The sequence below is a fragment of the Zonotrichia leucophrys genome, chromosome 24 (assembly GCF_028769735.1).
Source record: "Zonotrichia leucophrys gambelii isolate GWCS_2022_RI chromosome 24, RI_Zleu_2.0, whole genome shotgun sequence".
Classification (NCBI taxonomy): Eukaryota; Metazoa; Chordata; class Aves; order Passeriformes; family Passerellidae; genus Zonotrichia; species Zonotrichia leucophrys.
In genome coordinates this window covers 3,746,266-4,034,623 of record NC_088193.1, presented here as the reverse complement: position 1 = coordinate 4,034,623, position 288,358 = coordinate 3,746,266, and the positions used below count along the sequence as shown (strand labels likewise).

Here is a 288,358-nt window from a genome sequence, read left to right as displayed (position 1 = left end):
GTGTGGGTCAAAGGCCTCCAGGAACCCAGGTCAGGCCCTGTTGGCAAGGATGAAAGTTTGGCAAGAAAGTCTCACAGATATGTGTGCTTAGCAGAAAGATTTTTAAATGTGGAGTCTGATGAAGGAATAGAGATGTGTTGGAACTTAGTCCATCCCTCTGGGTGTCCAGAGTTGCTGAGGACCCCACCAGGGGGCTCAGAGACCCTGGCACACAGCCCAGAACACCTGGGGATTTGATTTTGATCCCTGGAGCAAGTTGCCAGCTTTGTATGAGTACCTGAAAGTCACACAGGTTTGAATAGTGTAATAACGAAATAATCACAGGGTGAAAATGTAGATTTTAGGATTTTTGGTATGGGGGTTATGGGGACAAGATGGAGGAATCTGGGCATGTCCAGCCTTTCTTCTTCTTCTTGTTCTCCATTTTCTGCAGTGATGTTGGCACTTTGGGATTGGTCTAGAGTAGAAGTGCACTGTCTAACACAGGTGATAGGTATTGGGAATTAAGTGTAAATATGTTATACATAGTTTGTAGTATAAAAGGACAACACAGAGTGCCTGTGGCTGCCCTGCTGAGCAGATCTCGGCTGGGCAGAAAGAAAATTTTATAGATAAGAATTAATAAACAACCTCAAGACCGAAAAGTGAAGAGTCCAGACTCGTTCTTCAGTTGCGTGGGCCGAAGCAGAGACACCCTGCACATCTCGGGGCAGCAATAACAACCAAAACCCGAGAGAGATGGAAGCAAGTTTTGATATAGAAGGAAAGAATTGATGAGCCAGTCTCACTGGATAACCAAGGAGACAAAGGGTGTGTTAGTTAGAAGGGGTTTTAGAGCAAAGGATAAACCCACCTCAAACAAGATGTTTTTACCAAGCAGAAAGGTAGCACAGGCAAACAAGTCAGCAAATGTTGCAAGTAGAAGAAAGAAGTTTCTACTGCAAGAAAACTGAAAAACAACTTCTAGCTTAAACTGTAATGCGCAGGATGCTTCCCAGACCCAAGCTGGCACCAGTGCCAACTCAGGCTGGTTTGACAGTGCCAAGTGGCTCCTGCAATCTGCCATCAGCAACCTGGGTGGTGAGTTTTGGTTCCCAGGGAGAAGGGCCGGCATTGGTGTTCAGGGGCCCGTGGCCCTGAGAGGCCGGCCGCCTCCTGAATTTCCAATGGCACCGGGTGCCTCTCAGCCCCAAGCTGCCTCCACCTCCAGCTTGGGTGCTGTCTCACAGCTGGGGACTTGGAAGGGCAGTGTGGGCTTAGCTCCAGGGGCAGCTCCACTGGCCTGGATCAGGGATGAAGCAGTCGGCAGAGCAGCACATGCAGCTCCACAATTCTCCTCTGGTGGCTGGCAGGAGCCCTCTCTGCCCTGCAAGGTTTGCATCCCTCATCACCACAGCAGGAGGTTCTCCAGCTTTTATGGACAGGAGAATTGGGACCTGGAGGAATTCTACAGCTGACATACAGGCAGCCTGTGGCAGATCTCAGAGCTTTATTCCAGCCCCTCCTAGGACTCAGCAGTTTAATTATGCCTGCATCCTTTCAGAGTTTATTTTTTGCCCCGAAGCCAAAGGAGGGTTGCGTGCTCATTAAACAGTCCTTGACCTCTTTCCTGGGCTAATAATTTTAAATTTAAGATGTAAACATTATTGGATCCAGATTTAGTCCATCAGCAAATGTCTCCCATCAATGATTTACCACCCTAAGGAGCTTTTCTGCAGCGTATTTACCTCTGTTGTGTGGGTCAGCAGTAAGTAAGAATGAGGAAAACTTTCTAGTGTCATAAATCCTTTGCTTACCTCGGCTTCTTCACCTGCTCTTAGCAAACTGCAGCTTCAAACCCCTCAGAAATAAAGTGTTTGGGAAGGGAATCACTTCTTTTGGGTTTTATTTTGTCGTCCTATTTTTTTAACTTTCTGCCTTCTGCACTGGGAGGAAATTTGAGGCTGGCTTGAGGAGAGCCTGCACTCAAGGAGAAATTCACCTTGTGGAGGGGTTTAATCCCAGAACAAGCTGGACCCAGCAGCTCCTTCCCCTCTGAGTTATTCTTCAACCTCCCTGGGTGGTGCTGGGGGGAGGAAAGAACACTGACAAGAAATCCCAGTTGTAGCTGGGCACTGGGAGGTTGGTTTGGGAACATTCTGTGTGCTCAGGAGGGAATGAACTTTCCTCCAAAGCAGCTCAGACCTGACAGAAACACGGGGTAATTCAAACCTAACCTGGAAGAGCTGGTTTGGACCCCTGAAAATTCCTTTCAGCCACCATGAAGGGACTGGTTTTGGCCAGGGCTGTGCTGCTCCCAGCTTGGCAAAGATTTAAAGCACAGAGAGTTCTCCAGCTTTCCAGAAGGACTGAGCTGGACACAGAAAATGCAATAATAATTTGACATTGCACTTCTGACCTCAGTCCTACACCTGAGCAGAGGGAAGCTGCTCCAAGCTGCTGCTCTCCTTGGTTCTGTCCATGTTCGTGCTATGGGAGCATGTGGAAAATTGGTGATGCCTTTTTAGGCGACCTAAAACAGAGGCCAGACAAAATTAAGAGAATAAAAAGCAGTTCTGTTTATTGAAGGGCCTTCAGGTACATTTAGAGCAGACAAAACCCACCCAAAAATGGACAATGGGTCATGGGTTTCACACTTTTATAAATTTGGTCCATTTGCATTTTGGGGGTGAATCTGCCAATTCCAGCTTCAGCTGATGAAGTCACTGACCCCAAGTTTGCTGCCCCCAACTCCCTTTTGTTCCCATCTCTGGGCCCTGAGGCAGTGAGGTGTCCTTGATTGCCAGGCCTGGAGAGGAATTGTTGTGTCTGCCCCAAATGTGGAAGCAGCAGCTCCCACTGTGTGTGGAGTTTGGAGTTCAACACTAAAGAACTGCAGGGTTACAAATAGATGGAAAATAAAAGAATATACTATTATTAAATATAATTTATTATTATTGTTAGTAGTAGTAGTAGAGGCATTAGCATTAGTATTAAATACAATATCATTTCTTTCAAGTAGATGGAAAATAGAAAAGCTGAACTCCTGGAGAGGAATTGTTGTGTCTGCCCCAAATGGGGAAGCAGCAGCTCCCACTGTGTGTGGGGTTTGGAGTTCAACACTAAAGAACTGCAGGGTTACAAATAGATGGAAAATATAAAAGCCGAAATCCTAAAGCATCAGCCTCACTTCAGAACCTGCACTGGGAGCAGGGAAGCCGCTCCTGGTTCTGCTCTCTCTGGTTCTGTCCCTGTTTGTGCTCTGGAAGCACCTGGAGCTGGTGGGAAATTGGAGCTGAGGTTGTTTGTGCTGTTGGCACAGGTTCACACCTGGTTTTTAGGCGAATGGAGCCAGGATTACAGCATTACATCACTGTGCCTCCAAAGCTGGCAGGGGCTCAGTGCTGGAGCTGCTCGGATGAAAGGCTCCGTGCAGGTGGATCTCTGTCACCAGTGTCCCTGCCAGCACACCCAGCGACCTCTGCCTTTGTGTGACAGCATTGTAACTCATTAAAAAAGGTAATTTTAGCCCTTTCAGGTCACAGGCACCTCCTTTATCTACCAGGCACACACAGATCCATTTTCCTGCTATAAAATCCCTGTCTGGGCTTCAGTTCTCACCTGTTACAATCCCATAGGAAATGACATTTGAAGTGTACTCTGCCCTTAAGTCACTCGTTCAGGATGATTTTATTTGTGGGGGAAAAATATGAAGCACTGAAAAGATGGTTTTACTGGTTAGATTTGGGCTGCTAGGGACAATGAAAATGGTGGAAATGATCCAATTATATCTAAGGAAGTGCCTAAATGGCTGAAATTTAGGAATTTAGTGAAAATGGTGGAAATGATCAAATTATATCTAAAGAAGCACCTAAATGGCTGAAATTTAGAAATTGGAATAATCTGCAAGGATGCCACTGCACTGTCAGTTTTGTGTTTAGTGTTTTTTGGTTAAAGCAGTGACCTGGCTCTCGTGCTCCTTGCGACCAGGGGAATCTGCAAAAGCTTTTGCTGTCTCCAGTTTGCTTTCTGCAAGGTTTTAATGTGATTTCTGTGTTCTGGTGCCCTGCACTGTGACCGTGTTCACAGGGGTTCTTGGATGAGGGAAGAGACGAGGATCTGACTCCATGTTTTAGAAGGCTTGATTTATCATTTTATGATATATATTACATTAAAACTATACTAAAAGAATGGAAGAAGAGGTTTCATCAGAAGGCTGGCTAAGAATAGAATATAAAGGAATGAATGATAACAAAGGTTTGTGCTTGGGCCTTGTGTCCAGACCAGCTGGGCTGTGATTGGCCATTAATTACAAACAACTACATCAGATTAATCACAGATTTACCTGTTGCATTCCACAGCAGCAGATAATCAATGTTTACATTTTGTTCCTGAGGCTTCCCAGCTTCTCATGAGGAAATATCCTAAGGAAAGGATTTTTCATGAAAAGGTGTCTGTGACACCAAAGCACCTCCGGGCCCTGGTCAGTGTTGTGCTCACATTTCTCATCTCACCCACTGAAATTCTCACAAAAAACAAAAAGGAGGCTGCAAGGATCCAGTGCTGCAGGCATCCTCAAAAACAGCGCTGTGTGTGCTTTTCCTCCTCATTCTGCCACAGAAGCAGCGCTGCCGCCAGCCCTCCCTGCAGGCAGGGCAGAACCCAGCTCAGACTCAGCTGCAAAGCTCTGCTTTGGATCTGAAAATCCCTTAAAATATTCTGGTTTTTATTTATGTTATCACTTCTGCTGAGCTGTTCCACAAGCATTTGCTCCCACCCCTCTGGAATCCTCCCCCTGTCCCTCTTTCTCCCATCCCTGCAGTGCCAGGACCCTGCCAAATGCATTTCAGACTTTATTTAGGATTCACACTTCACTGTTGCTGTTTAAGTGCTCACTCTGATTCGCAAACCTCTCAGAAAATCACTGAAATTTTGAATTTACACCTGGATAAGTTTCACTGCTCCACCAGAAACCCTGCTCTGGGTTCAGGGCTTCAGGCCTGGCCAGGGTAGGAATTTCTGCTTTAGAAGCAAGACTTGCACACAACAATGTGGTTTTTCCTGTCATTTCACAGCCCCAAAAGTAAAAGTTTTCTTTTTTTTTTTTCCAGTTTTACAAGACTGGTGGCTGGAGAAGCATGGAGAATATGCAGGGTTGGAACGGCTGAAGAAATCAGAGCTTGGAAAAATAAATAATGCAATCACTTCCAATATTTTTATTGTCAAGATAAGGAGATTAGGATGTTTCTTGCCTGCTGGCAGCAGGTGACTGATAAAATACTTTTTATTTTATCCCCCTGAGCCTGGAATGAGATTGGTTTGTTGAGCTAACAGTGGGGTTCCACCATAATGCATAAAAGGGCAGTTATGGGGTTTTTGGGGTGAAATTTGTAGGGAAAGGCTCAGCAATGAACTGAGATGTGAGGAGCTGAAGGCCCTGCTATTTCTGTAAAATCTGTTTTTCTTGGTGCTATAAAAGGCCCAATTCAGCTGCACTGACCCCACTGTGGTGCCAGCACCTGGATTTGGTGCCTGGCAGGGCAGAGATGTCACAGCTGCCCATTCCTTTGGCAGTTAATCTGTTAATTTTTAAATATTTTTTTATAATTTTCTGCCTATTTTGCACCTCACTACACACTCCTTGTCCTGAAGAATATTTAATTCAATTAATATTTATTCCACTCCCCTTGGCATCAGGAAAAGCTTCTCCTTTAGGGCTGGGGAATCTTTCTAGGGCAAGAATTCTGATTTTGCCCTTGCAGGCAGCTCCATGTTCTTGCAGGGAATTAAACAGAATTAGAGGTGAATTTGCTCATTGCAAATCATCTCTTTGCTGCTCTTTGGCTCTGGTGTGCTGCCCCTTCCCCCTGGGAAGGCTTTTATATCTTTTTATATCTTTTTTTATATCTTTTTATAAAATTCCCAGTTAACCTGGAGGGTTTAGGAGGATAAATATTGAAATATATCTGTTCCAAAGGGTGTTTGTTTAGGGAAACAAAGCACAGGAGCCTGTCAGGGTGAGGGGTGGGAGACACAGGCTGGGATGGGCAGGACAGGGCACCCCAACTGGGCACAGCCTTTTAAATCTTCAGCAGTTTTGCTCCTAAACTCCCTCGTGTGAGATACCTGGAATTTTTCAAATTCCTTCTGTTTTTTTTCAGAAAAAAAACCCCAAAAAAACAAAACAAAAAAGCCCCCCCCCAAAAAAACTAACAAACAAAAAAAAACCCCAAAGCCCCCTCCAAAAACAAAACAAAACAAAAACACAAAACGAAAACCAAACAAAAAACAATAACAAAAACCTAAAACAAAACAAAAAACAAAAAAACCCCTCCTCCCCCTCAAAAAAACCCAAAACCACAATTATTTTTCTTATTCATTTTAGAATTTTGCTTGGAGTTTTCATGAAACGGAAGAAATCGGTTTTCCAAATCTTTGCAAAAAAAGCCATCACCTGCTGCAATTCATTTTCCAATTCATTTTCCAATTAATTTTCCAGTTAAAAAGGGTGTTAGTTAAAAACCACCATGGTGTTTTAGAGCAGGTTGTTAAATGAAAGGCACAGTTCTGGACTGGTTTTTTCTATGGGTATTCTAGAAAAAAATCATGTTTGTCCTTAAGTGCAACATATTGTATTGTTCTCCTGGACATCCTCCTTGAAATTCCTGGGCAAACATCCCAAGGGTTTTGAGCAGCACCAAACCAGCTGAAGGTGATTCCAGCTGAGCTCCAGTTCCAGAACAGCATTTGAGAAATGTGAGCATTTAAATGAGCTTTGAAGATAACATCTCTCAGCTTCCAGCAGGAAACTGCTGCTCTGGGGATTGGGGTTCATCCACAGAATCTGCTGGGGGTGAATATCTGGGATTTCTGTGTTATTTTCATATTTTGCACCTTTGGATTTGAAATGAATTTTCAAGCTGAAAGGAGAGTTTTGTGTTGTGGAGTTGTAGGAATTGTTATCACAAATGCAAACTCGCTGCTGCCTGGAATTTGATGGGCTGGGTGATTAGGGGTGTGCAGAGCTGCCAGAAAATTCCTGTTCCTGGGGACGTGTTCCCCATGGTGGGTCTGGGCCAGTTTTTCACTCATTGCAAAAGAATATTTTGGGAAAAGTTCATGAAGGGACCCAGCTCGAGCAGGTGAAAACACTTCTTCATTATCAACAAAGACAGCAAGAGTTTTTAGGCTTTCATTTTAGACTTTCAGACTTTTAGTCCTTCCAGTTGTTGTTTAGCAAACTGTAACAAAGAACTAATAATTTGAGCTCTTACATTCAGTATTCCTGTGGTAATTCAAACAAAACCACCCATCTTAGCCAAGCCTGAAACTCCATCCATTATTTCATGCCCTTGCTTGCTGCTCTATTGTGACTTTTTCTACCTTCAGAATTTGAAGCTGATTCTAATTTCTCTGCTCTTTCTGTTTATAAACCCTGCTTTCCCAGCTTTCTGAAATTCTTCTTGCCTTTAGTATTTTCCACAACTTAGGGCATGAGTGAGGACGAGGGGTTTTTCCTCTGGAATCAGGAGAAATTATTGGAGCCAGTTTTGGGGGGAAGCTGTCAGAGGACAGGGCTGGAATTGTGGGGTCAGAGCTCAGTGGGGTCTCTTTTAAGCAGGATGTAGTGTTAATAAAAATAAATAAATAAATAAATAAAATCTATGATCTACAACCTATAATAAATATACGATATATAATGTATAATGTATAATATATAATGTATAATGTATGATATATGATATATGATATATGATATATGATATATGATATATGATATGTAATATATAATTCTGTATAATATTCTGTTGGCCTCACTCAGGATAAACAGCTCAGCCTCATTCAGAATCCCTGTGTTAGAGAGGAGGACCTAAAATCCCACCAACTCCAGCATGAATTCTTGTTATAAATTGATTTTTGAGGGTCAAGAGAAAGAGCAGCCAGCACAATTCACCCTACACAGAATTTTACAGCTTCATTGCACAAAGTTTGGCCTCAAATTCTCCTTTTCCCTGTTGTAGCTGAGATGGGCATGGTTGAGATGGAGACAACACAAAGCAACATTCAGTTTTCAGAAGGCTTCAAACCTGTTTTTATTCTAGAATCATGCTTTTTATACATTCTCACAAAACTCTTCAGTTTATACTTCAATCATTGGTCATGAGACAAGGAATGGACTATTATGGAATATTCCATATGAAATATGGAATAGAGAGCTGCTTATGGAATAGAGAGCTGCAGGATTTTCTTATTTATCTTTTTCTTTCTCGGTTTCTGTGTCAATGACCTTGGGAGGAAATTCTTTCAGGAATAAACGTGAATGCTCTTATCAAACTCAGGCTCACAGAAACTGCTGTAAAACTCTCCCACATTTCCCCTTTTCCCCGAGCCAGCTCCCCCTTTTCTCCAGGCTGCAGGAATTGCTGGGACCCCGAGGTGAAAGGGGAAAGCGCTGGGGTGGTTTTGGGGCTGGTTCAGACCGGAGGGAACCGCGCCAGGGAAATGTTGTTGAGCACAAAAGGAGGTGAAGGGAAGCCGTGGAGGAGCTCAGGGCAAGCAGAGGGACACCGGACCTGCCCAGTCTGGCTGAGGCTGGAGCAAGGAAGGGTTTTGTGCTCAGCAGAGATTTCGCAGTTTATGAGGCAGGGAGTTAATTAACCCTTGCTGTGCTTGGAGCGCAGTTGTAGCGGGAAAAAAATAAACCCTCCGCCCTGCTTGGCGGGTTCAAAATCTGCTGCGCATCTTAAAAATAAATTAAATACATAAAAATAAATTTAAATATATAAAAATAAATTATCTTAAAAATGGATTATTGCTTTTACCTGGCTGAGAGCAATGCCTGCTCCTGCTGAGGCTGCAGAGCTGACCTGAGGGATTTACAAGTAAGAGATGAGTGGAGGAATCGCATTTTCTGTTTGTTATTTAGCACAGAAGATTCATTTGTTCATATTTGTTTTCCCACCATAATAACAATAACAATAATAATAACAATAATAATAATAATAATAATAATAGTAATAATAATAGTATAACAATAATAACAACAACAACCGTAATAATTGAATGTATCTAGTAGCAAAAAACTCATCTAAGGTTGAATGTTCTGTGTGAGGCTGAATGAAAAAGCCAAACACAAACCTGACCTGGAAAACAAATTCTCTTCCTTCCCAGCTATATAAGGAGCTTGCCAGCTCAGTTATTCAGATTTTTGGATTATAATGTGTTTATTCTGCCCAGATTTGGAATTTAACTAAAGCTCTCTGAGATTCCTGATCTGGGAGCCACCAGGATGTGAAGATGCCACGGTGAGCATCTTTAACCTGCTCACAAATGGGAGGCAAAGCAGATTAAAGGGAATAAATGATGCAGCACCAAGTGTGAGAATTGATTTGTGATGCTGCTGCTTAAAAACCCATCCTGAGACTGGGGGAAGGTGCCTTTGTACCATCCCTTGTTATTTGTATTTGAGTTTGCTGTGGATTTTTTTCATTTTACTCTGGAAAGTTCCTTTCTATTTTCCTTCTGTAACTCTGAAAAGTTCTTTCTTGTCCATTTTCCTTCTGTAAATCTGGAAAGTTCCTTTCTGTCCCTTTTCCTTTTCTAACTCTGGAAAGTTATTTTCTGTCCCTTTTCCTTTTCTAACTCTAGAAATTTCCTTTTTGTCCATTTTCCTTTTGTAACTCTGGAAAGTTCCTTTTTGTCCATTTTCCTTTTGTAACTCTGGAAAGTTCCTTTTTTATCCACTCCTGTAACTCTGGAAAGCTCCTTTCTGTCCACTTTTCTTTTGTAACTCTGGAAAGTTCATTTCTGTCCATTTTCCTTCTGTAACTCTGGAAAGTTCCTTTTTGTCTGTTTTGCTTCCATAACTCTAGAAATTTCCTTTTTGTCCACTTTTCTTTTGTAACTCTGGAAAGTTCCTTTCTGTCCATTTGCTTTCTGTAACTCTGGAAAGTTCCTTTTTGTCTGTTTTCCTTCTGTAACTCTGAAAATTTCTTTTTTGTCCATTTTCTTTCTGAAACACTGGAAAGTTCCTTTCACTCCATTTTCCTTTTGTAGCTCTGAAAAGTTCCTTTTTATTAATTTTCCTTCTGTAAATCTGGAAATTTCCTTTCTGTCCACATTCCTTTCCTAACTCTGGAAAGTTCCTTTCTGTCCCTTTTCCTTTTCTAACTCTAGAAATTTCCTTTTTGTCCATTTTCCTTTTGTAACTCTGGAAATCTCCTTTCTGTCCATTTTCCTTCTGTAACTCTGGAAATTTTCTTTCTGTTCATTTTCCTTCTGTAAAACTAGAAAGTTCCTTTTTGTCTGTTTTGCTTCCATAACTCTAGAAATTTCCTTTTTGTCCACTTTTCTTTTGTAACTCTGGAAAGTTCCTTTCTGTCGATTTGCTTTCTGTAACACTGGAAAGTTCCTTTCACTCCATTTTCCTTTTGTAGCTCTGAAAAGTTCCTTTTTATTAATTTTCCTTCTGTAAATCTGGAAATTTCCTTTCTGTCCACATTCCTTTCCTAACTCTGGAAAGTTCATTTCTGTCCATTTTCCTTCTGTAACTCTGGAAAGTTCCCTTTTGTCCCCTTTCCTAACTCTGGAAGGTTCCTTTCTGCCTATTTTCCTTTTGTAACTCTGTTCATTTTCCTTTTGTAACTCTGTTCATTTTCCTTTCTGTTCATTTTGCTTTCTGTTCATTTTCCTTCTGTAACTCTGAAAAGTTCCTTCCTATCAATTTTCCTTTCGTAACACTGGAAATTTCCTTTTTGTCCATTTTCCTTTTGTAACTCTTGAAAGTTCCTTTCTGTCCAGCCTCCTTTTGCAACCCTGAAAAATTCCTTTTTGTCCATTTTCCTTCTGTAATTCTGGAAAGTTCCTTTCTCTCCATTTCCCTTCTGTAACACAGGGAAGTTCCTTTCTGTCCAGCCTCCTTTTGCAACTCTGGAAAATCTCTGAGATTTAGAAACACCCAATCTGCCTTTAGGCGTTCACTGGCTCTGCCCTTGCTGGAAATGATGTCAATATTCTGATTTCTTTGCAAACCTCTGATCTGAGCTGTCTGCTCAGGCGTGGATGGGGTAGAACAGATGGCAAAGAACATTTTGTCATATCAGGGAGATATTGGAGTGATTGAGGCACAGGCAGCAGAGCTCTGCAGCTCTCAGGGTGAACAAAAATCTCTCTCAGCCTTTGAAGAGAGCTGTGACAAAGAAATGTTTGAAACACAAAGGAGCATCTGTTGAAATTCCTTGTTAAAAACAAAACTGACCCTACAGGTACAAACTATTTCAGAAGCATTTGCTGGGTTGGAGATGTTTGCTCCAGATAAATCAGCTGCCTTCGATTACTATTTTATAATTTTTTTCTTTTTTTTATACTTTTTTTCCTTTTTTCCCCTTTTAAAAATTTTTATTTTTGCTGTTATTGATTTTCTAAGCGGTTTTTTGTTATATTTCCTGATTTATTTCCCCCCTGATAAATTTATTTCCTGATAAAATTGTTATATTTCCTGATATGGGAAATGTGAGTTCCTCCCCATCACCCTTGCACAGAGGGAACATGAAACACTCGTTTGGCAGCTCCCAGTTGCCATCATTTATTCCCTTTAATCTGCTTTGCCTCCCATTTGTGAACAATTAAAGATGCTCACCGTGGCATCTCCACATCCTGGTGGCTCCCAGATCAGGAATCTCAGAGAGGTTTAGTTAAATTCCAAATCTGGGCAGAATAAACACATTATAATCCAAAAATCTGAATAACTGAGCTGGCAAGATCCTTATATATCTGGGAAGGAAGAGAATTTGTTTTCCAGGTCAGGTTTGTGTTTGGCTTTTTCATTCAGCCTCACACAGAACATTCAACCTTAGATGAGATTTTTACTACTAGATACATTTTATTATTATTATTATTACTATTACTATCATAATTTGAATGGTGGGAAAACATCTATGAATAAATGAATTTTCTGTGCTAAATAACAAAAATGAAATTCCTCCACTCATGTCTTCTGACAGGAGACAGAATTCCTTTGCTCTCCTCTCAGGAACATATGTTGGTGTTTAAATGGATGGATCCCATCTGGCTTTTAAGTTTTCCTCTCAAATTTTCCTTTTTTAAGTTTTTAAGTTTTTCTTTCAAATTTTCCTTTTTTTCCCTCTCTTTTGCTGCTGAGTTTTTTCCAGCTTGCATTGCTTTGTTTCTTCATTTGATTTTTCTTCAAGCAGGGCAGCCAAAGTTCCCTCTGAAGTCGCATTTCCCAGTGACTGAATGATTTGTGGTATTTAAAACAATTTTCCTGGAAATACAACCAAGGAGCCAGATTATTTCCAGAGTTCCAGCTGCAGCTCTGTCCCTTGGCTCTGAAATCCTGGGAAATCTCTTTCCTGTGTCTCTGTGCTTTGGTCCTGCTGTTTTGGGAGATCCTGAGGTCAGAACCTCCTGAAAATGTTGAAAATGCAATTCCTGCACTCATCTCTTCTGACAGGACACAGAATTCCTTTGCTCCCCTCTCAGGAGCATATGTTGGTGTTTAAATGGATGGATCCCATCTGGCTTTTATGTTTTCCTCTCAAAATTTCCTTTTTTTCTGCTGTTGAGTTTTTTTCAGCTTGCATTGCTTTGTTTCTTCTTGTTCTTCATTTGATTTTTCTTCAAGCAGGGCAGCCAAAGCTCCCTCTGAAGTCGCATTTCCCAGCGACTGAATAATTTGTGGTATTTAAAACAATTTTCCTAGAAATACAACCAAGGAGCCAGATTATTTCCAGAGTTCCAGCTGCAGCTCTGTCCCTTGGCTCTGAAATCCTGGGAAATCCCTTTCCTGTGGCTCTGGGCTGTGTTGGGAGATCCAAGGACAGAACCTCCTGAATATGTTGGGTTTTTTTTTTAGTTTTGGCAGCAAAATCTGTTGGTGCAGCCATCAGTGCTGGGGTTTTATCCAGGTGACAATGGGAGAGGAAGGAGGAAAACCAAGAGCCCAAACCCTCCTGTCCCTGGCCAGGGATGTGTTTATGGGGTGATCCCTGCCCAGCACCAGAAAATCCTTTCTGTAAAAATTCTTTGTAGATTTGGTCTTCAGCCAGCAGAGAAAAAACAGATTTTTACTCTAGAAATGATTTTGCAGAGCGGCCACTGTGCTTTTATCTTGGATATTCCACACAGCCTCTCCAGGCGTCGTTCCCATGGGTTGTTTCAAGAAAAGATGGTTTTTTGTTTTAGAAATAAATAATATAAATGAATAATATAAAAATAATAGCCATAAATAATATAATATATAATACATAATACATAATATATAATATATAATATATAATATATAATATATAATATATAATATATAATATATAATATATAATATATATATTATATATTATATATTATATATATAAATAATGTAAATAAATAATATACAATATATTACAGTATATTATATATGTTATATATTATATGTTATATTATAGTTATATTAATATTAATATGTTATTAATATATATATAATTAATTTATATATATATTAAATATTATATATTTATAATATATAATATATAATATATAAATATAATATATATATATATTGCTTTTAATCTTGGATATTCCACAAAACATCTCCAGGGATCTTTCCCATGGGTTGCTTCAAGAAAAGATGGGGGGTATTTCGTTGTTTTAGAAAAAAATAATATATAAATAATATAAAATAAAATATAATATAAATAAATAATATAAATAAATAAATAGTATACAATATATAACACTATATGATATATTATATGTTATATATTATATATTGTATATTATATATTATAGTATTGTATTATATATATATTATATAATATAGTTATTATATATATATATATATATGATATGATATATTATATTATATTATATATTATATTGTATTATTATATATTATATATTATTATATATTATATATTATATATTATATATTATATATTATATGATAATAATAAAAATAGTAGTAATAATAATAAATTTTGTCTTTAAAATAAACCAAAAGCAGCTTCATTCTCTCCCACCTCTGCCCAGCAAATTCTCCCCTCAGACCAAATTTCCTCTTCTTTTTTCCTCTTCCCGCCTCTGTTGGAGCAGGAATTTTGGCCCAGCCACAAGTGCTGGAAATGAGGTCGTGCTGCAGCTTCTCCCCTATCTCTGCTATCACTGAACCGAGATAAAATAAATCAAAATAAATCAGTGCTGGCTGCTGGCGGGTGCCAAGGTGCGAAATGAGTCAGGCTGGCACCTGTGCCCTGCTCCGGGATTGCATCACCAGCGATAAAAACACATTTATCAGCAATCTGGGCCCGCCCGCTGTTTACAGCTTCATTTTCTGTCCCTCTTCCTCCTCCCTTGGCAATTCCTCTTCCTCGTGGCTCTCTGGGAAAAGCGCTGATACCGGGATAATTAATGCTCGGGGTAATTAATGCCCAGCCAGGCATTGAGGTGAGGGAAAGAAGGTCACAACATGCAAAGTGTCTCCTAGCAGGGAAGGGAACAGCTTGAGGTTGGAAATTTAACTTTAAAATTTCGATTTCATCTAAATTTAAATTTATTACATTTTAGATTTTATTTAAAATTTAGGTTTGTGGGAACAGCTTTAGATTGGAAATTCAACTTCAAAATTTCGATTTTATCTAAATTAAAATTTATTACATTTTAGATTTTATTTTAAATCCCATAAATTTATATTTAGGTTCATGGGAGCAGCTTTAGATTGGGAAACATTCCTCATTTTCCCTTCCCTTAGTTTTTCTCTCTCTTTGCTGCAACAGGAGTTCTCCTTCTGCCCCGTTTCTTTTGTAAATCTTGTCTAAATTTGCATTTATAAGTGAAAAAGCAACATAACCCTTTGGGTTATTTTTGCTTTAAAATTAGGAAATAATTTGTTTAAACAAGGAGTGGGACCTGCTGGTTCTTGCTGAAGTGACCTTTAGAAAAGAACTTTACCTGTAAACTAATGAATCCTAAATACAGGTAAAGTTCTATTTTGCCCTGGAGATTGGGACCTTTGGGAAGTGAGAACTGAATTTGGGGTCTCAGAGTGTTCCAATCTGGTTGTAGCTTTGTCACATTCATATTTTTAGGAAAAATCCCTTGCCTAGGATTTCTATCCTGGGAAGCTGAGAAGCCTCAGAGAAAAAGGAAAACAATAATGATCTCATTTGCTTCTCCTGTGTTTTGCTGCTTTGGAATGTGGTTGGAGATTGTTTATCCAACAGGTGATTGTTTCATTGGTTTCGTGTGAATTGTTTTGACTCAATGGCCAATCACAGCCAAGCTGTGTCATGAGGTTTTTTTTTAGTATTTTTTAGCCTTCTGTCTGTATCCTTTCTCTATTCTTTAGTATAGTTTAGTATAGTATTCTTTAATATCATATAAATCATAAAATAATAAATTAGCCTTCTAAGAACATGGAGTCAGATCATCATTTCCTTCCTTCATTGGGGGACTCAGAAAATACAACGTGGCTTGATTTTCAAGACACTTTTATCAGAATGGGTGAAGTGTTTGGTCTCTTAATGAGGCAAAAAAAAAGCAAGGCTGCAATTCTTTCCTCTGTGACCCCATTGCACTCAGATTCTCTCAATCTTTATTTAAAAAATAAATAAGACAGAGAACAGTTTTCTGGAAAAAAAAAATGTTTTATTATCAAATTATTCCTATACAGCACAATTACCCGTGGCAAGGTAAAACAGATCTAGGTGTGCACTCACTTGGAATTCAGTTCTACCAGCACAAAAATCAACAAACAACTCCTTCAGTGCAAATTAATGCCTTGGATTGTGGGGAATTCCTGTCTTTGGACTGCTTTCCTCTCAGAGTTCTCTCCAACTCCTTCTTTGAACGAGGGAAAATCGCAGTAGTTACAAAAATAGGTAGCATTTCAATTTCTAGGCTTTACAGTACAGTGGGAGGGAACTTCTCAGCCTCTAAAGTCCTTTTTTCTTCATTGAACCCATGAAATCTCTGCACCCCAGCACGGGGCGGATCCACGCTCGATATTGCACAGACAGGACTTGAAAGCAGCAGAGGCTGGGCCGGGTGGGGAAGGAGCTCTCCTGTGTCAGAGTCTTCAATAATACATGTTCTTGTCCCACCAACCTGCAGGAGAAGGGAGGGGATAATATTAAAAATAAGAAGTTAAAAATATTTAAAATAAAATTTAAAATAATTATAATTACATAATTATGTATAATTATATAATTTATATATAAATATATATTTATTTTTATATAATAAATACATTTCATATATTTATATTTTAAAATAAATATATTTATTTAATATAATGTATTATCTATTATAATAATTATAATATATAATTATATATAATACATTTTTACTATAATTTATTGTGTATATATTGTAATGATAATTATAATATATAATTATATTAAATAAATATATAAATATATAAATATATACATATATAAATATATAAATATATAAATATAATAATAAATAATATAAATTTATTATTTATGTTAATTTAAGTAAATTTTAATATATTATATATGTAATAAATAAATTTATATCTAAGCAAATATTATATAGTGTATAGTATATAGTATACAGTATATAGTACATATAGTATATATAGTATATAGTATATAGTATATATACTATATATACTATATATTATAATTATACTATATATTATAATTATATTATATATAGCTATATATAATTATATAATTATATATTCTATAATATTAGAAATAATAATACCAAAACCGGGGTTTTTTCCTCAAAAAGGAAAAGTGATCATTGGACAAAAATGGTTCCATTTTCAGCAGTCACCTGCGAGTGGCAGCTGAGGCGGGGGTGGGAGTGAAAGGGTGGGAAAAGACACATGAAATGAAAATATTTAATTAAAATTAGAGGAGTGCACTCACTTCCCGGGTGTCTCCTGATGAGCAGCTTCCGGATTTCATCGTAGACCCAAATCAGGATGGCAAAAGGCACAGCCACAAACCAGTACTGGAACCTGGGAGTGGGGGCAAAAATCTCACTCAGAAACACCTGAGAACGGCTCAGCTCCAGTTCGGGGGTCTCTGTGCTCTTCAATGTCACCAAAATAAATCTGCCCCTCCTTGCGCCTCTTCCCTTTCTCCTAATTAATCTCCCAAATTGATGATGAGCATGCAAAGCCTCTCAGTCTGAAGTGGTTCCTGGATTAATTAATTCCAGGTCCTGTTCAGAAGGAAATCTTGCCTGGTGTTATCACAGCAATAAATCACCTGGCTGATCTATTTAAAATAAAATTTAAATGCTGGCTGTGCTCATCAAAACCTTGGAGATGCTGGGAGAAATATTTAACTGCTGGTTTTGCACAGGTGGCTTTTTGGATCCTCAGTAGGAAATGCAGTAGGAGAACATGGAAATTATGACAATAATGGCCTTTCTGGCCAAGAAACAGTGACGAATATAATGAATTTTTAAAAATATTTATCCTGCAGTGGTGCAGGATTCTGTTGTGTGCCCACAAGGAGGGCAGGGGAAGCTCAGAGCTCACCTGAGTGGAGTGAAGTTCAGGGCTGTAACGTGTCCAAGGCCATAGGTGAGAATCAAAGCAATTCCTATCTGGGAAAATATCCCCACCCAGATGACTTTGTTCCTGCAGGAAAAACAGAGAGGAAGAGTTAACCCCCTGTGAGAGAGTTTAACTAACCTCAAAGTTAAACCCCTGTGAGAGAGTTTAACTAACTCAAGTTGTTCCCCAGTGGAGAGTTTAACTAACCTCAGAGTTAAACCCCCTGTGAGAGATTAACTAACCTCAAAGTTAACCCGCTTGTGAGGAAAGTAATGCAGAGTTAACCCCCTGTGAGAGAGTTTAACTAACCTCAAAGTTAAACCCCTGTGAGAGAGTTAACTGCAGAGTTAAACCCCTGTGAGAGGGTTAACCCCAGAGTTAAAGCCTGTGAAAGAGTTGAGTTAACCCCCTGTGAGAGAATTAAATTAACCCCAGAGTTAACCCCTGTGAGAGAATTAATCCCAGAGTTAACCCCCTGTGAGAGTTAAATTAACCCCAGAGTTTATCCCCTGTGAGAGTTGAGTTTATCTAGAGTTGAACCCCTGTGAGAGAGTTAAATTCAGAGTTAAACCCCTGTGAGAGAGTTTAGTTAAACCGCTGTGAGAGGGTTAAATTAACCCCAGAGTTAACCCTCTGTGAGAGGGTTAATCCCAGAGTAAAACACCTGTGAGAGACTTAAACTAACCCCAGAGTTAAATCCCTGTGAGAGGTTAAATAAACCTCAGAGTTAACCCTCTGTGAGAGGGTTAAACTAACCCCAGAGTTAATCTCCTGTGAGAGGGTTAAATTAATCTCAGAGTTAAACCCCTGTAAAAGGGTTAAATTAACCCCAGAGTTAACCCTCTGTGAGAGAGTTGAATTAACTCCAGAGTTCAACCCCTGTTTAACTCTGGTGTTAGTTGTGATATTAACCCACTGTGAGAGAGTTAAACCCCAGAGTTAACCCCCTGTGACAGAGTTGAGTTAACCCTCTGTGAGAAGGGTTAAGCTAACCCCAGAGTTAACCCCCTGTGACAGAGCTGAGTTAAACCCCTGTGAAAGGATTGATTTAACCCCAGAGTTAACTCCCTGTGAAAGAGTTAAACAAACCCCAGTTAACCCTCTGTGAGAGTTAAATTAACCCCAGATTTACAGAGTTAAACCCCTGTGAGAGGGTTGAGTTAACCCTCTGTGAGAGTTAAATTAATCCCAGAGTTAACCCCTGTGACAGAGCTGAGTTAACCCTCTGTGAGAGGGTTAAACTAACCCCAGAATTAACCCCCTGCGTGCCAGCAGGACCCTTCTGGATCCCAGCAATCCCGCTCCAGGTGAGCTCTGCAGGCACAGGGCTGGGCTCTGTCCTGTGCCCCAGGTGCTCCTGCCTGTCCTGGCAGCATTCCCAGCCCAAATCCAGCTGTGGGAGACACCCAGCAGCACTTCCTCCAGGCTGCTGCTGCTCTGGAAACGTGCTCAGGGTGACTCAGGTGTTAATGCAAGGAGGAAGCGCACACATAGGTGTAGGCTGCAGATAAAGGATGGAAAATAAATTGCTCTGCTATCAGAAAGCCTGGGAGGCAATGCCAGCTCTGCTGCTGGCCTCTGGCCCAGCTGATATTTGGAATTCTCCTGGGATTGGAGGTTTGCAGAGGGCGGCCAGCACTGTCTGTGGGAGTTTGGCCAGCTGGTATCTCCCTTCCCAGAGCCTCGAGTTATCTCAGGGAAGTCCAGACTTGCTATCTCTTGATAAGGAGTTCAGAAAGTAATCTGGAAGAGAAACTCCCATTTTTTTTTTTCTCTAGTAAACATTTTAATGAATGGAAAGTTGGTTTTAAGCTGGTGCATTTTTAGAATAACCAGCACAATGTCTTTAAAGAAAATCCCTACCCTGAAGCAGAAAAGAGGCTGAGGGGAGGTGTAATAAAATATTTGCCTGAGATTTGTGATTGTTCAAGGCCAGGCCTAATCTTTGTGCAAAGACTGAAAGTGAGAGGGCCAAATCACTGAGCTCACCTGCTTCTGAAGGGAGCAGGAGGCTAACTTGAACTGCAGGTTTAGATTAGATAGGAGAAAAATCCTTCCCTCAGAGGGAAATTCTTCCCAGTGGGGCCCTGGCACAGGTGCCCAGGGAAGCTGTGGCTGCCCCGGATCCCTGGCAGTGCCCAAGGCCAGGCTGGAGCAGCCTGGGGTGGTGGAAGGTGGGATGAGATGAGCTTTAAGGTCTCTTCCAACCCAAACCATCGTGGGATTGTGCCTCTGCTAAACTCACCTGAAGAGGCCCTGGCGGAAAATGGAATTCCTGCGGGTTTTCCTGATGATCAGATCAGCCACCTGCTGGATGGTGATGCTGACAAAGAAGGCTGTGTAGCCAGTCCACTGCAGGTACATGCGCTGGTAGTGGGTCTGCAGAGCCAAGAAAACACCAAAACCATTTTAATTCACAGCCTCCCACCTCCCCCAGGCTGCTGCAATTCCCCATGAGAGATTCCATGGTGTGAATGCAGGGCTCCTCCAGATTTAAATGCTCAGATTTGGGCCCAGCTTTATTCCAGGGCTGAGTCACGAGGCTGCAGCACGAGCTGGGGGTGAGGAGTGTTTGTGTGGATTTACCAGTGCCTGCTGTGCCTTGTGATTCTGCACAGGGAGAGGGGGAGGCTGCAGAGAGCTTGGCAGAGGTGCTGGGAGAGGATGGTGAGGATGGATTTGGAGGGGTTTAACCATCCAGAGCAGAGAGGAAGGTGCAAGGGGCTGGGAGAGGATGATGAGGATGGATTTGGAGGGGTTTAACCATCCAGACCAGAGAGGAAGGTGCATGGGGCTGGGAGAGGATGGTGAGGATTGATTTTGAGGGGTTTAACCATCCAGACCAGAGAGGAAGATGCACATGCAGGGGCTGTGAGAGGATGATGAGGATTGATTTTGAGGGGTTTAACCATCCAGACCAGAGAGGAAGGTGCATGGGGCTGGGAGAGGATGGTGAGGATTGATTTTGGGGTGTTTAAACATCCAGACCAGAGAGAGAGGTGCAAGGGGCTGTGAAAGGATGGTGAGGATTGATTTGGGGTTTAACCATCCAGACCAGAGAGGAAGGTGCATGAGGCTGTGAAAGGATGGTGAGGATTCATTTTGAGGGATGGTGAGGATGGATTTTGGGGAGTTTAACCATCCAGACCAGAGAGGAAGGTGGATCTGCAGAGGCTGGGAGAGGATGATGAGGATTGATTTTGAGGGGTTTAAACATCCAGACACGAGAGGAAGGTGCAAGAGGCTGTGAAAGGATGGTGAGGATTGATTTTGAGAGATGGTGAGCATTGATTTTGAGGGATTAAAACATCCAGATATTGATATCCAGATTTTAAACATCCAGAGGGGTTTAAACATCCAGAGAGGAAGGTGCACCAGGAGAGGCTGTGAGTGAGAAGGTGGCAAATTGTTGAAGAATGAATGAAAGAGCAGAGGCTGAATGAAGGAGCTGTGTGGCAGGCAGCCCTAAAGTCTCTCATGCAGGAACATGAGATGAAAACCAATTCTATTTCCATTAAACCTCATTTTGCATTCCCTATCCCTTTATTTTGGGGGAATTTTAAAGCAAGCAGGTGGGCAGGGAATTTTCAGGGCGGAATTTTCTGTGTCGATTCCTAATAATTCATTCCTATTAATAATTCATTCCTACTAATAATTCATTCCTAATAATTCATTCCTATGAATTGTAAAGGGAATTTCCAGGGCTGCCTTACCCATTGCTGTCCGTAGGAATCCTCAAAGTCGTTGATGGCATTGTTCTCCCAGTTCACCCTCACTCCCAGCAGCGTGGAGGGCAGGAACCCCTGCTCAGCATAGACCGTGAAATAGGTGACAAAAGCCCCCACCGACTGCATGATTCCTGCGGAAACAAAGGGACAGCAATGAGGAAAAACCGAAATTAAGGAGCACGGGATGCATGAAACGTGCTAGAGGTGGTTTGAGAGTTTTGGTGCTGTGAATTTCTTGCACCCTGTAGTTAAAACCTCATTTAATTGCTGAATAATGAGCAACAGGAGTGGGCTGGTGGGTTTGCAGAGGAAGGGGTTGAGTTTCACCACTTAAATTTATATTTTTTTTTTATTAATCAGCTTGATCTTGCTTTGCTGACACAAGAGAGAGAGTTTGGGAGGCCAACCCACCAATCTGCAAGTAGAAGTAAATTTATATTTTTTAAATTCATCAGCTTGATCTTGCTTTGCTGACACAAGAGAGAGAGTCTGGGAGGCCAACCCACCAATCTGCAGGTAGAAGTAAATTTATATTTTTTAAAATGGATCAGCTTGATCTTGCTTTGCTGACACAAGAGAGAGTTTGGGAGGCCAACCCACCAATCTGGAGCAGGGTAGAGGAGTTAGTCAAATTTATATTTTTTAAAATGGATCAGCTTGAGTCTTGCTTTGCTGACACAAGAGAGAGTTTGGGAGGCCAACCCACCAATCTGCAGGTAGAAGTAAATTTATATTTTTTAAAATGAATGAGCTTGATCTTGCTGTGCTGACACAAGGGAGAGTCTGGGAGGCCAACCCACCAATCTGCAGGTAGGAGTAAATTTATTCAGAATAATCAGCTGGATTTTGCAGAGGGTGGGGTTGAGTTGAGCTTAAATTTATATTTTTTAAAATGAATGAGCTTGATCTTGCTTTGCTGACACAAGAGAGAGAGTTTGAGAGGCCAACCCACCAATCTGCAGGTGGAAGTACACAGCAGGAATACACAGGGGTTTGCAGAGGGTGGGGTTGAGTTTCAGCTCCTAAATTTATATTTTTTTAAATGAATGAGCTTGATCTTGCTTTGCTGACACAAGAGAGAGTTTGGGAGGCCAACCCACCGATCTGCAGGTAGGAGTACACAGCCAGCTGCTGGTTCACCAGCCGGTCCCTCCTCTTGTTCCGGGGTCTCCTGTTCATGATGTCACTCTCAGCTTTCTCATAAGCCAGAGCCACCGAGGGGATCTGCAAGAGAAACAAACCCTCAGGGGCTGGGGGAAAGCATTTGCCTGATTTTCGGGAGTTTAACAGCAATTTGTAGTTCCCAAGTGGTTCTGCTGAATGTTGGCAGAACAGAGAGGAGGATCTGTGTGGATCCCTCATAAATAATTAATTCTTATTATATCCTATTAATTGTAAAGGGTTTGGGGAAAATCTGAAATATGCATGGATCTGGTGATCAATAAAAAAGGCTAGAGGAATTTAATAATAATTGAACATTAAGTTAAAACTAAAGGGTCTTCCAGGTCCCTTGGGCTGGGCTGGATGGAATGTCAGGTGTAAGTGTAGAAATCCCTCTGATCTCTTGATTAAAACACAAGATATTATATAATATATTATACATATTTATATAAATAATATTCTATATATATTATATTATATAATATTATATATATTCTATATATTATATTTATTATATATATTATATATATTATTATAATTATTATTAATTTATTATATAATAGTGTGGTTTTATTATATTGTATTTTTATTATATTGCATTTATTATTTTACTTTATTTTTATACATAATTGTTCACTGCTGATTTTAGCCTGCACCAGATGTCTTTGCTTTCTGCTCCCTCCCTGCAGGTTGTTGTTGTTTTCTACTCTTCTTTCTCTCTACCTGGCTGCTTTTAATCCCTTTTTCCTCTGCCTTTCTCATCTGTAGGACAAATCCCCTGTTCAGGATGTGCCTCCACCCCCAGCCCCTGTCCCTGGCAGGATATTCCAGCAGGAAATAAATGGCTTTGGAGCTGCCAACTCACAATGTCCGTGCCCAGGTCGATGAAGAGGATGGTGATGGTGCCAATGGGCATCGGGATGCTGGCGATGATGTAGATGAGGAAGGGGCAGAGCTCAGCAATGTTCTTGGTCAGGGTGTAGGCAATGGTTTTCTTCAGGTTGTCAAAGATCAGGCGGCCTGGGGGAACAGAAAATTCATCTGTCTAAGGGAATTTTTATCAGGAAAAAAAAGTTCAATTTAACTAAATGAGGTGGAAACATTTCCTGCTTATTTCTGCTTCCCCCATGTGTTTCATCATGCATTTTTTAATTTGGCTTTGTTGGGTTTTTTTAAGCTCCCCTCCCTTAAAGGCTTCTTAAAACTCAAGTGTAATAAAACATTTCTTTTGATGAGGCAGTTTGAGGGGAAAAGCCTCATTCCCCAGAATGCTGTGGTTGTGATGGAAACCACAAGTGAAAGAAGAGTTGGGTGAGTGCTCCTGTCTTAGGTGGAGCACAGTGATGTGTGAGAAAATAATCGAGGGAAAAGGTGGAGAAAATAATTTCTATCTTTGTGAGGCTTCAGACTGCATTGGAACAGGTCAGGAAGTGCTTTTATCTGAAGCCTAATCAAACAGAGACAGCAAATCCTTATTATGTGTGAGGAGGGAGATGATTGTCGTGTGTAGAAATGGATTTAATTCCCAGCTTTCCCAAATATCAAATCCACAATTCCAGAAAGAGAAGAGAGGAAGATCAGGAGGCCCTGCCAGCAGCTTCCAGCTCAAAAAGTGGGAAACAACATTATCTTTACCTTCCTCCACTCCTGTGACGATGGAAGCAAAGTTATCATCCAGCAGGACCATATCAGCTGCGTTTTTGGCTGCATCAGAGCCAGCAATGCCCATAGCAATCCCAATATCTGCTTTTTTTAGGGCAGGGGAGTCGTTGACTCCATCTCCAGTCACGGCAACCACGGCTCCCTGGAACACAGAAAAGCATCCAGATGTGGCTTTGGGAGGAGAGGGTGGATCCCGCCAGCATCAATCCTTACATTTCTAACAGAAAAATGCTGATAGGAAATTCTGATTCCTCTCTGTACCCACATCAAACACAGGCAGGATCAGGAGGGTGGAGGGCAGGGTGGGGAGAGCAAGTTCAGAGTTCTGTGTGGCTCCCTTTAGAGCAGAGACCTGAAAATTCAGGGATGAGATTCACTGCTTCCTAAAGAGTAGATATCTCAATTAGATGCATTTCAAATGCAGTTAATCTGATAGTTTGGTATAAAGAGGATTTAAGATTTGGATGTCTGCTCTATGTGCATGTCCATCCCTGTCTGAGCAGAGCCAGGCTCACCTCTGACATCTGGGGGAGGTTTGATTAACACAAAGTGTCCTGATTTTTTAATGAAGTGCTACAGAAACAGCCAGGCTTCATCTGATTCATAAATTATGTAACTGTTTAGAGCCTGTCCTCATCCTATCCCAGCAGCTTCTGGCCATCCTCAGTCTGTGCTGGAATTTCTCCACTAAACCAAAAGATGGAAAACTCTGATTATCCAACTCAGCTTCTTTGTTATCTCCCTGAACATCTCCTGCAGCTCCAGGCTCTGCTCTGGCTGGTGCAGGAGTTTCTGGCTTGGTTCGAGGCCGGGTGTTCAGAGTGGGGACAAAGCCAAGCAAACTGATTAATAAAATGCTGAATTTCCTGTCCCTGGGGGGATTGAGCACAGTGTCACTACCTATAAATAATGCCATGTACAGAAAGGCTTATGAGCTCTAAGTGCTAAACATAGCTGGAGTGTGGCTGGGGGAGGGTGTTCCTTTCCATCCCCAAAGAGCCAAATCTGCCACGAGTGTGGGAGTCTGAGCAGTGCAGAACACGTTTACCCACCGTGTGCCTAGCAGAGACCATTCAAAAAATGAAAACCACATCAAATTGAAAAGTTTTATCTCTTTTTTTTTTTTTTTACTCCCTGGAGAGCCCTCCAGGCTTAAACCCAAAGAGCTGATAAAATGCTGATTGGGGAGCTCAGCGCTGGCGCGACTACAAAAATAAAATAATATCTTATGCCACATCTCTACAAAGTCAAGGCACAGCACAAGTGTGGCTTTAATTCACAAAATCTACTTGGAAGATGTCATTTTTGACTGGAGAGTCTTTTGATGGCAATTTTCATCTTTTACAGAGCTCTGTAATTTTTATTTTTTTTTTATTTTTTTCCTCCTGTGCTGGCTGCACTCCAGGCTGCTTTACATAATATTGCCCATGGATGGGACAAACTCTCTTTAAATCCTGCTGCCTGGTTTACAGCCCTGGGAAGTAGCACAGATAAGAGCTGGTGGTACATTACAGCCCTGGGAAGTAACACAGGTAAGAGCTGGTGGTACATAAATCACGCTCTGGCATTCTGTGGGGTTCATACCTCAGAATCACAAATAATCTGGGCTGGAAAAGAGCTGTGAGTTCACCTGCTCACCCAGCACTGCCACTAACCAGTTCCACTCCCAAACATTCCTGTGGGCAGCAGGACATGGCTCTGAGCAGCCACAAGAGATAAGAGGAGAGGACGTGGCAGCAGCGTTGCTTTTATCTGGGTTTAAAGAATTCCCGAGGGAATTCTCCTTCCCAGCCAGGGCACAGGAGGCTTTTTGTGCTTCTCAGAGTGCCAGGGACAATCCATGCTCTGGCTACAGCTCCAAACCCAGGGAAAAGCTCATTTTGTCACCGGGAGCTGTGTCTGCAGCAGGAATTTGAGCAGCTTGGATTGAGTCCAGGCAGGGTTCATGGCAATCTGTTAGATAATGTCCTGGCACGGGGAAAGGACTATAAACAGAGCTTGGGGAGCACTGGGAATTGGCTCCCGGCCTCCAAACGCTGCTCTGTGTGTGTGTGTGTGTGACCTTTGCCAGGCCTGCCTCACCTGCCTCTGACAGCCCTCCACGATGATCAGCTTCTGCTGGGGCGAGGTGCGCGCGAAGACGATCTCGGCGTGCTCGCGCAGGATGGCGTCCAGCTGCTCCGAGCTCATGTCCTTCAGCTCCATCCCGTTCACCACGGCTGCCGTGGCCTCCCTGCAAGAGCCACAGGCAGGGCAGGGTGGATTTTTGGGTTAGAAGGGTGGAAATAGGGCGCTGGCGGGATGGGCGTGCAGCTGGATGGCGGGAAAGCGGCAAATTGAGTTAATTGCGGAGGCGTTTGTTGGTAATCAGCAGGAGTTGAGTGAAAGGCACTGCAGAAATCCAGAGTGGATCACAGTCACTTCTGGAGACAGAGGGGTCTCATTGAAGCTTCAGAAAATGCATTTTAAAGAGGCCTCTCACTGGGAGGAGCAGAGGAAGACATCACTTCTGCAAAGAGCTTTTACCCTTCCCTTGTGATGCTATTTTTTCCCCATTTAAGGGGTGAAGGAGGAATTTGGGCTGATGGTCCAAACTGGGCCGTGCGATGCTGAATTTTGCTCTGTGTGTGTGTGTTTAGTGAAACAGGCAGTGACAGTGACTTCCACATGATGTGCAAAGAATAATTCCCCAGATTTTCTTCACGGGCAGCAGAGATGAAAACCACCGAGTGGACACATTTAGGTGGAGATGACTCAAGAGTGGGAACGTGTCATAAAAAAAGCAGAAAGCAGCGGGGATGTAGAATAAAAGCACCATGGAGGGAGGAGGGAAAAGAAGCCCTGGGTGCTGCCCAGGCTCTGCTGGCTCTCACCTCCTGTTGACCTGCTCCACAGGGATGTTGAGGCGCTTGGCAATGTCCTCCACCGTCTCGCTGGTGGCTGAAATGATGCCCACGCTCTTGGCGATGGCCTTGGCCGTGATGGGATGGTCGCCAGTGACCATAATGACCTGAGCAAGGGACAAGTGAGTGCCAAATGGCCAAAGGTGGGGGGAGATAAGGGACAATGTCCGGTTTTGGGGAGCAGGAAGCACTTTGGGATCAGAGCAGCGCTGTGTACACAGCGGAGGGAGATTAGGGGCGGTAATTGCCCAGCTCTGTACCAACATCTGGGCTCTGCCTCTCTTCCTGAGGCTGCTTTATCAGGGCTCTGGAGGAAGAACTCGTCACAGGCAGCCAGATTAGAATAATGCAGAATAAAGGAGCCCTTATATAAGGATCTATATTAGGTATGTTCAGTGGGGAGGGTTTGTTAGGATATTGCATCTTAAAATGGATCCTTGTGACTGAGGTGTCCTGACAGATAAGGCACAGCCTTTTCTTGCTTTTCTCAAAGAAAAATTGCCAGATCTTCAAGCTACAGAAAATTTCATCAGGGTTGGAGTTTGGGATTAGTCTTGTCTGAGATCTGTAATTCCAAATAAGATTTTCCTCGATTTAGATAGATTTCACTTCTGCTTAGGGCTCAAAGTTTACTTGTGGGTCCCAGGGAGTGAAATTAGGGGCATTACTGCTTCAGGTTCCACTTGAATGGTGTTAAGATTGGTGATTCCTCTGGGTAAATGTTCAAAGCAGTGTCCTGATGCCTTCTCTAGAATTGTTTCTATCAATCACCTTATTCTGTTTACAAGCAAGTAATTCCAGCTGGTGTGGGTTCTGCATTCTAGAAATGGATCTGATGAGAGCATCTGAGCTTTTGCAAATTTGGATTTTCAGGTTTGAGGGTTTTGTGCAGTTCCTACAGTCTGATTCCCACTTTAATGAAAATGTTTTTTCTCTGGGGATTTTCTAAATTGAAATTATACAATGGTCTTAACTAAGGTTAAGATTTTTGGTAATCTTTGCTAGAAAGATAATTAGTGGTGATTCGGCAGAAGATCTTAAATTTTAAATATTTTAAATAATACCTAAAATAATCATAATGAGTCTTTCTGTAGTGAACCCACTGTGTTTTTCTCTGTAAATCCTCACCTTGATGCCAGCACTGCGGCACTTGGAGACGGCGTCGGGCACCGTGGAACGGGGTGGGTCAATCATGGACAGGAGCCCCACAAAGCACAGGTTGGAGGTTGGGAAGTTCATGGAATCCGTGTCAAACTGGAAGGTCTCTGGAAACTCGTTCTCAGGCAGGTACAAGTGGCAGAAACCTGAAAAGGTATTTGGGTTGGTGAGATGGGCAGGAAAATGTGGGAGAAAGAGGAAAGGCTTTGCTCTTGCCCATGGAACTCCAGCATTTAACCATTTTTCCAGGCATGCTGGATGTGCCAAGACTTTAAACCCCATTTTGCAGGTTTTACAGCTGGATTTTACCCCATTTTCATGTTTCACCCCGTTTTCCCAGGCACTCACCCAGCACTCTCTCCCCCATGCCCCCCAGCTCCATGTAGGCTGTCTGGAAAGCTTCTGCCTTCTCGCTGTCCAGAGGCTCCTCCTTGCCGTTGATCATGATGGTGCTGCACCTCTCCAAAATCCTCTCTGGGGCCCCTTTCATCACCAGCAGGAAGCGTTTGTCCTGGGGGTCGTCGGTCTCGTGGATGGAGAGCTGTGCCACAAACAGGAGGGGGTTGGAAGAGCTCAAATTATCCTCATTTCCTTCTAGTTTCCCAAGGGATTAATGTTCTTTTCCATGAAGAAATCATGAATCCCATCAAGTGGAATGAGCTGTATTTATTACAACTTGAATTACCCCATTAAGGCTTCCAGGTCACCCATTGCTGCATCGGGCCCAGTGACAGAAGCAATCTGGCATGATTTGCAAAAAAAAAGAAACACACCTGGAATTTGTTGGTGGAGTTGAAAGGGATTTCAGCCACTTTCCTGTTCTGTGCTCTGATGCTCATCACGTCCCCCAGAATGACCTCAGAGAATTTCAGCAGAGCTGTCTCAGAGGCATCTCCAACCACGACCCTCTGTGGGCACAAAGGAAGAAAACATTTTACTTTTACATTTCCACAATTCCATGGCTTGCTGCACACTTCAGCAACAAGGAATTTCCATTTTTATGTTCAAGTTATCCTGGAAAAAAATATTAAAATAGAATTTGGGGGTGTCTGCTTTGCTCTTGGAGTTAGAACTGAGCCACAGCAAACTAAAGCAGATTTGGGGTCACACTCAGGGCACTGCAGGTGAGCTGAGGCACAAACCCAAATTAATTTGAGGATGGTGTTGATGAGTAAACAGCAGGTTTGTCCTGGTAGCCCAGTCAGTAGAATTTACTACCTTCAAGCAGTCATGTGGAAAGACATCAATTAAGGCATGTTTACCTTTGCTATAATAAATTAACAGTGCAGTAATTACTGTTCCTGCTGCTTGTCTTGCCCTTTTCCTGGCAGGCACAGTTGGGTTTGGACAAGGCACAGGGACTTTTGGGGCTGTCCTGTGCAGGGCCAGGAGTTGGGATTGTGGATCTCCTCCAATTCAGGATAATCTGAATTTCTATGCTTTTGGCTGTATACTTTTTTAATCCTGGGTTAAATTTTTTATATGAGCGAACAGCAGTAAAACCACTGTCAGTAGGAGCTTACTGGTAAAATGGAGATTGTTAAAGCCAAACAGAGAAAATTGCTTTTTTAGAGGAAGGGAAACAAGCAGTACCTTCATGATGGGGAGATTTTCCTGTCCTGGCCGGAATTCCGCCCGGTTGCAGAGGGTGACAATTTTTGATAACGCTGTCCATGTGGGGGAACTTTGATCAAAGGGCTGGGCTGAGAGAAGCAAAACACACATTGCATCTTTTAGCATGATGCATGACAAAAGTAAAATCTTAACTGTGAAGAAACAGAACTAACTTATTTGCAGAAAAAATTATTCTTTTAACAGCCGGAAAAAAAATTATATAAATTTTCCCTCCAGCAGTGCTGGCAAAAGGGTTTGGATGATGTTTGTTTAATTCCCTACTAAATGTACTCTTGGCAAAAGGTTCTGGAGTAGAACCTCCTTCAGGTTTACTTCCTGTGAGTGGAATTCAACATTTTTTTTTTTTTTCACATCTCACATGGTTAAGAAGGAATTTCCACGTGTAGAAGGAAGAAATGTCTGATTTAGCCACCAAAAATGAGCATCCTGAGATGGATCCTTCCCACACCCCCATTTTCCCATTTACTTGTTTGATCTTCACTGGTGTCGGCTGAGTAGATCTGGTTGTCAAACCAGAGGTGGGCAACCGTCATCCTGTTCTGGGTGAGGGTGCCTGTCTTGTCGGAGCAGATGATGGAGGTGGAGCCCAGCGTTTCCACGGCCTCCAGGTTCTTCACCAAGCAGTTCTTCTTGGCCATGCGCTTGGCCGTGAGGGACAGGCTCACCTGGCAGGAGGGAAGGGGCCCAGCTGTCACCAAGGTGTGGCTACACACAGGTGTAACGAGATTGCATTCTCCTGGTATATCTTTTGTGGGGTTTGTAAGAGAATATTTTAAATTTTTCATTCTTGTTGGCTGCTGTGCATTTTTTTCCTCCATTTTTTAATTTAGAATCTGAGGTTTGGCTGTAACTAGCACAGGTAGATTTGCTGTTGATATAGACCTGCTGCCTGCTGATAGAAATAATAATGTCCTATCAGAGGCTGTTTGAGGTGGAGGAACATGAAAAGGGCAGGGAGCTGCTGGTCACCAGTTCCATGGATCCTGCAATGATTCCCTTCATTGTTTGCTGCTGGGGTGCTTTGGTGTCACAGACATCTTTTATGAAAAATCCTTTCCTTAGGATTTTTCCTCCTGAGAAGCTGGGAGGCCTCAGGAACAAAATGTAAACAATGGTTATCTGCTGCTGTGGAATGCAACAGGTGCATCTGGGATTGGTCTCATGTGGTTGTTTCTAATTAATGGCCAATCACAGTCACCTGGCTCAGACAGAGAGCCCGAGCCACAAACCTTTGTTATCATTCTTTCCTATTCTATTCTTAGCCAGCCTTCTGATGAAACCTTTTCTTCTATTCTTTTAGTACAGCTTTAATGTAACATATATAATAAAATAATAAATCAAGCCTTCTGAAACATGGAGTCAGATCCTCATCTCTTCCCTCATCCTGGGACCCCTGTGAATTCCATCACACTTTGGAGCCAGCAGTGTGTGCTGCTCCCCAGGCAGGGATTTTAGTGCTGGACAATTGGTAATAAGTGGAGTTTTCATGTGACTTCCAGGGTACAATGTCCCCACTTCCAAGTGGGAGCGGGTGGTGGGGAAATGAGTCACGTCATTGTTCTCAGCAGCCATCGAGGCAGAGCAGCACTTGAACTTAAACCCCAGCTGGGTTTGAGATGAATGACTCAGTTACACCAGAATTACCAAATGATGGGTTTATCCTTGGAATAATAACCCCCATCCCTGCCCAAACCCAACCCAGCCCAGAGCTGGAGAAGCCCAGCGCAGACTCACCGTCACCGTGGCCAGCAGCCCCTCGGGCACGTTCGCCACGATGATGCCGATGAGGAAGATGATGGAGTCCAGGATCTTGTAGCGCATGGAAACGGAGATGATGAAGAAGAGGACCCCGATGGAGATGGCCACCCCTGCCACCAGGTACACGAAGTGCTCGATCTCGATGGCGATGGGCGTCTTCTCGTTGCCCACGCCCGAGGCCAGGGACGCGATGCGGCCGATGATGGTGCGGTCCCCGGTGTTGATGACAATGCCGGTGGCAGTGCCTGCAGGGACAAAAAGCTGTCACCTCCAGGGCACACAAACACTCTGAGGAAGCGGCAGGCTGACTTTCCAACAATTCCATCAATTTCCATTGATGGAAAAACTGCAAGGAAACTGCCATCAGTCCAAATCCATTGACTGGTGCAGCCATAACCACGCTGTGTGTTGGAACAAATGCCAAGTGTCACCTCCCCCAAGGTCACTCTTTAATCTGCTCTGGTCAAAATTCATGTGGGCAATTAAACCTCTCTCAAGTTCCTCAAAGCAGAATTACTACTCAAATGAGTTAGCAGGACTAAACAGCACCTGTGCAGGTGCCTTTTTTTGGTCCTCTTCTCTCTGTACGATGATATGTAATAAAAATTAGAAACATTCAGTTCCCCTGAAGTTGCTGAATGGAGGTGAAAGATTAACTAGAAATAAAGATAAAAGGATGTAAAAGTGTGCACACAGGATAATAAACGTGGCTGGAGCCAGTGGAGAAACAGATAAAGAGGAAGAAATGGGATTTCCATGCTGAGTTTCAGGATCAGCTCACCTTCCACACAGGTGGTGGAGTAGAAGGCAATGTTCCTGGTCTCCAGGGGGTTCTCGTGGGTGAAGTCACAGGAGCGGGACTGTGGCTCTGACTCCCCTGTGAGTGAAGAATTGTCCACCTTTAATGAAAGGGAGACATGCCCAGATTAAAGTCAGCAGTACACAGAGGTGTTCAGCCTGGGAGGTGAGGTGGCAGCTTCATCCATATCCATATATCCATATATCCATATATCCATATATCCATATATCCATATATCCATATATCCATATATCCATATATCCATATATCCATATATCCATATATCCATATATCCATACATCCATATATCCATATAGCCATATAGCCATATATCCATATATCCATATATCCGTATATCCGTATATCCATATATCCATATATCCATATATCCGTATATCCATATATCCATATATCCATATATCCATATATCCATATATCCATATATCCATATATCCATACATCCATATATCCATATATCCATATATCCGTATATCCACACCATAATCCGTATATCCATATTCCATATATCCATATATCATACATCCATACATCCATATATCCATATATCCATATATCCATATATCCATATATCCATATATCCATACATCCATATATCCATATATCCATACATCCATATATCCATATATCCATATATCATATATCCATATATCCATATATCCATCCATAATCAGTGACATCAACACCTCTCAGTGCCTCTTCTCTGAGCTGCTGCTGTCCCTGACAGCGCCTGTTTCTGTGGGAATTCAGGTCAGCCAATGCTGTGTGTCTGTCAGTGGGATTTTCAGCAGCAGCCTGAGAAAACACCCAAATTTTGAGGATCTGCCTCCAGTAGAAACTCTCAATCATGTATTGGTGCATCTGCCCTGTCCTGGCAAAGAGCAGAGCCAGAACATGGCATGGACTCCTTGGCTGTTCAGGGAGGGGTCAGTCCTAGAGGAGCTCAGCATCACATTCAGGCTTCTGCTCTCTGCCTTCATTAATTATGTCCAGTCACAGCTCTAATAACCCATACTGGCTGCATAGAAATCCTTCCTATGTAATAAATCACTCCAAACTCTGTTTTCCCTCTTTCCTTTGCTCTTCCAAGCCCTGTTTACCTTGCAGCCCTGAGTGAAGATGAGGCGAATGTCTGCAGGGATCCTGTCCCCACCCTTGATCTCCACAATGTCCCCAACCACCAGCTGGTCTGCTGGCAGCTCCTTCTTCTCGGCATCCCTGAGGACAAGAGCTTGCTGGAAGACAGAAATGGGACAAAAAGGGACAAAAATTAGCTTTGTGCCACCCTCTACACTGAGATCCTCCCTCTGTTCTGGGACAGAGCCAGAGCAGGGTCATAGAGAGGAAATGTGAGAATATTTGACATCCAGCTGGACTGCTCAGCCTGGAATTTGGGGGATTTGAGATGGGAAGTGGCCTTGGAGATGGGGAAATGCCTTCCAAGGATGTGCTCACACGCCATCAGGGCTGTGGGTAAAGGCAGTGGGCTGCAAAATGTGAAACCCAGCACATTTCACCCTTCTGCAGGTTTGAGCTGGGCACTGAGATCTCTAACCCAAGGATGTGCATGCCACAATTCACAGATCCATGAAAGCAGCCACCGTGTGCTTTTTAGCAAAGGTTTGTGATTGAGGATGTTTATCTGGGTCATTTGCCAAGAGATAAATTCAAGTTGGGCTTGCTGGGCTTCCCTCATGCATTGTTGGGATGAATTTTGGCCTCAGTTTTAAGGCACTGTGGTTCTCACCTGTGGGATCATCTTGCTGAAGCTGGCCATGATGTTTGTGCTTTTGGCTTCTTGATAATAAGCAAAGATGCCAGTGAGGATGACAACCAGGGCCAGGACTACTCCGAGGTAGAGCTGAACAATAAAAGATATAATTTGATTAATTTAAAACAAGTTTTCATAGTCCCTCTGTTAGAATGAATCAGTTCTGTGTTGCTTTAAAATGATGTTTTGGCCAGGTTAAAAGACGGGTTAAGAAAAGAACTTTGAGGTGCTGGCCTGCAAGTGATCAATTAAAGCTTTTTTTGTGTGCGTATAAAAAAAGGTTTTAATAGTTTTAATGATCTAAAAATCCTTCTCTAAACTGACACAATCCTGATTACAGTGTAAAAATATTTAAAAAAATAGCAGAGTATCACTCAAAGGGGAATTAGTCAGACTCTACAGTCTTCAGACATTTTTACTGCTCTGAGAATTCTCAACAATTGTAATTATGCCCAGTGGCTCTCAAACCTTTGCCCAGGCACTCTCTGGGCGGGTGGTGTGGCGATGTTTGAGCTTTTATCAGAAGTGTTTGGCGGCGGGAGAGCCTGGTGAGAACGAGAGGCCTCCTTGTAGTTACTGAGTAACTGCGGAGTATTGAAAGCACCCAGCGCCGGCGGGGTGGGCGCCCATCCACTCACGTTGTCAAAGGCCGAATCCACGCCCTGGGCCAGCTGGATGCCAAAGGAGATCCAGGAGAAGCCAGCCCCGATCCACAGCAGGATGGAGAAGCCCCCGATCATCTGCTTGAGGAACTTGACGATTTCTGGGGTGGCTTTGGGAGGAGTGAGCGCGTTGGGGCCGTCCCGAGCCAAAATCTCTGCTGCTCTTGCACTTGAGAGACCCTGCGGAAGGAGGCGACACGTTCACAATGAAATCACAAAGAGATTTTTACCCCAGCTCAGAGCAAAGTGCCCATGGTGCTTTTTTTTTTTCACACATTCTAAATAAAATCAGAAAGAGATTTTTACCCCAGTTCAGAGCAAAGTGCTCGTGCTGCTGTTTTTTCACATGTTTACAGTGAAATCTCAAACAGATTTTTACCCCAGCTCAGAGCAAAATGCCCATGGTGCTGTTTTCTCATATGTTCACAGTGAAATCACAAACAGATGTTTACCCCAGCTCTGAGCAAATTGCCCATGCTGCTGCTTTTTCACATATTCACCATAAAATCACAGATTTTACCCACCAAAAAAATCATCGTAAATGATTTTTGCCCCAGCTCAGAACAAAATGCCCATGGTGCTGTTTTTTCCCACTTTTACAATGAAATCACGGATTTTTACCCCAGCTCACAGCAAAATGTTTGTGCTGCTGTTTTCTCATATGTTCACAGTGAAATCACAAACAGATGTTTACCCCAGCTCAGAACAAAATGCCCGTGCTGCTGTTTCTTTCAAGGTTGTTTGTGTCACAAACCAGCTGCAACTCTGATTTCCAAACCTCCTGATTTCAGAGTGGCTGCTATTAATTATCTGCTGTGGAGAAACAGCCATTTCTTATTTCTTCTGGAGCACTGAATCTGGAGCCACATCCTTCAGGAGTTTCCATTCTGCTGGTTTTCAATCCAATATACCTGGACTAAGTGTTTGGAAAGCCAAGGGAAAACTGGCATTCTTTTGCTGTTATTTTTTCATTTCCACAAGGTGTTTGCAGCTCAGGAGGTTCTTGAAATTCTTGTCTGGGCTCTGGCCACGTTCAGTGCTTTGATATTCAAATGTCAGATGTCAAAGGGTGTAGTTTCTCAAATCTAGATTTTCCTTCAAAATCAGCTCAATCCATGCAGTCTTTGGCTATGAACTGTCACAGTGAAAAGTGAATTGTGGCGAAATCAAAAGATCAGATAACAGCTTTAGAAAAAAATGAGGCGCTGGTGCAAAACCCTGAGGTGCCATTTTTGGTTTCAAAGCAGTAGCTCAGCTGTCTTCAGCCTCGAGAGAAACTCCACTTTAATCCAGGGCAGAGCTCGTTGGCTTGGTGGTTTAGGCTTTACTGGGAGCATCAATGCAGGCACCCACACACATCTAACAATGAAATTCCTGCTCCTGGGAGCTCTGGGGAGGCAGAGGCACCTGAGTGAGGCAGTTCCTTAAGGGAGCTCTATGCACTTACTTTGTCAATGCTGGTACCATACTTCATCTCCAGCTCCGAGGTGCTGAGCCTGTGGTCATCCTGCATCCCAAGAGAGACAGAAAATTACAGTGAGCAGAGCATCAGGCTGCTGGAATTTTTATTCCCCAAACTGCCTGGATCTGGGAACATGGATGAAGTTGCTTGTATGACACCCCACTTTCATGAATTAGACAAATCTGCACATTGATAAGCAAAATATCTCCCACTGGAAGATGAGAATTTTTTTCCTTTTGATTTGCAGAGTGCTTTTGTAAATAGCTCCCTCCTCCAGCAAATCTGTCACAAGAACAGGGTGGTGTGCTCATGTTCCTGCTTCTTTTGGATAAATCATTTCAGTCTGCACGCTGCAGGGCTCAGAGTGTGTGTGACAGCAACCTCTGCCCTCGATTGCCAGGGTAGGGAATGTGAATTATCCTCCTCAGTCTGGTGGAAAGGGACAACAGGTTCTCAGCACGGGTGTAAAGGGTGTGGGAGAGGGAAATCTCAGAGCTCTTGTCCTTGGCCTGCAGTGACACCTCTGTGGTATCATTGGCCTAATTATATCTTGTGCTGAACGGGGATTTAGAAGCCAAGAATTTGAGAGATCTCCCAATTGTTTTCTCAGAGTGATTCATGGGTATTTGGGTGAGTCAATTCCCCTGTCTGTGCTTTGGTTTCTCTTTAGAAACTCGGGAGTGGAGTTACAGCCCCGGTGGCAAAGACAACACAGACAGAAATATTTACCTGCTGCTGGGCAGATCTTGGAAACCTGCTGGGTGAATGGGTGAGAGAACCATGGATTCAATATCTTATTTTGCTGTTCCTTGAGCTCTTAAATGCCATCCAGCCTGTAAATGGCCTCTCCTCTGAGCTGCTCTCACAGCAATCCCAAAAACAGGTCAGCATAATTACCCTCATGTTCCAGATTGGGAAACTGGAATGTGTGGAGAGGAAGCAACATTTCCAAGAGCAGCCAGCAGGTCAGTGGAGAGCCAGGAGGAAAACACGGATTTCTTGAAGGCCAGAGCAGTTGGTTTGGGCAAAAACCCCTGAGTTTAAAGCTGAGACATGCTCTGGAATCTCGGGAGAACAGTTCCGTGGTTCTGCCTCTCCTCTGACTCCTGGCTGGCTCGGCAAATTGTCAGGAAATGCTGATTCCATCTGGGGAATGGCTCCTTTTTGGGCAGATAATGTTCTGTACCATTGATGGCTTAATTATCCTCTCATTTTATTATTAATCTTGCACAGGGTTTCACTGGCACGCTCCAGGAGGGTGAGGAAGCAAATCCTTCCCTGTGCCAGGATTTTCAGTGCAGGACACTCCCTGGATTTCATGGAATGTGTAATGGAGGCTCAGCAACACTCACCAGGTCCAGTTCTTTCTTCAGATCTTCTGCCTTCTTTTTCTTCTTGTTGCCCTTTTGGTCTTTGTGCTTCTCCTCTTCATCTTCGATCTCTGTTTTTTGCAGATCTTTTGTCCCATAGATCTCAACAGAGTAAACATCAGACCTTCTCTGTAAAAGACCACAAAAAAAGTCAAAATTTTGCAGCTCTACTTTTTTAGACAACTTACAAATTTCTGCTGTCACTTTCTCCTGGCTGCTTAAGGTGGTTTTTTCCTGTCTTATCCAGAGACCCATCCAGTTTGTGTTACTGTGATTGTGATCAGGACTTTATCAGGTGCAAATTACAGGGATTGCTTTAGGAATGTACAACACTTCCTGCAGCTTATGATCTAAAACAAGTGTAGGAAAATACTGCTCAGTACCTCAGCAGTGAAAATTATTCATTTATTTATCAGCTCCAAGAAGAGATCGGTGGAAAAGCAAAATATTCATGAAAGGAAAGAGGAGGGAATTATCCATTATCCATTGAGAACTTGCTTGTTCCTGGAGCTTTTCAGACCCATAAATTCAAGATTAAAATTTTAATTACAATTAACACTTAGCAAAGATATTTGCACTGAATCAAGGTGAGGGATGGAGGCAAACACCAGACTGAATGCCAAGGAGGAGCTGCTCTGTTTCTGCCCACTCAGAGCCAGACCTGGCAGGGATTTAGCCAACAATTCCCTTCTTTTTGGCAGTGGAATATTGTGCTGTTGACCCAGGGAGGCTGCTGCACCTCAGGGAATGTTTTGCTCTCAGTGATAACTCGGGGGTTGTGCTGTTTCCAAGCCCTGGGTTAACTCTGCAGGGCGCAGGGCAAACTCCCCTCCCGTGCCACTGAGTAATGATAACGTTCCAGCTCCCAAATTATCCTGGAAATGACATGCCAGGCCTTGGGAGAGCCACGGGTGACCCCATTCCTGAGGTTTCCTGATGGGTTAAACCCCACAAGTTCAGGAGAGCCCCCCTGGATGTTCCCTGGTGGGACAAAGCACAAAGCCAGTGCTTGGCTTCCTGAGAGATCTCACAAAAATGAGGGAAGAGCTCTCCATAGCATAAAAAAAGCTTAAATAATAGAAACAGCAAGAAAAAAAAATAATTGGGGTATCTTGTTATTTAACACTGTTCTGAACTCATAACTGGCATCTTATCCTCAGCTGTCCTGTAACGAAAGGAGTGTTTAAATCTTGATGTTGTCTCTTGATGAAGGGGAAAGCAAAGAGCTGCTGAGCAGTTTGAGCACTTAAAAGACTGAAATATTATTCCTAAACACTTGATTTTGCTTGGTGATGCACATCCCAGAGACAGGGCATGCCTGTTATAAGTTATGAATTTTTTCTGCCATGCTGAAGATTCATGATCTCTTTTAACTATTGGGATTTTTTCTCTTCACCTTCCTCCTCCTCCTTCTTCTCTCTTTAACTCTCCAGCCCAAAAAAATCTGTTCAGCTTTTCAAATCCCTGTAGAGTACAGAAACCAGGAAAAGCAACAGCTCTCTGATGGGAGAACTTAGCAGATAGAAGAGAAAAATAAAGAAATTTTATGAAGTCAGGAAAATCTATTGCTCACTTGTAAGCATGACCTATGTCAACCTTTAACCTTCAGAGTTTCATAAAATCTCAGATTTTTGGCTCAGCCAGTCCAAGAATTCTTCTCAAGAATGCAAACTGTTAATGTCTGGTATTAATTCAATTTTTTTTCTTAGCCTGCACTTATAGTATAGATCCACAAAATAAAACTTAGGAAGAAGCACAAGGGGCAGTTCCTTGGGCATTGTACCCACCTTGACCATCTTGGTGAGTTTATTCCTTTCCTGATGGAGGGAAGCAGCCAAGCCAAAGCCTCTGGATCAAAAGCCAAAAATCTCTGGATGCAAAGCCCAAGCCCAGCTGGGGTCTGTGGTGGCTCAGAGCAGTGCTGGAGTGCAGAATCTCGCCGAGGTGCTGGGTCCCTGTCCTGTTCCAGCAGGTGTTAGCTGGAATGCTGCTCCCACCTCGGCATCCTCCAGGCAGGACCAGCTCCCTGTCCCAAGGCTGTGGAGAAAGAGCTCTGCTTGCTGCAGCTTTATAAATCAGCATCTTGGGCTGCCACTCCACCCCTCCCCTTCCAGGTCCAGCCCATCTTCTGTTTCACCTGGAGTAGGTGGAAAAATACCACAGTAATGGGCATGTGGGTTTCAGGTCAGATAGGTTCTAATTATTCCTTTGTAGTGTTTGCTCACAAGTAGGGAACAGGTGTATTATTCATCTTGCTGGAAGCAAGGAGTTTCCTCCAGAGACTTTCCAGCTCCAGGCTCCCCTCGGATCCTGGGCTGAAGGAGGGCTCTGCACATTCTGTCCCACCTGCCCAGGTGATGCTCTCCTTGCCTGAGGCCCCTCCAAGCTGAATTCCTGCCTTATTTGCAGGGATTTAGTGGAGTGGTTCTTTTTGAAGCTTCAGAGCTTGGACTTCACTCTGAATCCTTGCCTTGTATTTCGTGTGTTTTCCACCCTCATGCTGAGCTGGGAGAAGTGAATGAACTTCCTGGTGCTTGTCCAGCAGGGCACTTACCTGAGCAGCTCTTGCACCAGTTACCAGCTTCCAGGTAGGAGTGATAATGACATTTGTGACACTTCTGGTACCTGGCTGGTCTCATCACTTGGGAGCAAAACTGCTTCTTCACCTTTGAGGCTGAACTGATGAAAAGCTGAGTGAAACACAGGGAATGGTCATCTGTAGTTTGACATTATTTGGGGAAAACTTTGCTGTCGTTCTATCTAAATGTGCTGATCAACAGCATTTGGTCTTTAATATAATTACCTTTAATCTTTGCTGTTATAGTCTTGAATTCCATGTATACCATTCTGTGTACACCATTCTATGTACACCATTGAATTCTATTTCAAGTTTAATCCACAAACATTAAATCCATTGGAGATACTGTGTGGTGCCACCAGAGAATTTAACATCTAAATGTGCTGATCAACAACATTTGGTCTTTAATGTTATAACCTTTACTCTTTGCTGTTATAGTCTTGAATTCTCTGTATACCATTCTATGTACACCATTCTGTGTATACCATTGAATTCTATGTAACATGCCATTTCAAGTTTAATCCATAAACTTTGGTGGAAAACACGTGAAAGTTTAATCCATAATCTTGAAATCCATTGGAGATACTGTGTGGTGCCAGCAGAGAATGACTCAAGTTGTGGTCAGGGATATGACGTGTGGCTGGAGATAATCAATCAACTTTATCAAACCACAGATAGAAGCTGTTAGCAGAAGGGAAAATCCACAGGACATCATCGATTACCTCAACAAAAAGAAGGAATAACCTATATTCAAATCAAGTTCACGGGAATTGTAGTCCCAGACCTTCTCAAGCTGCCCCCACTCCACAATTTGTGTGTGTTGTTCTTTTTCCACGGAATTGTTTGACCCTGGGACGTTGCGCAAGGTGCTGGAGTGGATCTGGAAAGGTTTCGTGTTCAGTTTCTGCTCCTTGATGCACTCAGAGCTGGGTTTTGGCCTGGAATATCAACATTTCCCTACCTCTGAGAGTATGAGCAAAGCAGGGGTGAGCTGGCTGTGTGCAGGGAACCTGTGTTGTGTGATACCAGCACTGAGATCCTCCCTCTGCTCTGGGACAGAGCCAGAGCAGGGCCATAGAGAGGAAATGTGAGAATATTTGACATCCAGCTGGACTGCTCAGCCTGGAATTTGGGGATTTGAAATGGGAAATGCTTTCCAGGGATGTGCTCACACGCCATCAGGGCTGTGGTTAAAAGCAGGGGGCTGCAAAATGTGAAACCCAGCACATTTCACCCTTCTGCAGGTTTGAGCTGGGCACTGAGATCTCTAACCCAAGGATGTGCATCCCACAATTCACAGATCCATGAAAGCAGCCACCGTGTGCTTTTTAGCAAAGGTTTGTGATTCAGGACGTTTATCTGGGTCATTTGGGCACTTTTTGCATTTGCCTTCTGTAAACGGGGATGGCTTTGCCTGGGGAGGAACGTTAGAAATGCAAATGAGGGAAATGTTTGGCAACAAAGCGCCGGTAACGCTGCTGCTCGCGGGGTGTTTGTCCTGACACATCTGCCTGCTGAAGGATGCGCTCCGAGGCCAAGGAGCTCAGCTGGGAAAGTCTCTGCGGACACTTCTGTGGGATCGACAGAGGATTTGCTGCTGGCAAACCACCTGTGAGAAGCTGCCAAGTTCAAATTTGGAGTTAAAGTTCTGTGGCCAAAATTCCATTAAGTCTGTCAGCTGAAGGGCTTTTTTTTGGCCAGTTACAAAGCAAGGATGAGGAACGCTGTAAAAAAAGACAAATCTCTTGTTTTTCATGAGCCAACAGGAGGCGGTTGGACAGCTGGAATCCTCCTTGTTAGCTGGGGTCACTTGTCAGGACAGAATTTGTGTTTTGTCACTTGGCTGTGCTGAAAAGGTCCTGGGAACAGAGCCCAGATGTGAACCCAGGCTGAATTTCTTTCCAAAACCAAATCCTGCTCCGTACCCTGCAAGACCTGGCATGTCCTGAGAGGAACATACCTGAGGGCTGGGGCTGTCACGTGTGCTCCTGGTGTGTCACAACAGCCACAGATGAGGGGCAGAATGAGTGAGCATTGTGCTGGTTCCTAAAGATCAGCCTAGAAAAATAATCTGGCCCTTCTGGAATATTATTTAGTCTGAATTATTTATTATTCACATCTATTCACGGGAATTGAGACCAATTTGGATCCTATGTGAAGAAAGCCAGGAGAATGTTTGGATGTTATTCAGCACAGGGAGGCCACATTTCTTAAGTCGTAGGGGCTCATCTCAGTGCTCAGATTGTCAAATTCCTTCAGGTTTCGAAGTAAAAATGTGAATGTTTGTAAAGCATTTTGGAGTTGGGGGAATGCACTGCCTATCCCTGATGAGCTTTGCTCTGTTCTTTACAAGTCTTGGATGAAGCACGACGAGCATGAGTGGCAGAAGGACCTGAAGCCGCAGAGAGGGAGGTAAAATGATGCCAAATTTTGCTAAAGTTTGCTTAGATTTGCAAAAAATTGTTTAATTTTGCTTTAATTTGCTTTTCTCGGGGGTGGAGCGCGGTGGCTGCACTTCCCGGGCCGGCCGGAAGAGGGCGCACGGCTCTCTGCGCTCAGCGGCTCCTTCGCCAATTCCTGAAAAATTCCTGAAAAATTCCTGAAAAATTCCCCAAATTCCCCCGAAATGAGCCCGAATCTGCCTCGGTGTCCCAGCACATCCCTGTCACCTTTCCCGCAGTGCCACCCCAGCACGGGAGGGACGTGGAGCTGTGACAGCGAGACCCGAGGAGGCTCCAGATGATGAGAAAATGAGGATTATTCAGCTTTTTTTCTGCAGAAGAGACCTGGGGTGACCTCATTGTGACCTCCCTGTGCATGAAGTGAACCAGCAAGAGAATTTCTGCAATGCTCTGGGGTGACAGGACAAGGGGGAGTGGCTTCAAACTGAAAGAGAGGAGGTTTCGATGGGATATTGGGAAGGAATTCTTTCCTGGGAGGGTGGCACAGAGAAGCTGTGGTTGGTCCTGAATCCCTGGAATTGTCCAAGGCCAGGTTGGATGGATTTTGGAGCAACCTGAGAAGGTGTCCCTGCCATGCCAGGGGTGGCACTGGATGGGATTTAATGTTGCTTCCAACTTGCGATTCTACAGAGAAATTATTTCTTTGATTTTGTTTGTTTGTTTGTTTGTTTGTTTTCCCTCCCTCAAGGCCAAGGGTAAAACCAACCCTGAACTCTCCAGAGTCAGACAAATGGAAGGGGCTGAGGATTTATTCTGGGTCCATCCACTACCCAGGAGAAGAATTCTGCTCTTTCCTTGTTTTTCCCCTTCCCTTTAAGTGCCAAGTGCTAAATCTTCCCCATTTTTCTCCTTAATTTAACCCAAAGATGTTCAACCTTAATTCAGAGGCCACAAGTAATGAACCAAGCACCTGTAAAAACCTCCCAGGAGCCAAATGAAGCCAAAGCTTAAGTGATGTTTGGACAGTGGTAATTTGGGCATTGGCGGTAAACCACTCCTTGTCTGAGCATTCACCTCTGACAGGGGGAATTTCACCTGAAAACCTGAATTTCTCCTCTTTTTTTTTTCCCTCCTAATTTCTCCATTTTTGCTAATCAAAGATAAATGGGAAATGCTGAGGAGCCAAGGGTTTCATTGCCAGCTTTCAGGCTGGCATTTGAGATGCTGAACTCTGCTCTAACCCCATTGTAAATGCCATCATGACTTGGTGTCCCTGCAGACCTGGCACAGCCACCTCAGCTCGAGGCCATTCCAGGGCAGGGTTTGGGTTTTCCAGGAGGATTTGAGTTTTCCCTCAGCCTCTTGAAGCTGAGCTGGGCTCTGAACGCCACAAAGGGATGGCACAGGTGGAATTCAGCATTTCATCTCTATGTATTTCCACATTGCCTTTATTTCTTCCCATCCCCTGGTGAATCCTGGGGGCACTGACTCATTTTTCACCTTGTTGGCTGAGGGGTTTTGGGTTTCTACAGCAACATTTCCACTTTTTTGATGTTCATTTTAAGCTGCTCATTTTAAACATTTTCATGTAGGCCATCAAAAAGTCATGGCTGTCTTTAATTTATAGATCAGGATGCTGCTGCCAGCCCAAAGAGAGTTCAAAAATCAGAATTTGCACATTTCTTCTTGCAGGGGCTCTCACTGAGAATCAATTTTCTGTCGATGGTTTCTGTCTGTGAGGAAGAAAAACAAATCACAAACGAGTCACAGCATCCAGGACTATTTTACTCTTCTTAATATTTTATCTTCCTGCTTCCTCATGCTCCTAAATAAGAGCCATTACTGGATTCATACTGCTTTAAAAAACAGTAAAGAAAATTGATTTTCCTCCTTGTAACTTCCTGGAGCTGTCAGGATCAGGCAAGGCAAGAAATTGGTGCAAAATGACAGAACTTCTTTGTTTAAATATGGTGATATTCCCAATATTTCATGATTTATAGGAATTTGTAAATTCCAGTCTTTTAAACAGCTGCTGTCTTGGTGCTTTAATTCTCCGGTTAAAAAAATTTATGTATATATGCATATATATATATATATATATATATATATGTGTGTGTGTGTGTATATATATATACATATATATATATACACACACATACATATATGTCTATATGTAAATGTATATGTACATATATAAATTATAAATTTATATATTTCATCGTTTATATCTATAAATTCTATTAAATTATAAATATTTTATATAAAATATATAAAATACATATAATATATAATATGTATATAGTAATATATAATATATAATATATAATATATAATATACAATATACAATATACTATATATAAATATTATATATTATATATATTATATATTATATATTATATATTATATATTGTATATTATATTATTATTATATTTATATTATAATTATATATTATATATATATATATATATATATATTATATATTTATATTATATATTATATATTATATATTGTATATTATATATTATATATTGTATATTATATATGTTATATGTTATATGTTATATGTTATATGTTACATATATATAGTAGGTAATAGATGATAAATATTTAATTTAATATATTGAATACATTTAATAATATATAATGTATATGATGGTATATAATGTAATATATTAATAATTTTTTTTTCCATTTTAAAATATTATCTGATGTGCAGGGTAAGGAACTCTCTGTGGTTTGCAGTCAGAATCTGCTGCTCCAGAACACACCCTGCCTCATTCCTGACAGGCATCCCAGCCTGGAGAGTGACACAGGCAGGAATTTTTTGGGATGCAATCAGGAAAATGGAGTGGCAAAAACAGGGATGTGACTTTGGCCTCCTGTGCAGCTGAAGCTGAACACACAGGAAGAGAAAATGGGTTTTTTTTTCAGGGGTGTGTTGACCCCAAAGCACCTCTGCACACGCAGGGGAGGAAGTGGCCGGGCTTGTAAAAGCCCTGGAATGTGTGATGTGTCCTGAGCCATTCCAGCCCCACGGAATCCTGGAATCCTCGGGGTCACAGGGACCTCAAAGCTCGTCCCATCCTCCCCTGCCCCAGGCTGCTCCAGCCCCTGGTGCTGCTGGAAACCACTGATACTGATCCATCTCCGGATTGTCCATCTCCAGATCCTGGGAGAGACACATCCATTTTTCACCCAAAAAAAAATCACTTTGAGTGGGCAAGAATGACTTCCTGATTTCACGTGGAACCAAACTGAGCATTGTTGGGCAAAGATTTGCTTTAAAATCTCAGTTCTGTGGCTTTTTGGGGGTGTTATTGTATGAAACACAAATCAGTGCAGCAATGTGACTGCACAAACAATTGTCAAAACAATTGAACCAAACCAAACAATGATTTGCTATAAAATCTCAGTTCTGTGGCTTTTTGGGGGGGTATTTTTGGGATGGAAACAGGTCAGCGCAGCAATGGGACTGCAGTAACAACTGAGGAAATAATTGAACCAAACCAAGCATTATTTGGCAAATATTTGCTATAAAAATCTCAGTTTTGTGGCTTTTTGGGGGTGTTTTGGGATGGAAACACGTCAGTGCAGCAATGGGACTGCACAAACAATTTACAAAACCAACTGAACCAAACCAAGCATTATTTGGCAAAGATTTGCTATAAAATCTCAGTTCTGTGGCTTTTTGGGGGTGTTTTTGTATGAAAAACAAATCAGTACAGCAATGTGACTGCACAAACAATTTCCAAAACCAATTGAGCCAAACCAAGCATTATTTGGCAAAGATTTGCTTAGGAAATCTCAATTCTGTGGCTTTTTGGGGGTGTTTTGTGATGGAAAGCAGGTCAGTGCAGGAATGTGACTGCACAAGCAATTGACAAAACACTTTAACCAAACCAGGCATTATTTGGCAAATATTTGCTTTAAAATCTCGATTTTTTTGGCTTTTTGGGGGTGTTTTTTATGAAAATTATGTCAGTGCAGCAATGTGACTGCACAATTGCCAAAACAATTGAACCAAACCAAGCATTATTTGGCAAAGATTTGCTATAAAATCTCAGTTCTGTGGCTTTTGGGGGGTGTTTTTGGGATGGAAAGCAGGTCAGTGTACCAATGTCGCCACACAAACAATTTCCAAAACCACTTTAACCAAACCAAGCATTTGGCCAATATTTGCTATAAAATCTCAGTTCTGGGGCTTTTTGGGGGTGTTACTGTATGAAACACAAATCAGTGCAGCAATGTGACTGCACAAACAATTTCTAAACCAATTGAGCCAAACCAAGCAAAGATTTGCTGTAAAATCTCAGTTCTGTGGGTTTTTGGGGGTGTTTTTGTGTTGGAAAGCAGGTCAGTGTATCAATGTCACTGCACAATTGCCAAAACCAATTGAACCAAACCAAGCATTATCCGGCAAATATTTCTATAAAATCTCAGTTCTGTGGCTTTTGGGGGTGTTTTTGTGATGGAAAGCAAACCATTGCAGCAGGGTGACTGCACAAAAATTCGACAACAAACCAAGCAAAGATTTGCTGTAAAATCTCAGCTCTGTGGATTTTTGGGGGTGTTTTTGTGTTGGAAAGCAGGTCAGTGTACCAATGTCAGTGCACAAACAATTTCCAAAACCAATTTAAGCAAACCAAGCATTTGGCAAATATTTGCTATAAAATCTCAATTCTGTGGCTTTTTGGGATGTTTTTGTGATGGAAAGCAGGTCAGTGTACCAATGTCACTGCACAAACAATTTCCAAAACCAATTTAAGCAAACCAAGCATTTGGCAAATATTTGCTATAAAATCTCAGTTCTGTGGATTTTTGGAGGTGTTTTTGTGATGGAAAGCAGGTCACTGTACCAATGTCACTGCACAAACAACTGACAAAACCATCTAACCAAACCAAGCGTTATTTGGCGAAGATTTGCTATAAAATCTCAGTTCTGTGGCTTTTTGGGGTGTTTTTGTGATGGAAAGCAGGTCACTGTACCAATGTCACCGCACAAACAATTCCCAGCTGCTTCAGCAGGACGGGCCTGGCAGGATAATTCCCCCTGGAAGGTGGCTGAGGTGCCAGAGCCAGATGTTTACCAGCTGCATGACCTGGAAAGGGATTAAAGCTGACTCAGTTGGATGTGGGTCACCCCAGCCCCGTCCTGCCGTGTCACCCCGCTGAACTTGTCACTTTGTCAGGCCACGGGTGCCCGGGGTTTCAGCTGGGAATGCCAAAATCCTGGCTCACAGCTTGCGACAGCAGCGGGCAGAGCCAGGCAGGGCTGGCTCAGGGTGCCAGGCTGGCACAGCCTCACCTGGCACTGCCAGCACTGCAGGAGGCAGCAAAGGGACGATGGCAGGAGTTGAGGAGGAAGTGAGGCACGCTGAGGAATGAGTGGTTTCAAGCTGTTTTTGTGGGTTTGCATTCCCAGGAAAGTGTGTGCGTTCTGTGGAGCTGCTCCCAGAGCAGGGAGCATAGAAGGCATCTATGGGAGCATTTCAAGAAAAGGCTGTTTCCCCTTTTCTTTCCTATTTTTCTTTTTTCTATTTTCTATTTTCTATTTTTTATTTTCTATTTTCTATTTTATATGTTATATTTCAGATTTTATATTTCTGTTTTTATATTTCAGATTTCATATTTATTTTATATTCTATGTATATGTTATATGTTATATGTTATATGCTATATGTTATATATGTTATATGTTATATGTTATGTTATATGTAATATAATATATGTTATATATTATATATTTCATATTATATATTTCATATTTTCTCTATTTCTATTTTATATTTTCTATTCCCTATTTTCCCTATTTTCTTCCCTATTTTCCATTTTCTTTCCTATTTTCCATTTTCTTTATTTTATTTTTCTCATTCCCATGAATTATCATGATCACAGTGGAATTCTGTTAGCTGCTTCCAAGGAAAACATTCTCTCATGCCTTCTGAGAAAGTATTTCAGACAATCTGCATTTTATTTTTCATCTGTATTTCCTCCTGAAATCCCACCCTCTAGAAATTAGAGGATAGAATTTTCTATTTTCTATCTTCTCTATTTCTATTTTCTATTTCCTATTTTCTCTATTTTTATTTCCTATTTTCTATTTTCTCTTTTTCTATTTCCTATTTTTTTTTCTTTCCTATTTCCCCATTGTTTATTTTATTTTTGTCATTCCCATGCATTATCATCACAGTCAAATTCTGTTGGCTGCTTCCAAGCAAAGCAAGGAAAACATTCTCTCACTCTCCTCTATACCTTCTGAGAAGGTATTTCAGACAATCTGCATTTTATTTTTCATTTGTATTTCCTCCTGAAATCCTACCCTCTAGAAATTAGAGGATAGAATTTTCTATTTTCTCTATTTCTATTTCCTATTTCCTATTTTCTCTATTTCCTATTTTCTTTCCTATTTTCCCTTTTATTAATTTTATTTTCCTCATTCCCCTCCATTATCATCACAGTGGAATTCTGTTGGCTGCTTCCAAGGAAAGGAAGGAAAACATTCTCTCACTCCAATATCTTCCGAGAAGGTATTTCAGACAATCTGCATTTTATTTTTCATTTGTATTTCCTCCTGAAATTCTATCCTCCAGAAATTCCATTGCCACTGCAATGGTCACGTTTGTGCTCTTGAGCAAAATTCAGAGAAGGCTCCTGGGGTCAGAGAAAATGGCCCTGAAGCAGTTCAAGGTGTTGCACAAGTGGGCCGTGATGTGAGCCTGCAAACAGCATTTTCCCTGTGGAATTTGAGGATCACATGAGGTTGTTGCACAGCCCAGTGTGAAATCCTGCCTGCACTTGCACTTGGCCTGCTGCAGAAAATACCTGGGGTCAAGAAAAACTTGTTTCATGTTTGTCAGAGCCGTGGAGGGGCTGCCAGGGCATGCACAGGTGCCACACTCTGGGGTGGGACATCAGCAGCTGAAGGTAAAACGAGGATGTGGAGAAAGAGCTGGTGCCGTGAGAGGGAGAAATTCAGAGGAAAAATCCCCCTCTGCCTCTGGAAGGCCAAACATTTTCACCATGGAACAGCTCCCTGGAGGTTTTGGGGGCTGTGGGTCCCAAGGCAGAGCTGAAGGGATCCAGGCTGCCATTCCCTTGGAGTGCCATGCCCTTGGAGTGCCATGCCCTTGGGATGCCATGTCCTTGGGATGCCATGTCCTTGGAGTGCCATTCCCTTGGAGTGCCATTCCTTTGGGATGCCATGTCCTTGGGATGCCATGTCCTTGGAGTGCCATTCCCTTGGAGTGCCATTCCCCTGGAGTGCCATTCCCTTGGGATGCCATGTCCTTGGGATGCCATGTCCTTGGAGTGCCATCCCCTTGGAGTGCCATGCCCTTGGAGTGCCATCCCCTTGGAGTGCCATTCCCTTGGAGTGCCATGTCCTTGGAGTGCCATTCCCTTGGAGTGCCATGCCTTTGGAATGCCATCTCCTTGGAATGCCATTCCCTTGGGATGCCATGCCCTTGGAGTGCCAGCTCCCTGCCATCCCCTTGGAGTGCCATCCCCTTGGAGTGCCATTCCCTTGGAGTGCCATCCCCTTGGAGTGCCATTCCCTTGGAGTGCCATCCCCTTGGAGTGCCATGCCCTTGGAGTGCCATCCCCTTGGAGTGCCATCCCCTTGGAGTGCCATGCCCTTGGAGTGCCATCCCCTTGGAATGCCATCCCCTTGGGATGCCATGCCCTTGGAGTGCGAGCTCCTTCCCAGTGCCCTGGGAGGTGGCAGAACTGCCCCAGCCAGGTGTTTGCCATGGCTGGGTGTCAGAACTCAGCACATCCCTCTGGGTGCCCAGAGCTGCCAGGACCCTGCCAGGGGGCTCAGAGACCCTGGCACACAGCCCAGAGCACCTGGGGATTTGATTATGACCCCTGGAGCAAATTGCCAGCTTTGTATGAGGACCTGAAAGCCACAGAAGTTTAAGTAGTGTAATAATAAAATTATCACACGGTGAAAAAGTAGATTTTGGGGTTTTTAGAATAGGGGTTTTGGGGACAAGATGGAGGGACTTGGGTGTGTTCAGCCTTTCTTCTTCTTGGTCTCCATTTTCTGCAGTGATTGTGGCACTTTGGGATTGGTTTAGAGTAGAAACTCACTGTTTGACATAAGTGATAAGTATTAGAAAGTAATTGTAAACATGTTATATGTAGTTTGTAGTATAAAGAGATAAAATCACCCTGGGAGCAGTCAGGGTGTCTGGAATTGTCCTGCTGGATGGACCTCGGCAGGGCAGGAGAAAAATTTTATAGGTAAGAAACAATAAACAACCTTGAGACTGAGAATTGAAGAGCTCTGACTCATTCTTCGAACGCACAGGCCAAAACAGAGACTGTTCACGTGTCTCAGGGCTGCAATAAACTGCAACCATATCCGAGAGCTGGGAAGAGAGGAAGAGCCTCCAGCTGTGCCCAGCTGTGCCAACCTGACCTGGCCCCATCCCTGGGCAGTTTTCCCCCTCCCATTTTCAATCTTGGCCCCATCCCTGGCCAGTTTCCCCTTTCCTTTTTCAACCTTGAGGCCCCTGGTGCTGCAGGAAAATCCAAGCTCACCTTTCCCCTCCTTTCCCCCTGGGAAAATGGCCTGGGCTGCGATTTCCAGCAGGCATTGTTTGAGAGAACCAGTCCAACCACCTGCCCCATGCACTCTGGAACAAATTCACTTCAGTAAGAAATGCATGAAGCTGCAGGCTGGGGGCTTGCCTAGCAATGAATTCCCTGATTTTCAGCCTGCCTGGCTTTGGAAGTGGCTCAGAATATTGTGGATAATTTTGTAAATCTCTTCTACCCACAAAGAGTGCAAAATTTTAGCTGCAGTATGTGCCTCAGTGTTTCCTAGCCTTATTTTAGTGAAGCATTTTGTGTTGTGAAATGTTAAAGAGAAAAGGTTAGCTGGGTTTAGATTTTCTCCCTGCAGCTCTTTGTTTTATATGTCACATCTGTGGGATCTGGTTTTACTGTGCTCAGCTGGGGAAGGTCACAAGTTTTTATTATAATGGTTAAAAAAAAATGCAGTTTAATATGGCCATGGTGAGTGAGAAGTGACATCTGTGTTAGGATTGGGGTTCTTTTCATCAGTGAATCAAAGAGGAATTGGCAGAGGAGGTTGGGAGCATCATCTCCACTCTGCAGACAGAGAAAGGGCTCCTGGAAAGGCAGTGGAATCAGGTTGGGAATTGTGTCCTGTCCCTGTGTGTCCGGTTATCTCGGCTGTTTGAGGGGCCTGGGAAGGCCCGAGGTGGCCTTGGGGCAGCCCGCGTATCGAAGGACGAGAAGAGGCTTCAGTTCTTCTTTCGGTTTTTATGTTTATTAATTGTTTATCTAAAAGATTTTCTTTCAGCCGAACAGAGATCTGCTCAGCAGTCAGCCATGAGCACACTGTCTGCCCTCCCGGGCAGCCACGTATCTTTATACCCATTGTTACGTGTACAATATTTATCATTTTTCCCCAATACCATTTATTCTTATAACTCGGTGCACTCTCAGTAGCAACCAATCCAAAGGTGCCACCGTGGCCAAAGAAGATGGAGGAGAAGAGAAACAGAAGGAGGGCAGGACACACCCCAATTCCTCCATCTTACTCCTCTAAACCCCCCTGTACATAAATCCTGAACCCTGTGTCTCACTCTCTAATTAACTAATCCCTTCACCATTCACCCTGGTGAAGTCCTCCTATCCTCATCCTGTGTAGGGTCAAAGTGCAGCACCAGACACTTCTGGCAACATTCCAGGAGTCCCGAGCCCCCCCAAGGGTGGTCTCGATGGCCCGGCATCTCAGGACTGAAATCTTGAGATCCGACACCTGTGTGACCCTCAGCCAAGGGTGAGCCCTGACTCCTCCTGCCTGATTTCTGTGTCCTTTGCCAGCTTAATTGTAGGAAAGACATTCTGTGCTGTTCTGGTGAGCCAGCAAAGGCCTCCTGATGATAAGGAAAGCCCCGTATCTCTCCTGAGGAAGACACCAAGGTTGTCACCATGGAGATGTGATGAAGGAGGGAAAGTTGGAAGATACAGACTCTAACTGGCTCATAGAATGATGGGGCTGCTTGGTCACCCACTGAGAACTTTTTTGTAACCAATGGGCAGTGAATGTGTACGTTGAGTGAATGTAAATATCTTGAAAAAGTATAAAAGCATCATGTTGCTGTAATAAATCTCTCTTGCACCCTTCTGATGGAGTCGTGGTACTTTGTGCTGTGTTGGGCTCTCTAACAACACCTAATTTGCTAAAGAGCAAATTTAATGTTAATCTGCTAAAGAGCAAAACAATATTTAATTTGCAGGACAGGGGTTCAGAACTGCCTGGGATGGGGTGCAGCTCATCTAATTTAACTCTGCCCTCATCACTGAGGTTGCCTTTGTAGCCAAGAGGAGGAAAGCAGCCCCTCCAGGCAGGCAGAGGGGATGTGATCATCACCCCTGGAGCATCCTGAACTCTGCCTGGACAAGGGGAGAGCACTACAGAGGGAACCAATGGGCAGTGAATGTGTATGTTGAGTGAATGTAAATATCTGAAAAAAAACTATAAAAGCAACATGTTGCTAAAATAAATCTCTCTTGCAGCCTTCTGATGGAGTCGTGGTACTTTGTGTTGTGCTCTATAATGACAATTAATTTGCTAAAGAGCAAAGCAACATTTAATTTGCAGGACAGGGGTTCAGAACTGCCTGGGATGGGGTGCAGCTCATCTAATTTAACTCTGCCCTCATCACTCAGGCTGTGTTTTTTGTGCTGTGTTGGGCTCTCTAACAACACTTAATTTGCTAAAGAGCAAATTTAATGTTAATCTGCTAAAGAGCAAAACAACATTTAATTTGCAGGACATGGGTTCAGAACTGCCTGGGATGGGGTGCAGCTCATCTAATTTAACTCTGCCCTCATCACTCAGGTTGCCTTTGCAGCCAAGAGGAGGAAAGCAGCCCCTCCAGGCAGCAGCTCCTCACAGAGAGGATGTGATCATCACCCCTGGAGCATCCTGTCCACCCAGAGCACTGCAGAGCACAGAGCTGCTCTGGGGCAGGCAGACAAATCCTGTCCTGAGGAGCAAATGCATAGGGATGAGCCCAGATGACACCATTTTGATATTAAAATGAGTTTTGATTTGGTTTTTGTGTCCAGACAGGAGCAGGAGTGCAGGAAAGCAGCGCCTCCAGCCTGGCAGGGAGAGGATGTGATAATCACCCCTGGAGCAGCCTGAACTCTGCCTGGGGAAGGGGAGAAACTGCAGAGCAAAGATCTGCTCCCAGGGCAGGCAGAGAAATCCTGTCCTGAGGAGCAAATGCATAGGGATGAGCCCAGATAATTATTAAAATGAGTTTTGATTTGGTTTTTGTGTTCTGAGTCAGCCTCAGACAGGAGCATGAGGGCTCCTTGGCCTTCCTGGGAACACATTTATCTGGGAATTAGCTTGTGCTGGTCACTCTGCTTTGCTGCAGGAATACTTGCAGTTAATGCTGGCTTTTACTGGAAGAGGATCTGGCAAATCCCATCAGGTTTTGCTCCAAGAGTCAAATGTTTTGAGTTTATCTGGGGTGAGATGATTTGTGGAAGAGCTAAGGATGAATGAAAGGCTCCCTGTGTGTCACCAAATCCGAAGTTTTGTGATGAGTAAGTGGCTCTGCTGGGAGCTGCGAGCCAAAATAGAATCCCAGGCTGGTTTGGGATGAAAGGGACCTTAAAAATAATCTCATCCCACCCCCTTCCACTATCCCAGCCTGGCCTTGGACACTCCCAGGGATGGGGCAGCCACACCACCCTCACAGGGAGGAGTTTCTTCTGAATATCCAATCTAAATCTGCTCTCTTTTGACAAGAGGGAAAACAAACTGAGTCCTTTTGGTGCTGGGTCTGACCTGAGTTGTTCCCAGTGTGCAGGAGGCTGTTCCTCCCCTGGGATAAATGCCCCATGGCTTTGGAGGTGAAAGAGAGGAGTGAAAAGAGAAGCAAATTACAGGAGATGCTCTGAGATTAATAAGGTGAAGGACTGTGAGGTGCAAAAGATGTTTATGTTCTTGATATTTATTTATGGCTTTGGAAGTGGAAGAGAAGAGTCAAAAGAGAAGCAAATTACAGGAGATGCTCTGAGCTTAATAAGGTGAAGGACTGTGAGGTGCAAAAGATGTTTATGTTCTTGATAACCCTGGAAAAATATGGGAAAAGCAGTAACTGAGTTATCCTGTCAAATGGGCTTTGTGGTGTTTCCTTGCTGCTTTGCAGGCTGCCCTGCAGAGCTCCACGCAGCATCAGGGTCCAACCTGGATGAATTCTGGGTGCCAATTTGGATGATTATTGAGAGGCTCTGCCTGCAGACTCTTCCCAGGGCAGTTGGAGGGTTCTGGGGGTCACAGGGCAGGGATGGAGCTGGAAATGTTTGGGGTTAATCAGTCACAGGGCAGGGATGGAGCTGGAAATGTTTGGGGTTAATCAGTCACAGGGCAGGGATGGAGCTGCAGCTGTTTGGGGATCTGGGTCCCAGGGTCCCAGCAGCCGTGCTGGGGTTAATCAGCTCCACTGCCTCCCGGCAGTAATTGGTGTTTGCACAGCACTCTGCAAATATGAAAGCAGTGCTGAAATGCAAATGAGAAATGGGCAGGCTCCCAGGCTGCCTCCGGAGCCTGCCCTCTCTGCTAATGAGGCAGGCTGGCATTTGGGGTGAGTGGAAAACACGGGGTTGGATCAAATGTGGTCTGTCTGGATGGGCTCATCCCCTCAAGGGCAGCTGAGCTCCCAAAACTCTGAGGGGAGGAACATGCAGCACTCTGGGGTCCTGATTCACAGAGTGCCCTAAAAGCCAGGGAAGCAGTGCTTAATTCATGTGAGCTCTTGTGCCATGAGGTTTTTGTTTTTTCACCCTTGGTGCCAGCATCCATTTAATGTTGGGGACGTGCACAGCTCAGTCACTGACCCAGGGTTTTACTGGACATGCCCTTCTCAGCAATAATAAACTCCATCCTTAGCTGCTTGGGATTGTTTGAAATTGCAGAGCAGCACAGAGAGTGCAAGAGGATGACTAAAAAAGATCCAAAATTTGTATACTCTTATTATTATTCCTTTCGCCTATGAAAACTGTAATCACAGCAAATTCAAATTTGCTTAATTCCTGTGAGCTCTTGTGCCATGAGGGTTGCAGTGTTTCAGTTTTCACCCTTGGTGCCAACATCCATTTAATTTTGGGGACATGCACAGCTCAGTCACTGACCCAGGGATTTACTGGACATGAACCATGCATGAACTCAGCAATAATAAACTCCATCCTTAGCTCCTTGGGATTGTTTGAAACTGCAGAGCAGCACAGAGAGTGCCGTGGGATGACTAAAAAGATCCAAAATTTGTATACTCTTATTATTATTCCTTTCTCCTATGAAAACTGTAATCACAGCAAATCAAAATACATGAGGCAGCGTTCTCCTCCTTGGAAAGGAAGTCAGATACTTTCATATTTCATGTGCACAGAATAATACTTTCAATTTAGCTGTTGCAGAACCCTGAAAATTTACCCTGCTTGGCACTGACTTCCCAACATGTAGGAGTTTAGGCTGCTGCATCATTTGGAAGCAGATTACTTTTTAACACAATGTATTTTAAGATTAATAATTTCAGAAGTTTCTGGGCATCCATTCAAGAGAACAGCTCCTTGGAACAATGTCTGGTTTTGTTAGGTTATTGCACAAAATCAGCATTGCATTCAGATATTGCTGTCTCTCAGAATCACCCTGAAGGATTTTATTCAGCTACTGAAGTGATACTACAAAATGAGCATAATTTCACCATGTGAAACCAACCAGCAGAAAGGAGGAATTATATGCAAAGCTAGCAGGAAACAAAGGCTGGAACATGGTGGTAAAAGAGTTTTGCAAAGTTCAGAAAAGGAAAATTGCATCATAAAGAAAATCGGGCTTAATAAATTACCAGTCCTGTGGGAATTGTCTTGTACTCTGAGAAGTAATTCTGGGTATTTCATCTCATCAGGATGATGAATGGGCTGGCTCTGCCTAAGGGAGCGTGTTTAAGCACAAGGTAAGCACTAAAGATGAAAGCTCTGTGTTTCTGCAGCTGCCCTGTGTGAAATTGGCTTCTCTGAGGAAGGAGCAGAAATCAGGGTGGTTCCAAAGGAAGCTGGGCCGGTAAAACAGAGCAGCTTCATTTTGTTCCATCAGAGAGAGAGATTATTCCTGGAGAAGTTCCATGCCAAACCATCTCAGCTGCCTCAGGCCCTTGATTGTGGGTTCAAATTGGGATCCAGGAGCTCCCCAGCTCTCCAGGACCTGCCAGAAGCCTTTGGGTTCACCCAAACCCCCCAGCCACGGACAAGGAGCTGCACATCAGTTCCTGGACACCCTTTTGATTTTATTTTATTTTTTATTTTCTATTTTAGATTGCTGAGTCCCTTTCCTGCAGCACCAAGTGGCTCCTGAAGGTCTGTGAGGCCCAGGGCTCTGGATGAGCAGGTGATTTACACCTGCCTGCCTTCCTCTGGGGGTGACTCACAGGCTGGAGAGTTTCAGCCCAGTTTCTATTTTAAGTTGCTCCACCTTGCTGGTTCCTCCTGAGAGGGGCTGGATCTCGTAGCTGATATCACCGACATCTCCAGTGATAATCTGTGGCTGTCAGCAGGGTAAAAACCCCAAACCTGGGCTGCAGCAAATGGATAAAGGCTGAGCAGGGCCCAGTTCCTGGAGGACAATGACTCCATTTCCCCAATTCTCATCTTTTTTTGGGGTGTTCTCATGCCGCACTCCTGATTTAATGTCTCCTTTTCAATTTTAAAGAGTTAAAATGTTTCAATTTTAATTAGATTCTTATGACTTTTCAGCCGGAAGAGGAATCACATGCAGGTTGTGTGACCCTACAAATGCTGCTGTGGATTCAGAGATAAATTTGCAGCCACAGCAAGCCTGAATATGGATTTAATTTTGTGCATTTCCCCTGGGTTTTTGCACTGCCACTGGGTGTGCTGTGCAGGAGAGGGAGCTTTCACTCGTGGATGTCACATCCCTGGTTGTGATGGATTCCTTTGGTTTTGTGAGTGTGTGGGGTTTGTTGCATTACAGAGCTTGTTTGGGGAGATAATCCACTTATCGGGCCAAGAACACCTTCTCTCCCTAGCAGACAACAAATTAGTTCTTCCCTTTCTGAGGGAGATAAAAAGGGATATCCCAACCCAGGGGAGCAGGGCCATGGCATGGGGCTGGCAGGATCAGAAACAAAAGGAGAGGCAGGAAAAAGAAAAACAGATTTGTTGAGGAATGGCTGCAAAATCTGAGCGATTTACTGCAGCAACTCATTCATCAGGGGAATTTGGCCTTGCCTCACTCTAATCTAAATTGAATCTAATTTAGATTCCAAGCAAGGGATGGGAATCCTTTCCTGAACCAAAACAAGCCTTGCCACCTCCTACCTATTCATTACTCATTCCTTAATTTGTTTGGGTTTGTTATGTAGGACACTCAGGAAGAATAGCTTAAAGCTGTGAGTGCTGCTGGATCTGGTGCTATAATCTCTGCTTTGCTGCACATGGGGTTGGTTTTTGGTGCAGTTTTGATGCAGGGTTGGTTCCATGCCCCTGCCTGAGGCCCCCAGGAAGTGGGGTGTGAAAATCTTCCTTTTATTCCTGAACTGCATGGGAGAGAACACTGCAGCCTGGGGCTCGAACAATTTCTGGTTTTTCATTAAAAATGAAGAACCATCCACGCAGAACCACCCAGCAGAGCCATCAGGCAGAGCCTTCCTGGAAGGAGGGGCTGGAGGATGGTTCTCCCCACCTTTGGGGTGTCCTGCCTTGTGACCTACTTTCAGCTCTTGCTTTATAAGTCAATAAACACAAATCTTGGCCTCCCAGTCTGTGCATGTCTGGGAATGGCCTCATCCCTTCCTCGGGGCCTGCCAGGGCTGCCAGCACCTGCCCTGGGGCTCAGGGCAGGGAACAATCCTCATTCAGGACTTACTGCTTAAAATATGTGCCACAATTTGTTCTGAGCCTGTTTTCTGGGGAAAAATTAGATTTAGGCATTTTTGGGTATTGATTCCAGCAGCTTCTGCAACCTGGAGCAGGTGAGGCCTGCATTGGAGCACAACCCAGACCACGCTGCTGCCTCCTAATTTTTTAATTCCATCCCTGATTCTTTGCATCTCTGTGTCTTCCCTCCCTCCTTTCTGGACTCATTCAGGTCTGCCAGCACCTGCACTGGGGCCCAGGGCAGAGAACAATCCTCATTCAGGATTCTTTCTGCTTAAAATGTGTCCCACAGTTTGTTCTGAGCCTTTTTTCTGGGGAAATATGAGATTTGGGCATTTTTGGGTATTGATTCCAGCAGCTTCTGCAACCTGGAGCAGGTGAGGCCTGCCTTGGAGCGCAACCCAGACCACGCTGCTGCCTCCTAATTTTTGAATTCTGCACCTAATTCTTTGCTTCTCTGTGTCTTCCCTCCCTCCTTCCTGGAAATCCATCTCAGTTCTGAGGTGTTTGTCCCCCTGGGAATGCTCGGCTGCCTGCAGGGATCTCTGTGGCCCTGTGGGGATGGTCTGGTCACTGTCTGGGTGCCATAAATCCTGTCACACCCACAGACATCATTCCCATCAGACTAATTTGTCTCCTGCTGACTCCAAGCAGAACCTTGGGCTGTGCAGGTTGTTAAACCCCAAGGATAAAGGTGTGGATTGCAAATTCAAAGACTTGGGGAAAACCCTGCCTGCAAGCAGTGAGGGAGGAATGGGAGTGGGGAAAACGAGCAGCTCAACAGGCGTGTGAGAGTGGCTTGGATTGGGGGGTATCTGGAAAATGTGATGGAAGAAAAAGCAAATTATCAATTTCCCTGCAGAAACTGAGGGGAAATGTTGATCATCCCCACTGAAAATGTTGAACATCTCCCCATTTGCTGGAAAAAAAGCAAATTATCAATTTCCCTGACAGAAAATGCTGAACACCCCAAATGGAGCAGGTTGTGTGTGTGCAGCCCTGGCTGGCAGTGGGGTTTGTGCCATCTCTGTGCCCTCTTCCAGAGCTGTTTGCCAGCTCCCTCCTCACAGACAGCATTCCCAGAGAGGCAGATGGGTGGTACAGCCCTGGCAGCTGGTGATGGAGCAGGATTGTGGGATTGCTGCTTCCTCCCCACTTCCTCCAGCTCCCAAACAAGAACCTCCAGCACGTGTGTGTAAGGCTGGCTTGACCTCATTAGAGGCAACCAAACACCTCCTGTCCCAAAAAGCTTTTCTTGTTGCCCAGGTGATGTTGGGGTCTGCTGTTCCAGCCTCCAGGCACTTCTCCTGAGCAGGAATTCTGTCTTCTCCCACAGCCTGCTTTAGTCACGTCTCTCCCTCCTGTTTTTCCCTTCTGGAGTTTCCTCCCAGCTCTTGGACTCAGTTTGGTGCATTCAGTCTGGTGGCGCTGTGGTTGGGAGCTGAAAGGAATTTGCATTTTGGTGTTCAGGGAGATTTTTTAGGCATGCAGAGCCACCCCATGAAATATGAGTTGGTGGAATCGAAACTGAATTATGTTTTAATAATTACATTGAAGGGATCAGCATAAATTATTAATTTTTTTAAGAAGGTGGTTTTAATTAGCTCTAAAGCAGCTGGAGATAAGGAATTGTGAGCTAGCAATGTTATCCTGCATTTCCATGGTTCAATCTGAGATCTGCTGGGCCAGGCAGGGCTGGGGTTTGGGTTGGACCCTTCCAAGTGAGCTGAGCTCTGGTTTTATTTCTGGGACAGAGTTTCCATGGGATCAGGAAATGCTGCCAAAGTGAGCAGATCCCTTTGGAGGCAATGTCAATATTTGGAGCAAAACCAGGACAGGACAAGGAAGCAGCTCCTGAGGCAGCATTTTGGCTTTGAGACTGAAATAACCCACAGGAGGATCTATATTCTGCTGGAAATACTCCTGGCTGCTGTAGGTCTTCCTGAAAAACCTCAGGATGTGCTTGGAATCCTGCCATGGATTCCCAGATTTCCCTGAAAAACCTCAACTTGTGTTTGGCATCATGCCATGGATTCCCAGATCTTCTGGAGAAGCTCAGCCTGTGTTTGGAATCATGCCACGGATTCCCAAATCTCCCTGAAAAATATCAGCCGTTGTTTGGAATCATTCCATGGATTCCCAAATCTTCTGAAAAAACCTCAGCCTGTGTTTGGAGTCATGCCATGGATTCCCAGATTTGGGGTCATTCTTGCTCCATTCCGTGCTGAGTCTGAGTCATGGGAGGTCTTTCAAGCTGCCTGATGAGCACTTTATTGATGCAAAACACTAAATTAGCAGGTCATGGAGCCAATTTTTAGAGAATTGTGGCTATTTGCATATTTAATAAGTTGCAGATCATGAAATGCAGGTGATTTGATTCTTCAAGAAGGAAAAATGCTTGGGAAGAGGGGGAAAAAATCCTGCCAAAGGAAAGCTGATTTTAGTGCTGGAACCCAGTGGGTCAAAGGCTCTCTGGAGTTAAAAACACAAAAGTTTTTAGCGCTCTAAAGCACTGGAATGCTCCCTGCTCTGTGCTGGCTCCTGTCTGCCCCAGGAGGGTGTTATGGGGTGGGGAAGAGCCCATAAAGCTCTGCCTAGAAAGGGAAATGAGGTGAGGAGGTTTTGCTGAGCAAGAGGAAGGAGGGAAGGAGAAGCACCGGCATTGCCAAAGCAGCCCTGGCGTGCTCATGGGGCAGCAATGAAGGAATGGGGGTCACTGTGGGGGCGGAGGAGCCATAAACTGGTCATTGCAGCAGGAAACGGGAAGTGCAGGGCCCTCACCCCTGGGTTTAATGTGTGGCCTTGAGCAAATCACCTCACCTGGATTTACCCCTGCTCCTGGCAGGGAGGGTTTGACACCCTGTGGGTTCAGGAGATCAAGGATTTTATTGTTTTATGGATGGATGTGCACCCAGTGCCCACAGAAGCCAGAAGGAGGTGCAGCACTGACCCTCCTTGTATGCATTGTCTTCATAGCTCAAATTCAATATTTATAGACCCCAGAGTAGCTGGGAAAGGAAAATCATCCTTAATACTCTTAATACTTAATACTCTTTATTCCAGCTGAGGAGCTCTCTGGCGTTTTAGAGGAAGCACATTCCTCTGTAAATTGAGATGATCTTCCAGCTTTTCTGGAGGATGTGTGAAATTTTATTGCTGCTGCCTCATCCAGAAATGTCTCCATCCTTGTGCCTTCAGAGCGTGCACTAATGTGCTTTATTGCCTGAGCTCTCAGACAAACAGAAATATTTATTTGTGAGCTGCTGCCCTGAGGTGCTGGGAAAGGGTGGTGATGCCTGTGGTGCGGAAGAAAATAAAGCTTTTTTTAGAACACCTCGTTTCTTGGAAAGTGATGTGTCCATTCCTGGTCTGATTTGCATCAGGATGGGAGGGAGGAGGAAGAGGAAGGGTTTTTGTGCAGGGGCAGGGAGTTGCCCTCTGTGGTGGAGCAGCTGGACAGGGTTCCATGAAGGAGATAAGAACCTGACCCTTGCCAGACAAACAGATCTCGCTCAGGGCAGCTGGCTGAGCACTCCTCTTTGGGCTCTCTTTATGGTTCATTGCTTGCCTCTTTTTGGAATGAAATTCCTGGCATAAAGCTGATGTATTTTACGGAAAAAGGAGGTTTTTTCTCTCCCTTCCAAAGGCTTTGCTCAAACACATTTGTGACAAAAAGTGACACGCCCTTGCCGCAGACATCTTTTATTAAAAATCCTTTCCTCAGGATTTTTCCTCCTGAAAAGCTGAGAGGCCTCAGGAACAAAATGTAAACAATGGTTATCTGCTGCTGTGGAATGCAACAGGTGCATCTGGGATTGGTCTCATGTGGTTGTTTCTAATTAATGGCCAATCACAGTCAGCTGGCTTGGACAGAGAGCCCGAGCCACAAACCTTTGTTATCATTCTTTCCTATTCTATTCCTAGCCAGCCTTCTGATGAAACCTTTTCTCTATTCTTTTAGTATAGTTTTAATGTAATATATATCATAAAATAATAAATCAGACTTCTGAAACATGGAGTCAGATCCTCGTCTCTCCCCTCATCCTCAGATCCCTGTGAACACGGTCACACCACACCCCTGAGGGCTCTGAGCTCTGCCTCCCTGTGCAGAAAAGTCTGATAAGAGAAAATATTATATTTTATGGGGTTTTCCAATGAAAACTGTTCTTCCAGCCACCTTTGTAATCGAGGATTGTTTGCACAGAGTGGAGAAAGGTGAATTAGGTGCCGTGGATGGGCTGCGAGCATCTGAGTGCAGGGATGGCCAGAATTCAATAACTCCTGTCTTGCTGTGGGGAAGAGGTTTTACAGCAACTTCTGTGAGCCAGAGAGGAGTTTGACAAAAGGATCCACGTTTACTCCTGAAAGAATTTCCTACCAAAGTCCTTGACATGGAAACCAAGAAAGAAAGAAGAAGAAATAAGAAAGACCTGAACTTAAAAAGTCTGGTTCCATAAGCACTTTGTTTGTCTTTCCTGACCAATGAGTAAACTAAAGAATTTTTTAAGAATGTACAAAAAGCATCCATGCTGTAACAAAAACAGGTTTGAAACCTTCTGAAAATGGAGTGTAGCTTTGTGTTGTCCCCATCTCAACTGTGACACTGCTGGGCTGTGTGTGTAGTGCCATTGGAATGGGAATGGCTGTGCTTAGTGGGTCACACCAGTGATCTTTCACCTCCTTCTCGTGATCTTTCCCCTCCTTCTCCTGGGTTTTTGTGGCCCAGGATGCTCCCACGTCACCCACTTTGATATAAAAGCTTTTATCAGCGTGAATAGATTTCATTGTGCTCTGACACCATCAGTGTGGCTCCCTACAGAAATAAGGAAATAGAGAAATAATTTGAATAAAACAAATAAGGAAGAAAAAGAGGTTAGAGCCCAAATGGTTTCCGTTTTGATAATTCGCGGAATTAAAGAATCACTAGGTTGGAAGAGACCTTTAAGATTCAATTGTATGCATTAGAATAAAGAAAATAGGAAAGGAGCAGATAAAATTTCACTGTTCATTCAGGACAGCAAAAGCAAACCTTTTTTTTTTTTCCCATTAGTAGGAATTTTTGCTCATAATAAAATCCTTCTGGGAGCATGATAAAAATCCTTCTGCTGATATTCTGCATTTCTCTGTGTGTGCGAGGGTGATCAGGACTGACCCTCCCAGTGTCCCTTTATCCTGGAGCACCTCCAGCTCCAGAAGGAAACTCTGTTTTTCCAAAGTCCCATCCAAAAAGGCGCATTTGGTGTTGTTAATTTTGGGGCAAGGCAGGCCATCACAGCACCATTAGGGCCAGGAATGATCCTGAATCTCTTAATTCATCCCCCACACATTGCTGGCACCAATTCATAGTCCTGGCCTAAAGAGCAGCTGGAGCTGCTGCCCTGGTTCCAGCTGCCCTTGGAGCATCAGCCTCGGTTGTAAGAGCTGAAATGAGAGATGCAGGACTCCAGGGGCTCTCCAAAATGCAGTTTATTGTATCCAAAATCCAGCTTATTGTATCCAAAATGCAGTTTATTTTATCCAAGAGGTTACAGCAGGCCAGGGTTGTGGGTGACAGAGCTGTGCCTACAGCTGTGAGCTCCAGCTGCAGGCAGGCCTGGAGACCCTTTGGTTTTGGTTACATTGCATTATAGACTTTTCTTTTGGTTACAAATGCATTATATACTTTCCTTTGGTTACATTGCATTCTATACTTTTCTTTGCTGAGCATCTTAATACAGTAGAACCAATCTATACCTTAACTATTATCTATAGCCTGTCATAGCTACTGTAATTACCATATTCATGTTGCTGTTCTCCAATCACTAACAGTCAGTACATTACAGTTTAAGCTAGAAGTTGGTTTTCAGTTTTCTTGCAGTGGAAAATTCTGAGACCTTTTTTCTACTTGCAACTTTGCTGCCTTGTTTGCCTGTGCTCTCTTTCTGCTTGGTAGAAACATCTTCTTGTTTGGGGTGGGTTTATCCTTTGCTCTAAGCCATAAAAACCCCTTCTAACTAACACACCCTTTGCCTCCTTGGTTATCCAGCAAGACTGGCTCAGCAATTCTTTCCTTCTATATCCAAACTTGCTTCCATCTCTATTCCTTCATCAGACTCCACGTTTAAAAATCTTTCTGCTAAGCGCAGACATCTGTGAGGCTTTCTTGTCAAACTTTCATCCTTCCCAACACTCGGTGACCTGCAGAGAATTCCCTGTGAGCTGCCCCTGCTCTGGGGATGCTCTGCTGCAGGATTTGAGTTATTCCTGAGAAATCCTTTCCTGCAGGAGGCAGAGGAGGAGCCAGGAGCGAGGCAAACACGTGGAGAGGGGCAGGGCTGGTGTTGGATGCCAGGGTTCAGCTGGAGAGCAATTTCTGCATCCCTCCTGCTTTTATTGTGCCGTGGAAATGCAATCCTGGAGGTTGCTCAGAGATGATGATGATGATGATGATGATGATGATGCATCACTCAAGCCTTTTATGGCCAGATGCTTTCAGGATGTGTCAGAGCTGCTCTGTTGAAGACATTTCTCAGCTTTGCTAAGCCAAGAACTCAAATCTTTGGCCTGAAAGGGGAAAATTTGCATTTACTCACCACATATTAATTACTGCAGCTGATTAGGTGGCATGTGACACTTTAATGTAGATTTGCATCCCAAATTTGGTTGTTTAAAAAAAAAATATGTATTTCTGTAGCATTTCACAGCAGATGTGATGAAGACACCTCAACTGCTTGTAGATAAACCGAAGAGAGTTTTCCTAGAGAAGTAATTTCCAGCTGAGGATGTCACTCACTAAATCCTGGGATTTAGAAAGGCTGCGGTGCGCATTTAGCCGGGGGTTTATAAAGGTTTTGTGGGTGCTGGGACTCTCTGAGGTGAACAATGAGCCCAAAACCCGCGGGGTTTTGGAGGAAGCAGGGACAGCCCGGGCTGGGTCCGGCCCCGGGGGCACAGCGCTCTCTGCCGGGAGTGGGGAGCGCTGCTCTGCAGCATCGCACACTGCAGGATTGGGTCCTTTTCTGACCCAGACATGGGGCATTGAGAGATTTTAAAATAAATATTTAAAAATTTTTTTATTCCATTTTCAGTGTCATGGGAAAGGTGAGGCAATACAGATATTATAATTCACTCCATCATAATCAGAAACCAACTATTTCCAATGTTTCCAAACCAACTAATTATAATATACAGTATTGTATTTTAATTACACTTTAAGTGTTTCTTGGCCTATCAGCTTTTGCTACACTATTCTGTAAATGCCTTAAAGCAAATAATCTAAAGTTACCCCTCATGGGTCTTACTACAGTACATCTTTTATTCTACAGTACCTATTCCATCCTATTCTATTCCATTCCATTCCATTCTATTCTATTCCATTCTATTTTATTCCATTCTATTATTCTATTCTATTCTATTCTATTCTATTCTATTCTATTCTATTCTATTCTATTCTATTCTGATCCATCCTATTTCATTCCCTTCTATTCCATTCCATTCTATTCCATTCCATTCCATTCCATTCCATTCCATTCCATTCCATTCCATTCCATTCCATTCCATTCCATTCCACTACAGTTAATCTTCTACCTAGTTCTATTTCTCTAAAGTATCCAGTCTTATTTGCAAGGTCACCCTTTGAAACTTTTTTCTATCTCCATTTCTCTCTCAACAATCTTGTGGAAACCACTAAAATAAACAAACTGTGACAGAACACCCAGCCAGGAGGAGGTGCCTGCTTGGACATTGAAGTGCCAGCAAAAAATCCCCTTTAGAAAATTGGTGTTTTGAGGAAAGAAAATGAGATTTTCAGCAGCTTTCAGCAGCTTTGAGTATGACCAGGGAGATGTTCTTCACTAACAAAAAAAAAAAAGACCTTTCAATTCTGTTGTATTTAAGCTGGAAAGCTGTTTCCTCCTTCCTCCTCCTTTCTCCTCCTTCCTCCTCCTTCTCTTCTCCCTTTATTGCAAATGTGTTTGTTATTTTAGGTGAGAAAGGCTGACAGTGTGCCACGAGAAGGACAAAGCTGGGAACTCCCAGATGAAGGGTGCAAAACACAGCCAAAATCCCCAAAAGTTTCTGTTTCACAATGGGGAACTTGATTGTGCAAAGCAATAATGGACATTAGATTAAAAATCTCCATTGCAAAGTCTCCTGGTGTTTCAAGGGATGTGGGGATGATTTATGTCCATGTTTGCTGACAGCTGGGAGCAGATTCAGCTTTATTTCCTTTATTCATGTTCAAGGAAAAAGCAGCAGCCAAGGTAAGAGAGCAACATTTGCTGAACAAGCTTTCCCCCACAGAAAACACAATCCTCACCCAGAGCTGAAATAATTGATGCACTTGTGTGTTTTACAAGCAGTGAGAATCCCCAAATTAAATGAGCAGATGGCAATGAATATGTGTGGCAACCTGACACACTAATGGGTTCCATCCAGGGCTGAGGAGAGGCCTAAAAGCAAACCTGAAAGTGCCACCTCATTAGGCTGGGATGGCTGAAGCAGCACACACAGAGCCTTCCCCCTGTGCCTGATTTTCTTGGCATCCACTCCCAGAAACCGATGCCCAAAAGCACCTGGAGCCACACCAGGACTTTGAATTTCCAGGATGTATACTGTCACACCCCTCTAAACACAGCCTGGGTTAAAGGTCTGGGGTGGGGGTAAAAAAAAATAAATTGTTGATTGAATTGCTGACCACAACGTGCCAGCAAGGTGCAGGAATGTGCTCTGTGCTTGCGGACACAGAAAGGGGAATTTTCAGCCTTTACAATGTGGCTGCTGCTCCAGGGAATCCCTGACCCTGCCAGGGCGCTGTGCATGCGCAGCTCTGCCTGGGTGAGGCTGCTCCTCGTTCCAGAAAGCATTTCCCTGGCTCTGGAAGGCTGGGAATGCTCTGGGAATGCTCTGGGAATGCTCTGGGAACTCTCTCAGGCAGGGCAGCCACTTCTGTGTCACAGAGCTCACTGAAATCCTGCCCCTCTGGCTCTGAGTCCTGCTGGAAAAGCAGCCCCAGAGCCAAGGATAAATAGAGGAGGCTGAGGAGAGGAGGATGGCACAGGAGCCCTTGTGGGCCCTGGGGGGAAGCAGGGAGAGCAGTAAATGAAGCACAAGCTCGATCTGTGTCTCACAGAGAGAGGTCCTGCAGGGTGTGTGTGACAGAAATCACAGATTTGCTCGGGATGGAGCAGAGCTTTTGGGAATTGTGGGGGTGTTCACACTCTGTTACACTCCATGGGGAGGTAGATTGGCAAAAAAAACCCCAAAAAACAGTACAATGCTGGTTTTTTTCCTGCCTCTGCCGAGGTTGAGATCGAAGTGTTGGAAATGGAATTTCATGTTCAGACTGAGATGTTTATTATTTCTTTTCTATATCACAGTCTTGCAAGTCCTGATTTCTACAGCATTCTACTAACAAGCTACAAAATGGCTCACTATCTTTCTCTACAAGGCTTTTTAAGGCCAAACTATCCAATTAAGAAATGGCACCTAAATTATTTTCCCTTTCATCCCAAAGCTCTCAGCATCCAGGATTCCAGTGAACAACACAAATGCAGGTGTGATTTTTGTGTGGAGAGAGCAGGTTGGGCAGCTGAGGCACTCTGGGGACCTGCAAATAAAGGCACTAAAGAGGATCTAATGGGAAAGGGCTGGGTGCACCTGGAAACTGCAGCTCAGTCCTCAGCATCAGCTGGGGATGAAGGCACAGGGGTGTGCGAGGAGCAAAGCTGGAGCTGCCTCCAGTTTAGAGCATTCAGAGGATCCAGGTGCTGGCAGGAACACGGGGAGCTCGTTTTAAACCTCGAGTGTGAACAGAGAAAACTGAATGAGCCTTTCTAACCCCCCCAGGCACCCTGTGGAAGCAACAGAGAGAGAGAGCAGCCCTGCCTTGCTGGGATTTGTGCAGCAGGGATGTTGGAGTGCGTGGGAAGGGCGCCTACATCCATTACATCCAGCATCTCTAAATTGGCATTCATTATCCTGCAGGCTCCTCTGCACAGCCCTGCTTTTCCATCCTGGCTGGGTGAGCAGCACAAAGGGGCTCCTTTTTCCCCACTTTGGGCCCCGGGGGTGGCAGGGCTGGCTGTGGGAGCCCTGCAGGGCTCTGGGAGCAGCTGCTGCCGTGCTGGCTCTGCTGTGTGCCCCAGGCTGGGGATGGCAGAGCTGCCCAGACACGCAGGGCTCGCTCCCACTGCCCTGTCCCAGCCCCAGGGACCACGACAGTGAGGGATTAGTGGGGGCAGGGTGCTGGAATTATTTTTATCTCCTCGCCTTGTTGTGCCTGTGCACAAGTGCCAGCCTTTTCAGCCTTTTTCTTTTTTTTTTCTCTCTTTTTTTTTTCCTCCTGTGAAGCATTAACTGGGTGGGTTGCCATAGCAACCCCTGCATGATAAGTTGGGCTGCTTCTTGCAGAGATTCCTCCCTCAACAGTCGAGATTTCTCTCTCTCTGAGCGTTGCATCCCCTTCCCCATGTGCCCTGGAGTGGCAGTGCCCTCTGTGGTGCCCCAAGGGCCACCCCTGACCCCCAGGGATGGAGACAGGGGAGGAAGGAGCAGCTTGTGCATCATCATCCTGGTGTGGGAGGGGTTGGGAGGATCTCTGCTCTCCATCCCTTGTGCAGGGCTCAAAATTGAAACAGCTTGGAGTGTGAAATCCTGATTATTTACAAGTTTTCCTGAAGAGGGCAGGGAGGTGTTTGCTGCTTGTCCCAAGCAGGCACAGGGTGGCTCTGGAGTGGTTCCAGATTGTAGGAAGAGTGAACTGATCTTATCCTTTCATTCAGACAGAACCCAGAGAGCTTTGCTTTGAGCACAAAACCAACACAGCTTGTGGCAGGTTAAGAATCTGGGTGGATTTATTGCAAATCACCTTGGGTCTTGTCTGTGGTAGACTCGAGGTGAAGAATAAACTTCTCCAGAGCTGGGGAAGAGGGTGTGACCTCTCTGACCTGTGACTTTTCATTTCAAAATCCACCCAAATCCAAGGCCAGTTTCACCAGAGGTTTTCCCCACCTCAGGGCCCCATTTCCCTCCTTTAAATAGCAGCTACAACGCTGGTCTGGAATGGAGTCATTGAGGTTGGTGCATGAGTGATTCTGAGGGAGAGCTCATTACTTTTTCAGGATGTTTGTTTGCCAATATCATTGGATTGTTTGGCAGGCAGGCTCTGGGGTTAGAGGAGAAAAGGTTTCTGCTTCTACCTGAGGAGCAGCAGGGGCTGGGGGTCAGTCAGAGGCTCTGACTGAGTCAGTGTGGTCGAGCTGCTGCTTCCTCTCAATCCTCTTGGCCCCTGAGTCTCCTCCCTGGCAGGATTGTCTGTAATAGATGTAATTAGAGCGGCAGCAGCACAAACAGTGCAGCCCTGCTGATCCCTGCTCTGCGTCCTGCCAGGGCACCTGGTGCCTGGGAATAGCTCTGATTTCCATGGAGCTCTGTGGAACAGGTGGCTGCCAGAGGACAGAGCCAGGGATGTTCTCCAGCAGCTCCTGGGGCTATAAAAAACCCGTCCCCATCACTCATCTGCTGTGCATGGCATGGATTGTTCCAGAAGGGGTAGGAGCAAATCCTTGTGGCTCAACCTGCCCTTCCCTTTGTGCTGTTGTGGTGATAACAGGGGGAAATGGGACAAAAGAAATGGCTCCGTGTCCTTCATGCAGCTCTGGGTATCACGTTTGCTGTGATACCTTGAAATCAGATTTTAAGGTTATAATCAGATTTTAAGGTTTCTCTATCCATGCTGGATGATTTCTAAGGGGGGGGTGGAACACTGGCATCAGCACCCTGCAAGCTGTAGGTCTCCCTGGCCACACCTGGTACATTAAACAGATTTATTTTCTTCTGGTGGGCTGCTGGAAGAGTGCAAGAAGCCCAAAGAAGCCTGTGAGCAGAGGAGACAGTGAGAATAACCTGACAGCCAGCGTGTGGCTTTGGCCAGCACCTGCTGGGATACCTCAGGCTGCAAAGATCTGGGGAATCCCATCGGGTGTGGGCTGGAGCAGGGCACAGCAACCTGTGCAGGCAGCAGGAGCAGCAGGAGGGTGTCCCTGGCTGGGAATTGCTCAGAGCAGCCACTGGAGCCTGCCTGGGCAGGGTGACGTGCAGGCAGCTGCTCTGCGTGGCCGCTGGCAGATGATGAATGCAGCCTGCTGACACAAACACAATTAGGTGATGTCTAGGAAAAGCCTTGGCTTTGTTCTGTGCCTGCTTCGCTCCGGCAGTGCAGGGAGCTGATTTCACGTGTGTGCCCCAGCAGTGGGGTGTGCCCAGCTCAGAGCCCCAGCACAGCTGGAGCTGATGTTTCTGCTGCCTGCAAACACCTCTGGGTGGCTCTGGCCACCTGCACGCTGAGTTTTGGCACTGCCAGCCACTCCTGTGCCATCCTCAGGCTTAACTCCATCAGTTGTGCTGTGTGTGGAGCTGCAGGTGCTTTAAAAGGAGCACATGCAACAAAAGCTTCATTTCCTCCTCTCTGTCCACTGTGACCTTCAAAGCTGGAGCAGCCCTCCAGGGCATGGTGGCCCCTGTCCAAGGAGAGAAAGCCCAGCCTGCTGCTGGCATTAAATTCCCTGGAATCAGGCAGGAACATGAGGCAAGAGGATTTCCCAGTATTTCCAACTGTGACCTTCAGAGCTGTGCAAATGTTAGTATTAAACTTATTAGCAGCAGAGGCCTTTCTGTGACCCCGCAGGGATAACTCCCCCCATTCCCCCCCTCCCCCTGGCTTTTTTTGGAGGCAGGACAGTGATGCTGATCTGTAGAGACAGGGCAAGGAGCAAGGGGTACAAATGGAAAGAGGAGAAATTCAGATTTTGGGACGAAATGCTTTGCTGTGACACGGTGACAGGGCATCCAGGGAGGTCGTGGCTGCCCTGGACGTGCTCGAAGGTTGGATGTGGCTTGGTGGGAGTTGTCCCCACACATGGCAGGGGGTGGGACTGAGCTTTAAGCTCCATTCCAACGCCTTAACACTCCGTGCTGATGTGATATCCTCCGTGCGATGTCTCCGGCCGAGCTGGGCGCTGCGACCACCGGAGCCCGGGGCTGCTTGCGCTGAGCCGGGAGGGGCTGGGGGAGGCGGCCGCGCATGTGCCGGCCGTGCCCCCCGCCCGGGCTGCTCCGGCATCCTCGGCATCCTCCCAGGCATCCTTCTAAGCATCCTCCCAAGCATCTTCCCCGCCGGGCGCTGCGCTCCGCAGCCCGCGCAACAAAAGCGCCGCGGCCGCGCCCCGCGGAGCCGCTCCCGGCGCGGGGCACCTGCTGCTGCTGCTGCTGCTGCTGCTGATGGTGATGGTGATGGTGATGGTGATGATCCAACCCTGCTGCTGCTGATCTAACGGTGCTCCCGCTCCGCTCCGCCCGCGCCCTGCGCAGCGCCGGCCGCGCCCGCGGAGCCGCGGAGCTGTCCGGGCTCGGGTTCCGTGCAAGCTCCGGGATCGGGCTCCGGGCTCAGGCTCTGTGCAGGCTGCGGGTTCGGGCTCCGGGCTCGGGCTCGGGCTCTGGGCTCGGGCTCGGGCTCTGTCCGTGGTGCTGCCGCCCCCGCGGCCGAGCGCAGCCCCCGGACCGCGCCCGCCCGGCCGCTCCCCGCCCGGCATCCTGTTGCGCCGGGAGCGCGGCGAGCGGGGGAAGAGCATCCGAGAGCATCAGAGAGCAGCATTAGAGAGCATCTGAGAGCATCCAAGAGCATCCGAGAGGATCCAAGAGCATCCGAGAGGATCCTAGCGAGGAGCCTGAGCGCCGGCCCCGCTCCGAACAATGGCTGCGCTGCCGCGGCTGCTCTGCGCGGCCGCGCTCGCCCTGCTGCTCTGGGGTAGGTGCTGCCGTTCCCTCTCCCACCCAGCGCCGCTGGAAAGAAGGGAGGATGCTCGCTCCCAGCCTGCCCTCCCAGCGCGGCTTTTGTTGTGGGGAGAAGGGAATTAGGCTCGTGCGGAGTTGGTGTGGGTGTGAGGGAGTGAAAACACCTCCGTGCCGAGCACAAAGCATGTGCTGGTCTCTTGCTGTTTGCTGTCGGTCTGGGGTTTGCAGCGCGATTTGACATCGGGTTGCCTCGGGGAGGGTGTGCAGCCCATTAAGAGATGCTTTAGTGCCGTTTCCCGTGCAGTCTGTGTAAACTGGAGTTAATCAATCGATTGCAGCTGCAGTTTGATTCCTGCCACGAGAAGGGGTTGGGTGGTTTTGCCACATTCCATGTGCGTGTGCCTTCAGCCCTGTGTGTGGGTGCCTGTCAGTGTGCACAGATCTCGTTTCTCAGAGTAAAGCAGGATCCAGCAGCTTTTCCTTATTTCTCCCTGGAAGCTGCTGCTGTGCGTGGAGCTGGTAGTACGGGGGAATTGGAACCAGGCTGCTTCCAGGAATAGTCCCGGGATAGATAATATGTTGCTTGAGAGAGTGGGTTAATGGTGCCTCAGAGGCTGGGGAGGAGGGAGCAGCCAGCAAAGTCAGCGTCTGGGCTCTGGAGACAGCCTTGGACAGACAGAGCCCGGGATTGTTTAGCCCGGGGGACAAATGTCAGCAGGGATTTGGTCGGAGATGTGGTGCTGAAACGATCCCTTCCTGCTCCAGCGTGTGGCTTCACATGCAACCATTTCTGTCCTCTTTGCAAGAGCAGCGTTCGAGAGTTGCCAGCCTTAGCACAGCTCTGATTGGAAGCGTTTTGAGCAGGAATGCCTGGGAAATCAATAACTCCTCCTGCTGCCAAATTCACTCCTGTCCAAGCCGCTTGGTTCCCAGTGGTGCCCATGAAAAGGAAGGGTGCTGGACCCTCCCAGTTTGGCTGAAATAAAGCATCCAGACCTCCCAACTCAGCACAAAGAGTGAGCTGTTCCTCCACTCTGGAATTCTGGGCTTCCTCTCATCCCAGACTGTAATTGCTGCTCTAACAGGGGCATGCCCAGCACACATGGGAGGCAATGAACAATGCCTTTAAAGTGGCATTAATTACCGGGGAAAGATGAAAGTTGTGGCAAAGCAGATGCTGGAGAGGTGAAACTGTGTGAAGCGATCACCCTCTGTTAATTATTATGAATTATTGATATCTCAGGAGAAAGGAAGCTTGGTAAAATTTAACATTTGAGACTTAATCTGTTATCAGACAGCTCTAGTAATAAATCAAGCCATTTTCTATTAGGGATATTAATGCCAAGATGTGAATAACTGATGCTTCTCTAATTCTGTCCTAACGCCTCTTTCTCTGCTGCTCCTCTCCCCCAGCTGGATTTTGCTCCTCGGTGTGTGTGGAAGTCCCATCTGAGACAGAGGCTGTCCAAGGGACGGACATGAAGCTGCTCTGCATCTCCTGCATGAAGAGGGAAGAGGTGACAGCCAGCACGGTGGTGGAATGGTACTACAGGCCCAACGGGGGGAAGGATGAGCCTGTATGTGTGACTGGAGTCCTTTCTCTTTCTTTCCTTGCTTATCCCATTTCCACACCTGGACACAGCACAAACTCCTGGCAGGAAAAGCTGCAATCAGTTGTTGAGGTCAAATATTTGGGTTGTAGATTAATCAATGCCAATTTCCAGTCCCATTCCCTCAATACCTCAAGCCCAGTATGTGAGGATGTCAAATATGACTGACCCTTGGTACCCTTGTCTGAATCAGTTCTGAATCTCAAAGCTGTTCTTTTGGAGGTGAAATTAATAAAAATACATCTGCAGGGCAGGATTTACTTATTTTTTGCCTCAGAGAAAGCAGTGTTATCCCAACTGTGGGAGGATCTCCAGGAGCTGCTTTGGATCCCTGTCAGGAAAAGGTAAAATTGATTTTCAGAGTGAATAAAAATGGAAATTGGACAGATGAGGAGCAGCTGGAATTCAAGAGAATGGTGAAATGGAGAACTAGATAAAGGCTGAGTGCACATTTATCTCTAGCTATTTTGTCTGAGTCTGAAGCATTAAATCAGTGGCTGTGATTGAGCAGGATGACAATATTCTCCTTCTGTCTGAGAACTAAAGGGAGCAGGCTAAGGAATGAGGTGGGAATTCACTCCCAGTGCCCCAGGGGATCCATTTGCCAGTGGCAACCCAGAGAACACCAGCCACAGGTCATGGTGGGACTGTGGTCAGCCAGAATGTCACACTGCCATATTGGTCCTGCAGCACTTCCATCTCAGCTGGATACCCCAGGGCTTCCCAAAAAGAGCTGCTGGTGTTCACTGCGGGTGCTCTGTGGTTCTTTCCTCAGGGGATCTGACATGCAGTGACTCTCAGGCACATTGCTGGGCATGAAGAATCCCAGTGTTCTGTCCCATTGCTGATTTTTTTGTCCACATGCATCTGTGTTCTGCTGTGCCTTCGTTTTTCTCCCTCTCTGGTGGCGATATTGGATTCCTGATCACTCATTTTCCTGTCTTTTGTAAAGTCACCTGATACTTTGAGGCAAAGGATGATGGAATATGAATAGCTGCTGTTACCAAGGGAGCTCAGCACATCCCTGAGTGTAGCTGGAGGGGGATGCTGCCCCTGGCTCGTGGTGTGATGCTGTCCAAGGCAGAGATTAACCAGCACAGTCCTTTCTATTTCCTCACAGATATATATATATATATATTCCTCACAGATCTATCTATATTTATACATATATATTATTTCCTCACAGATCTATTTATCTATATCTTCAATATATATTCCTCACACTTCTATATATCTATATATGTACCTCACAGATCTATATATCTCTTTATATTTATTTCCACACAGATCTATCTATATTTATATATATGTATATTTTTCCCTCACAGATCTATTTGTCTATATATATATTCCTCACACATCTGTATATCTATATATGTATTCCTCACACATCTATATATCTCTTTATATTTATTCCCTCACAGATCTATGTATATTTATATGTATATATTTCTCAAAAATCTATATATCCATTTATATTTATTTCCTCACAGATCTATCTATATTTATACATATATATTTTTTCCTCACGGATCTATAATCTATATATATATTTCCTCACAGATCTATATATCTCTTTATATTGATTTCCACACAGATCTATCTACATTTATATATATATATTCCTCACACATCTGTATATCTGTATATATGTATATATATACATATATATATCTTTATTTCCTCACAGATCAATCTATATTTATATATTTCTATATATATATTCCTTACAGATCCATCTATATTTATATATATTTCTCAAACATCTATATATCCATTTATATTTATTTCCTCACAGATATATATATATATATATATATATTCCTCACAGATCTATATATCCATTTATATTTCTTCCCTCACAGATCTACGAGTACAGGAAAACCAACCATGAGTTCCCGAGCCGCTTCAGCGGGCGGATCCAGTGGAACGGGAGCAAAGACATGCAGGACGTGTCCATCACCGTGGTGAACGTCACCCTCAACGACTCGGGCATCTACACCTGCAACATCACCCGCGAGTTCGAGTTCGAGATCCACCGGCCGCTCTTCCAGAGCTCCCGGGTCATCCACCTCACCGTGGTGGAGGAGGGTAGGAGGCTGTTTTGTGCTTTTACTGACCAAGGTGATCCACTCACCGTGGTGGAGGAGGGTAGGAAGGTGTTTTGTGTTCTCACTGGTCAAGGGTGATCTACTCGCCATGGTGGAGGAGGGTGTTTTGTGCTGTCAGTGGTCAAGGGTGATCTATTCACCATGGTGGAGGAGAATAGGAGGCTGTTTTGTGCTCTTACTGACCAACGTGATCCACCTCACGATGGTGGAAGTGGGTAGGAGGGTGTTTTGTGCTTTTACTGACCAAGGTGATCCACCTCACCGTGGTGGAAGTGGGTAGGAGGGTGTTTTGGGCAGTCTTGGTCAGTGTGACCCACCTCACAATGGTGGAAGAGGGTAGGAGGCTGTTTTGTGCTCTTACTGACCAAGGTGATCCACCTAACCATGGTGGAAGAGAGTAGGAAGGTGTTTTGTGCCCTCACTGACCAAGGTGATCCACTCACCGTGGTGTGGGAGGCTGTTTTGTGCTCTTACTGGTCAGGGTGATCCACCTCACCGTGGTGGAGGAGGGTAGGAAGGTGTTTTGTGCTTTCACTGGTCAAGGATGATCTACTCACCATGGTGGAGGAGAGTAGAAGGCTGCTTTGTTCTCTTACTGACCAAGGTGATCCACTCACCATGGTGGAGAAGGGTAGGAGGCTGTTTTGTGCTGGCCCAGGCCAGGGTGATCTTTTGGAATAATTACCAATATTGTGGACAGGACGTGCCTGAGCTTTGTCTGGCCCTGCTGCTGAACCAAGCAGTGGCACTGTGGTGTTTCACCCCACAGACACTCTTGGCTGTGGGTGTGTGGTGTTTCACCCCACAGACACTTTGGGCTGTGGGTGTGTGGTGTTTCACCCCACAGACACTTTGGGCTGGCTGGGTGTGTGGTGTTTCCCCCCACAGACACTTTGGGCTGGCTGGGTGTGTGGTGTTTCACCCCACAGACACTTTGGGCTGTGGGTGTGTGGTGTTTCACCCCACAGACACTTTGGGCTGGCTGGGTGTGTGGTGTTTCACCCCACAGACACTTTTGGGCCGGCTGGGTGTGTGGTGTTTCACCCCACAGACACTTTGGGCTGGCTGGGTGTGTGGTGTTTCACCCCACAGACACTTTGGGCTGTGGGTGTGTGGTGTTTCACCCCACAGACACTTTGGGCTGGCTGGGTGTGTGGTGTTTCACCCCACAGACACTTTGGGCCGGCTGGGTGTGTGGTGTTTCACCCCACAGACACTTTGGGCCGGCTGGGTGCTGCACTGGGCCCGTGGGGACAAGGCCAGGCCTGCAGGAGCTCTGGTGGTGCTGGGATGGAGCTTCCCCCCATAACAGGGGCTGCTCCTCAGGTTTCCCTCTGTGGAGAAGCTTTAAGGCCATGGTGAAGGAAAGGAGTCGGTTCTGATGGAGGGTTTGGATGCAGAGCTTTATTCTGGCCCACAGGCCTCTGAATGCAGCACCAGCTCCAACAGAACTCCCTGAACTGCATGGTTGCTGTTCCTGGCCAGGGTGATCCAGCTCACCATGGTAGAGGAGGTTAGGAGAGTGTTTTGTGCTCTCAGTGGCCAGGATGATCCACCTCACCATGGTGGACGAGGGTAGGAGGGTGTTTTGTGCTGTCTCTGGCTGTGGGTGTTGTCACCATGGTGGATAGAGTTTGTCACTGCGCTGCAGGAGAGGACTCTGAGTTTGGCATTGATAAACACAACTCAGGAGGAAAAACCTGTGGCTTGTGTGATGGCTGGAGGCTGTTTGTGGGCACAGGCTGGTTGTGTGTGAGCGTGGGAAGGCACGGTGGGCCGGGCACAGCTGGGCAGGCTCCAGCAGAGGTTTCCAGCTCCTCCGGTGGCAGCTCTGGATGTTACAGCAATGCCAGGGAGCTGCAGTGATTCCTTGCTGCCGCCCCCTCCCTCCTGGAACAACGACTGCTTCTCCATTTTGATGCCAGTCTCCTGCTTCTCCTCCTTCCCTCTGTGGTGCTCCTGAGTCTTTCTGCTCCTCTGGGTGTTGCTGGGTTCAGTGCTGCATGTTACAGACAGTACAGGGGATTCTGCTGCTCCCTCCAGAGAGGGCCGGGAGCTTTCAGCCCTTTTGTCTGCCCTTTCCCTCCCTCTCCCCCTGAAGCACCTCGGTGTTTTGATCCTTTACAAATCACTGGCGGCACAACAGAGCCGAGCAACACCAGTGAGGAACAGAGCGTGAGGATGAGATAGGTGAGCAGTCCCTGAGGATGAGATAGGTGAGCAGTCCCTGAGGATGTGGGGGTGGCACAGGCAGGGCTGTGCATGTTGGATCCCTCTGCCATCCCTGCCTCTTGCTGGTCCCTCCCTTTTGCCCCCTCAGAGCACCTGGAGATTCTGGCAAGGAGGGTTAGGAAGGATGACACAAGGGTGGGAAGTGTCCATGGAGCTGCATGGAAACGATCAGGGCTTATTTCATTCTATTCACAGCTGGAGAAGACTTCACCTCTGTCATCTCAGAAATCATGATGTATATTCTGCTGGTGTTCCTCACGCTGTGGCTGCTGATTGAGATGATCTATTGCTACAGGAAGGTGTCCAAGGCAGAGGAGGCTGCCCAGGAAAATGCGTAAGTGTGGAACCCCTGGAGGTGAGATCAGCTCTGCAGGAGCTCCTCACACGTCCCAGAGCTCTCACATGTGCATAGACCCGTGCTAGCACAGGACAATCAGGTCTAAAATTGGTGATTTTTTCTTCCTGATGATTGAATAAATTGTGTAATACTAATTCCTTCTGCCTCACCTCCTCTACTGTAAAACCCCAAGGAACTGGTTCTGTACCAGCAGGAACCTGAGCCTGTAGTGCGTCCACAATATGGGACAGACCCTGTGTAGTTTGCCAGAAATCCTCAATAAGGTCTGTGGCAATATGACATGAAATGAATGACACTTGCACTCTGAGATGTCCAAGGCTAAAAAGGGTGTAGGTTATTTCCAATATTTATAGAATTCCAAAAGTGACCATGGATTGGAGGATGAAATTGCCACCTCTCCAACCACACTGGTCAAACCAGCAGTCAATCAATTCTCTCCTCCTCCAGAAAGGAATGCAAAGCAATCATTTACATAAAAAATGTCTGAGAAACTCCATTACAAAAATGTAAACATCAGAAAGCTTAGAAGAACTTAGAAGAACTTTAGAAGAACAGGGCAACAAAGGTCGATGGAGTGAGTAGTGATTCAAACATGCTGGAAGGCTGCAGGAAGATGAACTTTGCTGTGGCTTGGGCTGGTTGGTGTTTGCTCTGCCCAAAGCCCTTGCAGTGTTTAGGTGCACCAACACCGTGCCCCTTGCACCACACACCAGGCAGGGAGTGAGCACTATTCCAGGTTTGGGCCATGTGGAGATGCTCTCCTGGAAGGTCTGGTCTCATCCTGGCCCATTCCCATCTTTCCACACACTTGGCTGGGATTGGAGCACTCTTTGTACCAAGGAAGGCTGGCTGTGTAGGCTTTTGGAGCAGGGAAGTGTTTGCTCCTGCCTGTGCCCAGGAGTTTCCCTCTGTGAGCATCCACAGGTGATGTTGTTACCTCAGAGATGCTTCCAGGCATTCAGCAAAGGTGAGTTTACCCAAGCTGGCCTTTACACTGTGTGCTTTCCTCCTTCCCCCCAACTACAGGACAGACTACCTTGCAATTCCATCGGAAAACAAGGAGAACTGTGCTGTGCCTGTGGAGGAGTAGCAGAGGGGAGGCAGCGCAGTGAGCGGCACCAAGGTGGGTCATGGACAAGCGGTCACTCCTTGTGTCTGTCCACCCTCAGCTTCCTTGTGGTGGGGCTGGAGGCTCCTGGAGCGTGGCTGTGCTTCCCTGGAAACCTCAGAAGCCACACAGGTGTCTTTAGGTGTGCTTGTATTGCTTGAAACACAAACCAACACAGGCCACAATGTATTTATGCCTCCTTTACCTATTGCTGTGGAGTTGGGAATCTTCACTTCACTTTCCCCTGCACAAGGACAGCTGTAAGAGCTCTATCTCAAAAGGAAAGAATTTTGTTGGGATCTCTAGCTGGTCAGAGTGACCCCAAGAAGAGTTCGAAAGTCTCTTTTCCCAGCCCGGCACTTGAAGAAGGAGTCAGGGCTCTTCATTTCTTGGTCTCAAGGTTGTTTATTTTATCTTATCTATAAAAAATTTTCTCCTGCCCTGCTGAGGTCCATCCAGCAGGACAGTTCCAGGCACTCTGCCTGCCCCCAGGGCAGTGTTATGTCTTTATATTAAAAACTACGTGTACAATGTTTACAATTACTTTCCAATATGTATCACCTATGTTAGACAGTGAGCTTCTACTCTAAACCAATCTGTAAGTGCCACCATCACAGCAGAAGATGGAGGCCAAGAAGAAGAAGAAGGAGAAAGGCTGGACATGTCATGTCCATCTTGCCTTCTGAACCCCCATACCAAAAACCCCAAAAAATCAATTTTTCACCCCATGATGACATCACTAATATTCTATCTAAACTGTTGAGGCTTGCTGATCTTCATATAAGGTTGGTAATTTGCTCCATGGTCATAATCAAACACACATGGGCATCTTGGGCTCTGTGCCAGGGTCTCTGAGCCCCCTGGCAGGGTCTGGGCTGCTCAGGACGGACAGAGGGATGTGCTGGGTCCTGACAGAGTTTGTGTGCTACAGATTAAAATCTGGATCTTTTACCCTCTCATTCACCTCCGGTCAGCTCCTGTGCTAACTCCCCCCTCACCCCTGTGAGCTCCAAGCGGAATTGTCTCCCTTGCAGGGGCTCTGAAGACAGAAGGACCACGCCACACCAGCCAGCTTTGAGGGGAGCTCTGCGCTGTCAAAGGAGGAGCAGGGGGAAGTGTAAATTCTCTCCCATTTGGACTCTGTACAGCCTTGACTTTGGTCCTGTGACCCACCTGAGCTGCCAGCCCGGTGCTGAAGGACTCCTCTGTGGAAGCATGCTGAGCAAATGGGTGTGGGCAGCACGGCTCCTCCCCGACTCTCAGTCCCACCATCACCTCAATGGCTTTGTAAATGTCACCTGTCACTCCTTAGCTGCTCTCACCACCACCTTTATTTGCTAAATGTGCTACTTCTCCACTGCAGAGGTTAAGGGTATGTACGGCACGCTGCTCTGAGCTGCAGGAGTGTGAACAAGGATCTCTTAGGGGGTTATTCCACCACATACTGTGGCCCAAGCGGTTCTCTTGGTGTTAAAACAGGAAGAATTTAATTAATTAGTGAAGTCACTCTGAATTTTAGGCTGTCCATGCACAAGCAGAGTAGGGTGAGGACTGCAATGCACTAAAATTGGCAATTTAGTATTGTAGGAAGGACAGGTCTCTGTCATGTTCACACTTTGGAGGGAATTGAGAATACAGACCATGAAGTATTCCTGCTTTGGGAAGCAGGATGATGTAAATATAAGAAACCCCTGTGTCCCTGTCATTTATCGAAGTGTCAAAGCCCTCATTCCACCTGCCTGGCACAGCAGGAGGAACCTGCCACAGCTGGCAAGGCAGCAGGACAAGGTACTGATCCACCTTTTCCTGGGAAACCTCAAAAAGGAAGGCAGCCCCATGCTGGTAGGCAGGAGAAATAAATAGGATGCAAAGCCCTCACAGCTGAGTAAAATGGTTGTAGTTTTGTAACTGTGATGGTTCTCTGGTGCTGTAGCAGCACCATCTAGAGGGACAGACAGAAAACACCCACTTTTCCCAGTTAATCCTAATTCTCTCTTGAGGTAATTAATCACCAGTATAAATAGTCTGGATTAATCATAAATGATCTTCTGGTGCCCAGGAATCACCCTGCAAATCCCACCTTTCCTATGCAAACTTACCTTTTCTGAGGGTTAAGCAGAATAAAAACTGTTTTCTGCCCTTCAGCGCAGATCAGTCGAGCTCAACAGCTGGGATTGGAAGGGAGGAAAAGGCAGAACCATTGGCCAGGGTGGAATTGTGCTGTAAAACCAGGTGGGGAAGGTTTGGGCTTGTTGCATGGCAGGGCTGTGACATCCCTGCTGCAGTGGAGCCTGTGCTGCTTTGTTGACAACTGAGTTGACAAATTCTGCTCCATTTGTGAAGTAGCTCCAAGTGCTTGTGACTCCAGGCATGCTCCCCACCCACGGGATCCCCTCTGCTTTGTCCTGCTGCTTTTTATGTGCTGGCTAAAAATCACAGGAATTACCCCATTTGTAAGGCAGGCTCAGGCCAATTTCCAGCTGGAACTTGTTCAAAACCCTTTTTTAGAGTGGGTGTCAACTTTAGCCAACTACTCCAGTGCAATCTTGGTAGTAGGATTGCTCCCAAACCCAGAGCCAAGCCTGGCAAGGGGAGCACATTTTTTAGATGAAGCGCACTCGCAGTCTGGGCACCAGTTCCAAGATCCTGATATCCAAAAGGGATATCCAAAAGGAACATCCAAAAGGGATATCCAAGAATATTCAGCTAGATGCCATCTTTTTTCCCTATCCCAGTTTGCCTGGCAGAATCCTGAACTCAACAGAGGAGGGACTGAGTTGTAACTCTGGGGTTTCCAGCACTGCCCACGGCTCTGAGCCCATTTTAGGTGAATTTTAGGACACAACTCCAGCTCTGCTCCTCAGTCCCTGTGAGCCACAGACAACCCTCTGGTGTCATACTGTTAAATCAAAGCAGGAGTGAACCCAAGAACTTCTTGAGAGCTACCTCAGGTGGTAAAGAAGGGCCGTCCCCTTGTCCTGCACCTCCCTGAGTCCCACAGGCATCTTCTGGATGCTTTTTTTGGACAAATCTTTCACTTTTCCAGTTCCTGCAGACAGAGGTGACATTGCCACGTGGTGTTCCAAGCAGGAGGAAACGGGGTGCAAAGTTCTGCCCAAGAATCTCGCAGGGTAAAAGGAATAATAATTGAAAAATTGGTGATTCTTCAAGACCTGGAAGAGATGGTCCTGACAAAGACTCTGTGTGTGATGGAATGAGCAAGGAGACTCTGGAACAGGCAGGACAATAAAAAGAACCAAGAGCCACGCTGGTTGTTGGATAGATTTTTTAATTGATACCGTACTTCCATGGTACTAACTACTTACACAGAGTTTGGCTGCAGAGCCTGTACAATTCCTACATTCCAGCACGTTCCAGTATCGCTTTGAACCGCGGGTTGGTTTTTGTTTTTCTTTCTTTTTATGTTTTTTTTTTGTTTGTTTGTTTTGCGCACAGCGCAAAGTTTCTGACAGTCGGGACAAGTCCTAAAACAAACCCACAATCCTTCCCCCACCCACCCCAGAGTCACCTCAGCCAGCAGCCCCCTGCTTCTGGAGGGGATTCCAGCAGGGATGCAGTGCCTGGGGTGGTTGTAGGAGCTGCTCCTGTGCTGTGCTGAGGAGAGCAGAGCTTTGTTCATCATCCCAGGAACTACAGGAGCAGGGTGGGAGGACAAAACCCAGGTGGGGAGGACAAAACCCAGGTGGGGAGGACAAAACCCAGGAGGGGAGAACAAAACCCAGGTGGGGAGAACAACCCCAGGGTTTTAGCAGCTTTCTCCAGCCCTGGAGCACTGGTGGGAGATGAAATCCCACAGGAATGGTGATGTCCCAGGCTGCCCTGGGAGGTTGTGGTGCTGCCACTTCTCTGCTGCTCTTCCCTCCCTCCACATCCAGCCCAGAGCCAGGTTGGTGCCTCCATCCCTGCTCTCCAGGGGCCATTTCCCAGGAGGTGGGAATGTGGAGATGGGGATGACGTGCACGGCACAGGCTCCACCTCCCTGCTGGATGGAGCTGTATCAGCTGCTCCCCCAAATCCCAGTTCCACTGGGCAGCTCCACATCGGGGTTCATTCCCTACCTACTCTCAGGGTTTGGGGTCAGGGAAGGTGGCCTTGAACGTTAGCAATGGAATTGGCCTAAATGAGTGAGGTAACAGAAACGGCCAGGGGAGGAACCTCCCCGAGCCATGTGCAAATATAACTCCTTCAGCAGAAGGAAGTCCTTTTCCCTACTGAAAAAAAAATTAAAATAAAATAAAATAAAATAAAACACATTCACTTGAAGAGCATACAGACTGCAGGAGGGGAAGGCAGGCAGGGACAGCACCAGGTCAGACCATCTATGACACAGGTAATGATTGTCCAGCAGCAGAGGTGGGAGGGGACAGGGAAAAGCCAAAGCAAGCACTGCAAAACGTGTGGGAGAGGAGGGGGGCACGGCATGCCATGGATCCATGCTGAGAGAAGCCCATGCTGGCTGCCAAGATCAGGGAATGGCCTCGATCACAGTCACCCAAGACACGAGAGTGTTTGGCCAGCGTGCACATCTGGGAAAAGAGAGGATTTATGGCACAGAGAGACTCGTGCTGGAGAGACCGCAGAGCACAGAGATCACAGCGTGTCCGGTGGGGAACAGACTGAAAATCAGCACAAGAACCACCCTGGCACAGGTGTTCTGTGAGCCACAGAGCTCAGAGAGCACAGGAACCACCCTGGTACAGATGTTCTGTGAGACACAGAACATATCCAGTGGGGAACAGACTGGAAATCAGCGCAGGAGCCACTCTGGCAGTGTTCTGTGAGCTCAGAGAGCACAGGAACCATCCTGGTACAGGTGCTCTGTGAGCCACAGAGATCAGAGCATGTCTGGTGGGGAACAGACTGGAAAATCAGCACAGGAACCACCCTGGCACAGGTGCCCTGTGAGCTCAGAGAGCACAGGAACCACCCTGGCGCAGGTGCTCTGTGAGCCACAGAGCTCAGAATCACCCTGGTACAGATGTTCTGTGAGCCACAGAGATCAGAGCATGTCTGGTGGGGAACAGACTGAAAATCAGCACAGGAACCACCCTGGCGCAGGTGCTCTGTGAGCCACAGAGATCAGGGCACATCCAGTGGGGAAATGGCTGGAAAATCAGCACAGGAACCACCCTGGCACAGGTGCCCTGTGAGCCATTTCCCTCAGGAGCTTTGGTCCCAGAGTCTCTGTTCTGAGCTGTGTTTTAAGCAAGCCCCTGCCAGGTATTTTGAGTGGTGCTGAGGCTGAAAGGACAAATCCAGAGCCCAGGGGGCTGTGCCATGGGCTGTGCAGTGAGATCCATGGGTAAACCCCCTTGGAGCTGAGCAGGCAGTGCACAAAGCACTCATCCATCAACAGCTGGGGGTGGCAGCAGCTGCCTGGGCACACAGGACAGAGCTGCCCCCCTGAGCCGGCACTGCTGCTTTAAACAGTGATTTTAACACTGATTTTCTGTGGAATGTGGAAGCAGACAGTTCCAGCTGTACATCAGGAGTTTGTTTCTGTGCTCCTGGGGAGAACAGCTGCTGCAGCACACCAGAGCAAACACAAAAGGCCTCAAATACCCTGACCAAAAGTGTCTCCAGCCACTCTCTGGAGAAGAAATTTCTACCTTGTTGCATAAAGGTAAGACCAGACTCTTATGTCACTGACAGGACAGTGCAGAGGAGCCAAGGAGGCTGAAAATCTGTCCTTATCTACACCCAGGTGAGCTGCTGAAGCTGTCTGATAAAGACAAGGATTAGCATTCCAGGATTAGCATTCCTAGAGGGGAATACATGTCCTGTTATCTCAGAGGCAGCTTTGTGCCTTCAGGGCTCCAAATCCAGCAAAGCCTTGTGCTCTGAGACCTTTCCTCTGCCAGCCCAGGGTCACACTGCACTGGAGACATCTCCTGTGCCTAAAGTTTCTGGTTTAGAATGATCCAGCAGCCAGAGGTGTAAATGTGTCACACAGGCAGCTCAGGGGACAGCAAAGGCTTGTGTCCCTCCTCTCCTCGCCCAAAGGACTCCAGGGAGGCAGGGAGGGCTCAGACACAAGCCAGGATCAGTCAGTTTGAGCTCACAGCATGTTGGGAATTTAGCTGCTAGAAAATGGAAAAGTACAAAACCATGGCTAATTCCAAGTCCGGCACCTGCAAGATAACAGTGTCCTTGGGCCTAGCTGTGGTAGGATAACAAACAGTGAAAGAGGCATGAGAAAAGAGACATGTAACCCCCCTAATGAATGAGGAAGAGTTGATGGTATAGTTTAACCAATAGATTGCTTAGCTTACAGAATATTCATAAGCTTATTACTTGCTGTATAAGTGTCTGATGCTCTCTTCAATAAACGGAATTTGCTTATCACTCCTATTGAGTGTCTGAGTCTCCCCTCACCGACAAATGGCTCGACCCCGGCAAAGGCCTCATTTTTCTCTCTCTAACAACAGCACAGTTTGGTGACTGAGGAGTGCCTGGAGTGCAGAGCACCCAAAACCTCATTATCCTGTTAACCCACAGCAACTCCTTCCACTGCAAGTGCCTCTCTGCCTTTTATTTTCCCATATTCACTCTCTGCCCCTGCCTTGGGCAGCTCCACCTGGAATCACCTGGATTTTGGTCCCTCAGAGGCTTCACAGGCAGAAACCTCTGGTATCCACTCAGGAAATGCCTGCTTGCACTGATCCAGGACTCAAATCCAGCTGACAGAGCTCTAAGATAAGCCGAGATAAGGTGTGCATTTATCAGGGGTGAGGCTGTGCCAAGGTTTGTGTCACAAACTGGTGGATCAGAGCCTCCTGCTCCCCTTCTCCCAACAGGAAGAATCTTCCTTAGCAGGAATTAGGCTACAAGCTGTTGGCATTGCTTGTGCATGTTTGGCTTGGGAAATGCCTTTTAAAAAATAAAAATAATTTAAAAATAATCCCTGTTTTGGTGGTTGTTCAGATCCTGCAAATCAAACCAAAGCATCTCTGGTAGATGCTACAGCTGTTGCTGCTTGGCTGTTGGCTGGAAATGCTTAAAAAATAAATAATTTAAAAATCCTGTTTCGGTGGTTGTCAGATCTGCAAATCAAACAAGCATTCTGTAGGAATTAGGCTACAGTGTTGGCATGCTTGTGATGTTGGCTTGGGAAATGCCTTTTAAAAAATAAAAATAATTTAAAAATAATCCCTGTTTTGGTGGTTGTTCAGATCCTGCAAATCAAACCAAAAGCATCTTCCTTGGTAGGAATTAGGCTACAAGCTGTTGGCATTGCTTGTGCATGCTTGGCTAGAGAAATGCCTTTATAAAAATGAAAATAATAAATAAAAAATCGCTGTTTTGGTGGTTGTTCAGCTCCTGCAGACCAAACCCCACAGCAGTGCAGGTGGAAGGGTCAGGCTGGGAGGGGAAATGCACCTGGAAAGAATCCAGGGGGGTTTCTGGTGGGTGAGCAAGGGGAGAAGCCAAACCCTGCGTGGCTGTGGGAGCTGGGGAAGCAGCACCCTCTGTAACATCAGCCAGGCCTCTCACTCCCAGAGAGTGTCACTGACCCCTCCAGCAAATTAAATCCAAAATTGGCTCCAGCACGAATGGACCTGGGAGTTAATTTCAGCTGGGGCTGCTGATTCCTGTCCCAGCTCTCCAGAGGAACTGAAAACTCCAAGGTTTTCTTCAAACCCTCACCCTTAGTGCTTTAAGACCTTGCTTTTCCCCTTTTTATCACTACTGTGAGAGATTAAGAGGCAAAACAAGATTGTGAATCCCATCCAACTCCAAGGCTGCCAAGTGGGAAAAAGAAGTAACTGGAAAAAACTGAAATCCCTAAAGCCCCAAAGAGAAACCTCCCTCAGTGTGAAGGACAGGTCCTGCTTGTTGCCCTTGTGTTCTCACTGAAGGATTTCACATTGCTGAGTGTCAAACAATTAAAAAAACCCATTTTAATGAGCAGGTAGGACAAATGTCAGTGTTGGGATTGCTACAGCTGCCTGGCCTGATTAACAGAGCTTTAACAGTGATTTTTAACAGTGATTTTAAACAGTGATTTTAAATAGTTCTGTCTCTGGAGCCCAGTCTGAGGGAACATCCTGAGCCTGCAGTGGAAATCTGCACAGGAGGAAGGATTTAGGGTGAGAACAAGGATTCCTTGCCTCCCTAACAGAGAGGATGTGAGCAGCAAACACTGATCAGCAGCATTTATCCATGATTTCTCTGTCTCCAGGTGGAGGAGACCCCCCCATTCCAGGTTCCCCTTTCACAGTGTGCTCTCTCCTGGATCCCAGAGCTTCCTCTGTGTCTCCTGCTTGGAGCTTGGAATTCAATTCTAGCAGAGGGAAATCCCAGCAGCAGGGGGATCCTGTGTGCTTGGTAATTGTGGGAGTGGGTTAGAGGGGAAAGGGGGACTCTGGGGCAGTCTGGCAAGTCACAGTGGGGAAAATGAGCCCCAGAAATCCCTCCCCAGGCCCTAGCACCTCAATTTCATGGTACAGCAGCCATTTCAGCAGCCTCCCTGGGAGAAAAGCCAGGGAGCAGTACAGTAGTCAGCAGCATTAAATTAAATAAATAGTCATAAATAGCCATTACTGTCTGGTTTTCCCCAGCTGGAGCTTGCTTTCACAGTCTGAAATGTCCTTTTGATGGGCTGGCTCCATCCATGCTCCTGCACATGGGATCTGGTGTGGGGGCATGGGGAGGAATCATCAGGTTACTCCTGCATCCATTGGGAAGGGGGAGCTTGGAGGGTTTTCCTCAGGCTGCACTGAGGATATTCTGTGCTACAGAATGGTGTGAGACCAGTTATTCATCATTTAACTGGAGGAGTCACACCTGCACCATTTCCAAACAGGGGATGTGCAGCTGCCTCCCTCCTGCCACTCAGAAGGTGGAAAAATCCCAGTTGGACAAAGCTGGATTCACATCCCCCTCATCCACCTGGCTGGGGAAGAGGCCAAATCCTTTATTAAACCCTCCAAGAATCAGCCTGACCCCCACTGCAGTCCCAGAGGAGTTTGAGCTTTGCACACACAGCCAAGCTGCCCCTCTTCCCCACCTGGCTGCTAATGGAGTCTGGAATTCTGCCCCAGAAGAGCACAAAATGCACATTTGGCTGTTTGTGAGTGCAGCTCCAGCACCTGGCTGCCCTCCAGGGCTGGGGTGTGTGCCTCACAGCCAGCTCTGCCCTGCCACCCTCTGATGGGCCCTTTTTCCTGCCCTCCCTTGCTCCCTGTGGCCCTTCCTGACCTCTCCTGGATTTCTGGAAGATTTGCTCCACAGATGCAATCACATAAATATGCACAGTGATGGCTGTTGCTGCATAGATACAATTATGTGAATTTATCCAGGAAAGGAAGCTGTTGCTTTTCCCCCCTTTTTTTTCCCCACAGATTTAACAAGACAAGGGCTGGGTGAACAAACAGCAGAGGGATTTGCTGAGCTGGGTGGTGGGAGTGTGTGCAAATCCATCCTAATTTTGGTTTTGTGTTTAAATCTGGGTGGTGATTCCAGCACCGATGCAGACCTGCAGCCCAGGGGTGGCAGAGCACAGGTAAAGGGGACACTGTCACACTGTCACACTGTCACACTGTCACACTGTCACACCCACCTGGGGGGCAGGAGCAGCACAGGGGCGTTGTGGAAGGGATTGCAGCTCTGTGCTCTGCTCTCTGAGCCAGCCTGACAGCAAATTCCAAAATCTCCAGAGAGCCACAGCAGCTGCCCCTCCTCTCCAAAGCAGCTTTGCCAGGGTTGGCAGCATTGCCAACCCCGTGTGCCAGCAGGTGAGGGGGTGACAGTGTCCCCTTGGGGGACAGCAGAGCAAAGCAGGGAGCTCCATGCACAGGGAGGGGATGGGGGGCACTCACACTGATGCTTCCCTTTGAGACAACAGAAACAGAACAGACAGACAGACAGACAGCAATATTACAGAGGAGCAGTGCACGGGCCCAGGGAGCAGAGCTGGGCACTGCCCTAAGCACACCCCAGTGCTGGGAGAGCACAGCCCTCCCTCACACACACACCCCACACTCCCAGAGCCCCTCCAGTTCAGCCAGTGTTGGAGGTCACTCCTTCCCCTCTTTAGGCTTTTTTTTTTTCTTGGTTTTTTTCTTCTTTTTTTTTCTCTTAAAATCTGTATATAATATATATATTTATATCTGTATATATATATATATATTTATATATATATTTATATATCCTATTTACACATATTGCACACCGTCCTCTGGCCTCCTGCATTCCTGCCTGTCAATGGAAACGTTTCCTTTTCTCCTCTGGATCTGACCCGAAGTCCCTGGACCCGATTCCATTCTGGAGGTTTATTAGAGAATCCTTCATCTGCAAAACAAGAGATTTCTCCATTGTGGTGCTACCCTGGAGAAGAAAACTTGGGAATTTCCTTTTCCTTTTTTTTTCTTTTTTTTTCCTAGTATGGATACCATAATTGTGATTTTGGGAGTGGGAGTCAGGCCCATTTAAAACCCCAAACTGAGGGGAGGAGAATCAGGGCTGGAACAGGGAATGTGAGGCACCATTTTCCAGAAGGGGTGAGCAGAATTAAGAGGTTAAGAATAAACTGCTTTGTGACCAACCAGGACAGTGCTGAGGAGCCAAAGAGGCTCAAATTTGTCCTTATCTACACCCAGGTGAGCTGCTGGAACTGTCTGATAAGGACATGGATTAGCATTCCCTAAATTCTCTCTCAGGGGAAAGCAGCTCAGATTTAGGGACTTGTGAGGAACTTCTCATTTCTGGACTGTATTTTCAGCAGCCCTGTGTGTTTTTTAGGGATCATACCCTGAAATTCCTGGATTTATAATAACAAAGCTGCTCTCTGCAGCCCTGTGTGTTTTTTAGGGAGCACACCCCAAAATTCCCAGACTTATGAGGGAGCAGCTCTCATTTCTGCACTGTGTTTTCAGCAGTCCTGTGTGCTTTTTAGGGAGCACACCCTGAAATTCCTGGGCTTATAAGGAAGCAGCTCTCAGCAGCCCTGTGTGCTTTTTAGGAAGCAAACCCTGAAATTCCTGGATTTATAACAAAGCTGCTCTCAGCAGCCCTGTGTGCTTTTTAGGGAGCACACCCTGAAATTTCTGCACTTATGAGGAAGCAGCTCTCATTTCTGGCTGTGTTTTCAGCAGCCTTTGTACTTTTTAGGAAGCACAACTTGAAATTCCTGGATTTATAAGGAAGATGCTCTCAGCAGCCCTGTGTGCTTTTTAGGAAGCACAACTGAAATTCCTGGACTCACGCTATGAGATTTTCGTCCCCTTCCTCCCTGAAAGCTGCACACAAATCCAGGGTTCAGCTCAAACCAGTTTGCTCTCCAAACTGGGATGGCAGATTAGATACCAGAAGTGCCCACATGAGGTTTTTGGCCCTGCAGGGTTCTCTCCCTGCTGTGCATGGACCCCTCTGATGGGACAGAGCAGCCCTGGCCCCCTGACAGCCCTGTGGCACCCACCAGCAGCAGGAGATGGGTCTAAAGGAGCTGGCACACCTGAGGGGCTGTGGGGGCAGCAGGAGGTGCTGAAGGATGGGGGGCAGCACTGGGAGGACACAGGGACAGCCTGGGCACAGCCCTGCCTGCAGCTGGGCAGCCTCACCTGGTCCAGGAGCATCACGGAGGATTTGATGATCTCGCGCCATTTCTGCAGCTCGGAGTCGTGGTACTTCTGCTGGGACTCCAGCAACTGGGCCCACTCTGTCTGAGACTGGGGTAACCTGCCACAAAAACACAGGCAAGGCTCAGAAAATCCCACTTTGTGCAGAGATTTCTCTTGCACACAATCACAGAATCACCAGGTTGGAAGAGGCCTTCAAGATCATCGAGTCCAACCCAGCCCCAACACCTCAACTCAACCCTGGCACCCAGTGCCACGTCCAGGCTTGTTTTAAACTTTTGATTTTATCTTTTTATACTTTTGATTTTATCTTTTCTGATTTTCTCTTTCTCTGGTGCTCTTGGTGATTTTTAGACTACTACAATAGTATGTAAGTACAGAATTTACACTCAGGCATGGTGACTGCACCACCTCCCTGGGCAGAACATTCCAGAACTTTATCACTCTTTCTGTAAAAACCTTTTCCCTGATATCCAGCCTGTATTTCCCTTGGTGCAGCTGGAGGCTGTGTGCTCTGGAGAAAGAGCCCAGCCCCAGCTGAGCACAGGCACCTTTCAGGAGCTGTGAGAGTGATGGGGGCAGCCCTGAGTCTCCTTTTCTCCAGGCTGAGCACCCCCAGCTCCCTCAGGGTTCCTCTCAGGGTTTGTTCCCAGCCCCTCTGGATGTGCAGGTATAGATATAATGTATAGATATGGATACATAAGATAACTTGAATGCAGGTCTTTCATCAGTCTCAAATTTATCTACCAGACAACATCACTGTCCAGCTCCTCCTGATCCATTCAGGGCTTGCAGAGGGACAATGAACTGAAAATGTGACCCAATCCAGCACTTGCACATCTCACTGTGCAACCAGGATGTAACACTATTAAATATTAAATACTAATACTAATACTTAAATACTAATAAATACTAAACTACTGTAGTAGTCTAAAGATCACCAAGAGCACCAGAGAAAGATAAAATCAAAAGGATCTATAAAGTATCTGTGTGGAAATAGCAGGGTTGCTATGGGGAAGATAGTAATTCCCTTTCCTAAGGAGGAGAAATGGCACAAATAGGGCAAGAAATTCCAACACAGGGGGAAAATGCACACAGGGGGAATGCACAGAGGGGGAAATGCACACAGGGAAATGCACACAGGGAAATGCACACAGGGAAATGCACACAGGGGGAAATGCACACAGGGAAATGCACACAGGAAATGCACACAGGGAAATGCACACAGGGAAATGCACACAGGGGAATGCACACAGGGAAATGCACACAGGGAAATGCACACAGGGAAATGCACACAGGGAAATGCACACAGGGGGATGCACACAGGGGAATGCACACAGGGGGATGCACACAGGGGGAATGCACACAGGGGAAATGCACACAGGGAAATGCACACAGGGAAATGCACACGGAGGAAATGCACACAGGGAAATGCACACAGGGGAATGCACAAAGGGGGAAATGCACACAGGAAATGCACACAGGGAAATGCACACAGGGAAATGCACACGGGGAAATGCACACAGGGAAATGCACACAGGGAAATGCACACAGGGAAATGCACACAGGGAAATGCACACAGGGAAATGCACACAGGGAAATGCACACGGGGGGAAATGCACACAGGAAATGCACACAGGGAAATGCACACGGGGAAATGCACACAGGGGGAAATGCACACAGGGAAATGCACACAGGGGGAAATGCACACAGGGAAATGCACACGGAGGAAATGCACACAGGGAAATGCACACAGGGGAAATGAACAAAATGAATACAGAAATGCAATAGAAATCACACGAGAGTAAAATCACACAGGAGCACACAGGGATGCAAACAAGAGATCTAAACAGGGAAATGCACAAGGGAAATAGCACTTTCAGGGGAAAATGCACAACAGGGAAGATTTCAAAACAGGGGGAAATGCACACAGGGGGAATGCACACAGGGATGAAAATGCACACAGGGGAATGCACACGGAAATGCACACAGGGAAATGCACACATGGGAAATGCACACAGGAAATGCACACAGGGAAATGCACACAGGGAAATGCACACAGGGGAAATGCACAAATCACGGAATGGGGAATGCACACGGATGGGAAATGCCAACAAAAGGGAAATGCACACAGGGGGAATGCACACAGGGAAATGCACACAGGGGAATGCACACAGGGGAATGCACACAGGGGCAAATGGGAGCACACAGGGGAAATGCACACTGAGTGAAGAATGCACACAGGGAAACAGAATGCACACAGGGAAATGCACACAGGGAAATGCTCACAGGGAAATGCACACAGGGAAATGCACACAGGAAATGCACACAGGGAAATGCACACAGGGAAATGCACACGGAGGAAATGCACACATGGAAATGCACACAGGGGGAAATGCACACAGGGAAATGCACACAGGGAAATGCACACAGGGGGAAATGCACACACAGGGAAATGCACACAGGGGGAATGCACACTTCAGCTTCACCTGTTTCACACAAAAGTGAGAGCCCAGAGCTCTGGTGTGACAGGGAAGCCCCTGACACCCCCAAACCCCAAGGGGAGCCCCAGCAGGGGTGGCTGTACCTCTCCTGCAGCCTCAGGCCCTGCCACGCCGTCAGCGTCTGCGTGGTGTACTCCAACATCCAGAGCTTGTAGAACAGCATCATGTTGAGAATGACCAGCAGCACCAGACTGCAGAGAAAACAAGAAAATATCCACTTCAGGAGCATCTCACAGCCAAACTGCCTGCCAGGAGCACCTGGGACAACACCCAGCCCTGAGGAAGGTGTCTGAGCTCAGTCCATGCTGTGAGTGGGGATTTAATCTGAGTGAGCAGCCCAAACTTCACCTCGTGGAAGAAATGTGAGAGCCAGGAGGACAGACAGACAGACAGACAGAACAGGCTGGGTGAGTGGATGTGCGGAATGCAGAGAAAGGGAGGGAGATGGGAGAGTAAAGAGGTAAAAAAAGAGAGAGACAGTACCTGAAACAGATCCTAATGGGAGCAGGGAAGAGAAAAGACGGAGCAGCTGCAGGTTAGAAACAGAGAGACACAAACTGGGCTGGGAGGGGGAGGCTCAGACAGCGCAGGGGAAAGGAGCAGAGGGGAGAGAGGCAGGAAGGACAGACAGGGATCCGTGAGCCTGCACTGCTGGTGAAGCTCCCTCAGCACAGCTGAGCTCCTGGGGACAGCAGGTGGCTGTGCAGGCACTGACACACTCACAGTGCTCACATCCAGCCTTCCCCATTCCAGTGAGGCACTGACACACTCACAGAGCTCACATCCAGCCTTCCCCATTCCAGTGAGGCACTGACACACTCACAGTGCTCACATCCAGCCTTCCCTATGAGGCACTGACACACTCACAGTGCTCACATCCAGCCTTCCCCATTCCAGTGAGGCACTGACACACTCACAGAGCTCACATCCAGCCTTCCCCATCCCCAGAGCAGGCACTGACACACTCACAGTGCTCACATCCAGCCTTCCCCATTCCAGTGAGGCACTGACACACACACACTGTTCACATCCAGCCTTCCCAGTGAGATATTGTCACACACACAGTGCTCACATCCAGATTTCTCCATTCCAGTGAGGCACTGACACACACACACTGTCCCCATCACATTTTCTGAAAAATCCCTTTGCCAGGATTTTTCTCCTGAGAAGCTTCAGAGGAAAAGAAAAACAATAATTATCTGCTGCTGTGGAATGCAACAGGTCCATATTTGATTTGTCTCATGTGGTTGTTTTTAATTAATGGCCAATCACAGTCCAGCTGGCTTGGACTCTCTGAGAGTCAGGAGCTTTTCTTATCATTCTTTTTCTTTTCTATTCCTTTCTAGCCTTCTGATGAAATCCTTTCTTCTGTTCTTTTAGTATAGTTTTAATAAATCATTTTCCTTTAATATAATATATATCATAAAATAATAAATCAGCCTTCTGAAACATGGAGTCAGATCCTCATCTCTTCCCTCATCCTGGGACCCCTGCAAACTCCACCACAACACACAGAGTGCTCACATCCTGCCTTCCCCAATCCCACCCCAGCACTGGGAACACCCCCAGCCATGCCCTGCCCAGCTCCTCTCTCCCCCACATTTCTGCTCCTGCCCAGGGAGAGATTCCCAAACGCCAGCCTGGTGCCTGGCTCTGCATAGTGCAGTTATTTTGCTGGAAGAATGGCCCACTATGACCAGTTCAGTCAGGAGGATGGCAAAGGGCCAGAGGAATATTCTGGAAACACCACAGAGGGCTCTGTGACCCAAGTGAAGCTGTCAGGAGCTCAGCACAAAGCTTGGGTACCTCTGTGCTATGTTCTTATCATGGCAGCACCGACACCACCTCATTTATCATTACCTCTGCATCTGTGCCCCCTCTGGGACCAGGGAACACAGAAAGGAGCTCAACTTGAGCTCCATTTCAGCCCTGAAATCCCAGCTTCTCCCCAGCTCTCTGAAAGGCAGGTGGAGCTTAAGGAAAAGCTGAGCCCAAGTCAGAAAAGCCTGGATCATTGCTTTAGGTGTTCTGCCCCACAGTGCTGCCCAGGGAGCACTGCAGCACCAAATGAAGCCTGGTGTGAGCCCAAGGGCAAAGGAACAATAAAAACAGTGAGTCTGGGTATTAAACAGTGAGTTTGGGTATTAAATTGAGTTACAGGGACGTGAGGAGCCCACTCCCAGCTCACTTGGACAGCACATCCCAGTCCAAGCCCACCAATCCTGAAAGGTGTGGCAGGAAAAACCCAAACCAAACAATTCCTGCTGCTGAGCTGATGAAATCACAGCAATCCCTCCTGCTTCAGCTGCTTCTTTACTCATTGTGCAGAAATCATCTCCCAAGGGTCCAGCTGCTTTCTGGCTGTGCCCCTCATCAAAATCACTGCCCAGCACCAGACATGAAAAGGTTTTGCCTGACCAAATATGACAGAATCCTCACAGAGACTGAGCCCAGTGACTCCCAGAGAGCTCTGCACATTGTCCCTCACAGCAGCTGGCGTGTCAGCAATTAAATCACTTCTTTTAAATTACTCCCCCCACACACAGAGTTTCTATGTGTCATTAAAATCATCCCTGATGTAAAAATAAATAAATAAAATGTAAAAGATGTAATAAGAAATAAGATGTAAAAATAAATAAATAATAAGATGTGAAAGTAATAACAATGAGATGTAAAGATAATAATAATAAGATGTAAAAATAAATAAATAAAATGCTTATACTTGTTGGATTTCTTCTCTTGTAGGTATTGATTTCTCTCCTTGCACAGCTGCCTCTGTCCCAGACAGGTCCCAGCCCTGCCTTCAGGACTCCCAGATCAGAGTTTGGCTAAAACAAGGGCAAATCCCAGGGGAAAGGAGAGAAGGGAACACAGAACTCCAGGAGATAAACCAAAGGTGTTTAATGCTGGCTGGGGAGGAGAGCAGAAAAAAATCCTCACTTACACAAAGCTGATGACAAGGAGCAGCTTGGAGACGCTCTGCAGGTGGAAGCCACTGGGGCTCTCCTCAGGGATGTGCCGTGTCTGAGTGGAACCTGAGGAGACGGGGATGCATTTGGGATGGGACACAGGGAAAGGAACCCCTGATCCTCTACCCACCCAACAACCCCGACACTCCCCTCTGTGAGCAAACCCCTGCTCACCTGCCACGTGCTTGATTCGATGGGCGACCTCCTCATCCGTGGGGGTGGTCACGGGGCTGAGCACCTCCTCCAGGTGGGGCACCCTCAGGTGGGCGTGGGCGCGTTTCCGCCGCCGCACCGTGGATTGCTTGCTCACCTTCTCTTTGGGGGATTGTCTGTGCACCTCAGCCAGGTACGTGCTCTCTGTTTTGGTCAGCTCGCTCTCTGCAGCACCAAGGGGGAGAATTTGGGAGAGAGAGAAAGGGTGAACCCCTCTGCTGTGATGCCTTAGGATTTTTGATTTCTATTTTTCACATATTTGCAGTTCTTTAGTGCGTAACTCCACAACCAGTGTGAGCTGGCTCTCCCATTCAGGGCAGACACAACAATTCCTCTCCAGGCCTGGCAATCAAGGATACTTGATCTGTTTTGGTCAGCTCACTCGCTGCAGCACCAGCGGGGAGCATTTGATAGAGACAGAAAGGTTTAACCTCTCTGCTGTGATGCCTTTGGATTTTAACTTTAATATTTTTCATCTGTTTGCAATTCTGCATTTCTTTTGTGCATAACTCCAAACCCCACACACAGTGGGAGCTGCTGCTTCCCCATTTTGGGCAGACACAACAATTCCTCTCCAGGCCTGGCAATCAAAGGACACTTGATCCGTTTTGGTCAGCTCACTCTCTGCAGCACCAACAGGGAGCATTTTATAGAGAGAGAAAGGTTTAACTCCTCTGCTGCAACCCCCTTAGGACTTTAGTTTTTATATTTTTCATCTATTTGTAACCCTGTAGTTCTTTGGTGTATAACTAAACTCCACACACAGTGGGAGCTGCTGCTTCCCCATTTTGTGCAGACACAACAATTCCTCTCCAGGATTTCAGCTTTTTTATTTTCCATCTACTTGAAAGAGATGATATTATATTTAATATTACTACTACTACTACCAATGATAATAAATTATATTTAATAATAGTATATTATTATTTTTCCATCTGTTTGTAACCCTGCAGTTCTTTAGTGCAGAACTCCAAACTCCACACACAGTGGGAGCTGCTGCTTCCCCATTTGGGGCAGACACAACAATTCCTCTCCAGGATTTTAGCTTTTCTGTTTTCCACCTACTTGAAATAGATTATATGATATTTAATACTAATGCTAATACTACTACTAATAAAAAATTATATTCAGTAATAGTATATTATTATTTTTCCATCTATTTGTAACCCTGCAGTTCTTTAGTGCAGAACTCCAAACCCCACACACAGTGGGAGCTGCTGCTTCCCCATTTGGGGCAGACACAACAATTCCTCTCCAGGCCTGGCAATCAAGGACACCTCACTGCCTCAGGGCCCAGAGATGGGAACAAAAGGGAGTTGGGGGCAGCAAACTTGGGGTCAATGACTTCATCAGCTGAAGCTGGAATTGGCAGATTCACCCCCAAAATGCAAATGGACCAAACTTATAAAAGTGTGAAACCCATGACCCATTGTCCATTTTTGGGTGTAATGTACTCAAATGTACCTGAAAGCCCTTCAATAAATCTGCTTTTCAGTCTCTTAATTTTGCTTGGCCACTGTTTTTAAGCAGCCCCAAAAAAGGCATCAGCTGGCCCAAAGAAGCTGCCAGAGCCTGAGAGATTTGTGCTCCACATTCCTCGCACCTTTTGCCAAAATTTGCCCCCAAACTGCCTGCCAGGGAGCAGGATTTGCTGCCCTGATTCATTCCAGCAGGTCATTTATTCCAGCTGTGGTTGCCCCTTTTGGAAACCACCCCAAGGCTGGCTCAGGCTGCCCACTCCCAGGGAAACCTGAGTGCCACTGTCAGTGCCACTCTTACCCAAGTGACGGAAATAATCCTCCAGGCCGCTCCAAAAATTCTTCTCAATGAAGGATTTCACCAGCCCCCAGGGCTGCTTCCTGTAGCGCAATTCTGTGGAAACCCTGTGAGGAGGAACAGGAACAGGTCACTCATTCTCCTGGTGATGATGTCAGTTCCCAATCTTTGTCAGTGTAAATCCAGGAAATAATCATGCACACTGTTATTTCTGGAATGCTCTCAGCCCTTCATGCTTCCAGAGGAGAAGCACTGCTGGAAAAATCCTTCCAAAGGCAGGAAGAGCCTCTCCCAGGAGCACTGCAGGGCCATTTGGCAGACATTTGGATTATCATTATTGAAATCACAGGGATAGAATTCACAGGGATATTGAAATCACTTTGCCCAGTTCCTCTGTTTAGTCCCAGGAAGTTCATCCTGTGCTTATCACAGTCTGAAAATGATAACAGGCTCTGCAAACCCCTGCATCCAAGACAGAGGCAAGAAAAATCTGTAAATCCTCTCCCTGATGCAGCTGTAACTCCTCTGCATCGATGTCAACCCAGCAGGTGAAAATCCTGCCCCTTCTCTTGGTGACAGGGCTGTCCCAGCAACAGGACAAAGAAGTGACAAAATCCTCACAGACACTGAGCCCAGAAAAACTACACAGTCCCTCACAGCAGCTGGTGTGTCAGCAATTCAATCACTTGTTTGAAATTACCCACACCACAGAGTTTTTATGTGCCATTAAAAATCTGTTAGCTGCATCCCTGAAGTGAAAAAATTTAAAAAATAAAAAAAAAAATTAAAAATAAAAAAATAAAATACTTGTTGGGTTTCTTCTCTTGTAGGTATTGAGTCCTCTCTTCTTGCACAGCTGTCTCTGTCCTGATTGTCACTGTCCCAGACAGGTCCCAGCCCTGCCTTTAGGATTCCCAAATCAGAGTTTGGCCAAAAAAAGGGCAAAACCCAGGGGAAAGGAGAAAAGGGAGCACAGAACTCCAGGAGATAAACCAAAGGTGTTTAACGCTGGCTGGGAGGGACAGCATTAAAAAAATTTAAAAAAAAAAACCAAAAAAGAAATAAACAAAGAAATTTTGAGGAACCTGAGTCGGCTTTTGTTCCTGGCCACGCGAGTCAGGGTGTAGCGGTTGATGGTGTAGAAATAATCGTGGTAGGGCACGTCGTGGGTGAGCACCTCGGCGTCGATGACGTAGCACTCGCTCTCCTGGCTGGCCTTGTACATTGTCTGTGGGGACAGCAGGGACACAAACAGTGCTGGGGGCCCGTGGGGAGGGACTGAGAACCTGACCCCGTGCTCTCTGAGGCTAACTTATTATTTTAAGACACTACATTATATTAGAGAATTATTTTAAGACACTATATTATATTAAAGATGGCTAGTTTATTATTATAAGATACTATATTATATTAGATAATTATTTTAAGACACTATATTATATTAAAGATGGTTAATTTATTATTATAAGATACTATATTATATTGAAGAAGGTTAATTATTATTTTAAGATACTATATTATATTAGAGAATTATTTTAAGACACTATATTATATTAAAGATGGCTAATTTATAATTATAAGACACCATATTATATTGAAGAAGGTTAATTTATTATTTTAAGATACTATATTATATTAAAGCATTATTTTAAGATACTATATTACATTGTAGAAGGCTAATTGATTATTTTAAGATACTATATTATATTAAGGAATTGTTTTTAAATAGCATATTATATTAAGGAATTATTTTAAGATACTATATTATACTAAAGGAGTTTAATTTATTATTGTAAGATAGTATATCATATTAGAGAATTATTTTGAGATACTATATTATATTAAGGAAGGCTAATTTATTATTTTAAGTTACTCTATTATATTAAGGAATAATTTTAAGATACTATATTATATTGAAGAAGGCTAATTTATTAGTTTAAGATACTATATTAAAGAATTACGATATTATATTAAAGATGGCTAATTTATTATTTTAAGATACTATATTATATTAGAGAATTATTTTAAGACACTATATTATATTAAAGATGGCTAATTTATTATTATAAGACACCATATTATATTGAAGAAGGTTAATTTATTATTTTAAGATACTATATTATATTAGAGAATTATTTTAAGATACTATATTATATTAAAGAAGGCTAATTTATTATTTTAAGATACTATATTAAAGAATTACTATATTATATTAAAGAAGGCTAATTTATTATTTTATTGTATTTATTAATTTATATGATATTAAGGAATTATTTTAAGATACTATATTATATTGTAGAAGGCTAATTTATTATTTTAAGATACTATATTGTATTAAGGAATTATTTTAAGATACTATATTATATTGAAGAAGGCTAATTTATTATTTTATTTTATTTATTAATTTATATGATATTAAGGAATTATTTTAAGATACTATATTATACTAAAGAAGGCTAATTTATTATTGTAAGATACTATATCATATTAGAGAATTATTTTGAGATACTATATTATATTAAAGAATTTTTTAAGATACTATATTATATTAAAGATGGCTAATTTATTATTTTAAGTTACTCTATTATATTAAGGAATTATTTTAAGATACTATATTATATTGTAGAAGGCTAATTTATTATTTTAAGATACTATATTGTATTAAGGAATTATTTTAAGATACCATATTATATTAAAGAATTATTTTAAGATACTATATTATATTGAATAAGGCTAACTTATTATTTTAAGATACTGTACTAAAGAATTACTATATTATATTGAAGAAGGCTAATTTATTATTTTAAGATACTATATTATATTATTCTTTTAATATACTATATTATATAGAAGAAGGCTAATTTAGTATTTTATTTTATTTATTAATTTATATGATATTAAGGAATTCTTTTAAGATACTATATTATATTAAAGACGGTTAATTTATTATTTTAAGATACTATATTATATTAAAGCATTATTTTAAGATACTATATTATATTATATTAAAAATGGCTAACTTATTATTTTAAGATACTATACCATATTAAAGAATTATTTTAAGATACTATATTGTATTGTAGAAGGCTAATTTATTATTTTAAGTAACTCTATTATATTAAGGAATTATTTTAAGATACCATATTATATTATAGAATTATTTTAAGATACTATATTATATTGAAGAAGGCTAACTTATTATTTTAAGATACTATATTAAAGAATTACTATATTATATTGAAGAAGGCTAATTTATTATTTAAAGATACTATATTACAGAATTACTATATTATATTAAAGAAGGCTAATTTATTATTTTATTTTATTTTATTTACTAATTTATATGATATTAAGGAATTATTTTAAGATACTATATTATATTAAAGAAGGCTAGTTTATTATTTTAAGTTACTCTGTTATATTAAGGAATTATTTTAATTATTGTATTGTATTATTAAGATACTGTATATATATTATGTATATATATTTTAATTAAAGAATTATTTTATCTTAAAATACTAAATTAGCCTTCTTCAATACAATATAGTGTCTTAAAAGAATTATTTAATATAATAGAGTAAGACACTATATTATATTAAAGAAGGCTAATTTATTATTTTAAAATACTATATTAAAGAATTACTATATTATATTAAAGAAGGCTAATTTATTATTTTAAGATACTATATTATATTAAGGAATTATTTTAAGATACCATATTATATTGAAGAAGGCTAATTTAGTATTTTGTTTTATTCATTAATTTATATGATATTAAGGAATTATTTTAAGATACTATATTATACTAAAGGAGTTTAATTTATTATTGTAAGATAGTATATCATATTAGAGAATTATTTTGAGATACTATATTATATTAAGGAAGGCTAATTTATTATTATAAATATCAATATTTATAAATATATTACAATTGTTATTTATAATTTATAAATATTATAATTATATTTATAATTATGAATATATTATTAAAAATATCAATATTATATTGAAGAAGGTTAATTTATTATTTTAAGACACTATATTATATTAGAGAATTATTTTAAGACACTATATTATATTAAAGATGGTTAATTTATTATTATAAGATACTATATTATATTGAAGAAGGCTAATTTATTATTTTAAGATACTATATTATATTATTCTTTTAATATACTATATTATATTAAAGAAGGCTAATTTATTATTTTATTTTATTTATTAATTTATATGATATTAAGGAATTCTTTTAAGATACTATGTTATATTAAAGACGGCTAATTTATTATTGTAAGATACTATATCATATTAGAGAATTATTTTGAGATACTATATTATATTAAAGAAGGCTAATTTATTATTTTAAGTTACTCTATTATATTAAGGAATTATTTTAAGATACTATATTATATTGAAGAAGGCTAATTTATTATTTTAAGATACTATATTAAAGAATTACTATATTATATTGAAGAAGGCTAATTTATTACTTTAAGATACTATATTATATTATATTATATTCAAGATGGCTAATTTATTATTTTAAGATACTATATTATATTAGAGAATTATTTTAAGATACTATATTATATTAAAGATGGCTAATTTATTATTATAAGATACTATATTATATTGAAGAAGGTTAATTTATTATTTTAAGATACTATATTATATTAAAGAATTGTTTTAAGATACTATATTATGTTAAAGAAGGCTAATTTATTATTTAAAGATACTATATTACAGAATTACTATATTATATTAAAGAAGGCTAATTTATTATTTTAATTTATTATTTTATTTTATTTATTAATTTATATGATATTAAGGAATTATTTTAAGATACTATATTATATTAAAGAAGGCTAATTTATTATTTTAAGTTACTCTATTATATTAAGGAATTATTTTAAGATACTATATTATATTGAAGAAGGCTAATTTATTATTTTAAGATACTATATTAAAGAATTACTATATTATATTGAAGAAGGCTAATTTATTATTTTAAGATACTATATTGTATTAAGGAATTATTTTTAGATAGCATATTATATTAAAGAATTATTTTAAGATACTATATTATATTGAAGAAGGCAAATTTATAATTTTAAGATACTATATTAAAGAATTACTATATTATATTGAAGAAGGCTAATTTAGTATTTTAAGATAAAATAATTCTTTAATATAATAGAGTATCTTAAAATACTAAATTAGCCTTCTTCAATATAATATAGTGTCTTAAAATAATTCTTTAATATAATAGAGTAAGACACTATATTATATTAAAGATGGCTAATTTAGTATTTTAAGATACTATATTATATTGTAGAAGGCTGATGTATTATTTTAAGATATTCTATTATATTAAAGAATTATTTTAAGACACTATATTATATTTAAGAAGGCTAATTTATTATTTTATTTTATTTATTAATTTATATGATATTAAAGAATTATTTTAAGATACTATATTATATTGAAGAAGGCTAACTTATTATTTTAAGATACTATATTACATCAGAGAATTATTTTGAGATACTATATTATAATAAGGAATTCTTTTAAGATACTATATTATATTAAAGATGGCTAATTTATTCTTTTAGGATACAATATAATATTAAAGAATTATTTTAACATAATATATTATAGAAGGCTAATTTATTCTTTTAAGATACTGTATTATATTAAAGAATTATTTTAGGATACTATACTATATTAAAGATGGCAAATTTATTATTTTAAGACACAGCTGGACTGTGATTGGCCATTAATTAAAAACAATCCACATGAAACCAATCAAACCATGACCAGTTGGTAAACAATGTCCAAACCACATTCCAAAGCAGCGAAACACAGGAGAAGCAAATCAGATAATTATTGTTTTCATTTTTCTCTGAGGCTTCTCAGCTTTTTCCAGAAGATGTGACAGCGCCACGCAGGGCAGGTCACTCACCTGAGTCTCCGTGACCGTGGCAGTTTTGGGGGCCAGGGGGTTGGTGAGGGTGATGGTGTACAGGATCACTCGGGTCTGGTTGCCATTCTCCTCCTTCTTCCAGGGGTGAAAGATGATGTCTGAGAGGAGAAAACATTCCAGGGATTGGGGAGGGATCTCTGGAAAGGCACAACCATCACCAAGGTGGGGATGGGATTTCCTTCCCCTTGGGGAGCCTGGCTGCTCTCGAGCTCAGCTGAGTGTGAAACCAAGGGCTCCTGGGCTAAATGTGAATATTTTCCCTTCTTTCAAGTGCAGGGAAAGGGAGAGAGGCTGGGGATTTATTTTCCCTTCTTTCAAGTGCAGGGAAAGGGAGAGAAGCTGGGGATTTATCTCCTTCAGCAAACCTACAGTTACAGGGAAAGGACTAGGACAAGCCAAGGCATCTCTCTGCAGCTCTGGCCGTGCCAGATGTGGAGCTAGAAGAGCTTTTCCCTCACGCTGTTAAGCCTTGAAGATCAGGCCTTAGGTGATGATAAAAAACAAGAAAATCAGCTTTTTCCATAAAAAAACTGCTCCAGATGGGCACACAGGTCCTGCTTGCTCTTGGTTACTACCAACATGGGACAGTGTGGCCAACTGGACAAAATCTGCTCAGAATGTCACCCAAGCAGAAAGAATTGTAACTCCAAGGCAGAGGTGATGGTAAAAAAGAAGAAAATCAGCTTTTTCCATAAAAAAACTGCTCCAGATGGGCACACAGGTCCTGCTTGCTTTTAGTTACCACCAACATGGGACAGTGTGGCCAATTGGGCAAAATCTGCTCAGAATGCCACCCCAAGCAGAAAAATTGTAATTCCAAAGCAGAGGTGATGTGTAAAAAAGAAGAAAATCAGCATTTTCCATAAAAAAACTGCTCCAGCTGTTAGAAAATGTAACCAGATGGGCACACAGGTCCTGCTTGCTTTTAGTTACCACCAACATGGGACAGTGTGGCCAACTGGACAAAATCTGCTCAGAATGTCACCCAAGCAGAAAGAATTGTAACTCCAAGGCAGAGGTGACGATAAAAAATAAGAAAATCAGTTTTTCCCACAAAAAAAAAGCTGTTCCAGCTGTTAAAAATGTAATCAGATGGGCACACAGGTCCTGCTTGCTTTTAGTTACCACCAACATGGGACAGTGTGGCCAATTGGGCAAAATCTGCTCAGAATGCCACCCAAGCAGAAAGAATTGTAACTCCAAGGCAGAGGTGATGGTAAAAAAGAAGAAAATCAGCTTTTTCCATAAAAAAACTGCTCCAGCTGTTAGAAAATGTAATCAGATGGGCACACAGGTCCTGCTTGCTCTTGGTTACCATCAGCATGGGACAGTGTGGCCAACTGGACAAAATCTGCTCAGAATGTCACCCAAGCAGAAAGAATTGTAACTCCAAGGCAGAGGTAATAGTAAAAAGGAAGAAAATCAGCTTTTTCCATAAAAACAGCTGTTCCAGCTGTTAGAAAATGAAACCAGATGGGCACACAGGTCCTGCTTGCTCTTGGTTACCACCAACATGGGACAGTGTGGCCAATTGGGCAAAATCTGCTCAGAATGTCACCCCAAGCAGAAAAAATTGTAATTCCAAAGCAGAGCCCTTCCCCTGCAGCCCCTTGGCAGATCCAGCAGCAGCAGCAGCAGCTCCCCAGTGTTTTGTGGAAGCAAACTCCAGAACTTTGTGAAAGTTGTAAAGCATTGGACACATGCAGAAATTTCTCTCCCTAAAAGACATGTGTGCCTCTGGGAACTCCAGATCCCTTTTTATCCCCCTCTCAAATACATAAGCATGCAATTTCACCATTGGGTTCATACCTATATTTCACATAGGTTCATACATATTCATTTTACAAATTTCACATGACATTTGCCACTAATTCTTCTTTATCAGAAAGAATTCCTAGGTCAGGTTGACCTGATCTCTGTTTCCCCTCCTTATCTCTGTCCTTCACTGACGCAGTTTCTCTGAGCAAAAACTTTTTGCAAGAACAAGCCGTGCTTTCAAAATACGGACTTAACTCCAAGATGTACATTTCACCTAGATCAAAATGGAAAATTCTGGAAAAAATTTCCAAAACTCTGGAAAATTTCCTCTCTGTCTCACCAGAGAAGCGGCGCTGCTCCATGAAGTCCCTCTGGAACTGGGAGTCAGTGAAGAGCAGGTCGTAGAGCTTGTCCACGCTGAAGTTGAACACCTCGTTCACGTACTGGCGGCCGTTCAGGTCCTCGTAAAAGGCTTGGACCTCCCCTGTGGGCAAAGAGAGCCTCAAGGTCCAGCCATGGCCCTCCAGGGTGATGGAAATTGTGCTTCCATAGCACAAGGACCTCCATATTTCCCTCAATATTTCCCTCAGAAGGAACCTAAAGGAAGGACCTCAACTGCTGCCTCAGGTTTAGCTTTTCTATTTTTCACATTCTGTGCTGCTTTAGTGTGTGGGTCTGGGTTCACATCAGGGGATGGTGAGCTCTGTGCACAGAGCAGGGAGACAAAACAATTCCTGCTCCAGCTGGGCACCAAGGACAAATGATCCAAATCTCAGCCCAAGAACATGAGCAATGGTGAATTTAAGAGAGAAAAACAAGCAGGGTGGGACCGGATGGGCTAAAGCTGGAATGGGACAATGAACTGCAAGGTGCAAACGGAGCAGAACTGATCCCAGGGAGAGACCCCGGGAGCGCTCGTGCATTTTGGGGCCATTTTGGTTCATCTTGGGTTCATTTTGGGACCATTTGGGTTCATCCTGGGTTCATTTTGGGGCCATTTTGGGTCATCTTGGGACCATTTGGGTTCACCTTGGGTTCATTTTGTGGCCATTTCAGTTCATCTTGGGTTCATTGTGGGATCATTTTGGTTCATCTTGGGACCGTTTTGGTTCATCCTGGGTTCATTTTGGGACCATTTTGGTTCACCTTGGGTGCAGCCCTGGCTGGGCTCTTGTGCTGCCCAAGGTGCATCCATGGAGGCCTTTTAATAAATCCCTGCTTTATTCTTTAACTCTGTCCAGCCCCTATTCTAGGCCAGCCTTCACAAAGCAACACAACCATTGTCCTGCACTGATCCCAGGGCAAGAAGTTGGGACACGAAAAGGGATCATTAATTACATAGGGAAGGGATAATTAATCATTTTAGGCACATCCTAAAATTTTTAGGCTCATCCTGAAATTCTTAGGCTCATCCTAAAATTTTTAGGCACATTCACTTTCTGCAGCCCACAATGGGAATTCTTTGCATCTCCAGGGTCCAGGAAAGGATTTCAGCAGTCACCACTCCGTTCCCTCACAGGAGGGATGGGATAAGGCTGGAGGAGCCCTGGTGGAGGGGCCTGTCCCCATTACCTTCATCGTGGGTGTCTGAGGAGTCGCTGAGCTCTGTGGGAATGTCCTCGTTGTCATTGAAGTCCAGGGAGGGGGAGTTCACAGGGCCAATGATGTCGATTTTCTCTCCCATGATGTTGGCAATGCCAAGGTCCTTCTCCACAGGACTCTCTGCCACTGCCTCCTCCTCCTCTGGGAGCACTCCATCGAACTGCAGCAAGGACAGGGCACAACAAGGCAAGATCAGCACCTGGAGGTGGGCTTTGTTTCAAAAAACCTCACATCTGTGAGCCAATCTCTGAATATTTGCCCTTGACATATCTGGGAATTAAACAGAGAGAGGAGGACAATTGCTATACAGTGTTTGTAAAACCTCCTCTCAGAAAATCAGTGTTCAAGGTTTGAGCACCACCAGGATTTTTGTTCAGACAAGCACAATGTTGTCCAATACTGGTTTTGGCTAAAAGAACCTGAGGTAATATCTAAACAAGGTCTGCTCTGCCATAATTCCAGGAGGGTACACACTATTTACTGAAGGCAGGGAAGAAATTATAACCCTTTTATGTCCAAAACTTTTCATCCAGAAGTACAGAAAGAAAAATGCTCTTGCTGCTGAGAGTCCCAGTGACAAAATCACTGCCCAAGGACTGAAATCAGCAGCGGTGGAAGAGGAGCTGGAGGATGAACGAACCTCATATGACCCATGGGGTGCTGGATTTCAGGGAAAACAAATTCCTGCTGCCAGGGGAGGGAGAAAACTCACCGAGGCTGGGGCTTCACTGCTGCCTGTGGAGGTCAGGGTGCTGGCAGTGACAGATTTCTTTGGCAGCTGAGGGCTGGCTTCGGGCTTGGCCTCCATGCTGCTCTTGGAGGAGCTGTCGTTGACTTCATTCTCCTCCACGGGGATTTCTTCGCAGTAGCTGGGACGCCACAGAGAACACAGGTTTTTATGGTTACCCCTCTCACAACAGCTACAGCTGCACACACAGAGCAAGTGAGAATGTTTCTATGAGGTCTCCAGGCTGTCCAGAGGCAGGAATGGCTCAGTGCAGGGCAGAGCAAGCCCCAGTTTTTTGGGTGTTTATACAGGGATTGACAAGCATCAGCATTTTCTGGCCATGCAACACTGCCTGGTCTTGTGACCAGGGTGCTTTGGAATTTCTAGAATTGCTCAGCTGGCTCAGCAGGCATTGCACTCCCTCCCAGTGATGTCTCAGGTTTCAGCTGTACTATTTTTCAGATTCTGTGCTGCTTTAGTGTGTGGGTCTGAGTTCGTATCAGGGGATGGTGAGCTCTGTGCACAGAGCAGGGAGACAAAACAATTCCAATTCCTTCTCTAGGAATTGAGAAGGAATTGTTGACAACTGACCAATTGTCAATACAAGTTTCAGGCCCAAGAGCACAAACAACACGGACTGAAGACAGAAAAACAAGATGGGGACTTGATAACCTAAAGCTGGAATGGGACAATGAACTGCAAGGTGCAAATGGAGCAGAACTGATCCCAGGGAGAGACCCCGGGAGCACTTGTGAATATTGGGACCATTTTGGGTCCATCTTGGGTTCATCTTGGGTTCATTTTGGTTCATCTTGGGTTCATTTTGGGACCATTTTGGTCCATCTTGGGTTCATTTTGGGTTCATTTTGGTTCATCTTGGGTTCATTTTGGGACCATTTTGGTTCATCTTAAGTTCATTTTGGGACCATTTTGGTTCATCCTGGGTTCATTCTGAGACCATTTTGGGTTCATCTTGGGTTCATTTTGGCACCGTTTTGGTTCATTTTGGGACCATTTTGGTTCATTTTGGGTTCATTGTGTGACCATTTTGCTTCATCTCGGGTGCAGCCCTGGCTGGGCTCTTGTGCTGCCCAAGGTGGATCCATTGAGGAGATCCTTTTAATAAAGGGATTATTTAACTCTATTCTTTAACTCTGTTCTAGGCCATCCTTCAGAAGGCATCACCAGCTTCCATGAGGAACCCTCCACCTCCAGCTTTGCAGGCATCACACATTCCAGAGCCACAGCTTGGCCAGGTCCCGGATGTGCCAGCACAGGCAGCTTTTGGGGCATGCAGCGCCTGTGCCAGGTCCCAGATGTGCCAGCACAGGCAGCTTTTGGGGCATGCAGCACCTGTGCCAGGTCCCGGATGTGCCAGCACAGGCAGCTCTTGGGGCATGCAGCACCTGTGCCAGGTCCCAGATGTGGCAGCACAGGCAGCTTTGGGGCATGCAGCACCTGTGCCAGGTCCCAGATGTGCCAGCACAGGCAGCTTTTGGGGCATGCAGCACCTGTGCCAGGTCCCGGATGTGCCAGCACAGGCAGCATTTGGGGCATGCAGCACCTGTGCCAGGTCCTGGATGTGCCAGCACAGGCAGCTTTTGGGGCATGCAGCGCCTGTGCCAGGTCCCAGATGTGCCAGCCCAGGCAGCTTTTGGGGCATGCAGCACCTGTGCCAGGTCCCAGATGTGCCAGCACAGGCAGCATTTGGGGCATGCAGCGCCTGTGCCAGGTCCCAGATGTGCCAGCACAGGCAGCTTTTGGGGCATGCAGCACCTGTGCCAGGTCCCAGATGTGCCAGCACAGGCAGCATTTGGGGCATGCAGCACCTGTGCCAGGTCCCAGATGTGCCAGCACAGGCAGCTTTTGGGGCATGCAGCACCTGTGCCAGGTCCCGGATGTGCCAGCACAGGCAGCTTTTGGGGCATGCAGCACCTGTGCCAGGTCCCAGATGTGCCAGCACAGGCAGCTTTTGGGGCATGCAGCACCTGTGCCAGGTCCCAGATGTGCCAGCACAGGCAGCATTTGGGGCATGCAGCGCCTGTGCCAGGTCCCAGATGTGCCAGCACAGGCAGCTCTTGGGGCATGCAGCACCTGTGCCAGGTCCCAGATGTGCCAGCACAGGCAGCTTTTGGGGCATGCAGCACCTGTGCCAGGTCCCAGATGTGCCAGCACAGGCAGCTTTTGGGGCATGCAGCGCCTGTGCCAGGTCCCAGATGTGCCAGCACAGGCAGCATTTGGGGCACGCAGCACCTGTGCCAGGTCCCAGATGTGCCAGCACAGGCAGCTCTTGGGGCATGCAGCGCCTGTGCCAGGTCCCAGATGTGCCAGCATCCAATGTGCATGCATTTGGGGCATGCAGCACCTGTGCCAGGTCCCAGATGTGCCAGCACAGGCAGCTTTTGGGGCATGCAGCACCTGTGCCAGGTCCCAGATGTGCCAGCACAGGCAGCTTTTGGGGCATGCAGCACCTGTGCCAGGTCCCGGATGTGCCAGCACAGGCAGCTTTTGGGGCATGCAGCACCTGTGCCAGGTCCCGGATGTGCCAGCACAGGCAGCTTTTGGGGCATGCAGCGCCTGTGCCAGGTCCCGGATGTGCCAGCCCAGGCAGCATTTGGGGCATGCAGCGCCTGTGCCAGGTCCCAGATGTGCCAGCACAGGCAGCTTTTGGGGCATGCAGCGCCTGTGCCAGGTCCCAGATGTGCCAGCACAGGCAGCTTTTGGGGCATGCAGCACCTGTGCCAGGTCCCAGATGTGCCAGCACAGGCAGCTTTTGGGGCATGCAGCACCCCCTGCTCCCCTGGGACCCCCAGTGCTCCCCCCAGAGAGCCCAGCCCTCCCCTCTCACCCCATGGTGTTGAAGTCATCGTCAGGAGGCACGTAGTCTTCGTCGTCGCTGGTCAGCCCCAGCTCGTTGCCGTAGCACTGGTGGACAAAGTGCCAGAGCTCCTTGGGGCACAGGGGCTGCAACAGGGACACCCAAAAATCACCAATGTGCAGCCAAAAATGCCAAAACACACTGAAATTATCTGGAATTGTCACTGCCAGGAGGACATTCCTTGCCCTGAAAGAATGGAGAGATTCTCATCCTTGAGGTGAGAGCCTTTCTGTGGGCTCTGCTCTGTGAAATTCCATTTTATGGAGATTATTATTATTATTATTATTATTATTATTATTATTATTATATTTTTATTACTTAATTTTTATATATACTTACATATTTATATTCATCGTTCTTATATTTACATTTATAGCTGCATTTTATCTATATTTATATTTTATTTCTATCATTATATATAATTCTATATGTATATAAATATATGAATATGCAAAATAGAAATATAATAACACCGGCATTATTTATTATTATTTATTATTATTTATTATTATTTATTATTATTTATTATAGAAATTATATATCTATATTTATAGATATAGAATTTTCATATATTATAGTAATAATTTAAAATGTCAATTATTTATTTATTTATATTTAAATGTTACTTTTTAAATTGTGTATTTTAATATGTTATATAAATAGATGTAATTATGATTTTGTTATAAATATAATACCCCATAATAAATATTATAAATTTTACAGTTATGGATAATGTTATATATAATTTTACATAGTATATGTAATGTATAAAATATATGTAGAATGTATTATATATATATATATATATATATATATTTTCTGCTGTGCCTCCACTCAATGTCTGCTGTTCCATCAAACCCCAAGATTTTATGAGTTTTGGTTTTTTTTCCCCTTAAACTTTTTGTTAAATTAAAGCTGCCTGAAGAATTCCAGCTGCAGGGAAAATTATCTAAAACAATCTATTAAAAAAATAATTCAAATAATCTAAAGCAATGAAGAAAAACATTTCCTGCTGCAGTTTGGAATCAAAAGGAGTTGGTGTCACCAGACACCCCTGTGAAAAGTTAAAAAAAAGTAAAAAATAGAAAATAATTATCCAGACCACTGAAAAAAGCCCAGATTTTAGGGATGCAGGTCAGTGATCAGCACATGACTGTGACATGAGGCTCTGAAAAATGGGGCTTGTGATTTAAACTTGTGATTTAAAGATGTGCTACAGGGATGAAAGGGGATTTTTACCCCGAAAAACTTATGACCAACAACAAAGATTTCTTGGTAATGAGGGGGAAACAAACCCAGTGAACTTTTTCTGAGTTGCTGGCTTGAATTTTTTCCCATAGTAACTGCATGGGATAAGGAGGAATTTTTAAATCTAGTTCCTCACAGCAGCAACCAAAAATATGGGGGAAAAAAACCTCTAACGAGGAATTTTCATCCAGAGAAATCTGCCTGCTCCTCCTCCTTCCCACACACAATAACTCACACCCATGTCTTATCAGGAAAACTGCACTCAGCTTTTTCTCCTTTTTTCCTGCATCCCACATTTGGAAAAAAGAGCTCTGGAAGTGTTTCCTGTGTTTATCAGCCCCTGCCTCAGCTCCTTTTTTGCCTTGACCTCGAGATCAAGGGCGCTGAATTCCATTTGGAGCTCCAAAAGCTGCTCAGGTTCCAACCACAGGCAAGGTGATCCTTTCTGCTCCTCAATCCTACTCTGAATTTTGGGACAGGGTATTCCTGGTGCCTCATTCCTCCTGAATTCCAGCCAGGACACCCCAAAATGCTGGAACATCAGGGCCAGAAATCCCCTCCATGCTGTGGAACAGATACTCAAATTAAATCCATGATTTACAGGAACAGATTTATTTTAAAATCCAACCCACTGAGCCCTCACCCAGTGCACCCACAACTGCCCTCACTTGGATTTGGGATGTCCTGAACATTCATTTTCTGTCCTGCTCTCTTGAGGGCTGCTCCACTGTGGAATTACAAACTTCCAAAAAAATAATTTAAAAATCCTTCCTGAGACCTTGATTCCTCAGCAGAGGCGGAGCGGCACCTACTGTGTGTGATTTACCCCAGAAAATCAGTGATTTCTCCCAGAAAATGGGTGATTGACCTCAAAAAACGGTGGTTTATGCCAGAAAATGGGTAATTAACACTAGAAAACAGGTGGTTTATCCCAAAAAATGGGTGATTAACCCAATAAAATAGGTGATTTATCCTAAAAAAAAGCAGGTGGTTTACCTCAGAAAATGGGTGATTAACTTTAAAAACCAGGTGGTTTATCCCAGAAACAGTGATTGTGCAGAAATGTTGACTTCCCAAGAAAACGGGTGTTTATCCAGAAATGGTGATCAAACCTCAGAAAACAGGTGATTTAGGCCAGAAAATGTGTGATTTCCCCCAGAAAATGGGTGATTAAACCTCGGAAAAAAAATTCCCTGCAAAAAGAGGGAATTGCCTCTGCAGTCACGAGCCTGCTCTGCCTAAACATTTGTGTTTCATGTCCCTGCTGCCCAAAACCACTTTTATTTGCTGTCCCTTCTGCCCAAACACTTGTGTTTCATGTCCCTAATGCCCAAAATCACTTTTATTTGCTGTCTCTGGGTGTTTTTCAGCCAGAAGTGATGCTCCTGCCCACATCCATCCCTCTGTACCTTGTCCAGCAGAGCATTCTGCCACAGTCTGAACATCATCATGTACGTCCTGTCCCGGGCCCCAAAGGAGGTAAAAAAGTGCTGGATGGGGAGAAAGAGAGAGAAAAATCAGCTCAGAAAAAGCCAAAAAACAGGTGAAAAACACAATAAAGCTGTTTGGGGTCACTTTGCAGCTGGAGTGAGCTCATGGAGAGGCTCTCACCAGGGAGTGAGCACTGAAACAGCTCTGTGAGAGAGGTGCTGCTGTAAAATCTGAATATTTCACCTGGCCCCACACCTGAGCTCCAAAAGCCTTTCAAGCCAATCTGTCCCATCCTTTCCCAGGTTTGGAAAACCCCACACAACCTCTCAATGTGCCCGCAGCCTCATCATTGGGATTACCTTTTCAGTGTCAGTGCAAACTTGGATGGCATTGGGAATGAGCCGGGCTGTCTTCTCCTTGGTCATGGAGCAGATGTCCTTCAAGCGAACTGTCAGCTGGGAACAGCACCAGGAAAGGGAGAAAATCATGAGAAAAGCAGCAGAAAAACCCTTCCAAAGTCAGTGTGAGCAGATCCCCGGGGTTGACAGCAGTGGCAGAGCATCACCAGGGAGGGAAAAAGAGCAAGAAAGAGGGAAATTCAAGAGAAAGAAAAACCTCATCAGTGTCTCCCAGGCAGGGAAAAACACCAGGAAAGGAAGAAAATCATGAGAAAGGCAGAAGAAAAGCCCTTCCAAAGCCAACGTGGGCACAGCCCCAAGGCTGCCAGCAGCGGGAAAGCTTCACCAGGCATGGAAAACCTCCAGGAAAGGGGGAAATTCAAGAGAAAGGCAGAGGAAAAACCTCATCAGTGTCTCCCAGGCAGGGAAAAACAGCAGGAAAGGGAGAAAATAATGAGAAAGGCAGCAAAAAAGCCCTTCCAAAGCCAATCTGAGCACAGCTCCAGGGTTGGCAGCAGTGGGACAATCTCACCAGTGTCTCCCAGGCAGGGAAAATCAGGAAAGGAAGAATATGACAAGCCTTTCGAGGCAATGTGGCAAACCCACGTGGGTGCACTGGAGAGCTCCACGGGTGTGTCACAGTGTCTGGTTGATAAGGAAGTGAGGTTGGGAGGTGTGACAAACCAGAGGCCAGATTGAAATGGCACCTGGTGTGATCACTGAGGACAGGGGTACACCTCTGAGAACACGGGGGGTTAAAAAGCAGAGAAAAACAGGCAGGGAAAAACACCAGGAAAGGGAGAAAATCATGAGAAAAGCAGCAGGAGAGCCCTTCCAAAGCCAATGTGAGCACAGCCCTGGGGTTGGCAGCAATGGGAGAGCCTCACCAAACATGGAAAAACACCAGGAAAGGGAGAAAATCATGAGAATGGCTTTGGAAGGGCTGTTCCTGCTGCCTATGGAGCAGAGCCCCGGGGTTGGCAGCAGTGGGAGAGCCTCACCAGGCAGGGAAAAACACCAGGAAAGGCAGAAATTCAAGACAAAGGCAGCAAAAAAAGCCCTTCCAAAGCCAATCTGAGCACAGGGTTGGCAGCAGTGGGACAATCTCACCAGTGTCTCCCAGGCAGGGAAAAAACACCAGGAAAGGCAGAAATTCAAGACAAAGGCAGCAGGAACGACCCTTCCAAAGCCAATGTGAGCACAGCCCTGAGGTTAACAGCAGTGGGACAATCTCAGCAGCGTCTCCCAGGCAGGGAAAACCACCAGGAAAGGGAGAAATTCATGAATAAGGCAGCAGAAGAGCCCTTCCAAAGCCAACGTGAGCCCGAGGGTTGGCAGCAATGGGAGAGCCTCACCAGGCATGGAAAAACACCAGGAAAGGGGGAAATTTGTGAGCAAAGCAGCAAGAACAGCCCTTCCAAAGCCAATGTTGGCACAGCCCTCAGTGGGAGAGCCTCACCAGGCAGGGAACAAGACCAGGAAAGGAGAAATTGATGGCAAAGGCAGCAGAGGAGCCTCACCAGTGTCTCCCAGCGGAAGATGTTGCTGTAGAAGCAGATCCAGTTCTCGGAGAGGTAGAGGCGGCCCTGCAGGAGAATGTCCCTCTGGAGGGCACATGAGTAATCTGGGGGAGGACAGCACGTGGTCAGAAAGGAGCAGAAAACCACAAGATGCCACCGATACCTTCAGAGTTTTGCCTTTGTGTTTTTCAGATCGTGAGCTGCATCAGCGCATGAGTCTAAACCCCATATAAACTCCATGTAAACTCCATATAAACTCCATATAAACTCCATATTAACTCCATATAAACTCCATATAAACTCCATATAAACTCCATATAAACTCCATATAAACTCCATATAAACTCCATATAAACTCCATATAAACTCCATATAAACTCCATATAAACTCCATATAAACTCATATAAACTCCATATAAACTCCATATTAACTCCATATAAACCCATATAAACTCCATATAACTCCATATAAACTCCATATTAACTCCATATAAACCCATATTAACTCCATATAAACTCCATATAAACTCCATATTAACTCCATATAAACTCCATATAAACTCCATATAAACTCCATATAAACTCCATATTAACTCCATATAAACCCCATATAAACTCCATATAAACTCCATATAAACTCCATATTAACTCCATATAAACCCCATATAAACTCCATATAAACTCCATATAAACTCCATATTAACTCCATATAAACTCCATATAAACTCCATATAAACCCCATATAAACCCCATATAAACTCCATATAAACTCTTCACATTTTGGTCAGAAAAAAGAATTCCTCTGGGCATGAAATTCAAGGACACCCAACAGCCTCAGGCCCCAAAAAGCACAAATAAAAGTGAACTGGGGAGGAGAGAAAACTGGGGGAATATGATCTCATGACATGAAGCTCTAATTGGACAATTAACCCCTGATATGTGCAAATAGACCAAACTTGTAATTGTGTGAAAAACTCATGACAGTACCTGAAGGCCCTTCATTAAATATATCCATGGATATATTTTTATAAAATATAATTATATATATATATATTATAATATATATGATATATTATATATGATATAATATATTTATATTATATTATAGTAAATTATATTTATATATTATAATAATATATCCATGTTTATATATAATATATAAATATACATATTATATATTATATATTATATATTATTTATTTAATCCATCTAGACATGGAAATAAAGTTACAGGACTGCTCTTTCACCTTTTTGGACATAAACCCCATTCATGATTGTGGAAGAATTTAAGTATGAAAACCTGGTTGGATCTGGGCTGCTTTTCTCCCCAGAGCCCCTTTATTGGAACAAAGTTACAGGATTGCTCTGTCACCTTTTTGGACATCAATCCCTGGTGTTTGTGGATTAATTTAAGAATGAAAACCTATATTATGAAATATATGAATATACGAAAATACATATTAACATATCAAAATATATATGTTATATATAAATATATATATCCATGTTTTCATATATAATATGCATGTTTATATATATTACATATTATATATTACATATTATATTATATATTATATATTATATATTATATATTATATATTATATATTATATATTATATATTATATATTATATATTATATATTATATATTATATATTATATATTATTTATTTAATCCATATAGACATGGAAATAAAGTTACAGGGCTGCTCTGTCTCTGTTTTGGGCATCAACCCCAGGTGTTAGTGGATGAATTTAAGAATGAAAACTTAGCTGGATCTGTGCTGCTCTCCTCCCCAGAGCCCCTTTATTGAAATAAAGTTCCAGGACTCTGTCAGCTTTTTGGACACCAACCCCAGGTGACTGAGGATGAATTTAAGAATGAAAACCTGGCTGGATTTGTGCTGTTCCCCTCCCCAGAGCCCCCTGGGGCTGCCCTTACCCACGATGAGGCGCTCGGAGTTTATTGGAATATTTTTTTATTGGAATAAAGTTCCAGGACTCTGTCACCATTTTGAACACAAGGCCCTGGTATTTCTGGATGAATTTAAGAATGAAAACCTGGCTGGGTTTGTGCTGTTCCCCTCCCCAGAGCCCCCTGGGGCTGGCCCTTACCCACGATGAGGCGCTCGGTGTCCGGGAGCTGCTTGAAGAGTTTCCTGAAATCCTCATTGCGCTGCTTGTACGTGGGGCTCAGCACCTGCAGGGAAAAAGGGGCTGTGAGGACAGGGGGCAGCTGGGACACGGGCTGGGGACAGCAGGGACACCTCAGGGACAGCAGGAGAAGGGGGGCAGAGGCACTGAGGAGCTCCCATCACAGCCCAGAGATGGGAGGGTTCGGGCTTTATGCAGGGAGGGAGAGGAAGAGGAGAACGTGGCTTGGGAAAGCAATCCGGGCTGGAAAGGGAAAAATCCTGGAAAGGCTGCAGCCCTGCCTGCTCAGGAGTTCTCTGTGCCTGCAGAGTTCCCTGTCCCTGCACAGGAGTTCTCTCTGTCCCTGCATGCTGACCAAGGTAGGGTGTGTGCTCTGCTTGCAGCACTCACCTGCCAAACACCAGCAATGGGGCAGCTACTCCAGGAAAATGGCGATTTGCCCCAGAAAATGGGGGGTTCAGAACATAAAATGAGGAATTCAGCACAGAAAATAGGTGATTTACCGCCCAAAATGAGGGATTCACCACAGAAAACAGGGGATTCACCACAGAAAACAGGGCATTCACCACAGAAAACAGGATTCAGCACAGAAAATAGATTTACCCCAGAAAACGGCTGATTTAGCATGGAAAATGGAGGACTTACCCCAGAAAAGGGGTAATTCAACCCAGAAAATGGGGAATTCACCCTAAAAAATGAGGGTTTGCCTCAGAAAATGGGGAATTGGGCCCTGCCAGAGGAGCTTGAGCAAGCACTGTCACTGAGAGCTCAGGATTCCGCATTCCCACCCCTCTCCCCACCAAACACAGCCACGTGCTGGGATAGTGAGAACACCTCACTCCCAAAGGGCTCTCCCAGATATCCCAGGCACTGAGCCCTGCCCTGCCCCTGTTCTGTGTCCTGGCCTCAGGGACCACAGGGCTGGAGGGACATCAGGGGTTTATGGGGTGACAGCCCACAGCTCCTCCACGCTGTGCCAGCTGCTCCCCACAGCCACAACCCCTTCAAATCCACATCTCCAGAGGATCTGCAATGCTCCTTTTCCCACAAACGCAGAGAAGGAGCCTCATTTTCCTTCTTTATCCAACAATCCAGAGGCACTGATCTCCTAGGGCAGAAATGTGGGAGTGTTCCAGCACTGAAGGGCCCCAAAATTCTGAATTTAGAGAAGGCAATTTCTGCTTAAGAATGGTGGTGGAGCCACAGGGGTGGGAGGAATACAGAGTTTATTTAGAATCAGCCTCACAGCTCTGCCAAAAGCTGTCAGATCGCAGCAGATTTGATGCTGGTTGTCAAATCACAGACAACCCCTCGCCCCCAAAAGCGTTCCCTGTTCCTCACAGCAGCTCAGAACTAGACACAGAATATTCCAACAGGAGCAGAGGGCCCACAGGAAGGGATCTCACTCTGAGCAAAACCTGCCAACCAGCTGATGACAGAAACATCAACTGTACTTCCCAAACTCCCAGCCTGAACATCTGGAAAAGATCTTGGTGTGAGATGGGCTCCAGCAAGAGCCCACGGCCAAGATTTCCAGGAACAAGCAGAGAGGATGGGGATGGAGTGGGGAAGGGGGATTGTAATCCCTGCAGGGCTGAGCTTGGGCTCAGCAGCAGCTCAAACCTGTCCTGGCAGAGCTCTGCCCTGCCAGGGCACAGCCAGCCCAGTTCAGACACTCACAGCTGGGATCCCATCAGGTCCAGGGCTGGCATTTCCTCCAGAGAAGTCCATAAATCCCTCCAGGTCCCACCAGGGCAGCTCTTGGTCCAGGCAAAGATCCCAGAGGGAGCCACACTCCAGCAGGGAATCCATCAGCTCCTTCCCTCAGCCCTGCTCAGCTGCCCAGCTCCACTGCAACTCTGCTCTTCCTGCTCCCTCTGCTCCTTCTTTATGTCCAAAGCCCAGAGGTGCAGCCTGGCAGGAGTCCAGGTGGGTTTAGGTGCCTTCCCCTGCTCTCCTGCCAACATCCAGGTAATCCAAAGCACACAGAGGTGCAGCCTGAGGAGTTCAGATGGGTTTAGGTGTCTTCCCCTGCTCTCCTGCCCACATCCAAAGCTCAGAAATGCAGCCTGGCAGAAGTCCAGGTGGAGTTAGGTGCCTTCCTCTGCTCTCCTGACAACATCCAGCTCATCCAAAGCACAGAGAGGTACAGCCTGAGGAGTCCAGGTGGGTTTAGGTGCCTTCCCCTGCTCACATCCAGCTCATCCAAAGCCCAGAGGAGCAGCCTTTCAGGAGTTTAGGTCAGTTTAGGTGCCTTCCTTCACTTTCCTGCCCACATCCAGGTAATCCAAAGCCCAGAGGTGCAGCCTGGCAGGAGTTCAGGTGGGTTTAGGTGCCTTTCTCTGCTCTCCTGCTCACATCCAAAGCTCAGAAATGCAGCCTGGCAGGAGTCCAGGTGGGTTTAGGTGCCTTTCTCTGCTCTCCTGCCCACATCCAAAGCTCAGAAATGCAGCCTGGCAGGAGTTCAGGTGGGTTTAGGTGCCTTCCTTCACTTTCCTGCTCACATCCAGGTAATCCAAAGCCCAGAGGTGCAGCCTGGCAGGAGTCCAGGTGGGTTTAGGTGCCTATCTCTGCTCTCCTGCTCACATCCAGGTAATCCAAAGCCCAGAGGAGCAGCCTTTCAGGAGTTTAGGTCAGTTTAGGTGCCTTCCTTCACTTTCCTGCCCACATCCAGGTAATCCAAAGCCCAGAGGTGCAGCCTGGCAGGAGTTCAGGTGGGTTTAGGTGCCTTTCTCTGCTCTCCTGCTCACATCCAAAGCTCAGAAATGCAGCCTGGCAGGAGTCCAGGTGGGTTTAGGTGCCTATCTCTGCTCTCCTGCTCACATCCAGGTAATCCAAAGCCCAAGGAGGTGCAGCCTGAGGAGTTCAGGTTAATTTAGGTGCCTTCCCCTGCTCTCCTGCCCACATCCAGCTCGTCCAAAGCAGAGAGAGGAGCAGCCTGACAGCAGTTTAGGTGCCTTCCCCTGCTCTCCTGCCCACATCCAAAGCTCAGAGGTGCAGCCTGGCAGGAGTCCAGGTGGGTTTAGGTGCCTTCCCCTGCTCTTCTGCCCACATCCAGCTCGTCCCAGGCAGCCCCTGAGGATCCCAGCGAGGATTTCCCCTCCAGAGCACTTTTCCCAAAGAGGCTCATGGGGGTGGTTGTGCTGCTGGGCACCCTCTGTGCTCTCCTGCTGCAGCCTCAGCAGTTTCTCGCTGTGGGCATCCCCTGCAGGAGCCCTGGCAGGTGTGAGCAGGGCAGCACAAGCCCCCAAATGTCCAGGAGTGCCAGACCCGACCCCACACAGCTCCGGCCCCGACTCACGCGGCTCCAACAGCTCCAGCTCAGCTCTCCCCTCTGTGGCAGCAGAAAAAGCAGCAATTCTGCCTCCTCAGTGCCTCAGGCTCTGCTCTCAAAGGCAGCCTCAGTCTCTGTGCTTCTCATGGAAGGGGCGGGCAGGGAAGATCCCAAAATGCCTCCCCATGGCTGCAGTGAGTGGAGCTGGGAACGCTGGCGGCCAATGCCCGGCAGTAACCCGGCCCTGCCTCCCAGCAGATGTTTCCTGTCATGGAAAGTTGCTGGACAGAGTGTGCTGGAGGCTGAGGGGAGCCTGGGACGTGGGCTGCTGTCCCACTCCCTGCACACGGGCCCCTGTCCCTCTCCCTGCAGGCCTCAGTGCCCTCCCAAACACAGGGGGGCTCCTGAGATCTGCCCACACTGGCTGGGACAGCAAATACCCCTGATATTCTGATATTTAGAAAAAGAAATAAACTCTGTATTCCTGAAAAAGACAATTGGCTGGGGAGGGGTTTGGAACACAAACCCTGTGAGGAACCAGTGAGGGAGAAAAGGAGACTGAGGAGACTCGGCCTGGTTGAGCCTGCAGACACCCCTGGGTGATGGGGGCTGTCCACAGGGCTGAGATGGATGGATGAGGGGCACCTCAGTGGTTCTCCATGTGTGAGGAGCAATATTTGTGTTTCCCGGGCCACACTGAACTCAGGGGTGAGGGCACACCTCAAGTGCTGTGCCCAGCTCTGGGCCCTCAGCTTGGGAAGGACCCTGGGACACTGAGCACATCCAGAGGGGCTGGGAACACAAACCCTGAGAGGAACCCTGAGGGAGCTGGGGGTGCTCAGCCTGGAGAAAAGGAGACTCAGGGCTGCCCCCATCACTCTCACAGCTCCTGAAAGGTGCCTGTGCTCAGCTGGGGCTGGGCTCTTTCTCCAGAGCACACAGCCTCAAGCTGCACCAAGGGAAATGCAGGTTGGATATTAAGAAAGAGTTTTTTAGAGAAAGAGTGATAAAGAGTGGAATGTTCTGCCCAGGGAGGTGGTGGAGTCGCCATCCCTGGGTGTGTTTAACAAAGCCTGGATGTGGCACTGGGTGCCAGGGTTTGGGTGAGGTGTTGGGGCTGGGTTGGACTCGTTGATCTTTAGGGTCTCCTCCAACCTGGTGATTCTGTGATTTTTCTGAATTCTGTAGTTCTGTGGTTCTGTGTCTGTTCACTGCTCACGTCAGTTACAGGAAGAAGAAAAATATTCAGGCATGTGATAGATAAAAATAAAGGATGTGGCTGGGAGGAAGCAGCCATGGGAGGCCCACAGAGGCAGAATCTGAGGGGCTGCACCACTCCTGGGTTCATCTCTTCTCCCCAAAAATGGGACTTTCTAGGATTCATTAATAAGTCAGGTCACTTTGGGAATGAAGGGCTGAGTGAAGTCCCTGCAGGCCCAGGAGATGTCCAGGAGATGTCCTGGGGTGCTGGCACTGCCTGTGCCCCCTGCCCTGGGTCCCAGCCTCTCTCCCTGCTCAGTGCAGGCAGTGCCCAGGTAAATGCCCACAGCAGGGCACCAGCTCTGCTCAGCTGTGAGCAAACACTGAAATAAATCCCTCATTCCTCCAGAACTGGGCACACAGACCCCAGAAAACACCAAGCAGCCAACCCAGCCCTGCAGAGCCTCTGCTCCAGGCCAGGGGGGCAGCTTGCTCACTGACAAGCTCTGGCTGCTCAGCTGCACCCCAAAATCTTTGGGGTACAGAGGTGTTTCCATTCAGCACTGTAGCAGTGCATCCATCTGCACCCCAAGATGAGGGAATAATAATAAAAAACAACAACAATACCAAAAACCCAAAAACAACCCAAAAAAGCCCCATTCTTTAGCCAGTGAATGACAAAGAATTTGCAGCCACCTGCACTGCTTTACTGAATGCTTTACTGAGTTTTCCTTGCCTGGAAACTCCAAAAGGGATTGAATAAAATAAAATAAAAATCCACCCCCAGCCCTCTGTCTGTGCAGAGATGTGCCAGCAGTGATGGGAAGAGCTGAGCTGGAGGCAGCAAACATTAAAACATTAACTGCACTGCAAACACAGAGATGGGACAGGATGGCACTGCCCAGGTGAGGGAACTGCTCCCTGGGGAATGGGGACACAAGGGTCACTCCCTGTGCTGACATCTCCCTGTGGTGACATCTCCTCATTCCACACAAACAAATCCTCCGTGGAAACTTCCAGCAAACACTGCTGGGGAAAAGGACAGGGCAGAGAACACAAAACCTGAGGAATGTTGAGTTTTGGACAGCACAGAAAATAGAGAGATGGCACAAGGGACAGAAAACAGGGAGAGAGATGGCACAAGGCACAGAGGAGAGGGGGAAGGAAAAGCTCATCCAATTTTCATGACTGATGGATTTCTGTGGTTTACATTGCTTCTGGAAAACTCTGGAATAAACAGAACACGATCTGGGAGAGTTTAGACCCCACTGACAGCAGGGCTGGTGTGAAAAGCCAGCAAAGAAAGTCCAACAGCATCTCCTCTGAACCCATTCTCAGATTTTCCATCTTTTTCTCCTTTTAAAAGTGAATGAAAAGCAGAGGAAGATGCTTCAAAGTAATCACAGGGATCTGGGCTGGAAAATGGATCTGAGTTCATCATCACAGGAGCTTGCACTAAAAGTTTGCTGCTAATTTAGTGCCTCTACAAGCCAGCAACTGGTAATCCACACATTGAAAGTTATGGAAAACCTGACAGGATGAAAAGCACCTGAAAGGCAGGGAGTTAACACTGCTCCAGAAATAATCTGATGAAATGGTTACTGGAGTTAACCATTATGAAATGGTTACTGGGAGTTCAAAGATGATTTACAGAGAAACAGGCTCCTCAACATCCTGCTCACGCATCAGGCCTGGATTTCTGCACTGAACTCCATTCCCATGATTGCTGCTGCTCACCTGCCACCCCTGGGAAGGTTTTCCTGATGTTCTCCCCAAAATGAGGCAAAATTCCCCTTTCCCTTTATCAGAAATGTTTGACGCTTTCAGGAGCTGAGTTTCTCCTCCACTGTGGCACCCACGAGGTCTCCAAGAACAGACAGAGCCCTCTGAGCCCAACCAGGGCTGATTCCTTATCAGTCTTGTGATTCTTATCAGTCTGGGTATTCTCCAGAAGCTCAAGAGCTGCTCAGAGCTCCCCACAAAGGCCCTTTAGAGCCTCACAATCCACGTCAGATCCTCCCAGCTCCTCCTGCACAGGCTTTCCCTGCATTCCCCTAAAGGAAAACTCTGTTCTCTCCTCTTTACCTGCCTCCCCAGGAGCATTTTGGGGTTGTTTTTGAGGCTCTGAGCTCCTGCCAGGCTGAGGGCTGCCTGGCAAATTTGTGTGCTGAATTTATGTGCAGAAATTTGTTGGCAGAGCTGCAGGATCAGGGCTCCTGTCCCACTCCCTGCAATCCTCAGTGCAGACTTTGCTCTCCCAAACACAGGTGGGAAGGGCTGAGCTCTATTCATCTGCCCACACTCACTGGGACAGCAAATATTCCTGATATTCTAATATTTAGGAACACCTGAAAGAGACAATTGGTGTCTTTTCACTGCTTGGTTAAAGGAAGAAGAAAAATATTCAGGCAAGCCTGATTGCAGACTTTGCTCTCCCAAACGCAGGTGGGAAGGGCTGGGCTCTATTCATCTGCCCACACTGACTGGCACAGCAAATATTCCTGATATTCTAATATTTAGGAACACCTGAAAGAGACAATTGGTGTCTTTTCACTGCTCAGTTAAAGGAAGAAGAAAAATATTCAAGCAATCCTCAGTGCAGACTTTGCCCTCCCAAACACAGGGGGGAAAGTGTGGGCTCTATTCATCTGTGGGCTCTTCATCTGCCCACACTGACTGGGACAGCAAATATTCCTGATATTCTAATATTTAGGAACACCTAAAAGAGACAATTGGTGTCTTTTCACTGCTTGGTTAAAGGGAGAAGAAAAATATTCAAGCAATCCTCAGTGCAGACTTTGCTCTCCCAAACGCAGGTGGGAAGGGCTGGGCTCTATTCATCTGCCCACACTGACTGGGACAGCAAATATTCCTGATATTCTAATATTTAGGAACACCTAAAAGAGACAATTGGTGTCTTTTCACTGCTTCTGTAAGGAAGAAGAAAAATATTCAGGCAATCCTGAGTGCAGACTTTGCCCTCCCAAACACAGGGGGGAAGGTGTGGGCTCTATTCATCTGTGGGCTCTATTCAGTGTGGGCTCTTCATCTGCCCACACTGACTGGGACAGCAAATATTCCTGATATTCTAATATTTAGGAACACCAAAAAGAGACAATTGGTGTCTTTTCACTGCTCAGTTAAAGGGAGAAGGAAAATATTCAGGCATATGAGAGATAAAAATAAAGGAATTCAGAGCAAGGCAGACCTCGGGATGTAAATGGCCAAGTGAAAACCTCATGGATTTGAATCTCACCTCTTCCCTGCTGTCAGCTGAGTTTTCTCTAACTTTTCAAGTTCATCTTATTGATTCTCTTTTCAGAGCATCCTCTGGATTCTCCTGGTGCTGAGTTTAGAAGCCAACCTTGCTGTGGAGCAGCAGAAATGCTGCAGGATATTGAGACACAAACCCTAATCTGGGTTCACAGCCCAAGGGAGGCAGAATGAGGCAGGAAAACCATGGCAGATGTGCCAGGCTCAGAATGTCAGGCTCAGTGACACCAAAATGGGGCCCTTTGCCCAAAACCCAGAGAAAATAAGGAGAGAATCAGAGATTTTATCCCTGGCAGCACAATATCTCCAGTTTGTCTCTCATTTTAATGGCATCTGTGGGTGACAAGTGGCTTCTCCCAGGTGTGGAGTTCCTGACACCCCCCAGACAGAGCAGCTCCTCCTTGGGGTCCTCAGGGAAGCCAAACACAAATTTCCACCTCTCAGAGCCCCTCAGGGGTACAGGGTAAGGCACATCTCTGTTCCAGCAAACAAAACTACAAAGGAAAATCAGCTTTAAGGCCTGAGGTCTGTTTTATGAATTGTTTTAAAAATAATAAACGAATTAACAATAATTCACCATGCAGACACCACAATGGTTAAACCACAAGTGACCAACAGATTTTTGTCCCCCTAAAAACCACAATATTTCCAAACCAAAGTCTCCATGTACACAATTCCTCACTAAAGGCATGAGAATCCCTTCAGGGACTTTTCCTTGCCCCTGAGCTTCTGCTCTTCCACCACAAGGACAAGAACACGAATCAAACCCCAAAACTCTGAGTGCATTTATTGCCAAACAATAAATATTCTCACTCTCACAGAGCACCTGCACCAGTTTGGATCTGTCCTCTGCAAAGCCGAGCAGAGAAAGCACAACCAGAGAGAGGGGCAGCTCTGCCAGACCAACCCATGAGCTCATTTCACCCCTTTCCTCCCACTTCTCCACAGGGCAGGGATGGCAATCCCAAAAAAAAGCACTGCTGGGATTCACAGAACACACAAGGCACGAGAAGTTGGTGGCATTTAAGGAAAAAACCACAAAAAAAAAATAGAGAAAAAGGAATCCAGGAGAGGGGAAAGGGAGGGTTCCAACTGGCAAAGAGGAATGCAGTGTTCCAGAGACAAAAAGACCAGTTAAAAGCAGCAAAAAAATGAAGAAAACTGGTGGTGCCTTGCAGATCTTTGAGGCCTATTTGCTCTTTTTGGGATTGTTTTTTGGGTTGGGTTTGCACAGTGCCTGGCACACAGAACAGTGTGGAGGGGTTTGTGTAAAAGAAGAGTGGGGCAAAGGAAATGTGAGGTTCTATGAAGAGGGAGATTCCACTGGTTCACTGCTAGAGCTGCCCTCAGAGGGGAGAGGAATGGAGGAACCGGAATGGTCCAAATGGCAGAAAAATCCTGCCTGGAAGGAGCTGCCAAACTCTATCAAGGAGATGCATTAGCAAAATTTTAATGGAAATAACACTGCCAAGTGGGACTGACTGGCTTCCTGCACTCTGTGCCTCATCCATATTTTCACACTGCTGCTTTTATCTGGCCAGAATGTCTCCGCTAACTAGAAAATGGGTTTGTTTTGTTTTGTTTACAAAGGAAAATAATGGGGTGGGGTGGGGAAAACCACAAAAAAAACGCAGCCAGTGCTTACTCTCCGGATGTACTGTCTCTCATGCTGAAAATATATGGAGGAAAAACAAGAGAACAGAAAGATAAGATAGAGAGGACATGAAAAACACAAGAGACCCACAGAGCACAGCAAAGCATCATGCAGCAGGGAATGGAGCTCAGCAGCTACAGGCAGAAGCAGTGAGAGCCAAAGTCACCTCTAGGCTGGTGACAGAGCCAGGGTTTGGCAGCAGCCAGCTCAGACTGAGGCATCTGCTCACAGCCCTTATCTGCCACTCCTCCACCTCTTCTTGGTTTGTATTTTATTCTTTAAATAAAATCTTATTCTTTTCTTCGCTGCCTCTGTCCCTCTGTGCCTCTGGGGTCTCTTCCTGCAATGCTGCTCACACCCAGCAGGATCCTGACTCTGCTTCTCCACCCTGCCCAAATTCAGCCCAAATCCCACATTCTGCTGCCCCCACTCTGCTCTGGAGGCTGCAGGAGGGCAGGAATTGTGGCTGCCCATGGGTGGCTGCTGCATTTACCTACGGCTGCTTCAGAGGGTACTTCTCCACCAGTTTGGCCCATCTAGGTTTGTATTTCATTCTTAAAATAAAATCTTCTTATTTCTTTTTTTGCTGGAGGCATCAGCCATTGAGCCCAGCTGGGGCTGGCAGGGAGGGAGCAATGTGGCCACCAGTTAAAAATAAGTTTGAGTTTGGTATTTGTGGGGAGGATCCTCCTGAGGTGGCAGGAGCTGCTCAGAGGTGTGTCCCTCTGATTCACTGTCCCTCTGTGCCTCTGGGGTCTCTTCCTGCAATGCTGCTCACACCCAGCAGGATCCTGACTCTGCTTCTCCACCCTGCCCAAATTCAGCCCAAATCCCACATTCTGCTGGCCCCACCCTGCTCTGGAGGCTGCAGGAGGGCAGGAATTGTGGCTGCTGCATTTACCTATGGCTGCTTCAGAGGGTACTTCTCCACCAGTTTGGCCCATCTAGGTTTGTATTTCATTCTTAAAATAAAATCTTCTTATTCTTTTATTCACTGTCCCTCTGTGCCTCTGGGGTCTCTTCCTGCGATGCTGCTCACACCCAGCAGGATCCTGACTCTGCCTCTCCATCTCACTGTTTGAGCCCAAATCCCACATTCTGCTGCCCCCACCCTGCTCTGGAGGCTGCAGGAGGGCAGGAATTGTGGCTGCCCATGGGTGGCTGCTGCATTTACCTATGGCTGCTTCAGAGGGTGGGGGCCCCACCGTGCAAAGGTGACACCGGCTTTGTGCCCCTCGTGCTGGCAGAAGGAAAAAACACCAAGGCAGAAGCAAAGGGTGGTTGGTGTTTCTCTGGGGTTGGTAGAAAATAATTCCTCTGTGGCCTCCAGACCACCCTGAGAGACGCAAAGGGTTTGCAGGGTGGCAGCTGTGGTGGTGTTTGCAGGGGTCTGAGGATGAGGGAAGAGACGAGGATCTGACTCCATGTTTCAGAAGACTGATTTATTATTTTATGATATATATTATATTAAAACTATACTAAAAGAATAGAAGCAAGGATTTCATCAGAAGGCTGGCTAAGAATAGAATAATAAAGAATGATAATAAAGGCTTGTGACTCTCAGAGAGTCCGAGCCAGCTGGGCTGTGATTGGCCATTAATTAGAAACAACCACATGAGACCAATCCCAGATGCACCTGTTGCATTCCACAGCAGCAGATAACCATTGTTTACATTTTGTTCCTGAGGCCTCCCAGCTTCTCAGGAGAAAAAATCCTAAGGAAAGGATTTTCCATAAAATATGTCTGTGACATCAGCTCTGTTTGTCACTGCGTGTCACCACACCCCACGCTGAGGCACCAGAGCTGCAGGATGTGGGGAGCATCACCAGAGTGACCAAAAGGACAAAGCTTCTGCCCTCTAGGATGTGGGGAGCATCACCAGAGTGACCAAAAGGACAAAGCTTCTGCTCTCTGTCTCTGGCATCCCTTCCCTGAGGACGCCAGCCCTCCTTTGCCAGTGCTGAGCCATTTCCAGCTCCTCCTCCTGGAAATGGTCAGGGTGCCCCAGTGCCACTGCAAAGCCCCTTTGCACCTTCCCCCCTCCCACCCAGAGCCACCCAGGGACAAGAGAAACGGGAGTACTTACATTATACCAACTCTGGCTTTTCTGTAAGGACAAAATAAAAGAGAAGCATTAGTTAGCACAGAGATCTTAGGATCAAAAAGAAAGAGGGACAGAGAAAGCAGGTCCAATCTGGTTTGGATCATTAGTGAAGTGAAAGTGGGATTAAACAGAAGATTTCAATGGGTTTCACAGTGGTGTGACACAGTTATCCCCAGTTACAGGAGCAAGGGACAAGTCCAGCAGCAGGAGTCTGGAACAGGAGACAGCTCGGGCCAAGGTGTGCATGTCCACATGCACACACACACAGACATGCTGTCACCTTGTCTGCAACCAGCAGTGCCAGCCAGCAACACAGGAGCTCATCATCATCATCATCACCATCACAACACCATCATCATTATCATCATCACATCATCATCATTATCAACATCACAACACCATCATCATTATCATCATCACATCATCACCATCATCATCACCATCACAACACCATCATCATTATCATCATCACATCATCACCATCACAACACCATCATCATCATCATCACTGCCAGCCATCTCTTTAGGGTTTTCATTCTTCCCCTTTCATTCTTCCGCTGGTCAAACTCACATTGAGCCCTCCAAGCACTGCGAAGGGCAAGGACACAGCTTTGCCCACAAAAGGCAAATGTCCCAAGGGTGTTTTGAATTTTAAAAGGGACACACACACACACAGAGCCAGGAAAAGTGCTGTAGAAAATCGCTAGAGAAGCTAGGCAAGGAAAAAAAAAAGATGGGATTTTTTTTTTTTTTCAGCATTTCAGCCACAGTGTTTTGCATCATCTGCACATGGGATTTTTTTTGGTTTTTTCCCCCCATCCTTATCATGGCGTTTCAGATGGTTGGAGAGGACAGGCCACACATCACATTGGAGCACACAGAAGAGCTGGCTCAGCTTGGAAAGCCACACTTGGCAATTTCCAGCTGGAGGTGAGATTTATCTGCACAGGGAGAGCAAGGAATGAGCTTCCCACTGCAGCCAGGCTGGACACTGAGCTCCTTCAGGACACAGGAATTCCCTTTTTGGGGGAATTTCCCTCATGGCAGTGAAGCCTGGGGACACCAGAGCCTTCCCCATGAGGGTGGGCAGCTCCAGCTGTGCTGTCCCCTCTCCCAAACCCTTCAGTGGACAACACACGGGGACAGCAGCAATATTTCACTGCCTTCCCTCCTCTGGAGCCATCTTGCTGCTGACCTCGGGGAATTTTCCAGGCTGGAATAGGAAGGGAAACGTTCTGTGCTGTGCCTGGCCACAGAGGAACCTCACTGAGAATTCCCTGGAATATTCATTCACAGGGACACAGGCACTGCCTGCCCACCAAGGACACGCAGGGTTGTTCTGCCACAGGGAAGGAGGAAAGCGCTGATGAAATCAGAGTGGAACAGATTTCTGTGAAGGGACAAGGGCAGCTCTGTTCCCACCCTGGATCTGCCTGCTCCAAGCTCCCTGTGTGCCACAGAACCTCACTGCATCCCATTTCTGAAGCATCCATTGCAGAGCTCCCTCATGAAAAGCCCCACAGTAACACAGCACTCAGGCTACAATACAAAAATACAAAAATCTGACATTAAAAAGAGGAACACCCCCTTTTTTCCCCCAAATCCTGGGGAAAGGAGATGAGCTGAGGGGCTGAACACAGAGCATGGCTCATATCCCATTCCAAGCAGAGGAATTTCCTCCTGCTTCCCACTCTTCTCCATACTTGGCCACACCTGATCCATTCATAAAGGACTGGGTTGAAGTCATCCCTCTCTGCAAGTAGGACGTGGAAAAAAACCTTATGCAACCCAGTCTGGACTAAAAAAAGCAGCAGGGTAATTAATCTGAGCCATGCACACAGCACCTTGTCCTCAGGAGCACAGCCCCTGAGGTGGAGCTGATTTTCCTGCAGATTTGTTTTGCCATCTGTCTGCCTTAACGAGCAAAAGGCGTAACTCAGAAATTCCTGGGGAAAAAAAAAAAAAACCACTCATAATCAAACTATAATTGGCACACACAGAGCAGAGGCACTGCTGCCACTCTGCCTGCTAAATCAGGGTGCCCATGCTGTGGTGTCAGCACAGCCCAACAGGATTTCAGTCCTCTCTGCTGCATTCATTGCCGGAACTATTTTATTTTTTTTTCCGTACTCAAATTTGAATTCCATTTTCCCTGAATCAAGGGTCTATAAAGGAGCTCTGCAGGTTCTTCTTTAAGCTCTTCCACACAAAAAAAATTATACTGAGGTCCATAATTATGGATTATGGATGATTGCTGATTATACCGATACTCCATTATGCTGATGTCCATAATTTTACCAACAACCTTAAATATACCAACACTCAAACCTCAGCTTTTGCCTCCACCAAGTCCAACAGCCTTGTCCAAAATCCAAACAACCTCAGCCCTTAAATCTCTCCTTAAATCTCTCTTCTAATTTATCTTTTTTTTAAAAGAACTCACTGAGAGGGAGATGCAAACTGTGAAAATCAACAAGACAGTAAAATGGAGAGGGGGGAGAGGAAAAAAGAAAGAAAAAGGAAAAACATATTCTTACTTTGAGCAGGTTAAGTCTGTCATACTGGAAAAAGAAACCATAAGCATTAGAACTGAAAAGAGAAAATAAATAAGTGACAGGAGGAGGGGGCTGCACACAGAACAGACAGGGAGAAGATGGGACAGGTTTGCAGAGATGATGCTACAGGAGCACAGAGCAGAGCTCGTGGTTACAGGGGGGCTGTAACCAGGAAGAGCTTGGGAGGAATGTGAAAAATGGAACATTTTCTCTAAACCTTTAATAACTGCCTCTAAATAGTCATGATTTAGTGACCTGACACCTGCATGCAGGGCTAGGGAAGGTCACAGCTCTGCAGGGCACACACCAAATTTCAACTGATAACCCAATACAGAGCTTCTGCCTCAGCAGCACTGACACTCCAGTGGAGCACTCCAGGGCTTAAGATCTCCTGTAGAGCACTCCCTCTGATAATTCCAGTGCTCAAAACTCCTGCTGGAGCACTCCCTGTGAGAAATCCAGGGCTAAAAATCTCCTGTAGAGCACTCCCTGTGGCAATTCCAGGGTTTAAAAATCTTAAAGGAGCACTGCCTCTCACTATTCCAGTGCTTAAAACCTCCTGCTGGAGCACTCCCTCTGACAATTCCAGTGTTCAAAACTCCTGGTGGAGCACGCCCTGTGACAATTCCAGTGTTTAAAACTCTTGCAGGAGCATCTCCTCTGCCAATTCCAGCATTTAAAATCCCTGATGGAGCATCTCTTCTGACAATTCCAGTGCTTAAAACTCCTGCTGGAGCACTCCCTGTGAGAAATCCAGTGCTAAAAATCTCCTGTAGAGCACTCCCTGTGACAATTATAGGGTTTAAAACTCCTGCAGGAGCACTCCCTGAGACAATTCCAGTGCTTAAAACTGGTGGAAAACTGCAGTGCTCAAATCCCCCTGCTGGAGAACTCCCTGTGACAATTCCAGTGCTTAAAACTCCTGGTGGAGCACTCCAGTGTTTAAAACTCCTAGTGGAGCACTGCCTCTCACTATTCCAGTGTTTAAAACTCTTGGTGGAGCACTCCCTCTACCAATTCCAGTGCTCAAAAACTCCTGGTAGATCATTCCCTGTGACAATTCCAGTGTTTAAAAGTCCTGGTAAAGCACTCCCTGCGACAAATCCAGTGTTTAAAACCCCTGATGGAGCACTGCAGTTCACTATTCCAACATTTAAATCTCCTGCTGGAGCACTCCCTGTGACTGTTCCAGTGCTCAAAACTCATGCTGGAGCACTCCAGTGTTTAAAACTCCTGCTGGAGCACTTCCTGTGACAATTCCATCATTTAAATCTCCTGGTGGAGCACTCCAGTGTTTAAAACTCCTGCTGGAGCACTTCCTGTGACAATTCCATCATTTAAATCTCCTGGTGGAGCACTCCAGTGTTTAAAACTCCTGCTGGAGCAGTTTCTGTGACAATTCCAGCATTTAAATCTCCTGGTGGAGCACTCCAGTGTTTAAAACTCCTGCTGAAGCAGCACCTGTGACAATTCCATCATTTGAATCTCCTGGTGGAGCACTCCAGTGTTTAAAACTCCTGCTGAAGCAGCACCTGTGACAATTCCAGCATTTGAATCTCCTGGTGGAGCACTCCAGTGTTTAAAACTCCTGCTGGAGCAGTTCCTGTGACAATTCCAGCATTTGGATCTCCTGGTGGAGCACTCCAGTGTTTAAAACTCCTGCAGGAGCAGTTCCTGTGACAATTCCAGCATTTGGATCTCCTGGTGGAGCACTCCAGTGTTTAAAACTCCTGCTAGAGCGCTCCCTGTGACAATTCCAGCATTTGGATCTCCTGGTGGAGCACTCCAGTGTTTAAAACTCCTGCTGAAGCGCTCCCTGTGACAATTCCAGCATTTGAATCTCCTGGTGGAGCACTCCCTCTGACGGCAGCACGACAGAACAGCACACACAAAAGAGGGCAGGGAGCTCAAGCAGCAATTGCACCAACACAGCAGCAAACTCATGGGCTCAAGCTGTTCCACCTCATTAGGCAGACAGGTTGGGAAAGCAAACCATCCTTCCTGCAGGAGATGGGTGGGGAGAGGAGAAGAGGCCGAGAAAGGAGAGTTTGGAATCTTTGCCCTCAGGTTTTTTGTTCCTAACCTCTCCCTGTGTGAGCAGACAACAGAATTGTCTGTGTGGGGAGGAGCAGGGGGTTAATGCCTGAAAATTCTGTGTGGGGAGAACCAGGGGGTTAATGCCTGAAAATTCTGTGTGGGGGGAAGCAGGGGATTAATGCCTGAAAATTCTGTGGGGGGGAAGCAGGGGGTTAATGCCTGAAAATTCTGTGTGTGGGAAAGCAGGGGGTTAATGCCTGAAAATTCTGTGTGTGGGGAGAACCAGGGGGTTAATGCCTGAAAATTCTGTGTGGGGGGAAGCAGGGGGTTAATGCCTGAAAATTCTGTGTGGGGGGAGAACCAGGGGGTTAATGCCTGAAAATTCTGTGTGGGGGGAAGCAGGGAGTTAATGGCTGAAAATTCTGTGTGGGGGAGAACCAGGGGGTTAATGGCTGAAAATTCTGTGTGGGGTGGAGCAGGGGGTTAATGCCTGAAAATTCTGTGTGGGAGAACCAGGGGTTAATGCCTGAAAATTCTGTGTGGGGAGGAGCAGGGGATTAATGCATGAAAATTCTGTGTGGGGGGAAGCAGAGGGTTAATGCCTGAAAATTCTGTGTGTGGGGAGAACCAGGGGGTTAATGCCTGAAAATTCTGTGTGGGGGGAAGCAGGGGGTTAATGCCTGAAAATTCTGTGTGGGGGGAAGCAGGGATTAAATGTCTGAAAATTCTGTGTGGGGGGAAGCAGGGGGTTAATGCCTGAAAATTCTGTGTGGGGGGAGAACCAGGGGGTTAATGCCTGAAAATTCTGTGTGGGGAGAACCAGGGGGTTAATGCCTGAAAATTCTGTGTGGGGAGAACCAGGGGGTTAATGCCTGAAAATTCTGTGTGGGGGAAAGCAGGGGGTTAATGCCTGAAAATTCTGTGTGTGGGGAGAACCAGGGGGTTAATGCCTGGAAATTCTGTGTGGGGTGGAGCAGCAGGTTAATGCCTGAAAATTCTGTGTGTGGGGAGAAGCAGGGGGTTAATGCCTGAAAATTCTGTGTGGGGAGAACCAGGGGGTTAATGCCTGAAAATTCTTCATTTGTGCCAGAGGGAGCACAGAACAGGCTGCACACTCGAAGATGCTCGTGGTTCCAGCTCAGAATATTCAGTGTGAGCAGGGCAGGAGGCTCTGAGAGCCTGCTGGGGGTCCTGCCTGGGATCCCCTTCCCCTCCAAACTCATCTGGGCTCCACTTCCCTCACTTTCTCCATCTGCCTCACACTGGTTGGGTTTTTCCCTCTCAGAGAAGCAGGGGCTGGCTGCTGGCACCTCAGAGCACACACATTTTATAAACATCCCTCTGTCCAAGTTTCTTCCCACCAACCCCTGTCCCCAAACCTCTGCACCTGCAGCTCAGCACAGCCTGTCCTGCCCACACTCACCTCAAACCCTGCCAGGACTCTGCTACTCCACACCTTGCCCACCTCACCTTGAGGCTTTAGCCCCACAGTGCTCCCCTGCACTTATCCCAAGCACAAGACAATCTGTCTAAAATAAAACACACCAAGAAGCTCCCAGCAGACAGCAGCAAGTCATGCAAGGTCAGGCTGGTCACAAGGACCATGACCAAGGGATGACAGTGAGCCAGCACTGCTCTCTGGGAACTTGCCTAGAAGGAAACCTGAGGCATCCACTGGGGAAAGGCCAAGACAAGGGTTCTGTGGATTTTTGTGAAGCCATTCTGTGGATTTTTGTGAAGCCATCCAAGCCATTCTGCCGCCACAAAGTGGAAATGCCAACAGCCTGGCACTTTCTCCAACAACACCCCACCTGTGTTTCTGATTTTTCCACTCTTCTGAGGGCAGCACAGAGGTGTGAGGTCAAATCCCAAACAATCTTATCTCCAATTCAAGCACCCACAGAGGGATCTTCCACTCCTCACCTCTCAGAGCGAGCCCATGAATTCTCACAATTCATTTGGGACAGGTTCTGCTCTACCAGGTTCAAGCTGGGTTCACCTGAAATCACTGATCTTTAATATTTACATCACACAGCAGAGCTTGCCAGGGCAGCAAGCTGAGATCACTGGCCACAAAAATGCAATTTATCATGGAAAGCAGGGAAGAAGTCATGGAGAACAAGTCTGGTTTCTGAAATCGTGGAACAACTCTGGTTTCTGAAATCATGGAGGAAGAAGGAAAGAGAAGGGATGGTGGCTCTGTTCAGCTCCAGAGGATTTCTCCCTGGCAAAGACAGCAGCTCACTTCAAGGGAGAGGGGAAAGCAGAACTGAAAGGCTGAAATGGTTTGGGATGTGATAACGTTCATCACAGGGGTGTGATGAAGAGGCCAGTTCAGTCCGTGTGAGCAAACACAGAGATGGCAGTGATGCCAGTGAACCCAGCTTCCAGCTACAGGCACGGGGCTGAGCTCTTGCTGGCATTCTCCCAGGCACAGCAGGAGAATGCCTGGCTGGGGTCAGCACTCAGCACCACAGGGAGGGTTCCTGAGTGGTGAGACAGCTCTACAGTGGGGGACAGGAGAGAAAAAAGAAGGCTTACTTTGGAGAGGCGCTTGTGTGACTTAATCGGAGAGAAAGCATGCAGGAATGAAAAGAGAGAAATTAGGGAGAGAAGAAAAAATTACCTGGCAGATCAAGAGAAGGAAAACCCACACACCCAACAGAGAGCACTGCACCCCCTCTTCCTCGTGGAAAGCACCAGGAATTAAAGTTCAGCTTTGGTAAAATTCTCACTCCCATGATTTTAATTTTGAGGGCCAGGGTGACACAACTCCTCTCTGTGGTTCCCTGTCACTAAGATTTTCTAAGTTCTGTAGTGAACTTTCTCACACACTTTCTGTAAATAATTCATGGTTTTGCATTCTTTTACAGAAGAAGAGAAAGTTGATGGACTGTTGGTTTGTCCAGTGTCATTGGAGAGGTGGCACTGTCACCCTCCAATCCACTGTCACTGTTAGAAAACTATAAATGTTAGAGTTAGAAAATAAACTTCTTTTTTCCTTCACCTTGAGAACAGCGGTGTGAGCTTGTGTTTTTGCGTGTCCTACAGCGACAATTCCCCTTCCCAAGGATCCCATTTCCCTGTGAGCACCCCCAGGGTGGCTCCAGCGTGCCCTGCATCCTCCTGCCTCCCACCCATGGCTTCCTTTGGGAACTCAGCGCTGGCAAGCCCGTGCTGAGGGTGTCACCAGCACTGGGACGGGGTTTGTAGGTCACTGCGTGCACAGGAAGCCAGGCTGACCTCAAGGGCAACCTCAGAACGCCAATGATTCAGCTTGAAAAACCCTTTTCCCCCCTCTTTTGAACTCACAGACTGCCCCAGAGTGGTGAGAGATCAGAATGTGGGCCACTGAGTGCTGTTCCCTCTGCTGAGTGGCCACGAAGGGGAGGGGATGAGGATTTCTGGTCTGTGACACAATCCAGCAATAAATCAGGCAAAGATCCAACAATTCATTTTATACAAGCCATCAGAGTTCTGCCTGGGAAATTATTCAGGCTGAAACATCTCCCTTCAAAAAGCTGGGCAAACACAAGTGCTCCTGACAGCTGACACATCACTGATCTCAGGGTTATAATCAAAGGTTTATTTGGCACCCCAGGCTCTCATGTGTGTTTTACCAGGTCCAACTGCTCACACAAAAACCTAGAGCCAAACCTGAAATGCTCTTTCTCTACACAGTAAAGACAAAGCCGTTTCTAATATGATTCAAAGACACAAAACCTTCCTGGGGAAAATATCAGCAACCCTGGGCATAACACTGCAGCCATGGGAGGGATGGGCAGAGGGGGGAAAAGTGATTCTGTGCAATTTGAACTGATCTCAGAGGGCTTGGATAGGGCTGGGGAAATGCACAGGCCCTTCCCAGGGGAAACCTTGGTAATGGTAAAAATGGTAAAAAGCAATTGCAACAGCTGATTTTCAAGGTGTGCTGAAAACCCCTGGTGGAGGGGTTTTCCCACAGAGCCCCCACAAGGAACAGAACCTCGAGAGAAAGGACCTAGAGAAAACAGGGCCTAGAGAAAACAGGGTTTGGAGAGAAACGACCTAGAGGAAGGACCTTGCTTTGAGAGAAAGGACCTAGAGAGAAAGGACCTAGAGAGAAAGGACCTAGAGAAAACAGGACCTAGAGAGAAAGGACCTTTCCTCAAGAGAAAGGACCTAGAGCAAACAGGACCTAGAGAAAGGACCATTCCTAGAGAAAGGACCTAGCGAAAACAGGAGCTAGAGAGAAAGGACGCAGAGAAAAAGGAGCTGTCCTCAGAGAAAGGTCTAGAGGAAAAAACAGGAAGGCATCTAGAGAAAGGACCTTAGAGAAAGATTCTAAGAGAAAGGACCTTTCTTGAGAGAAAGGATAACACTAAGAAAGAAAAAAGGACCTTCTGAGAGAAAGGACCTAGAGCAAACAGGACCTAGAGAAAGGACCATTCCTAGAGAAAGGACCTTTTCTCAAGAGAAAGGACCTAGAGAAAGGACCTTTACTTGAGAGAAAGGTCCTAGAAAAAACAGGACCTAGAGAAAGGACCTAGAGAAAACAGGAGCTAGAGGAAAAGAGCTAGAGAAAGGACTCTAAAAAGAAAGGACCTCTAGAGAAAGGACCTTTCTCAGAGAGAAAGAAGGACCTTTACTTGAGGAAGAGAAGGACCTAGAGCAACAGGACCTCTAGAGAAAGGACCTTTCTCAGCTGGAGAGAAAGGACCTAGAGAAACAGGACCTAGAGAAAGGACCTAGAAACAGACAGAGGAAAGGATCTAGAGAGAAAGGACCTTTACTCGGAAGAGAAAAAGGACCTAAAATTCCTAGAGAAAGGATACTAGAGGGAGAAAGGACCTTTACTTGAGAGAAAGGACCTAGAGCAAACAGGACCTAGAGAAAGCTGTAGCCTCACAGCTGTGCTCAGCCTGACCCAGGTGAAGGACTCTGAGTTAGCAGAACCCTCAGAAACCCCACGTGTGAAGAGGGAGGGAACCAGCCAGAGAAGAAGGCGGCAGAGGACAAAGCCAGCGTGGCCGATCCCGGCACCGCGTCCCCGCGCTCGCCCTCACCTTGGAGTTCTTGGCCCCGCTGCGGCCTGACTGTGAGGAGCAGCTCCTCTGGACGCCCTGCTCCGGCGTGGACGGCGACTTGTCCGAGGAGTGGTCGGAGCCCTTCTCCACCATGGCGTCCCCCTGGGCGTCCTGCGGCGTGGGCGAGCGCGAGCGTTTGCGCAGGATCGGGGAGCAGGCGGGCGTGCTGCGGTTGGAGTTACTGGCGGTGCTGCGGGGAACAGGGAGGGCACAGAGCGGGGTTAGAGCTGAAACAGCCCGGGCTGGGCAGCAGCCACAGCGCAGAGCTGCTTCCTGGGCTGTCACAGCAGCACTCCCCGCGCCCCCCGTGGGTTTGGGCACTTCTCCTTTAGCACAGGAACTGCTGGCAGTGCCTTTCTCCAACCACCCTCCAACCCCTCAGAGCACAGAGCAGGGCCCACCAGAAGGAACTCGTGGGCTCCTGGAGTTTCAAGCGATCTGAGCTTAGAAAAACCAAATGTGCACTGAAGAACGAGAGAAGTGTCCGTGTGTGCTCAATACAGCCTCGCTCTGCCCCTCCTTTGTTAGCGCAGCTCTTCTCAACAGGATGCATGAAAATGGGGTCACACCTTTCAGAAAACACCCCATCAAAGAGCATCACAAACCCCTGGGCTCTGGGAGGGGAGTTGTGATGACATTCAATGCAGCATTTCCTGTACAGAGCCATCCTTTCCCACACCAGTTAGAGCTGGGCATGGAAACGGTTTGCTGTGACCCAAAAGCGTTTGTGATTAAAAAAAAATTTAAAATTCAGTGCCTTTTTCACAATGGGAAACACAAGGCCTTTCAGAGTTTCACAGAAATTATGAGGGGAATGGAGCTTCTCATTCTCTTTCCTCTGCAAATGTCCCAGTAATGTACGAACTAACACAGAACAGGAAAACTCAGATTTCCTCACTGCTCCTTCTCTTTTGATGCCTCTCCTTCCTGCCAGACTCTTCAGAATCCCACACACTACCCCCATTTTTCCCTCCGTCACTCATTTCCTTCAGGAGCCAAATCTATTTCTGACCAGCCCAGACATCCTCGAGGCTTTTCCAGCTGTGCTGCCCAAGCCAGCAGGTCACAGAGGAGCCTGGTGCAGGGACTGGATCTGTACAAACTTCTTCAGGAGCCTGTTTTCTCATGAGCAACACCAAACACCTGACAGCACAGGCAGCAGGCAAAGGATGGAGGAATTACAGCTGCGAGGGACTGAATTAAAGAAGTTGTTACACTCAGGCTCTTAAGGGCTATGATTAAAGCCAAACTGCACACAGCAATCACAATAATGCACAGCAATGTGCTCCAAATGGATCATTTCCTCCCTGAAAACCTAGAGGAGCTGAACACACGCCTGAGGTTTCATTAATTGCCAGATAAAAACCATATCCATCTCTCCTTACCTCTGAATATGGCAAAACCATTTTACAAGCATTAGTTAGATACAAGCAGCCAGTGTAACACACTCCCCGGGTTCGGCTTGGTTTGGTTTTGGATGAGCTGCTCTTGTAAATTCTCCTTTATTTGCTCACTGCTTGTGTCAATGCACAAGTGATGAAATTTTCCCTGAGCAGCCTGCAGGAAGCACACAGCCAAGCTGCTTATGCAAACAGGGCCAGAATCAGATTTCCTGGGAGCTGGCACGGGGCAGGAACGGCAGCGTGGAGCGTCCCAGGAGCCCCTGAGATGATGTTTTCACCCCTACAAAGTGTGGAATTTCATTTCAGGCTTGAAATGAAAAATGGGTGTGCAAAATGTTCTGTAGGCAGGAAGGTGGATTAAGTTAAACTCTGCTCTGTTACCTGTTTCTACTCAGTAGGATGAGAAATATAGAGCAATAAAAAGCTGCTCAAATATCACCCAAACCCCAAGGCAGCTCCAGTGCCAAACAATCCCCCTTGGCCTGGGGCTTTTCACCAGGAGCAACTGAACATTCTCAAGGGAAATATTGTCACATCATCCTGTCCTGTGCCCTCCCTTTCCCTGGACAAGGCACAGGAATAATGAATGGCAAACCAATGCAGCAATAACAATATTCAAGATATATATAAATATATATACACACACACACATATATATATATACACACACACTATATGTACACACATATACACATACACATATATATATATATACACATATATATATATATAAAATAGCAATATTCAAGATTTAATCCCCCCCAAATAATAACTACAGGAAAACACAAATCAAAAAATTATCTGGACCATTCTCCCAGTAGCTCTGCCTGCCACAACTCAGGTAGAACATGAAGTGAAATTATCAGGGATTTCTTATTTTATTGAAGTACTAAAAAGCATCAGGTTCCTTCACAGATTTTCAGCTGATCCAGTCAAAATGGGTGTTTCACCTGGCCTGTGCTCCTGCTAAACTCAATTTTAGCAGCCCAGCAGAGCTAGATTGGTGACTCCAAGTTCATCAGCAGCAGTCCCAGGGATGGAATTGGTTCTGAACTGATGGAATTGCTTCTGAATTGCCATTTTTACACACTGCAGAAAAGGCAGACTTTTAATTAAAACCTCTGAATTCTGAAACTGTGTTGGTCCTGCTTGTTATTGAGGCAACACTGGTTGTGTGAGAGGTCCCCAAGAACACAAGGCAAGAATTTGAAGCCACTGTCCCCGTCACTGGCTAAACCTGTGTGAACACATGGGCTATTTTTTCCTCTACAAAACCTGAGTTTACCACACACAACCCCTGTCTCATTTTCACTTCGTGCGAGTTCAGTTTCACTTTGAGCCTGAGCTTAGAGCAGCTCTGTCAAGACCACAAAAAGCCAAACTCAGTCCAGCCTCTGTTTGCTTTCAGTTTGCACTTGGGAGATTTTGCTGCTGCTCAATGAAAGCTCAGAATGAGCAGCTCAAAAAACCAGGGTACAGCTGCCATAGTGTGCAGGTGAAACTCAAAACAATGCTGCAAAGTTTGGTGCTATTTTAGTCTTTTTTTGGTCTTACAGAGCTCCTCAAGGTGGGTTTTTAGTCACAGCCCAGCCCTGCAGCTGCACAGGAGCAGCACCAGCTCAGATGTTTTAGATCAATTCAGAGGCATTCAGATCATTGCTTGGAACTGACAATTTTATTTTTGCCCAGCTCACACACTGCCATAGCCACAATTTTTGGTGCCAGCTCTGCCAAGCACAACCTTGGGCAGATTCTGTCTACCAAGCTCATTTAAAAAATTAAATCCATCCACAAATATGGTGTTAGGTGTGTGTGGATTCTCACTTCTGTAGAAATAGGGGGAGAAAATCACACCAAGGGCTCCTTCTTTGGCTCTCCCGGCAGTCAGTGGCACAAATATCAAACCCAGGAGGGCTGAATTTCCCAATAATTGGGAAAAGCTGAATATTTCTCACATGAGGGACTGCACAGACACAGAAAATGATGGGTCTGTTGGCTGATGCCAGCCAGGATGGGCACGGAGAGCACAGGGCTGCCCCTGCCCCGAGCCCCTCAGGGCTCACCCTGCTCCTTCCCTGCAGTTTGAATTTCCCTCCTATTTTCTGATGAGTGGGAAAAGCTGAATATTTCTGACATGAAGGACTCATTTCAAGCTCATTTTTTAGGTTAAAAAATTAAATCCATCCACAAATATCATCTTGTGTGTGTGTGGATTCTCACTTCTGTAGGAATAGGAGGGGGGAAAAAACACCAAGGGCTCCTTCTTGGGCTGTCCCTGCAGTCAGTGGCACAAATATCAAACCCAGGAGGCTCCTATATTCTGATAACTGGGAAAAGCTGAATATTTCTCACATGAGGGACTGCACAGACACAGAAAATGGTAACTCTGTTGGCTGATGCCAGCCAGGATGGGCACGGAGAGCACAGGGCTGCCCCTGCCCCGAGCCCCTCAGGGCTCACCCTGCTCCTTCCCTGCAGTTTGAATTTCCCTCCTATTTTCTGATGAGTGGGAAAAGCTGAATATTTCTCACATGAAGGACTCATTTCAAGCTCATTTCAAGCTCGTATTTAGTTTAAAAAATTAAATCCATCCACATCTATTGTGCTCGGTGTGTGTGGATTCTCACCTCTGCCAAAATAGGGGGGGACAGTAACACCAAGGGCTCCTTCTTTGGCTCTCCCTGCAGTCAGTGGCACAAATATCAAACCCAGGAGGGCTCCTATATTCTGATAACTGGGAAAAGCCGAATATTTCTCACATGAGGGGCTGCACAGACACAGAAAATGATGGGTCTGTTGGCTGATGCCAGCCAGGATGGGCACAGAGAGCACAGGGCTGCCCCTGCCCCGAGCCCCTCAGGGCTCTCCCTGCTCCTTCCCTGCAGTTTGAATTTCCCTCTTATTTTCTGATAACTGAGAAAAGCTGATTATTTCTCACATGAAGGACTCATTTCAAGCTCATTTTTTAGGTTAAAAAAATTAAATCTATCCACAAATATCATCTTGTGTGTGTGTGGATTCTCACTTCTGTAGAAATAGGAGGGGGGAAAAAACACCAAGGGCTCCTTCTTGGGCTCTCCCTGCAGTCAGTGGCACAAATATCAAACCCAGGAGGGCTCCTATATTCTGATAATTGGGAAAAGCTGAATATTTCTCACATGAGGGACTGCACAGACAGAGAAAATGGTAACTCTGTTGGCTGATGCCAGCGTGGATGGGCACGGAGAGCACAGGGCTGCCCCTGCCCCGAGCCCCTCAGGGCTCTCCCTGCTCCTGCTCCTTCCCTGCAGTTTGAATCCGGCCCAAGCCCAGCCATGACGAACGCTTTCTGCAGTTGCCATGGCGACCGAGGCCTGCAATTGAACCAGCAATCCACGCCTGAAATGCCAAAACGGCCCTGACCCACTTTGAAATAAAAATAATTGTAATAAATAACGCTTTAGAGACCTAATTGCCCAGAGTGCATTCAGGGCCTCACGTCCCCCTGCAGAGTGGCCTTCAGTGGGTGAGACAGATTAAGTGAGGGACAGAACACAAACAAGCCCACCTAAGCAGCAGCCCCTTTGCTCTGAGGTGAAAACCTCTGCACAGAGCATTGGAAAGCACAGGAGGCTGGGTTTGTCTCCTTGCTTTATGTCCTTGCTGTCCCTAAAGGAAAAACATATTCAAAATACCATCAGCAAGCATGGGGTGGGTGGGAAGGGGCCCAACTCTGCTCAGATGTGGAGGAAAAGCATCACTATCTGCAGCCTTGGAGTATCTTGGAGCTGGAGAGCAGAAATTGTAGTGATAGGACAAGGAGTAATAAATTCAGATTGAAAATTTAAGTTGAAATTGTTCCCTGTGAGGGTGGGGAGGCCCTGGCAGAGGTGCCCAGAGAAGCTGGGGCTGCTCCGTCCCTGGAATTCCAAGGCTGGGTTTGTCTCCTTGCTTTATGTCCTTGCTGTCCCTAAAGGAAAAACATATTCAAAATACCATCAGCAAGCATGGAGTGGGTGAGAAGGGGCCAAATTCTGTTCAGATGTACAGGAAAAGCATCAATATCTGCAGCCTTGGAGTATCTTGGAGCTGGAAAGCAGAAATTGTGATAGGACAAGGAGTAATAAATTCAGATTGAAAATTTAAGTTGAAATTGTTCCCTGTGAGGGTGGGGAGGCCCTGGCAGAGGTGCCCAGAGAAGCTGGGCTGCTCTGTCCCTGGAATTCCAAGGCTGGGTTTGTCTCCTTGCTTTACGTCCTTGCTGCTCCTAAAGGAAAAACCTATTCAAAATACCATCAGCAAGCATGGGGTGGGTGAGAAGGGGCCAAACTCTGCTCAGATGTACAGGAAAAGCATCAATATCTGCAGCCTGACAGTATCTTGGAGCTGGAAAGCAGAAATTGTGATAGGACAAGGAGCAATAAATTCAGATTGAAAATTTAAGTTGAAATTGTTCCCTGTGAGGGTGGGGAGGCCCTGGCAGAGGTGCCCAGAGAAGCTGGGGCTGCTCCATCCCTGGAATTCCAAGGCTGGGTTTGTCTCCTTGCTTTATGTCCTTGCTGTCCCTAAAGGAAAAACATATTCAAAATACCATCAGCAAGCATGGGGTGGGTGGGAAAGGGCCCAACTCTGCTCAGATGTGGAGGAAAAGCATCAATATCTGCAGCCTTGGAGTATCTTGGAGCTGGAAAGCAGAAATTGTGATAGGACAAGGAACAATAAATTCAGATTGAAAGAGGAGAAATTTAGGTTGATAAATGAAGAAATTGAAGAACTGTGAGGGTGGGGAGGCCCTGGCAGAGGTGCCCAGAGAAGCTGGGGCTGCTCCATCCCTGGAATTCCAAGATGAAGCTTGGAACAGCCTGGGATAGTGGAAGGTGTCCCTGCCTATGGGACAGATGATGTTTAAGGGCCTTTCCAACCCAAACCATTCTGGGATTCTACAAGTTTTCCTTCAGCTGATGGAAAAGAACATTTGGCAATGCACGGATCAGCCCCTGAGACACCAGGGGAGGCACAGAAAGGCCAAATTTCTCCTCCAACAGAATATTCCCTGTAAAGATCTGAACCAGGTGATGAACAGAGCTTCACCAAGCAGTTACTTTTGGAAAGGTATTCCACAAGTTAAGTTTGGTGTTCTTAAAACCATAAAGAAATTCTTGATAATGTTTTCATGGAGCACTCCACGAGAAACCTGCCCTTGCTGCAGCCTGGTAAATGAATCCTGCATGAATGACACCCAAGCATCCTGGAGTGACACCAAAGTCTGAAATCACAGCCATCCCTGGGACTGACACAAGCAAGTCCTTCCCAAATGTGCCCCCAGAGCCAGCAGCCAGCTCCAGAGGGCATTGTCACCCACCTGTGACACAGCTCAGCACAGCAAATCCCTCTGGCTCTGCCACTTTCAGAACATGAATTAGAATTCGGCCACAAGTAGGAAAAGGACCAAAGAGTTTTGCAACTAGAGTAGCTGAGCTAAACAAGCCTCAGGTACTCCTTTGGCCCTGCCACTTGCAGGATGTGAACCAGAATTCAGTCAGAAGTAGGAAAAGGAGCAAAGAATTTTGCAACTAGAGCAGCTGAGCTAAACAAGCCTCAGGTACTCAGCTGTGGCCACCAGCAGCTTCTCAGGGGCAGAAGAACACCACCCACACCATTCCCTGCAGAGCATCTCTCAACCCCTTGGATTTCCTCAAGCAAGCCCTGATCTGCAAAGCTTAAAGGCCTCCAAGTCTTCCCTCAGCTCTCCCAAGAATTTGCTTTCCAAGAGTCATCCTGCAATTACTCACTTCTCCCTGCAGCACCGACCTGGTAAGGAGCTCTGCCAGGCCCAGAATTGGGGTTTGTGCTGCAATTTGAGCTCAGCTCTGCAAGTGCTGAGCAATATGTCCCCAACCCAGCAGAAATGCACAGATTGAAGCACATATTGAACTCTCTGTGTCTGAAATCCACGGGCTGTGCAAAGCCAAGCCTGTGCCTGCACCTTCCTGAACCAGACCAGAGGAGATCCTTGAGGGCAGCACAGAATTGTGCTGATAGTCTGGAAAAGAGCAGAAAGGTCAAGAAGGCAGCTCAGGCCTGCCTGTGGCACTGAAAAGAGTTAATTCTCCTCAGAAAGAACTATTAGAGGGGTTAATTAGACGCCTACAAAGATACTTTTCTGCCATCCAGTCTGACATCAGTGGAAAACGAGGAGATTCAGCAGCTCATTATGCAGTCTCCCAAACAGCAAGCAGATGGTAACAACTTTTGATCACCAACCTACACTCCCTTCAAATTGATCATCCAAGAATGAAAACCTGCACAGATCCTGGAGCAATTCCCTGGGCCCGCCACTGCTCTACAAGCAATAACAAAATGTTATATTTCTATTACATCTCCCAGCAAGAGAGACAAAAGAGAAAGCAATAAGTCAAAAAAGCAATGACACCTGCAGGGCTGTGCAGAAACAGGAGTGTTTCATGACAAGTGCTTTGAAAAGAATATAAAAATAGTCTGCCTTCTGCATGTTTTTGAGCAGGAAAGTCCAGCTTTGTTTAAGATTTATTCTGTCTGTTTTGCCATTTCACAGAATGCTGTCCTCCCGTGACATCCAATCACATGTTTACATATTCATGAAATAAAATTAATGCAATTATTATGCCTCAGAGGATTAGCAAATCACTGCAAGCATTAGGGAGGAATTTGCCTTCTGCCCAGAGCCAGCAGTGCGAGGATGGGCAGATGCATTATTAACCATGGCATTGTCCCTGTGGATCACCCGATCCTGGTTACCACTGGAGACAGACAGACCCACAGACAAACGGCCTCATCTCCCACAGAAACCCCCCCTCAGCCAGCTTGGAAGAAACCTCTCCCTTCCTGCTTGGAATGGCTGCAAAAATCCCCAGGAAAAGTTGGAAAATGTTTCTGAAATGCAACAAGAGAGATCTGAATAATAAATCCAATAATGCACCAGTCACAGCTTGGAAAGGGTCATTAATGAGCAGGGTTATAAATCACACCCTAAACCCTCCCTCAGTCCCAAATGATTGTAATTCCACTTGCTCCAAAGCCACATCAAACAAAGTATGATGGATAATACAAATCTGGGAGGCAGTGAAGGGGAAACAGCACAAAGTAAGGATTTCACATCCCTGTGAAGGTGACAGACACAGCCCCAGCACTGTCACCTGCAGGTCACCCACTCACTTCCCAAGGAGGAACAGATCCAGGCTTTGTTTTCCTCCCCTCCCCACCACAAAGTCAGCAGCTCCTGTAATTAACAGCAAGAACTCCCGTGTCTGATGCTTCCATCAACATCCCCAAGGCTGGAACTTGGGGCAGAACAGAGCTCCCAAGCCTTGTTTAAGAAATAAACAAAACATCAACAGACACTGTTCAACCATCTTTGATGTTGAGGGAAGTTTTGAAAACCTGACAGCTCAAAGGATAAAAATAAAAATTAAAACAAATCCAAGCTGGTTATTTTAATCCTTGTCGTTTCCAAGCTAACATCAGAATCTTTCAGTGCTTTGGGGATATGCAATGCTGCTGTCATCTGTGCTTTATTCCAAGGGAGAGTGAGATAAAGCAACAGAGCTGGTGCTGAGCACCCAGGCCCACTTTGGGGTGGGGATGTAGGTGTGATACAACTCCCAGAAGAGCTCAGGCCCTTTTTTCCCTGCTGTAACTCCAGCAAGGCTTCATGGGCTGTATCCCCAGCCCAGCCTTGTGCAGGGCTCACACAGCCCGGTGGGAGTGAGCCTGAGGAAGGCTCTGAGGAAGGCTCAGAGCGGGGGCGGCAGGGACATTGTGCAGCAGGAGACAAAGCTGCAGCTCTGCATCGTCCCACTCACTCCCACGGCTCGTCAGCACAGCCCTCACAAGTTAATGGATGGGAGACGCTGTGATCTTCAAAGCTGCGATCAAAGCCGCTTCCCTTTGTTCAGCCCTTGATGTTTCCTCCCGTTACCTTTCTGAAAACAACAAAACAATAACTTCTGATTGATCCCTCTTGTGCAGCATCCCCCCTGCTCTGCTCCAGCCCTGAGGCACAACCAGAGAGGGCCAGAGCCACAGAGTGCCCTTTGTCCTGAGGACCTGGCTCAACCCTGTCCCCTCCCTTTAACAGATCCTCTCCTGCTTCATCCAGGTGTTTATCAGATGGGGGTTTCACCCAGCTCTTTATCACATGGGGGTTCCATACATTTGTTTATCACATCGGGGTTTTACCCAGCTCTTTATCACATGGGGGTGTCACCCAGCTCCTTATCACATGGGGGTTTCATCCAGCTCTTTATCACATGGGGGTTTCTCCCAGCTCTTTATCAGTTGGGGATTTCATCCAGCTTTTTATCACATGGGGGTTTCACCCAGCTCTTTATCAGATAGGGGCTTCTCCAAGATAATGTCGGGGGTTCCGAGTTATGGGGGCTCCATCCAGCACTTTATCAGATGAGGATTTCACTCAGATCTTTATCACATCGGGGTTTTCACCCAGCTCCTTATCACATGGGGGTTCCATACATTTGTTTATCACATGGGGGTTTCACACATTTGTTTATCACATGGGGGTTCCATATATTTGTTTATCACATGGGGGTTTCACCCAGCTCTTTATCACATGGGGGTTCCATACATTTGTTTATCACATGGGGGTTTCATACATTTGTTTATCACATGGGGGTTTCACCCAGCTCTTTATCAGCTAGGGGCTTCTCCAAGAGAATGTTGGGGGTTCTGAGTTATTGCGCTGCTGTAAATATAAATACATCCCGAAGATCTGAAGTTTCCATCCTACTGAGTCAAAATCACAAGCTGCATCCTAAATCTATCTAATCTAGCCTCTCCTGCAGATGCATGTGATTTAATGGAGCAAGGGAACAGGAATAGATTCTGTTTTCTGAAGCAGCATTTCCACGATGCACAGGACAATGCCAGCCACCAGCAGTCTAAGGAAAAGCTATTTTTTTAGGGCTTTCAGCAGATTCTCTCTGTCTATGAACACACTCAGTGCAGTGAATCCTCACTTCCTACTGTTCTCCCTTGCCAAAAAAATTAAAAAAAAACAAAAAGCCACCTGTATAGACTCTGGAGCAGAGCCTGAAAAAGCGGCACAAACCAAACCCTGCCTCTCCCCATCAGTGCAAATACACAAACACGGGGAGAGGAAGGCAGAGCGGAACCACGAGCCCTTGTAGAGGCAGGAGAGAGCACATGGGCAAACAAACCCAACCATGTTCCTGCAGCAGCAGCTCCGTGACGCATCCAGCCCCGACCCCTCCTGCCTCCCCCTTTTCCCGGACCCAGATGTTACGGCAGGAATGAGTGTCCCTATGGGAATGGGGGATGGGGGACACAGCAGGGGAAATGAGGAGGGGTGAGGGGAATGAAAGCTGGGAAAAAAAAAAAATAAAGAAGAAAGAAAAAAAAAATAGAACCCAAACAATCAGATTTGCCCATTGTTCGGAACAATCGAAAAGGCTGTTTTAGCAATTCCGCCCTGCAGGAGAGGCAGGGCACGTGCGTGGGGGGCACAGAACAAGGAGAGGGAGAATAAAATGAAGATAAAATGAAAATTAGAAAGGGTTCAGCCCGCGGAAAGGAAGAGAAACGAAGCATCTCTGCACCATGATGTCACGCCGCCTGCTCTCCAGCCCCCCGAACGCAGAGGAGCAGCAGCAGCAGCAGCAGCAACCAACATGGACTCCGGCTTTAATCTGCCCGGAGAGCGCCTGTGTGCGATGGAGGAGCCGCCAGCGCCGAGCCCTGCGTGTGACACACGTGTGACAGCGACAGCACTGACCTGGCAGCCATTGGGGAGCGTGGAGCGGCTCAGCAGCAGCAGCGGCAGCGGCAGCAGCAGCTAGGCGGAATTCAGTGGGGATCGCCCGGCACTCATGGGGTTCATTCATTCATTCATGCACTGTGCGGCCGGCCGGGAGGGTACTCACCTCCTGCAGCATGGCACGGCCCTGCCCGGGCTCTCAGGGGCACCGCGGAGCTGCCCCGGCCCCGGCCGTGCCCATGCCCGTCCCCCCGCTGATGCTGCCCGGTGCGGCCGCACACGCTCCGCGCACACGCCTGCGCAGCGCTTTACATAATGCGCCCACCCCGGCCCGCCCCGAGCGCATCAACCCGGCAAAGGGACCCCCAAAGGGTGGGAAAACGCTACGAGTTACAGATCCGACAGGTTGGGAATGTTGTCTTTTACAGAATGTGCCCAATCCTGCCCGCCCCGCTCGGATCACCCCGGCAAAGAGATCCCCAAAGGCTGGAGAAAACGCTACGAGTTACAAATCCGACAGGTTGGAAATGTTGTGTTTGTCCTCCTCCGATTTACAGAATGTGCCTGCCCCGCTCGCAAAGAGACCCCCAAAGGGTGGAAAAACCGCTACGAGTTACAAATCCGACAGGTTGGGAATGTTGTCTTTTACAGAATGTGCCCAATCCTGCCTGCCCCGCTCGGATCACCCCGGCAAAGAGATCCCCAAAGGCTGGAAAAACGGTATGAGTAAAAGATCTGACAGGTTGGAAATGTGTTTTACAGAATGTGCCCAATCCTGCCCGCCCCGCTCGGACCACCCCAAAGGCTGGAGAAAACGCTACGAGTTACAAATCCGACAGGTTGGAAATGTTGTGTTTGTCCTCCTTGTTTTACATAATGTGCACACCCCACTTGCATCTCCCCCTGCCAAAGAGACCCCCAAAAGGCTTTAAAAAGGCTGGAAAAACTCTATGAGTTAAAGATCCGACAGGTTGGAAATGTTGTGTTTTACAGAATGTGCCCAATCCTGCCCGCACCGCTCGCATCTCCCCCGCCAAAGAGACCCCCAAAAGCTTTTTGAGGTTTTAAACACTACGAGTTAAAATCTGACAGGTTGGAAATGTCTGTCCTCCTCATTTTACAGAATGTGCACACCCCACTTGCATCACCCCCTCCAAAGAGACCCCCAAACACTTTTTGAGGATTTAAACACTATGAGTTAAAAATCTGACAGGTTGGAAATGTTGTGTTTTGTCCTCATTTTACATAATGTGCCTACTCCATTTACATCTCCCCCTCCAAAGAGACCCCCAAATGCTTTACAAGGGCATGAACAAACACTACGAGTTAAAAATCCGACAAGTTGGAAATATTGTGTTTGTCCTCCCCGCTTTACACAATGTGCTCACCCCACTCACATCACCCCCTCCAAAGGGACCCCCAAAAGCTTTTCAAGGATTTAAACACTACGAGTTAAAGATCTGACAGGCTGGAAATGTATTTATCCTCCCCACCCCCCTCCCTGCACACTCCACTCACATTTCCCCCGATGAACCCCAAAAAACCTGACCCTAAACGCTTTCCAAGGACGCCAACAAAACCCAGGAGTTAAAATCCCACAGGTTGGAAACATTGTGTTTTGTCCTCCCTGCCACACACGCGCTGCTGGGAGAAAGTTTCAAAGCGTGTAAGCAAGAACAGGCAGGAAAATTAAACCCTAATTAAGCGGCCACGTGGATTATCTGAGCTGAATTAAACAACGCTCATTCAGAGTTAAGGTGACCTCAACTCAATTTAGCCGGCTCCGTCTAGGAAGCTAATTTGGTTTCTTGGTTTTTTTTTTTTGTTTCTTTTGCAGTGCTTATCCATGTGTAAACAGGCCTGGGATTTTTAAAGCGACATAATCCAGCAAAGTTTACAGTTTTTTTCAGCATTAGGGCACTGTATTCCTCCAAACCTGCTTGGGGACATCTTTATTTCAGAATATGGAGATGGACTTCAATACAATACAATAATTAAGGGACAATAAATTCCTCTTAGTACAATAAAAATTAAGATTATGGATTATGAGAGCAAAACAATCACCCAGCTTGCATTTGCCTCCCAGGCCTTGTGTGTGTGAGGAAATAGAGTAGAACTGAGCTGGAACTGCACTGACACCCCTGATTTGAGCACAAGTGTCCTCGTGTGGAATTACACTGAATTATTGGACTCAGGATGCTGTGAATGACCCCCACTGCCAGCACAAGGAGCAGTTCCTTGAATGCTGTCAATACTGATCACTCTGCCCTTTGCTGCTCTTGTTGTATTTTGCCCATTCCACACCCAGGCCTGAGCATTTTCTCTTTTCCTGACAGTCAGTCCCAGCTTTGGGTGCTAATTCCCAGAAGGAATGATGGATAATCAACCCCAAAATGCTGATTGTCCATCATTCCACTGTCATCAACAGCTGTGGGAGCAGGAGCTGCTCCAGCAGGCTCAGATCAGTGCCATTCAAAGGCTGCACAGGATTTTAAACTGAAAACAGCACCACCATCCACAACCCTACCATCACCTTCATATTACTCAGAGATTACACCCAGGTGCACATGAATCCACTGTTCTAATAACTTCATTGCATCCATCAGCCTGAGGTCAGCTTTGTTGTTCCAAATGCTTCCCAAAGTTGGCCAGCTGGAGAATTAGTAATTTATTTCAAGGAAATGAGGTTTTAAACTGAAATTTTCCCACTCCCTGTGCCCAAGGATGTGACTCCCACTGACACACCGTGTGGAGGATTGTATCCAGGGTCAGGGAGTGGATAATCTGGATAAACCCAGAGAAGAGCAACCAGCACTAAAGGCACTGAATCCTTCCAGCACAGCCTGGAGGCCCAGGAATGGCTGAAATTTAAATGCTCACCTGGAATCCAGGTTTGATCCCACTGGGTACCAGCTGGAAATGCTGAAAATTGGAGCTGGATGAATCCTGACCAGACAAGAGAAACCTATTTTGGGAAGCAAACAGAACTAACCACTGTAACTAATTCAAGGCTCAATTACCCATCTGTGGCATGCATTATTATGCAAGGGTTTGTGCTCTCCCAAACACTGTTCTGTACCTCCAACCAGAATCAATTCAAGCCTCACACTTTGCATTCAACAGCACTTGGAATGAGATATCTGAATGGTCCCATTTTGTTTTACAGCCTATGGATCTTTCAGTGGTTTTTTTTCTCTTCCAGAAAGTGAGAAAATAATTAAAAACACAATTCTTAGCCTCCACAAATGTTGATACGTTCAGTCTGGATGAATTTTAAGGTTTGAACAGATTTTTCAATAGCCACATGAGTTACACTGACCCAAATGCTGAGATAAATTCAATATAATGGCTGCTTCAGATCTGGAGCACACAAAGGCTCAAAGCAGGTCCTGGAGTGGCAGGACAGACATGAGGTGAAGCCTGTCAGGAGAGAAATGATCCAAACAAAACTCCTGCTCCCAAAAGCACTTAAAGAGCAGCGGTAAAAATGCAAGATTTACTCAGAGAAAAGCTTCTTAGGCTGATCTGGCATGGTGTGCAAGGGGCAAAGTTATGGGGAATTTGGAGAACCACACAGCACCTCAAAAGCTTTACAAACTTGGTCAGATCTGCAAAGTTTCGCCCCAAACTCTTGGAAGGACAAAGAGCTTTTACATTTCTGCACTGAAGACACTGAGGACAGCTCATTTTCATGGTGATAGAATTTGGATAAAACTGCGCTGAGAGAGGAGCTTTAGGAGCCTTTAAGGAAGCTCAGGGCTGTGCCCATGTCATGCTCAGCAGGCAGATGCTCACATTGTCCTTCACACATGAAATAAAGTCCTTGTCCTGAGTCTTGAACAGCAGGCTCATGCAAGCGAGCCCAGCTGGCATAAAATGCATTCTTGCAGCTCTTGAACAAGGCAGGAATTTGCAGCTTCATGTCCAGAAGAGTTTCCTTAAAGGCTCCTAAAGCTCCTCTCTCAGTGCAGTTTCATCCAACTTTTATCACCATGAAAATGAGCTGTCTTCAGTGCCAGGGATGGGGCTGCAGAAATATAAAAACTCTTTGCCCTTCCAAGAGTTTGGGGTGAAACTTCAGTTTGTAAAGCTTTTGAGGCGCTGTGTGGTTTTCCAAATTCCCCATAACTTTGCCCCTAGCACAGCACAGCTCTGCCAAGCCCTGCAGGAGCGCCAGAGCCACATCTGGGCACATCCCTGCCTCCACTTTCCTGGGTCAGGCTGTTCAGTGGCCAGGCAGGCAGCACCTTCTCCTTGCCCAAACCGGGCCTGCACGCCTGCAGGGCTGCTGTGCTGCTGTAACACAAGCACTCTCATGCATATTGCATCTCCCAGCCCGAGGAAATGAGGCACTGGCTGGGTAATTAAAGCCCAGGGCTGCTGACAGATCCACGGCAGGGCCGGGATGTGCAGGCCTGCAGAGCATCAGGTGGGGCTGGGATCAGCTCTCCAGAGCAATCCTACCCTCCCTGTAAGGCACACCAGCGGTGCAGAACAAAAAGAGGCCTTGAAAATCTGTCTGCAGAACAATGAGCACCTGGGTGGGTAAACACGCAGGGTTTCTCATTTCCACCCGTGTAATTCTTTGCCCACCTTTAATATGATCTGGTTTGAAAAGTTAAAGAGCTCTTCCCCAACATCTCTGCTCGTCAGCTGAGTTCAGAACAGAACCAGGGGGACACACCTGCATTGTGTTTCCAGCCTTGTCTTTGAGAAAAAACCAACAGAAATGTCAAGAAATGTTGAAGGAAAACGTGTCCTGAGGGAAAACCCAGTGCAACAACCTCAGATGTGCAAGCAGGATTAGCACTGGTGGGAAACTGGGTGCTAATGAGCATTTTGCACGTTTAATTTGCTGGTTTTTATTCTCCCTCTTCAGGAATGAGTGAGTGGACTCCTGACTGTAATTCTTTGCCCACCTTTAATCTGATCTGGTTTGAAAAGTTAAAGCCACTGGGAGAGCTCTTCCCCAGCATCTCTGCTGGTCAGCTGAGTTCAGAACAGAACCAGGGGGATACACTTGTGTTTTATTTCCAGCCTTGCCTTTGAAAAAGACACAACAGAAATGTCAAGAAACATTGAAGGAAAACGTGTCCTGAGGGAAAACCCAGTGCAACAACCTCAGATGTGCAAGCAGGATTAGCACTGGTGGGTAACTGGGTGGTAATTAGCATTTTGCACGTTTAATTTGCTGGTTTGCTATTCACCCTCTTCAGGAACGAATGGGGGACTCCTGACTGCACAGCTCGGGACAGGGGGATTCTCTGGCTGGGGTTTTGCTCCTGTTTGACAATTCCTGCTCAGCCCACGGGTGCTGCTCCTCAAACCCCACAGGATTCCCAGCCTGTGACCGTGTTCACAGGGGTCTGAGGATGAGGGAAGAGACGAGGATCTGACTCCATGCTTCAGAAGGCTGATTTATTATTTTATGATATATATTATATTAAAACTATACTAAAAGAATAGAAGAAAGGATTTCATCAGAAGGCTGGCTAAGAATAGAATAGCAATGAATGATCACAAAGGCTTGTGGCTTGGACTCTCTGTCTGAGCCAGCTGACTGTGATTGGCCATTAATTAGAAACAACCACATGAGACCAATCCCAGATGCACCTGTTGCATTCCACAGCAGCAGATAACCATTGTTTGCATTTTGTTCCTGAGGCCTCCCAGCTTCTCAGGAGGAAAAATCCTAAAGAAAAGATTTTTCCTAAAAGACGTCTGCGACACCACCCTGTCAAAGCAACAGGAAGCACTCTCCCTTTCCCCTTGTGGAAAACGGGCTCCTAGACAGGTGCCAGACCAAGCAAAGCTCTTTCTGAGCTGGCAGTGGCATTTTCACGGAGTCCATGGATTCCTGGAGCAGTGGGGGCTGGAGGAGGCCGGGAATCATGTGCTCACAGGCATGGGGAGGAAGAGGGGGAGGAGGAGAACAAGGGGAGAGAGAGAACAAAGTGTCAACATCTTAACTGGGACACACAAAGAGCCAGTTCTTAGTAAGAACTTAATCCAGGATTAACAAGAGGTCAGCTACCTCTGCAAGGAGACTGCACTAAGAGGAGCTAATTAGCTCTCCTTAATTGCACAAAAGGAACCACGCAGAATTAAAAGACACTCACCAGCGGCAGGTCCCACCTCACCCAGGGCACACAGCCCTTCCTGCTGTCCCCAACACCAGGCTCAGACAATCAGCACATGGAGAGGTGCAGGGATGGATGGCAGGGGAAAGGCTGTGGGGAGGTTCAGCTCAACAAGGGCTGGAGTGAGAGCTGGACAAGCCTTTTAGCATGGCCAGAGTCTGTCCAAGCAGGTTCCTCATCAGCCAAGTGGGATGGTGTTCACAGGGGCCTGAGGATGAGGGAAGAGACGAGGATCTGACTCCATGTTTCAGAAAGCTGATTTATCATTTTATATAATATATTATACTAAAACTACACTAAAAGAATAGAAGAAAGGATTTCATCAGAAGGCTGGCTAAGAATAGAAAAAGAAAGAATGATAACAAAGGTTTGTGGCTTGGACAGAGAGTCTGAGCCAGCTGACTGTGATTGGCCATTAATTAGAAACAACCACATGAGACCAATCACAGATGCACCTGTTGCATTCCACAGCAGCAGATAACCATTGTTTGCATTTTGTTCCTGAGGCCTCCCAGCTTCTCAGGAGGAAAAATCTTAAAGAAAGGATTTTTCATAAAAGATGTCTGTGACATTTTATGAAAATAAAGGGCTCTGTTTGTCCTCCCCCAAGGGCTGCCCCAAATCCCTGAGGAATCACAGCTATCAGCTCACAGAGATGCCCAGGAGGATGCTTAATGCAGTTCTGGCCTTCCTTAAATCAGTGTGCTCTCTGAAGATGAGGAGGAAGAGGAGCACAAGGCAAACCAGTTTTCCTCTGTAGGTTGAGGCCAAGATGATCCCATCCCAGCACGGAGAGGCACTGCAGGGTAGGTGTGAGGAGAAAGGGAGAGCACCCAGCACCAGGGACAGGCAGCAGATCCCACCTGGGAGCCACCACTTTGGAATGATGCACTGGGAAAGGCTGAGCTTCTCACTCCCAAATCCCCTCTCTGGAGTTTCTAACCATGCACCACTCACACACCTGGAGCTCCTCTGCTTGGCACTAAATCCATCTGCTTTTTCCTGGGGAGCCATTGCATGTTCTGTCCTCCTGCATCTCTCACCCCAGCAGCCCTTGCTCTGCTCTGACAGATAATGGACCCAGCAGTGCGCTGGAAAATGAAGATTACCAGCACATCAATAACCCAGCAGATGTCTCTGAGAGGGAGCACTAATAAAAGGAACTCCTGCATTTATTTGGGTTACAGCAGCGTGCTGAGGGCTGGGGAGATCAGGCAGGCAGGGCCTGAGTGCACCTCAGCAGGAGCAGCTCCCCTTTTCAGGCAGGATGAAGGGAAAAGCAAAACAGCTTTTCAGAGAAGGCTGCCCTAAACACAAGAAAAAATAACAGAAACAGGAGCTCAGCCTAATTACAGGTCCCTGTGAAATCATCACAGTAGCGCCTCTGTTATTTATCTTTTTTTCTTCCCTCAGGACAGAGTTAAATGTTTTGCCACTGTACTTCCAGTGTTCCACTGATTTCCTTAACTTCTCTTGGCCCTTTTTTTCCAGATTCCTGAAATCTGCTGAGCTCACCCCAAAACTGACCATAAACCCTGCAAAGCTGCTCAGTGCAGCCCCTGCCCCTAGAATAAATAAGGTGGAGAATAAGGCTGCCCTACCCACAAAGGCCAGAAACAGGAGCTCAGCCTAATTACAGATCCCTGTGAAATCATCACAGTACTGCCTCCATTATTTATCTTTTCTTCCCTCAGGACAGAGTTAAATGTTTTGTCTCTGTGCTCCCAGTCTCACTGCAGCCAGGAGGGACCAGCAGCACCAAAATTTCACCTCAAACCCAACCCAAACAAACGAGTTCTTGGGATGCCACAGGGAATGTGAGACAGCCACCCCCTCTCTGCTCCCAGGAGCTGAGCAGCAGCCCCAGTCGTGCTGCTCCTGTGCAGGCTGAGCACAAAGGGAGAGCTCCTGACATCTGGTAAAGCTTCAATAGCTGCCATTGGGGAGAGCAGAGCTGTGCCAGGGGCTGGCCTGCAGCAGCCTCCTGGTACAGGCAGGCCCCACCAGCACCAGCACCCCTCTGCTCCCTCTTCCCTGCTGGGCTGAGCTGGAAGAGCTCACAGCTCGTTCAGAACGAGAAGGGAAATTGTCCCAGTTGTCCTAAAATGGTCCATGGGGCAATCTCTGTCTCCAGCGCTGGCTGGTGCAGTGAGTGCTCCTGCATTGTGATGCTCTGTTATGGATATTCCAGCTTCTCCATCCCTCCCAGCTGTTCCAGTCTGGTTATCCAGACAGATCCCAGCCTCCTGCAGCCTCCTACACAGCACTGCCCCCGTCTCTGCCTTCAGACCTGCCCTGTGCCACCTCTGATTTCCAGCCCCAATCCAACTGGATTCACCCCTGCTCCCACTGATTTCCTTAACTTCTCTCGGCCCTTTCTTCCAGATTCCTGAAATCTGCTGGGCTCACCCCAAAACTGACCAAAAACCCCCACAGAGCTGCTCTGTAGTGCAGCCTCTGCCCCCAGAATAAATAAGGTGGAGAATAAGGCTGCCCTACCCACAAAGAAAAAGGCCAGAAACAGGAGCTCAGCCAAATTACAGATCGTGTGAAATCATCACAGTAGTGCCTCATTATTTATCCTTATTTTATTCCATTAGCAAAGAGTTAAAGCTTTTGTCACTGGACTTCCAGTGTCACCGCAGGGGCAGCCAGGAGGGACCAGAAGCACCAAAATTTCACCTCAAATTTCACCTCAAACACAAACAAGTTCTTGAGATGCTACTGGGAATATTCTCCACCTTAAGTTCTTCCCCAGCTTTTTCCCCAAACCCCTTCCTCCCAGACTGACATTCCCCCATCAGCCACATCTCCATCCCAGCATCTCCATCCCATCCCTGCATCCTTTTCCCCAAAGAGCTGCCTGCCCTCCCAGCACACACACACACACACAAAGGAAGAATTCCCTGCCTGTCTGGGAGGTGAAAAACAAAAATCATCACAGTAGTGCCTCATTATTTATCCTTTTTTCCTTGCATTAGCACAGAGTTAAATGTTTTGCCATGGACTTCCAGTGTCAATGCAGGGGCAGCCAGGAGGGACCAGCAGCACCAAAACTTCAAATTTCACCTCAAACACAAACAAGTTCTTGAGATGCTACTGGGAATATCCTCCACCTTAAGTTCTTCCCCAGCTTTTTCCCCCAAACCCCTTCTCCCAGACTGACATTTCCCCATCAGCCCATCTCCATCCCAGCCCCGCATCCTTTTCCCCAAAGAGCTGCCTGCCCTCCCAGCACACACACAGGCACAAAGGAAGGATTCCCCGCCTGCCTGGAGGTGAAAACCGAGGATTTCAGGGATTCCAGGGGCACCTTTCAGCGCATGGCCCTTCCCGGGAGGCACCCTCGGTTCTTCCCCGCTGCCCTGCGAGCTCCGCCGGGGGAGCCGCACGGAACCGCCCGGGCACCTCGCTGCTGCTGCTGCTGCTGCTGCTGCTGCTGCTGCTCCGGGGCATCTCAGGGCCGCCCAAGGACTCGACAGAAAGATTCCCCGCTCTGATAAGGGCTCGGCATGGCTGGAACAAAGCCGCCTTTGCAGTGCGCTGCCCGGCTCTGGCATCCCAGCCTGGCGCTGCCCGCTGGGGAGAAAAGCTCCCGCTGTGGCTTTAAGGATGTCCCGCAGCACCCGGTTAACCCTGCCCGCTCCTCGCTGCCCCCACCGGGGAGAAAATGCAGATTTCTGCTCCTCTCGTGCCCTTACCCATCGGTGCTGCCGCCCTGGTACCGCAGCCCTGGCATCCCGAGCAGAGCTTTAGTAAATGCTCTACTATACATATATATATATATATACATATATACATATATATATATGTATATATATACATGTATATGTATGTATATGTATATATACATAATTAATATATTAATATATTAATATATTAATATATTAATATATAAAGAAATAATTAATATAAATTAATTATTTTATGTGCTGCTGCCCAGCCCTGGCACCCCGAACAGAACTTTATTAAATGCTCTATTTTATAGATATATTTTTCTAAATATATAAGGAATTTTAATAAATATAATTAATATATTAATCAATATATTAATATATAATAGTATATTCATTAATATATATTAATATTTAATTAATATATATTAATTATTATATGTGCTGCTGTCCAGTCCTGGCACCCCAAGCAGAGCTTTATTAAATGCTCTATAATATAGATAGATTTTATATTTATATATATATATAATCTATCTATATATAAAATATATAGATTAATATATATTAAATATTAATATATTTTACATTAATATATAATAATATATTTTATATATTAAATATATATAAATTAATATAATGTATTAAATATATATTATATACTATAATATATAATATATAATATATAATATATAATATATAATATATAATATATAATATATTATATATAATATATTATATATAATATATTATATATGTTATATTATATATAAATATAATATTATTTATATTATATATAAAATTTATTATTACATACTAAATAGATATAATTATATATATATATATATATATGTGTGTGTGTGTGTGTATAATATTAAATATATAACGCCCTGCAAACCACCAGGGAGCACTTCTGTGCTGACAAAGGAGCAGAGCAGTCAGCATGGACATAACATCCCAATTACCTCGAAATTCCACTTCCTCCGATCCCACAAAGCTCTGGCTTTTTCACCCCGAGGGGCTGCACACCCTCCTAAAGCTCATCAGGCAACACAAAGCATCGATTTCCCTGCTGGAACAGCAGGCAGCAACAGGAAATGTTTAGAATAAATAGAAATATTTGCCTTCAACACTCGGGTATTTCCAAATACAAGCTCTGGGAAAGGCCATTTCTGCACGGAGGTTCTACAATGCAGAAGGTAACAATGTGACTCATCTTGAAAGTGTGTATAAACACACTTAAAAAACCTGTCTGGGGAAAAATAAACAGAGGCTGTGCCTGATTCCCGGCTGGGAAAAGCAGCAACGCAGCCCTGCTGCTGTCCTTGGCTTTGTACCTACTCCAGGCAGGTGCAGCAGAGGAAACAAAACCACAGCCAGCAATTTAAAGAATTTAGAAAGCAAGAAAGCAGCACAGATGGACAGGGAAAGAGCAAAAAAAAAACAAATGAAAAATGTTCCTGCAACATGACAGAGGAGCAGGGAGGACGGATGTGACTGGGAGCTGATCAATCACCCCTCATGCAATGATGAAATATTTGCTCTGTGTGATCAGTTAATCCCGAGCAGGAACACGTTTGGAAGGGTGGCAAAGAACCAGAGAGATTTTCTTACAGAGCAACGAGTTCAAAGGAAAGCAACAAAAACATCCCGGCACTCATGAGGCTCGCTTGTGAAAACAAACTGGAAGGGTAAACAAAGTGGAGTGGTCAACAAATATTTGAAGAATGTAAATATTGGAGAGAAAGAGAAGCTGTATTAAAAGGTTTGGGGTTGGTTTTTTCTTTTGAACAATGAGCAATGGAATGATACGAAATTGTGGGAAAGAAACAAGGCTGAAGTCAAATCCTCACAGCCAGGAGAGAAATGGAATAAACCCGTTCACTTGTCACAGTTATAAACAGCAATAGGTAACAGTTAATAAACACAAATCAGACCCACAGAAACACAGAATATCCTGAGGTGGAAGGAACCCACAAGGATGATTGAAGTCCAGCTCCTGGCCCTGTACAGGATGCCCCATTGGCAGGAGCATGGATCAATACCTCAATAAAATCACACTTCTTTCAGTCCCTAGCTCTGCTTTCCATTATTTCCATTGTTTAAAGAGGCAGCAGCCCAGTCTGCAGCAATGCAGGACTCTAAATTGCAAAATTAGGACTGGTTCAGTGTTACAGTTTCAAGGATTGCTTTAACTTGCTGCATTTTTGTCCCCAAAACTTCCAAGACACACTCAGACATCCTTGGGATTTGGAGTTCCATGTAGGAAACCTTGCTAAGTGAAATCTAAATAATCCTAATCTGGGCTGTGATCCTTGAAAGAACAGATGTGCTCAGGATAACTGTGGTATCTCCAAATATGAGCAAGGCACAGGTTGGTTTGGGACAATGATAAAGATTCAGGTTGGTTTGGAACAATTATAAGGATTCAGAATGTTTTTGGACAATTACATGGATTCAGCTTGTTTTGGAACAATTATAAGGATTCAGGTTGTTTTGGGACAATTACAAGGATTTAGGTTGTTTTGGGTTAATTGTAAGTGTTACAGTTTCAAGGATTGCTTTAACTTGCTGCATTTTTCTCCCCAAAACTTCCAAGACACACTCAAATATCCTTGGGATTTGGAGTTCCATGTAGGAAACCTTGCTAAGTGAAATCTAAATAATCCTAATCTGGGCTGTGATCCTTGAAAGAACAGATGTGCTCAGGATAACTGTGGTATCTCCAAATATGAGCAAGGCACAGGTTGGTTTGGGACAATGATAAAGATTCAGGTTGGTTTGGAACAATTATAAGGATTCAGAATGTTTTTGGACAATTACATGGATTCAGCTTGTTTTGGAACAATTATAAGGATTCAGCTTGTTTTGGAACAATTACAAGGATTCAGGTTGTTTTGGGACAATTATAAGGATTCAGGTTGTTTTGGAACAATTATAAGGATTCAGGTTGTTTTGGGACAATTACAAGGATTTAGGTTGTTTTGGGTTAATTGTAAGTGTTACAGTTTCAAGGATTGCTTTAACTTGCTGCATTTTTCTCCCCAAAACTTCCAAGACACACTCAAATACCCTTGGGATTTGGAGTTCCACATGGGAAACCTTGCAAAGTGAAATCCAAATAATCTGGCCTTGAAAGAACAGATGTGCTCAGGATAACTGTGGTATCTTCAAATATGAACAATGCACAGGTTGGTTTGGGACAATGATAAGGATTCAGGTTGTTTTGGGACAATGATAAGGATTCAGGTTGATTTGGGACAATTACAAGGATTTAGGTTGTTTTGGGTTAATTGTAAGTGTTACAGTTTCAAGGATTGCTTTAACTTGCTCCATTTTTCTCCCCAAAACTTCCAAGACACACTCAAACATCCTTGGGATTTGGAGTTCCATGTAGGAAACCTTGCAAAGTAAAATCTAAATAATCCTAATCTGGGCTGTGATCCTTGAAAGAACAGATGTGCTCAGGATAACTGTGGTATCTCCAAATATGAGCAAGGCACAGGTTGGTTTGGGACAATGACAAGGATTCAGGTTGGTTTGGAACAATTATAAGGATTCAGAATGTTTTTGGACAATTACATGGATTCAGCTTGTTTTGGAACAATTATAAGGATTCAGGTTGTTTTGGGACAATTATAAGTGTTACAGTTTCAAGGATTGTTTTGACTTGCTGCATTTTTGTGCCCAAAACTTCCAAGACACACTCAAATACCCTTGGGATTTGGAGTTCCACATGGGAAACCTTGCAAAGTGAAATCCAAATAATCTGGCCTTGAAAGAACAGATGTGCTCAGGATAACTGTGGTATCTCCAAATATGAGCAAGGCACAGGTTGGTTTGGGACAATGACAAGGATTCAGAATGTTTTGGGACAATTACAGGAATTCAGGTTGTTTTGGCACAGTTACAAGGATTTAGGTTGTTTTGGAACAATTATAAAGATTCAGGTTGGTTTGGGACAATTGTAAGGATTCAGGTTGTTTTGGGACAATTACAAGAATTCAGATTTTTTTGGGACAATTACAAGGATTCAGTTTGTAGCTCTGGGCCAGTCCCCTATGAGAGGTGCAGGGGACAGGGATGGGTGTTTGCATTCCTCATCCTGCTCTTCCTTCAGCAGAGTTTGCTCTCTTTAGAGAATTGTTTAAGCTATAATAATTCTTTGCTCTCCTAAGCTAAGCTTCCAGGAGGGAATTAATACACAGCTATTAATAAACAATTAAAAGGAAAAGCACCTTTCATCTCTGTGTGCCTCATCTGCAAAGCAGGACTAATTCCACTTCCTTTCTTCTACCCTTTGTCCATCTTGATTATTTAGGATGGAATTTCTTCCTCCAAACTGGAGGTGGAGCATGAAAATCTCCCAGCACAGCAAATCTCTGTTTTCAAAAGCCTCTTTTGCTGTAAAACAACACAATTTTAGAAACAGCTCTATTTCCCAGACCAGTTGTGCTATCAGCTGCCTTTAAAACAGAAAAGAATCCGTGGGGAACTTGTTCTTCCTGCTGGAAAAATAACACAGCAGGTATTTGAAGCAGTGCTGCAGCTTTAGTGCCCTGGAGCAGGCGCTGAATGTTGCTCAGTTCTGTGAGCCCTGGCCTCCAGACACATCCTTCTTTCATGGCCTACAGCTAAGCTTGGCTTTGCCTCCCAAACCTCATTCCCAAAATGCGCATCAGGTTGTGCATCACATTTCTCCAGCAGCTGACAGCTCTGAAAAAACCCAAATTCCGGCTCTGAGGGCTGCACAGCCTCACAAGCAACGGGCACTCATCCACATCCCCACAGCTGATTTATTTCTGGTGCTGTGGGGTCAGAAATACACCAAAATTACAGCTCTGCCTCTCTCTGAAACTCCTCCATGCAAACCTTTAACTCACAGCACCTCGTGTGTCCTCACTGCACTGGGGTGAGACTTTGTCAGTGATCTCTGCAGTGCTCAGGCCTGGCCACCTCCCCCTGCCCTTCAAACACAGCCTGATTTGCTCAGCATCTCATTAAGGGAATGACTCTAATTAGAGGGAGCTGTTCTTCAGCTAAGCAAGTTGTGTGTTCCCCCTCCAGCTAATTTGCTCTAATTTTATGTGCATAGCTGGACATTTCTTCTGTTACCAAATCCTTGCTGCTCCTCAAAATACACCTAATTTCCCCCCAAAGTCCTTTTCATTCCACTCATTTTCTCCTCCCTTTTTCTCCTTCCAATTCCAAGGCCTGAAATTAGCTGTGGTCCAAAACCACATTCTACCAAACCTGCTATTCTGAGTGGTTTGAAAATTATTCAAAATATATATATCCCCAAATATATGAATCTCCAAAAAAAATATCCCCGAATTCCTTTTCCTCTGCTCCTCTGCCACATGCATGGAGTGGCTGTGACATTGTCAAAGGACAGTGACAGCATTTTGCATCTTTTTTTAGTTGGGGAAAAAAGCAGAGCATCTGCCCTCAGATCACTTGGCTGCGACCACAGAGATCATTCTGTCCTGGAAAAATGGTTACAGGGGAATAAACCGCTGCAAAATGTAAAATATAATCAACAGCACAGGCCTAAATCTGGCCAAAAGGAAAACTTTAGGAAAGGAGAAGCTCAGAGAACTTTCCAGCATCTTGTATTCAGCATATGGCTCTGCAAAGGCACCCAGAAGGGAAAGGAATTCTGTGCAGCATTTTGGGTTTGGTGTCTCCATTTCCTGAGCTTGGATATTCCATCCTTGGATATATTATTGCAACTTCTACAATTTACTTCAAGCAGGCTCTAAGTCCTGAAATTAGCAGTTACCAGTCATAATAAGAATCAATTAAAATAACAATAATGGCATTAAGATGCACTTTCGAACCAGGGCCTGAACTCAGAGGAGCTCTGGGGAAGGTTCAAACAAAAACACAGCAGCTGCTCAACCAGCCAAAGTTTAAACTGTTTAAAATAGAGAGAAATCTGGAATTTCAGCTGGAAAAACAGAAGAGGCCTTGAGCAAGACACAATGATTTGTCAGGAAGCACCACAAGGGGTTTGATGGCAATTTTTGCCTCTTCCAGGCCTTGCCCCTGAGCAGAAATGCAGCAGAAATTCCAGCAATGCGAGTGCTTCTCATCAGTCCAGCACAACTATCAACACACAGGGGGTGAATCAGACACTCAAAAACGTGGGACACTGTCCAGCAGCTCCTTCCAGCCCTTGTGCCTTGAAAATCTCTGCTCTGGCACAGGGAGAAGGAAGAGGAGAGTGATTTCTGTCCAACAGCTCCTCAAAATGTGGGAATGAAAATCTCAGTTCTAGGCACAGGGAGAAGGAAAGGGAGACTGATTTCTGTCCAACAGCTCCTTCCAGAACCTGTCCCATGAAAATCTCTGTTCCAGGCAGAGGGAGAAGGAAAGGGAGACTGATTTCTGTCCAACAGCTCCTTCCAGAGCTTATCCCATGAAAATCTCTGCTCCAGGCAAAAGAAGAGGAAGAGGAGACTGATTTCTGTTCAATATCTTCTTCTACCCCTTGTCCCTTGAAAATCTCTGCTCAGGCACAGGGAAAAGGAAGAGGAGATTGATTTTTGTCCAACAGCTCCTTCCCAAAATGTGGGAATAAAAAAATCTCTGCTCCGGGAAGGGGAAGAAGGAAAGGGAGACTGATTTCTGTCCAACATCTTCTTCCAGCACTTGTCCCATGAAAATCTCTGCCCAGGCAAAGGGAAAAGGAAAAGGAGATTGATTTTTGTCCAACATCTTCTTCCAGCACTTGTCCCTTTAAAATCTCTGTTCTAGGCACAGGGAGAAGGAAAGGGAGACTGATTTCTGTCCAATATCTTCTTCCAGCACTTGTCCCATGAAAATCTCTGCTCCAGGCAAAGGGAAAAGGAAGAACTGACTGATTTCTGTCCAAAATCTCCCTCCAGAACTTATCTCACGAAAATCTCTGCTCCAGGAAAGGGGAGAAGCAAGGGGAGAGTGATTTCTGTCCAACATCTCCTTCCCAAAATGTGGGAATGAAAATCTCTGCTCCAGGCAAAGGGAAAAGGAAAAGGAGATTGATTTTTGTCCAACATCTTCTTCCAGCACTTGTCCCTTTAAAATCTCTGTTCTAGGCACAGGGAGAAGGAAAGGGAGACTGATTTCTGTCCAACAGCTCCTTCCCAAAATGTGGGAATGAAAATCTCTGCTCCAGGAAAGGGGAGAAGGAAGGGGAGAATGATTTCTGTCCAACATCTTCTTCCAGCACTTGTCCCTTGAAAATCTCAGTTGCAGGCACAAGGAGAAGGAAAGCGAGACTGATTTGCCTCATTTTGCAGGCAGGGAAAGTGGGGCAGAGGCACCATGAGGATGACAATGGTCAGTGACAGATCCAGGCACAATCAGGGCCTCTCGTGACCCCAACTCCCACAGGCAGCACCTTCCTTCCCTCTGGAAGGGACTGAGCTCTCAAACAGCACCCAGCAGCCTCAGCTCCATGTTTTATCTCTTCCTGACTGAATTTCCCACATTTTCAGGCTTTCAGTGAGGAAAAGCACCCCTGGAACAGCCACACTGCTGCCTCATTCGCCTCAGCTGCAGGCCCTGAGTGAGCAAAGGCCCAGAACTGCAGAGCCACTCCAGTTTGCCCTTCACTTGACATTTCTGAGGGCTGGAGACAGAGCAAGGTGATCCTGCCACCTGATAAGAGGGGAAGGCAATTTCCCAGCAAAACAAACGATGGGGATTCAATTAGCCAAAATAATCTGCAGCCCAAGGAGAGATGTGGGGGAGAGATTCTGGGCGCTGCAGCAAAGTCAAAGTGCAGCTTCTTCATGGCCCCAGTCAGAACTGCTCTGTGTGCCTGTCCTCAGAGAGGTCTCAATCTGCACACACATATTAGAGGACAAAATTACAGATGTTTATCCAAATTTAAATCAGAACTTGACGCCAAGAGCCGACCACATAAGAAACAAAAATATTAAAGGGATGGTTTTGCCAGTGTATCATCACACAGCAAACCCAGTCTCAGATCAGGGGTTTGAAAATGCCTTGGTTTTATTTCAGATGGTCTCCTTGCACTGTAATTTCAGACTTTTGCTAAAATAAAAGTTGTGTTTCATAGCCTGTTGCCACTGCAGGTATTAATCCAGCGTGGACAAAAACTGGTGCTGGGCTGATCCTGCTTCTATTTCTGCCCCACGAGCACAGCCTGGCCAAGGGAATTGTGTGCAAAGCTTTTCCTTGGCTTTACTGCACTTGGATTAGGCTCCTCACTGCTTCCTAGGGCTTCCCACCATGGAAAAGGCAGAAAAAATAACACCAAATCTGGAGAAATTAACACAAAACCTGTTAATTACCCCTCAGTGACCACGTGCCACAGAGCCATGTACAGAATAAACCTGCCAAGGCTGCTCCAAGCTGTCCTTCCAGGCACCTGGCCTGACATCTTCTTGCTGGAAAAGGATAAAAAACCTTAATTTATGGCCAGCCCGAAGGTTCAGGACGTGTGGCCAGGTCAGAATGTTCTGGATGCAGGGGAAGATGAGCGCCCTGTTAATGAGGTTTGCTCTTCCTGCCGCAGCCAAGGGGAACGTCCTGATTGCTCAGATCCATTTGCAGAATTCATAAGGAGCTAAGGCCTCTCCTTTTCCCAAAAAACCATATTTATATGCATGTGGGTCAGCTCCGGTGGTTTTTACTGAGGATTATCAGCATCTATTTCTTCCCCCTGAATAAAAGGCACAAAGGGTGATGTAGGAGCAGAAGAATCAATGAAGACAGGAAAGACTGAAAATGCAACATTTGGACCTGTAAAGTGAAGGTCAAACAGCACAATGGGCACAGCAGCACAATTATGTAACTTTCACAGAACTATTTTGCCAAGCTTCTCCAGAAATTGAGGAAGAATTGATTTGGAAATCCAATTTCATTTGGGATCATTGGCGGTGCCACAGGACGAAGCTCACCGCACGCAGCAGCTCCTTAAGGCTCCGCAGCTTCACCACCAAACTGGGAGTGATTTAAGCAGCTTCATCATTTCCTGGGTAATCACGGAGCCACGAATCCCAGACACCCACGTTTGTCACCCCTGTGTGTCACAGCGCCGTGAGGACAGAACCTTCCCTGCCGCTCATTTACATCTCAAAGGAGCAGAGCAGGGTGGGATGAGTGTGACAGCTCAGCAACCCCTCCCTCCCCTCTCCCGCACCCTCAGACATGGATTTCCAGATTTCCAGAGGATGGGAAGGGCAGGGGCAGCCTGTGGAGGTCCCAAGGGGTTCCTGCAGCCGCAGCATCCAAAAGGCAGAACTGAAATGGCCTGAAGTGACTCTTCACTGCTCCCTGACATCAAACTGCTCATGGCACGAGTGTGATGGCTCAGGAACTCCTCCATCCCCTTTTGCACACCCTGAGACATGGATTTCCAAATTTCCAGAGCTGGGAAGGGCATGGGCAGCCTAGTGAAGGTACCAAGGGGCTCCTGCAGCCGCAGCATCCAAAAGGCAGAACTGAAACGGCCTCAAGTCAATCTTCACTGCTCCCTGACATCAAACTGCTCATGGGATGAGTGTGACAGCTCAGGAACCTCTCCCTCCCCTCTCCCACATGGATTTCCAGATTTCCAGGGCCAGGGAAGGGCAGGGGCAGCCTGGTGGAGGTACCAGGGGCTCCTACAGCCACAGCATCCAAAAGGCAGAACTGAAACTGCCTCAAGTGACTCTTTGCTGCTCCCTGACATCAAACTGCTCATGGCACGAGTGTGATGGCTCAGGAACCCCTCCATCCCCTTTTGCACATCCTGAGACATGGATTTCCAAATTTCCAGAGGATGGAAAGAGCAGGGGCAGCCTGTGGAGGTACCAAGGGGCTCCTGCAGCCGCAGCATCCAAAAGGCAGAACTGAAACGGCCTCAAGTCAATCTTCACTGCTCCCTGACATCAAATAACTGCTAATGGGACGAGTGTGACAGCTCAGGAACCTCTGCCTCCCCTCTCCCACACCCTGAGACATGGATTTCCAGATTTCCAGATTTCCAGAGGATGGGAAGAGCAGGGGCAGCCTGGTGGAGGTACCAAGGACTCTTGCAGCCTGCAGAAGGCAGAACTGAAACTGCCTGACATCACTGCTCCCTGACATCAAACAACTGCTCATGGGACGAGTGTGACAGCTCAGGAACTCCTCCATCCCCTTTTGCACACCCTGAGACATGGATTTCCAGATTTCCAGAGGATGGGAAGGGCAGGGGCAGCCTGCTGGAGGTACCAAGGGGCTCCTGCAGCCACAGCATCCAAAAGGCAGAACTGAAACTGCCTCAAGTCAATCTTCACTGCTCCCTGACATCAATCTGCTCATGGGACAAGTGTGACAGCTCAGGAACCTCTCCCTCCCCTCTCCCACATGGATTTCCAGATTTCCAGGGCCAGGGAAGGGCAGGGGCAGCCTGCTGGAGGTACCAAAAGCCCCTGCAGCCGCAGCATCCACAAGGCAGAACTGAAACTGCCTCAAGTCAATCTTCACTGCTCCCTGACATCAAACAATTCTAATTTTAGCTCTGCTGTTCTGTAACCCTACCTAGTTCCCATCCCACCCCCACAACTACATAATAGATCCTTCCCTCAGATAAGGAGGGTGTTGGAACATTGAGAGTTTTGTTGGGTTTTTTTTTTTTTCCTTCACCCACAGGCACTAGCAGGAAAATGAATTACAGATTTATTTTTAGTGGAGCCTTTGGCCCTTCTTTTCTCTGCAGGTTCCAGATTGCAGGTTCTGCAGCTCAGGACTATTCCAAGCAGCACAGCAGCACAAGCAATGCAGAGGGAACCACAAAAGAAGGAAAATCAGTCGAGCAGAGTTTTACTCAGTATCCCATTTATGGGACATCAATTCAGCTACCAGCTTGTTTTTGTCCCTGCAACGCTCTTCTGGCATTAGATTTCCATTTTTCATCAAAGATCTAAATTAGTTTCCATCTCTGCTGGATCATGAACTCCCCAAGAAGGAAGAGCAGGGCAAGCAGCACAGCCTGGGATGGAAGGGGAGGGAAAGGCTGCTGTGGATTTTTGGCTTTCTGAGGTTGAAAGCTCCAGGCCTGGCTGATCCCAGTCCCCGAGGAGCTGTGAGATAACACTGATGTCAGCCCGGAGGCAAAAGCTCTCTCTCACAACACCAGGTCACATTGTAAAGATGAAAACAGCATCAAAACACAAAAATGACCAATTAAACCACGACACCAGGCTGTGATGAGGCAAATTGCTGCTGTCATCTGTCCTGCCAGCATCCTCGGGGGCTGCAGCATCACTGCTGCCACCGGGACGCTGTGACAGCACCAATGGTGCCACTGCCACTCTGTGATGTCACCCGGCCCCCCTGGCTGTCCCAGCTGTGCTGCAGAGCCCCGGGGCCACCAGATGGGGATGAGATCATTGGGGCAGGGTGAGGTGGCTGCTGCAGGAAATGCAGGGTGTGCTGTGAGAGAGCAGCAGTGCAGGAAATGCAGGGCAGGGCAGAGGGAGCAGCAGTGCAGGAAATTCAGGGCATGGTGAGAGGGAGAAGCACTGCAGGAAATGCAGGGCATGGTGAGGGGGGGCAGCAGTGCAGGAGATGCAAGGCAGAGGGAGGAGCAGTGCAGGAAATGCAGGGCATGCTGTGGGGGAGCAGCAGTGCAGGAAAGGCAGGGTATGGAGGGAGGGAGCAGCAGTGCAGGAAATGAGGGAGCAGCAGTGCAGGAAAGGCAGGGCATGCTCTGAGGGAGCAGCATGGGGACATGCAGGGATGCAGCGGGGCCGTGGCACTGCAGAGCTGCTCCATCTCCAGCACATGCTTTGCTCTCCTGCCACTGCACCGAGCCATTATGCAACTCCAGGCCAGCCCCAGGGCTCCCCTGATGCCCCCCCGGTGGGATTTGGTGTGACCCCACAGCACGGGAGGGATGCGGGGCCTGAAATCTGGGAAAGGCTGCGCTGTTCCCCAGGGTCAGGGCAGGCTGTGCTGCTGGCAGCCTTCTGTCCCTCCCTGGTACAGACAGACAGACAGACAGACAGACAGACAGACATCATGTGTGTCTCTGAGGAAATCTGGGCTAACCCCAGCACTGCTGCTCCTGCACCAAGGACCACAGGATTTGTTTGCAGCCCGTGCACTGGATGATTTTTCTTCATATCAATTCCAACCCCATAAGCCCATTTTGTATCAAGGCTGTCCAGCCCACATTAAACACCCCAAACAGGTTCAGAGAGCCCTGCATTCATTCTGTGCTCCTCCAATCCATCCTGCAGGGACAAACACACAGATCTGGGCAAAGCAGGGCCTGAAATAACACCCCTAACTCACCCTCCTGTGCTGGATATTGCAGCACAACCAAATAAACAAAATATCCTAAGGGGAACGGAGTGACAGCTGCAGAGATCCAGAATGCTGTATAATTAAATAAAGGAAGCAATCAGAATATTTAATTTTGGGATTGGGATGAAGGGAGATGCTGAGGAGGCAGGGCTTGGGCAGCACCTATCAGGTGATTCCTCCAATCCATCCAGCAGGGACAAACACACAGATTTGGGCAAAGCAAGGCCTGAAATACCATCCCTAACTCACCCTCCTGTGCTGGATATTGCAGCACAACCAAATAAACAAAATATCCTAAGGGGAACAGAGTGACAGCTGCAGAGATGCAGAATGCTGTATAATTAAATAAGGGAAACAATCAGAATATTGAATTTTGGGACTGGGATAGAGGAGGACTCAGGGCTTGGGCAGCACCTATCAGGTGATTCCTCCAATCCATCCAGCAGGGACAAACACACAGATTTGGGCAAAGCAGGGCCTGAAATAACACCCCTAACTCACAATCCTGTGCTGGATATTGCAGCACAACCAAATAAACAAAATATCCTTAGGGGAACGGAGTGACAGCTGCAGAGATGCAGAATGCTGTATAATTAAACAAGGGAAACAATCAGAATATTGAATTTTGGGACTGGATGCTGAGGATGCAGGGCTTGGGTATCACCTGCCAGGTGATTCCTCCAATCCATCCTGCAGGGACAAACACACAGATTTGGGCAAAGCAAGGCCTGAAATACCATCCCTAACTCACCCTCCTGTGCTGGATATTGCAGCACAAGCAAATAATATCCTAAGGGGAACAGAGTGACAGCTGCAGGGATCCAGAATGCCGTATAATTAAATAAAGGAAGCAATCAGAATATTGAATTTTGGGATTGGGATGAAGGGAGATGCTGAGGAGGCAGGGCTTGGGCAGCACCTATCAGGTGATTCCTCCAATCCATCCTGCAGGGACAAACACACAGATTTGGGCAAAGCAGGGCCTGAAATAACACCCCTAACTCACAATCCTGTGCTGGATATTGCAGCACAACCAAATAATATCCTAGGGGGAACGGAGTGACAGCTGCAGAGATGCAGAATGCTGTATAATTAAATAAGGGAAACAATCAGAATATTGAATTTTGGGACTGGGATAGAGGAGGACTCAGGGCTTGGGTAGCACCTGCCAGGTGATTCCTCCAATCCATCCAACAGGGACAAACACACAGATCTGGGCAAAGCAGGGCCTGAAATACCATCCCTAACTCACCCTCCTGTGCTGGATATTGCAGCACAACCAAATAAACAAAATATCCTAAGGGGAACGGAGTGACAGCTGCAGAGATGCAGAATGCTGTATAATTAAATAAAGGAAGCAATCAGAATATTGAATTTTGGGATTGGGATGAAGGGAGATGCTGAGGAGGCAGGGCTTGGGCAGCACCTATCAGGTGATTCCTCCAATCCATCCAGCAGGGACAAACACACAGATCTGGGCAACACAGGGCCTGAAATACCATAACTCACATAATACCTAACTCACCCTCCTGTGCTGGATATTGCAGCACAACCAAATAATATCCTAAGGGGAATGGAGTGACAGCTGCAGAAATCCAGAATGCTGTATAATTAAATAAGGGAACCAATCAGAATATTGAATTTTGGGACTGGATGCTGAGGATGCAGGGCTTGGGCAGCACCTGCCAGGTGGCTCCAGGAGAGCCGGGGGGATGGATCTGCTCGGGATCTTTATGGAGAACAAAGGGGCCCAGGAGCGCCGGGAGCCCCCGAGGAACAGAGAGGGAAGAGCGGCACCTACCGCAGCCCGGCCAGCATTCCCCAGCGCTGTGAGCCGCTTATGGCCCCGGCAAGGCTGCGGAGCCTCCCCCAGCCCGCACAGCACCGGGGCGCTCCAGCGGGAGCTGCCGGGATGGACTGGGATGGACTGGGATGGACTGGGAGCCACACAGCCGGGTTTGTGGGCATGCAGCGGGGCCGTGGCACTGCAGAGCCGCTCCATCGCAGCGATCCCAGCATCTCCAGCACATGCTTTGCTCTCCTGCCACTCCGCCGAGCTATTATGCAACTCCTCAGCCCAACTGCACAGCACAGAAGGCAGCGGATCACTGCGAGAAAGGGACTTTTTTTTTCATCCAAAAAAAAAAACCTCAACCATGTAATATTTTCAAATGTTAATATCTGTATCATTTGTACAGCCTGTGTGACACAGAGCCATGTACACACAGGGAAAATTCAAAGGCTCTCAGGGTAATTAAATAAAAGACGGAATTAGAGAAATTAGAAAAAGAGATGACCTATTGAGTCATGCCTGGCTCGGGTCTGTCCCCTGGGGCTCAGTACAAGATGCTTCCTAGTGCTATACTGTGGTGCTTTTATTTTTTACACAGAAAAGAAAAAAAAGAAAAGAGATAAAATTTAAATAGCAACAATAAGTAAAATAACATGCAAAATAACTTTGCTGTTTTCTCACACTTTACAGGCGAGGATCTCAAAGCACAACATTCATCCTGATGCAAACTAGCACACTTAAGAAGGAGGCTGTTATTTCTATGATTACTTCCTTTTTCATTACAGAAAAAAAAAAAGGATTAAGGAAAAGAACCAGGCCTTCCCATTGCCCTTGTCATCCAATTCAACCCAAATTACGAAGTCACATTCCTCTGTTCACCATGGAACCGTTCCCATCTGATAAAGTTCTGCTTAAATCAATTTCATCATCATAATTCAAAGCCTATTTATTCCAACTAAGTGGTTTTGACATACTGGAAATTTAAAATAGTTTTGATATACTCGGGATCCTGTGGTGCTAAGCCTTTGGTGGTCAAGTTTATATTATATTTTATATGGAGATATATATTGTATCCTCTATAATATATATATATAGAGAGAGAGAGTAGAGGATACAATTTTATAAATACTATATATATAAAATTGTATATATATATACATTATATATATAAAATTGTATATATATATATAATTTATATATAATATATATTTATATATATATTATATATATATATACAATTGTGTCCTCTACTACATATACATACGTATATATATTTATATATATATAAAAATAGATATGTATGTAATAGAGGATACAATTATATATTATATATATATATAATTGTAGATATACACACAATTATATATTTTATATATACATATATATATTTACCTACTCCTGAAAAATACAAACTTGACCAACAAAATATCTTCCTGGGAACGTTTCAGACACACACACACACAGAGATTTGTCAATTGCCTTTCACCCACACAATGTTTTCTTTCACTGCCCACTTAGCCAAACCTGGTGAGTTTCTCCCCAAAACACCCAGGAATGATGAAAGAATTATGGAGCCCTCGGGTACCTTGCCGGCAGCTCCGGGCTGCCTGGAACTCTGCTATCGATGTCCTTCCAGCACCACGGCAGCGAGGAGCATCCCCAAAATCCGCTGCTTAGAGGACAAGCCGAGCAGGAGCCATTCCACGCACGCAGCATCCAAAACACTTTTTTATCCCCCCACCTTCCTTCGGCACGATGTGCCCGCGGTTATTTCCCTGTGTGAGCCGGGTGATGCGGCTCGGGCAGCGGAGCAGCGATGGGGATGCGGCCGGAGCGCTCCGGGCATCGCAGCGGATGCGGAGCTGCCGGACAGCAGCGGCCCAGCGCCGCATCCATCAGCGGAGCCTCTGCCGTGCCTCCTCCCCGCAGCCAGATCCCCCCGGCCTTGCCGCAGCGGAACTTGGCCCATCTCATCCCTTTTTCCCCCATTTCGGGGAGAGACAGGGGAACCGCACCGTGGGGACCACAGCGGGGGGACCACAGCATCCCTCCCCTGCCCTTCTCCGCACCGCGCGCTTACCAGGCGAGCTTGAACCCTTTCATTAGTACAGCCACGATAATCCGCTGCCCGCGTCCTTGTGTGCCCACTGAGAGCTCCAGAGGTGCCAGCACATATTGGAGCAGCCCCGGGCGGCGAGCGTCCCGCGGGGAGCGCCGAGCGCCATGCGCCGAGCCGGGGCACGGCCGCCCCCCGCGCCCCCGGAGCCGCGGCGAGGCGCGCACGGCTCCCGCAGCAGCGGCGGCAGCGCCGGGGGCTGGGGCTGAGCCGGCCCGCGCTGCGCTGAGCATGTGCAGCAGCCGCGGGACCGCAGCATGCCACGGCACGGCCCGGCCCCCGGAGCCCGCACACGGCCCGCAGCCCCGCCCGGCACCGGGGGTCCGCTGGCGACAGCCCCCAGGCACGGCAGGGACAGCGGGGGTCCGATGGGGACAGCCCCCAGGGACAGCGAGGGGCCGCTGTGACAGCCCCCAGGCACGGCAGGCACAGCGCCTGGCAGAGCGGTTTGGACAGCCCTGCACGCTGGCAGGGATGGGGCATCCGCAGCTTCTCTGTTCTGGGGTCTCACGCCCCTCGCAGTAAAGAATATTTCTGATTATCTAACCTAAACCTCCTCTCCATCAGTGCAAAGCCATCCCCCTGCACTCCATGCCCCTCACAGTAAATATTTCCTATTATCTAACCCTCCTCTCAGTGCGAACCCATCTCTTCTGTTACTCCATACCCCTCACAGTAAAGAATATTTCTGATTATCCAATCTACCCCTCCTCTCCATCACTGTGAAGCCATCTCCCACTTCACTCCATGCCCCTCACAGTAAATATTTCCTATTATTCAATCTAACCCTCCTCACTATCAGTGCAAAGCCATCCCCCCTGCACTCCATGCCCCTCACAGTAAATATTTCCTATTATCTAACCCTCCTCTCAGTGCGAACCCATCCCTTCTGTTACTCCATAGCCCTCACAGTAAAGAATATTTCTGATTATCCAATCTACCCCTCCTCTCTGTCAGTGTGAAGCCATTCCCCTTGCCCTATCACTCCGTGCCCCTCATAATAAAGAATATTTCTGATTCTCCAGTCTAACCCTCCTCTCCATCAGTGCAAAGCCATCCCCCCTGCACTCCGTGCCCCTCACAGTAAATATTTCCTAGTATCCAATCTAACCCTCCTCTTTGTTTTTCCCTTCCAGCACAAGGTGCTCTCCATGCAAGGGAGCTGCACAGGAGCCCCAGGGCTCTCCCCGCTCTGCCAGAGCTGCAATATTTGGTCATTGATGCTCCTGGGGGGAATTGCCAAAGCCCCACTCCAATTCCTGACTATCCCAGAGCAGGGGTGAGCTCATTGCTCAGGCCAAAAAGGAGAAATCCAGCCCTGCTGGGACATGTCACCTGAATTTCAATTTGTTCCCAATTTTTCTTCTCCTATCACCACAAAGATCCCCGGACAAAGATCCCCTCTGCAGCTTCCTGAAGGGAACAGTCAGCCCCCTCTGAGGCTCACCTGAGGGCTCTGGAAACTAATGGAAAACTGAATTTCCTAATGGAAAACCAAAATTTCTTAATGGAAAACCAAAATTTCTAATGGAGAACTGAATTTCCTAATGGAGAACTGAATTTCCTAATGGAAAACTGAACTTCCTAATGGAAAACCGAATTTCCTAATGGAGAACTGAATTTCCTAATGGAAGACTGAATTTCCTAATGGAAAACCAAAATTCCTGATGGAGAACTGAATTTCCTAATGGAAGACTGAATTTCCTGATGGAAATCCAAGCTTCCTAATGGAAAACTGAATTTCCAAATGGAAAACTGAATTTCCTGATGAAGAACGGAATTTTCTGATGGAAAACCAAAATTTCTAAAGGAAAATTGAATTTCCCAATGGAAAACCAAATATCCTAAAGGAAAAGTGAATTTCTTAATGAAAAACTGAATTTCCTAATGGCAAACCAAAATTCCTAACGGAGAACTGAATTTCCTAATGGAAAACCAAAGGCAGAGCCCCTGCACCCCACACCCACAGGGCAAGGCCTGAAGGGAAAAATGCCAAATATTCCATTTCCACCCCCTTTTCCCGCAATGCACGTTGATTTTCCCTGGAATTCTTGTTTATCTCATGGGATCCAAGCACACTGCACGCAGCAGGAGATGGGGAGTGGGGCAGTGTATCTCAAATAATTTATAATATCATTATTTATCCGTAAAATTCTGTAAAAAGTGAAGCCTGGGATGGACATCCACGCTTTTATTCCACACAGCTCTGAAGGGGTTTGGTCCTGGGATAGGAATAATCTGGATTATAAATCCTGCAGGAATTCAGCATTTTTAGGGGTGGCAGAGGAAAGAGAGCAGGCAGCTGTGTGTAAATAAATATTCCACTCTCTTGAAGGGCTTTAAATTGTATTTTGTCAATATTTTTTGCACTCACAGCCCCATCCCCATGGCTGCAGATAATTATGAGTGGACTGATATGAAAACCTTGATGTGTAAAATCAGCACCCTTGCTCTGTTCACTGCTCAGGGCGTGCTTGGGGCAGTTCCAGAGCTCTGTCCTGGCTTGCAAATCTTTCTTTTGACATTTTCTGAGGAAATTCTGGGATTCTGATGCCCACATCCCCTTTGTAAAGTGAAAAACGTGGTTCTTTGCTCTCCTACTGTGCCTGATAACAACAAAGAGTTTTTTATTTTCTGGTTCCCCCAAACCCTGAAGAGATGAAGAGCAGCAAAATTCCAGTACTGAATTCAGCAGAAAATCACTTTTTGAGGGCTTGGATCATTCCAGGATGGATGAAATGAAACTTCAGCATCTTGGGCTGAACTTTGAGAAATTGGGGGAGTAACCCTGAAATGGGGAGAGCCCCAGTGCAGGTGGGGACATCCCAAATCCCTGCTTTGAGAATTTGCTCCAACAACAACTTTGCAATGCATTTTTTTGCTTATTTCTAGAGAAAAAGCATAAAGTCAGGCACAAACATGACAAACAGCATGGAAAAACACCTTTAAATCTCACCCTGCATAATCCCAGACTCAACCCTGCTTAGGTCCTAGAGCAGCCTGGGCCGGGCTTTGGGCCGGGCTCTGGGCTTTGGCCGGGCTTTGGCCTTTGGGCCGGGCTCTGGGCCGGGCATTGGGCTGGGCTTTGGGCCGGGCATTGGCCTTTGGGCCAGGCTCTGGACCAGGCTCTGGGTCGGGTTCTGGGCCGGGCTTTAGGCCAGGCTTTGGCCTTTGGGCCGGGCTTTGGGCTGGGCTTTGGCCTTTGGGCCGGGTTCTGGGCCAGGCATTGGTCTTTGGGCCGGGCTCTGAGCCAGGCTTTGGGCCGGGTTTTGGCCTTTGGGCCGGGCTCTGAGCCAGGCTTTGGGCCGGGCTTTGGCCTTTGGGCCGGGCATTGGGCCGGGCTCTGGGCCGGGTTTTGGCCTTTGGGCAGGGTTCTGGGCCGGGCTTTGGCCTTTGGGCCGGGCTTTGGGCTGGGCATTGGGCCCTGCATTCGGCTGGGCTTTGGCCTTTGGGCCGGGTTCTGGGCCAGGCATTGGTCTTTGGGCTGGGCTCTGGGCCAGGCTTTGGGCCGGGCTTTGGCCTTTGGGCCGGGCTCTGGGTCGGGCATTGGGCCGGGCTCTGGGCCGGGTTTTGGCCTTTGGGCAGGGTTCTGGGCTGGGCATTGGCCTTTGGGCCGGGCTCTGGGCCCAGCTCTGGTCCGAGCTCTGGGCCCTGCATTGGGCCGGGTTTTGGCCTTTGGGCCGGGCTCTGGGCCAGGCTTTGGGCCCTGCATTGGGCCGGGCTCTGGGCTGGGCTTTGGGCCCTGCATTGGGCCGGGCTCTGGGCCCTGCATTGGGCCCTGCATTGTACCAGGCTTTGGGCCGGGCTCTGGGCCCTGCATTGGGCCAGGCTTTGCTCCAGGAGCAGCTTTGCAGCTGTGGCCTGCAGGTTGCCAAGGAGGGAGGCAAATCACAAACGCTGTAAAATGGGTCAGGAGACCTGCAAGGCTGGCAAATCTAGGACAGCCTGATGCTGCAGAGTCACATGTTTGCAAATCAAAGCTCAGGCAAGAAAGGTATTAAGAGATAAGCAGTCATGCACTTCTCCTTTTTTTTTTTTTAATTTTTTTTTTTTAGCCAAATAATGTGAGGGGTGGGGAAATGATCAAAGGAAGGAGATGGCTGGGAAGGTGTTTGTTTAAATGTCTGGCTGGCCAAAAAATCCTCCCAGCAGAGGGACTGGGGTCAGGTATTCCCAACCCCAATCCCAAATTCTGCCAGAATGGACAAATCCTTCACTTTCCCCTTAATCCTCTGCATTTAACTATTCTAGTGGGGAAAAATTAAAAAAAAAAAAAAGGTATTAAAATTGAAATAAGGCAAGGCAAAAGCAGCTGTAGGTATGAGGAGGGATAGGTTATGCACAGCCACCTCCTCAGAGCTAAGAATACCTATCAGTCACATGAAAAATGAATTCCAGATTAATTATCTACCTACTGCATCCCACCTAAAAGGGAAAAAGGAAAAAAAAATCAGTCAGAGATGTGGCTGGAGGGGTCCAAAGCCATTTCTGGCCTCTGTTTTGGAAAGAGAAGCCCTAAAAATCCCTTTTTCCCTTTTTTTCACTGCTCTGTGCAACTGTAGGTTGTAATTCTGGAAATGGTTGTAAAAAGCATCATTGGTATATTGTCCTCATCTGTGTAAATGTCAATTTAAGTGGCAAATATCTTTCATGATCATGTTTTGCATTTAAAAGAGCTTTCCCAAGGCATTGGTATTTGGGGAAAAATTCTTTCTCCATAGGAAAAATTAAAAATAGGCATAAAAGGGTAAACACTGGGTTTCCTTAGAGTTTGTTTTGATGTTTTGTGAAAATAAACCTAATAGCTGGGCTGAGCAGCAGCTCTGAAGGATGTGCAGGTGCCCTCACAGAGCCATAAACACAAATTTTCACCATTTTCACCCTTCCTACAGGATGTTACACCAAAGGTTCATTTTCCCCTCCAGCCCTAAAGCTGTAAATCCAATAATTTTATCAGAATCCCATTTGGATTATTGGGGATGGGAATCTAATTTTTAATTTTTTTTTTATAATTATTTATTATTTGTGCCGAGCATCATTTCCTCAGCACAAACAATAAATAATAATAAGACAAGTTCATGTGGTTGTGTTGTCCTGCCTCATCCCTGTCCTTTCTCCCAGGAACAAAATTCTCACAAACTTCAAAAAGAATTAAGATCATTTAGATCCTGGCCTGGTGCCAGTAACATTTTGAGTATTCCTGGTCCAGATGAAGAATTCCATTAATAAAACCTCCCCTGGGGTTCCAGCCCCAGTCAGGAGGAGGAAGTCAAGCAGCAGAACACACACACACACAAACACTAAAAACAGCAACAAAGCCAAAACCAGGCAGAACTTTCTCAAAACTGAAGGAAAACTTGGGAGATCAGGAGCAGAAGAAAAAAATACTAAAAATAGGGTTGGATAAAACGACAGGATGTTTTCCTGACCTGTAAGCACATGGATTTAAAAAGTTAGGTCTGGAATACACAAAACCAGAGTTAATTTTTTGTTTTCCTGGCCTCCTACTTGGATGAAAGAAATATTGATGGTGCTGTCAGGATAAACAGAGCTGGACCAAGGGACAGGTAAGGCAGAAAAAAAATGGCAATTTTTGCACAGGATATTGCCCAGGCAGGGCCTGGGGGGAAGCTGGAAGCACAGAGGCAACCACAGAAAGTAAAAGTTGAATATTTAGCACTGGTTTATTCACACAGAGCTGGTTTGTCCTTCTCTGAGCAACCCCAGCCAAGGGCTGCCTGCTGAAAGCCAAGGAAATCAGCTCTGAAAACCTCTGAGATGCTGCAAAAAGGAAATCAGCTCTAGAAACCTGTGATGCTGCAAAAAGGAAATCAGCTCTAGAAACCTCTGAGATGCTGCAAAAAGGAAATCAGCTCTAGAAACCTCTGAGATGCTGCAAAAAGGAAATCAGCTCTAGAAACCTCTGAGATGCTGCAAAAAGGAAATCAGCTCTGAAAACCTCTGAGATGCTGTAAAAAGGAAATCAGCTCTAGAAACCTGTGATGCTGTAAAAGGGAAATCAGCTCTAGAAACCTGTGATGCTGTAAAAAGGAAATCAGCTCTAAAAACCTCTGAGATGCTGTAAAAGGGAAACCAGCTCTAGAAACCTCTGAGATTTTGCAAAAAGGCACCTTAGATGCCTTCACTTAGCACCCCCTTCCAGCTCAGGACAGGACACATTTCCCCCAGGATGGAATGAGCAAATCAGCTGAAAAATCTCTCACAACCTCCTAAAATCCAGAGGATTTTCCAATCTCCATTTCACCTGGGAAGTGACTTCTGCTTTCTCAACAAGCTCCACATTCACCTGCTATTTTTTCTCCTCCTTCTCCAAGAGTTTAATTTGTTTTTCCCAGGCATTCAGCAAGGAACAAGCAAATCAGCTGAAATCTCTCACAACTTCCTAAAACCCAGAGGATTTCTGTGTTTGCAGGACAGAGAAGCAGAACCTTGCAGTGCCAGGGGTGAAAGGAGCTCACTGATTTTATAATTTCCATTTCACTTGGGAAGTGACTCCTGCTTTCTCAAATAGCTCCACATTCACCTGATTTTTTTCTCCTCCTTTTCCAAGAGTTTAATTTGCTTTTCCCAGGCACTCAGCAAGGAGCAGGGATGGAGCAATGCAGGGGTTTCACTTTTGGCAGGCCAAGCACAGCTGGAGGTGACACAGCCCCGTGTCCCTGTCCCACAGCAGCTCCCCAAGCCACCAACAGCTCTAAAAAGCCTCAAAATGAAAATGAATAATGGATTAAAACTGAATTTCTCCCTTTTTTGTGGGGACACACCATTCTGTGGCATGGCAGGAAATGCCAGTTCTTGAGCCAGCCTGTGTGGTATTTCCTCCCTCCGTCAGGATGAAGGAGGAATTGAGAATCTCAGCTTCATGTCCTTAGAAGGCTAAAATATATATATTATATTATAATATAATATAATAAATAATAATAATATAATATAATATAATATAATATAATATAATATAATATATATATATATTATATATATTATATATATATAATATATATTTATATATATAATATATATTATATATATAATATATATTATATTATATATATATATTATATTATATTATATTATATTATATTATATTATATTATATTATATTATATTATATTATATTATATTATATTATATTATATTATATTATATTATATTATATTATATTATATTATATTATATTAATGCTGTACTAAAACGATACTAAAGAATAGAGAAAGGATACAGACAAAAAGTTACGAAGAATGAGAATGAAAATTCCTGACTCCTTCCAGTCCTGACACAGCCTGGCTGTGATTGGTCATTAACTCAAAACAATTCACATGAAATCAATCAAACAATCACCTGTTGGATAAACAATCGCTAAACCACATTCTAAAATAACAAAACAGGAGAAGCAAATCAGATCATTGTTGTTTTAGTTTTTCTCTGAAGCTTCTCAGCTTCCCAGGAGAACAAATCCTGGCAAAGGGATTTTTCAGAAAATGTGACAGTGACAAGCCTGGAAGGTGCCTCAGCAGAAAAAGAAGGACAAAATGGAGAGGTGGGTGACGCCATGGAAGGGTGACACAATGGAATGGTGACACCAATGAAATGGTGACACAATGGAGAGGTGGGTAACACAGTGGAATGGTGACATCAATGGAATGGTGACACAATGGAGAAGTAGGTGACACCAGTGGAAGGGTGACACAGTGGAGAGGTGGGTGACACCAATAGAAGGGTGACACAGCGGAGAGGTGGGTGACACCAATGGAAGGGTGAGACCAATGGAGAGGTGGGTGACACAATGGAATGGTGACTGACACAATGGAAAGGTGACATCACTGGAAGGGTGACATCAATGGAGAAGTGGTGACACCAATGAAAGGGTGACACCAATGGAAGGGTGACACAGTGAAGAGGAGGGTGACACCAATGGAACAGTGACACAGTGAAGAGGTGGGTGACACCAATGGAAGGGTGACATCAATGGAGAAGTGGGTGACACCAACAGAATGGTGACACAATGGAGAGGTGGGTGACACAATGGAAGGATGACACCAATGGAGAGGTGGGTGACACAGTGGAATGGTGACACAGTGGAGAGGTGGGTGACACCAATGGAAGGGTGACACAATGGAATGGTGACACAGTGAAGAGGAGGGTGACACAAATGGAAGGGTGACACAGTGGAATGGTGACACAGTGGAGAGGTGGGTGACACCAATGGTATGGTGACACAATGGAGAAGTAGGTGACACCAATGGAAGGGTGACACCAGTGGAAGGGTGACACCAATGGAGAAGTAGCTGACACCAATGGAAGGGTGACACCAATAGAGAGGTGGGTGACACCAATGAAATGGTGACACAATGGAGAGGTGGGTGACACCAATGGAAGGGTGACACCAATGGAGAGGTGGGTGACACCAATGGAAGGGTGACACAATGGAGAGGTGGGTGACACCAATGGAAGGGTGACACAATGGAATGGTGACACAGTGGAGAGGTGGGTGACACAAATGGAAGGGTGACACAGTGGAATGGTGACACAGTGGAGAGGTGGGTGACACCAATGGAAGGGTGACACCAAGGTAAGGGTGACACAACGGAGAGTGGGTGACACCAACGGAATGGTGACACAATGGAGAAGTAGGTGACACCAATGGAAGGGTGACACCAGTGGAAGGGTGACATCAATGGAGAGGTGGGTGACACAATGGAACAGTGACACAGTCAAGAGGAGGTGACACAGTGGAATGGTGACACAGCGAGAGGTGGGTGACACAATGGAAGGATGGATGACATCAATGGAGAGGTGGGTGACACAGTGGAGAGGTGGTGACACCAGTGGAAGGGTGACACAATGGAATGGTGACACAGCGGAGAGGTGGGTGACACCAATAGAAGGGTGTCACCAATGGAGAGGTGGTGACACCAATGGAATGGTGACACCAATGAAATGGTGACACAATGGAGAGGTGGGTAACACAGTGGAATGGTGACACAATGGAATGGTGACACAATGGAGAGGTGGGTGACACCAATGGAATGGTGACACCAATGAAATGGTGACACAATAGAGAGGTGGTGACACAGTGGAATGGTGACATCAATGGAATGGTGACACCAATGGAGAGGTGGGTGACACCAATGGAAGGGTGACACCAATGGAAGGTGACACAGTGAAGAGGAGGGTGACACAATGGAAGGATGACATCAATGGAGAAGTGGTGACACAGTGGAATGGTGACACAGTGAAGAGGTGGGTGACACCAACAGAATGGTGACACAATGGAGAAGTAGCTGACACCAATGGAAGGGTGACACCAATAGAGAGGTGGTGACACCAATGAAATGGTGACACAATGGAGAGGTGGGTGACACCAATGGAAGGGTGACACAGTGGAGAGGTGGGTGACACAATGGAGAGGTGGGTGACACAGTGGAATGGTGACACAATGGAGAGGTGGGTGACACAATGGAATGGTGACACAGTGAAGAGGAGGGTGACACCAATGGAAGGGTGACACAGTGGAATGGTGACACAGTGGAGAGGTGGGTGACACCAATGGAATGGTGACACAGTGGGCAGCAGCTGTGACAGAACATCCCCGCCCGTGGCCACTGCTGGAGCAATTCCAGCATGGGGGAACAAATCTCTTCAACCTCCCCAGAAATTCCTCCAGACTGAGCTCAGCAGAAATGAAGCAAAATTAACAACATCCCTTCAATGCTCCAAACTGCTCACAGGGGGAACTGGCTCAAAGTCAGCAAAGAAAACAGAATTTGGGGGTTTTAAATAAAGAGTTGGGGACTAAATATCAGCACTCACCAAGGCTGAGTTCAAATAAACCTGTGCACATTCCATTAATGTCTACGTAACTAATTCCCAATTGTATCTGTTTTAGAATGTTCAAACTCAATTCAGTTTTCCATTTCTCCAAAAAGAAAATTCGATTTTTTTCAGTACATTCATGCTAAGATGGTGCTTTAACACTGCAGATCACATTTCCCTTTAATTAAAACCAAAACCTACAAAAAACAGGTATAGAGAAAAACAAATTTCAAGCGATTCTGTTGTTCCTGTCATGGAAATGTCTGTTTTTCAAGCCAGAGATAAAACTGAGTTCCCCAAAACGCCACCACAACTCTAACTGAAATGCCACACACCCTTCAGCACCCTCAATGATATTTTTTTTCCAGCTTGAAGAGGGTTTGCAGCAGTTGAGGTTTCAGCAAATATGAGAATGAGGACGAGTTCACCTTTATAAAGCATTTATCCAGAAGCACATCATACAATTTATTGCTAAACACTTAAAAAAATTCAAAAGCTGCATCAAGGAGCAACCCAGTCCTGAGGTACAACCTTCCTCAGCATCATGCAGGCTTCAGGGAAGGGGAATTGGAAAGGATGGGGAGTTACAGCTGGAATAAATGTGACAGGGAGAGCTCAGCTGGGATTCCACGAGCCCTGCAATGTGTGAGCAGCACCCCTGAGATCCGTGAGGGGTTTCACAGGGAATTCTGCACCCAGGAAGGAGTTTCTCCCTGGAATACAGCCATGCTGGAGGATTCAGAGCAGCCTCAAAAGCAGATTTTTAACTATTAATGCCCTTCCCCACTCCCTGCAAGCCATGGCTCCCTCCAGCCACGCTGAACTTCATCCCTTTGTCAGATAAAACCTCAAACACATTTTGCAGACACGTCCCCTGCATTTTAAGCCTGGTCTTTCTGGTGTCCAGGAAAACAAACCTCGGCTCTAAATGTACCCAGTGGTGCCAACCAAGCCTCCCAGCCATTCCCACCTCAAACCCAGCTGGATCCACCCAGTTCCAGTCCCAGATTGCCAGCCCATGCTGAATTTCATCTTTTTGTGAGATAAAGCCTCAAACACATTTAGCAAACACATCCCCTGCACTTTAACCCTAAGGAGGGTCCTTTTGGTGGCCAGGAGAACAAACCTTGGCTCTAAAGGCACCCAGTGGTGCCAGCCTGGTGCTCCGGAGGCCTCCCAGCCATTCTCATCTTAAATCCATCTGGATCCACCCAGTTCCACTCCCAGACTGCCAGCCCACAGGAAAGCAGAACCCACAGAACCCTGTGAAAGGCACAGGCAACAGAGAAGCCTCACAGAGAAGGGTGGATGCATCCACAAGCTCGAATTACTGTCTCGCTTTTGACACTCCCCCGACATCCTTTCCAAAAAGAAAATTGAAGAGGCTGCCAGAAGGGATTTCTCCTCACACAACCGTCCCTGGGAGTGGAAAGCTGCCCCTAAAGCACCATCTAGTGTCTGTCACTCCCTCATCCAGCAGCATCCCTGCTCCCACCGCAGATGCCACGGAGGGACCACGAGCCCCCAAATCCCCTCCCTCCCACCCCGACCTCTGCCTCCAGCACCAACCCTGCAGCGTTTCCAACCCCATCCCAGGGTGATTCCCTGCAGCAGGGAGGGTGGGCAGGGGGCAGGACAAGGTGCAGAGACAGAGTAAGAAGGTGCCAAGCGAAACCACTTACGCACAGTGAGGCCGGCAGCATTTCCATCCTACCTTTGCTGTCGCCATATCAGACGTCTCCATGCTTTCTGCTTGGCCTAGCAGTGAACAGGGGCATCAGGGGAGAAGGGAGGGAGGGAGGGGAGAGAAAGGGAAAGTCAAAAGAGGATGAAGAACAACAGGCAAACAACCTGGCAGGAGGATGAGAACAATGGAAGTTGCTGAGGGGTTAGTGCGGAGATTCTGCCCCACCAGAGAAGGGCAGGAAAAGCATCCCAAGGGGTGGCCCCAGGTTAGGAACTCGTTTGGAGCTTGGCACAAGAACTGAGTCACTGCCATGCCCCCACCCAAGGGTCCAGCAGGAGGGACAGAGAGGAGCAGGAGGGACAGAGAGGACCCTGCTGCTCCTCCTGCTGCTGCTCCCAGCTTCCCTTCCAGGCTGAGCTCCTGCAGGGAGCTGGGGAAAATCCAACTTTTAGTGAGCAGGGAACAACCCAGGCTGCACTGAGCTGGGGAACAACGCAGCCTGCAGGGAGAAGGGAACAACCCAGCTTCCAGTGAGAAAGGGAATAACTCAGCTTGCAGGGAGAAGGGAACAACCCAGGCTGCAGTGAGCAGGGGAAGAACCCAGCCTGCAGGGAGAAGGGGATAACTCAGCTTTCAGTGAGCTGGGGAAGAATCCAGCACCCAGTGAGCCAGGGAACAACCCAACTTGCAGGGAGAAGGGAATAACCCAGCTTCCAGGGAGAAAGGGAACAACCCAGCCTGCACTGAGCTGGGGCACAACCGAGTCTGCACTGAGCCAGGGAACAACCCAGCTTGCAGGGAGAAGGGAATAACCCAGCTCCCAGTGAGCAGGGGAAGAACCCAGCCTGCACTGAGCACGGAACAACCCAGTCTGCAGGGAGAAGGGAATAACCCAGCTTGCAGTGAGCCAGGGGAACAGCCCAGCTTGCAGTGAGCAGGGAATAACCCAGCTTCTATCCAGCTGTGGAAGAAGCCAGCCTGCAGTGAGCCAGGGACACAGCCCAGCTGCAGCAGCTGCTCATCCTCACTCTCTGCAAGAAGGGAGAGTCACCCACCCCACCCCAGCCCAGCCACCCCGAGTGGGCATTCCAGGAGTCAGGAGGACAGGAGGGAAGCAGGTGGGTTCTGGGCAGTGCACAGGTACAGCAGGAGTGCTCAGACATGACGGGGATGATGTGGGGAGGGAAGAGAAGAGTGGGGGGATCAGGCAGGCAGGTGAAGCAGCGATGGTGCAGAGCAGCCGTACCAGAGAGCACAGGGCAGGACGCGGGGTGCAGGCTGCTCACTGCGCCCCCCGAGCTCACTCACCTCACACAACACCCTCACACGACTGGGCCTGACCTAGTAACCCTTTGGTGCACGCTGAGCTCGGCCTGGAGGCACCAAAGCCCCGGGAAAGGTGCGCTGGGTGCCAGCATCGGGAGGCATCCGTAGCTGCGTGTGCCCGCCCGGATTGGCGGAGCACGGTGACTTCACGCCACCCCAGCCATCCCCCTGCTTCTCCTCCTGGCCTACTTTGCTCCAGGAAACCAGCCTGGAGCCTGAGAGGCAGCCCAGCAGCTCCCAGCGCAGAGCAGCGGGCAGGCAGGGAAACACTGCAGAGCTCAGGCACATCAAAGCCTCTGAGAGCATCACTGCTCACAGGGCTGCCTGGCAGTGCTGCCTCAAAGTGCTTATTCATCCCCCGGTGCTCAGGCACGCAGCAGGAGCACGCAGGGACCCACAAACGGATTTATGGCAGGGTTTGAACACACCCAGGGGCAGCTCAGCCTCTGCAAAACCAGCACTGAGCACTGCGGCTGCCCTGGGCACAGGCACTGCCACACCCCAGAGGACAGACCCAGGGGGTTTGGTATATTCAATATTTAACTTACAGCCATGGCAGACCCACAAGGGTTTGGTATATTCAGTATTTCACAACTCTGGTAGATCTACAGGGGTTTAATATATTCAATATTTTACAGCTGTGGCAGACCCAATGGGTGTTTGATATATTCAGTATATTTATCAGCCCTGGCAGACCCACAAGGGTTTATTATATTCTATATTTTACAGTCCTGGTAGACCCATAGGGATTTAATATATTCAATATCTGACAGCCCTGGCAGACCCCTGGGAGTTTAATATATTCAATATTTTACAGCTGTGGCAAACCCATGGGGGTTTATCATATTCAATATTTTACAGCCATGGCAGACCCACGAGGGTTTATTATATTCAATATTTTACAGCCCTGGCAGACCCCTGGGAGTTGAGTATATTCAATATTTTACAGCTGTAGCAGACTCATGGGGATTTAGTATATTCCATATCTACAGCCATAGCAGACCCACAGGGGTTTGGTATATTCAATATTTAACTTACAGCCCTGGCAGACCCACGACTGTTTAGTATATTCAATATTTTACAGCTGTGGCAGACTCATGGGTGTTTAGTATATTCTATATTTTACAGCTGTATCAGACCCATGGGGATTTAGTATATTCAATATTTTACAGCCCTGACAGACCCACGACTGTTTAGTATATTCAATATTTTACAGCCCTGGTAGACCCATGAGGGTTTAATATATTCAATATTTTACAGCCCTGGCAGACCCACAAGGGTTTGTTATATTCAGTATTTCACAGCCCTGGCAGACCCAGGGGGTTTGGTATATTCAATATTTAACTTACAGCCCTGGCAGACCCACAAGGGTTTGGTATATTCAATATTTGACAACTCTGGTAGATCTACAGGGGTTTAATATATTCAATATTTGACAGCCCTGGCAGCAGCCTGTGCTGGAGGACAATGGCACAGATGTCACCCTCCTGCAGAGGGTGCAGCAGGCTGGGGACAGGCAGGAGCCCTCAGCACCAAGGCACCCCTAGGAAAGGCCGTGGGCACAGAGAGGGAATGCTCAGACACGAGGGGGATGGATGCCCTGGCGCACAGAAATGCGGATTTTGCCCTGTGTTTGTGCTGCCATGCGTTCATGCATGCCTGCACAAACCCACGCTGGCACACTGCTCCTTTGTGCTCAGAATACACAAAAGCTCTGGGAGAGAGGAGCCTTGGATGGGGAACTGGGGAGGAATTCATCCCTGGCAGTGCCCAAGGCTGGGCTGGACGGGGCTTGGAGCGCCCTGGGATGGTGGGAGGGGTCCCTGCCATGGCACTGGGTGGGTGTAAGGTCCTTCCATCCCGAACCATTCCGTGATTCCATGAAATACTGTTATAGACATCTTTTCATGAAAAATCCTTTTCTTAAGATTTTTCCTCCTGAGAAGCTGGGAGGCCTCAGGAACAAAATGTAAACAATGGTTATCTGCTGCTGTGGAATGCAACAGGTGCATCTGGGATTGGTCTCATGTGGTTGTTTCTAATTAATGGCCAATCACAGTCAGCTGGCTCGGACTCTCTGTCCCAGTCACAAACCTTTGTTATCATTCCTTTCTATTCTTAGCTTAGCTACCCTTCTGATGAAACCTTTTCTTCTATTCTTTTAGTATAGTTTTAATGTAATATATATCATAAAATAATAAATCAAGCCTTCTGAAACATGGAGTCAGATCCTCGTCTCTTCCCTCAACCTGTGAACACGGTCACAAAATACAGCCTGGTCAGGGACATAAAACCCCTCTTCTAAATGCTTATTTCAGCCTCCTAAAGCAGCCAGTGCAGACACAGAGATCCACAAACAGCAAATCCACACCCTCTGCTCCCCAACCCCTCCTTCATGAAGCCACAGATGTCCCTCAATGACATTTCTATTTCTGTGATTTTCTCCAAGTTCACAACAGTGTGGGAAGGGAAGAAAAAAGCACAACAGCTTCATGAAGGACTTTCAGCAAATCCTGAGCTAAAGAATCGTAATTTTGCAGCTCAGAAAAAGCTGAATTTCCACGTTTCAGCCTCTCTACAGCAGAGGCTCCCTGTGGCTGCAGCAGCTCCTGAACTTAAAAGCAAACAGGAAACATCTCCTGAGGAAGTGCAGCCTTAGGAAGGGAACAGCCCACTGTGAAATGCCTGAGCTCCGGGGAGGAATTCCAGGCTCCATAAATATCCACAGCCACGGCCCTGTTAGCCCGGGGTTCCTAATTGCCCTCGAAAGGATTCCTTAGCAATTAGAGAACATTGCTTTTTGTCAGCATTACCCTTCCCACAGGCACAGCCCACAGCCAGCAGGGCATCCTCTGTATGGCTCCAGAGCAGCCTCACCTCCCAAAGACTCCCAGGGACTAAAAAATTCCCTTTTTCTTTACAGAATTCCAGGCTCCATAAATATCCACAGCACGGTCTTTAGCCGGGTTCAGCTCCTCCAAAAGGATTCTAAAATTAGAGAAACTGCTTTTTGTCCACAGGCACAGCTGGGCATCCTCTGTATGGCTCCACATCCCTCAACGACTCCCAGGGACTCAAAAATTCCCTTTTTCTTTACAGAATTCCAGGCTCCATAAATATCCACAGCCACGGTCCTGTTAGCCCGGGCTTCCACCTCCTCCAAAAGGATTCCTTAAAAATTAGAGAACCTTGTTTTTTGTCAGCATTACCCTTCCCACAGCCACAGCTGGGCATCCTCTGTATGGCTCCACATCCCTCAAAGACTCCCAGGGACTCAAAAATTCCCTTTTTCTATTTATAGAATAAGAGCCTCACCTCTCAAAGACTCTCAGGGACTAAAAAAATTCCCTTTTTCAAGTGCAGTGCAAACAAAGGGCTGAGCAGGCTCAGATTAATTTGCCAGGAAAGGTGCGTGAGCTGCAGGCAGAGAATTCAATGTGCTGCCAGTGAGGCACCACTCCAGCCACGCTGTGATTCTCCCATATGGCAAAAAAGAAAAAAAAAAAAAAGAAAAAGAGTTAGGGAAGCACCAAAAAAAAACCCTGTTTGGGTCTGTGAAATGCATGCAAACAAAACCTGTTAGCGACAGAACCAGTGGGAGGGGAAATTAGAAACAAATCAGGAAATGTTACGGGAAGAGAGGAAGAACTGCTGGAGAAAATGTAAGGAGGAGAGAGTTTAATGGGAATGCCGAGGAGGAGGGAGTTTAATCGGCATATGCACCTTGGTTACAGGTGTACAGACCCCCAGGAAAATGTGGCAGGTGGGCACAGTCCCGAGTCGTCCCCGAAGGCGGCAGCGACGGGCAGCGATGCGCAGATGCCATCACAGCATCTGCCAGCCAGGGAAAAAGCCTTTTTCCATTTCCCTGGGAAAAAGCCCTGCAGGGACTCCCTCGGTGCTGCAGCAGCTGGGAAGTCACATGAGGCTTCATTTCCAGCAAAAAAAATAAATAAAAAAATGCATTTCTCTCTCTGCAGGCATGACGGGAGCTGTAGTTCATGGCCAGGGCAGAGAGAGCCCGAGAGCCATTTCTGAGCCTCTGCCCTGGAGCCTGGGGAGGGACAGAAAGGTGGGACAGCAGCACGACATCTTGGAATATTCCTACATGGAATATTCCCAACTTTTTTCTAATTCCTACTTGCAATATTCCTACCTTTTTTAGGATTCCTACCTTTTTTTCTGATTCCTACTTGGAGTATTCCTACCTTTTTCTGATCCTGCTTGCAATATTCCTACCTTTATTAGGATTCCTATTTGGAATATTTCTACCTTTTTCTGATTCCTACTTGCAACATTCCCACCTTTTTCTGATTCCTATCTGGAATATTCCTACCTTCTCCTGATTCCTACCTTTTTCTGATTCCCACTTGGGATATTCCTACTTGGGATATTCCTGCCATTTTCTGATTCCCACTTGCAATAATCCTACCTTTTTCTGATTCCTACCTGGAATATATCCACTTTTTTTTCTGATTCCTACTTGGAATATTCCTGCCTTTTTCTGATTCTTACCTTTTTCTGATTCCCACTTGGATTATTCCTACCTTTATCTGATTCCTACTTGCAATATCCCTACCTTTTTTCTGATTGATACTTGGAATATTCCCACCTTTTTCTTATTCCTATTGGGAATATTTCTACCTTTTTCTGATTCCTACCTTTTCCTGATTCCTACTTGCAGTATTCCTACCTTTTTCTGATTCCTACTTGAAATATCCCTACCTTTTTTCTGATTCCTACTTTGAATATTCCCACCTTTTTCTTATTCCTACTTGGAATATTCCTGCCTTTTTCTGATTCCTACTCAGAATCAGAGAGTGGAGAAAACCAGCCCTCCATCAAAAGGAGAAAAACAATTCCCTTATTTAAAAAAAAAATTAAATTATATCATTTTAAATATGCTATTTAAAATAATAAAAGAGAGACTTGGGGACAGGAAGATATTTGTATCAGGAGAATGAGGGGCAGCACCAGGAAGGCAGAGAGGCTGGGATGATTCAGGTTGTAACTGCTGCTTTCTTGAGCAATATTAGAATTTTTGAATCCTGCTTTCACGCTGTGCTTTGGCTCTTTGCCTCCCCTCATTGTCCTGCCTGTTTGAACTCAGCCTTCCTTTTGCCTGGGGTGGTGCAAGAACCTCTCCCAGCTCGGGAAAGGCTCAGTCACTGCAAATCTGGGGAACAGAGAACTCTGACTCATGGCACGCCTCAGAGAGAAATCCCCATTCTCCTTTGCAGGGCAATTCAAAGGGAAGGCATTTCCTAATTTCCTAATTTTTGCCTCCATTGCCAAGAATGTGCAGCCACTGTGAGCAGGCAGCAAGAGGTCACTGCCTGGGGCAGAAATCTTGATTGGTTTTGTTCTTTGAGACAAAGAGATCCTCAGTTATGTCATGGTCTGAATTAATTCCCATCACACCACAGCCCAACACCTGAACAGGAGGAGATTTCCACTCAGCATCATGTTAAACATGCAGACTCCCCAAATCAGAGTGCTTTAAATACCTAAATAAAGCCTTCAGACCTGTTGGAACCAAAGTCTTTCCAAGCTAAATCTTTATATTCAGTCCAACAGCCTGGATGGGCTGGCCCTGCCTGAGGGATCATCCATGGAGACCCTGGAGAAACCAAACCTTCTGTTCCCATCTGGATCTGTGGGGTAGCTCCTGCAATATCCTATAAACAAATAACCTCCAGTTTCAGATAAACTGGTGAAGAATGCACCTACAATTCAGGAATAACAGCCATTAGAGGGATGACTGCAGAGGAGGGCAAAGATCCTGAACCCTTCATTTCTGAAACCTGAGACAGGAGAAATCAGCTAAAGAACAACACCTGGGGCTGCAGGGAGGAATTTCAGAGCAGCACTGAAAGCCTTCCCCTGCAGCTTCAGGGGCTCTCCCAGTGCCAGTGGCATCAACAGCAGGGCAGAACAAAGGCTGGCAGCAGGAACAGAGGGCACAGGATGCCCCTGACCCACAGAGCCACCCAGCGCCAACCCTGGTTCCTCAGGATGGGCAGCAGGTGCTGCACAAAGCCTGAACTCACATAAAGAACCCTAAACCTGGAGCAGAGACTAAAGAAATCATGAACTCCTACAGAGCTGGAAGCTTTGCCAGACCCCCAAACAGGCCCATAATCCCATGGGAATGGCATTGACACAGCAGGAAGGGGTTGAGCAGAGCCAGCACTCAGCAGCCAAAGGTTTGGGGCAGGGCTAATCGGGGGAAAGGAAAGCAGGGAGAAGAAAAGTATTAGGGTGAAGTATTAGGGGAAAAGTATTTATTAGGGGAAAAAGTATTAGGGGAAAAAGTATTTATTAGGGGAAAAAGTATTAGGGGAAAAAGTATTAGGGGAAAGTAAAGTATTAGGGTGGTGTAAAGTAAAGTATTAGGGTAGGGTAAAGTATTAGGGTAGGGTAAAGTATTAGGGGAAAGTAAAGTATTAGGGTGGGGTAAAGTAAAGTATTAGGGTGGGGGAAAGTATTAGGGGGAAAGTATTAGGAGAAAAAGTATTAGGGGAAAGTAAAGTATTAGGGTGGGGTAAAGTAAAGTATTAGGGTGGGGGAAAGTATTGGGGGAAAGTAATAGGGGAAAGTAATAGGGGAAAGTAAAGTATTAGGGTGGTGTAAAGTAAAGTATTAGGGTGAGGGGAAAGTATTGGGGGAAAGTATTAGGGGGAAAAGTATTAGGGTAGGGTAAAGTATTAGGGGGAAAAGTATTAGGGGGAAAAAGTATTAGGGTAGGGTAAAGTATTAGGGGGAAAAGTATTAGGGTGGGGGAAAGTATTAGGGTGGGGGAAAGTATTAGGATGGGGGAAAGTTGGAGGAGAAGAGGGGAAAAAGCAGAGGGGCTGGTGCCATCCCAGCCTGACCTTGCTGCACACACCAAGATGCGCAGCACAAACACCCAGCACAGGCCAGGGCAGCGCAGGGGCAGGCAAACAGCAGAAGAAGAAAGGCAGAGGTCAGCGAGCACTCACACGGTTACAGTCATCGGCAGCAGGGGGGGATCTGTCCCAGGCCAGTCCCAGCAGCCTGAGGGAGCCTCCCTGCAGCAGCAGGGCAGGAAAACACGGCTGCAGCCAAAGAGGATAAAACCCCGGCCGGGTTACACACGCACAGTGGGGCAGGGGGAAAAGCAGCACAGGGCCGTGACCTCCGAGTCCAGCGTGGAAGGAAGGATGCAGGGCTGCAGGGGACAGCCCTGGGGCGCCTCTGGGGCTCGCTGTGCCCACTGCAGCCTGGCCCAGAGGAAGCAGCAGTGACGAGGCTGATGAGAGGGCAGAGCTGAGCAGGGAGCTGCTGGAGCTGCTCTGCTCTCAGATTTCTCCCATCACAGGCAATTCCATTTTAAAGGAGCAGCTGCCTCGGAGACTTTTTGCCAGATGCAAGATGCTGCTGTGGGGTAAGGTGCAGAAAGCTGAGAGAATGAATTCCCTGTTCATTTGAGAGTTTGATGATGATGATGGTTACTGGAATTAAATTTTCAAGGGCAGAATTAACCCAGCAGAGTGCCCACTACCATTATCCCACATTTTCCCCCAGTCTCCTGAAATGGCAGAAAACACCTGGTGAAAAGTGTGGATGCTCAGATCAGGAGGAGGCCAAGGGATGACTTGAAGAGGTAAAATCTATGAAGGGATCCCAAGCCCCTCTGGAATGGTTGGGACCTCTCCTTTTGGCTGTTGACTATGAAATGTGAAGATGCACTCATTCCCTTTTGCCATATGCAGTGCTGCTGTGGGGTAAGGTGCAGAAAGCTGAGAGAATGAATTCTCTGTTCATTTGAGAGTTTGATGATGATGGTTACTGGAATTAAATCCTCAAGGGCAGAACTGACCCAGCAGACTGCCCACTACCACTATCCCAGATTTTCCCAAATCTCCTGAAATGGCAGAAAACACCTGCTGAAAAGTGTGCATTTTACCTTGCAGAGGTAAAATGCATAAAAGGATGTTCCACATTCCTCTGGAATGGATGTTCCACATTCCTCTCCTTTTGGCTGCTGACTATGAAATGTGAAGATGCATTCATTTCCTCGTGCCAGATGCAGTGCTGCTGTGGGGTAAGATGCAGAAAGCTGAGAGAATGAATTCTCTGTTGAAACAAAGAGAGTTGGACTGCAATGGTTACTGGAATGGAATTCTCAAGGGCAGAATTTACCTGCCCACTACCACTGTCCCAGCTTTCCTAAAAACTCCTGAAATGGCAGAAAACACCTGCTGAAAAGTGTGGATGTTCAGCTTAGGAAGAAGCTAGGGGACACCTTGCAGAGGTAAAATCCATAAAAGGGTATTCCAAGCTCTCAAATAGTTGGTACCTCTCCTTTTTGATTACTGACTGTGAAATGTGAAGATGCGCTCATTCCCTTTTGCCAGATGCAGTGCTGCTGTGGGGTAAGATGCAGAAAGCTGAGAGAATGAATTCTCTGTTGAAACAAAGAGAGTTGGGCTGCAATGGTTACTGGAATGGAATTCTCAAGGGCAGAATTTACCTGCCCACTACCACTATCCCAGCTTTCCTAAAATCTCCTGAAATGGCAGAAAACGCCTGCTGAAAAGTGTGGAAGGAAGCCAGGGGACACCCTACAGAGGTAAAATCCATGAAAGGATGTTCCACCCTCCTCTGGAATCGTTGGTACCTCTCCCTTTTCACTGCTGACTACGAAATGCGAAGATGCACTCATTTCCCAAGGTAACCATTGCAAATCTTTTCATTTCCCAAAGATTTACAGCACTGAGAGCACAGAACAGGCCGTGACGAGGGAGGTGTGTGTGCTGACTGCAAAGCCAGGAGAGAATTGCTTTGTTCAGCTCTCCTTCACCAAACCAGTGCAAAACACCTCCAATTCCCAGCTCAGACCGGTGGAATTTTTCTGTCCCTACAGAGAACGAAGAAGAAATGCCCTGCAGTGAGCAGCTGCCTTCAGAAAGAGCTGATGGCTGTGAGATGCAAAGGGCTCTGTGAGGAGAGCAGCATTCCAGCTGGAGGAAGCAATTCCCACTGATCCTGTGAGGGCAGCAGCATTCCAGCTGAAGGAAGCAATTCCCACTGATCCTGTGAGGGCAGCAGCATTCCAGCTGAAGGAAGCAATTCCCACTGATCCTGTGAGGGCAGCAGCATTCCAGCTGGAGGAAGCAATTCCCACTGATCCTGTGAGGGCAGCAGCATTCCAGCTGAAGGAAGCAATTCCCAAATCCCTTCCCAGCACTCACACCCTGCCCCATCCCCAGGGAAGCTGAGGCAGCACCACTGAGCCTCAAGAATAATTTCTCCTCCAGCTGCCAAGGCAGGAGGATCAGCATCCCCTGTGCCTTCAGCCAGGGCTGTGAGCAGCCAAAATCCAGATTATTGTGGGCCCAGATCCTCCAAAAATTCAAGGGGAAGAACAAAAGGAAATATTTGTAAAAGATTTAAAGATTTGTAAAAAACAAATCTGTTTTGTTGCTACAGAACACGAAAGAACACAAGCTCACATGGCTGCTCTCAAGGTGAAGGAGAAAAGGGAAGTTTATTTTCTGACTCCAACATTTATAGATTTCCAAAAGTGACAGCAGATTAGAGGGTGACAGTGCCACCTCTCCAATGACACTGGACAAACCAACAGCCCATCAATTTCTCCTCTTCCATAAAGGAATGCAAAACAATGAGTTATTTACAGAAAGCGCGTGAGAAAGTTCACTACGAGAATGTCAACATCAGAAGGCTTAGAAAATCTTAAAAAAAACAGGGTGACACCTTTTTCTGCTCTCCAATTTATTGGCTCCACAAGTAGGGCTTGTCTCACTTATCCCTGCACTATTTCTCCTCACCTGTGCATTTATCCCTTCCCTGCCCACTGCACATCAAAGGAGTCACTACAAATTCAGAGATTTTTCCCATCTCATCTCCAAGATTAAGAGAAGCTTGAAATCTCTGAGATTTTATTAAAAACAGAAGCAGATTAAAGCTGTAGCAACCCAAGGGGCTCCTACCTTGAGACAACCTTTCCACCCCACTGCTTTGAGCTAAAAATCTCCGTAAAAAGGGAAAAGATGGCACTGACTCCTCACAGACAGCAGCAGCAGCTCCACCTGCTCACTCAACTCTTCAGCACAAGAAGGGACACTCTGGGGTCCAGCTCATCACATTTTAAATTTTATTAAGTGGATGCACATTTTAACCTCCCAGGAAATCTTCTGAAATGGGAATTTCCCCTTTTAAACTGGATTTTGGCTGCAAAGAAGCCAAGGGATGTGTTCCATTACGTGCATCCTCACGTTTTATTTGCCTTCTCTGCTGCTCAGACCCACAGATGGAGTTCTGTTTGTCTAAGATCACTTTTCACTTCCCCTTCAGCAGCTCCCAGAACATCCCCTAGGAAATTCTACACCCGAATAACATCAACAGCAAATGACTCACAAGGGAAAAATGTTAGAAAATAAAAAGGGTTCCTGGAGAGCTGCACCCCATCCCTGCCCATTTTAACTGAACATCGCCTTTGTGGCACTGCAGCCACCCCACACAGGTGGAACAAGGGACAAATTCACTTTTTTTGCGCAGCAGAAGCACCAGGCACACTCATGGCATGAGTCACATCTCTTTTTTGTGATGCCAGCCCTGCTGAAGTGTTCCCAGCGTGAGGAAGGTGGGTTTGTGTGACAGGCACACAAAGAGGGGCTGCCCACGCTCTGCTTTGTCTCAGGGAACTCTGCCCTCCTTTCCAGCATCATTCATTCTGCTGTCATCACCAGCACGGCCAAAATTCCCAAATCCTTTGGGTTTGGGCACATGCAGTAAGATTGGGAGGACAGTTCTGAGCCCCCAAAGACATCCCACAGAGGGATTTTATCCTGGATTTAATCCAGTTTAACAAGGCATCCCTGTGAGAGGGGCAACTCTGACCTCAATTTACAGCCAAGTCTGCAATGCAAACCCTTCCCTGCAGAAACAGAATTAGAAAATCTTAAAAAAATCTTAAAAAACCAGGGTGACACCTTTTTGTGCTCTGCAATTTATGGGCTCCACAAGTGGGGTTTGCCTCACTTATCCCTGCACTGTTTCTCCTCACCTGTGCATTTATCCTTTCCCGGCACATCAACCTCCTTCGTGCCAAAACCCAAACCCTCCCTTCTGTGCAAAACCCAAAACTCTTAGCCTAACAAACCCAAACACCTTATGCCTAACAACCAAAACCTCCTCTTGCCAGCAACCAATAACCCTTTAGCCAATCCAAAACCTCTCTCTATCCAAAAAACCCAAAACCCTCCCTTTTATGCCTAACAAACCCCAAACCATCCCTTTTATGCCTAACAAACCCCAAAACCCTCCCTCCTATGCCCAGCAAAGCCAATAACCCTCCCTTCTAGGCCCAAAAAACCCAAAACCCTCTCTTCTATGCCCAAAAAACCCCAAAATCCTCAGTGCCCAACAAACCCTCCCCTCTGTGCATCTCTGACAGCCCCAGCACAGGCTGGGACCAGTTGAGTTCTGTGGCACTCTCTGATGTTCAATTTTACAGCAGAACTGCATTTTCAGTGCTGCAAAAGGAGCCCACAATGGTTTTGTCTCTCTTTGCTGGTCTTGCCCTCAGATCAGCTCTTGTCAGCCAGAGGTGAGAGGGGCAAAGAAAAGGCACATAATCTAAATATTAACCATCTTTCTTACAATAAAAAAAACCTTCCAGCAGTCTGGTTAAACTCTCTGTTTAATATTAAGTCAAACTGGCTCAGAGTTTGGAGCTGGATTCAAATCCCAGCTCAATTCCAAGTGATTGCAAAAGCACCAGGGTTCAGATCAAGGAGCTGTGAGAGCTCCAAGTCCTGGCCAGGAGAATTTTAAAAACGTCCCTGAAAATGAAGATCTATCTGTGAGGGGTAAATCAGGGATCTGAGTGGATCAGGATCATTCCTGCAAGGATTTTTGCACAAAAAGGAGCTCAGAATGCTGTGCCAAAGGGAAAAGGACAGAGGGAGAAAGATGCAGAATAACCAAGCCCTAAGAACATCAATAATATTAAATTTATCCATTTTCAAACTTTGCCCTCCTTTCTGCTCTCCCCGCAACTTCCTGGGAAAATTCAAGCAGCCAACAGAATTTCTTCAGCTTGTCTGTGTGGCAAACTTTCCCCTAATTCCCTGGAAAGCTGCCTGGTGAATTTTGATCCATTATGGGAGAAATCTTCATGAGATTGCTCAGATTAACAGCAAGCCCTGCAGCCCTGGAACTGCAGAATTGGGAGCTGCACAGATTAAGGAACTAAAATGAGATGCAGGATATATCAGAGATCTTTGTTAAAGTTAACTTCTCCATTTCCTCCTTGAGATATGATCTCTGTGTAAATCATTTGGATTTACAGCAGTGTAAATGTAAATAATTTTGATTTATTTGGGGTTTTTCTGTGCAAATAGTTTTTTTATTATCTCTTATAAACTGCCACTCACTTCCTTCTCCATTTCCAGCCTTGCTTTCCACGCTCTCCTCTCTTTAACAGTTTCTCTCCTCTTTAGGCTGAGTCTAAAGATTATTTTTTCCTCTGGTTCAGTAGCTTAATTTTTAATTAAAACACACTTTGCCTCCTTAAACCTGATGGGTGTCTCGGACAAAGAACAAATCCTCAGATCAAGCAGAGACAGGCTCATGAATTTGGGGTTAATTTGGTGGAAATTCAAGGTAATTTATGCACAATTTTGTCTCCTTTCAGTGATTCTGGGCTCTTTTATGTGCCCACATCTCACCCAAATCTGTGCCTCAATCCCAGCCTTACCCACCCGTGGAATTATTTTAACTCAAACACAATTATTTAAACCCTCTGCCTGTATTTTAACTTATTTTTGAGAAGTGTTTCAGCATGTGAGCAGCTCAGACTTAATTCCCCACCTCTGTTTTCCTGTGAGGTAAAAGAGGAATTCTCCTGATTTCATAAATAGTGATTTTCATAAATAGTGATAAATAATTTTCATAAATAGTGACACAAGTGACTCACCCAGGCAATCAGCAAAGAACCGAGCCCTAAATTCACCCCAAACCTCTTTCCAGCACATCCCACTAAATTCTTCCAGCTAAAAACACCCATAAAGGACATCATTACCCCAAAATCAAGGACATTTTTATCCCAATAAAGGACATTATTACCCCAAAATTAAGGACATTATTACCCCAAAATTAAGGACATTATTATCCCAATAAAGGACATTATTGCCCAAATTAGGACATTATATCCCAATAAAGGACATTATTACCCCAAAATACAGGACATTATTACCCCAAAATGAAGGACATCATTACTCCAAAATTAAGGACATCATTACTCCAATCAAGGACATCATTACCCAAATAGGACATCATTACCAAAATTAAGGACATCATTACCCCAAAATTAAGGACATCAGTACCAAAATAAACGAATCAGTACCCCAAAATAAAGGACATCATTACCCCAAAATGAAGGACATTATTATCCCAATAAAGGACATTATTACCCCAAAATAAAGGACATTATTACCCCAAAATAAAGGACATTATTACCCCAAAATAAGGACATTATTACCCCAAAATTAAGGACATTATTATCCCAATAAAGGACATTATTACCCCAAAATTAAGGACATTTTTATCCCAATAAAGGACATTATTACCCCAAAATACAGGACATTATTACCCCCAAAAAACCGACATCATTACCCCCAAATAAAGATATTACCCAAATCAAGGACATATTATCCAATAAAGACTTATTAGCCCAAAATAAAGGACATCATTACCCCAAAATCAAGGACATCATTACCCCAATAAAGGACATTATTACCCCAATAAAGGACATTATTACCCCAAAATAAACGACATTATTAGCCCAAAATAAACGACATTATTACCCCAAAATTAAGGACAGTATTATCCCAGTAAAGGACATCATTACCCCAAAATGAAGGACATCATTACCCCAATAAAGGACATTATTAGCTCAAAAAAGGACATTAATACCCCAAAATAAAGGACATTATTACCCCAAAATACAGGACATTATTAACCCAAAATAAAGGGCATCATTACCCCAAAATGAAGGACATCATTACCCCAAAATACAGGACATCATTACCCCAAAATTAAGGACATCATTACCCCACAATTAAGGACATTATTACCCCAATAGAGGACATTATTACCCCAAAATAAAGAACATTTTAATCCCAAAATAAAGGACATTTTTATCCCAATAAAGGACATTATTAGCCCAAAATTAAGGACATTATTACCCCAAAATAAAGGACACATTACCCAAAATGAAGGACATCATTATCCAGTAAAGGACATTATTAGCCCAAAATAAAGGACATTATTAGCCCAAAATGAAGGACATTATTACCCCAATAAAGGACATTATTACCCCAAAATAAAGGACATTTTTATCCCAATAAAGGACATTATTAGCCCAAAATAAAGAACATTATTACCCCAAAAAGGAAGCCTGGCTCCCTCTCAGCAGGCAGAGGCAGCACTTACACGGATTTGCAGAGGGAGAGTTTTTTCCTCAGGGAGGAGACGCAGGGGTGGCACACCTGCCTGGCCGCCGTGCCGCAGGACGCTGTGCCAGGGCAGGGCTGCTGGACCATGGCAGCCTGTGCCAGCCCTGCGGGCAGCGGCACAGCACCCACAGCTCAGAGGAAGGGTGGCACAGAGCCCCAGGTGCACCCAGAGCAGGGCAGGAGGTTCAGTCTGCTCAGAGGAAGGGTGGCACAGAGCCCCAAGCGCACCCAGAGCAGGGCAGGAGGTTCAGTCTGCTCAGAGGAAGGGTGGCACAGAGCCCCAGGCGCACCCAGAGCAGGGCAGGAGGTTCAGTCTGCTCAGAGGAAGGGTGGCACAGAGCCCCAGGTGCACCCAGAGCAGGGCAGGAGGTTCAGTCTCCTCAGAGGAAGGGTGGCACAGAGCCCCAGGTGCATCCAGAGCAGGGCAGGAGGTTCAGTCTCCTCAGAGGAAGGGTGGCACAGAGCCCCAGAGCAGGGCAGGAGGTTCAGTCTGCTCAGAGGAAGGGTGGCACAGAGCCCCAAGTGCGCCCAGAGCAGGGCAGCAGGTTCAGTCTGCTCAGAGGAAGGGTGGCACAGAGCCCCAGGCGCACCCAGAGCAGGGCAGGAGGTTCAGTCTGCTCAGAGGAAGGGTGGCACAGAGCCCCAAGCACACCCAGAGCAGGGCAGGAGGTTCAATCTGCTCAGAGGAAGGGTGGCACAGAGCCCCAAGTGCATCCAGAGCAGGGCAGGAGGTTCAGTGTCCTCAGAGGAAGGGTGGCACAGAGCCCCAAGCACACCCAGAGCAGGGCAGGAGGTTCAGTCTGCTCAGAGGAAGGGTGGCACAGAGCCCCAGGCGCACCCAGAGCAGGGCAGGAGGTTCAGTCTGCTCAGAGGAAGGGTGGCACAGAGCCCCAAGCACACCCAGAGCAGGGCAGGAGGTTCAGTCTGCTCCTCACACCTCCAGGAGCTGCCCTGGGGATCCCTGGCTGAGGAGGGAGCTGCGCCTTTGGTGGAAATCCTGCCCGGCAGGGTTCCAGCCATCCTCAGCTGCGTGTCCTTCCTTCTCCCATCTCACAATGGGCTCAGCAGCTCTTTGCTTTAGGCCGGGGCAGCTCCTGTCAGCAGGTGCAGCTCGTTCCCTGCTCATCTCTCTCTGGGATGCCAGGGCAGTGTGCCAAGGCAAGGGGCACCTGCCAGGGCACAGCACCTGCTCCCTGCCCTCCCTTCTGCTCACATCCTCCAGCTCTGATGGAATCCTGGCTGTGGGAACCCAGAGCATCCCTCTGTCCAAAACCCCTGCCAGGGGCTCAGAGACCCTGGCACAGAGGCCAAGTTGCCCCTGTGGGCTTAATTATGACGCATGGAGCAAATTACCAACCTTAGATGAAGATCAGCAAGCCACAACAATTTAGGCAGAATAATAGTGAAGTTATTATGAGGTGGAAAAGAAGATTTTGGGGTTTTTGGTATGGGGGTTCAGAAGGCAAGATGGAGGGAACTGGGCATGTCCAGCCTTTCTCCTTCTTCTTCTTGGCCTCCATCTTCTGCTGTGATGGTGGCACTTACAGATTGGTTTAGAGTAGAAGCTCACTGTCTAACACAGGTGAAATCCTGGGTGTGGGAACCCAGAGCATCCCTCTGTCTGTCCTGAGCAGCCCAGACCCTGCCCAGGGCTCAGAGACCCTGGCACAGAGCCCAGAATGCCCCTGTGGGTTGATTATGAGTAAATTATGAACCTTAGATGAAGATCTGCAAGCCATGACAAATTAACTAGAATGATGGTGAATTTATCACAAGGTGAAAAAGTAGATTTTGGGGTTTTTAGAATGGGGGTTCAGGGCCAAGATGGAAGAATTTGGGCATGTCCTGAATTTCTCCTTCTTCTTCTTTGCCGTGATTTTGGCACTTTTGGATTGGTTTAGAGCAGAAGCTCACTGTCTAACACAGGTGAAATCCTGGGTGTGGGAACCCAGAGCATCCCTCTGTCTGTCCTGAGCAGCCCAGACCCTGCCAGGAGTTCAGAGACCCTGAAACAGAGCCCAAAACACCTGCGGGTTTGATTATGAGCAAATTACCAACCTTGCATGAAGATCAGCAAGCCACAACAATTTAGGCAGAATAATAGTGAAGTTATCATGAGGTGGAAAAGAAGATTTTGGGGTTTTTGGTATGAGGGTTCAGAAGGCAAGATGGAGGGAACTGAGTATGTCCAGCTGTCACAGACATCTTTTATGGAAAATCCTTCCGTTAGGATTTTTCCTCCTGAGAAGCTGGGAGGCCTCAGGAACAAAATGTAAACAATGGTTATCTGCTGCTGTGGAATGCAACAGGTGCATCTGGGATTGGTCTCATGTGGTTGTTTCTAATTAATGGCCAATCACAGTCAGCTGGCTCGGACTCTCTGCCTTTGTTATTCATTCTTTCTTTTTCTATTCTTAGCCAGCCTTCTGATGAAATCCTTTCTTCTATTCTTTTAACATATCATAAAATAATAAATCAAACCTTCTGAAACATGGAGTCAGATCCTCATCTCTTCCCTCATCCTCAGACCCCTGTGAACACCATCACATCCAGCCTTTCTCCTTCTTCTTCTTGGCCTCCATCTTCTGCTGTGATGGTGGCACTTTTAGATGGTTTAGAGTAGAAGCTTGCTGTCTAACATAGGTGATGGGTATTGGAAAGTAATTGTAAATATTGTACATGTAGTTTTTAGTATAAAGACATAACACTGCCCTGGGGGCAGGCAGAGTGCCTGGAACTGTCCTGCTGGATGGACCTCAACAAGACAAGAGAAATTTTTTCATAGATAAGATACAATAAACAACCTTGAGACTGAGAAATGAAGAGCCCTGACTCCTTCTTCAAGCGCCGGGCTGGGAAAAGAGACTTTGGAACCCTTCTCAGGGTCACTGTGAGCAGCTAAAGATCCCAACACCTGGGTGGCTGTGCGGTTTTTAGGGGTTTTTAAAGTGCTGGTGTGCAATAGTCAATGGAGATGTGACCAGAACTGCCTTGGTGTTCCTCAAAACAAGCTCAGAGGTTCAAATCTGTGCTTGGAGGATTCTTTGTTACGGGTCCAAAAAAAATACCACCTAAAAGCACCAAAAATAAATCCTCCTCATTCAGTTTCTGGGGGATCTAAAGGATTCAAACGCCTCAGAAACAACCTTCATCTCTGTTGTTCAGTAGAGCACACGGCAAGCTCTCAAAGGCTCTGTCAGCCTTCTCACCAATTCCTGTCCAGTTTACATCCAAAGGTGTGTCTGAGTTACTTTTTGGTGAAGTTTCATGAGCACAAACCACCAATATCCAAAGGAAGACTGTACCGGTGAAGGCTGAGGGAATTACATCAGCAATGAGACCAAAAAACCAGTAGAAAAGATAATTTACTATCCCACATGGGGATAATTTTAGGATCTATGCAAATAGAAGTTAATTGTAACTAAATTTAGGCAGCAGGAACGTTGCTGGTCCTAAATGTAAGAGGTCAGCAGGCTCAGCATTGCTCTGGCTTTGCATAGTTTTGAAATCAGCCCCTTCCAGCCAGGAAAATATTGTTATCACCAACCTAAATGCTCCCTTTAAAATCCATCTGAAGCAGGCGGCATTTCCAAATGGTTCCCTACTGCCAAACCCAGAATTGTATTAACAAATCCTCACCCTGTTTCACCTGTGGAATTTCAGGTGCCCTCAGGACCCCCCTGCTCTGCTGTCCCACTCTATTTTCTGGCTTTTAGCACTCACCTGTCAGTCAATTAAGGATGTTTTGTTAATTAGTCCGGGCTCCACAGCCACGGGGAGATGGATAATTGGAGGAGGAGGTGAGCTACAACTCCCAAGTGCTGATTCTGAGCCAAAACCCCTCGTGGGATGTGCAATTTTAATATGGGATATTAATTGGCTCCTTAGGGTCAAGTGAGTCAATTCCTGCTGTTTCAGGGGCTGGATGCATTTTCCCACTTTCAAGCTGATGAAAAATGCAGGTTTTTAAACAATTCTAAACCAAAATAAATCACATTTCGTCTTAGATAACTTTGAGAAGTGCAAGGAAAATAAATCAGTGATAACTCATGGCTCAGCACAAGAAAACTCAGCAGATTCAGGCTCAAAACTTGACCTAGAAGATGCAGCAAAACTCCTCATCATGTGGCTCTGAGCAAAGCAGCACCCATAAATCACACACCCAAATAAACACCAAAAATCAGTTTTCAACAGCTTTTGTGCCAATGCTGCAATTTGAAAGTGTCATTAATCAACCCAAATTCAAGTTTCTCCTGGAACTTCACTGCAGTTCTCACCCAGGTGCTGCACACAAGTTAACCCAGCTTAAATGTGAAATTCAGGATTGCCACAACGCATCAAAAGTGAACGAAACAACCAAGCTTTCCTTGCTGAGGAAAGGATCCACCCAGGAAATTCCATTTGTGGGATTTTAAGGCTCAGAGGTGCTAATTGCTAACAGCACACAGCACCTCTAATGAAGCTGCTCCGGCAGCTGGAGTTTGAGGAAAGAGCCCCAAAAGAAAATTCTGGCTATTTCAGGGGCTGGATGCATTGTGCCATGTTCAAAGTGGTGAAAAATGCACTTTTTAGACAGAAATTCTCTCTGGATTCATTGTCCTATGTTCAAAGTGATGAAAAATCAGCTTTTTAGACAAAAATTCTGTCTGGACTCATTGTCCTGTGTTCAAGGTGATGCCAAATCATCTTTTTAGACAGAAATTCTGGCTGGATTCATTGTCCTATGTTCAAGGTGATAAAAAATGTGGGTTTTTAGACAGAAATTCTGTCTGGATTCATTGTCCTATGTTCAAAGTGATGAAAAATCAGCTTTTTAGACAGAAATTCTGGCTGGATTCATTGCCCCACATTCAAGGTGATGAAAAATGCACTTTTTTAGACATCGATAAGACCAATTTAAACCCCGTTTTTTTTCAAACCAGCTGTGAGAAGCACAAGGAAACACAGGTGAGGTTTCAGGGCACAGACTCACCTGTCCTCGCGCACGGAGGGGCTCAGGAACCGCGCGGAGTCATCGTCGTGGCTGCTCTGCTGGCTGCTCTGCTGGCTGCTGCAACACACAACGGGCTCAGTCAGGGCTGGGCAGGCTCCAGGGGACACCCAGATCCCATCCTGGTGTCACAGAACTCCTGGGGACACCCAGATCCCATCCTGGTGTCACAGAAATCCTGGGACACCCAGATCCCATCCTGGTGTCACAGAACACCAGGGGACACCCAGAGTCCATCCTGGTGTCACAGAGCACCAGGGGACACCCAGATCCCACCCTGGTGTCACAGAACTCTTGGGGACACCCAGATCCCATCCTGGTGTCACAGAACTCCTGGGGACACCCAGATCCCATCCCGGTGTCACAGAACTCCTGGGGACACCCAGATCCCATCCTGGTGTCACAGAACTCTTGGGGACACCCAGCTTCCATCCTGGTGTCACAGAAATCTTGGGGACACCCAGATCCCACCCTGGTGTCACAGAATTCCTGGGGACACCCAGATCCCATCCTGGTGTCACAGAACTCCTGGGACACCCAGATCCCATCCTGGTGTCACAGAGCACCTGGGGACACCCAGATCCACCGATTTAGCAACAGATCTGTGACCTAGTTGGAACACCACACTGATCCGCTTCATCCGGATCTCCAAACACTTGGGCTCTGGAACACTCAGTTTAAATCCAGAATGAGGAAACAGATCTCTCTGACCTCCTTTTGGAACACTCAGCTTCCATCCAGATCTCACAGAAAGATTTGGGAGCTCTGGGACACTCAATTTAAATCCAGATTGAGGAAAACAGATCTGACCTAGTCTGGAACACTCAGCTTCCATCCAGATCAGAGAAAACAGATCTGTCTGACCTCCTTTGGAACACTCAGTTTAAACGCAGTTTGAGTAAAATACAGACAGAACTGGGTAACCTCCTCTAAAACACTCAGCCTAAATTCAGATGGAGGAAAACAGATATGACCTCTTCTGGAACACTCGGTTTCCATCCCGATCTCAAAAAACAGCTCTGGGACCTCTGGACCACTCAGTTTAAATCCAGATCATAGAAAACAGATCTCTCTGACTCCTTATGCTCATTAATCCAGATCAAGAACACCCGATAGAGCGTAGCCTTCTGTAAAACACAGTTAATCCAATTGGGAAACAGATCTTCGACCTCCCTGGAACACTCAGCTTCAATCCAGATCTCAAAAAAACATCTTTAGGACCTCTGGAACACTCAGCTTCAATCCAGATCACAAAAAAAACAGCTTTGGGAGCTCTGGAACACTCAGTTTCAATCCAGATTGAGAAAATCATTTTTGTGACCTCTGGAACACTCAGTTTAAATCCAGATCATGGAAAACAGATCTGTCTGACCTCCTTTGGAACATTCAGTTTCCATCCAGATCTCAAAAAACAGCTTTGGGAGCTCTGGAACACTCAGTTTAAATCCAGATTGAGGAAAACACAGATAGAGCTGGGTAACCTCCTCTAAAACACTCAGTTTAAATCCACATTGAGGAAAACAGATCTGTCTGTTCTCCTTTGGAACATTCAACTTCAATCCAGATTCAAAAAAACATCTTCGTGACCTCTGGAACACTCAGCTGTAAATCCAGATCTCAAAAAACAGCTTTGGGACCTTTGGAACACTAAACTTCAATCCAGATCATAGAAAACAGATCTGTCTGACCTTCTCTGGAACACTAATCTTAAATTCAGATTGAGGAAAACATCTCGGTGACCTCTGGAACACTCAGCTTTGATCCAGATCCCAAAAAACAGCTTTGAGACCTCTGGAACACTCAAATTCAGATAGAGGAAAGCACAGGCAGAGCTGTTTCACCTCCTTTGGAACACTCAGCTGTAAACCAAGATTACAGAAAACATCTTTGTGACCTCTGGAACACTCATCCTAAATTCAGATGGATGAAAACACAAGCTGAGGTGTTTGACCTCCTTTGGAACACTCAGCTGTAAACCAAGATTATAGAAAACATCTTCGTGACCTCTGGAACACTGAGCTGTAAAGCTAGATCCCAGAAAACATCTTTGTGACCTCTGGAACACTCAATTTTAAATCCAGATCAAGGAAAATGCACACAGAGCTGGGTAACTCTTCTGGAACACTCAGCTGTAAACCCAGATTACAGAAAACATCTTTATAACCTCTGGAACACTCAGCTGTAAATCCAGATTACAGAAAAAACATCTGGGATGTTTTCTGAAAACATGTGACCTCTGGAACACTCAATTTTAAATCCAGATCAAGGAAAACACAAACAGAGCTGGGTAACTCCTCTGGAACACTCAACTGTAAACCCAGATCCCAGAAAACATCTTTGTGACCTCTGGAACACTCAATTTAAAATCCAGATCCCAGAAAACATCTTTGTGACCTCTGGAACACTCAATTTTAAATCCACATCAAGGAAAACACAAACAGAGCTGGGTAACTCCTCTGGAACACTCAGTTTTAAATCCAGATCCCAGAAAACCAGATCTTTGTGACCTCTACACTCAGTTTTAAATCCAGATTGAGAAAAACACAAGCAGAGCTGGGTAACCTCCTCTAAAACATTCATCTTAAATCCTGATGGAGGAAAACATTTTTTGTGACCTCTGGAACACTCAGCTGTAAATCCAGATTACAGAAAACATCTTTATAACCTCTGGAACACTCAGCTGTAAATCCAGATTACAGAAAAAGAAAACATCTTTGTGACCTCTGGAACTCTCAATTTTAAATCCACATCAAGGAAAACACAAACAGAGCTGGGTAATTCCTCTGCAACACTCAATTGTAAATCCAGATTACAAAAAACATCTTTGTAACCTCTGGAACACTCAATTTTAAATCCAGATTGATGAAAACACAGACAGAGCTGGGTAACTCCTCTGAAACACTCAGCTGTAAACCGAGATCCCAGAAAACATCTTTATAACCTCTGTAACACTCAATTGTAAATCCAGATCCCAGAAAACATCTTTGTGACCTCTGGAACTCTCAATTTTAAATCCACATCAAGGAAAATGCACACAGAGCTGGGTAACTCTTCTGGAACACTCAGTTTTAAATCCAGATTGAGAAAAACACAAGCAGAGCTGGGTAACCTCCTCTAAAACACTCAGCTTAAATCCTGATGGAGGAAAACATTTTTTTGTGACCTCTGGAACACTCAGCTGCAAATCCAGATCACAGAAAACATCTTTATAACCTCTGGAACACTGAGCTGTAAATTCAGATCCCAGAAAACATCTTTGTGACCTCTGGAACTCTCAGTTTTAAATCCTCATCAAGGAAAACACAAACAGAGCTGGGTAATTCCTCTGTAACACTCAATTGTAAATCCAGATTACAGAAAACATCTTTGTGACCTCTGGAACTCTCAATTTTAAATCCACATTGATGAAAACACAGACAGAGCTGGGAACTCCTCTGAAACACTCAGCTGTAACACCAGATCCAGAAAACATCTTTGTAACCTCTGGAACACTCAATTTTAAAATCCAGATCCCAGAAAACATCTTTGTGACCTCTGAAATATTCAGTTTAAATCCAGCTTGAGGAAAACACAAACAGAGCTGGGTAACTCGTCTGGAACACTCAGTTTTAAATCCAGATTACAAAAAAAAACATCTTTATAACCTCTGGAACACTCAATTTTAAAATCCAGATCCCAGAAAACATCTTTGTGACCTCTGGAACTCTCAATTTTAAATCCACATCAAGGAAAACACACACAGAGCTGGGTAACTCTTCTGGAACACTCAGTTTTAAATCCAGATTACAAAAAACCCCATATTTATAACCTCTGGAACACTCAATTTAAAATCTAGATCCCAGAAAACATCTTTATAACCTCTGGAACACTCAATTTAAAATCCAGATCCCAGAAAACACGAGGTTCAGGATCCACATTTGGGGTTGAAAGGAGGAACCCACAGGAAGATTTGAGTTTAAATCTGATTCACAACCAGCACGAGGGTCTGGAGTCTCAATGCCACTGTGTGACACTTTCCTGAATATATATATTAAATATATATATTTAATAAATATATATATTGAAAATATATATATAATTTAATATATATATAATTTAATATATATATATTTAATATATATATATATATATTTAATATATATATATTAAATATATATATAAAAATGACTTTGCACATCACCTGGGCAGCATCTCATCATTTCTTACAGGCAAACACCAACACCAAGCTGCTGGGTGTTCATACCCTCCCCAGTCCCGGGCAGAAGCAGAAAAGAGCAGTAAAAACCCAATTTTGACTGAATTTCTGGCCAGCCTTGCAAGCCGAGCCCACAAGATGTCACTGTCCCCCCTGGAACGGGCATTTTGTGGGCGATAATTGAATTTTCTGCTCATTTATCCTGCAGAGCTCTCCTGTGGCAGCTGCAGGGGCTGCTCAGGATTTCCCGAAACTCAGATTGGGATGAATTTCTCTATTAAATGTTAAATAAAACTAATTTATTGTGTGTCACTGCTGGCAGGCACAGGCCTGCGTATCACAGAAATACAAATATGGGATAAAATAAACCCCCACCAAATTGCAATTTGTCATTCTAAAGAGCAATTTTTACCCAGTAACATTTATTTTGGGGGGAAACAGTACCAAAACTACAAATAACACATTTCCATAAAGTGTAATAATTAAACTTGGTAATTGAGGAATTAAATTGATACATTAAATTATATTGATAATTTAAACAAATAGCACATTTCCATAAAGTGTAATAATTAAACTTGATAATTGAGAAATAAAATAGATATATTAAAGAATATTGATAATTTAAACAAGAAGCACCTTTCCATGAAGTGTAATAATTAAACTTGGTAATTTATGAATTAAATATATAAATTATATTGATACATTAAATTATATTGATAATTTAAACAAATAGCACATTTTCATGCAGTGTAATAATTAAACTTGGTAATTTATGAATTAATATGTGAATAATATGAATAAATATATAAATTAAATTGATACATTAAATTATATTGATAATTTAAATAAATAGTACATTTCCTTAAAATGTAATAATTAAACATTATAATTGAGAAATTAAATTGATATATTAAAGAATATTGATAATTTAAACAAGAAGCACCTGTCCATGAAGTGTAATAATTAAACTTGGTAATTTATGAATTAAATTTATAAATTATATCGATACATTAAATTATATTGATAATTTAAACAAATAGCACATTTTCATGAAGTGTAACAATTAAACTTGGTAATTTATGAATTAAATTTATAAATTATATTGATATAATAAATTATATTGATAATTTAAACAAGAAACACCTTCCTAAAAGCAAATAAAGCTTTTTCTTGCATTTCTGAGCTGCAAATCAACAGCTGGGTAAGAGCAATGCATTCCTAAAAGCAAATAATTCTTTTTTTTTTGCATTTCTGAGCTCTATTATGGAGAGCAGAGAGGGAACCACATTTACTTCCTCTACCACAAAATTCCCCTTTTTGATCAGAGGAAGCACTGCAGAGATAATTTCTCTAATTTCTTTCTTTCTGGATAGAAATCCTCCCACCAAAATTTCTCATTTCAGTTCAGATGGAGCCAAACTCACCCAAAGAGAATTCCCAGCCTGCCCCAGGCCAGCAGTGCTGGGAGCAGCAAATAAAGCTTTTTCTTACACTTCTGGGCTGTAAATCAACAGCTGGATAAGAGCAATGCATTCCTAAAAGCAAATAAATGGGGTTTTTTTGCATTTCTGAGCTTCATTATGGAGAGCAGAGAGGGAACCACATTTACCTTCCTACTACCACATAAATTTCCTTTTTGATCAGAGAAGCACTGCAGAGATTAATTTCTCTAATTTTTTGTATCTCCATAGAAACCCTCCCACCAAAATCCTGATTTCAGTTCGGATGGACCCAAATGAGAATTCCCAGCCAGTCCAGCCAGCAGTGCTGGGAGCAGCAAATAAAGCAAATAAAGCTTTTTCTTACACTTCTGGGCTGTAAATCAACAGCTGGTAAGAACAATACATTCCTAAAAGAAAATAAAGCTTTTTTTTGTATTTCTGATCTTCATTATGGAGAGCAGAGAGGGAACCACATTTACCTTCCTCTACCACAAAATTCCCCTTTTTGATCAGAGGAAGCACTGCAGAGATAATTTCTCTAATTTCTTGTATCTGCATAGAAAACCCTCCCACCAAAATTCCTGATTTCAGTTCAGATGGAGCCAAACTCATCCAAAGAGAATTCCCAGCCTGTCCAAGGCCAGCAGTGCTGGGAGCAGCAAATAAAGCAAATAAAGCTTTTTCTTCCATTTCTAAGCTGTAAATCAACAGCTGGTAAGAACAATACATTCCTAAAAGCAAATAAAGCTTTTTTTTGAATTTCTGAGCTTCATTATGGAGAGCAGAGAGGGAACCACATTTACCTTCCTCTACCACAAAATTTCCCTTTTTGATCAGAGGAAGCACTGCAGAGATAATTTCTCTAATTTCTTGTATCTGCATAGAAAACCCTCCCACCAAAATTTCTCATTTCAGTTCAGATGGAGCCAAATGAGAATTCCCAGCCTGTCCCAGGCCAGCAGTGCTGGGAGCAGCAAATAAAGCAAATAAAGCTTTTTCTTCCATTTCTAAGCTGTAAATCAACAGCTGGGTAAGAACAATGCATTCCTAAAAGCAAATAATTTTTTTTTTTTGCATTTCTGAGCTCTATTATGGAGAGCAGAGAGGGAACCACATTTACCTTCCTCTGCCAATAAATTCCCCTTTTTGATCAGAGGAAGCACTGCAGAGATAATTTCTCTAATTTCTTGTATCTAGATAGAAACCCTCCCACCAAAATTTCTCATTTCAGTTCAGATGGAGCCAAATGAGAATTCCCAGCCTGTCCCAGGCCAGCAGTGCTGGGAGCAGCAAATGAAGCAAATAAAGCTTTTTCTTGCATTTCTAAGCTGTAAATCAACAGCTGGTAAGAACAATACATTCCTAAAAGCAAATAAATATTTTTTTGAATTTCTGAGCTTCATTATGGAGAGCAGAGAGGGAACCACATTTACCTTCCTCTGCCAATAAATTTCCCTTTTTGATCAGAGGAAGCACTGCAGAGATTATTTCTCTAATTTCTTCTTTCTGTATAGGAATCCTCCCACCAAAATTTCTCATTTCAGTTCAGATGGACAGGTGGAACCAAATTTAGCCAAGGAGAATTCCCAGCCTGCCCAGGCCAGCAGTGCTGGAGCAGCAATAAAGATTTTCTTACATTTCTGAGCTGTAAATCAACAGCTGGATAAGAAAAATGCATTCCTAAAAGCAAATAAATGGGGTTTTTTTGCATTTCTGAGCTTCATTATGGAGAGCAGAGAGGGAACCACATTTATCTTCCTCTACCACAAAATTCCCCTTTTTGATCAGAGGAAGCAATGCAGAGATAATTTCTCTAATTTCTTCTTTCTGCATAGAAATCCTCCCACCAAAATTCCTGATTTCAGTTCAGATGGAGCCAAACTCACCCCAAGAGAATTCCCAGCCCGTCCCAGGCAGCACCACGTGCAAACTCCCTTTGGGACAGCTCGACTGAACCTTAGACCTCTTCCTCCTCCTCATCCGCCCCATAAAGTTCACATTCCAAATGAAAGTTTAAAATTTAACAGAAGCCAGGCATTGCAGCCCATTGAAATTCAACACCTCAGCTCCGCATTGTGAGCAATTAAAAACTCAACAGGAAAAAAAAAAAATCACTTTTCACCCACCTGTCCCTTTCAGCATTATCTGTGCCTTGCAGAAAGCTTTGGGAGCTTTTTACACAACATAAAATGATTTCAACTTTCTGGTTATTAGGCAGTGAAGCTGTTAAATTCACTGAAATGCTCAGAGCCTGTTGTTTTGTGATGTTTTTCAGTCCATTGGAGGATAACCTGCTATTAAGTGTTCCTTTGGAAGTGTGTGATGACAATTTAAAATATGGGATAATGACAGGAGACGAAGAAAGGTGGGATTTGTTCTGAGGAATAACAAGGGAAGAAATGCTCAGACAGAATTTTGTATCCACAGAGAAAGTCAAAAAAGCTGGATAAAACTGTCAGGAAATTGGCAAAACTGATCCTCTCGTTCCTAAGCTCAGCAGTGATAAAATTTAATTTGGAAAAGGTTTAAACTTGAATTTGGACAAGGTTTAAACCTGAATTTGGAAAAGGTTTAAACTTGAATTTGGACAAGGTTTAAACCTGAATTTGGAAAAGGTTTAAACCTGAATTTGGACAAGGTTTAAACCTGAATTTGGACAAGGTTTAAACCTGAATTTGGACAAGGTTTAAACCTGAATTTGGAAAAGGTTTAAATCTTCATTCCTAAGGTCAGCAGTGATAAAATTTAATTTGAACAAGGTTTAAACCTGAATTTGGACAAGGTTTAAACTTGAATTTGGACAAGATTTAAACCTGAATTTGGACAAGGTTTAAATCTTCATTCCTAAGCTCAGCAGTGATAAACTTGAATATGGAAAAGGGGCTCAGGGTGTTCCTTTGGTTCCTGTAATTTCTAAGACAATAAAAATACTTTCAGCTTTGTGCCCTGTGGTTTTTCCTTAATTCTCATGCCAACTCGTTAATTATTAGTTTAGAAAATACAGAAAAATCCTCAACACAGATTAACCAGGACTTTTAAGAGTTAAATATTTGAAGGTTCTGCTTCCAGCACTCCTCCACCAAGCAATTCACCCAGTACAAAAATCCCATTTTTCTACTGACTAAACCCAGGTGTTCTGATCCCACACACTTTGTTTGAAGCAAATTCGAATTTTGCTGCTCTTGCCTTAAATATTTCAATATTTCTCTTGCACTTGGGAAGTTCTGAGCTATCAACCAGATTTTGTACTATTAATATTCACTTTAAAAAGGCAGAAAAGTCTCATTTTATTCCGAGATTTCAGTCTCTGGCGGATGAGGCAGAGCCAGGATCTCTGAATTTATGCATGAGCAGCCTTTCAGGGCTCAGCAGAAGATATTTATCAGAATTTCACAAAGTTCAGGCACTCAGGTCGATGTTTGAACACCAAGAACCTTCTGGAACTCCTGTGCCCTCCAGGTGTGGCTGAGGAACCCACTGAGCTTTTCTGCCTCCGGGGGTTTTTGGTAGAATTTTAATCCAAGGAATTTTTATTTCTTTTTCCCCACAGTGAAGGATGAGTGGGATAAGGGAAGAAATAGGATAGAAAGAGCTGGAAAATGGGATCAGTGAAAGAGTTTGGGGCATTATAAAAAAAAAAAATAAAAATCCCAGCTTAATGAGAATGCCAGGTCTGAACCCAGATGAGTATTTTATATTCACTTTGTTTAATAAATCCATTTATTTGTAAGGCTTTGGGTATTATGTATAGATAAAAGGGCTCTGTAATCACCTGTGAATTGTGGTGTGTATTTGGGAGCTATCCTGCAATAAACATTCACTTTTTAACTTTAAACTGTTAGAGAGTTTTTGGATATTGGTACTAGATCAATATCCATATTGGGAATGGGATGTACCAAAGTCATGCATTTGTATTTTGGGTATTCAGTACTTGCATAGATAAGAGGATTCTGTAATAACCTGTGAATTGTGGTGTGTATTTGAGAGTTATCCCACAATAAACATTCACTTTTTAACTTTAAACAGTTAGAGAGTTTTTGGATATTGGTACCAGATCAATATCCATATTGGGAATTGAATTTATCAAAGTTATGAACATGCATTTGTATTTTGGGTATTCAATACTTGTATAGATAAAGGACTCTGTAATCACCTGTAAATTGTGCTGTGTATTTGGGAGCTATCCCACAATAAACAAACAATTTCTAAACTGTTAGAGAGTTTTTTTTATATTGGTACCAGATCAATATCCATAGTGGTAATGGGACGTACCAAAGTGATGAATATGGATTTATATTTTGGGTATTCAATACTTGTACAGATAAAAGGGCTCTGTGATCACCTGTAAAAATTGAGGTGTGTTTTTGAGAGCTATCCTGGAATAAACATTCACTTTTTAACTCTAAACTGTTAGAGAGTTTTTGGATATTGGTACCAGATCAATATCCATATTGGGAATTGAATTTATCAAAGTTATGAACATGCATTTGTATTTTGGGTATTCAATACCTGCATAGATAAAGGACTCTGTAAATTGTGGTGTGTATTTGGGAGCTATCCCACAATAAACACTTTCTAACTCTAAACTATTCAAGAGTTTTTGGATATTGGTACCAGATCAATATCCATATTGGTCAATGGGATGTACCAAAGTCTTGAACATGCATTTGTATTTTGGGTATTCAATACTTGAATTGATATCTATGGATATAAAAATCAATATCCACATTGGGAATGGGATGTACCAAAGTCATGAACATGCATTTGTATTTTGGGTATTCAATATTTGTATTGAATTGATATCTATGGATATAAAAATCAATATCCATATTGGGAATGGGATGTACCAAAGTCATAAATATGCATTTGTATTTTGGATATTCAATACTTGTATAGATAAAGGACTCTGTAATCACCTGTAAATTGTGCTGTGGATTTGGGAGCCATCCCATAATAAACAAACAATTTCTAACTCCAAACTCTTAAAGAGTTTTCATCCCTCACAGTTGGACATCAGTACTAGATCAATATCCATGTTTTTAATAAATCACTTGCTGATTTTAATAAATCACTAGATCAACATCCATATTTTTAATAAATCACTAGATCAACATCCGTATTTTTAATAAATCACTTGCAAAGGGTTACAAGGGGCAGCGTGGCCGCGTCCTCTCCTCTCCCCTCATTCATTTCACAAAGAAAAACATCAACACATCAACCCCAAGCTCCCAGCGAGCCCTTTCACCAACATCTCATTTACACACCAACAGCACAATGTTCTTCTGCTTCCTCCAGCTGGAAACAGAACCCCTGGAAAGCCACGGAGATAAGGAAAATGGGAATTAATTGTTAAATTCCACAGGCAGGGCACGATCTCAGATGGCCCAATGGCAAATATTTGCTGACCAGATAAGATCAACAGCGTTTCAGTCCCGAGCTGTTTGTAAATCATTCCTATTTAATGCTATTGGGTGATTGGTCACCCTAAAGCACACAAATACTGGAAGGCAAATATTTTGAAATAAAACCACAAAGTGCTGCGCAAAGGCAGTGAGGTTCAGCCAAAAATAAAAAGAAAAAAAAAAAACAAAACAAACAAACAACAACAAAAAAACCCACCAACCCCCCAAAAACCCAAAAAAAACCCCAACAAAAAACCAAACAAAACAACATTTAAAAAAACTCAAAAAGCACCCCCCAAAAACTAAAAACAAAACAAAAAATCACCCCAAAAATTAAAATAAAGTAGTAAAAACAGGGCTGGTGGAATTCACAGTCACTTGGCATGGACTACCAGAAACAAATGGCAAAAAAATCTGCAGTCCCAACAAAAAGCACATCAACACCCCCAGGAGACAGGCAGGCAGCAGATAAGAAAGAAAAAAAAAAAATAAAAAATCACTTTTTTTGGGAGCACTTTAGGCCTCATTTGAACCAACAGGTTCAAAAAGGGAAAAGTTCCATTAATGCTGAGTTGTTACCAAGGCATCATTGGTGTGTTTGGAAATATTGGATTAGAAGAGACACATCGCTCAGGATTTTTCCTCTAGAAAATACCACAATATTTTCCACACATTTTCAAGTCAGAAAATGGGGAATGACCATTAAAATGGCCAAAAAAACCCCAAACCAACAAAAGAAAAAATCACTTTTTTGGGAACACTTTAGGCCTCAATTGAACCTGCAGGTTCAAAAAGGAAAAAGTTCCATTAATGCTGAGTTGTTACCAAGGCATCATTTGTGTGTTTTGAAATTTTGGATTTGAAGAGACACCACATAGACATTCCTAAAAAAATTATATACCTGGATCATTTTTCCATAATGGAAGAGGATCTAAAACCTTCATCTTGCAGATTTTTGGCTTTTTACAATCAGCAATTTCTTAGGGAAATAAAAAATAAAATCACAACACTCAGGATTTTCCTCTGGAAAATACCACAATATTTTCCACACATGTTGAAGTCAGAAAAAGGGGAATGACCATTAAAATGAATGGAATTACCAAAAAAAAACCAAAACAACAAAACAAAAAAAATCACTTTTTTGGGAGCACTTTAGGCCTCATTTGAACCTGCAGGTTCAAAAAGGAAAAAGTTCCATCAATGCTGAGTTGTTACCAAGGCATCATTTGTGTGTTTTGAAATTTTGGATTTGAAGAGACACCACATAGATATTCCTAAAGAACCCAGAGATATCCCTGGATCATTTTTCCATAATGGAAGAGGATCTAAAACCTTCATCTTGTAGTTTTTTTGGTATTTTACTTATCAAAATCAGCAGTTTCTTAGGGAAATAAAAAATAAAATCACATCACTCAGGATTTTTCCTCTTGAAAATACCACAATATTTTCCACACATTTTGAAGTCAGAAAACGGGGAATGACCATTAAAATGACCAAAAAAACCCCAAAGCAACAAAACAAAAAAATCACTTTTTTGGGAGCACTTTAGGCCTCATTTGAACCAACAGGTTCAAAAAGGGAAAAGTTCCATTAATGCTGAGTTGCTACCAAGGCATCATTTGTGTGTTTTGAAATTTCTGATTCAAAGAGGCGCCACACAGATATTCCTAAAAAATCCCAGAGAAATTCCTAAAGACCTGGACCACTTTTCCATAATGGAAGAGGATCTAAAACCTTCATCTTGCAGATTTTTTTGTTTTTATACTTTTCACCATCAGCAGTTTCTTAGGGAAGTAAAAAATAAAATCACATCGCTCAGGATTTTTCCTCTAGAAAATACCACAATATTTTCCACACATTTTGAAGTCAGAAAAAGGGGAATGACCATTAAAATGAATGGAATTACCAAAAAAAAACCCCAAAACAACAAAACAAAAAATCACTTTTTTGGGAGCCCTTTAGGCCTCATTTGAACCTGCAGGTTCAAAAAGGAAAAAGTTCCATTAATGCTACCAAGGCATCATTTGTGTGTTTTGAAATTTCTGATTCAAAGAGGCGCCACACAGATATTCCTAAAAAAACCCCAGAGAAATTCTTAAAGACCTGGATCACTTTTCCATAATGGAAGAGGATCTAAAACCTTCATCTTGCAGGTTTTTGGCTTTTTACAATCAGCAATTTCTTAGGGAAAAAAAAAAAAATCACAACACTCAGGATTTTCCTCTGGAAAATACCACAATATTTTCCACACATGTTGAAGTCAGAAAAAGGGGAATGAGCATAAAAATGAATGGAATGACCAAAAAAAATAAAATAAATGAAAGTCACATCGCTCAGGTTTGTGCTCATGGGTTTTCCAAAGCCACCAAAAGCAGGGAAGAGCAGCTGAATCCCTCAGAGACCATGAGCCACTTGTCTGCCCAAAATCCTCAATTTACAGCTCCAGCTACAAGCAAAAATGGGGGGAAAAAACCCATTTTCCTCTTCCATGATGAAACCCCAGTGCAGCCGTCAGTTCTGCACACAAATGAGATTTTTTTACAGGAATTTCAGCAGAAATGAGCGAGCCCAGAGCGCGCCCACTTCCCAATTCTCAGAGAGGAGCAGCCCCAGCTCCTCCCCTCCGAGGCACGGCTGGAAAGGGGAAGTTCAGCAAAAACCGAGAAGTGCAAAATTTGGAGCTGCTCATTCTGCAGCTTCTCGGAACAGAGCGACCAAAACCCTCCCAGGGCTGCCCAGAGCTCCCCAAACACCCCAACCCAGCTCCCTTTACCAGAAAACTCCTCCATGATATTCCCAAAGATCACTTTTCCATAATTGAAGAGGATTTATAACCTTAATCTTGCAATTTTTTGGGTTTTTTTTTACTTTTCACCATCAGCAGTTTCTTAGGGAAAAAAAAAAAAATCACATCACTCAGGATTTTTCCTCTAGAAAACACCACAATGTTTTCCACACGTGTTGAAGTCAGACCATTAATTTATTCCCAGAAACGCTCAGAGTGAATTTCAGTTTAATTAAGGAAGGGCTACTTGAAATTAAAGGCTCGTTTACCTTTATAAGCCAATTCAAAATATCTTAGCCACCAATTTGTAAATAATTTTAGGCTCAAGTTCCAACAAATCAAATCACTGTTAACTAATTGATATCACACGAGGGATCAAGAGAAAGTTTTTTTAAGGAAAAAAAGGAGAATTTTTACCTCAGAATGTGAAGGGAAGCAGCCTCAGAGCCCAGTGCTGACAGTGCTGGAGCCTCCCCTCATTTGTTCCACGCTTTGAGATCAGTTATCAGGATTTCATCTGAAAAACCTCCACATTTGCGCAGCTGGCAGCCCAAGAAACCTCCAGCTCCTCAGCACAGACACTTTGCTGAGCTGGGATGGAATTCTCCCCATAATATATTTCATTTTTAATGTTTTAGAGGCACTTTAGGACTCAGACAAGTTTTTCCTTTTGGGTGAATCCACAGTCAGAGTTTCCAGCAGAAGCCAAACCTGATTAAATTCACCTACACAAGTGTCAGGAGCTCCTGCACAACAAAATCCCCAAGTTTTGCATCTTCTGCAGCACCAACATTTCACCCTTAACCAGCCCTGCTCTTAGGCCAAAGGGAGAGCTGTCCTTAAATCGAACCCTGAATGATCAACTCAGCAATTCTTGCCCCAAAAATCACGTGCGGGTCCTGAAATTACAGGCAAGGCCGGCTTGGAGAGGTAAATAATAAATTAAAGTTGATCCACTGCCTTATGGCCACATCAATAATGCATGCAGGCTGCATGCACAGCAAAATGCCACCAGATTGAAGAGAGAAACATCAGCATGTCCTGATAAATAATAAAAATAAAAATATTGTGTTGCTGCGTGCAGGGTTCGTGGTTTAAAAAGGTAAATAACTTCATTACCTGGCTGGGAAATGATGGGAGAGGAGGAGCTGTCTGCATCCCTCATTAAAAAAATATCATATTTATCATCTGTAGGGCAACCTTGAGGTTTGGGCCATCACTCTTTGAGCAAGGACAGGTTCCAGGGACAGTCCTGCCCCCAGGATTTGCCTTCCCGCTCTCTCACCCTGAACACAGAGTGCCGGGGGCAGGAAAGGCTCCCCCAGCCCTCCCTGGGGTTGCATGGAAGGAAAAGAACATTCTCCCTCCTGCTCTGTCGGCTCTTAGAGACCCAGCAGGGAAACAAAGCGAAATTAATTATCCAGGCTGTTAAAAACTAAGCAGCACGTGGGAGTTTCTGGGTGAGAAAAACAGATTTGGCCTGTCACTGTCACATTTTCTAAAAAATCCCTTTGCCAGGATTGAAAAGCCTCAAAAAAGAAATGTAAGCAATCATTATCTGATTGCTTGGAATGTGGTCTGGAGGTTGCTCACCAACAGCTTTGGTTGGTTCCATGTGAATTGTTTTTAATTAATGACCAATCCCAGTCCAGCTGTGTCGGGGCTCTCTGGTCAGTCACGAGATTTTATTATCATTCTTTGCTAGCCTTCAGCTGTCTCCTTTCTCTTTCTTTATTAAACAGAGCTCACAATTACCCAGGCTGTTAAAAACTAAGACTGAGAAAAGAAATGTAAGCAATAACTATCTGATTGCTTGGAATGTGTTCTGGAGGTTCCTCACCAACAGGTGCATCTTTGGTTGGTTCCATGTGAATTGTTTTTAATTAATGACCAATCCCAGTCCAGCTGTGTCAGACTCTGGTCAGTCACGACATTTTATTATCATTCTGGATGTTTCCTTTCTCTTTCTTTAGTAAAACAAAGCTCACAATTAATTACCCAGGCTGTTAAAAACTAAGCAGCACGTGGGAGTTTCTGGGTGAGAAAAGCAGACCTGGAGTGTCACTGACATATTTTCTGAAAAATCCCTTCGCCAGGATTTTTCTCCTAAGAAGCTGAGAAGCTTCAGAAAAGAAATGTAAAACAATAATTATCTGAGTGTTTGGAATGTGTTCTGGAGGGTCCTCACCAACAGCTGCATCTTTGGTTGGTTCCATGTGAATTGTTTTTAATTCATGACCAATCCCAGTCCAGCTGTGTCAGATTCTGATCAGTCACGACATTTTATTATCATTCTGGATGTTTCCTTTCTCTTTCTTTAGTAAAACAAAGCTCACAATTAATTACCCAGGCTGTTAAAAACTAAGCAGCACGTGGGAGTTTCTGGGTGAGAAAAGCAGACCTGGAGTGTCACTGACATATTTTCTGAAAAATCCCTTCGCCAGGATTTTTCTCCTAAGAAGCTGAGAAGCTTCAGAAAAGAAATGTAAAACAATAATTATCTGAGTGTTTGGAATGTGTTCTGGAGGTTGCTCACCAACAGCTGCATCTTTGGTTGGTTCCATGTGAATTGTTTTTAATTAATGACCAATCCCAGTCCAGCTGTGTCAGACTCTGGTCAGTCACGACATTTTATTATCATTCTGGATGTTTCCTTTCTCTTTCTTTAGTAGAACAAAGCTCACAGTTACCCAGGCTGTTAAAAACTAACCAGTACATGTCTCTTTCTCTTTCTTTATTAAAACAGAGCTCACATTTGCCCAGGCTGTTAAAATCTAACCAGCACGTGGGAGTTTCCGGGTGAGAAAAGCAGACCTGGAGCACTGGAGATCTGAAATGCTTTGTTTATTCGCTGTATGCTAACGGTCACAGAGCTCTTGCTCGGGGCCATGGGGGCAGAGCAAGGAGCAGCTCGGCTGCAGCACAGCCTGATCCCTGCCAGATTTCCTGGGAAAACCCTGCCACCAACCAGGCACCTGCCCAGGGGACGGGGATAAAGGTACCAGGCTGCAAAAATGAAATTCCAGCAGTGTTGAACTTGCTGGGTCCCCAGGACGAAGGAGGAAATGAGTGAATCTGACTCCATGTTCTTAGAAGGATATATTATATTATATTATATAGGATATATTATATTATATTATATTGTATTATATTATATTGTATTATATTATATTATATTATATTATATTATATTATATTATATTATATTATATTATATTATATTATATTATATTGTATTATATTATATTATATTGTATTATATTATATTACATTGCGTTATATTGCATTACATTGCGTTATATTGCATTACATTGAGTTACAATGTGTTACAATGTGTTACATTGTGTTGCATTACATTGTATTGTATTATGCTATACTAAAACTATACTAAAGAATAGTGAAAGGATACAGACAGAAGGCTACAAAGAATGACAACAAAAACTCGTGACTGCTTCCAGAGTCCCAACACAGCTTGGCTGTGATTGGTCATTAAATCAAAACAATTCACATGAAACCAATCAAACAATCACCTGTTGGATAAACAATGTCCAACCACATTCCCAAGCAGCAAAACACAGGAGAAGCAATCAGATAATTATTGTTTTCATTTTTCTCTGAGGCTTCTCAGCTTCCCAGGAGAGCAAATCCTGGCAAAGGGATTTTTCAGAAAATGTGACGGTGACACAGCAGCTTGATGGCAACTCAGCCAGGGAATTGGGGTGACTGGGAGCAAACTGTGTTTATTTCTGTTTGTCTGCTGCCTTCACCAGGTGAGATTTGGGGATTTGCACACTCATGGGGTGCCTGCACTCCCAGGACACACTGGGGACACCTGGGACACTGGGCGGGCCAAGTTCTGTCACTGAACACCAAGTGAAAGATGAAATGAAAGCTTGGTGAGTGATCTGCCGCACAAACCCCTCAGCTGCTGCAATAGGACACGAAATAAAACAATGGAAACGCTGGAACTCCAAGGTAAGAAGAAGGGACAGTTTATTTTTTCACTCTAATATTTATAGACTTTCAAAAGTGGCAGCGGATTGGAGGATGGAATGTTACTTCTCCAATGACACCGGACAAACTAACAGTCTATTAATTTTTTCTTCTGCCAGAAAAGAGTGTAAAACAATAATTATTTACATAAAAGCACAGCAAAGTTTACCCCAGGTCTGTCAAATGAATGCCAGAAATCCCTCAGGAATTATCACCTTTTCCATGGCCAGCTCCCCACATGTTCTGCTTGTGAAAAATGGGTATTTTATGATTGGCTTTTTGCAAATATTCAAATGAATATTATATGTGTTATGTTAGAAAGTGATGCTATATTAATTTTCTTAAGTACTGTGTTAAATAGAGTTTTAGGTTACAATATAATGTTAAAATAGAAACTATTACATAAGATACTTTTTTTAAAAGAGAGGAATGAAGTACTCCCACTGAGACAGCAGCCACAGGACACCTCAATCTTTCAGAGAAAGAGAATTTATTGCTCCATTATCAGAAGAAATGAATTTCTTCCTGCCTTGCTCAGCCATGAGGAGCTGTCAGGATTCAGAGGAAGAAGCTGGCACTGCCCAGACAGAATCCTGTGTTTGAATGGAATTTATGCATCATGGATGAGGTGTATGAATATACAATAGGTTGTTGCTTTTAAGGGTTAATCCTCTGTTAACGTGGGGCCTTTTCCGGGTTTATTTTGCCCAGAAGGAGGTACCCGCCCTGTCCATAACTCTTTGTTTTTATTGTCTTGTATTGTCCTAAATCCGAATTGCCCAACTTTTTTATTACTGTTTTTATAACAATTTTATTACTATTGAACTTTTAAAATCCCAAACCCAAGTGATTGGCGTTTTCCCCACACTCCCCGGTGCCGTTTGCTCTGCTGCTGTGGGAGAGCCCAGGGCTGATCCCTGCACTCTGCCAGCTCAAGGCTCAGCACTGTGACCAAACCCGGCTTTTCCACCTGGGCTAGGGAGGGAAAATTCCATTTGCAAACACCCTGTTTGCCGTGGCAGAAAGGACAGATCTGGAGCCTGCTGCAGGTGAAGAGAGGAGATGCCAGGCTGGTTTTGTTGTGCTAATGCCACCTAAGCCATCTCCTACTCCACCTTCCTTCCAGTCACTGCTTGGGAAACGTCACCAAAAATCCCTTGGGGATGAATAAGCAGGAAATTGTCAGCATGGCAACATTTGTAAACGAGAAATGTACAAGGAAACTTAGCTCTTTCTTCCACCTTCACACCAAAATAAACAGCTTGGCCTGCCTGAAACTCATTCACAATGAAAAAATTCAAATTAAGTCCTTCAGCTGAAGGATTGGATCCTTCATCCTCTGAACTTCTGACTATAACTTCAATATTCTGACACTTCAGCAGGTGCCTCGTGCATTCTTTCCCATTTTGTGTGCTGTGCCTGAATCCCTGCTTGCACCACAGAAATATTCCCTAAATCAGAAGTATTTCCTAAATCAGAAATATTTCCTAAATCAGAAATGCTTCCCAAATCAGAAATATTTCCTAAATCACAAATATTTCCTAAACCAAGAGATGGTTTTCAATGTTAACTTGCTGAGAGGGATTATCAGCTCCTCAATGGCACTCATTCATTGATGGAAGTTCTTTAAAAATTAATAAGCTGACAGACTGACCTTGCTAAAGGGACCTGATGAAAGAAGAAATTATCAGAAAATCAGATTGGATATTCAAAGCTCTGCCCTGAGAACACTCAGCACCACAGCAGGCAGTGAGTCAGTGTGGTTTGGTGGGTGCAGAAATGTCAAAGTTTTCTCTTTTTCTGGAAGTGCAGCACATCCTTTAAAAACAACCCCACAGATCAGATCAGCTGCACAGGGGCTGCAAACAGTGGGAGAAAACTTGGCCCACACCAAGCCAGATTTATAAACTTCTATCGGTTTCTTGGAGAAATCTTTGAAGTGTTTTGTGGGTTTGGGGCCTTTAGGAAAGGCAGATTGTTAAAGGAGGAGTTATGTAGTTAGAGGAAGAGTTAATTCCAGTGCATGTGGATGTTAAAGAAGAGTTAATTCCCCTGTATGTAGATTGTAAAGGAAGAGTTAATTCCAGTGCATGTAGATCTTAAAGGAAGAGTTAATTCCAGTGCATGTAGATTGTAAAGAAGAGTTAATTCCCCTGTATGTAGATTGTAAAGAAGAGTTAATTCCAGTGCATGTGGATTGTAAAGGAAGAGTTAATTCCCCTGTATGTAGATTGCAAAGGAAGAGTTAATTCCAGTGCATGCAGATTGTTAAAGAAGAGTTAATTCCAGTGGATGTGGATTGTTAAAGAAGAGTTAATTCCAGTGCAGGTAGATTGTAAAGGAAGAGTTAATTCCAGTGCAGGTAGATTGTAAAGAAGAGTTAATTCCAGTGCAGGTAGATTGTAAAGAAGAGTTAATTCCCCTGTATGTAGATTGCAAAGGAAGAGTAATTCCAGTGCATGCAGATTGTAAAGAAGAGTTAATTCCAGTCCATGTAGATTGTTAAAGAAGAGTTAATTCCCCTGTATGTAGATTGTTAAAGAAGAGTTAATTCCAGTGCATGTGGATTGTAAAGAAGAGTTAATTCCCCTGTATGTAGATTGTAAAGGAAGAGTAATTCCAGTGCAGGTAGATTGTAAAGAAGAGTTAATTCCCCTGTATGTAGATTGTTAAAGAAGAGTTAATTCCAGTGCATGTGGATTGTAAAGGAAGAGTTAATTCCCCTGTATGTAGATTGCAAAGGAAGAGTAATTCCAGTGCATGCAGATTGTTAAAGAAGAGTTAATTCCAGTGCATGTGGATTGTAAAGGAAGAGTTAATTCCCCTGTATGTAGATTGTAAAGGAAGAGTTAATTCCAGTGCATGTAGATTGTAAAGAAGAGTTAATTCCCCTGTATGTAGATTGTAAAGGAAGAGTAATTCCAGTGCATGCAGATTGTAAAGAAGAGTTAATTCCAGTGCATGTAGATTGTTAAAGAAGAGTTAATTCCCCTGTATGTAGATTGTTAAAGAAGAGTTAATTCCAGTGCATGTGGATTGTAAAGGAAGAGTTAATTCCCCTGTATGTAGATTGTAAAGGAAGAGTAATTCCAGTGCAGGTAGATTGTAAAGAAGAGTTAATTCCAGTGCATGCAGATTGTTAAAGAAGAGTTAATTCCCCAGCATGTGGGGTGCCCTGCAGAGGGTTACATAAGGCGCAGCTTTATCTCCTGTGGCCACACAATTACAATGCCTGGGCACTCATTCCCGGTGCTGACAGGCTCCTGGAGGCCTTTGGGAGTGATTTGTGTCCTTCCCAGCCAAAGGACTGTGTGACTTTGAGGTCAGGAGAGCTGCCAGGGGCTGAGCCCAGCCACCCTGACACACAGACCCACTGGGCTGCTGGTGCCTCCCTCTCGTCCCCTCTTTGTACTGAGCTGAGGATGGCAAGGGAAGTCTCAGTGCTAGGAATGAGCATCACCCAAAAACACTGGCAGGGTTTGGCAGCGTCACCGCCACACCTGTGAAAATCAGAAATATTTCCTAAACCAAGAGATGGTTTTCAATGTGAACTTGCTGAGAGGGTGATAATGAAAATATGTGCTCCCTGGTGTCTGCTGTGAGATGACACCAGGGATAGGGCAAAGCAATCCCAAAAAACTCACTTCCTTTTCAAAGCAGGACACTGGGATTATCAGCTCCTCAATGGCACGCACTCATTGATGAAAGTCCTTTAAAAATTAATAAACTACAGCAGAGAGGTCACTCCTCTCTCTCAGGTCTTTTCAGGACACTTCAGTGAGGTTAAACCTTCTCACCCACTGGCTCAGTGTCCACGAGCAAGGACAGAGCCGTGTCCTGCCATTCCCAAACAGCTCCCAGGCCTTTTCCTCTTCTCCTCCCACACCTGTGAAAATCAGAAGTATTTCCTAAACCAAGAGATGGTTTTCAATGGTAATTTGCTGAGATACTCAATGGCACGCACTCATTGATGAAAGTCCTTTAAAAATTAATAAACTACAGCAGGGAGGTCACTCCTCTCTCTCAAGTCAGGACACCTCAGTGGGGTTAAACCTTCTCACCCACTGGTTCTGTGTCACCTGGAGCAATGACAGAGCCTTGTCCTGCCATTCCCAAACAGCTGCCAGGCCTTTTCCTCTTTTCCTCCCACACCTGTGAAAATCAGAAATATTCCCTAAACCAAGAGATGTTTCTCAATGTTAACTTGCTGAGAGGGATTATCAGCTCCTCAATGGCACGCACTCATTGATGAAAGTCCTTTAAAAACTAATAAACTACAGCAGGGAGGTCACTCCTCTCTTTCAGGTCTCCTCAGGACACCTCAGTGGGGTTAAACCTTCTCACCCACTGGCTCAGTGTCGCCTGGAGGACCACGAGCAAGGACAGAGCCTTGCCCTGCCATTCCCAAAGAGCTCCCAGGCCTTTTCCTTTGGCACCAGCGCATCCAACCAACACCGTGCCACACTGCAGCCAACAGGCGAGGACAAAGCGCGGGAGGAGCCGCATCCAGGGCACCACCAGAGCCTTCCAGGCTATTTTGGGCAGCATCACCTCGGCATGAGGGAGGGGAGCGGGCACAGGACCTACCTGCTCTCACTGCACTCCTTCTTCTCTCGGACGCGCAGCCACTTCCGAAGGAGGAAGCGCTTGCGGCGCGGGGAGGCGCTGGGAGTGGAGCAGTTGGACCAGGGGGTGTCCTCGTCACTGGACGGGGTGATCTCAATGGAGGGCAGCTGCAGGTATTCCTTGCTGGAGGAAGGCGACTCCGGGAACCCGCCGGCCTCCAGGCTCTGCTCCTGCACGTTCTTCATCCTCCTCATCTTGAAGCGCTTCCTGCGCAGGGTCGGGGTGGACGAGCTGGACCAGGCGCAGCCGCCCTCCAGCACCTGCTGCTGCTCGGGGACCCGCAGCGCCGGGAGCTGCAGCGTCTCTGTCATGTTGGCAGCTGGCATCGGGCGCCCTTTCCTCCTTCTGCTCCCACCCCCAGGCGCTCGGAGCTGTGATCCACACCGCAAAGCCACAAACTCGCCTTCCTCCTTCCTCCTCCTCCTCCTGCCCTCCCTCTCAAGCAGGAAACCTCATGTTCTTCACGTGCTCTCGCTGCGCACCCAGCGCGCTGGCCGGGGCACACTCATGTCACAAGTTTCGAGTTTCTTTTCTCCTTCTCCGCTCTACACAAAGTCCCTCCCTTGCCCTGCCCGCTCTCTCTCTCCCTCCGAGCAGGTCCAGCCCTGCCACAAGGCTTGGCCGGCTTTCAGCGCCCTCCCCGGCCCCCTTTAGCCTTGGAGGAAAAATCTCGGGGCAAACTCGGCTGCGGTTTCTTCTCGAGAGACGAGGCAAGCATGGAGAGGAGCGGCGTGGAGCTGTGGGGAGGGCAGAGAGAGAGAAACAGAGGGAGGGGAGGAACAAGGCTCGATAAAAATCCGGGAAAAAGGAGCGGCAGGAGCAGCTCGCGCTGTTGGAGCAGCGGCTGAGGCAGCACGGGCAGCTGGCGCAAGGGGAGCCCGCTCCTGATCCCGGCACACCCGCGGGGTTTGTGTTACCCAGGGCCGCAAACCCCCCGGGGAAAAGGGGAGGAGAGGGAAGGGCCTCCCGGAGGAGCCAACTGGGCTGGGTTGTGGCTTTTGTCCCTTTTTGTCCCTTTCTGTCCCTTTCTGTCCCTTTCTGTCCCACCTTCCTGCTCAGCCAGCCCGCCCCGAGAGGGGGGCAGCGAGCGAGCTTGGACTTTCAGCCTCCTTTCACAATACTTTCCATTTTTTTTCTTTTTTTAATATATTTTTTTTTAATTTATTTGGGATTTTTTGTTGTTTTGGGTTTTTTTGTTTGTTTTTGGTGGGGTTTTTTGGGTGTTTTTTTTTTGTTTTGTTTTGTTTTTTGGCGGTTTTTGTCATTTTGTTTTGTTTTTGGTTTGGTTTCTTTTTTTCAGTTTGTTTGTTTGGGTTTTTGATTTTTTTGATTCTTTTGCTTGTTTGGGCGTTTGATTTTTTTTGTTTGGAGTTTTGGGTTTTTTGATTTTTTTGTTTGTTTGGATTTTTGGTTTTTTACTTTTTTGTTTGTTTGGGCTTTTGATTTTTTGGGGTGGTTTCATTTTTTTTTTTTTTGAGCTTTGGGGGTTTTTTTGTTTGTTTATTTTTAATTTTTTGTTTGTTTGGGTTTTTGATTTTTGGGGGGGTTTGATTTTTTGTTTGTTTGTTTGAGTTTTTGGGGTTTTTTGTTTGTTTGTTTTTAATTTTTTGTTTGTTTGAGTTTTTGATTTTTTTTTCCTTGGATTTTTGATTTTTTTGTTTGTTTGGGTTTTTGTTTTTTGATTTTTTTTTTTTTGGTCCCCATTGACTGCTCGCAGAGAAGCCGAAGAAGGAGGAGGAGGGGGATTGAGGAACAGCCAAAAAAGCAGCAGCACAGCAGCAGCAGGTGGCAGCAAAACTGGTCGGGCTTTTAGCTCAGTTTCACACGAGTGAAATCTGATTTAAAAGAGTTTTTGGGGTGATGCTGCTTCCAAAATGCCCTTTGGGGATGGAGGGGACGAGGTGCAGGACAGCACACAGGTCACACACGCCGAGCAGCAGCCAAAGGACACGGCTTGCAAAATTCTGGTGATGAAATCAAACCAGGGAAAATGTTGTGACGTGATTCTCCATCAGTATCCTCTGAATTTCCCTATTTTCATGTTAAAAAAAATAAGATATAAAATTAAAATCCTCTAAGGCAGTGACTAAAACTCAGCTGCGTGAATTTCGAGCGTGTTCTCTCTCAAAAAAAAAAAAACCCCACAAAAACATCTCTAAATCAACCTGACACAGCTTCAGTTTTCATTGTTCAACAGCCTGAACCTTTAAAAATATTAGCTTCAGGTTAGAAAATATTTGTCAACCCAAATCAAAATAGTTATTCTTGCCTTGGTTTTGTTTGAAAATAAACTTCACAGGAACTGTGAACATCAGAAAGTGCCATCTAGGACAGAGCCAATGTGTCAGGAAAGGAAAATTTACAGCAGCAGGAACAAGGGGAAGGAACCATTTCAATCAAATGACAGAGCAGTTTAAATGCTGAAGTGCTAAATTTAATTTCTGCCCTGTCCTTTTTGCTCCGCTCATTCTGTAAGTTAATAGCTTGACAGCTCTTCAGATGGATTTCTGGAGAATCTGTCACCTTGGTTTCCATGCACCAGGTGCACACACACAAACAGAATGCCTTCACAAGCACCCACTCAAAAAGGGAAACTCAGATCAATGTGGTTTCTTGTTTTCTTTTGAAGTCCAAGAAACAAAAATCTACGGTTCAGACAAAATGCCAGCATTACAAATATTGCCATTTTGTCTGGATGGGCAGCTTTGCATCTTCTCTGATCCCTTTTCTCCCACACCTTGCCACGATTTCTACCTTGTCACCAGAGTCTGAAGCATTCCTGGCTACTCATAATGCCAAAAATTACATTTGAGCTTCATCCCATGGCCTCTGGCAGCCAAACCCCCAGAGCATCCCTGCTGAATTTCAACAGGAGAATGTGAACATTGCCAGGGGGTGAAGGGGAGGGCAGGACCAGCCCTTTGGAGGCTGCCACGAGGGTTTGATCCGGGCATTAATGATTTGATCTCCCGTGGAATCTCTCATCAGCTGCACAAGAGCTCTCGTTTAATTGCAGCAACAAGGGCAAACGGGGGTCAGAGCTGGAGCTCTGGAGTGATCCTTCAGCACAGTGAGCATTGCAAACACTCCGAATGCTCACAGCAATTGTTTAATTAATCCACAGGAGACTCATCCTGGCCCAGAGCAGCTTTGGTAACCACGTTGTTAACCCTGCTGCTGTCACCAGGCTGATTTTTCACCCGGATCCCCACCGAACTCCAGCGCAGCTCACTTGGATTAAACTCCTTTTCTCATCATTTTTACACATGAAATAATTCTGTACCCAGGGAGTTCTTCTCACCAGCGCTGCCCCTTTAACTCCGAGCCCTGCAGGGATTAATGCCCGGCCCTCCTTTGCATTCCCAGCACATTTTTATCCCAGAGGAGATGGCGGGCACCTGCCTGATGCCATGGGAGAAGAGAGAAGCTTTGCCATGGAGCCAGCTCCAACACCTGACCCAGAGTGAGAGATTCCAGCCTATTTCTGTCCCAGCACCCTCTCCCAGGCCTCCCCTCGTGGCTATTCCTGCAGTTTAATGTTGGGTTTATTCCAGAAATAATGGGGTGTTTGGAATAAATGCTTGTGGATGCTCCAGGTTGATCAACAGATATTTCTCCTCCTCAGATACTCTGGGTGCTGCAGGGCCCTCAGAAAAGGGTTTGCTAATGAAGCAATTAGGAAAGAAAAATCCTGTAAAAATGTTAAAATCCCTTCCCTGAAGGAAGAACACGAGCCCAGGTTCTTTGCAGACCTTTCCATGAGGGATTTCCCTTGGGTTTGAGGGATGGCAGAATGGGAGATGAATACAGAGCTGGCACTGAGAGTACACAGTAAAAAATTGATTTTATTAATTAAAAAACAGTTCTTTTCAAGCACAGGAAATACATTTCAGCTTTTTCAGAAGTTGAACTGAGTCACTCAGACCACATCTGGCTGCAGAGGCTCTGCCAGGCCAGGCAGGGACAGTGGAGCTCTCCCAGCCCAGGAAGAACTCAAGCAGAATTCCCCTTTTTCCCAGAGTTTAACATCATTTTTAAATTATTTCCCTCCCTGTCACACCGCTGAGAGTGGCAGGTTCTGCATGAGGAACCTGCAGCTCAGGCATGACCCTGCTCAGCCAAAATTCTGATTTTCCAAAGTTCAAAAACATACAGAGAATTTTTTGTTTATTGGTTTGTTGGGTTTAGGTATTTGTTTGGGGTTTGCTGGTTTGGTTTTTTGTGGAGTTTTTTCTGTGTTTTTTGTTTGTTTGTTGGTTGGTTGGTTTGGGTTTTTGTTGGGTTCTCTGTTTGTGTTTGTTTGTTTGGGGTTTTGTGGGGTTTTTCTGGTTTTTGTTTGTTTGGGTTTTTGGTGGTGGTTTCTGTGAAAATTCTGGAGTAATTTTCTGATTTTTAAATGAAAACCTGATATATCTATGCACATTTACTTTCACATTCTAACCTCCTTCTGCAAGAACACGTGTTATATTTGGAGCTGGATCTCAGACAGAGACTTCAGCCCCATTTTGCTCTTTGCACATTAAATTAGATGAGTTCTGTTACAGTTTGAGAACCTGCTGCAAGCAGCTATGTCCAATAAATTCTGCTTTCTGTTCCCTCCAGCTCTGCCCCTCAGAGGGTGCTCCCCTGCCAGCAGCTGCTGTCCTGTCGCAGACAACTTTTATGGAAAATCCTTTCCTTGGGATTTTTCCTCCTGAGAAGCTGGGAGGCCTCAGGAACAAAATGTAAACAATGATTATCTGCTGCTGTGGAATGCAACAGGTGCATCTGGGATTGGTCTCATGTGGTTGTTTCTAATTAATGGCCAATCACAGCCCAGCTGGCTTGGGCAGAGAGCCGAGACACAAACCTTTATCATTCTTTCTTTTTCTATTCTTAGCCAGCCTTCTGATGAAATCCTTTCTTCTATTCTTTTAGTATAGTTTTAATGTGATATATATAATAAAATAATAAATCAAGCCTTCTGAAGCATGGAGTCAGCTCCTCGTCTCTCCCCTCAGTGTGACACCCCAGTGAGCACGGTCACACTGTCCCCTGAGCAGGCACAGCCTTTGCTTTGGGCTGGTGACACCCGAGCCCTGCTCTGTTCCCAGGCACAAAATTCCCAGGCAGGAAATGCCAACGACAAGAGAGGTTCACACATTTCTCTTCCCCATTCCTCAGTTCCAACTGAGGCTCATGCTTGCCTCAGTTTTTCCCTCCTCGCTGCAATATTTCAATTAAAACTCCAGTCAGTGGGAAAATCAGCTTTGGATAAATTCTATCCATTCTTTCTGGCATAGAACTTGAATTTATCAATTGGGTTTTGGCCTCTGAACTAAAAGCAGGTGTGCACATCCTTGTGGTGCCAGTGCCCACAAATTTATCATAGGAGGGCACCCATCCCAAAAAATTGGGAGCAGCAGCTCTCAGCTCCTGCTGGGATCACAGCCTTGCCACCCCCGACCTTGTGGGCGTCAATCTGTGCCCAATCCCTGCCCTGAGAGCCACAATTGGGTAACAATCTGTGCCCAGTCCCTGCTCTGAGAGCCACAATTGGGTGACAATTTGTGCCCAATCTCAACATTGAGAGCCACAATTGGGTAACAATTTGTGCCCAATCCCTGCTCTGAGAGCCACTATTGGGTAACAATTTGTGCCCAATCTCTGCCCTGAGAGCCACAACTGGGTAACAATTTGTGCCCAGTCTCTGCTCTGAGAGCCACAACTGGGTAACAATCTGTGCCCAATCTCTGCTCTGAGAGCCACAGTTGGGTAACAATTTGTGCCCAGTCTCTGCTCTGAGAGCCACAATTGGGTAACAATCTGTGCCCAATCCCTGCTCTGAGAGCCACAACTGGGTAACAATCTGTGCCCAATCTCTGCTCTGAGAGCCACAATTGGGTAACAATCTGTGCCCAATCCCTGCTCTGAGAGCCACAACTTGATGAACATTTATTCCACCACATATTGGCCCCTGCCCGTTTTAACAATACTTGAAAAGATGGAATAAAGGCCTTTCTCAGGGGTTAATTTCTAGAGATACTCTGTATTTATAAGGCAATAATTAGAGATTGATATCTCTTTGTGCCTCCCCTTTCACAAGGAACAATTCCCATGTCAGCCTCAGCCACTGAAGGCTCCCGGCCATGAATTTTTGCTGTCAGAGCAGCACCTTGAGCAGGCTCCTCAGCCCTGCCCTCACGCACAGCAGCAGCCCCCGGGTGCTCCAGACACCCCCAAATCCCAGGAGCTGCCAGATGGGATTCCAGCAGCTCGGCACAGGCAGCATCAGGGCAGAACTCACAGCTCATTTCTGTTCTCTCTCCAAATTCAAGGGGACAGCGGAGCCAAAGATAGCAAACCATCCAAATTAAATCAATGCCGCGGCTTGGCGGTGATAATCCATCAGCAGGGCACAGGTTTCAGAACCTGTTTGAGTTCTCTTTATGTTTTAGGAGTGCAGGGAAGGATTTGGCACTGCCTGTTCACTCTGATCAAGGGATTCTGAGCAGGGAAAGCTCATTTCTCCTCCTAAATTTAATGAGGGGAGCAGGGATTAATTAAACTCAGTCCCTCACAGGTTTATTTAAACTCAGTCCCTCACAGGACAGAGGGTGATCCCTCAGAGTGGATTTCCATTGGAGCCTGGGATTTGGTGTGTGCTGTGTGAAGGAATTCCATGGAATTCCTCTCCCTGACATGAGGATCACAGCACACCATTGAGGACAGGAGGACAATTCTGGGAGTGCAAAAGGGCTCTGAACATTGAATTTCCACTCTTCAGGTAAAATCCCTGCTCCTCCAGCCCAGCCCAGGGTGAATTTCCATTGGAGCCTGGGATTTGGTCTGAGGTGTGTGAAGGAATTCCATGGAATTCCTCTCCCTGAGCTGATGATCACAGCACACCATTGAGCACAGGAGGACAAGCCTGGGGGTACAAAAAGGTTCTGAATATTGAATTTCCACTCTTCAGGTAAAATCCCTGCTCCTCCAGCCCAGCCCAGGGTGAATTTCCATTGGAGCCTGGGATTTGGTGTGTGCTGTGTGAAGGAATTCCATGGAATTCCTCTCCCTGACATGAGGATCACAGCACACCATTGAGCACAGGAGGACAAGCCTGGGGATGAAAAAGGGCTCTGAACATTGAATTTCCACTCTGCAGGTAAAATCCCTGCCCCTCCAGCCCAGCCCAGAATGAATTTCCATTGGAGCCTGGGATTTGGTTCTGTGCTGTGTGAAGGAATTACACGGAATTCCTCTCCCTGAGCTGATGATCACAGCACACCATTGAGGACAAAAGGACAATTCTGGGAGTGCAAAAGGGCTCTGAACATTGAATTGCCACTCTTCAGGTAAAATCCCTCCTCAAGCCCAGCCCAGCCCAGGCAGGAACAGCCAGCTCAGGGTGTTGCTTCCATTCAGCACCTGGACCAAACAAATACTCCCCAAATTAAAATTCAGATCCAAGGAACCCAGATCCAGGAAATTCAGATCCAGGAAATGCAGATCCAGGAAACCCAGATCCAGGAAACATAGATCTAGGAAATTCAGATTCCAGAAACCCAGGTCTAGGAAATTCAGATCCAGGAAATGGAGATCCTGGAAACCCCAGATCAAGGAAATGCAGATCCTGGAAACACAGATCCTGGAAATGCAGATCTAGGAAATTCAGATCCAGGAAATGGAGATCCTGGAAACCCCAGATCTAGGGAATTCAAATCCAGGAAATGCAGATCCAGGAAATTCAAATCTAGGAAATGCAGATCCAGGAAATTCAGATCCAAGGAACCAAATCCAGGAAATTCAGATCCCAGAAACCCAGATCCAGGAAATTCAGATTCAGGAAATTCAGATTCAGGAAACCCAAATCCAGGAAATTCAGATCCCAGAAACCCAGATTCAGGAAGTTCAGATTGAGGAAACCCAGGGCTCTACAGTTGAGCTGAAGAGAATAAATCACTGCTCCCTCTGGGTCATGGTTTGCTACCAACAGCAAGGTTGAAATGGAGCGTTCTGGACTATTTCTGCTTTCTGTCTCATGTTTAAGACCAAAACAATCCTGAAAGGAGAGGCATCCTCTTCCTTAGTGGAATTTCAAGAGAAAAACACAGCTTTGTTCAAAAATATGGAACAATTTCAAGAACTCATCCTTGTCCTGCAGAGATACCAGGAAGGGAATGTCTGCCAGGGAAAGATTTCAGTTTCATTCTGCACGAGGCCAAAAGGAAACATCCAAATTATCCCTGACCTCCTCAGACAGAGAGAAAAGATTCTTTCCTCTGATGGGTAAACTCACTTTATACTAAATATATATGGATTTATAAACATAATACATCCAATTCCTGTCCACCACCTCAACTGCAGCACAGCCTGTGCCTCCAACCAGGCAGATGCCTGAGGACAGCCGTTAAAAAATCCTAAAATCCATGGAAAAATTCCTTGTGGACAACTGGAAACCCTTGTGCTGCAGCTGCCCGTGCCATTCACAGCCCTAATCCTGCACTCGGGGTGTGCAATGGAACCAGCCCGGGGCAGCTGCCGGCCCGGCGGCCGCTCAGCGCTCACAGCGCTTAAAAATCACAGACAGAATTCTCGCTCAGCGTGTGTGACGTGCCCCAAAATGGGTTTGACGCATGAGATATGAAAATATGAAAAATAAAAAATACAAAAATTCGAAATATGAAAAATATCAATCACGAAAATATGAAATATTAGAAATATAAAATACGAAAATATGAAATATGAGTACGCGAAATTATGGCAATGTGAAAATATTGTAACATGGAATTATGAAATTATTGAAAATTGGAAATTATTGGAAATATGGAAAATGAAATATGAAATTACGAAATTGTGACATTATGAAATCATGAACATATGAGTATACGAAATTACGAAAATATTAAAATATGAGACTATGAAATTATGAAGATATGGAAAATTAAACATGAAATTATGAAATTGTGACATTGTGAAATTATGAACATATGAAATTATGAAATATGAAAGTACGAGACCATGAAATTATGAAAATATGAAGAATGAAATATGAATATACAAATTTATGACAATATGAAACTATGATAATATGAAATTATGGAAAATGAAATATGAAATTACGATATTGTGACATTATGAAATTATGAAAATATGAGTATACAAAATTATGAAAATATTAAAATATGAGACTATGAAATGCTGAAGATATGGAAAATGAAATATGAAATTGTGACATTATGAAATTATGAAAATATGAATTTATGAAATATGAAAGTACGAGACTATGAAATTATGAAAATACGAAGAATGAAATATGAATATACAAATTTATGACAATACGAAACTATGATAATATTAAATTATGAAAATATGGGAAATGAAATATGATATTGCAAAATTGTGACATTATGAAATTATGAAAATATGAGTATACGAAATTACGGAAATATTAAAATATGAGACTATGAAATGATGAAGATATGGAAAATGAAACATGAAATTATGAAATTGTGACATTATGAAATGATGAAAATATGAATATACAAAATTATGAAATATGAAAGTACGAGACTATGAAATTATGAAAATACAAAGAATGAAAATGAATATACAAATTTATGACAATATGAAACTATGATAATATGAAATTATGAAATTATGAAAAGGTGACATTGTGAAATTATGAAAATATGAATTTATGAAATATGAAAGTACGAGACTATGAAATTATGAAAATACGAAGAATGAAATATGAATATACAAATTTATGACAATACGAAACTATGATAATATGAAATTATGAAAATATGGGAAATGAAATATGAAATTACAAAATTGTGACATTATGAAATTATGAAAATATGAGTATACGAAATTACGAAAATATTAAAATATGAGACTATGAAATGATGAAGATATGGAAAATGAAATATGAAATGACAAAATTGTGACATTATGAAATTATGAAAATATGAATTTATGAAATATGAAAGTACGAGAGAATGAATTTATGAAAATACGAAGAATGAAATATGAATATACAAATTTATGACAATACGAAACTATGATAATATGAAATTATGAAAATATGAATAATGAAATATGAATATACAAATTTATGACAATACGAAACTATGATAATATGAAATTATGAAAATATGGAAAATTAAATATGAAATTATGAAATTATGACATTGTGAAATTATGAACATATAAAATTATGAAATATGAAAGTACGAGACCATGAAATTATGAAAATACGAAGAATGAAATATGAATATACAAATTTATGACAATACGAAACTATGATAATATGAAATTATGAAAATATGGGAAATGAAATATGAAATTACGAAATTGTGACATTATGAAATTATGAAAATATGAGTATACGAAATTACGAAAATATTAAAATATGAGACTATGAAATGATGAAGACATGGAAAATGAAATATGAAATGACAAAATTGTGACATTATGAAATTAATATGAAATTATGAAATATGAAAGTACGAGACTATGAAATTATGAAAATATGAAGAATGAAATATGAATATACAAATTTATGACAATATGAAACTATGATAATATGAAATTATGAAAATATGGAAAATGAAATATGAAATTACGAAATTGTGACATTATGAAATCATGAACATATGAGTATATGAAATTACGAAAATATTAAAATATGAGACTATGAAATTATGAAGATATGGAAAATTAAACATGAAATTATGAAATTGTGACATTGTGAAATTATGAACATATGAAATTATGAAATATGAAAGTACGAGACCATGAAATTATGAAAATATGAAGAATGAAATATGAATATACAAATTTATGACAATACGAAACTATGATAATATGAAATTATGAAAATATGGGAAATGAAATATGAAATTACAAAATTGTGACATTATGAAATTAATATGAAATTATGAAATATGAAAGTACGAGACTATGAAATTATGAAAATACGAAGAATGAAATATGAATATACAAATTTATGATAATATGAAATTATGAAAATATGGAAAATTAAATATGAAATTATGAAATTGTGACATTGTGAAATTATGAACATATGAAATTATGAAATATGAAAGTATGAGACCATGAAATTATGAAAATATGAAGAATGAAATATGAATATACAAATTTATGACAATATGAAATTATGATAATATGAAATTATGAAAATATGGAAAATGAAATATGAAATTATGAAAAGGTGACATTATGAAATTATGAAAATATGAATATACAAATTTATGAAAGTACGAGACTATGAAATAATGAAAATTTGGAGAATGAAGTATGAAATTACGAAATTGTGACATTATGAAATATGAAAAATGACAATACAAAACTATGAAACTACGAAACTATGAAACTATGAAAATATGAAAATATGAAAATATGACAAAATGAAGTATCATGAGAAAACGCACCCACAATATATACCCATGGTTATTATGCCCATGGTTCTGGTTTGTATATAAATATATATATTTTTATAACATTGTATGTTTAAAAACATATACCAGTCTATATAAGGAATTCCCTCACCTGCAGCATCTATTTAGAGATAATTAATAAATTATCCCCAGCCAGGCTGAGGTTTCCCTAAATGAGTGTGGGAAAGCTCTGCCACAAATAAACCCCACATTTATTGTGCGCAGCCAGAACTCCCTGAACTGAATTCCTGGGGCAGGGATTTTAACCTGCAGGTGTGAAACGCCAGAAAAACACAGGAAATATTCTGAATATCTTAAAAACAACCACAAAACCATCACAGAACTTCAGTGCCAGAGCTCTCACCCAGATCCCAGTGCTGCTGGGGATGGAATAGCACAGGTTGTGAATAATTTCAATAAATACACAGAATTTCTGTGCCAGAGCTGCTCTCACCCAGATCCCAGAGTGCTGGGGATGGAATAGCCCAGGTTGTGAATAATTTCAATAAATACACAGAATTTCAGTGCCAGAGCTCTCACCCAGATCCCAGAACTGCTGGGGATGGAATAGCACAGGTTGTGAATAATTTCAATAAATTCACAGAATTTCAGTGCCAGAGCTGCTCTCACCCAGATCCCAGAACTGCTGGGGATGGAATAGCACAGGTTGTGAATAATTTCAATAAATACACAGAATTTCTGTGCCAGAGCTCTCACCCAGATCCCAGAGCTGCTGGGGATGGTGGTTAACACCATGGAATAGCCCAGGTTGTGAATAATTTCAATAAATACACAGAATTTCTGTGCCAGAGCTCTCACCCAGATCCCAGAACTGCTGGGGATGGTGGTTTACAGAAAGGAATAGCACAGGTTGTGAATAATTTCAATAAATACACAGAATTTCTGTGCCAGAGCTGCTCTCACCCAGATCCCAGAGCTGCTGGGGATGGAATAGCCCAGGTTGTGAATAATTTCAATAAATACACAGAATTTCTGTGCCAGAGCTCTCACCCAGATCCCAGAGCTGCTGGGGATGGAATAGCCCAGGTTGTGAATAATTTCAATAAATACACAGAATTTCAGTGCCAGAACTCTCACCCAGATCCCAGAACTGCTGGGGATGGTGGTTAACAGGATGGAATAGCCCAGGTTGTGAATAATTTCAATAAATACACAGAATTTCAGTGCCAGAGCCTCACCCAGATCCCAGCACTGCTGGGGATGGAATAGCCCAGGTTGTAAATAATCTCAATAAATTCACAGAATTTCTGTGCCAGAGCTGCTCTCACCCAGATCCCAGCACTGCTGGGGATGGAATAGCACAGGTTGTGAATAATTTCAATAAATACACAGAATTTCAGTGCCAGAGCTCTCACCCAGATACCAGAGGTGCTGGGGATGGAATAGCACAGGTTGTGAATAATCTCAATAAATTCACAGAATTTCAGTGCCAGAGCTCTCACCCAGATCCCAGCACTGCTGGGGATGGTGGTTAACAGAAAGAATAGCCCAGGTTGTGAATAATTTCAATAAATACACAGAATTTCACTGCCAGAGCCTCACCCAGATCCCAGCACTGCTGGGGATGGAATAGCCCAGGTTGTGAATAATTTCAATAAATACACAGAATTTCTGTGCCAGAGCTCTCACCCAGATCCCAGCACTGCTGGGGATGGTGGTTAACAGAATGGAATAGCACAGGTTGTGAATAATTTCAATAAATACACAGAATTTCAGTGCCAGAGCTCTCACCCAGATCCCAGAACTGCTGGGGATGGAATAGCCCAGGTTGTGAATAATTTCAATAAATACACAGAATTTCAGTGCCAGAGCCTCACCCAGATCCCAGCACTGCTGGGGATGGTGGTTAACAGGATGGAATAGCTTGGAGCTGTCAGGTTGTGTCACCAGAAATCTGCTTTTATTTCCCAAAAAATCATTTTATGTGGGGAAAACAAGGTCAAACTCTGCAGGGAATCTCGATCAAGGCCAGAGTGAGGAGCGCTGGGATTCCAAATATCCCCAGAGCTACAAACTCCACGAATAACCAACACCTAAAATAATTCTGTTTTCCCCTTCTCTTCCCTTTTAACACACAAGTAGCAACAGGAGCCAACAGGTGATGCTTCTCCAGCTGTTTAAGGGTTTTAAATCACATTAAAAAATCACAATTCCTGTTTTTATACACCAAGATTTGTGCCCAGAAATGATGTTTTATTTGAGTAGCGCCAAGAGGTTTTACCTGTCAGGGAACACCACACTTCACCTGTAAATAACCTCAGCAATTCAGGTTTGTAACCAGTGCAATTTCTGAGAAAAACTACCCCAAAATATCCTTATTTTTCCTTAAATCCAGGCATGGTTATACTCTAGCTGAGAGCCTGGATATCAGAGTTCCTGCATTTTACTCTTTTGTCCTTCAGAGAAAGAGATTTCACATTTTATCTCAATTTCCTTCCAGATAACGCTGAGATTAAGCACTGCCTGATGTGCTGGAACTGTGCAAGTTTAATTTAGGAAAGAACAAAAAGCACGTGGTGATCCCAAATCCCTCAGAATGTTCAGTCCAGGAGATTTCCAGAGTTTGGGAGCTGAACATTCCATGTCCTGTCACCAAATTCAATGCAAAACCAGCACCCATTTCAAGGTGGAAACCAGAAAATAAAGAATTCCATTTCAAGGTGGAAACCAGAAAATAAAGAATTCCATTTCAAGGTGGAAAACAGAAAATAGAGAATTCCATTTCAAGGTGGAAAACAGAAAATAAAGAATTCCATTTCAAGGTGGAAAACAGAAAATAGAGAATTCCATTTCAAGGTGGAAAACAAAAATTAAAGAATTCCTCATTGCTTCTCCTCCCTGCTCAGAGCTCAGGCAGACTCTGGGATGCAGCTGCTTGTGAGCTGGAAAATCTGTTTTGCTGGAAATGAATAATTCATGTGTTTTTTTTCCTTTATTAAATTTGGGTGGGGAGTGCCACCAGTGTTTAATTCTCAGAATTCTCCAATTCTGTCGTACACACCATGGCAATTTCTCTCCTGCCCTGTCTGAACCATAACTCAATTTGCAGGGAACAGGAAAATATTCTCAAGTTCAGCATCAATCTGGTAACTTCAATATTGCGCTTCTGCTGCTTTTGTCTTTGCTTTTTTTTTATTTATAGCTCCTACCAATTTTCATGGCACTGCTGTGTGTTTGCTGTGATATTCAGGCATGGGAAAGTTCCCAAAAAACCACAAATTTCTGCTCAAATTTCATCTTAAACCAAGAGCCATGACAAATGCAATGTGGTGCTATTTTATGTGACACTGTGTGAAGGGAGGAAAAGCAGATAATCTCAGAAATAACCCAAATTAATAATTCATTTGAACTTGTCGTATTTAAGAGTTTATTGCGTTGGGGTTTTTATTTTTGAACTTCTACATAAATAGAATTTATATATATTATATTATATTATATTATATTATATTATATTATATTATATTATATTATATTATATTATATTATATTATATTATATTATATTATATTATATTATATTATATTATATTATATTATATATAAATGTATGTATAATATAATGTAATATAATGTGATATGATATGATATGATATAATATAATATAATATAATATAATATAATATAATATAATATAATATAATGTAATGTAATGTAATATATAATGTAATATAATATATAATGTAATATAATGTAATGTAATCTAATGTAATATAATGCAATGTAATGTAATGTAATGTAATGTAATGTAATATAATATAATATAAATATTTAAATAGAAAGTTTATATATTTATAAAACATGTAATATTATGGTTTTTATTTATATCTTTTCAAGTTTGAACTAATAATTCACAAGCAGAAGATACCCCAGGTTCAAATTCCAGCTCCAGCCAGGAGAGGTGTGGGAGAAAAAACCCAATTCCAAATAGGAACAGAGCTGGAAGGCAGGCAGGGATGAAATCTCAGCACCACAAATTCAGGGTTTTTTTTGAAGTTCTGACTCCAAATTACAAAATTATTCAGCCCAGCCTCAGCATTTGAGTCAATAATCTGAGCAGGGATGAGCGCTGAGCTCCTCGCAGGATCTTTTCATTGGTTATAAATAAATCTGCCATTCCTTTTTTGCCTCGCTGCTCTCTCACTCCCACTTCTTCCCAGGCAGCCACGCTGAGATCTGAGCAAACAATGACATTTACAGGATTATTCTCTAAAAAATCATCTCCCCCTGCCTCTCGTGGCTCTGCCTGGGGCTGAGCTGCACAATGAGACCTTGGCAAGGCTGTGATGGAAAAGCAGAAATGGAACAGAAAGAAAAGCCCCAGAAGTGGGAGCTCAGTGAAGCATCAGATAAATGTCTTTTTTTACGCATTGGAATCTGGCAATTACCTGGCACATCAGTGTGAATAACATCCAGTAATTAAATCTGATCACAGAGCTGATCTGAGTGCCTGATTTGGGTCTAAAATAACCAAAGGGATTTATAATTAGGCAAAGTTGCAGTGCTGCTGAGAGCAGGGCCACTCCCAACTGCTTCAAGGTAAAACTTTTGTCTTTAAATATTAATTTTCTGTACCAAGAAAGCAGCAGATCTGTTCACTTTGGGGGGAATCTGTTGATTTTCTTTCTCTTCCGCTTCCAAGAGAATAATCCAAAATTTCATCCCTGAGAGGTTGGACCTGTTGCATCTTTGATCTTCACAAAAAGATGTGAAATTATCTCTGCAGTCACCTCTAGGAGTTAACCATGCTGAAAGCAGCTGGTTTGGACCATACAAACAATTATTATCAGAATCCAGAGATTCTGAGAGTTTTCAAATGGTGAGTTAAGCTTCCCCCTCCATTACAGCACAGCTAATTAATAATTCATTAAATGGTAAAAGTAATGAATAATTTCACCAGTTTTTACCTAAACTGAGGCGTGGAGGGGAAAGATTTGTGTGTGCTCACAGACTTGTTTCCTGTACACTCAGATAATCCCTGAATTTTACAGAGTTTTCCCCAAATTTCAGTGAAATTTCCATTTCCACACTAAGTTTGAGGGATTGTCCTGGTGTTAGGACAGAACTCCCTGAATTTTACAGAGTTTTCCCCAAATTTCAGTGAAATTTCCATTTCCATAACAAGTTTGAGGGATTGTTGTGGTGTTAGGACAGAACTCCCTGAATTTTACAGAACTTTCCCCAAATTTCAGTGAAATTTCCACTTCCACACCAAGTCTGTGGGATTGTCCTGGTGTTAGGACAGAACTCCCTGAATTTTACAGAACTTTCACCAAATTCCAGTGAAATTTCCACTTCTAAGTTTCTCCACACCAAGTTTTTGGTGTTAGGACAGAACTCCCTGAATTTTACAGAACTTTCACCAAATTTCAGAGAAATTTCCACTTCCACACCAAGTTTGAGGGATTGTCATGGTGTTAGGACAGAACTCCCTGAATTTTACAGAACTCCCTGAATTTTATGGAACTTTCACCAAATTCCAGTGAAATTTCCACTCTAAGTTTCTCCACATCAAGTTTTTGGTGTTAGGACAGAACTCCCTGAATTTTACAGAACTTTCACCAAATTTCAATGAAATTTCCACTCCCACACCAAATTTGAGGGATTGTTCTGGTGTTAGGACTCAACTCCCTGAATTTTACAGAATTCCCTGAATTTTACAGAACTCTCACCAAATTCCAGTGAAATTTCCACTTCTAAGTTTTTCCACACCAAGTTTTTGGTGTTAGGACAGAACTCCCTGAATTTTACAGAACTTTCACCAAATTCCAGTGAAATTTCCACTTCCACACCAAGTTTGAGGGATTGTCCTGGTGTTAGGACACAACTCCCTGAATTTTACAGAATTCCCTGAATTTTATGGAATTTTCACCAAATTCCAGTGAAATTTCCACTTCCAAGTTTTTCCACACCAAGTTTTTGGTGTTAGGACAGAACTCCCTGAATTTTATGGAATTTTCACCAAATTTCAGTGAAATTTCTACTTCCACTCCAAGCCTGTGGGATTGTCCTGGTGTTAGGACAGAACTCCCTGAATTTTACAGAATTTTCACCAAATTCCAGTGAAATTTCCACTTCTACACCAAGTTTTGGGATTGTCCTGGTGTTAGGACAGAACTCCCTGAATTTTACAGAACTTTCACCAAATTCCAGTGAAATTTCCACTTCCAAGTTTTTCCACACCAAGTTTTTGGTGTTAGGACAGAACTCCCTGAATTTTATGGAATTTTCACCAAATTTCAGTGAAATTTCCACTTCCACACCAAGTTTGAGGGATTGTCGTGGTGTTAGGACACAACTCCCTGAATTTTACAGAACTTTTACCAAATTTCAGTGAAATTTCCACTTCCACACCAAGTTTGAGGGATTGTCGTGGTGTTAGGACACAACTCCCTGAATTTTACAGAACTTTTACCAAATTTCAGTGAAATTTCCAATTCCACACCAAATTTCCAATTCCCACAAGTCTGTGGGATTGTCCTGGTGTTAGGACAGAACTCCCTGAATTTTACAGAACTCCCTGAATTTTACAAAACTTTCACAAAATTTCAGTGAAATTTCCACTTCCACACCAAGTTTGAGGGATTGTCCTGGTGTTAGGACAGAACTCCCTGAATTTTACAAAACTTTCACAAAATTCCAGTGAAATTTCCACTTCTAAGTTTCTCCACATCAAGTTTTTGGTGTTAGGACAGAACTCCCTGAATTTTACAGAACTTTCCCCAAATTTCAGTGAAATTTCCACTTCCACACCAAGTCTGTGGGATTGTCCTGGTGTTAGGACACAACTCCCTGAATTTTAAGAACTTTCACCAAATTTTAAGTAAATTTCCAATTCCACACCAAGTCTGTGGGATTGTCCTGGTGTTAGGACAGAACTCCCTGAATTTTACAGAACTTTCACCAAATTTCAGTGAAATTTCCACTCTAAGTTTCTCCACATCAAGTTTTTGGTGTTAGGACAGAACTCCCTGAATTTTACAGAACTCCCTGAATTTTACAGAACTTTCACCAAATTCCAGTGAAATTTCCACTTCCACACCAAGTTTTGGGGATTGTTCTGGTGTTAGGACAGAACTCCCTGAATTTTACAAAACTTTCACCAAATTTCAGTGAAATTTCCACTTCTAAGTTTTTCCACACCAAGTTTTTGGTGTTAGGACAGAACTCCCTGAATTTTACAGAACTCCCTGAATTTTACTGAACTTTCACCAAATTTCAGTGAAATTTCCATTTCCACACGAAGTTTGAGGGACTGTCGTGGTGTTAGGACACAACTCCCTGAATTTTACAGAACTCCCTGAATTTTACAGAACTTTCACCAAATTCCAGTGAAATTTCCACTTCCACACCAAGTTTGAGGGATTGTCGTGGTGTTAGGACACAACTCCCTGAATTTTACAGAACTTTTACCAAATTCCAGTGAAATTTCCAATTCCACACCAAATTTCCAATTCCCACAAGTCTGTGGGATTGTCCTGGTGTTAGGACAGAACTCCCTGAATTTTACAAAACTTTGACGAAATTTCAGTGAAATTTCCACTTCTAAGTTTTTCCACACCAATTTTTTGGTGTTAGGACAGAACTCCCTGAAATTTACAGAATTTTCACCAAATTCCAGTGAAATTTCCACTTCCACACCAAGTTTTGGGGATTGTTCTGGTGTTAGGACAGAACTCCCTGAATTTTACAAAACTTTCACCAAATTTCAAGTAAATTTCCAATTCTACACCAAGTCTGTGGGATTGTCCTGGTGTTAGGACACAACTCCCTGAATTTTACAGAACTTTCACCAAATTCCAGTGAAATTTCCACTTCCACACCAAGTTTTGGGGATTGTTCTGGTGTTAGGACAGAACTCCCTGAATTTTACAGAACTTTCACCAAATTTCAGTGAAATTTCCACTTCCACACCAAGTTTGAGGGATTGTCCTGGTGTTAGGACAGAACTCCCTGAATTTTACAGAATTCCCTGAATTTTACAGAACTTTCCCCAAATTCCAGTGAAATTTCCACTTCCAAGTTTTTCCACACCAAGTTTTTGGTGTTAGGACAGAACTCCCTGGATTTTACAAAATTTTCACAAAATTTCAGTGAAATTTCCACTTCCACACCAAGTTTGAGGGACTGTCATGGTGTTAGGACAGAACTCCCTGAATTTTACAGAACTCCCTGAATTTTACAAAACTTTCACAAAATTTCAGAGAAATTTCCACTTCCACACCAAGTCTGTGGGATTGTCCTGGTGTTAGGACACAACTCCCTGAATTTTACAGAACTCCCTGAATTTTACAGAACTTTCACCAAATTCCAGTGAAATTTCCACTTCCACACCAAGTTTGAGGGATTGTCGTGGTGTTAGGACAGAACTCCCTGAATTTTACAGAACTTTCACCAAATTCCAGTGAAATTTCCACTCCCACACCAAGTTTTTGGGATTATCCTGGTTTTAGGACAGAATTTGATCCCAGCTGGAACCAAACCAGGAATCCAACCAATTCCTGATTGCTCTTACAAGGTCCCTGCGCTCAGGCCTGTTGTTATAAGATTTTCCCAAGCTTAGGAACGAGCAGATAAATTAAATATACAACAATCTGTGTCTAAAACATGAAAATGCATCCCCAGGCAGCTCAGATGCCAAAAATCTGCGTGTTTATCCCAAATTCAGAGCGCCTAATGAGGAGGCAGATGGAGGAGCAGGCTGAGCCTCTCCCCCTGGAGAAGTGAGGATTCAGCAGCATCTGCTGCAGGTTCCTGTCACACAAATAAAAACAATCATCATCTGTCAGCCCCAAAATCTCTGCAGCTCCAGCTGATCCAGATGTTTTCTGAGGGAGGGAAACGCACCCGGCCCTGCCTGGCATGGGGAATCTGCAGAAATCAGGGAATCTCCAGATTTATCACATTTTATCACATCAGAACTCAAAAGGCAGCTGCAGGGATTGGGAATTTATTGTAGGGGTTGGGTATTGATTGTAGAAATTGGATATTTATTCAGGGATTGGGTATTTATTGTAGGAATTGGGTATTTATTGCAGGGATTAGATATTTATTGCAGGGATTGGATATTTATTGTAGGAATTGGGTATTTATTGCAGGGATTGGATATTTATTACAGGAATTGGGTACTTATTGTAAGAATTGGATATTTATTGCAGGGATTGGATATTTATTGCAGGGATTGAGTATTTATTGTAGGAATTGGGTATTTATTGCAGGGATTGGAAATGTATTGCAGGGATTGGATATTTCTTGCAAAGATTGGATATTTATTGTAGATATTGGATATTTATTGCAGGGATTGGATATTTATTTCATGGATTGGATATTTATTACAGGAATTGGGTACTTATTGTAAGAATTGGATATTTATTGCAGGGATTGGGTATTTATTGTAGATATTGGATATTTATTGCATGGATTGAGTATTTATTGTAGGAATTGAGTATTTATGTCAGGAATTATGTATTTATTGCAGGACTTGGATATTTATTGCAGGGATTGGATATTTATTGTAGGAATTGAGTATTTATGGCAGGATTTGGATATTTATTGCAAGAATTGGGTATTTATTGTAGGAATTGGATATTTATTGCAGGGATTGGATATTTATTGCAGGGATTGGGTATTTGTTGTAGGAATTGGGTGTTTATTGCAGGGATTGGAAATGTATTGCAGGAATTGGATATTTATTGTAGAAATTGGATATTTATTGTAGGAATTGGATATTTATTGTAGAAATTGGATATTTATTATAGGAATTGGGTATTTATTCCAGGGATTGTGTATTTATTGTAGGACTTGTGTATTTATGGCAAGGATAGTGTATTTATTGTAGGACTTGGATATTTATTGCAGGACTTGGATATTAATTGTAAGAATTGAGTATTTCTGGCAGAAATTATGTATTTATTGCAGGGATTGGGTATTTATTGCAGGAATTGGATGTTTACTGAGGACAGCCTGGCAGGAACACAATTCCTCACCAGCTGCTTCCACAAATCATTTTCTCTAATAAACCTACACCAAAGATTAAGGCCAGAAGAACAGAAAACCACAAATTCCTCGAAGGACAATTCCCTTCCCAGCACCGCCCCAGGAGCGCTCTCAAAGGCAGCAAACAAAAAAATTCACATTTTGCGACTTGAAAAATTCACATTTATAACAACCCTGGCCCTGATCTGCCGGAATTTCAGGGGTTTGCCCTGGAGTTTCAGAAAGCAACTGCAGGAACAGCTGCAGGAACAGCTGCAGCACCAATGCAGCACCAGCTGCTCCTCCACCAGGAACACAATTCCCCAGCAGCTGCTTCCACAAATCATTTTCTCTCACCAACCTACACCAAATATTAAGACCAGAAGAATAGAAAACCATGAATTATTTGTCTCAAAGGACCTATTTAAAAAAAAAACCACCAAAACACTCTCAAGTAAGGGCATCAGCAGAGGGAGGAAATAAATGGAGAGGTGAAATTAGAGCACAGCCCTGCAGTGTTCCCTCTCAGTGTGGCACAAAATGCCTGGAAATGCCTGACCTGCCCCATTCCCTTGGATATCTCAAATTCAGGTTTTATTTCAGTGGGCACACTTTGGATGTCCTAAATTCAGGTCTTATTTCAGGTGGGCACAGCTTGGATATCCTAAATTCAGGTTTTATTTCAGGTGGGCACAGCTTGGATATTCTAAATTCAGGTTTGTTTGTTGGCTAGGCACAGTTTGGATATCTCAAATTCAGGTTTTATTTCAGTGGGCACACTTTGGATATCCTAAATTCAGGTCTTATTTCAGATGGGTACACTCTGGATATCCTAAATTCAGGTTTTACCTCAGGTTGGCACAGCTTGGATATCTCCAATTCAGGTTTTATTTCAGGTGGGCACAGCTTGGATATCCTAAATTCAGGTTTTTTTTGGCTAGGCACAGCTTGGATATCTCAAATTCAGGTTTTATTTCAGTGGGCACACTTTGGATATCCTAAATTCAGGTTTTATTTCAGGTGGGCGCAGCTTGGATATCTCAAATTCAGATTTTATCTCAGGTGGGCACAGTTTGGATATTCTAAATTCAGGTTGTTTTTTGGCTAGGCATAGTTTGGATATCTCAAATTCAGGTTTTATTTCAGTGGGCACACTTTGGATATCCTAAATTCAGGTTTTATTTCAGTGGGCACACTTTGGATATCTCAAATTCAGGTTTTATTTCAGGTGGGCACAGCTTGGATATCTCAAATTCAGGTTTGTTTTTTGGCTAGGCATAGTTTGGATATCTCAAATTCAGGTTTTATTTCAGTGGGCACACTTTGGATATCCTAAATTCAGGTTTTATTTCAGGTGGGCACAGCTTGGATATCTCAAATTCAGGTTTTATTTCAGGTGGGCACAGCTTGGATATCCTAAATTCAGGTTTTATTTCAGGTGGGCACAGCTTGGATATCTCAAATTCAGGTTTTACCTCAGGTGGGCACAGCTTGGATATTCTAAATTCAGGTTTGTTTTTTGGCTAGGCACAGTTTGGATATCTCAAATTCAGGTTTTATTTCAGGTGGGCACAGCTTGGATATCCTAAATTCAGGTTTTACCTCAGGTGGGCACAGCTTGGATATCTCAAATTCAGGTTTTACCTCAGGTGGGCACAGCTTGGATATCTCCAATTCAGGTTTTATTTCAGGTGGGCACAGCTTGGATATTCTAAATTCAGGTTGTTTTTTGGCTAGGCATAGTTTGGATATCTCAAATTCAGGTTTTATTTCAGGTGGGCACAGCTTGGATATTCTAAATTCAGGTTTGTTTCTTGGCTAGGCACAGTTTGGATATCTCAAATTCAGGTTTTCTTTCAGTGGGAAGAAGGAGCTCATGTGACACAGAGGACGTTAAATGCAGGGTTTTTTGGGAGCAAACAGGAATTCCACACATCCATCCTCGCTGCAGGCACTAGGTGTGTGAAACTTGAAAGGGTTTCTTCCCACCTGCCTGGAATTATCAGTGGGGCTGCAGCAGGAATTTGGCTTCCACATGAAAGGAATGAGAGATTTGTCTTTACAAACTGTGGGTCTGCTGATAAATAAAACTGGGTACTGAGAGATGAAAGGAGCAATGGGAAGAATCATGAATTCCATAGGAATTTCACAGATTGACACAAGGAAAAGAAAAAGGAGGGTGCACATTAGAATATAATATATAATATATAATATATAATATATAATATATAATATATAATATATAATATATAATATATAATATATAATATATAATATATAATATATAATATATAATATATAATATATTATATATAATATATAATATAATATATAACATATCATATATCATATAATGTACACTTATATATTTTATTATATATGATATATTAGATAAATATATATTATATATAATTAGATATATTCTATATTCTATATATTATATTATATATTATATATTATATATTATATATTATATATTATATATTATATATTATATATTATATATTATATATATATAAGTCTTCCTAAAATATCCACTGCCACTAAATGAAGTTTACGCCACCATCTCAAACATCTTTATGGCCACAAACATGGCACAGCTAAAATCTTGAATTTTATTATTTTTTTCTCCCTTTTTTGAGCTGTGACTTTCAAAGTTTGAGCTTTATTAATCCAGGCAGTCCCTCAGGATTTTTTTTTTCCCCCACCAGAATTCCAGATTAATAGGGCAGGGAACAGTTCCATCCTGTGTGCCAGCCACACTTGGGGGTGCCAGGGTTCTCTCCAGCCTTGCTGAAAAACATCACAGCCCATCCCTCCTGAGATGTTGCCATAGAAACCTCAAATTATAATTATGTCTATAGGGGAACAGGGGAAAAAAAAAAAGGTTTTTTAAAGGTATGGATGAAGCAGCTCCATGGAAACCAGCGCTGGCTGTCAGAGGAGATGAACGAGGGGGTTGCTGTGGGAAGAGGAGCATCAGCTCAGCGTGCAAAGTGCCAGCCCTGCCAGCCAGGAGAGCTGGCACGGGGGGTGGTGGCACAGGAGATCCTGGCATGCAGGTTTGGCCAGGGATTGCAGTGCCCACGGGGCCAAAATACCCCACAAACCAAAATACCGTGGCCAAATTACCCCATAAATACCTGTACATGGCTAAAATAACCCCCAAACCAAAATACCATGGCCAAAATACCCCATAAATACCTGTACATGGCTAAAATAACCCCCAAACCAAAATACCATGGCCAAAATACCCCCCAAACCAAAATACCATGGCCAAATTACCCCATAAATACCTGTACATGGCTAAAATAACCCACAAACCAAAATACCACGGCCAAAATACCCCACAAACCAAAATACCACGGACAAAATACCTGTACATGGCTAAAATACCCCACAAACCAAAATACCGTGGCCAAAATACCACCCAAACCAAAATACCATGGCCAAAATACCCCACACACCAAAATACCATGGCCAAAATACCCCATAAATACCTGTACATGGCTAAAATAACCCACAAACCAAAATACCATGGCCAAAATACCCCCAACAAAAATACCTGGCAAATACCCAACCAATACATGGCAAAACACCCCACACACCAAAATACCCCGGCCAAAATACCCCATAAATACCTGTACATGGCCAAAATACCCCCAAACCAAAATACCATGGCAATTACCCATAAAACTGTACATGGCTAATATCCACAAACCAAAATACCATGGCCAAAATACCCCCCAAACCAAAATACCGTGGCCAAAATACCCCATAAATACCTGTACATGGCTAAAATAACCCCCAAACCAAAATACCATGGCCAAAATACCCCACAAACCAAAATACCATGGCCAAAATACCCCATAAATACCTGTACATGGCTAAAATACCCCACAAACCAAAATACCATGGCCAAAAACCACTACAAAATACCCCAGCCAAAATACCCCAAATACTGTACATGGCTAAAATACCCACAAACCAAAATACCACGGCCAAAATACCCATAAATGCTGTACATGCAATACCAAACAAATACATGGCCAAATACCCAAACCAAAATGCCATGGCCAAAAACCACTGCACAAACACCTCCCCACAGGGCCAAAATACCCCACAAATCAAAATATCCCACAAATCAAAATACCATAGCCAAAATGCACCATAAACACCTGCTCACATAGCTGAAATACCCCCCAAACCAAAACATTATTGCCAATATACCCCACAAATACCTGTCCTAATAGTTAAAACATCCCACAAATGACAACTTGGCTAAAATACCCCATAAACCAAAATACTATGGCCAAAATACCCCACAAATCAAAATACATTATTATTATTATTATTATTATTATTATTATTATTATTATTATTATTATTATTATTAATTTCATTATTTATTTATTATTATAATTATTATAATAAATAAATTATAATAATATTATTATTATTAATATTATTATCATCATCATTATCATTATATAATATATATGTAATATCATGTATAATATATATTTGTACGTTATATATTAAAATATATAATATTATATTTATATAGTATATTATGTCTATATTATATGACATTTATATATGATATGTTATATAATATTTTATATATTTATATTATATGCTATATGTTATTTATATATTATATAAAGATAGTTCTATAATACCATGTCATTATAATACCATTGTCATTTCATATTTATTATATTGTATTATATTCCTATACCATTTATTTATATCTATTATTTATTATTCATCATCCCTCCTTTAAAGTGGCATTACAAACACAGGCTCTGGAACAGGAACCTTCTGGAAATTCCCATTTGCTGCAGAAGATTAAACCCGAACCCTGTATATATTTATTTTTGAATTGTGCCCTCACCTCCCCAGGCTGGTGCTGCTGCCCCGGCTCCCTCAGTGCCCTCTGAGGTGAACATGTGCTGCTCTCTCATGGTGAAATGAGCTTTTAAACACATCAGCAGCCTCCAGCAAATGAGTCAAATCCAATCCTTAATCAGCACTTGCTACACCACTAACCCCAGACAAATTATTTAATGCTGTTTATTGAAATGATCGCAGCAGCTGGTGTCGGCAGCTGCCTCCCAGCCAGGGCCTGCTGCATTCATTATTTTTATTATTATTAATAATAATGATAATAATTTATTATTCATGAGGCTTTGATGAGGGTCAGGAAAGCACAGAAACAGATATGGGAGTGCCTGGAAATCCTTCCAGAAAACAAAAAAAATTGGGATATTTTACAGCATTTGGCTGCTTTATCACTAAGGAATATTTTGTGTGGTTATAAAAGGTACTGAGTTACAGACACGTTATAATTCCAGTTTTTCTTCCCATTCTTTTTTCTTTTTTTCACTCTTTTCTCCCCATTCTTTTTCCCTTTTCCACTCTTTTTTTTTTCTCTTTTATATTTTCCTGGAAAGAGTTCTGTATCCAAAACTGAATTGGGGATTCACAGGAGTCCTGCATCTCCCCACCCAGCCAGTGCCTGCTGCATTCATGAAGATTTGATGGGTCAGGAAATCATGGAAAACACCCAAACAGATGTGGGAGTGCCTGGAAATCCTTCTACAGACAAAAAAAATTGGGATATTTTACAGCATTTGGCTGCTTTATCACTAAGGAATATTTTGTGTGGTTATAAAAGGTACTGAGTTACAGACACGTTATAATTCCAGTTTTTCTTCCCATTCTTTTTTCCCTTTTTCACTCTTTTCTCCCCATTCTTTTTCCCTTTTCCACTCTTTTCTCTCTTTTATATTTCCCTGGAAAGAGTTCTGTGCCCAAACAATGATTTTTGGATTCACAGGAGTCCTGCAGCTCCCCACCCAGCCAGTGCCTGCTTCATTCATGAAGATTTGATGGGTCAGGAAATCATGGAAAACACCCAAACAGATATGGGAGTGCCTGGAAATCCTTCCAGAAACAAAGAAATAGAGATATTTTACAGCATTTTGCTGAGAAATATTTCCTTGGGATATTCCTAAGGAGCATTTTGTGCGGACATAAAACGCACCAAGTTAGACACATCTTATAATTCCAGTCTTTTCTCCCCATTCTTTCTTCCTTTTCCACTCTTTTTTTTCTCTTTTATATTTTCCTGGAAAGAGTTCTATATCAGAAAACACCCAAACAGATATGGGAGTGCCTGGAAATCCTTCCAGAAAACAAAAAAAATTGGGATATTTTACAGCATTTGGCTGCTTTGTCACTAAGGAATATTTTGCGTGGTTATAAAAGGCACTGAGTTACAGACACGTTATAATTCCAGTTTTTCTCCCCATTTTTTTTCCCTTTTCCACTCTTTTTTTTCTCTTTTATATTTCCCTGGAAAGAGTTCTGTATCCAAAACTGAATTGGGGATTCACAGGAGTCCTGCAGCTCCCCACCCAGCCAGTGCCTGCTGCATTCATGAAGATTTGATGGGTCAGGAAATCATGGAAAACACCCAGACAGATGTGGGAGTGCCTGGAAATCCTTCCAGGAAACAAAAAAATTGGGATATTTTACAGCATTTGGCTGAGAAATATTTCCTTGGGATATTCCTAAGGAGCATTTTGTGCGGACATAAAACGCACCAAGTTAGACACATCTTATAATTCCAGTCTTTTCTCCCCATTCTTTTCTCCTTTTCCACTCTTTTCTCTCTTTTATATTTCCCTGAAAAGAATTCTGTATCAGAAAACACCCAAACAGATGTGGGAGTGCCTGGAAATCCTTCTACAGACAAAAAAAAAATGAGATATTTTACAGCATTTGGCTGCTTTATCACTAAGGAATATTTTGTGTGGTTATAAAAGATACTGAGTTACAGACACGTTATAATTCCAGTTTTTCTTCCCATTCTTTTTTCTTTTTTTCACTCTTTTCTCCCCATTCTTTTTTCCTTTTCCACTCTTTTCTCTCTTTTATATTTCCCTGAAAAGAATTCTGTATCAGAAAACACCCAAACAGATGTGGGAGTGCCTGGAAATCCTTCTACAGACAAAAAAAATTGAGATATTTTACAGCATTTGGCTGCTTTGTCACTAAGGAATATTTTGTGTGGTTATAAAAGGTACTGAGTTACAGACACGTTATAATTCCAGTTTTTCTTCCCATTCTTTTTTCTTTTTTTCACTCTTTTCTCCCCATTCTTTTTCCCTTTTCCACTCTTTTTTTTCTCTTTTATATTTTCCTGGAAAGAGTTCTGTGCCCAAACAATGATTTTTGGATTCACAGGAGTCCTGCAGCTCCCCACCCAGCCAGTGCCTGCTGCATTCATGAAGATTTGATGGGTCAGGAAATCATGGAAAACACCCAAACAGATATGGGAGTGCCTGGAAATCCTTCCAGAAACAAAGAAATAGAGATATTTTACAGCATTTTGCTGAGAAATATTTCCTTGGGATATTCCTAAGGAGCATTTTGTGCGGACATAAAACTCTCCAAGTTAGACACATCTTATAATTCCAGTCTTTTCTCCCCATTCTTTTCTCCTTTTCCACTCTTTTCTCTCTTTTATATTTCCCTGGAAAGAGTTCTGTATCAGAAAACACCCAAACAGATGTGGGAGTGCCTGGAAATCCTTCTACAGACAAAAAAAATTTGAGATATTTTACAGCATTTGGCTGCTTTATCACTAAGGAATATTTTGTGTGGTTACAAAAGGTACTGAGTTACAGACACGTTATAATTCCAGTTTCTCTCCCCATTCTTTTCCCTTTTTTCTCTCATTTATATTCTCCTGAAAAGTGTTCTGTATCCCAACATTGATTTGAGGATTCTCTGGAATCTTCCCCTCCCCAGCTTCACTCATGGAGCTTTGATGAGGGTCAGGAAATCACAGAAAACATGGATGGGAGTGCTTGGAAATCTTTCCAGAGACAAGAAAATAAAAGGAGATTTTTTACAGCATTTATCCCTAAGGAACATTTTCTCTCTCCAGCCAGGTTTGCTATTTACAGTTGGGGAATTCTGCATTTTCCAAAAGTTGGGTTTGAATACCCCAATTGCCTCATTCCTTAATCCGAAGTTAAACCCAACTTTTAAACCTGTTTCAACCTATTTTACCTTTTAAACCTAGGTTTGCTATTTACAGCTGGGGAATTCTGCATTTTCCAAAAGTTAAACCCAACTTTTAAACATATTTAAACCCATTTTAACCTTTTAAACCTAGGGTTTTTATTTACGGATGGAAAATTCTGTATTCTCCAAAAGTTGAAACAAACTTTGAAACTTATTTAAACCAATTTAAACCAATTTAAACATTTTAAACCTATCTTGTTATAGGTTTGCTACTTACAACTGGAAAATTCTGTGCCCTCCAAAGTTAAACCAAACTTTTAAACCTCTTTAAACCTATTTTAACCTTTTAAACCTAGGTTTGCTATTTACAGCTGGGGAATTCTGCATTCTCCAAAAGTTAAACCAAACTTGCAAACCTTTTTAAACCTATTTTAACCTTTTAACCAATTTAAAAATTTTAAACCTATTTTGTTATGGGTTTGCTACTTACAGCTGGAGAATTATGGTTCTCCAAAAGTTCAAACAAACTTTTAAAACTACTTAAAGCTATTTTAACCTTTTAACTAATGTAAACCTTTTAAAGTTATTTTGTTTTGGGTTTGCTATTTACAGATGGAAAATTCTGCATTTTCCAAAAGTTACAACAAACTTTCAAACCCATTTAAACCTAATTTAAACTTTGAAACCTATTTTGTTGAAACAAAATAGGTTTGCTATTTACAGCTGGAAAATTCCGTGTTCTTTCTGAGGTACTTGAGAAGTTCAAACTGATACCAGAGATTGCCTTCTAATATATAACCCTCCACTTTAATTTTTAATTCTTGTGGCATTTAAGGGTTTTCCCCATTGTTGCTTTCATCTTTCAATGTCCAGTTTCATTTATCAGCAAACCTACAGTTTATTTGTAAAAGCAAATTATTATTTTTTTTTTTCATTCATCAATCAGTGGAATCCTCCCCTTTATTTCTTTTCTCTCGCAGTGCTGGTTTTATCTCCCACAGCTTGTTTGGAAAGACAAATCCACAATTCCTCTCCATCCCAAGCAGCAGCTCCCACACCCAGCGCTGCAGGCGGTACCTGAGCTCCTCTCTTGTGGAATCTGCAATTCCACAAACAATCCTTGCTTTTCTTGGACCGGGATTTTTGGCCAAACAGCCAGGAGGGGTTTCGGAGCAAAGCTGGCAAACATTCCCAGCTCTCGGGCTGTTGTGTTTCTCTCTCCTTGACCCCACTGCAGAGTTAAAGAAACATTTTCCCTGCTGGGATGTTTCACATTCTCCAACGCTGCTGAACTTTGCTCACCAAGCCCTTTTCCCGTTTTCCTTGTAAAACTCAAAGCCATGGAACTTTAAACAGAGAAGAATTTAAGACAATTAAAGCATTTTTTTTTCTGCCCCAATCCTCAGTAGGATATTCCTTTTCCAAGTAATTACGGCCATCTGCTCCTCAAAATTTAAGATATTTTGTCAACATAAATGTAAATCTTCACAAAGGTGAAATTCAGTGTGTAGGACAAAGCTGAGCACTGGGTGGACCTGACACAAAGTGCAGTTGTCACAAAACACCTTCCAATATTCCTTTGGAAGGAAATACAGACACAAAATCCATTTTTTCCTCCCACTCTCAAAAGCGCAGGGTTTGTATTCCACAGCTTCATCTCCCAGCCAGTGCTTTGACAGCTCAGACACCCAATTCCAACAGAAAATCCCCTGTTTTATTCCAAATGTTTCAGTTTGTTTCCTGGGCTCCTTGGGCTAGCACTGCAATTCCAAATATTTTATCATTTATTTACACAATTACAATGGAATGCTATTTTCAGCACAGAGGGGGCAGCTCAGAGCCAGAAATAGGGGATATTGTCCTCAGGTTTGCAGTGACAATCAGAATTGCAGCCCAGGCAGAGCAGCCGCCCCTCAGGGCTGCATTTCCAGCCCTGAATGACCCTGACAGACTGTGGAGTGTTTATTTGTTCTGCTCCAAATCCATCTTCCCCACTCTGCCACGTTGTGTTAGCTCCTCACTTCCCTCCTTCCATCACTTCATTATTCCCATTTCTCTCTGAGGCTGATACATGAACTCGCATCTTTTGTAAAACCTGAGCTCTCCCCTTTTAATGAGAACCTCTGCCTTTTTTTACTTTTCCTACTCTTTTTTTTTTTTTTAGTTCATTCCTTAATCATTAATTCCTTTTTTACTTTACTTTTTTTTTTTATTGCCTCATTCCTTAATCCAAAACGCTCAGGGAGGTGTAGGAGTTCCTGACTTCATTTTCTCCTCACATCAGAGGAAGCTGATCTACGCTTTTCCAGTAAAACACAACAATCAGCTGAATTAACCCCTCTAAAAATAAAAAAAAATAATATAAATCATCTCAGAACTCAGCCTGGGGCCAAGGGTGCTGGAGGAAGGAACAACACACAATAACGATCAGCAAGCTCTGCAGAGCTCTCCCAGCAAACACACAGATGGCACACAGACACTCAAATGCTGCACACACATTTCATGACATTTTGGAAGCAGCACATTTGGGTTTGAGTATCCCAAGCTGTTACTCAGAGCAGCTTCTTTCTTTTTTTTCTTTTTTCTTTTTTTTTGCCACCAACAAAATTCTGCCTCGTTTATTTCCATATTCCAACGCACCCACAGCGCAGATCTTTGAGCATGCTTGTAGTAAAACTATTAACATGGATTTGGATGTTGCTGTGATCACTTTGCTTCTCCCTCTTGAGCTGGAGGGAGCCTGAAGCCAATGGAAAAAGAAAAGAAATGTGCAAACCCACCAGGAGGAGACCTAAAGGATCAGACCCCTTCAGAAATGAAAAGAAAAGCAATGTATAAACCCATCAGGAGGAGACCTAAAGGATCAGACCCTGTCAGAAATGAAAAGAAAAGCAATGTATAAACCCATCAGGAAGAGATCTAAAGGATCAGACCCCTTCAGAAACTCTTCTTGCTCCTGGAAGTGACTTTGAGGTGCCTCTGCCAGGTTGTTAAAGCTCTGTAGGAACAGCCCCAGCAGCCCTGAGCTTCCTCTGCCCACCTGTCCTGGATTGCCAAGCCCATTGTGTTCTATTTGCCATCTGTATGGCAGCTGTCTGCTGTTCAGCGGCAGCTTTCCCTTATCTCTTCCACACCCACTCCTCCCTCTGATAACAGCTATTGAATGTCCCTGCATGGCTGATAAGAACTACAGCATCCCATTGGGAGATGTGAGCCCAGGGGGAGGAGCCAAGCATTCCTACCTGGATATAATCTGGAGATTCTGGAACACCAGCCAAGCATTCCTGCCTGGATATAATCTGGAGATTCTGGAACACCAGCCAAGCATTCCTGCCTGGATATAATCTGGAGATTCTGGAACACCAGCCAAGCTTCCTCTGGATTACTGAGATTCGGAACACAGCCAAGCATTCCTGTCTGGATAGATCTGGAGATTCTGGAACACCAGCCAAGCATCCTGCCTGTAATAATCTGAGATTCCTGGACACCAGCCAAGCATTCCTGCCTGGAATATCTGAGTTCTGGATCACCAGCCAGCATTCCTGCCTGATAGAATCTGAGATTCTGGAACACACCAAGCATTCCTGCCTGGATATAATCTGAGATTCTGGAACACCAGCACGGCTTCTCCCCTGGATTCCCCAGAGGAACAGCAGCTGCCTCTTCCCCTGGATCTCCAGAGGCAGAGACTGCACCTTTCTCCAGGATCCCTGCTCCAGCAGAACCAGCCCTGACACTGCAGGAGGGCTGAGCCACAATTCCAATGGGACTGCTGCCAACAGCCTGACCCACAGGGTGTCAGGTTGGGTTCTGACTCTGTCACTGCTGTTCTAATTTACTGCATTGTTTATTTTACCCTTTTATTTTCTTCCTTATTAAAGAACTGTTATTTTCCTGCTCCCACATTTTTTGCCTGAGAGCCCCTTAATTTAAAATTTATAGCAATTCGAGGGGGATGTTTCACATTTTCCATTTCAAGGGAGGCTCCTGCCTTCCTCAGCAGACACCTCTCTTTCCAAACCAAGACACCACCACAAAGAGAGTTTTTGCCATCCTCATTCTTCCCAGCCCGTGCAGAAATGAAGATGCCCCAATTCCCCTTCTAAAATCAGATTCAAACCGTCCCTGGCAGCTCTGCAGCCAGCACAATCCCACTCCATGGCGCTCATACCTCAGATTTATGACTGCTGAAACATGCTAATTAAATAAAAGCCATTTCTAGGGTTTTATATTCAGTGGGGTTTTTACTGAGGAAGCAGAGCTGGCCGTCCACCAGCTGCCACAGCAGCGAGGGATAGGACACAGGGATGTGAATTTCTGGGTTTTACCAACCAATTTTATTCCAAAAAGAGCCCAGCAGCACCTGCTCTGAGCCCAGAGCTGTGCAAAATCATCCATTCAGTCACCAACACTCATTTTGTGAAGGGAATAACCCAGGAGATGCTGGATCCCAAAATGCAGCTGCAAACCCAGCTGCAGGGAGCTCACCTGGGCCTTTGTGCAGAGTTTGTGTCAGAAATCAGAGAGTCGGTGCTGCCACACCCCAAACAGCCCCTTTAGCCACAAATCCCACAGTTCATATAAAGTTTTATCAAAAAAAAAAAAAAAAAAAGAAAAAAGAAAAGAAAAGACTCCCTCATGGGCTGGGAGTGCCAAGAATCAGACACTCAGTTACTGCCATACCCCAAAGAGTCCCTTCAGCCACAAGTCACATTTATTTAAAGTTTTATCACATCTCAAAAAAGCAGAAGGAAACATTCCCTCGTGGGCAGGGTTTACAGGTTTTGGCCTCCAGCAAATCTCACCCTTCAGGAAGGGGGGATGTCTCCAGAGAGAGCAGAGCATTAGTAAGCAGAACATCTCAGCTCTAATTACACTTGGCATTCAAACAATATTTTAAACACAGAATAATTTTGTTTAGGACTTCACTGACTAATAGGGGAAATAAAAGACATCAATGCTGTGCCCAGCTCTGGCCCCTCAGCTTGGGCAGGACCCTGGGACACTGAGCACATCCAGAGGGGCTGGGAACACAAACCCTGAGAGGAACCCTGAGGGAGCTGGGGGTGCTCAGCCTGGAGAAAAGGAGACTCAGGGCTGCCCCCATCACTCTCACAGCTCCTGAAAGGTGCCTGTGCTCAGCTGGGGCTGGGCTCTTTCTCCAGAGCACACAGCCTCGAGCTGCACCAAGGGAAATGCAGGTTGGATATTAAGAAAGAGTTTTTTACAGAAAGAGTGATAAAGTTCTGGAATGTTCTGCCCGGGGAGGTGGTGGAGTCGCCATCCCTGGGTGTGTTTAACAGAGCCTGGATGTGGCACTGGGTGCCAGGGTTTGGGTGAGGGGTTGGGGCTGGGTTGGACTCGGTGATCTTTGGGGTCTCTTCCAACTTGGTGATGCTGTGAATTCTGTTATTCTGAATTCTGTTATATAATAAACACCACAGAGGGATGGCAGGCTGGTTTCAGAGCAGAGCTGAGCTCCTTCCATCCCTGCTCTCCAGGAATTCCACATAAATGGGGCAAGGGAAGCTGCAGAAGGCCAGCCTGGAGAGCTCGGCTGCCTCTGGAGCACAACCGACCTCAACAGCCACTGCAGGGATTCTCAGAAAGAAACCAAAGATGAAAACCAAGGTGCATTCAGAAATAAGCACAGCAGCTCTGGGTCAGGAATGGGTTTCAGGGGCCTGGAATTTGAGCCATGGTACAGAACAACACCAGCTTTGGTAAAAACCTCTCCAATTCTGTGTTTTAACCATCCAGCAGGTTTCTTGTCTTGTCCTTACAGTGCCAGTCTAAACCCTTCTGTGTTTAAACTGAGTGCTCAGTGTTTAAACAGATCTTGAGCCACCTCCCCTTTCACATCCCAACTGAAGATTTGAATGCTCTTAGTTTCCATTTGAACAAGTCTGAGATACGATCAGCTTAGGAACAGCACTTTGAACTATTTTAAAATTATTTCTGCCTTCAGTTGCAATGCCTGCAGGAAGCAATAAGTCATATAAAGATATCCCTTATCTTAAACAGATCCAGATAGGCCAACGTATAGGATATAGGGTATAGGGTATAGGGTATAGGATATCCCTTATCTGGCTCCCACACTTTGCTCTTCACACCCCATAAAGCCAGGAATTCACCTGGCTGCTGGATTCACTTTCAATTTTGGGAATTGCCAGGAATTCACCTGGCTGCTGGGCTCACTCAATTTCAGGAATTGCCAGGAATTCACCTGGCTGCTGGGTTCATTCTGGATTTCAGGAATTGCCATGGATTTCAGCCTGGCACTGATGCTGGGTTCACTTCTGGATTTTCATGGAATTGCCAGGAATGCACGCTGTTGTCACTCTGATTAGGAATTGCGGATCACCGCTGTTTGGTTCACTCTGGATTTCAGGAATTGCCAGCCACAGGGACAGTGAATGGGAGGATTTGGCCACATGAAAGCACAGCCTGGCGGTGGCAGAGGAGCCCTGCCGGGAGCACATTAAAGACAAATCACTGCAGGAGCAGCTCCATTGATCCCTGCAGAGCTGCTCAGAGCAGGGGGAGCTGGGCTTTGTGTCCCCCAGCTGCACTCCAGATAAGCTGTGCTCTGCCACGCGTGTGCTCCCCTGGAAAAACACAACAACAGGCTGCGTGTAAACGGCTAACGAGATTAAAAAGCTCGGGTTTATCTCAGATGTGCTGCTCCATGGGGAATTCCTCGTGTTCATCTTCCCCATCACACATCCAGGGATGTCACCAGCACCAGGACAGCGCCAGGTGTGTGACAAGGAGCTCCTGTGCAGGACAGAGGGTGACATTTCAAATGTTGGCTGCTCCTGAGAGCAAAGACACTTTAGGAGATAAAAGGCTTATCTACACAAATAGTAAACATCCAGCTGGCCTGAGCTGCTTACCCCAGCCCTGGGGTTGGCAGGGCTTGGAGAGGGAGCACAAAGGGCCCTGAGATCTCTGAGGGGTAGGACAGGGAGCAGAAAGTCAGTCCTGAGCTCTCTGAGGGTTTGGGAAAGGAGCACAAAGACCCCTGAACTCTGAGAGTTTGGAAAAGGAGCAGAAAGGACCCTGAACTCTCTGAGGGTTTGGACAGGGAGCATAAAGTCACTCCTAAGCTCTCTGAGGGTTTGGAATAGGAGAATAAGTCACCTTGAGATCTCTGAGGGTTTGGAGAGGGAGCACAAAGATCCCTGAACTCTGTGAGGGTTTGGAAAAGGAGCACAAAGATCCCTGAACTCTGTGAGGGTTTGGAAAAGGAGCACAAAGATCCCTGAACTCTGTGAGGGTTTGGGAAAAGAGCACAAAGATCCCTGAACTCTGTGAGGGTTTGGAGAGGGAGCACAAAGATCCCTGAACTCTGTGAGGGTTTGGAAAAGGAGCACAAAGATCCCTGAACTCTGTGAGGGTTTGGGAAAAGGAGCACAAAGATCCCTGAACTCTGTGAGGGTTTGGAAAAGGAGCACAAATTGCCCTGGGATCTCTGAGGGCTTGGAGAGGGAGCACAAAGATCCTGAGATCTCCGGGGGTTTGGACAGGGAGCATAAAGTCACTCCTGAGATCTTCGAGGGTTTGGAAAAAGAGAACAAAGTGCCCTGGGATTGCTGAGAGTTTGGAAAAGGAGCACAAAGATCCTTGAGCTGTGTGAGGGCTTGGAAAAGGAGAATAAAGTCACCCTGAGATCTCTGAGGGTTTGGAAAGGAGCACAAAGTCACCCTGAGCTCTGTGAGAGTTTGAAAAAGGAGCGCAAAGTGCCCTGAGCTCTCTGAGGGTTTGGAAAGGAACACAAAGATCCCTGAGCTCTCATTTGAAGTTGCTCTCTGATGTCTTGTGGGGCTGCACTTGCTGCAGAGCTTATCCAGATCTGAGGGCCACAGACGGCTCAAAATCAGACAAAAACCATGATGGAAGGTGATCTGCCAGGACAGAGGCTGGAACATGCCCAGAACATTCCCAGCCCAGAGCAGCAATGCCTTTGGAGCTCAGAGCTTCAGGGACACGGCCTTGTGCTGCTCTCACCCAGAGCTGGGGAGTGGGACATCAGCTCCACTCCCTCTGCACCCCAAGGTCTCATTAAAATAAAATCAACAGCTCCTGCCAGACTGCCCAGAGCCTCTGTCTTTAACCTTCCCCTCCTTGTGGGGAGAATTCTTTCAACACTTAGGCTGCTCTAAAAGCAAATAATTAAGATTTTCCCCTTCTCTATCCAGCCTAGATCCTCAAAGCTTTCCCTGGCAAAGGCAAGGAAGAGCAGATGTTCAGGTCAGGTGAGATTAAAGGGAAATGTCCCATATTCCTGTAAAAGAAAAGGTAGAGTCTAAAATGAAAGTCAAGGGAGAAAAATCTCAGATTTGCTAACTGGTTCTGCTCCTAAAAGTGACAAGAAATTGGCCAAAATGTGGCAGGACCAAGGAACTTGGCTTCAAAAATTACCTTGGCCTGAAGAGCGGATTCCACTCTATTGCCAGCCATTCATAAGGTTCAGAAACCAAAATGTGAAATCCTAATTATTCATTGGGTGCCCCAAAGGCAGGAAAAGTTAAATATTAAAGGGAAAAGAATAATGGGGAAGGGAAGGGAAGGGAAGGGGAAAGGGAAAGGGAAGGGAAGGGAAGGGAAGGAAGGGAAGGGAAGGGAAGGGAAGGGAAGGAGAAGGGAAGGGAAGGGAAGGGAAGGAAGGGAAGGGAAGGGAAGGGAAGGGAAGGGAAGGGAAGGGAAGGGAAGGGAAGGGAAGGGAAGGAAGGAAGGGAAGGGAAGGAAGGAAGGGAAGGGAAGGAAGAAGGAAAGGGAAAGGAAGAAGGAAAAGGAAAGGAAAAGGAAAGGGAAGAAAGGAAAGGAAGGGAAAAGGAAAGGGAAAAGGAAAGGGAAAAGGAAAGGAAAAGGAAAGGGAAAAGGAAAGGGAAAAGGAAAGGGAAAAGGAAAGGGAAAAGGAAAGGGGAAAGGGAAAAGGAAAGGGAAAAGGAAAGGGAAAAGGAAAGGGAAAAGGAAAGGGAAAAGGAAAGGGAAAAGGAAAGGGAAAAGGAAAGGAAAGGAAAGGAAAGGAAAGGAAAGGAAAGGGAAAAGGAAAGGGAAAAGGAAAGGGAAAAGGAAAGGGAAAAGGAAAGGAAGAGCCAAGGAGAAATTAATATATTAGGTTAGAATAAAAAGTTCCTGTGTGTGCATCTGGGCTGGGTGACTCATGAGATAAAACATCACCCAGCCAATGGAGCTGTTTGAAGAGGTCTCCAGGGAGGAAAGCAAGGGAAATGGAATAAAAATGAACCAAGACAATGATGTGCATGTTTCTTTCAGTCACAACACAGCCCAAGTGGAGGGTGGGGAGTGGGTGAGGCGTGTGGGTTGAGACACAAACAAGCATTAAAGGCATTTTGTTCAACCTGGATCCTGATAAAAGTTTGCAATTCCCAGCCTGGTGATCTGAAACAGATTATTCTGTGAGCATTTCCCAGCACAAAGGGTGGAACTGGCTGTGGAAAGGAGCAATTATTCCCTGATTTTCATCAGGGCTGCACCAGCCCCAGCACAGGCATGGAAAACAGCAAACACTCACATGGGTGGGACGAAGGAGCTGCTGATTTTCTCCATCCTGCTTTCCCAACTTTTCCAGCTGTCTTGTTTCCTGGAGAGCTTTTTCTAGCCCAGGGTCCTGCGGTCCTAAGTGTGATCACAGACCTGCCATGGCCATGAAACCAGGTCCTGAGAGCTCCTCTCCTGCCTGCTTTGGCTCAGGGGTTTGGAGCACGCTGCTGTCACCAAGCTTTTCATTTTTATCTCTGCTAATCCCACTAATCTCCTGCTCTTTAGTTAAATTAGGCCCTCAGCAGTTACCAGCATTTCTGCTCTGAAGATTCAGAATGGGGTTAGAGCTAATCCCATTTCTGTTCCCTCTTGAGTGAAATGTCAGAACTCTCACTGAAGCAGGTAAGAATTATTAATTAACTTTTTCGTGAAGCACCTCACAAGGAAAAATCCCATGAGAATCCACAAAAAGAAGGGCACAAAGAGAACAGACTCTGGACACCTTAATATGAAATTACACAAATTAAATGCTCTCTCCACCGATTTCCTCATCTGTAAAAGGAGGAGAGCATCAAAAATCATCAGGACTGGAAGTTCTAGGACAAAGCAGCACCACTGAAAGGCAATGCTGATCCAGGCCTAACAGAGCTGTCATTTCCTTCCCCAGAATTTCAGGTTTCAGGACTAAAACTGGTAACAAAAAGTGGGTTTGCACCTGGCAGGTAAATGCAGAACAAGCAGGTTCCAAGGGTGAGGAAAGGTGTGAGCAAAGGTTCAGAGGAAGGACAGTGAGGGGACAGGAGCTAAAACTGAGCAGAGGAAGGGAACAGGCAGCAGACAGGGTGTAAAAACAGCCTGGGCGAGTTTCTCATTTTGTTTGCCATAAACACATTACTGAAGAAGAAATCGCCTTGGGTGAATGTGTTTCTTATTCTCTCAGAGCTGCATCCAACAAAAGGAGTTTCCAGAGCAGCCCGCAGCTCCAGCCTGATTCTTCCTCTGCCTGGAGTATTTACTGGGCATAAAGTTCCTATTTTGTATTTATTTGGCATAAAGTTCCTGATTTTGGCTTCACAAGTGCCCTGAGCATCTCATTTCCAGCCCTGAGTCTGCCTGAGCTCTACCAAACCCCATTTTCAATTCTCCCCGTCACTGCTCCAAGGCCACAATCCCTGACACAAATCCTCATAAAGATTTTGTGTTACAAAATCAGACTTTGTGTGACCGTTCCAGGTTGCAAGACAAGATGTTACCATCTGTATGGCAGCTGTCTGCTGTTCAGTGGGCAGTTTTCCCTTATCTCTTCCACACCCACTCCTCCCTCTGAGGGCACACCTGCTGATAACAGCTATTGAATGTCCCTGCATGACTGATAAGAACTACAGCATCCCATTGGGAGATGTGAGCCCAGAGGGAGGAGCCAAGCATTCCTGCCTGGATATAATCTGAGATTCTGGAACACCAGCCAAGCATTCCTGCCTGGATATAATCTGGAGATTCTGGAACACCAGCCAAGCATTCCTGCCTGGATATAATCTGGAGATTCTGGAACACCAGCCAAGCATTCCTGCCTGGATATAATCTGGAGATTCTGGAACACCAGCACGGCTTCTCCACTGGATTCCCCAGAGGAACAGCAGCTGCCTCTGCCCCTGGATCTCCAGAGGCAGAGACTGCACCTTTCTCCAGGATCCCTGCTCCAGCAGAACCAGCCCTGACACTGCAGGAGGGCTGAGCCACAATTCCAATGGCACTGCTGCCAACAGCCTGACCCACAGGGTGTCAGGTTGGGTTCTGACTCTGTCAGTGCTGTTTTAGTTCACTGCATTGTTTATTTTATCCTTTTATTTTCTTCCCTAATACAGAACTGTTATTCCTGCTCCCATATTTTTGCCTGAGAGCCCCTTAATTTAAAATTTATAGCAATTAAAGAAAGAGTCACGAGTTTTCATTATTATCTTTTTAACCTTCTGTAAGTATCCTTTCTGTATTCTTTAGTGTAGTATAGGATTCTTAATATAATATAGTATCATAAAATAATAAATTAGCCTTCTGAGAACATGGAGTCAGATGCATCATTCCTGCCTTCATCAGGGCATTCCCTGCAAATACAATAACCCATCACTTAATTGAACTGTAACCCTCCCTAGCAATAATTAATTGTGCCATGGAAGTTTCTGGAAAGCGCAATCCAAGCCCCCAGCGGGTGCCTTGCATGTGGATAATTGCAGGTGGGTGCAATAACCATTCCTCAGCCAGCTCCCTCCCTTCCTGGTGCTTGCAAACGCTCTGCCAGCAAATCCTGGAGCTGAGAGCTCGTTAATCACTGGGGTGAATATTAACCCAGCCCGCTCCCTCCTGGGACGGAGCCTCGGGCAAGCTCTCAGTCATTGGCTGGGCTCTGCTGCTCCCCCTCACCCACAGCAGCGCACAGAGCAGCTCCTTGATTAATCTTTTATTTCAACACAGATTATCTGGTAATGTTTGAGGCTATTTGTCCATTTTCCCTGCCAGGGAGTTAATTAAAAGTGTAACAAAGAGCAGCACGCAGTTCCAGGAGTGAGTTTTTCCTGTGGTGTCATCACAGAACCTAAGGTATAACTGATGCCACGTCCCTCCTTCCTGACCCTCCAGATTCTCACTAGAGCTACTTCAAAAATTTTTTAATTCAAGTATTTTATTTTGTTTTATTTTATTACTCTGTCTTGTGTGAGAGTAATAAAATAAAATAAAAGTAGTTCTTTATCCAAGTCCCTCCTTCCTGACTCCTCAGATTCTTACAAGAGCTACTTCAAATTTTCTATTGGAAGTATTTATTTTATGATATTTTATGTTATTTTATGTTATTTCTCTCTCTTGTGAGAGCAGCTCCTTATCCAAGTCCCTCCTTCATGACCCCCCAGATTCTCACAAGGGAATTCAAATTATATTTTATTTCTCTCTCTTGTGAGAGTAGCTCTTTATCCAAGTCCCTCCTTCCTGACTCCGAGATTCTCACGAGAGCTACTTCAAATTTTCTATTGGAAGTATTTTATTTTATTTTATGACTCTCTCCTGTGAGAGTAGCTCTTTATTCCTGGACAGAGAATTGGGCTGGAGCAACATGTAGACCCAAGCTGGCAGGGTCTGCTCTGACCCTTGGGCCTGTCTGCAAGCAGAGGGTGTTGTTCCATCAAAAGGGGATCACCTTCAGCAGCCACACCATTGTTTTCCAGTTGTTCAGTAACTGAGGGATCTCAAAGCTTGCTTTCATTTCAATCTCATTTATTGTTTCCATATTCTCAAAATCTTTTGCCAGGCAATCATATTGATAAGGCTTTCCTGTTTCATCTTCCCCAACACTCCTCCCCTCATTGCTGCCTTCCCCATCCTGTGCAATTACTGTCACAGCTCAGAGCAGGCCTGAGAGAAGAGAGGGTGAGAGAGTAAAAGGGTAAGAGAGCGAGGTTCCCGTTACAATACAATAAATCTTCTGTGTTGAGTATTCTGATTCTCACTCACCAATCTAGTACAAGATACAAATCCTACAGCATTTCCATACAGCCTATAAGAATCATTACATTACCATCCTGTGTTACATTTTAAACCCTAAAAACTCCTCTTTGGGCCCCTTCTGCCAAGCTGCAGGGTCTGCTCTGACCCTTGGGCCTGTCTGCAAGCAGAGGGTGTTGTTCCATCAAAAGGGGATCACCTTCAGCAGCCACACCATTGTTTTCCAGGTGTTCAGTAACTGAGGTATCTCACTTATAGTTTCCATATTCTCAGAATCTTTTGCCAGGCAATGATATTGATAAGGCTTTCCTGTTTCACCTTCCCCAACACTCCTCCCCTCATTGCTGCCTTCCCCATCCTGTGCAATTACTGGGATCCGAGGCTGTCACATCAGCTCAGCCTTTCCTGGCCGGATTGGCTCCCTCCTTGCTGCAGGGCCAGGAGGGCACTGGGGCTGTGCAGCCGCGGGGTCCCTGCCCTTCCCGCGGTGCCATGTGTCACAGCGATGAGTGTCACAGCACGGCAGCCTGCCCTCCCTCATTAGCTTCTCCCGGCAGACACAAGGGCTGGGGGTTGTCATCGTTATCTCCAAACAGAGATTCCAGCCCTTCTTCTTCCTCCTCTGGTAGCTGAGGAATGCCGTGCCAAGTCTCACAATTATAAGGTAAATATTATGAATATGTTAAAAAATATTTTATAGGTTTATAGTTATGTTTCACCCCTGTGGGATCTCAGGATCTGAGTCCTGAGATGCCGAGCCACCGAGACCACCCTTGGGGGGCTCAGGAGTCCTGGAATGTTGCCAGAAGTGTCTGGTGGCTGGACTTTGATCCTACAGAGGAGACGACACCTGTATGAGGATAGGAGGGTTTCACCGGGGTGAATGGCGAAAAGATTAGCTAATTAGAGGGTGAGACACAGGGTTTAGGATTTCTGTACAGGGGGGTTTAGAGAAGTAAGATGGAGGAATTGGGGCGTGTCCTGTCCTTCTTCTTCTTCTTCTTCTCCTCCATCTTCTTTGGTGATGGTGGCACTTTTGGATTGGTCATTACTGAAAGTGCACCGGGTAATAAGAATAAATGGTATTGGGGAAAAATGATAAATATTGTACATGTAACCATGGGTATAAAGATAGGTGACTGTCCGGAGGGCAGCACAGTGTGCTCATGGCTGACTGCTGAGCAGAGCTCTGTCGGGCTGAAAGAACATCTTTTAGATAAACAATTAATAAACATAAAAACCGAAAGAAGAACTGAAGCCTCTTCTCGTCCTTCGATACGCGGCTGCCCCAAGGCCACTCCGGGCCTTTCCAGGCCCTTCAAACAGCCGAAAACCGGACACACCCCCTTGTGTTGTTCTCAGTTAGGACATCAAAGACACTGGAGAGCAAAGGAGGAGTCAATTACCAGACTCTGAGAGAGGCTAAAGGGTTAAAAGGCAAACTATCCATTGTGTGGGTGAGCACAGTGTGGAAAAAATGCTTTGCTCCCGGCGCTGTAATATTTTCTCTCTTCAGAATAGTCTCCTGTTGTATTTTTTGATCAGGTTTATTAAAAACCTTTTTAAATGTTTTGAAAGTGAGCAGCATTTCTCACACTCCCAAAATAGCAGGCACAGGACACGACCACAGCAGGTTTGCTTCACGAGGAGGAGGTGGTGGAAAAACTCAGGGCAGCAGCTCAGAACTGGGGGGTGGATCCTGGAAAAGCCCAAAACACCAGAGCACAAACCTAAAACCCAGCATGGGCACCCCCATCTACCCCTCCTGCCTTTTCTGGGAGCAGATCTGAGACTTCAGTTCCTCCAGCCTTGAGTTTCCAGGACATTTCCCATCCTTACAATTGTCACTCCCTTTTCACCTGGCTTAGACACCCAGGTGTCACCAGCCTGAGCCAAAGCAGGACATTTTCCATCCTTACAATTGTCACTCTGTTTTCATCTGGTTTAGACAGCCAAGTGTCACCAACCTGGCCCAAAGCAGGACATTCCCCATCCTTACAATTGTCACTCCCTTTTCACCTGGCTTAGACACCCAGGTGTCACCAGCCTGAGCCAAAGCAGGACATTTTCCATCCTCACAATTGTCATTCTGTTTTTATCTGGTTTAGACAGCCACATCTCACCAGCCTGGCCCTAAGCAGGACATTTCCAGTCCCTTACAATTGTCATTCCTTTTTAACCTGGTTTAGACACCCAGGTGTCACCATCCTGGCTCAAAGCAGGACATTTTCCATCCTTACAATTGTCACTCTGTTTTTATCTGGTTTAGACACCCAGGTGTCACCAACCTGGCCCAAAGCAGGACATTTCCATCCCTTCCAATTGTCACTCCCTTTTCACCTGGTTTGGACACCCAGGTGTCACCAGCCTGAGCCAAAGCAGGACATTTCCAGTCCTTTAAAACTGTCATTCTGTTTTTATCTGGTTTAAGCATCCAAGTGTCACCAGCCTGGCTCAAAGCAGGACATTTCCAGTCCCTTACAATTGTCACTCTGTTTTTATCTGGTTTAAGCATCCAGCTGTCACCAGGCTGAACCAAGGCAGGACATTTCCAGTCCCTTCCAATTGTCACTCCCTTTTCACCTGGCCAGGTGTCACCAGCCTGGCCCAAAGCAGGACATTTCCCTTCCCTTCCAATTGTCACTGTGTTTCAACCTCTTTAAAAAGCCAGGTGTCACCAGGCTGAGCCAAAGCAGGACATTTCCCATCCTGACAATTGTCACTCTGTTTTTATCTGGTTTAGACACCCAGGTGTCACCATCCTTTCTAAAATCCCAATTCCTTTGCGCCCATCTTGCCAAGCAGCCAGGGAATGAGAGGAGGTTGGCAAGAGGATGCAGAAAAGTCCAGAGGAGGAAGGGAGGCTGGGAGGAGGATGAAGAAAGGCCCAGGGATGGAGAGGAGGCTGGGAGGAGGATGAAGAAAGGCCAGTGGAGGAAGGGAAGATGTGAGGATGATGAAGAAAGGCCCAGGGATGGAGGGGAGGCTGGCAGGAGGATGAAGAAAGGTCCACGGATGGAGAGGAGGCTGGAAAGACTATGCAGAAAGGCCCAGGGGAGGAGGGGAGATGGAAGGAGGATGAAGAAAGGCCCAGGGACGGAGAGGAGACTGGGAGGAGGATGAAGAAAGGCCCAGGGGAGGAAGGGAAGATGGGAGGATGATGAAGAAAGGCCCAGGGATGGAGAGGAGACTGGGAGGAGGATGAAGAAAGGCCCAGGGGAGGAAGGGAAGATGGGAGGAGGATGAAGAAAGGCCCAGGGATGGAGGGGAGGCTGGGAGGAGGATGCAGAAAGGCCCAGGGGAGGAAGGGAAGATGGGAGGATGATGAAGAAAGGCCCAGGGATGGAGAGGAGACTGGGAGGAGGATGAAGAAAGGCCCAGGGATGGAGGGGAGGCTGGCAGGAGGATGCAGAGAGGCCCAGGGGAGGAGGGAAGATGGGAGGATGATGAAGAAAGGCCCAGAGGAGGAGGGAGGCTGGCAGGAGGATGAAGAAAGGCCCAGGGGAGGAAGGGAAGATGGGAGGATGATGAAGAAAGGCCCAGGGATGGAGGGGAGGCTGGCAGGAAGATGCAGAGAGGTCCAGGGTTTGGAGGGGAAGATGGGAGGAGGATGAAGAAAGGCCCAGGGGAGGAAGGGAAGATGGGAGGATGATGAAGAAAGGCCCAGGGGAGGAGGGGAAGATGGGAGGATGATGAAGAAAGGCCCAGGGGAGGAAGGGAAGATGGGAGGATGATGAAGAAAGGCCCAGGGGAGGAAGGGAAGATGGGAGGATGATGAAGAAAGGCCCAGGGATGGAGGGGAGGCTGGGAGGAGGATGCAGAGAGGCCCAGGGGAGGAGGGGAGGCTGGCAGGAGGATGCAGAGAGGCCCAGGGGAGGAGGGGAGGCTGGCAGGAGGATGCAGAGAGGCGTGGGCAGGTGTGAGAAGTGCTGGGAGCAGCACAAAGCTGCTAACAGAAATAAACCTGTGCCTCCACAGGAGCTGACAAACACAACAGCTCTGCTGGGTTTGCAGACAGGAGACACCACGTGGGACGCACCACCCCCGGCTCTGGGGCTGGAGCTGCAGGCCTGGATCAGCCAGCACCTCAGGAGAACCCTCAGACTTGTTTAAACCCTCAGGCTTGTTTGAACCCACAGAATTGTTTGTGTGATTGCAATTAAACACATCAGGGCAGACCCTGCAGCAGGGAAATACCCACACACCCAGAAGCTGGACAGAATATTTCCCTGAGCAGGAGCATCAGCGGGCTCTGGCACAGGATTTAGGACCTCTGTGGGGTTCCCCATTGAGGTTTCAAGCCAAATCCCACCACCAGACATGGGGATGGCCCAGCAAGAGGCCTCAAATTACCCAAAATTAAGGCAAAGGGTTTAGGGTTTAGCTCTCACAGGCTGTCATTGGTTTGGCTGCAAGTGAGAGAGGAAAATGGACCTAAACCAGGGAAATTTGGGAAGCTGGAGGAGAGCAGGACAAAGGAGAAGCTGTAGTGCCAGTCTGGCTCCCACGACAACTGCAGAACATTTTTGTGTTTATCATTCCAGCATCCTCCAGGACGGGGCTGGCAGCCCCAGGCACAGCTCTGAGAGAGCCCCAAAACCACAGCCAGCAATGGCTGACCCTAAATGGAGCCCCAAAATCACAGCCACCAATGGCTGACCCTAAATGGAGCCCCAAAATCACAGCCAGCAATGCCTGACCCTAAATGAAACCCCAAAATCACAGCCACCAATGCCTGACCATAAATAAAGCCCCAAAATCACAGCCAGCAATGCCTGACCCTAAATGGACCCCCAAAATCACAGCCATCAATGCCTGACCCTAAATGGAGCCCCAAAATCACAGCCATAAAAACCTGACCATAAAAAAAGCCCCAAAATCATCACTAGTACAAGCATCAATGCCTGACCCTAAATGGAGCCCCAAAATCACAGCCATCAATGCCTGATCATAAATAAAGCCCCAAAATCAACTCCAGCACAATCAACAAGTGCCTGACCCTAAATGAAACCCCAAAATCAGCACCAGTACAATCATCAATGTTTGACCCCAAATGAAGCTCCAAAATCAGCACAATCATCAATGACTGACCCTAAATGAAGCCCCAAATCACAGCCATCAAGGCCTGACCCTAAATGGAGCCTCAAAATCATCACCAGTACAATCATCAGGTTCTGACCCTAAATGAAACCCCAAAATCAGCCCCAGCACAGCCATCAATGCCTGACCCCTAAATGAAACCCCAAAATCAGCACGAGCAAAATCATCAATGCCTCACCCTAAATGAAGTCCCAAAATCAACTCCAGCACAGCCATCAAGTGCCTGACCCTAAATCATCACCAGCAAAATCATCAATGCCTGACTGTAAATGAAACCCCAAAATCAGCACCAGCACAATAATCACGTTTTGACCCTAAATGAAGCCCCAAAATCACCCCCCAGCACAGCCATCAATGCCTGACCCTAAATGAAACCCCAAAATCACAGCCAGCAATGCCTGACCCTAAATGAAACCCCAAAATCATCACTAGTACAAGCATCAATGTCTGACCCTAAATGAAACCCCAAAATCATCACCAGCACAATAATCATGTTCTGACCCTAAATGAAGCCCCAAAATCAACTCCAGCACAATCAACAAGTGCCTGACCCTAAATGAAGCCCTGAAATCATCACCAGTAATCATCAATGCCTGACCCTAAATAAAGCCCCAAAATGAGCACCAGCACAGTCATCAATATGTGACCCTAAATGAAACACCAAAATCAACTCCAGTACAGCCATCAATGCCCGACCCTAAATGAAAACCCAAAATCAACTCCAGCACAATCAACAAGTGCCTGACCCTAAATGAAGCCCCCAAATAATCACCAGTAAAATCATCAATACCTGACCCTAAATGAAGCCCCAAAATCATCACCAGTACAATCGAGTGTCTGACCCTAAATGAAGTGTCTGACCCTAAATGATGCCCCAAAATTAACACCAGTAATCATCAATGCCTGACCCTAAATGATGCCCCAAAATTAACACCAGTAATCATCAATGCCTGACCCTAAATGAGCCTGGTGGAGCAGGGACAGAGCTCCAGCTCCTTTTGGCCTCTATAATATTTAATTTTATCTTTAAATTAAAGTTTAAAATACAGATCTCAGCCTCTAGCAGGGAGGATCCTGCTGTTCACCGAGAGACAGACTCCAGACTTTTGGGATCCAGGCCAGGATTTCAAACAAATTTCAAACCAACTGTTCAGATAATTCCAAATAAACACTTGAAGGTGTGAAAGAGAGAATTCCCCAGTGAGAGCGCACCTGACCCACTCAAAATTTGCAAGAAAATCATTTATTTCAAAGACTCCAGCACTAAACCCAAATATTTTTAACTCCACTCTGCACCTGCATGCCCAATGAAGATTTATCAGAGCGTGGAAGCGCAGGAGAGCTCCTGATTTGCATCTCATTTGCATAGATGTTTATTGCACTCTGCAGCTCCAGCTCTGATTCCAGGGCAAAATTGGGATAAACTTCAACCCTTTGGGACAAGCAGAGTGTGCACAGGGCAAATGCAGGAGCAGGAAGATAAAAATGGAAAATTGGAAGAAAAAATTGAATAAAAATTGGGAAATATGGTGTTATAATCAGCAATTTTACTTTTTTGGCTCAAAAAATAAAATATGCCATAAAACCACTGAAAATTTGACAATTTCAGTGCACAGGGCAGCTGAGCTCCAAATGCAGGAGCAGGAAGATAAAAATGGAAAATTGGAAGAAAAAATTGAATTAAAAAATTGGGAAAGGTGGTGCTATAATCAGCAATTTTATTTTTTGGCTCAAAAAATAAAATATGCCATAAAACCACTGAAAATGTGACAATTTCAGTGCACAGGGCAGCTGAGCTCCAAATGCAGGAGCAGGAAGATAAAAATGGAAAATTGGAAGAAAAAATTGAATAAAAATTGGGATATATGGTGTTATAATCAGCAACTTTACTTTTTTGGCTCAAAAAATAAAATATGCCATAAAACCACTGAAAATGTGACAATTCCTTGTGGGACTGCTGAGCTCCAAATGCAGGAGCAGGAAGATAAAAATGGAAAATTGGAAGAAAAAATTGAATAAAAATTGGGATATATGGTGTTATAATCAGCAATTTTACTTTTCTCATCAAAAAATAAAACAAGCCATAAAAACACAAAATGTGACAATTCCTTATGGGATTGCTGAGCTTTCTCCCTCTTTTTTTCCTGCTGTGTTTTTTACTTTTTGCTGCTTCACATTTCTCCTCATCCCAGGTGAAGATTTTTTTTTAACTTAACCAAGAGCCCACAACTCCAACAACCTCAGCCCTTATCAAATTTATTGCAAGAGAAATCTTGCATAAATCAAATTTTGTGCAAGAGAAAAGCTTGAAAATCTGGAATTATGGAATAAAAAAATGGAATAAAGAAATCATGAAGAAAACACCCCAAAACCCCCATGAGTGTGAATATTTCTAGTAATGTTAAATAAGATATAAATATAAGTTATTCATTTTATTAAAGAGCAACAAGTGTTTTGAGTTCTCTGTAAAACAGATCAAACTCATGGCTTAAATTCCCCTAAAATCCACATTATTCACAGGCAATTCAACTGCAAGTTATTTGTCTTTTGTAAATGGAATTTTTGCTGAAAATTTAGCAAAACCACAACAGGATTTTTCCCTCTCAGGTGCTGCCCTGTGTTTCCTTCTCCTCCTCTGGGTTTCCTTCAAGACTCAGAATTTTTTGGAGACATCAGGGAATCACTCCTGGTTTTGAAAATATCTCATATTATTCTATTATTAAAAATTAAATTAAAAATTAAATTAAATTTAGATTTAAATATCATTCTGTTATTCACTTGTTAGTTATCCTGGTCTTGGTTAGGGGCCCAAAATTTAGAATTAAATATTAAATTATTCACTTGTTAGATATCCTGGTCCTGGGGTACAAAATTTAGAATTCAATATTATTTTATTATTCACTTGCTATTTATTCTGGTCTTGGTCAGGGGTCCGAAATTTAGAATTAAATATTATTCAATTATTCACTTGTTAGTTATCCTGGTCCTGGGGTACAAAATTTAGAATTCAATATTATTCAATTATTCACTTGGAGGAGAAAAGTCAACAGGAGCTTCAAGGCTCAAACTTTTGGTTTTCCAAGATCAAAAGTTTATATTTATTAATGTTTATATTCACAAAATATAGGTTGGAAAAGGAAAAACAATAACTATTCATCTAGTCCAGATAAAGCAAGATGCAGATGGTCATTCATAAATAAATGAAACTCTGTAAAAACAATTTACATAAATGAAAGAAATGTATTTTACTAAACGAATGTATTTTAATAAATAATTTTACTAAATATAAATGAAATAAATTGGGGTTTTTTTGTATTTTAAATGAATAAATGTTATTTATTTAACATTTACCCAATAGTTTCAGGCTTCTTGTGTGGAAAAGGTCAAAAGCAGATGATGGTAACAGCCCCTGATATCTCCATATTGGCCTTAAATTTCTTTTTTCCCTCTTTTTCTCAGCGTGTTCTCATGAAAAATGCACAGAAGCAAAATGGATCAGATATGAAATCAGACAGAATTTTGGTTTGAGATAAATAAAATACAAGCTCTGGTCACCAACCAATGCTCTGGCATGGAAATTCCATTTACAGCCTTGCAATTGCCCTGAGCAACAGGACATGAAGCTGTGGAGAAGATTAAAAAGGAAAAAAAGGGAATTTTTCCTGGATTTCAAATAATTTTTTCCTTTCAGTGGGACATTTCTATCCAGATTAAAAAGGAAAAACAGGGAATTTTTCCTGGATCTCAAGTGATGACTTTTGCTTTCAGTGGGACATTTCTATCCAGATTTTAAAAGAAAGTGAATTTTTTCTGGATCTCACGTGATGATTTTTGCTTTCAGTGGTATATTTCTATCCAGATTAAAAAGGAAAAAGGATTTTTTCCTGGATCTCAAGTGATGATTTTTGCTTTCAGTGGGACATTTCTATCCAGATTAACAAAAAAAAAAAAGGGAATTTTTCCTGGATCTCAAGTGATGATTTTTGCTTTCAGTGGGACATTTCTATCCAGATTAAAAAGGAAAAAAAAGGGAATTTTTCCTGGATCTCAAGTGATGATTTTTGCTTTCAGTGGGACATTTCTATCCAGATTAACAAAAAAAAAAGGGAATTTTTCCTGGATCTCACGTGATGATTTTTGCTTTCAGTCGGACATTTCTAACCAGATTTTAAAAGAAAGTGAATTTTTCCTGGATCTCAAGTGATGAGTTTTGCTTTCAGTGGGACATTTCTAACCAGATTAAAAAGGAAAAAAAAAAAAGGAATTTTTCCTGGATCTCAAGTGATGATTTTTGCTTTCAGTGGGACATTTCTATCCAGATTAAAAAGGAAAAAAAAGGGAATTTTTCCTGGATCTCAAGTGATGATTTTTGCTTGCAGTGGGACATTTCTATCCAGATTAACAAAAAAAGAGGAATTTTTCCTGGATCTCAAGTGATGACTTTTGCTTTCAGTGGGACATTTCTATCCAGATTAACAAAAAAAAAAAAGGGAATTTTTCCTGGATCTCACGTGATGATTTTTGCTTTCAGTGGGACATTTCTACCCAGATTAACAAAAAAAAAAAAAAAGTGAATTTTTCCTGGATCTCAAGTGATGATTTTTGCTTTCAGTGTGACATTTCTAACCAGAGTTTTAAAAGGAAAAAAAGTGAATTTTCCTGGATCTCACGTGATGACTTTTGCTTTCAATGGGACATTTCCATCCAGATTAAAAAGGAAAAAAAGGGAATTTTTCCTGGATCTCAAGTGATGACTTTTCCTTTCAGTGGGACATTTCTATCCAGATTAAAAAGGAAAAACAGGGAATTTTTCCTGGATCTCAAGTGATGATTTTTCCTTTCAGTGGGACATTTCTATCCAGATTAAAAAGGAAAAAAAAGGGAATTTTTCCTGGATCTCAAGTGATGATTTTTGCTTTCAGTGGGACATTTCTATCCAGATTAAAAAGGAAAAAAAAGGGAATTTTTCCTGGATCTCAAGTGATGATTTTTGCTTTCAGTGGGCCATTTCCCCCCAGATCCCAGCAGTGTGGGAATTCTGCAATTCCTGCATCCCCTGCACACTGCTCATATTTCAGAAAGGTTTTCTGTCAAGCATCCGGAGAATCCCAGCTGGTAAAAACCCCAAAATTCACGGTGTCATCTTTTATTCAGGGCCTGCTGCTGCTCCTGAGATTAATGACTGTTAATGAGATTAACTGGGTGTGCTCACACAATAATCAATGCCCGGCCAAAATCCTGGCCCAGGCTCAGCCCAAACTCCAGCCAAGGATTTTTTGGCAATGTTTGTTGCTCTCCTCTCAATATTTGTGTGAATTATAGAATATATTTGGGTTCAGTCTGAAAGCACACAAACAATTGGCTGTAAAAAGTGTGGTACCACTGATATTAATTACAAAAGCTGTTCTGGGAACTCAAATGAGAGGTCTGGACCAACTTAAACCTGAGAACTCCTATCAAAATGCTATTTCAGGGCAATCACCTCCAAAAGGAAGCTAGGAATACCTGATGGCAGGCAGAAAAGCTGCTCAAGAAAAGAAAAAATCAGAGGAAAACTGCCACAGAATGAAAATATGAGAGCAGAGCGAAAGGTTCGGTTTGAAAACTGAGTAGGTGCACAAGTGGTTTGGAATATCGAGGAGGTCCAAAAATATCCAAAATTATCCAAAAAATATCCAAAAAATATTTTAAAAAATTAAAAAATCAAAAAAAAAAAACCAAAAAGTACTGTTTATCAGAGCTGTCTGAACACCCCATCCTTCCTGAGCCAGCCCTTGGTTTGGAGGCTTTTGGTGCTCCAAGACACTGAAATCTTGTGGGATGAGTACAAAAGTGCCTGAATTTTCAATCCCCTCTCAAGCCCCATCACAGCCTGGGTCCATGTTAATAAATCCAGTTGATATTAATAACTTCAGTCCATGTTAAGAACTCCAATCCCTCCCAAACCCATCACAGCCTGAGTTCATGTTAATAATTCCAATCCATGTTAATAATTCCAATCCATGTTAAGAATTCCAATCCCTCCCAAATCCATCACAGCCTGGGTCCATGTTAATAACTCCAGTCCATGTTAATAATTCCAATCCATGTTAATAATTCCAATCCATGTTAAGAACTCCAATCCCTCCCAAACCCATTACAGCCTGAGTCCATGTTAATAATTCCAATCCATGTTAATAATTCCAATCCCTCCCAAGCCCATCACAGCCTGTTCCTCAGTCCATGTTAACAGCTCCAAACCCATCACAGCCTGTTCCTCAGTCCATGTTAACAGCTCCAAACCCATCACAGCCAGTTCCTCAGTCCATGTTAATAGCTTTACCAGCAGCAGGGCTGGGTTCTCACTGCACCCTCCAGAGATTTGTACTTTTTATTCCCTCATTTGTCCGCCTGGCTCCGCACCAGGGCCGGTCCTGCTGCTGTGGCAGTGCCTGAGGTGAGGATGGAGCAGGAACTCGGTTCTTACCTGGATCCAGGTGCTGTGGCATTGCCTCAGGTGAGGATGGAGCAGGAACACGGTTCTTACCTGGTTCCGGGTGCTGTGGCATTGCCTCAGGTGAGGATGGAACAGGAACAGGGTTCTTACCTGGTGCTGTGGCAGTGCCTCCAATGAGGATGGAGCAGCAGCTCGGCTCTCACCCATTTCTCACCCGGTGCTTTGGCAGTGCCTGAGGTGAGGATGGAACAGGAACTCCGTTCTTACCTGGTTCCCGGTGTTGTGGCAGTGCCTGAGGTGAGGATGGAGCAGGAACTCCGTTCTTACCTGGTTCCCGGTGTTGTGGCACTGCTCCCAATGAGGATGGAGCAGGAACACGGCTCTCACCTGGTTCCCAGTGCTGTGGCAGAGCCTCCCGTGCCGGTGGGAGCAGCAACTCGGTTCTTACCTGGTTCCCGGTGCTTTGGCATCCCGTGAGGATGGAGCAGCAGCTCGGCTCTCAGCTGGTGCTGTGGCAGTGCCCCCAATGAGGATGGCAGCAGGAACACGGCTCTTACCCCGTTCCCAGTGCTGTGGCAGTGCCTCCAGTGAGGATGGAGCAGCAGCTCGGCTCTCACCTGGTTCCCGGTGCTGTGGCAGTGCCCCCAATGAGGATGGCAGCAGGAACACTGCTCTTACCCTGCTCCCGAAGCTGTGGCAGCGCCTCAGGTGAGGATGGAGCAGGAACTCGGTTCTTACCTGGCTCCCGGTGCTTTGGCATCCCATGAGGATGGAGCAGCAGCTCGGCTCTCACCTCGTTCCCGGCGCTGTGGCAGTGTCCCCAGTGAGGATGGAGCAGGAACTCGGTTCTTACCCCCTTCCCGGTGCTGTGGCAGCGTCCCCAGTGAGGATGGAGCAGGAACTCGGTTCTCACTCCGTTGCCCTTGCTATGGCAGTGCCCCCCGTGCAGATGAAGCAGGAACTCGGTTCTTACCCCCTTCCCGGTGCTGTGGCAGTGTCCCCAGCGAGGATGGAGCAGAACACGGCTCTCACCTCGTTCCCGATGCTGTGGCAGTGTCCCCAGTGAGGATGGAGCAGAACACGGCTCTCACCTCGTTCCCAGCACTCCGGCAGTGTCCCCAGTGAGGATGGAGCAGGAACACGGCTCTCACCTCGTTCCCAGCGCTCCGGCAGTGTCCCCAGTGAGGATGGAGCAAGAACACGGCTCTTAGCCCGTTCCCGGCGCTGTGGCAGTGCCCCCCGTGCCGGCGGCAGCAAGAACACGGTTCTTACCCCGTTCCCGAAGCTGTGGCAGTGAGGATGGAGCAGCAGCTCGGCTCTCACCTGGCTCTCATTCACTCAGCAGCCGCGGCCAGCGGGATATCCCATCGCAGGGAGCAGGATGCGCTCCGGGGGAACCAGAGGCGGCCCAGGCAGCGCAGCCCCCCGTGCCGGAGCTCATCCCAGCGCCGAGGACACGCAGAGCCCCCGCACGGCGGCTCGGAGCCTGGGAAAGCCTGTTAACCCTTGCCTGGCTGCGGCGGCGCTCCCGCATCTCCGGGGACGCTCCCTCCGTGCCCGCCAATCCCGGCGCTCGCAGCCGCCTCTCCCACAGCCGGTGGGATTTGGAGGCTGAAAAGGCGTCAAAGCGGCGATCCCCGCTTTGAAAACGCTCCAAAATCCCTGATGGAGAAGATACAAAAACCCTGATTATCAGCAGAACGAGGGGCTGTGTGATGGTGTTCACAGGGGTCCGAGGATGAGGGAAGAGATGAGGATCTGACTCCGTGTTTCAGAAGGCTGATTTATTATTTTATTATATGTATTACATTAAACTATACTAAAAGAATAGAAGAAAGGATTTCATCAGAAGGCTGGCTAAGAATAGAAAAAGAATGATAACAAAGGCTTGTGGCTGGAACAGAGTCCGAGCCAGCTGACTGTGATTGGCCATTAATTAGAAACAACCACATGAGACCAATCCCAGATGCACCTGTTGCATTCCACAGCAGCAGATAACCATTGTTTACATTTTGTTCCTGAGGCCTCCCAGCTTCTCAAGAGGAAAAATCCTAAGGAAAGGATTTTTCATAAAAGATGTCTGTGACAGAGGTGCCTGGACTGACTGAATCCCAAACCCACAGGACTGGAGGTGGAAAAGTGGCTTGGACCTTACAGAGGAGGGGTCTGGATGTTTATATTTCCTCCTTTCACAGCAGTATTGGAGAGATTTGGAGCACCTGTGCCCACCAAGATTACTGATCTTGGGGAATTTAAGGATTTCTTTGTCCCCAGAATCAGAGGGGTGAGGGCAACACCTGAGAAACACCTGGCAGAAATGTCACAGAGGAGACACGGAAACAGATCAGGTTAATGGGAAATCGGGTCCATTTTTAATGGGAAATCAGGTCCATTCCAGAACTTTTAATGGGAAATCAGGTCCATTTTTAATGGGAAATCAGGCCCATTCCAGCACTTTTAATGGGAAATCAGGTCCATTTTTAATGGGAAATCAGGCCCATTCCAGCACTTTTAATGGGAAATCAGGTCCATTTTTAATGGGAAATCAGGCCCATTTTTAATGGGAAATCAGGCCCATTCCAAAGCCCTTGCCCTGGGGCACACCAGCCCTGCTGCCAGCACAGGCTCAGAGCTCTGATTGATCCTCTCTCCCTCACTGTGATCACCTTCCCTTTGCACATTGCCTTGATTCAATGACAAGGCCCACTCCATTTCCCTCTCAACAATGTTTATCCTCTTTAACATTTCTAAATCAAC

General features: G+C 44.7%; 3 protein-coding genes and 1 long non-coding RNA gene across 13 annotated transcripts; 2 read left to right on the top strand and 2 right to left on the bottom strand.

Moving 5' to 3' along the window:
- Positions 1-15,671: 15,671 nt before the first annotated feature.
- On the bottom strand, positions 15,672-39,616 carry ATP12A (ATPase H+/K+ transporting non-gastric alpha2 subunit). Its single transcript, XM_064731936.1, has 23 exons — positions 39,387-39,616; positions 37,582-37,728; positions 36,215-36,274; positions 34,744-34,947; positions 34,082-34,195; positions 33,435-33,569; positions 32,299-32,416; positions 31,494-31,762; positions 30,226-30,424; positions 29,718-29,827; positions 28,898-29,032; positions 28,473-28,665; positions 28,095-28,270; positions 26,937-27,073; positions 26,146-26,296; positions 24,037-24,205; positions 23,267-23,421; positions 22,341-22,464; positions 21,226-21,371; positions 19,758-19,891; positions 17,495-17,596; positions 16,875-16,966; positions 15,672-16,080 (listed from the first exon to the last, which is right to left on the bottom strand). The coding sequence occupies exons 1-23, from the start codon at positions 39,393-39,395 to the stop codon at positions 16,052-16,054; spliced, it is 3,108 nt and encodes a 1,035-aa protein (XP_064588006.1). The 5' UTR covers positions 39,396-39,616; the 3' UTR covers positions 15,672-16,051.
- A 31,839-nt stretch (positions 39,617-71,455) lies between these two features.
- SCN3B (sodium voltage-gated channel beta subunit 3) lies at positions 71,456-82,982 on the top strand. The gene is made up of 6 exons (XM_064731895.1): positions 71,456-72,309; positions 73,710-73,873; positions 75,772-75,997; positions 78,445-78,583; positions 79,634-79,730; positions 80,750-82,982. The coding sequence occupies exons 1-5, from the start codon at positions 72,255-72,257 to the stop codon at positions 79,695-79,697; spliced, it is 648 nt and encodes a 215-aa protein (XP_064587965.1). The 5' UTR covers positions 71,456-72,254; the 3' UTR covers positions 79,698-79,730; positions 80,750-82,982.
- A 3,862-nt stretch (positions 82,983-86,844) lies between these two features.
- Positions 86,845-231,930, bottom strand: GRAMD1B (GRAM domain containing 1B). Of its 10 annotated transcripts, none has more exons than XM_064732265.1 (21): positions 231,549-231,928; positions 209,127-209,204; positions 139,619-139,829; positions 129,964-129,984; positions 127,868-127,891; positions 118,437-118,521; positions 116,323-116,426; positions 114,764-114,859; positions 114,383-114,463; positions 111,696-111,811; positions 108,833-109,046; positions 108,091-108,280; positions 106,859-107,002; positions 104,740-104,858; positions 99,863-100,005; positions 98,781-98,884; positions 96,963-97,166; positions 96,764-96,854; positions 93,903-94,010; positions 91,298-91,415; positions 86,845-90,029 (listed from the first exon to the last, which is right to left on the bottom strand). In XM_064732265.1, exons 1-21 carry the CDS (start codon positions 231,911-231,913, stop codon positions 89,940-89,942), a joined length of 2,706 nt encoding a protein of 901 aa, XP_064588335.1. In that variant the 5' UTR covers positions 231,914-231,928; the 3' UTR covers positions 86,845-89,939. The 10 variants fall into 10 exon arrangements, with proteins under 10 accessions (XP_064588335.1, XP_064588338.1, XP_064588344.1 ...); XM_064732268.1 differs by having other exon boundaries at positions 108,833-108,989; XM_064732274.1 differs by lacking the exons at positions 209,127-209,204; positions 231,549-231,928 and adding exons at positions 188,349-188,392; positions 189,630-189,728.
- LOC135457564 (uncharacterized) lies at positions 150,966-154,156 on the top strand. The gene is made up of 3 exons (XR_010442748.1): positions 150,966-151,313; positions 151,445-151,632; positions 152,631-154,156. It is a non-coding gene; the product is annotated as an uncharacterized LOC135457564 (long non-coding RNA).
- Positions 231,931-288,358: the final 56,428 nt, after the last annotated feature.

What these genes read in the sequence shown, in the direction of transcription:
- ATP12A (XM_064731936.1), bottom strand. An exon ending in TTCCGCCAGGGCCTCTTCAG is followed by an intron (nt 17,597 to 19,757) that starts GTGAGTTTAGCA and finishes TTTTTCCTGCAG; the next exon opens with GAACAAAGTCATCTGGGTGG. An exon ending in CATCAGGAGACACCCGGGAA is followed by an intron (nt 16,081 to 16,874) that starts GTGAGTGCACTC and finishes CTTCTCCTGCAG; the next exon opens with GTTGGTGGGACAAGAACATG.
- SCN3B (XM_064731895.1), top strand. Translation starts at nt 72,255, where the DNA reads ATGGCTGCGCTGCCGCGGCTGCTCTGCGCGGCCGCGCTCGCCCTGCTG. An exon ending in CCTCACCGTGGTGGAGGAGG is followed by an intron (nt 75,998 to 78,444) that starts GTAGGAGGCTGT and finishes TTCTATTCACAG; the next exon opens with CTGGAGAAGACTTCACCTCT. An exon ending in GAGGCTGCCCAGGAAAATGC is followed by an intron (nt 78,584 to 79,633) that starts GTAAGTGTGGAA and finishes CCCCAACTACAG; the next exon opens with GACAGACTACCTTGCAATTC.
- GRAMD1B (XM_064732265.1), bottom strand. Translation starts at nt 231,913, where the DNA reads ATGCCAGCTGCCAACATGACAGAGACGCTGCAGCTCCCGGCGCTGCGG. An exon ending in AGAATGCTCTGCTGGACAAG is followed by an intron (nt 111,812 to 114,382) that starts GTACAGAGGGAT and finishes TCCCTGTTGCAG; the next exon opens with CCCCTGTGCCCCAAGGAGCT. An exon ending in CTCCTTGTCATCAGCTTTGT is followed by an intron (nt 94,011 to 96,763) that starts GTAAGTGAGGAT and finishes TTTTCTCTGCAG; the next exon opens with TCTGGTGCTGCTGGTCATTC.